The sequence below is a fragment of the Dendropsophus ebraccatus genome, chromosome 12 (assembly GCF_027789765.1).
Source record: "Dendropsophus ebraccatus isolate aDenEbr1 chromosome 12, aDenEbr1.pat, whole genome shotgun sequence".
Lineage (NCBI taxonomy): Eukaryota > Metazoa > Chordata > Amphibia > Anura > Hylidae > Dendropsophus > Dendropsophus ebraccatus.
Genome location: NC_091465.1, coordinates 83,009,875 through 83,298,232, shown reverse-complemented (window position 1 = coordinate 83,298,232; position 288,358 = coordinate 83,009,875). Strand labels below are relative to the sequence as shown.

The window sequence follows — 288,358 nt, the reverse complement described above, 5'->3', positions numbered from 1 at the left end:
CTGGGTTCCACCAAAGAGGCTCCATCTCGGATCACCTTCCACCACTCTAGAGATAGTATGGCAATGCCAGAGAGTGTGTGTCGAGAGTCCAAGTCTGAAAGATGACTGTTCCAAATCCTGAGGATCTCCGACTGAATGGTCCTCATTCTCCAAGGGCCCATGGAACTGCTTCCGCAGTAGATGTTAACAGTCCTAGAACTTCATTAGTGTTCTTACAGCTACAAGCTGCAGAGCTGAGAAATTTGACTCCTCTCAAGAGCTGTGTCTTCCTCTCTGGCGTGAGGAATAATCTCATGACTTGAGAATTTATGATGAAGCCTAAAAACTTCTTAGTGGTCTGTGGGGTCAGGTTGGACTTCTCCCAGTTGACCATCCATCCTACGGAGTGGAGCAGTGTAGGGGTGGCAGCCACATGTTGCTGAAGGAGAACCTTGGATTGTGCTATAATGAGCCAATCGTTCAGGTACGGAATTATCCTGATCCCCTTGTACCTTTAAAACCACAACCACTACAGACACAATCTTTGTGAAAACAAAGGGAGCAGTGGAAATGCTGAAAGGGACAACCTTGAACTGTAGATGTTTCAGTTCCTCCCCTATGTAGACGGCAATCCTGAGAAATGTTCTGTCTCTCTGAGCAATAAGAGCATGGAAGTATTCCTCAGGTCGAGAGAGGCCATGTAATCTCCCTGAATTAAGATGGACGTGACCGATCTGATGGTCTCTATACGAAATCTCTTCCTTAGAATAAAGCGGTTCAGGTATCTGAGGTCAATGATGAGCCTCATCTTGCCTGAGTGCTTGGGAACCAGAAACACAGGGGAATAAACTCCCTATATAAACCACCGGCAGCAACTAATCTGATATTGGTCACTGAGGGCACTTTACACCAAAATGTACCAGGATGTAAAGACACAATAAAGTGACTCATGAGATGTAAGTAAAAGGAGCTGGCGCCATGAAGGGGTTAATAAAAAAAAAAAAGCTTCAGTATGGAACAAGCACAGGATTTGTATGGAAGTGAAAGTGAAAGTCAGCAGAAATAGTTCAGGAACTCCTCACAAATCCGTTTGTTCTGGTCACCTCCTCATATAGGATTATATAGTCGGGTAGAGATCGGCGTCATACAGGTAGGTGTCCGGCAATCACCCCAGATTGTATTATAGGAGGGGGACGGAGGAAGCTTCTATCTGACCCGTGTACATGATAATATTCCTTGTAGTGAGTCACCCGTCACTGTGATTGTCAGCATTAGACGTCAGTGGAAGAGTGTATGACCCTCAGTATTACGTGTCGGATAGTCTGTAAGGAGATCCCAGCAGCCCCCTCTCCTCCGGAGCCATGTATAGATTATTACTGGTTAGTACTATACCTCACCTGGTGTCCTCCCATGGAATCTGCAAATCTGTTGGGCAGCATTCACACCACCATTCTGCTGTCCATTGTATGGATCCATCCTGTCAGAGTCAGGTGCTGACATATCGGTGCATGAACTAGCAGGGACCGCCATAGTCAGTTAGTGACTACATTCAAATCATTTCCTGTATAATACTTTTTAGCCAGAGTAAAACCTTGTATACTTACTTGTAACTGTGGGAAATGACTAGCTGACTACATTCAGGCCATAGGAGTGAATAGGGTCTGTACACAGGGATGCCTGCACCCGTTTGTGACAGGTATCCAGGCCCAGTCTCCTGAAGGCAGCTATATACCAGCTATACTTACTGTATCCAGGTCCAGTCTCCTGAAGGCTGCTATATAACAGATATACTTACTGTATCCAGGTCCAGTCTCCTGAACGCTGCTATATAACAGTTATACTTACTGTATCCAGGCCCAGTCTCCTGAAGGCAGCTATATAACAGCTATACTTACTGTATCCAGGTCCAGTCTCCTGAAGGCTGCTATATAACAGCTATACTTACTGTATCCAGGTCCTTTCTCCTGAAGGCAGCTATATAACAGCTATACTTACTGTATCTAGGTCCAGTCTCCTGAAGGCAGCTATATAACAGCTATACTTACTGTATCTAGGTCCAGTCTCCTGAAGGCTGCTATATTACAGCTATACTTACTGTATCCAGGTCCAGTCTCCTAAGGGCTGCTATATAACAGCTATACTTACTGTATCCAGGTCCAGTCTCCTGAAGGCTGCTATATAACAGATATACTTACTGTATCCAGGTCCAGTCTCCTGAACGCTGCTATATAACAGTTATACTTACTGTATCCAGGCCCAGTCTCCTGAAGGCAGCTATATAACAGCTATACTTACTGTATCCAGGTCCTTTCTCCTGAAGGCAGCTATATAACAGCTATACTTGCTGTATCCAGGTCCAGTCTCCTGAAGGCTGCTATATTACAGCTATACTTACTGTATCCAGGTCCAGTCTCCTGAAGGCAGCTATATAACAGCTATACTTACTGTACCAGGGTCCAGTCTCCTGAATACAGCTATATACCAGCTATACTTACTTGTATCCAGGTCCAGTCTCCTGAAGGCTGCGATATAACAGCTATACTTATTGTATCCAGGTCCAGTCTCCTAAAGCTTTTTAGTCTTGTGCTGGTTGAAAAAAGAGACTAAATACATAAAGTCTTACCAGTACAGAGAGTCACGGCTCAATGTGCCTGTGGGTCCCATGACTGCCCTCTCTGTGAGGGTCAGTACCCTGATTATTGGTCTATACCTAATCCGTCCCTGGAATAAATCCTGCCCCTTTCTGGTCCCTGTGCCGGATGTTCAGTGCCCTTAGCCTACTGAGAAAGCATTCTTTCTCTGTCATCTCTGTTACAGTCTACCAGTTCCCTTGCCTCAGTCCCTTGACTCTGTTCTTGCCTGTTGCCTGCCCTGACCTGTTTGCCTGTCCCAGACTTCACATTAACCTCACGTTTCTGTACTTGTACTTTGCAAGCAAGTCGTGCCAGGGGTAGAGACCTGAGGGTCGTCTGTCGCACCATGCCTATCCTGCCTTGTGGCCCACTCTGGTGAAGACCCTGCCTCCTGGTGCAGCTTGCGCCATTGCTTGTGGGGGCTCAGCGGATCCCAGCAAGGTGCCTGATGTCTGGAAGATTTCTAGAGTGGTCGTCCAGTAGAGTTAATGCAGAAACTTTCTGCTATGTTGCAGCAACTTCTTGTGGCTCCACATCTGCACCCCAATCTCCACCACCGCCTGCAGCATCTGCTCTGTGACCTAATCTTCGCCGGACACTCCCTTCCAAATTAGACAGGGACCCCAGGTTGTGCAGGGGCTTTGTGTCACAATGCACCATGCACATAGAGCTCACCAGAGAATGTTCCAAGGTGGCGTTCGTAATCAGCCTTCTCTCTGAGAAGGTGCTGGCATGAGCTACACCTTTGTGGGATCAGGATGATCCAATCACCACCAATCTTCAGGCCTTCCTGTCAGAGTTTCGGTGCGTCTTCCACTGAGGCTGCTCTCTTGAACCTGCAGCAAGGGAACTCACTGGAGAGTAAGCAGTACAATTCCATACTCTGGCTTCAGAGCTCAACTGGAATAATGCTTCTCTTGTTGCTACTTTAAAGAAGGGACTTGCCAGTTGCATGAAGGACGTGCTTTCCTGCCGAGATCTTCCTTCCTCATTGAATGACCTGATCTAATTGGCTGCCTAGATTCCGCTTCTCTGAAAGAGAAGAAGAGGTTCGCCAGGAGCGTGAACTGCTTTGTCCTCCCCACACATTTTTATCCAGCGTTTCAAAGGCCACCTTCTCCCCTGCCAACTGAGGAGCTTATGAAAGTGGACAGGTTTCCTCTCACACAAGAGGAGAGGACTCGTCATCATGAACAAAATTTGTGTCTTTACTGTGTCAGTCCCAATTATTTTTGCTTAAACTTAATCCACAGCATCCTCAGTGGTGGGGAAACACTTGCACCCCCACAGTGTTGGAGAGGCCTCCCTAGGTGAAAATACATCCTCTCCACGTCTGTCCATGTAAGTTCAGGTCTCAGTGTCCTCCAGGCAGCACTTTCAAACCACCACTTTCCTGGATTTAGGTTCCTCAGGCAACTTCCTTGCTGCAAACATGGCGACTCCCAGTGGCCCGACTTGCCAAATCACTGAGAATCTTGGCTGTAATAGGGGAACCCCTAAACAAGACCATTCAGTATTGCAAGGGTGACCCTTTAAGTAGGTGCTCTGCATAATGAAGAGATCTCTTTCTATGTGCTTCCTCGTTCGTCTTCAGCCATCTTCCTTGGTCTCCCATGGCTTCAACATCGTACTACAAGGTTGGATTGGAATTCGGTTAGGTAATTCGTTGGGGTCCTGCTTGCCCTAAACAATGTATCAAGGCTCCTTGTCCTATCAAAACCTCTCCAATCCCTACCAAGTGTTCGTCAGCTTTAACTGCTGTTTACCAGAACTTCTCTGAAGTCTTTTCTGATAAGCAAGCAGAGACTCTTCTGCCTGACTACCATATGGGGCACAGTGTGGGGTCCTATCTACTATAGGAGGGCACAGAGAATGCAAAGCTACTATACGGGGGTACAGACAGGGACTAACTGGCACGGAGCGGCACTATTAGTGTGTGGGGGGTACAAAAGTGGAGTATGAATTAATGGTGGTCATGGAGAAGTAAAAGAAAGAGGACAACTCCAGTCAGAGAAGACGTCACCTGTGTAGAGTTGTTATCTTCCAATATATTGCCACTGTTTGGATGGAACATTGGTCTAAGTATAGTGATTTTTATCCAGGTAGTGATCATGGTGTGGTAACATGTTTTAGTAACAGTATATGTCGCTATGTGTTGCTGATATTTGCCCCTTTTGTACCGGTTATATTTGTAATGTTAGTCTTGTATACTAGAATTGGATTGGTAACAGTATGGTGTTATGTGCTCCTGGTATATGACTGTATAACTTTATATGTATTATTTATAACTACCTTATTATCCTGCTTGGAAATTATGTTATACCTATGGGGAAGAGTTGCCCTGCAGAGCCTGTTGCTTGAGTGTCATCCCATTGATGCTTTAAGTTGTATGTGATTGATGTTATTTCTTTTTCTCCATCATCATCTTCACAGGTGTAAGGAGAACTTAGAAAGAAAATGAGAAAGTTTCGAGATTCAAAAGATGAAGATTTCTTCTCGGTTCCGAAGCTCACCGGGGGTGACATGTACCATGTGTTCATAAGCTTCAGTAGTGCAGATTATACATGGGTGGAGCAGCTTATCCAAAAACTGGAGGCCGTATTTCCAGGTATTAAGATCTGTTTTCATAACCGGGACTTTACTGCCGGAAAGACGATCATAGATAACATGACCGAGTGCATCCAGAAAAGCCAGAAGATTGTGATGGTGCTGAGCCCGGACTTTGTGCACAGTCGGTGGTGCCTCTTTGAAGCCAATCTCTCCATGTTCCAGGACTGTGCGTCAAATAAAGTCATTGTGCCCGTCATGTTAAAGCCAAGCCCGATTCCGCTTTATCTCAGCCATTTAACCTACTTAGAAGCTAAAGACAGAGAATTCTTTAAAAAACTGTGCGAGAGGCTTCTGAGGAGTAACGCTAGGGGAAGCGAGAAAGCTGTGGTTCACTATCAATCACCTATAACATATAGCGGGAAACATCTGCTGTCTCTGTCCTCTTTAAATAGAAATGAAGAAGAAGATGTCAATGGAGCTTTCCCTGAAACATGTGTGCCGGACGCTCTCAAAGCCGTTGTGGAAGACCCTAAAATGTACACTAAAGCTATCCGCCTGATCAATGACACCCCACCTTATACCGACACCTTTTTCTGGATTGCATTCTGTGTGATATTTTACTTGTTTATCTTATCTGGTTTTATTGTAATTCTTTTATCATTTTCATTCACGAATCCATATTGGCCGTACTTTCTGTACCTAGCGGCTGTTTTAATTCCAATAGTTATGGCAGTTCCTAATATATTGTATTGTGAAAAGGGACGGGCTGAAAAAGAGATTGCCAAGAACATGAGCAGAAGAGCAGGAGAAGCCAATCTACTTCTAGCGGAAACCTCAGTCCTCGCTGGTTGTGCTTCTAAGTCTAAATTGGTTTTTGTTTTTGTCTCTTTAAAAGAATGTGAAGACATGTTCCATATGGCCTCCGGGTCTGATACCGAACTGACGAAACGTATGTGGGAAAAAGCTGTGATCAGACATTCAGCGGATTACGCTACCTGCATAACCAATAAACACTTTCCGTGTGGTGAACCCCAACCTCCAGGGCATTTAGAAAATAGTATCTGCTTCTGCCAGTATGTGGTCATGCAGATAGAACAGGGCGACTGGCCATGATGTAACCTATTCTACTCTCTCTCTCTATATTACTATATAGCTTTTTTTTATACATACACCTAACTTGCGTCTTTTATGTACATTAGGGTAAATGGGTCATTCCTGGGAACCAGTATACTATTACAGTGCTGTGATGGTCGGGGCACTGGCGATAACTCTGATCTCGGCCATCAGTAGTTCAATAAGGGAGGAGGCCTTCTTTGTCAGCCCACAGAGCCCTGACAACTCTCCCACCAGCACAGACCCTTTCTGCCATTGGTATATAGCCAATACGCCATGACACAGACATGGTCAGAGTATCGGGAAATAATAGTTGTGAATACCGAGAAGCTTTGTAACTGGGATCATTGTGGAGTAGTAATCCTGTAATGACACTAATAAAAAATGAAAATACATAGATTTTGTGGTTATTTTGTTGTGTAAAATAGATGAACCATAAAAGTAAGCAAAACATTTAATAGAGTTAGAGTTAACATGTTATTTTAAAAACCCAAAAGGGAAGGCACCTGGCAGGGGATAGCCGTGTATGGTCCATGGCACTATGATTGATAAATCTCCCCCATAGTGTTTTGTTTAGTGCGCCCTTAAGGCAATTAAATATCCCTATTCTTTTGTCTCGATCCACGTACCCACGCGCCCATGTTCTATAGCTAACACTATCCACTACCGGGCCGGCTTCTGGCCTGATTATTATATCTTAATGAGAAGCTAGTGGCAGCCTTACCAGCCTCCCTGTGCCCAGGTGGACAAGAGGTTTCGGTATAAATCAATACCCACCTGACCTCGCATACTCCTGGTGGAGTGTGGGGCGTCACTGGACGTTTACAACAAAATGTACCATGATGTGAAGACAATGAATCTGACAATGAATTAATAATGAAACGTTTTCCAGCGTTACATAAAGTGACTCATCAGACGTAAGTAATAGGAACCAGCGTTGTGAAGGGGTTAAAAAATATAAATAAAGCTTCAGTATGGAACTAGCACGGGATTTGTACGGAAGTGAAAGTGAAAGTCAGCAGAAATAGTTCAGGAACTCCTCACAAATCTGTTTGTTCTGGTCACCTCCTCATATAGGATTATATAGTCGGGTAGAGATCGGCGTCATACAGGTAGGTGTCCGGCAATCACCCCAGATTGTATTATAAGAGGAGGACGGAGGAAGCTTCTATCTGACCCGTGTACATGATAATATTCCTTGTAGTGAGTCACCCGTCACTGTGATTGTCAGCATTAGACGTCAGTGGAAGAGTGTATGACCCTCAATGTTAAGCATCGGATAGTCTGTAAGGGGATCCCAGCAGCCCCCTCTCCTCCGGAGCCATGTATAGCTTATTACTGGTTACTATACCTCACCTGGTGTCCTCCCATACATTGGATTGTAAGGCCTTATTCACACGTTCCGTAATTTACGGATCCGTATTTCCGGATCCGAGTTAGTGCACATTGAAGTCTATTGGGCTATTCACACGATCAGTAGCAGAAATGGATGAAAATCAATCCGTAAAAAAAAAAGGACATGTCCTAGTGCGGACCGGGTGCGGACCCATTTTTTTTTGCGGATCCTCTCATTGAAATCAATTGTTTACGGATTGTTTACGAATTGTAACATGTTGGCATCCGTATTTCCGCAAAAAAATCCGGATGAAGTGCATTGAAAAGCAATGAGTAGTAAAAAAATGGAATTACGGAAATACGGATGGAATACGGATGGAATACGGATGGAATACGGATGTCCAATCCGCAATTTCTCACGGGTTGTTTCAGGACCAGAAAAAAATACTGAACGTGTGCATAAGGCCTAACAGGGTGCCGGCGTATCCATGTATCGGAAGGCAGAATCATGGTGTGAATTCTGTACATGGTGGTGCTGCCTGCCTTACTGGGGATACATGCATAGTGAAATCCGCTGCGTATAGGTGATGACTTATGACCTATATGTGGCAAAGCAGGGGCACATTACATTCACATGCTTTGGGGCTGTGTACATGTTCAACAGCAGTGGAGGAGTGTGGTTGATATTATAGTGTGGTATCCCACCACGGGTGTTGCTAGTAGTTACACCCTTCCTAAAACCTGAACTTTTTAGATGTAAGTGGTGATGTAGTAGTGTTAAAGTTTCGCCACAAGATGTCGCTATTGTAAGTATATGTACTTAGTTGTTGCACAGCTGTAGTATTGAAAGGGTTATTGTTTATTTGTATGTCACATGGATCTGTAGACCAATGAGAGTACTTTCTTCTTCTATCCTACTTCTTACATATGCACTCTTCACCCATTCACAGCACACCTTACAGGGGCTGTGGGAAGAAAGTCACACGGGTGGAGGAAGTGTAGTGTCTTTTGTCGCTGAGACAGGATGCAGCCTACAGATTCTTCTTAAGTAACTCCACTCAACACTATGCAGTGTTAAACCCTTCACTAGAGAGGACATGTCAGAGACAAAGTGCAGGACAGTATCCGTAAAGAAAAGTAAAGGAACTGATCCGGATAGAGCAAAGTTGCTAGAAGCCTATGAACTCTATCTCGCAGCGTGGTTGTAAGCAGGGAACCCTCAGCATACCGCTCATCCCAGGTAACAAGGTCTGGGGCTTGTCACCCACTAGGATGGGTCCCCTGACACTGGTGGGAAATAGGTGGTGCAAAGACCAAAGAGTAAAAACACAGGCAAAAGTATTCTCTCTCTCTTTTCAAGTATTTTATTTCTACCTCCCATCTACCTTCCACGCCCCTAACCCAGAGATAGCACATTAGCAGCATTAAAACGTCCACTCTCCCCCCCTTCCCCCCAGATACAGGGAGCACATCCACCACTCCCAGCTCCCCCCCACTCCAGACAGAGACCACACCACGACCCCGGGCAGAGATGCTGCGGAACAGTGGTTCTGACAGAGGTCACATGATCACTGTGACATGGCTCAGGAGGTCAGCGTGTCATTGGTTAGCTAACCCGGCCTACGGAGACGAGGATCACGTGACCCACGTCTCGGATGGGAGGTGGGAAAACAAGAGGAGCGAGACAGGGTGGGTCTGGATTACAGAAGACTTCTTGATACTTAAAGTGTCATTATAAAAAACATTTGACATGTCATAGAGACATCATAGAGATATATCATAGAGACATGTCATAGAGACATCATAGAGATATATCATAGAGACATGTCATAGAGACATCATAGGGACGTGTCATAGAGATATCATAGAGACGTATCATAGACATGTCATAGAGACATCATAGAGACGTGTCAGAGAGATATCATAGAGACATGTCATAGAGACATCATAGAGACACGTCATAGAAACATGTCATAGAAACATCATATAGACATGTCATAGAGACATAATAGAGACATCATTGAGACGTATTATAGAGACATGTCATAGAGACATCATAGAGACACGTCATAGAGATATCATAGAAACATGTCATAGAGACGTATCAGAGAGACATCATAGAGACATTATAGAGACATGTCAAAAGTTTTAATCGGCCCGGGTCTGAGTGTCCAGACCTGTACCGATCGGGAGATAGAGCAAGAAGAGGACTGAAGCTGCAGCGCGTCCTCTCCAGTCTGAGTTAAGGAGCCCATAGGAGCCCATTATAAGTCTGACTCTTTTTTTCTGACTTATAATGGGCTCCTATGGAGCCTGACTCTGCAGCTTTAGTCCTCTCCCAGCTCTATCTCCCGATCGGTACCGGTCTGGACACCCAGACCCGGGCCGATTAAAACTTTTGACATGTCTCTATGATGTCTGTATAACATGTCAAAAGTTTTTTTTTTTAATAACAACAAGTACATGCGATTGCGGGGGGGAGATCCGTTCTTCTGCCCGTGCCGGGGCTCAGCGTTGCGATGACGCTGATCCCGGCCCGGCAATAGAATACTGTGGAATGCAGCAGGCCATAGCAATCTATCACCGATTACAATGATCTTTGCTGTGTATATACAAGTCCCCCAGGGGGACTTACAGTTAATGTAAAAAAAAAGTAAAAAAAATGTTTTATTAATAAAAAATCCCCTCCCCTAATAAAAGTCCAAATCACCCCCCTTTACCCATTTTATAAATATAAATAAACAAATAAATAAACATGTTTGTTATTGCCGCGTGCGTAATCGCCTGAACTGTTAATTCATCACATTCCTGATCTCGCACGGTAAACGGCGTAAGTGCAAAAAAATTCCAAACTGCAAAATTGCGCATTTTTTGTCGCATCAAATTCAGAAAAAATGTAATAAAAAGTGATCAAAAAGTTGTATATGCGCAATCAAGGTACCGATAGAAAGAACGCATCATGGCGCAAAAAATGACACCTCACACAGCCCCATAGACCAAAGGATAAAAGCGCTATAAGCCTGGGAATGGAGCGGTTTTAAGGAACATATATTTGTGGTTTGAATTTTTTGCAAGCCATCAGATACAATATAAGTTATACATGTTATATATCGTTTTAATCCTAACGATTTGAGGAACATGCATAACATATCAGTTTTACCCCAGGGCGAATGGCGTAAAAACAATACATTTTGGTTTTTTTTTCAATTTCACCACACATTGAATTTCTTTCTGGTTTCGCAGTGTACTTTATGCAAAAATTCAGCCTGTCATTGCAAAGTAAAATTTGTAACGCAAAAAATAAGGGCTCATGTGGGTCTCTAGGTGAAAAAATGCAAGTGCTATGGCCTTTTAAACATAAAGTGGAAAAAGCAAAAGCTCAAAAATGAAAATTGGCATTGACCTTAAGGGGTTAAATCTTGGATTGTATCATATGCCACTAAAGTAAAACAATTGATTCCATTGACAAAGGAAGTGCAGAATTATTAGATGGGGTATTGGGACAACTCAAGAGGGGAAATGTATAAAATTTCTTTTGTTTGTTTTTTGTTTCTCCTCCGCCCTTTGTCTCTCTCCTTTGCCGATAGGGTATGTGCACACTATGGAAAACAGGCGGATAACTTGCTGTGGATTCCGCCACTCACCCCCCGCGCTCCCACTTGAATTTCCACCGATCCCTTAGAATACATTCTATGGAATCTGCAGCAAGTTATCCGCCTGATTTCCGTAGTGTGCACATACCCTCCTATAGTGAATGGATAAATGGCTTGATTTCTATATATTTGTAACTGAAGTTTCCCTTTGTATATTTGTTTTCTTTTATTCGAAAATTATAAAAAATAATTATCAAAAGCCAAAAGTTTAATTTGATAAAAAGGAAAACACGAGAATTAATGTTATTTCTTCTTCTCCGTCATCACAGGTGTAAGAAGAACTTAGAAAGAAAATGAGAAAGTTTCAAGATTCAGAAGATGAAGATTTCTTCTCGGTCCCTAAGCTCACCGGGGGTGACATGTACCATGTGTTCATAAGCTTCAGTAGTGCAGACGCTACATGGGTGGAGCAGCTTATCCGCAAACTGGAGGCCGTATTTTCAGGCATTAAAATCTGTGTTCATAACCGGGACTTTACTGCCGGAAAGACGATCATAGAAAACATGACCGAGTGCATCCAGAAAAGCCAGAAGATTGTGATGGTGCTGAGCCCGGACTTTGTGCACAGTCGGTGGTGCCTCTTTGAAGCCAATCTCTCCATGTTCCAGGACTGTGGGTCACATAAAGCCATAGTCCCCGTCATGCTAAGGCCGTGCCCGATGCCGCTATATCTCAGCCATTTAACCTACTTAGAAGCTAAAGACAGAGAATTCTTCAAAAAACTGTGCGAGAGGCTACTGAGGAGTAACGCTAGGGGAAGCGAAGCCCACCTGGTCCACTATCAGTCACCTATAAAATATAGCGGGACACATCTGCTATCTCTGTCCTCATTAAATAGAAATGATGAAGAAGATGTGAGTGGCGCTTTCCCTGAAACGTGTGTGCCGGACGCTCTCAAAGCCGTTGTGAAAGACCCGGAAATATACACCAAAGCCATCCGCCGGATCAATAACACCCCACCTTATACTGACATCTTTAAGTCTAACTGGATTGTAGTCTTTCTAGCCTTTTACCTGCTCTCATTAGTTATTTTCAGTATACTTACTCTGACATTTTCATGCATTTCCCCGTATTGGCCATACTATCTGTACCTAATATCCATTGTTTTTCTAATCTTTATGGCAGTTCCTCACAAGAAGAGTTGGGAAAAGAAGAGGACAGAAAAGATTGTCCAGAACATGAGCAGAAGAGCCGGTGAGGCCAATCTACTTCTGGCTGAAACCTCAGTCCTCGCTGGTTGTGCTTCTAAGTCCAGTTTGGTCTTTGTTTTTGTGTCGTTAAGAGAATGTGAAGACATGTTCCATATGGCCTCCGGGTCTGATACCAAACTGGCCCAATGTATGTGGGAAAAAGCCATCATAAAGTATTCATCGGATTACGCTACCTGTATAACCAATAAACACTTTCCGGGCGGTGACCCCCCACCTCCTGGGCATCTAGTAAGGGGTGTCTGCTTCTGCCAGTATGTGGCCATGCAGATAGAACAAGGCAACTGGCCATAATGTAACCTATTCAACTATGTATATATACTGTCTTTTATGTACTTTATGGTTAAGGTCTCATTCCTGGAAACAATTATACTATTACAGTGCAGTGATGGTCGGGGAAGTAGAGATACCTCTGATCTCAGTCATGGAACCCTTTGGATACCATTAGTAGTTCGATAATTAAGGAGGCTTTCTTTGTTAGCCCAGAGCCTTGATGACTTGCCCACCCATGTTTTCCAGGACTCACTACGGCTGCATCCAACTTCTCCAGCCCCTGAGAGTCAAATGCCAAGCATTCGAGTTCAGACACAAACCAGAACTTTCAGCAAGTTTGCCCATCACTAGTCAGTATGTCCGGACACAGACATGGGTAGTGTATCGGGAAATAATGGTGAGGAATACTGAGAAGCATTGTAATTGGGATCATAGTGGAGTTTGCATCCTTCAGTGAGACTAATAAAATTTTTGTAGTTATTTTGTTTTGTAACAAACCATAAAAAGAAACCTAGAATAAAGTTGAAGTAAGCACGTAATACCAAAATGTAGACATAAACAATAAAAAAGGCAACTAACAGAGGGTAAAGGCATGACGTGTATGGTCCATGGCGCGTGCAGGTGGATGGATAGAGTTCTTCTGCAATCAGTCATGTGATATGTATAAGGCTGGGTTCACACTACGTATATTTCAGTCAGTATTGTGGTCCTCATATTGCAACCAAAACCAGGAGTGGATTAAAAACACAGAAAGGATCTGTTCACACAATGCTGAAATTGAGTGAATGGCCGCCATATAACAGTAAATAACGGCCATTATTTCAATATAACAGCCGTTGTTTTAAAATAACAGCAAATATTTGCCATTAAATGGCGGCCATCCACTCAATTACAACATTGTGTGAACAGAGCCTTTCTGTGTTTTCAATCCACTCCTGGTTTTGGTTGCAATATGAGGACCACAATACTGACTGAAATATACGTAGTGTGAACATATAATGGTGTATGACATTTTGTGTGACTCCAGTTCTTGCCTTGATACTGGACCATATACAGAAATGATAAAAAATTTAAAAAAAATTGTTGCTTGTTATTCTTTCCTGCACAATTTCATGGGATGTTAATGCTGGTGGATACAACAAACTCTATGATTAGATACCAACTTAATTTACTGACTGGTAGGAGATGGAGTCATATGACTAATAGATGGAGTCATAGGGCTGGTAGGAGATGGAGTTATAGGACTGGTAGGAGATCGGGTCATAGGATTGGTAGGAGATGAGAGTCGAAGGACTGGTAGGAGATGGGGTCATGGGACTGGTAGGAGATGAGGTCATAGGAGCGGTAGGATATGGAGTTATAGGACTAGGAGGAGATGGAGTTATAAGACTGTTAGGAGAAGGAGTTATAAGACTGTTAGGAGAAGGAGTTATAGGACTGGTAGGAGATATAGTCACAGGACTGGTAGGAGATAAAGTCAGGAACTGGTAGGAGATGGAGTCACTGGACTGGTAGGAGATGTAACAGGACTGGTAGGAGATGGAGTTATAGGACTGGTAAGAGATGGAGTCATGGAACAGGTAGGAGATGGAGTTAAAGGACTGGTAAGAGATGGAGTCATGGAACAGGTAGGAGATGGAGTTATAGGACTGGTAAGAGATAGATCACAGGACTGGTAGGAGATGGAGTCACAGAAAAGTTAGGATATAGAATCACAGGACTGGTAGGAGATGAATTCACATGATTGGTAAGAGATGGAGTCACAGGATTAGTAAAAGATGGAGTCACAGGACTGATAGAACATGTGGTCAAAGGACTGGTAGGAGATGGAGGTCACAGGTCTAGTAGGAGATGAGGTCACAGGTCTAGTAGATGAGGTCACAGGTCTAGTAGGAGATGGAGTCACAGAACAGGTAGAAAATGGAGTCACAGGACTGTTAGAAGGTGGGGTCATAGGACTGGTAGGAGATGGAGTCACAGGACTAGTAGGAGATGGGGTCATAGGACTGGTAGGAGGTGGAGTCATAGGCCCGGTGGGAAATGGGGGTCACAGGACTGGTAGGAGATGGAGGTACAGGTCTAGTAGGAGATGGAGTCACAGAACAGATAGGAGATGGAGTCACAGGACTGGTAGGAGATGGGGTCATAGGACTGGTAGGAGATGGAGTCACAGGACTGGTAGGAGATGGGGTCATAGGACTGGTAGGAGATGGAGTCACAGGACTGGTAGGAGATGGAGTCTCAGGACCGGTGGGAGATGGGGGTCACAGGACTGGTAGGAGATGGAATATGCAAAAAACACTGCAGAGACACCATCAGATGTCTCGACATCAGTGAGCTAGCCAGACCTTCCTCCAGGAAGGAACAACCAAGCCAAGGAAAGTCTCCAATCAAGAAAACCACCAAAGCAAGGTATCCATCAACAGACAACTGTTTCAGGTGTTTGCCCCTCATCAGTGTGGAGTAGGATTCTGACTAGTGGGAGCAATGCCTAGTAAGTACATTCAAAAGGATGTTGGTTGACCTCAGGGAGATCAACCAAAACACTGCAGAGACACCATGACGTGTCTCGACGTCAGTGTATTCTAGGACATTGCCCCCTGGGAAATCAAATATGCAAAAAACACTGCAGAGACACCATCACGTCTCGACGTCAGTGAGCTAGCCAGACCTTCCTCCGCAAAGGAACAACTAAGCCAAGGAATGTCTCAAATCAAGGAAACCACCCAAGCAAGGTATCCATCCACAGACAGCTGTTTCAGGGTGTTTGCCCCTCCTCAGTGTGGATTAGGATTCTGGCTGGTGGGAGCAATCCCTAGTAAGAGACATTCCTTGGCTTAGCTGTTCCTTCGCTGAGGAAGGTCTGGCTAGCTCACTGACGTCGAGACATATGATGGTGTCTCTGCAGTGTTTTTTGCATTTTTGATTTCCCAGGGTGCAATGTCCTAGAATACACTGACGTCGAGACACCTGATGGTGTCTCTGTGGTGTTTTGGTTGATCTCCCTGAGGTCAACCAGCGTCCTTTTGGTAAGAGATGGGGTCATAGGACTGGTAGGAGATGGGGTCATAGGACTGGTAGGAGGTGAAGTCATAGAACGGGTAAACCCTCTAAAAGGGTTAATACATAAACATTAATACAATCTTGCTTCCCAACATGATAAACTCAATAAAAAATATCTTTTTTATTGATTTTATCTTGCTGGGAAGCAAAATTATATTAATGTTTATGTATTAACCCTTTTAGAGTCTCTATACTGAGGAAGGATGAGAGAGATTTATACAGTATTCCTTTATACTTTATATTCCTTTATAGGCTGAGGTGTCTAATTTATACTGTGCTCCCTCGCCTTTTTATCATACATCTCAGGTGGGAGATGGGGTCACGGGACTGGTAGGAGATGGGGGGGGGGCATTGGACTGATAGTAGAAGGAGTCACAGGACTGGTAGGAGATGAGGGGGCATAGGACTGATACTAGAAGGAGTCACAGGACTGGTAGGAGATGGGGGGGCATAGGACTGATACTAGAAGGAGTCACAGGACTGGTAGGAGATGGGGGGGCATAGGACTGATACTAGAAGGAGTCACAGGACTGGTAGGAGATGGGGTTATAGGACTGTTAGAAGATAGAGTTATAGTCAGGGTGCACATTTAGGGTATGTTCACATATTCAGGTTCTGTCACCCCTCCATGCCAGGGACAGAGCCCGGGCGATCCATATACTTTTCTCGCTTCCACAAAGTCCCAGTCCCGGAGCCCGTCCCGCCCCTGATAAATCCTCATCCGTAGCCGCACACGCTCACCAGAGGTGTGTCCGACGCCCATAGAGAATGGCGGCTCCAGTCATTCTCTATGGACGTCAGACTCATCTCTGGTGAGTGTGCGCGCGGCTTTGGCCGGGGATTTCTCGGCGGTGGGACGGGCTCCGGAACCGGGACTTTGTAGAAGTGGTAAGTATATAGGTCTGCACTGGGGGGGTCGGCCGGGCTCTGCCCCGGCATGGGGGGAGAACAGGTTCTCTTTAAACAGAAAAGGAGGACACATATAAAGGAATGATCAGGACTTTTTCTCTTTTCTGACTTTGTATTTTAAAAATCCAATTACAATCCTGACTGTGTGAACGCACCCCAAAACTACAAAATCACATTTCAACAAATCAACATTTCTTTCATCTCCATTTTACACCTTCATTCTGCATACTCCGAGGGGCGTCATTTTCCTAAACAGGTGACTTATAGGGGTTCTTACATATAGACATAAACATAGTAGATTATCTGTATGTTGTCATTTGTGTAGTATTACTTTATTTCTATCACAATCTGAGAAAGTTATTCTTTTCCAAATATTAGCTAAATTGTGGTGTTTTTCACAAATAAATATAGACTGCATCGACCAAAATTTATAAAACAATATCTCACTTGGATAAGTAAAAGTATTCTAATCTTAATGCCAGGTAAGGTGACAGATCAGATTTATTTATTTTTTTATTTTTTATTGTTTTTTTTTTGGGGGGGGGGGGGGGGAGGGGGCGTGGATGCATCCTGACCGAGGTTAAAGAGGTTATCCAGCGTTAGAAGAACCGGGACACTTTCTTCTAGAGACAGCACCGCTCTTGTCTCCAGTTCAGGTGGGATTTGCAATTAACCTCCATTCACTTCAATGGAACTGAGTTGCAAAACTTGCACCAAAACTGGAGACAAGAGCGGTGCTGTCTCTGGAAGAAAGTGGCCATGTTTTTCTAACGTGGTTTCCTCCCCCCCCAACTACAACGTTCCACCGCCTCCTTCTACGTTAAGGTCTACTTATGCACATTCAGGTATATATAAGCAGACCGGTCTCCTGTTCCTGCGCATGCATGGTAAAGAAGAGACCAGTCTGCCTGTACCTACCTGTATATGCATAAGTAGGCGTTAACATAGGAGGAGGTGGACAGAACAGTGGTGGCGCGGGGGGGGGGGGGCACCAAAGGAGCTAATTAACATATTTCAGCTTCAGGGAGATATCAGCAAGTTGGTATTGTGGACCTGCTGATAGTTTCCCTTTAATAAACAGTTCTTTAAAAAAAAAAAATCAGTATGGAAGGGCACACACGATTTAAAGAACTGAAAATGAAGACTCAGCAGAAATCTGCAAAAATGTGAAATACAGAATACATTTCCTTTCGGCTGATGGGTGCTCGGTTATCATGATAGGACAGAGATAAGTATATAATCATTCATTATAAGAGCAGGAAGAAAAGAAAAAGATAGGGATTATTACTGGTAAGTACTGATCACATTGAATATGTTGTATATGTTTATTATGGCTCTGTTTTGCTGTACCAGGTTTCTATTGTTTGTATTGTGTTACTGTGTCTGTACATTTGTTAGTCTATGGTTGTAATAGGGCTGGTAGACTTCCGTACACAGCGGCGCTGCCATACCGCTATCAGAGGAGCTGGCACCGGGAGGCAAGGTTCTCTAGTGGTCCCGTTATCCTGAGGTTTAAGGGGGTATCAGAAGTCAGATAGATGAAGATGTGAACGTCTTATTCTGTAGCCAGGGCCGTGTTACTTCACACAGGTCCACAGACCTTCCACCAACTCCCTGGTGACGGTCTCTGCTTTCTCAGGAACCTACTACATGGGACAATTATTGTGCGAATGATTGTTATATCGGTAAAATTTAAACGATAATCGTTTCGCGACGGTAAAGATCAATCGACCAACGAGAAATCGTTTATTGTAATTCCACGTTTGTTCCTTTATTTGCTGGGATCAGATGGAGTAAACTATCGTAGTAACAATCGTAACTAACGGCGATCGTTCTGTGTAATATGGTGAACGATTTCAGGTTAACGATGAATGATCTTGTTTGTGATCGTTTATCGTTAAAAATCACTTTGTCCAATAGGACCTTTACTCAAAGTGTATTTGCCTAGTGTGAGGAGATGGAGGTTATGATGAATAAATGAAGATATATCCTGTCACAGGCCGAGTGCTAATAACTCTCTCCCTTCCTGAGGTAAATACGGCCACAGAGGTTATAGAGGGGACTGCGCCTAGGTGTTTGATCCCAATAAAGTCTATGGGAACAAGTATTTGATTATTGAAAAACATCTATTTGACCACTTGGAGGTAAAAACTGGAAGCTGGGGGATTTGAACACTTATCGAATATTTTTCGAATTTTCTGCAAACTATTCGATAATATTCGATAGATCGAATGGCCTATGGCATAGTAATGATCAGTGTGTAAAATCAAAGTATTGTATGTAAGAGTCCCCCAAGGGGACTTAAAAAGAGTGGGGGAAAAAAAAGTAAAAATGTTTATTAGAATACCCCAAAGCCCTTCCCCTAATAAAAGTTGAAATCATCCCCCTATCCCATTTGACTAATAAAACATATAAAAATAATTAAACAAATAAACATATAATATACCGTAGCGTGCGTAATTGTCCGATCTATTAAAATATAACTAGAGATCATGGCGGAAAACATGACACCCTTTACAGCCCTATACGTGAAAAAATAAAACTGGTATCACGTCCCTTTTACCATATAGTGCATTATGTAGACACAGGAACCCCCCAAAAGTTATCATATTGCATTCTTTTTTCCAATTTCACCAATTTATATTTTTATAAATAATATTTTGGGGGTTCTGTCAAACATGTTATGGTAGAACAGGCATGTCCAAAGTCCAGTCGGAGGGCCATTTGCGGCCCGCGTTCCGAACTTTTACGGCCCCCCAGGTATCCAGCTTGCTATTATCTGCCTGTGTTATAAAGCATATAGCATGTAGCATGTAAAATGGTCGGCCCTCGCACATGTTCACTTCATCAAATTTGGCACTCTTCGAAAAAGGTTTGGACATGCCTGTGGTAGAATGAAAGACGCCATTAAAAAGTACAACTACTCCTGTAAAAAACAAGCCCTTACATGGCCCTGTAGATAGAAAACTGAAAGTGTTGGAGCTCTTAGAAGGGGAGGAGGAAAAAAACAAAACGCAAATATGAAAATTTGTGTGGTCCACTGGGTCATTTTGGGCTTGGTCCTCAAAGGGTTAATGATGTGTTTGAGCTGTGCTGCTGACAGGGTCGTCCATCTTGGTGCCAGGGTTCACAGCTCTGTGGTGTGTTTTATCCTTGAGCCCTGGGTCGTCCACTTGTGGCAACTTCTATAGAAGGTGGGACCATGGATTCTGGAGGAGCTGATAGTGAGGGGAGCTCCGCACAATGAGCTGTTACACGCAGGGTCGTATGATTAGACGTGAGGCGCTCATGTGCACAAGTCACCAGATCTAGACTAGGTTAGGCCAATTGTTACCGAGGCCGTGGAGCAAACTACTCCACTACTACAGTCAGATAGGACAGGTTTCCTGCTGTAAATATAAGACTGTATACAGTAACTACTGCTCTGACGGGGATAAGTGAGGACGGTGGTACTGTACGTAGTGTGTCTCCCATGTAAGAAGATCAAAGTCAACTTGTTGGTGGTGACATTGAAGGTGTATAGGCCTATAGGCCTGTACTAGGCCACAATTCAAGGCCTGAGTAGCCACACTAGGCCACACCACAGGCAAGCGAGGAAACCGCACACTGTCTTGTCACTGCTGACACACTTCCCCCCCCCCCCCCTGGCCTGCATAAGTTGCCACCACCTTAAGCCCTTGTGCCCTAGTGTCTAGTGGAAAATATCTACCTACCTATTACCATCCCTGTTGTGTTTCACAGTGCCCCCAAATACTCCACTTTGGAAGTCTTGTTGTCAAAATTAACTTCTGTGACGTTAGCATAATGGCACAGATAGCATGGTGCTTGAGACTTTTATGGTATATGTCTGTAAATGCTGATGTCCTGTCAGCATTCCCCCTGTCTTTGTAGGCCAAAGGCCCGGAGAATGGAAGGGAAAATAAGTAGTTACCTCAATCTAATGGCTGGGAGCTGCCCCCATCATTGTCGCATTTCTATTCTGTAACATCTAATATCATTTCTTCTTCCGCATCATCACAGGAGTTCAATGAAATCAGAAGGAAAATGGAAAAATCTCAAAATTTTGAAGATAAGGATTCAGCAAGCTCATCTGTTTCTGGTTTCTTCTCGGTCCCTAAGCTCACCGGGGGTGACATGTACCATGTGTTCATAAGCTTCAATAAGGCAGACTATACATGGGTGAGGAAGCTTATCCACAAACTGGAGGCGACACTTCCAGACATTAAAATCTGTTTTCATAATCGGGACTTTACTCCAGGAAAGACGATCATAGAAAACATGACCGAGGGCATCCAGAAAAGTCAGAAGATTGTGATGGTGCTGAGCCCGGACTTTGTGCACAGTCGGTGGTGTCTCTTTGAAGCCAATCTCTCCATGTTCCAGGACTGTGGGTCACATAAAGCCATAGTCCCCGTCATGCTAAGGCCGTGCCCGATGCCGCTTTATCTCAGCCATCTAACTTACTTAGAAGCTGAGGACGAGCAGTTTTTTGAGAAACTGTGCAACAGGCTACTGAGGAGTAACGCTAAGGAAACCGAAGACGTCTTGGTTCACTTCCAATCCTCTATACTATATGGCGGGAAACATCTGCTATCTCTGTCCGCAGTAAATGGACATTATGTAGAAGCTAGCAATGGAGCGTTCTCTGACACTTGTGTGCCGGACTCTCTCAAAGCCGTCGTGAAAGACCCGGAAATATACAAGAAAGCCATCCGCCTGATCAATGACACCCCACCTTGGGTTAATATCTTTAAGTATAAATGGGCTGTAGTTTTTCTAATCATTTATATGTGTTTAATATTAATTTTTTCTCTTGTTGTTTTTGCATTTTCATTGCTTACCTCATCTTGGTACTTACTGTACGTACCAACAGCTGTTTTTCCAATCTTTGTTGTGTTACGTAAACTGGAGAATCTGAAGAAACATTTATTTGAAGAGATTGCCCACAATATGAGCACAAAAACTGGAGAAGCCAATCTCCTTCTGGCTGAAACCTCAGCCCTCGCTGGTTGTGCTTCTAAGTCCAGTTTAGTCTTTGTTTTTGTCTCTTTAAAAGAATGTGAAGTCATGTTCCATATGGCCTCCGGGTCTGATACTGAACTAGCAAAATGTATGTGGAAAAAAGCTGTGATCAGATATTCATCGGATTACGCTACCTGCCTGGCCAAGAAACACTATCCGTGCGGTGACCCCCGACCTCCTGGGCATTTAGTAAATGGTATCTGCTTCTGCCAGTATGTGGCCATGCAGATAGAACAAGGCCACTGGCCATAACATCACATTATAATCTCTCATTCCAGCTATGTGACCCATTAGCAAAAGCAACACCTAAGTAGTTGGATCAGTCTGTCAGCCCTTGGTGACTCAACAACTTGCCCACTAACAAAATCTCAGAGTCTAACATAGTTATATACCCATTAGGTCGTTTTTTTTAAAAAAAAAAACGTTTTCTGTATTTTAAGCCCAGTCTTGCTTTTAGCAAAATTTCGAACCAAATGCTATTATGTGTCCCAGGTTAATAAAAATGTGAGTTTTCAAGTTTCAAGTTTTCAAGTTATTTAATAAAAATAAAATATGTACATGCTGTTTATATATAATTTAGATTAACCTTTATAAAATAAAGTTGAAGAACCCATATAATAAAGTCTGAAGTTAATATGTTATGTAAAAATGCTGAGGTTCTGTAAAAACCTATGCATGTAAATACTTTTAGGTACCATCTGCAGGGCCTTGGTGTTACTATGATGGGCAGTTCTGTGCAGCACAGAGGGGGTCATCACTATGGGAGGCAGGTCAGCCAGACCAATCAGAGGCAGTGCTAATGTCTCGCGGTGTACTGGTTTTAGAAAATGGAGGGCATTCTCCCATTCGAATGAAGCAACGTTGAGATGTCAGTGTAGTGTAGACATTCTCAAAGACTCCACTCCAAACTCAGAGCAATGGGTTGTGTTTTTACTGTGGCGAGGCCAATCATCTCCTGACATCAAGTCCACAGCCAGAAAACCTCAGCACTTACATGGTCCTCGGGACGGCTGCTTGGTTGCACAGGTATGTGTCGAATCTCTCATCAACTCCCTGTATCAAATCTGAGTACAATTCTTTGGGGTGTCTTTCGTTGATTCTGGGACAGCCACCAATTTTAAAAAATTTGGCTTTGCGACTGGGTTTACTTTTGTGGAATTCGTCTAATCCTACATGTTACTGGTAGATACAATCCTTCTTCCCTCTTCCTGGATAAGTTTTGTACCCAATAAATGTTTGTAGGATCAGTAGATTCTAAAATGCATTCCTTATTGGTTGGGAAGAATTTGATCTGTTATGTTACTCTTGGCATGCCCTGGTTAATGTCACACGATCCTGTTTTGATTGGTTCTTGGGATCTAAATGTTTTTCCAATTGTATGTCCTAAAAAGGACTGGACTTAATCTTGGAGAATACTACTGTGCTATTCATGCTATCCAAAATTTAGAATTGAGATGGGTCTGCCCCACCTCATCGAAAACCTGGCAACGTTTTACAAAAATTTTACTAAAATATTTTTTCTGCGACTGCCAAAGCATCCAACTGGCAGCTATCCAGGCTTCTGAAACTCTTAAAAGATGTTTTTTTTCCCCAAGGCTCTGGTGTCGGTTCAGCCAATTTTTACTTTTGTGGTTGAGGTGGTTGCCTTAGAGTTTGGTGTGGGATCTGTACTATCTCTTGGTACTTCCTCTTAGACCAACACACAGGTGGAAAGGGACAGTAAAAGCTGTAGTGATGGGAGCTGCTATAGTACAGTATGTGAGGGATAAGGCTGGAAATATAGTGCAAAAGTAGGCTAGTAGTAGCACCATCAGTGGCTTCCATCACCCTAAATTAAATCTTGAAATTAAAAAAATTTACAAAGATTTGGGATGATGGTTTTTTTCCATACTCCAAAAATATGTTAAGGCTATATTCACACATCATTTACCAGCAAATGACTCATTATTTTAAAAGAACGGCCATAATTTGCCGCTAATGAGAGACATCCAACAAAATGGCCATCATTTTGATGGTATGTAAACATAGTTTATTTAGAAACTTAAATTAATAAATTTTAATAAAATCTGCCTCTAGAAAATGCACATTTTATTTATGTTTACCCCTAGAAAACTTTTATTATAATAAGATTTGGGGGAAAAATTGCACCCAATGGTTTCTAACAGATTTAGATTTTCCCCAAGATTTGGTGATTTTCTCCGACACTAATATTTTAGTTTGGAACATAGACTGTGAGAAGATTTCAGTTACATTTACACGCGGACCTGTGAATGCCCCGTTAGGGTTTTTCCAGCATTACTTTGTGTGGATGATAAATGTGCCCATTAATTTTTTACCAAATTTGTCCCATGAAAATTTTAAAGCCCCTATATAACACGGACACAGGCTGGTGTAACTGTTCTGTACTCTTCATGGTTGAATATGAATGGGGCCTACAAGGTTGCTGAATACGTCACAAGGGGGACATGTTACTGTACTGTTACAGATGCTAAATAGACATACAGAACACTGGGGCCAGTGTGAACTCAGTGGAATAACCGGTTCTTCAGGAAAAGATTTATCATGGGAGGATGATTCTACTGAAATGAAACTAAAAGCGGCAGAAACAGTTCTATTCCTCTTTCCTCTTCCGTCTTTTTCTGGATGTTACTTCTCACAAAAAACTCACAAAGGGATTTCATATAAATCTGCATTAACCAGGTAGGTGTTGTCCATTAATGACTCCATCCTGCTGCATTATAAGAGGTGGATGCAGAAAGCTTCCGACAAGACAGAATACTCTGAGGAAGCTTTGCATTTCTGGGCCTTTAGGTAATGTTTCTTATTGTTCTGTATTGCTATAGCGTGTTGCCGTAACTCGGGGCTGCCAGGTGTTGTTAGCAGTGGGCTAGGTGTGGTGGTACCAACCAGGCACTTGTTAAGAGTGATGATGCCCACCCCCGGGGATACTAGTACTGGGCTCTGTAAAGGTAGCACTGGGTGGATGTGGGTGCAGGTGCGGCAAAGAGGAATGAGCATCACTTGACCAGAATAACTTTTACTTACGGAGTCTTCTATCCAATAAAACATGGTGAACAAGGTGAACAGTGTGCAAAAGATAACCACAAAGAATAATATCCTTTCTCCTGATGGACAATACAGAGGGATTAGCTTGGACAGAGTTCCTGTCTCGGCCAGAGATGTCAGCAGAGAGCACAGTGCAGCCTTAGATCCTTCTGACCAGAGAAATGTAAAATATTGGTGACACCTTTTGACTATATCACTAAAACTGGCTGTGATTCGACCCAAAACCTTAGTGTGTCTTTACACTTGGCCACTTTATTTAGTCCTGATAGAACTCCAGGACTGGGGCCGCACGCATGGTTGGACCCACTTCTTATGTGGTAGGAGCGGTGGCCTGAGGCAGCTCAGTGGGGGCATCTCAGGTTTGAACCAGAAAAGCTACTGAAACAAGGAAGTATAATTTAGAGAAACATAGTGTAGTTGGATGCAGCCCTAGGGAGTCGTGAAAAACATGAATACACAGGTCATGGGCTGTATCCATGTTTTCCTGGCAGCCCTAGTGCGCCATCCATCTTCTCCAGGCAAAAGCTGAACGTTCAGGCTCAGAAGAACCCAAGCATGTTTGAGGTTCGCTCATCTCTAGCTGTAAAAAAAATGAGTAGCTCTTCTTCCTCAGGGAGAAAGCATTTCACTGGAGTACCTCTTTAAGTACCGCACCAATTTTCATTTTTGCATTTTTGTTTTTACCTCCTCACCTTTTAAAAGCTATAACTCTGTTATTAGCTACACGGCCATGTGAGGTCTTGTTTTTTTTTCAGGAACAGGTGTACTTTGTAATTGTGGCTTTCAATCTACCATAAAATTAATGACGGTTTCGTGTTTACGTAATGCGCTATACAGTAAAACTGACATGATAACATTATTTTTTAGGTCAGTCTGAATACAGTGATATGCAGGTTATATAGCGTTTCTAATGTTTTACTGATTTTATTTATTTTTGCAAAAAGGTGTGATTACAATGGCCCTATTGTGACTCTTATAGCGCTTTTATTTATTCACCTACGGGGCTGTATGGGGCATAATTTTTTGTGCCAGGATCTCTAGTTTTTATTAATATCATATTTGTTTAGATTGGATATATTAATCACTTTTTATTAATTTATTAGAGCGGACAATTGCGCACGTTAAGACATAAGGGGGGAAATTTATCAAACATGGTGTAAAGTGAAACTTGCTCAGTTGCCCCTAGCAACCAATCAGATTCCACCTTTCATTCCTCACAGACTCTTTGGAAAATGAAAGGTGGAATCTGATTGGTTGCTAGGGGCAACTGAGCCAGTCTCACTTTACACCATGTTTGATAAATCTCCCCCAATATGTTTATTTATTTTATTATTTTTATGTGTTTTATTTACAAAATGGGAAGGGGGGGGGGGTAATTTCAACTTTTATTGGAGGAGGGACTATAGCATATTTTTATTCATTTTCATAACATTTATTCATTTTTTTAAACACTTTTGAAGTCCCTTTAGGGGACTTTTACATTGATGTATTGGAATGCTCACGCTGATCACTGCTATCCAATAGCATAGCAGGGATCAGTGTTATCAGCGATCTTCTGATAGAAAAAGACTGAAGACCTGACTGCACGGAGGAAGGTAAGAGTCAGGCCATTCGATAGGGTCCTCAATGGTAAGTGACGGAAGCTGCTCCTGCCACTTACACTTAAATGCTGCAGCGCTATCGCTGTGTTTAAGTGGTTAATGGCGGGCTGGCACGTGATTGCGGTGGCCTGTCATTAACGGTAAGGGCCTGGCTGCTGATTGCAGCTGGCCCCCACCTGCTATGAAGCGAGCTCAGCTCCTGGGCTTGCTTCCTAGTGTTACCCCACACACACACGCATGGGCGTACATTTATGTCCTCTTGGGTTAAGGCCAAGGCACCAGGGGCGTAAATGTACGCCCATGGTCGTTAAGGGATTAAACTTATCCAATTGATTCTAAGAAAATTTTCTAATAACAAGGTGTACTTCATGTTGCGAGTAAATTTTGGTCACTACAGACACTTTCTTTGTGAAAAACTCTCATGTTATTTTAAAAAATTAAATAACTTGCATTTCTTTACGTTTTAAATCCTCTGCTTGCAACAAAGATAGTCACACAACACACGCAAGATAATAAGTCACATTTACAATATGTCTACTCTTTGGTAAATGATTTGGTAAAGGTCCTTTTAGTTTTTAGGATGTTATAGGGTTTAGAAACTTAGCAGTAATTTTTTTTTATTTCACATACAAAAAGCAACAGCAACAATCGGGTACAGTAACAGGAGCTATGATCAAGTACAGTAACAGGAGCGTCAATCAGGTACAGTAACTGGAGCGACAATCACATACTCTAACAGCGGCAACAATCAGGTAAACAAACAAGAGCAATGATTAGGTACACTAACAGGAGCGAAGATCAGGTACAGCAACAGGGGATAGCAGTGAATATCATGTACAGTAACATGGGTGACTAAAGGTACAGTAATGGGCGATAGGGGAGCCTATCAGGTATAGTAAGAGGGACAGAGATAACTATTAGGTACAGCAAAAGGGGATAGGGATGACAGTCAGGGTAGGAAGGAGTTAATTTGCTTTGTGTTTGTTTGTGCTCACTGTACTGTTGGGCTGTTTTTTTCTCCTGGCTCAGAACTTCTCCCATACACATAGGAGATCAGAGATGGGAGAGCTGTCAGAATCCCGCCCCTCCAGTCATTTTTTTTTTTTTTTTACTGTGATTTGTTTGGGCCAATCTCAGCTGAGGTAAGTGGTGATGGATCCCGATCGAATATTCGATCCCATTAAAGTCTATGGGAACAAGTATTCGATTAGTGAAAAACATCTATTTGACCACTTGGAGGTAAAACCGGAAGCTGGGGGATTTGAACGCTTATCGAATATTTATCGAATATTCGCGGGATATCCGTACGAATATCGAATATTCAAATATCTCACTATTCGATCGAATATCTATATGATCGAACAGTATTCGCTCGTCACTAATAAGGACTTAATGGGATATTTGGCCCAAAGTAAACTTCTCATATGTTTCTGACAGCCTATTCTTACTTTCTTTGCTCCTCCTGTGTCCTCCTACGTCATCTCTGGGTCCCTGGCAGAACTATTTTGTCTCTACTTCCAAGACAGACTTGTCTGGGGGTAACAGCCCACTCAGCCTATCACTGGCAGTGGCACTGATCTATCTCGATCAGTGATTGGCTGAGCGGGCTGTCACCCCCAAACGAGTCTGTCTTGGAAGTGGAGGTGGGATCGCTCTGCTGGGGACCCGAAGATAATGTAGGAGGAGGCCAGAAATGTAAGAATAGGCTGTTTGTTATGTTCTCCCAAAGGCCTACAACATATGAAAAGTTTGTTAGGGTGGACTATCCCTTTAGTGACTGATAGGGTTTCTTATTTTGTTTAAAAAATGAAATGACTCATTTTGGGAGGGGGGGGGGGGATTAAAACCATAAGGTCTAATGTTATTTCTTCTGCTTCATTATTACAGGAATAAGACAAGAATATAAAGATCATGGAAAATGTTCAAAATACAGAAAATGGAGATTCAGCGAGCTCATCTGTTTCTGGTTTCTTCTCGGTCCCTAAGCTCACCGGGGGTGACATGTACCATGTGTTCATAAGCTTCAGCGGAGCCGACGCTACATGGGTGGAGCAGCTTATCCGCAAACTGGAGGCGACACTTCCAGACATTAAAATCTGTTTTCATAATCGGGACTTTACTCCTGGAAAGACGATCATAGAAAACATGACCGAGTGCATCCAGAAAAGCCAGAAGATTGTGATGGTGCTGAGCCCGGACTTTGTGCACAGTCGGTGGTGTCTCTTTGAAGCCAATCTCTCCATGTTCCAGGACTGTGCGTCACATAAAGCCATAGTCCCCGTCATGCTAAGGCCGTGCCCGATGCCGCTTTATCTCAGCCATTTTACTTACTTAGAAGCTGAGGACGAGCAGTTCTTTGAGAAACTGTGCAACAGGCTACTGAGGAGTAATGCTAAGGAAACCGAAGACGTCTTGGTTCACTTCCAATCCTCTATAATATATGGCGGGAAACATCTGCTATCTCTGTCCGCAGTAAATGAACATTATGTAGAAGCTAGCAATGGAGCCTTCTCTGACACTTGTGTGCCAGACTCTCTCAAAGCCGTCGTGAAAGACCCGGAAATATACAAGAAAGCCATCCACCTGATCAATGACGCCCCACCTTATACTGACATTCTATTGTCTAACTGGGATAAAGCTTTTCTTATAATTTTCCTGGTTTCAGTCTTCACATTGGCCGTGCTTCCTTTTTCCTTTTCATTTGTTACCTCATCTTGGATGTATGTTCTGCATTTACCAATAGCTTTTATTCCATTAGGCTATGCAGTATACAAACTGGAGTACTTAGAAAAGCATAGGTCCGAAAACATTGCCCAGAACATGAGCACAAAAACTGGAGAAGCCAATCTACTTCTGGCTGAAACCTCAGTCCTCGCTGGTTGTGCTTCTAAGTCCAGTTTGGTCTTTGTTTTTGTCTCTTTAAAAGAATGTGAAGACATGTTCCATATGGCCTCCGGGTCTGATACCGAACTGGCAGAATGTATGTGGAAAAAAGCCATGATCAGACATTCATCGGATTACGCTAACTGTCTGGCCAAGAAACACTTTCCAAGCAGTGACCCCCGACCTCCTGGGCATTTAGTAAATGGTATCTGCTTCTGCCAGTATGTGGCCATGCAGATAGAACAAGGCCACTGGCCATAACATCACCCGCAGAATCTCTCTGAGTTTGGAGCAGCATCTGGCCTGGAGGTTGGAAGAAACTGGTCATTTCACTACTAGGACATAAGTTTCATCCTAACTAAATAACAACTTTTTAATTTACTTTTAAAATATAACTTATTGATTACATTAAAAAAAAATAGTAAAATATATGTCATTTGCTAAAAATAACAAACAACACATAAAAAAATCAAAACCTGTAACTTTTCTATTGAGGGAGCTAGATGGGGCTTGTTTTTTGCGGAAACATTTTTCTTTTCTTTTTTTTTAGGAAATTAACAAAAGTTACTAACAATCTCGCATTACTTTATTATTATTATTATTATTATTATTATTTTAGCGTATTTTGAGTTTTTGCTCATGGCGTAAAATTGTTCACAAGATTAATAAAGGCATTTGCACTTTTTTAACACTTTGTGCCAGCTACACCTCTATTTTATTTATACACTTGGAGGTGGTGTGGTTTCATGTTAGCTACTTTATTATTTATCATGTGTGTTTCTTTTAGTTTTTGTGCAAAAAACTGTGCAGCGGTACTCCACTCCTACCCTGGTGTAATTGTTTTGACCAAAATTTTAGCCAAGAAAATTACGCAAGTCTAGGCCTGTGGATCTAATTATACATTTTGAGCAAGGTCTGTGAGTTTTTACGCAGCACGGAAAGAAATGCGCAAATGCAAAAAAATGTGTTGTTCATAAATGTAAATTTTTACCAAATTTATCCAAAGAAAACTTTAAGTTTTATAAATTAAAAGAAGAACCATGAAGAACATGGTTTGTGAGTGATGCGATCTGTGTACAGTGCTGTGGAATTACGAAGCTACTAAGGGGGACACAGGCTGGCGTAAGGGCCCTATTACACGGAGCGATAATCTCGTCCGATTATTGCTCCGTGTAATAGAGACAATGATCAGCCGATGAACTAAAATCATTGGGCGCCGACCGCGCATCGCTACGTGTAATAGAGACAATGATCAGCCAATGAGACGATTATCGGCTGATTGTTTCTTTAGGCCTTAACCTAAAATCATCAGGCGCCGACGGTCGCTACCTGTAATAGCAATGTGTGGCCGGCGGCTGACGATTCAACAAACAGTTTTCATTACCTGTCCACGTTCCCGGTCTCCTCCAGCGCTCTGCTTCCTTCCCGATCCTCCGCGCTGCAGCCTTAGAGCAGCCGTCATTTAATGGCAAATAGCCATTGTTTCAAAACAACGCCCGTTGTTTTAAAATAACTGTAATTATTTGCCATTAAATAGTGGCCATCCACTCAATTTAAGCAGGCATTTGAACCAAAGACTGAACTACCAAGTCTTTAGACAGGTGAGTAACCCTAGACCACAGCTCCAACACATTTGGGTTCAAAGATTTAACTATATCTGAGTGTTTCTTTTAGACATAAACTGCTTATAGAGGACTGATCTGCAATCAGAGACACTAGCTGACAGCTGAGCGAGCAAGAGGCTGGGCAGCATTGATTATTCATGAAGAGGGAGGAGGAAGGAGTGGTGAGGCGGCCAGAGTGTGGCACAAACACTGAGCCACAACTCCTCTTTGACTCTTCATTACAGTAGGAGACTTGAGATTGTGCATAATCCACCGCACGGACAAATTACAATAAGGCACCATGCTCACTAGGGGACTGCCAACTACAGCACACTGTCAGCACCTTAGGTAGGGCCCGGGAGCTGAGAGATTCCCTTTAAGAAAGAAGAATCTGTCAATTTTGTTGGCACTAACAATTTGAGGAGGGCTGTCTAGCAGGTATTATGGGGAAGCCACGCAGACCACCCCCTCACACCATTTCCCTAAATCTGAATGTTTTGAGAAGTTTGGAACAAGCTTGATTTGTATTGAATAGATTCGCTTGATTAGCTTTATGGCTACATTCCCACATCCGTAGTGCCGTCCCTATCCGCCGAGCCCTAACTATGGACAAGACTACTGATGTACACCCAGAACACTTTGCATTATCACTGACCCCTTCATTATAATAGGTGACGGTGCCGCAACTATGGGCAGCACAATAGCTTTCCCATAACATCTACAGATAAGTGTAAGGGGCCATAGGAATGAATGGGTCCACCACTGCGGACAGACTATGCAGATGTGTGAATGGGGCTGAATATGTTACAAGGGGGACACATTACTGTATCTCCTCAGTTTGGAGTACGGATACTAAATAGACATAGTGAACACAGAGGTCTGTGTAAACACATTGGAATAACCAGTTCTTCGGGATGCCGCCGCAGAATTTCTACTGAAATGATACTAAAAGGGGTAGAAAAAAATTCCATTTGTCTTCCCTCTTCCGTCTTTTTCTAGATGTTTCTCACAAGCCTATTTCGTGTAAATCTGCATAGGCAGGTAGGTGTTCTTTAATGGCTCCTTCCTGCTGCATTATATAGGAGGACGCAGAAATCTCCTGACAATACAGAGTTCACAATACTCTGAGGAAGCTTTGTATTCTGCACCTTCAGGTAATGTTTCCTATTGTTCTGCATTGCTATAGCGGGTTTATATTGTGTGTGCATCTGTTACAATAAGGGCTGCCATGTAAGGTGGTGACAGTGCCCATTAAAGAAGACACCTAAGTGTCAATGAGTTGGGGCTGGGCACTGCCAGGGGCTCTGTGTGGGGGAGCTGCCTTGTGTCTGTGGGGGTGCTGCCTTGTGTCTGTGGGGGTGCTGCCTTGTGTCTGTGTGGGGGCGCTGCCTTGTGTCTGTGTGGGGGGCACTGCCATGTGTCTGTGTGGGGGAGCTGCCTTGTGTCTGTGGGGGTGCTGCCTTGTGTCTGTGGGGGTGCTGCCTTGTGTCTGTGTGGGGGTGCTGCCTTGTGTCTGTGTGGGGGCGCTGCCTTGTGTCTGTGTGGGGGGCACTGCCATGTGTCTGTGGGGGTGCTGCCTTGTGTCTGTGTGGGGGTGCTGCCTTGTGTCTGTGGGGGTGCTGCCTTGTGTCTGTGGGGGTGCTGCCTTGTGTCTGTGTGGGGGCGCTGCCTTGTGTCTGTGGGGGTGCTGCCTTGTGTCTGTGTGGGGGAGCTGCCTTGTGTCTGTGGGGGCGCTGCCTTGTGTCTGTGTGGGGGCGCTGCCTTGTGTCTGTGTGGGGGGCACTGCCATGTGTCTGTGGGGGGCGCTGCCTTGTGTCCGTGGGGGCGCTGCCTTGTGGCTGTGTGGGGGAGCTGCCGTGTGTCTGTGGGGGTGCTGCCTTGTGTCTGTGTGGGGGAGCTGCCTTGTGTCCGTGGGGGCGCTGCCTTGTGTCTGTGTGGGGGAGCTGCCTTGTGTCTGTGGGGGCGCTGCCTTGTGTCTGTGTGGGGGCGCTGCCGTGTGTCTGTGTGGGGGGCACTGCCATGTTTCTGTGGGGGCGCTGCCTTGTGTCCGTGGGGGCGCTGCCTTGTGTCCGTGGGGGCGCTGCCTTGTGGCTGTGTGGGGGGCACTGCCATGTGTCCGTGGGGGCGCTGCCTTGTGGCTGTGTGGGAGGCGCTGCCATGTGTCTGTGGGGGCGCTGCCTTGTGGCTGTGTGGGGGCGCTGCCTTGTGTCTGTGTGGGGGCGCTGCCATGTGTCTGTGGGGGCGCTGCCTTGTGTCCGTGGGGGCGCTGCCTTGTGTCTGTGGGGGCGCTGCCTTGTGTCCGTGGGGGCGCTGCCTTGTGGCTGTGTGGGGGGCACTGCCATGTGTCCGTGGGGACGCTGCCTTGTGGCTGTGTGGGGGGCGCTGCCTTGTGTCTGTGTGGGGGCGCTGCCATGTGTCTGTGGGGGCGCTGCCTTGTGTCCGTGGGGGCGCTGCCTTGTGTCTGTGGGGGCGCTGCCTTGTGTCCGTGGGGGCGCTGCCTTGTGGCTGTGTGGGGGGCACTGCCATGTGTCCGTGGGGACGCTGCCTTGTGGCTGTGTGGGGGGCGCTGCCTTGTGTCTGTGTGGGGGCGCTGCCATGTGTCTGTGGGGGCGCTGCCTTGTGTCCGTGGGGGCGCTGCCTTGTGTCTGTGGGGGCGCTGCCTTGTGTCCGTGGGGGCGCTGCCTTGTGGCTGTGTGGGGGGCACTGCCATGTGTCCGTGGGGACGCTGCCTTGTGGCTGTGTGGGGGGCGCTGCCATGTGTCTGTGGGAAGCCTGAGTTGACTGGGCAGTGAAGAGAACAGGAGAGGCATTGTTGTAGTCATGGTGATGGCACTTATCAGAATTGGTACAGCCTCTCTAATGTAAGGGCACAGACACAGTGGCATTAATTGGGTACCCTGTAGTAATTATTATTATTATTTTTTTTTTTTCACATTAGCTGGTGTCCGAAAATTCTACAAATTTGCAAACTACAGTGGCACCTTGGTTTAAGAGTAACTTGGATTAAAGGGGTAGTGCGGTGCTAAAAAATTATTCACAGAATAACACACATTACAAAGTTATACAACTTTGTAATGTATGGTATGTCTGTGAATCGCCCCCTTCCCCGTGTCCCACCACCCCCACCCATGTACCCGGAAGTGTGTGGTGCATTATACATTACCTGATCCATGTCGAGGCCGTCCGCCATCTTGTGCCAAACGTCATCTTCGGACGGATGGCCGAATCCCTGCCGCCGTCCCCCCTCCGCCGCGTCACAACTGTGCTCAGCCACGATTGGCTGAGCACAGTTATGCTCAGCCGATCGCGGCTGAGCAGCTGATGACGCGGCCGCACAGCGCGGCTGACCCTCTGCGGTGGTTGAGACTCAGAGAATAGCGCGGCCGTCCACCACGCTATTCACTCAGTCTCTTACGGTTCCGGAACGCCTGATCCCCCGCCGCGGCCGCAGAGCTTGGACACGGTGCAGACTCTCTAATGTAAGAGCTTGGACATGGTGCAGCCTTAGATCCTTCTGACCAGAGAAGTGTAAAATATATACAGCAGGTATCTATTCAACTAATTATGTGGTAACATATATATATACCGACTCCAGCAGTTGATCATCACAACTCCTGATGAAGTTATGGTGGCATAACGGAACGCGTGGGGGGTAGGTGCTGTGTGCCAGGGGAGGTCCTGCCATTGCGGTTATTACTTTCTACATTATGATTTAGGTTATTGTGGTACGATTTGACATCTATATATATATTTTCTTTGAACACGTGTTATATACTGTATATTTTGATATATTTTGCTTTCATAATGTTTTTCTCTATGTACAGTGCATTATTGGCAGGACATTTATTGTGAGGGTTTTCCCTCGTCTGGCACATTACTTGTTGCCCTAAATATTGTAAGGGCACCTGTGTATTGACATCTTGGCCTTTCAGGCCTTTTTAAGTGGTTTTAACAATTTTGCTGTTGTTTGTTGGTTATAAATAAACTATGTTTGATAATTTGATATATTGAGTGTGGATTACTTTTGGTTAGTCTAGCCGCTTTCTTCTCTTGTTCTCTTCATGTCATATTTTGGCTAGCTACTGTCTTGCACCCCATTTTGCTATTGATATGAGATTGGCAGTGCCCACCACACTTACATACATAGTCAAGTGTAAAATATTAGTGGCACCTTTGACTATATCACTATATCTATCTATATGGGTCATTCGACCCAAAACCTTAGTGTGTCTTTACACTTGGCCACTTTATTTAGTCCTGATAGAACTCCAGGACTGGGGCCGCACGCATGGTTGGACCCACTTCTTATGTGGTAGGAGCGGTGGCCTGAGGCAGCTCAGGTTTGAACCAGAATAGCTACTGAAACAAGGAAGTATAACTTAGAGAAAGGTAGAGATTACGTAGAGTAGTTGGATGCAGCCCTAGGGAGTCGTGAAAAACATGAATACACAGGTCATAGGCTGTATCCGTGTTTTCCTGGCAGCCCTAGTGCGCCATCCAATTTTTCCAGTCAAATGCTGAACGTTCGGGCTCAGACGAACCCAAACATGCTCGAGGTTCACTCATCTCTAGCTGTAAAAAAAATGAGTAGCTCTTCCTCCTCAGGGAGAAAGCTTTTTACTGCTGCCGGCCGGGGACCGCTCCAAGATGGCGCCGTCCCTGGCTCTGCACTCGTTTGTTTTCGGCTGCAGCAGCCGCTGAGAAGAGAGATCAGTGTGTATATACTAGAAGTCCCCCAGGGGGGCTTCTAGTATATGTGTAAAAAATAAAAATAAAAAATAAAAAATATTGTTATTAGTAAAAAGCCCCTCCCCTAATAAAAGTTTGAATCACCCCCCTTTTTCCAGGTTTTAAATAAAAGTAAATAAATAAATAATAAATAAATAAACATGTTTGCTATCGCCGCGTGCGTAATCGCCCGAACTATTAATTAATCACATTCCTGATCTCGCACAATAAACGGCGTCAGCGCAAAAAAATCCCGCATTTTTGGTCGCATCAAATCCAGAAAAATGTAATAAAAAGCAATCAAAAAGTCGTAAATGTGCAATCAAGGTACCGATAGAAAGTAAACATTATGGTGCAAAAAATGACCTGACACCTCATACAGCCCCATAGACTAAAGGATGAAAGCGCTATAAGCCGGGAATGGAGCGATTTTAAGGAACATATATTTGTTAGCAATAGTTAGATTTTTTACAGGACATCAGATACAAGAAAAGTTATACATGTTATATATCGTTTTAATCGTAACGACTTGAGGAACATGCATAACAAGTCGGTTTTACCCCAGGGCGAATGGCGTAAAAACACATTCCCCCCAAATATTAGAAATGCGTGTTTTTTTTTTCAATTTCACCACACTTTGAATTTTTTTCTGGTTTCGCAGTGTACTTTATGCAAAAATTCAGCCTGTAATTGCAAAGTACAATTAGTGGTGCAAAAAATAAGGGCTCATATGGGTTTCTAGGTGGAGAAATGGAAGTGCTATGGCCTTTTAAACACAAGGAGGAAAAAACAAAAACGCAAAAACGAAAATTGGCCCCGTCCTTGAAGGGTTAAGGACTGTGCTTATTTTCATTTTTGCATTTTCGTTTTTTCCTCCTTGCCTTCTAAGAGCTATAACTCTTATTTTTCCAGCTACACGGCCATGTGAGGTCTTGTTTTTTTCAGGAACAGGTGTACTTTGTAATAGCGCCTTTCAATCTACCATAAAATTAATGACAGAACCCCCAAAATATATCATTTATGGCGTGAAATTGGGGGGGAAATGCAATTCCGCAAATTTTGGGGGTTTCGTGTTTAAGTAATGCACTGTACAGTAAAACTGACATGATGACATTATTTTTTAGGTCAGTCTGAATACAGTGATATGCAGGTTATATAGCGTTTCTAATGTTTTACTGATTTTATTTATTTTTTGAAATAGGTGTGATTACAATGGGCCTATTGTGACTCTTATAGCGCTTTTATTTATTCACCTACAGGGCTGTATAGGGTGTCATTTTTTGTGCCAGGATCTCTAGTTTTAATTATTATCATATTTGTTTAGATTGGATGTATTAATGACATTTTATTAATTTATTAGAGCGGGCGATTGCGCATGTTAAGACATATAATATGTTTATTTATTTTATTATTTTTGTGTGTTTTATTTACAAAATGAGAAGGGGGTAATTTCAACTTTTACTGGGGAGGGGCTATAGCACTTTTTTAAAAACATTTATTCATTTTTTTTAAACACTTTTGAAGTCCCTTTAGGGGACTTTTACATTGAAGCATTGGATTGCTCACGCTGATCACTGCTATGCAATCAGTGTTATCAGTGATCTTCTGATAACTTCTAAAAAACTGAAGACCTGACTGCACAGAGGAAGGTAACAGACCCCCAGCCATGAGGCTGTCAGAAGCCGGACCCTCCAGTCATTTTTTTTTTTTTTTACTGTGATTGGTTCGGGCCAATCTCAGCGATCCTCAGCTGAGGTAAGTGGTGATGGATCCCTGACTGGAGTCCTCTTACCACTCCCTTATGTCACTTAAAGTTAAAATGTTGCATGTGCGGTTGGGATAAGGACTTAATGGGATATTTGACCCAAAGTAAACTTCTCATATGTTGCTGACAGCCTATTCTTACTTTCTTTGCTCCTCCTGTGTCCTCCTACGTCATCTCTGGGTCCCTGGCAGAACGATTTTGTCTCTACTTCCAAGACAGACTTGTCTGGGGGTAAGAGCCCACTCAGCCTATCACTGGCAGTGGCACTGATCTATCTCGATCAGTGATTGGCTGAGCGGGCTGTCACCCCCAAACGAGTCTGTCTTGGAAGTGGAGGTGGGATCGCTCTGCTGGGGACCCGAAGATAATGTAGGAGGAGGCCAGAAAGTAAAGAATAGGCTGTTTGTTATGTACACCCGAAGGTCTACAACATATGGAAAGTTTGTTTGGGTGGCCTATAACTTTAGTGACTGATAGGGTTTCTTATTTTGTTTAAAAAATGAAATGACTCATTTTGGGAGGGGGGGGGAGGAATTAAAACCATAAGGTCTAATGTTATTTATTCTGCTTCATTATTACAGGAATAAAAAAAAAAATTATAATAAAGATAAAGATAAATTATATAAAGATAATGGAAAATTTTCAACATACAGAAAATGGAGATTCAGCGAGCTCATCTGATTCTGGTTTCTTCTCGGTCCCTAAGCTCACCGGGGGTGACATGTACCATGTGTTCATAAGCTTCAGCGGAGCTGACTCTACATGGGTGGAGCAGCTTATCCGCAAACTGGAGGCGACACTTCCAGACATTAAAATCTGTTTTCATAATCGGGACTTTACTCCTGGAAAGACGATCATAGAAAACATGACCGAGTGCATCCAGAAAAGTCAGAAGATTGTGATGGTGCTGAGCCCGGACTTTGTGCACAGTCGGTGGTGCCTCTTTGAAGCCAATCTCTCCATGTTCCAGGACTGTGGGTCACATAAAGCCATAGTCCCCGTCATGCTAAGGCCGTGCCCGATGCCGCTATATCTCAGCCATCTAACTTACTTAGAAGCTGAGGACGAGCAGTTCTTTGAGAAACTGTGCAACAGGCTACTGAGGAGTAACGCTAAGGAAACCGAAGACGTCTTGGTTCACTTCCAATCCTCTATACTATATGGCGGGAAACATCTGCTATCTCTGTCCGCAGTAAATGAACATAATCAAGAAGCTAGCAATGGAGCGTTCTCTGACATGTGTGTGCCGGACTCTCTCAAAGCCGTTGTGAAAGACCCGGAAATATACAAGAAAGCCATCCGCCTGATCAATGACACCCCACCTTATACTGACATTCTATTGTCTAACTGGAATTCAGCATTTCTTGCACTTTACTTTGTGTTCATGCTATTCTCTGCCATGTTTCTTTTTGGGTTTTTATGCGTTGCCTCATCTTGGATGTATGTTCTGCATTTACCAATGTCTGTTATTCCATCAGGTCATGCAGTGTATAAACTGTTTTACTTAGTACAGCATAGGTCCAAAAATATTGCCCAGAACATGAGCACAAAAACTGGAGAAGCCAATCTACTTCTAGCGGAAACCTCAGTCCTCGCTGGTTGTGCTTCTAAGTCCAGTTTGGTCTTTGTTTTTGTCTCTTTAAAAGAATGTGAAGACATGTTCCATATGGCCTCCGGGTCTGATACCGAACTGGCAGAATGTATGTGGAAAAAAGCCATGATCAGACATTCATCGGATTATGCTAACTGTCTGGCCAAGAAACACTTTCCGTGTGGTGACCCCCGACCTCCTGGGCATTTAGTAAATGGTATCTGCTTCTGCCAGTATGTGGCCATGCAGATAGAACAAGGCCACTGGCCATAACATCACCTACATAACCACTGTGAGTTTGGAGCAGCATCTGGCCTGGAGGTTGGGAGAAATTGGACATTTCACTACTAGGACATAAGTTCCATTCTACAAATCATAACTTTTAAAACCCCTTCACGTTCACAATCTACGTCCACATGCCCTGTGCAGTTGGAATGTATATATATGCTCCTGAACTGAAGGTGCCCGAGCGGTTAAATAGCTATCCTAGAAAAGGGAGTTAGGCTCAAGTTGGTTGGGGAAGGCTGGTGGAAGGGCGATTCCCCTAATGGTGGATACGTGGATAAAGAATGATAGAAGTGATGGAGAGTGTAGTTGAACAGGAAACAACTTAAAAGGTAGAAGGGTAAAAACTTGTTGGTATTGGATAAAGAAAAAAGATGCCTCATATAAGGAAATACTATCAGTCTAACATCAATTCAGTGGTGGCAGTGGACGGCATACTGTATATGTTGGGAATTAAATATAAACAGTGGCCGGTAAGGTGGTGAAGTCCGGCATTATAGATGTGGGACATAGAAACATAGAAGATTGATGGCAGAAAAAGACCACTGGGTCCATCTAGTCTGCCCTTTTAGTATTTTCTTTCTTATTATCTTAGGATAGATATATGTTTATCCCAGGCGTGCCTCACACCCTCCACCATTTTTGTGGCCGGTCTTTGGACCCGTTCTATTTTATCAATGTCCTTTTTTAGGTGAGGTCTCCAGAACTGGACACAGTATTCCAGATGTGGCCTCACCAGAGCTCTATACAGCGGGATCACAATCTCCCTCTTCCTACTGGTTATACCTCTAGCTATACACCCCAGCATACGATTTGCTTTCCCCACCGCTTGGTTGCCCTGGTGACTCATTTTAAGGCTGTCAGAAATCACTACCCCTAAATCCTTCTCTTCTGAAGTCTTTTCCAACACAGTACTGCCGATGTGATACTCGGATAGAGGATTCCTCCTCCCCAAGTGCAACCAACCATCAGTATGTGTGTTGTTAAAGGGGTTATCCAGTGCTACAAAAACATGGCCACTTTCTTTCAGAGACAACACGACTCTTGTCTCTAGTTCAGGTGCGGTTTGCAATTAAGCTCCATTCACTTCAATGGAATTGAGCAGCAAAACCCCACCCAAGCTGGAGACAAGAGTGGGGCTGTCTTGTTTTTGTAGCGCTGGACAACCCCTTTAAAACAATTTACCTCTGGGGTGGAATTGGCTACATGGATGGCCTGGATTCCCTAGAGAGGTATGGTTAATGATTGGAATAGGAAAGTGGTGCAGAATTGACGGAATACCTGAGAGGTGGAAAGATGGTGGGAGACATTAAGTAGAAGGAAATAGAAGGGAAAAGGAGGAATGATGAATACGCTAGCTCTCCAGTTTCAGGTGCTACTGTTGGGGGGATTACCTGGACCACCAGCCTTTGGATAGACAGGGTAGATGGAGTAGAATGGACGTGGGGTAGACATGGGGAAAGAAGTTGAGAGCCAATATATATATGAATGTTCGGGCGACAGAGGGGCCACCCCATTGATGGGAAGGTAAAGATTGTAGAAATAATTGTTTACTTTATGTATTAAGGAAAATTTTCTATTGTAATGTTAAATTTGTATTTTTTTTTTTATTAAAAGAAAAAAAAAAAATTTAAAGCAAAAAACCCTTTGAGGACCAGGCCCAAAATGATCCAGTGGACCGCGTAAATTTACATTTTTGCCTTTTGTTTTTTTCCTCCTCCCCTTCTAAGAGCTCTAGCACTTTTAGTTTTCTATCTACAGAACCATGTGGGGCTTGTTTTTTTTTTTTTTAGGAGTAGTTGTACTTTGTAATGGCGTCTTTCATTGTACCATAACGTATGACAGTAGAAGGTAGGAAGAGAGTAAGCAGGGAGGGGTAGAGGAGAAAGGAAAAGGGGTAGGTGCTCTAACTAAACAACATGAGATAAAAAAAAACAAAAAAAAAAAAAACGAGGGCCTTATCTCCAATGATTATAGATCCACAGCAAGAGGTCACTGGAGTCAGAAAATACATCCCAGCAGAACCATACTTTGGTAAAATTGTCATACACTAACCATTCTGTGGCTTGCGGTGCAGTAGCTTCCACAAGCTCAGTAAATCGATGAACTCCCCTTCCCGTACGAAATTGCAGCTCAATGGACCTCTTCCCCAACTGCCGAAACCGGGCTACCAATTCTGAAGGGACAAGGCCACACTCCAAGAAAGGCGTCAGGGGACCTCCAAGATCATGCGGCCTTGTCACTGAAAGATAGCAAGACCTTTACAAGAGCAGGCATATTACCCAAAGCAGGCCTACAAGTCGCCCAGCAGAAGGACCCATTGCTTGTCCCATTGTCCTTACTATGAAAGAGATCTAATATACATGCCCCAGAACTGCATTATGATAAACTCGGCGCTCGTTTACTGGGCCTATTCCACGGCCCGACAATCGTTTAGTGAGGGCTGCAGGGACATCATTACCGATGTCCTTGCAGCACTTGTTTCATACATTACCTGTCCAGGCTGCAGGTCTTCTCCTTCTCCTGGACCCGCGCAGCAGCAGCTTCGAAGCGGCCTGTCTGAACTGACAGACCCCCATCCAATCACTGGCCACCGCGCGGTGGTCCTGGCCAGTGATAGGCTGAGCGGTCTGTCAGCTCGGACAGGCCGCTCCGAAGCTGGCTGCGGCATGGGACCAGGAGAAGGAGAAGACCTGCAGACTGGACAGGTAAAGTATGATGTTTTTAAATTGTCGGTCGCCAACGCGCACCGCTATTCCAGGTAGCGATGCGCGGGTGGCGACCGATGATTTTAGGTTTGAACCTAAATGAACGATCAGCCGATGACATGATCATCGGCTGATCGTTCTCTCTATTCCAAGGAGCGATAATTGCCCGAATCGGGCCGGGAATAGGCCCTGTGGAATAGGCCCCTTAGGCAGCCTCTATGTACAGATCGTTGATAACACTGATGAATGCTATGCTATTCCATAGCATAGATCAGTATATGCACTCTAATGATTGCATATGTTACTGTTACAAAAAGTGTAAAAAAAAGTGAAAAAAATAAAAAATTTTAAAACTTTTTTTAAAAAAAAAAACTTTATAAAATAAACTCCCAATAAAAGTTTAAATTACCTCCTTGCCCATGATACACATAAAAAAATAAAAATAAACAAACATTATATATTGTAGCATGCAGAATTTTCCGACATATTAAAATATGGAAAATTTGAAAAAACACCAAAATAAATTCTTAAAAAGATGTTTAAAGGAGAAGTCCGCTGACTTGACAGCTAGCAGTGCCAGGGGGGAGCATAATAAATAATCACTACTCCCCGTGCTCGCAAAGCGCCATGTCAGAGCCTTTGGGACCCCTTACTAGATAGCATTTTCCGAAGTTCCAATGTCATCATGACTCGGGGGAAAGATACTTGACCTGGCTGATGGACCTGGAGAGGGATATGGCGCTGCGTAGGGACAGGGAACAGTAAATATATGTTCTTTATTACAGTAAATGGCACAAAACACCTAAAAGAACATTGTGCAATATTCCCACGTTTTCTGCACGGTCTGTATATACGGATGATGAGCTATGGACCCGACTTTGGGTCTGACGATGAGGGACCACCATGTGTCAGTACAGTTGCACAAAGATTTAAATAGTTTTGGAGCTCCCGGTGTCATAATGAATGATGATACTGAGAGTTCCGAAGTCCGGTCCATAGTACATCATCTATATATATATATATATTGTAGGGATCTTCCCGGGGGATGGTGTGTTTGGACACAGTTCACAGCAGACTTGGACTTGTAAAATAACAGCTTGGCGTTTATTTGCAGCATAAACAGTCCATAACAGAAATATAGCAACACTGCGCTTTAAGAACAAAACAAAAAGGTCTTGCCCGTCTGGGCGCTAACTAACACAGCAGGTTACCTCTCTGACACTTCAGTCGGCAGTATTGCGGGGTGTGAACAGGCCCCAGCAGCGATAGAACTCCTTGCTCCCAGGAAACACAGCATGCAGGCTGTTTACTCCTGTCTGAGAGCCCCCACCTGCATCTCTGTGGAGCTCTTACCTTCTCAGGCTGATTGCTCACCTGATGGCAAAACCCAAACTGGATCGGGGGGAGGGAATGGCAAGTCCCACTACCAAAACCTACCTGCCATTCCATGTAAGTCCAGGCCCGGTAAAAATAAATAATAACTCAGCAGCATAACACTGCTGAGCAACAGATCCCTCCTGGACTTACCATCTCACACTATGCATCAGCCTAGGTGAGATGTACACCCCCTCGAACACATCTCCTGTGACATGTCTACAATATATATACCGCCCGCGAACGGAACGTGGGAATGTAGCTTTAGTGAGATCTCTGGACTATTTTCAGTGGAGGAACACAGATAAGTTGAACTTTGGTACCAGACAACAATGCACCCTTCTTCCTGGTCACATGATCACACAGGGCCCGCCCACAGAAGGTGAAGAGTCCAGAGAGGCAACAAAAAAGCTAAAAAAAAACTGTAAAAAAAACAACCAAACAAACACTGGGGAGCAGCTTTTTTTGTTTATTTTCCGCCTGGATAGGAAGGACCTGTCTGAAATGAAACTGGAAGTCACCTGAAACTATTGAATGTCTCCTCCTTAGTCTTCTGGATGTTACAGCTCACAGGGAAACATATCACTCCCTATCAATCTCCATTAGCAGGTAGGTGTTTTACAGTCACTCCACAGTATCTTAGCTCCAAACTACTTACTATACATAATAAAATTCCTTTTAAAGGAGTATTCCCATCTAAGCTTTTTATTACAATTTTTCTGGATTTGATGCGATCAAAAATGCTAAATTTTGCACTTTGGCAGATTTTTGCAATTAAACCAATTACCGCGCGAGATCATGAATGTGATAATTTAATAGTTCCGGCGATTACGCACACGACGATACCAAATATGTTTGTTTATTTATTTTCATTTATAAAATGCGAAAAGGGGGGTGATTTAAATTTTTATTAGGGGAGGGGTTTTTTTTTATTACTGAAAAAACGTCTTTTTTTTACACAGTAATTAGAAGTCCCCTGGGGGACTCCTATATACACAGCATTGATCTCCCATTGAGATCAATGCTGCGTATTTAATAGAGCCCCAATCCATTAGATCAGTGCTCTGTTGATCTGGTCTGCTGCAAACCATCATCAGCATTCCAGCCGGAATCAGTGTCATTCCGGCGCTGAGGCCCGGTCGGGTAAGTTAAACGGATCACCCCTCCGTGACTGCATCGTGGGGGGGGGGGGGGCGGCGATATGTCCACCAGACACCAGGGATGGGGGATAAATAGCAGTTTAGATGCATCTGTCAGCCATGACAGCTGCATCTAAATGGCTTACTAGTGGGCGCAGCGATTGGACCGCTCCTGCTAATAGCCGTGGTCCCAGACTACTAATAACACTGGGATTGCGGCAGTTCAGAGCAGGGTCGCCGCGCGGTCCTGCTCTGAACTCCCCTACCCGACTGAGGACGTACAATTACGTCCTTGGTTGTGAAGGGGTTAAAATAATAGAACTTATGTAATTAACTACAGGGCTGTGGAGTCGGTAAGCCGCAGCTCCAACTCCGACTCAGACTCCTGAATTTTATTAGGACCGACTCCAACTCCGACTCAGACTCCTGAATTTTATCAGGACCAACTCCGACTCCTTCATAAATGGCCAGCCATATACCAGGGGAGTTATGTATCACACTGGCTCGGCAGCTTCTCCCTAATGTCCTACATGATCCTGGGGCGACTTCTGAGGGAATAAAGGAATACTGTATATAAAGCAGATTCTCCTGTGTGTGCAGTGGATGCAGCCAGTCTCCAGCCTCTATGTCCTGAACAACTCAGAACTAGACTAGATGGAGCAGGTGTTTTTTTCCTGCTGAAAAACTTCTATGTTTCTTACTAAATATTCACCATACTTAAAGAAACACTGCTAACAATGCCAGATACCTGTGATATAGAGGTCAGCCATAGTGATAAGTGTCAGGGGGTCACACATAGTGATATAGAGAGGGGTCACACATAGTGATATAGAGAGGGGGTCACACATAGTGATATAGAGGTCACACAGTGATATAGAAGGTCACTATGGGGGCACGCACACACATACACACAAAGCCTGCTGCAGCTATAGTACACACACACACAGCCTGCTGCAGCCATAGCACACACACACACAGCCTGCTGCGGCCATAGCACACATACACACAGCCTTCTGCAGCCATAGTGCACACACACACAGCCTGCTGCAGCCATAGCACACATACACACAGCCTGCTGCAGCCATAGCACGCACACACACGACCTGCTGCAGCCATAGCACGCACACACAGCCTGCTGCAGCCATAGCACACACTCACACACACAGCTTGCTGCAGTCATAGCACACACACAGACTGCTGGTGTAACGCCTGGAGTAGTGGATCCACTGGACCGTCACTAGCGATGGCACTAACCTCACCAGGGAGCGGAGTCTAAGGGGCCGCTGGTTTTCACCAGAGCCCGCCGCAAGGCGGGATGGACTTGCTGCGGCAGGCGACCCCCAGGTCGCTACCCCTGGCTTGGTTGCTAGTGACGGCAGGCGAGGCGTGGCAGGAGCAGTAGGCAGGAGATAGTGCAGGCAGAGGACTGTAGACGTGATCGCAGGGGGCGGACAGGACTCAGGAACAATGGGAAGGCAGGGGGCAAGGACTAGGGACAAGGACTGAAGACAGGAACAAGGGACAAGGACTCAGGTCAGGAACAACAGGGAGCTGGGCCAAACGCTATGGGAAGCATGTAGAGGCTCCAACACCTGTAGTGGGGCAGGGCTGGAATTTATAGGGAGTGCTTGTGTGCATACACCAATTAGGGGGCGGACTGGCCCTTTAAATCTGAGACAGCCGGCGCGCGCGCGCCCTAGGAGGCGGGGACGTGCGCCGGCCGGAACAGTGAGAGACAGGAGCGGAGGAAGGTGAGGCGCCCCCAGGGGCCGAACTAGCAGCAGCGCCGGGTCCCTGCACAAGGACCCCGGCGGCTGCATGGGGCAGGAGGAGGTTGCGGCGGCCGTGACATGCAGCCATTGCGCGTGCGCGCACACACACAGCTGCAGCCATAGAACACTGAAGAAAAACACACAATCTTCTCCCAGAGAGAAAACACCACATTGAGGACAGAGGTTACTGCTACACTATTTATGTCTTCTCCTCCTCTATATTACACAGGATATCTCCATATTACACTGCTGCTCATACACAATCATCCAGCATCCAGGAAGAGCCCAGCACAGATCTCCCCCCACACAATGGACTCTTCCAGCTCAGAAAAAACTGCCAAATAGTGACCGACAACTTTTCCCCGACCCCCCTTATCTAATAGGGCCAGTGTGTTATTAGAATGTTGCTCATAATATATATTCATGAGCAAAACTTGAGTAAAATTCATATCAAAATTTAATTCGAGTCGGAGTCGGTATATTTTTTTCCAACTCCGACTCCAGCCAAAACTAGCTCCGACTCCACGACTCCGACTCCATAGCCCTGATTAACTATTGTCTATCCAATCAATTCATACACCGATGGCTGGGGCCAAAATTCTTACACAACGCATCAAATTTTATATACACATTTTAGAAAATATTTATTAGAAATTACACACAGATCCGCTCATTTCCTTTGCCAAGCCTTTTTATACCTTATACTTTATAAATTCGAACAAACCTCACTGTTATGGAAATGCAAACAATTCTGATTGGCGCGTAAACTTTAAATGTTACTAGAAGTGGCGGAATGTGACCTTTTCTTTGAGTGTATTCGTACAGAATGCATATTATAAACATTAAAAAAAAAAAACGCTCTCTATACATTGGACTCGCTCCCAAAAATCGATATTGCGTGGTTTCCGGTTGGCGCCCAAATTTACAAAAACAACGCGCATCAGCATGTGGACTTTTCTTAGACTTTATTCGTACGCAATAATCTCATTGATGAACCGATATTTTAAAAAACGTATTCTTTGTCAATAACGTTGGACTTTATAAGCACTAAAACACGCTAAACGCTGAAACACTAAAAAAGTCATTTGCTACAGCTACTTGAACGATGATAATGTGTTGATCATCTGTAGGTGTAATCACTCTGAGGCGAACGATCAGCGAGGACAGGACGGCCGCAAGAATGATCAGAATTAACGATCATCGCTTCATGTGATTGTATGAAGGATTTCAAGATGCTCACAAAAGCATTCGTTTGAGATCGTTGATCGATATCGTTGAAAAATCGCTTTGTTTTATAGGGCCGTTAGTTATGTCTATCTTGTTAATAGACAAAACACAGTAATCACTGAACTCAAGGAGATCAGCGATAAAACTCCAATGAAGTATTCAAACAAGAGTCTCCACTGATGCCCCCCAAAATTTAAATATGCAAAAAAGAGTCCGTGGAGCCTCTGTTGCGAGTCTCAAAACACAGGATAGCCAGATATCTCTAGCCTGTTGCCACGGGGTGCCTCCATGATAGGTAGCCCCTTTAGTCCCACTCGGTTGCAAATATTGGAACATAAATAGGGAAACAACAGGGTGGCCCCTTTTTGTCAATGTCTAACTCAAGGTGCGAGTATTGCAATCATGACAAGGGCTTGCCAGGCAGGCTTCCATCCACAGACAGCCGTTTTGGGGTATTTGCCCCTCGTCAGTGTGGAGCAGGATTCTGGCTAGTTGGGACAATGACAAATCAACCAACAAAACACAGTAATCACTGAACTCAAGGCATCTGATGCCTGATGAAGAGGAGGGTGGCCTCTCGAAACGCGTAGCTGAATGCAAATAAAGAACTTCTTTCACCAGAACAGGGAGTCAGTGTCCGGTAACATTGAGGAAACCCAGTGATCCAGACACCAGATTCCTGGTCCAGACGGACTGCGCCAAGAAAGCCACCGCTTTAATCACTTTTTCTTTGTGCTAATGGTTATTGTTTCATGTTTTTTCTATTATTTTCCTGTCGGATTTCTATTCGTGTCTAAAAAGATACATTTCTTCTGCTTCATCTTCACAGATGTAAGACTGATTTAGAAGGAAAATGAGAAACTCTCAACATACAGAAAATGGAGATCCAGCGAGCTCATCTGATTCTGGTTTCTTCTCGGTCCCTAAGCTCACCGGGGGTGACATGTACCATGTGTTCATAAGCTTCAATAGTGCAGACGCTACATGGGTGGAGCAGCTTATCCGCAAACTGGAGGCGACATTTCCAGACATTAAAATCTGTTTTCATAATCGGGACTTTACTCCAGGAAAGACGATCATAGAAAACATGACCGATTGCATCCAGAAAAGCCAGAAGATTGTGATGGTGCTGAGCCCGGACTTTGTGCACAGTCGGTGGTGTCTCTTTGAAGCCAATCTCTCCATGTTCCAGGACTGTGGGTCACATAAAGCCATAGTCCCCGTCATGCTAAGGCCGTGCCCGATGCCGCTATATCTCAGCCATCTAACTTACTTAGAAGCTGAGGACGAGCAGTTCTTTGAGAAACTGTGCAACAGGCTACTGAGGAGTAATGCTAAGGAAACCGAAGACGTCTTGGTTCACTTCCAATCCTCTATACTATATGGCGGGAAACATCTGCTATCTCTGTCCGCAGTAAATGAACATAATCAAGAAGCTAGCAATGGAGCGTTCTCTGACACTTGTGTGCCGGACTCTCTCAAAGCCGTTGTGAAAGACCCGGACATATACAAGAAAGCCATCCGCCTGATCAATAAAACCCCACCTTATACTGACATTCTATTGTCTAACTGGAATTCAGCATTTTTTGTAATTTACATAATTTCAGTCTTTCTATTGGCCGTGCTTCCTTTTATGTTTTCATTCTTTACCTCATCTTGGATGTATGTTCTGCATTTACCAATATCTGTTATTCCATTAGGTCCTGCAATATACAGACTAGTGTACTTGGAAGAGCATAGGTCCGAAAAGATCGCCCAGAACATGAGCACAAAAACTGGAGAAGCCAATCTACTTCTGTCTGAAACCTCAGTCCTCGCTGGTTGTGCTTCTAAGTCCAGTTTGGTCTTTGTTTTTGTCTCTTTAAAAGAATGTGAAGACATGTTCCATATGGCCTCCGGGTCTGATACCGAACTGGCAGAATGTATGTGGAAAAAAGCCATGATCAGACATTCATCGGATTACGCTAACTGTCTGGCCAAGAAACACTTTCCGTGTAGGGATCCCCGACCTCCTGGGCATTTAGTAAATGGTATCTGCTTCTGCCAGTATGTGGCCATGCAGATAGAACTAGGCGACTGGCCATAACATCACCTTTAGGCTATGTTCACACTACAACGGCTACTGTCTTACATATTTACCTGGCCAATACTGCAATTTTATTTTAATTTGAATGTGGGCAGATATGGGTATATCTGCACGCCAATTAACCAAAGACCTCAACACAACGTACGGCTGTGAGAACAGCCATATATTGTGTGAAAAGACTGTGAACAACGGCTGTAGGGGAACAACAGCCGTTGTGCAATACAGAGTCTGCTGTTCCCCAAAGGATTCTACAAAGTGTATTCTTTTTTTACAAGATTGGCTGTTGCTCTAATTGGCAACAATGGCCGTTCTAGTCAAAAATGAAACAGTGCGTGAACATAGCCTTATAATAACTCTGAGTTTGGAGCATAATCTGGCCTGGAGATAGGTTGAGAGAAATCAGTGATGGCACTACTAGGACATCAGCTGTAATGTCCATATGGCAATATAACCCCTTATTGCCCGAACTCTGTCACTCTGTGCCCATAGACAGCATTAGGAAGAAGTTCATACCCGTGGGTGGATGTACTCTTTCTCTAAAGCCCCCACAGCTGAGTACCTTAGGGTCTAGGCAGGACCCCTAATAACCCTAAAGTAGCCCTCAGCCCACTCCTCTCCTGTCCTCCTCAAGCCAGATTATCCAACCAAGTTCAAGCCAAGCTAAAGTAACTCAAAGACTTTGTAAAGTATTTTAAAACTATTATTCCTCCAACAAGAGTCTAATTTCAGTCTTCCAAGCCTATTATACAGTATACCTACGCAAAGCAGAGATTACGTCAACCAGAGATCAAGTACCCAGCTCAAGGATTCTCGTGAAGAGTTTATCTCTATCTATCTGATTCCTCCAGCGAGAAGCTGAGTATATTTATCTACTACTATTACTAAGGAAACTGTGAAGCAGACTACTGCCTGTATTGAAGAAAAGCCTCTGTATATTATATACTGCACTTCAAAAGGATTGACAGTAAACTTGTTCCTGTTTAAGTTCACCAGGGACTCTGTGTTCTTCTCACACTACACCTGTACAAACACCGGCACCTATTCTTACTAAAAAGTGTGAGTTGGTACATCCAGGGGTGGACGCATACCACTCCTGGATGCCGTGACAAGTGCCTTAGGGATACACCACCATCTGGCCCAGCTATACAACACCTAGCGGTGGTGGGGCACGGGCTCAGAGTCTGCTTAATTCATCATTTTTTTCACAAAACAATAGTCAGGAAACCTACTCCAGCTCTGAGCTGGCGTAGGTTTCCTGGTGCGCACAGGATTTATGTAGCGCGCCTCTACATAAATCTCCGTACTGTCAGAGCTGCGGGGACATTTTTAAGTCCAGCGCAGAAAACGCCAAACTTAATAAATGTCCCCCATAGTGTGTAAGCAGACCTTTATACCCTTGTACACCACCAGCATGGATCCTGGGATCCTTCTTGACGTCAGGACAGTCACCCCCTAAAGGAAAGGAAGAGGGAGTGATCCCCAGTAGGACAAAGCTGCAGAGAGCCAAAGTATTCTACTGACCTTGCTCAACTACCTGGGGAAGCCTACAGGAGTTAGCTTTACCTAGACCTAGCTTTACAAAGACTGGCGGTTGCCGAGCTGGTGGGGCACAAGGTGGTCATATAAGCAGAGATCATATATATGTGAGTATGAGGTTTTTCTTCTTTCAAGTATCTATACTACATTCCCCGCAGAGTATTGTACTAATTAGACAAGGGTCCCTACACTATCCTCACTACATTATGCTGCTTCACCTCAACCTAAAGTATTGGTTATTTTGCACTAGCACCTGTGAGCGGTCCTGTTATTGTATTTTATTTTATTGTGTTGCACTGAAGCTAACTATAGTATAGAATAGATTCAACTCTTGTTTAAGTGCTGGACTTTGCCATCTTACTTGCACCACACCTGCACCCTCACACCTTACCACTGTTCCACCAAGGGCGGGTGTCCGTGTGTCCGGGGGTGAGTCCTGCCACTCCTGGCCACCGTGAAAAAGCTACCCAAAAACACCAGAGCTCACCAGCTGCCACAACACCTCTATTCAGCACCTGGGCCAGGGCACACATAACAGTTTGTAGGTAATGAAATATACAAAACACACTTTTACAACACAAACCTGTAGGCATGCTCTGTGACCTGTGCAAATGTCATTACACAGGATGGGGAAGACTGAACTGCTATTGTCTCATCTATCTACTGGTGACTTCTTTCCAGCAGCCTCCTCCTTATCATCACAAACAGAACAGAAAGCTTATTTTTAGACGAAATGGTAAAAATGAAAACTGCAAGATCTCAGGAGTGTTTTATAGTATAGATAGCGGAATGGAAAATTTTAAAAAACACCAAATTCAATTCTTAAAGACATATTTAAAGGTGAAGTGCCACAAGTTAAAAATTTGATAGCCATCAGGGCCAGGAGGGACATAATAAACAATCACTACTTACCTCTCTCCATGCCTGTGAAGCACTGTGTCAGAGGGTCTGGGACCCCTACCAGATGACCATTTCCTATATTCCGATGTCCTAGGCTGAGTGGGGGGGAATACCTGGCCCGGCTGATGGACCTGGAGAGGAACGCGGTGCTGAGTGGGCTGTGGTATGATTTTTTACAGATGCTTTTTCCCTCCTTCTCCCCCCTATGACCTCTCTATAAAGGTGGTAAAACATTGGGGGGATTTATCGGGGGTACTTATATTAGGCCTGTCCCTTTGCTTCCAGCAGGTGTAGATTTGGATCATGATTTACACCTGTGAGCATAAATGAGGCGCGGGAGGAGGCCACAGGAGGATATCCCCCATCATGTCTATATGCTCATGGACGCTTTGTTTGTTGTTGCATGCATTGCTCCATTTCTTCAGTAGGAATCCTGGAATCACATGATAAAGCATCACATGACTTATACTGAAAAGAAAACCAAAGGAGATAAAGGCGCCTATAGTAATTTACACTAAAACAAGAAAATGCCATAAAAACACCCCAAAGAACACTGTGCAAAATTAGTGTCTGAAAAGAAACCTTAGGTTACATTCCCACAGTCCCCGTATACAGATGACAAGCTATGAACCGAGCTTCGGAGCTTTTTTTTAAAATTATTATTTATATAGCGCACACAGATTTCGCAGCACTTCACCTATCTGCTTTTGGGTGTGGGAGGTAACCGTAGGACCTGGAGGAAACACATGCAAGCACAGAGAGAACATACAAACTCTTTGCAGATGTTGCCCTTGGTGGGATTTGAACCACCGTGTGTCAGTACAGTAGCATGCAGATTTAGGGTGCGTTCACACCTACAGGATCTGCAGCAGATTTGATGCTGTGTTCAGTTATTTGAATGAAATCTGCTGCAGAAAATCAGCTGCAGATCCTGTAGGTGTGAACGCACCATTAAACAGTTTCAGAGCTCCCAGCATCATAATGAATGATGATGCTGAGATTTCCGAAGTCCGGTCCATAGCACATCATCCGTATATACGGCCGTGCATGAAACGTGGGAATGTAGCTTTAGAGATCTCAGGACTATTTTCAGTGGAAGAACACAGATAATGTGAACATTGGTAACTAGGAATGTTACCAGACAACAATGCACCCTGGGATATACAGCTTCTTCCTTGTCACATGATCACACAGGGCCCGCCCACAGAAGGTGAAGAGAACAAAGAAGCAACAAAAAGGCTAAAAAACTGTAAAAAGAAGCACTGGGGAGCAGCTTTTTTTCCGCATGGATAGGAAAGATCTCTACTGAAACTGAAAGTCACCTGAAACAATTGAAAATCTCCTCCTTAGTCTTCTGGATGTTACAGCTCACAGGGAAACATATCACTTCCTATCAATCTCCATTAGCAGGTAGGTGTTTTACAGTCACTCCACAGTATCTGACATGTTGTGTCATGGAAGGACATGAAATAGCTCAGAAAGCTCCAAACTACTTACTATACATAATAAAATTCCTTTTTGGGGTACGTTCACACGTACCGACTCGCAGCGGAAATCTCGCTGTGAGTTTAGCAGCGAGATCCGCTACGAGTCAAGGTCCTGTAAGCACTGTCCTGAGGGTCGCTCAGGGGATACCCGGTTTTACCCTTAGGTTAAAATGTAACTTTTATTGTTCTATTTTAAAAGAATCACCAGTATGTGCAATCTTAAAATATTGCTGCCTCTTGTCATGTGCGATGCGGTTGTGTCGGCCGACACTGTAATTGTTTTGGGTAGGCTCCGTTGTATTAGACTCTCACAGGTCCCCAGCCGGGGTAATCTGTGTGTTTCCTAGTGCGACTCCTGTAATCACGGTATCGGAGCTACACTCTAAGCCCGTTCGGGCAGGAGAGCACTGTACCAGCAGTGTACTGCTGTACCCTGGGCCATTTTGTATACGCTCTTCCCTTTCTAATAATCTAGTAGTCTACATACACAGAGTCGTTCGAATCTAAGCGATAATCGTTCGGTTGAAATGCAGTTAACGATTAACGATCGAACGAGAAATCGTTGATCGCTTAATAAGACCTGGACCTATTTTTATCGTTGCTCGTTCGCAAATCGTTCGCATTGAATAAGACATAGTTCGGTCGTTCGCAATAGATACGAACGCAATAGCGAATAAATAGCGAAGAAAAACGATCGCAATTACGATCATAAGTAAAGATTATCGTTCAATGTAAATGAGTGAACGCTTTCAGGTCTTTCGCAATAGCGGTCGTTTGAGATCGTTAATCGTTAACGATTATGCAAACTATAATCGTCCGGTGGAATAGGGCCCTAAGACGAGTCAAGGTCCTCGCAGGCCCCTGTCAATACATACTCGCAGCGGTCTGAAAGACAGCTGTGTATATGTAATGCAGCCGCCCCCTTAACCCCTTCGGCTCCCGTGCTAGCTGTCTGTATATACATTACCTCTCTCCTTGCTGCAGCAAGAAGAGATGGAATGTATATACAGACAGCGCGGGAGCCGAAGGGGTTAAAGGGGCGGCTGCATTACATAGTCAGACCGCTGCAAGTATGTATTGACAGGGGCCTGCCAGAACCTTGACTCATAGTGGATCTCGCTGCTAAACTCGCAGCGAGATTTCCGTTGCAAGTCGGTACATGTGAACCAACCCTTAAGGAGTATCCCCACCTGGACAAGTTATGTCATTCCACAGTATCCACAGAATATGGCATAACTAAGAGATTGTCGGGGGCCTGACCGCTTGGGGGACCCCTGCAATCTCGAGTACAGGAATCCTGAAATCCCTGGGTGAAAGTAGCAGGACAATTCCGCTCTATTTATTCTCTTGAGCCACCAAAGAGAGCTGAATGCAGCTTCTGGCGCTCTTTAGCAGCTCCATAGAAATGAATAGAGCGGCCATGTACATTCACAGCCCACTGCTACATTCAGGAGGGTTCCTGTACTCAGGATTGTGGGGGGCCCCAGTGGACAGACCCCTCCAATCTGTTAGTTATGTCTATATCTTTCTAATAGAGCATAACTGGTCTGGTTACATGGAACACCCCTTTAACTTGTATCAATGGACAAGCAACCGCAAGTATATGACCCTCAAGTCAGAAAGTCTAGAAATAATATTTAAAGCTACTCTGTATCCACCAACCCACCCCACCAAACCACTAGTACCATCCGTCTGATGACAGTAAATCCTTACCGTTGTGTTCTAGTAAATCCTTATCTGGTGTGGCCTAGAGTGTCTGTGCCCCAGGCCTGCGATGCCTCTCCTTTCTTCCACCCCAGCCTCTTCATCATTAGGAACTCCCCAAGGCAGGATTTCTCCTATTCATCTCCTGTCTAAACAGTGCACATGTACCATAGCGACACAGGTACACTGTTTAGACAAGCAATGAATAGAAATTCTGCCTGGGGGTGTTCCTAATGATGAGGAGGGTGGGGTGGAAGAAAGGAGAGGCATCGCAGACCTGGGGCACAGACACTCTAGGCCACGCCAGTATGACACAGTGCTGCAAGTTTATTCTTCTTTGCCCTTACCAAGGCATCGGGCACATTTTAAAAGACACGACCGGTAAGGATTTACTCTCATCAAACAGATGGTACCAGCCGTTTGGTGGGGTTGGTTGGTGGATACAGAGTCACTTTAATGGGAATGAACCACACTTCTTTCTACGGGTGGGCGACTATGGCCCTGAATCAACATCACAATTAATTGAACATGTACCTTTGATTACAATTATTAAATGATTATTATATCACACCCCTTCTATAAGCCACACACGTTTTGCAAACCACACCCATTTGGGCGGGGCCAAACTGCAGAATTTTAGTTTCAGTTATTTTTTTCTTGGTTAATTGCAGTAAAGCTTCTTCTGGTAATAGACAGCAGATTTCTATGATTTTAAAATAATTGAAGGAAAACACAGATTAATAATTTATTCTTTTGTATTAATACTTATCGCTCTGTGTATTAAAGACACAAATCATTGGCTGATCGAGTCTTTTGGTCCTGTCCTAAAGTCATCAGCAACTGACCCCCACATCGCTACATGTAATAGTTACATGTAATAGTGAGGCGTGGCCGACGGCTGATGACTGCGTGAAGAAAATAAGGATGAGCACTGACCAGGCAGTGGGGAAAAAAAATTTACTTGGCGAACTGGTACATTCACATTAATAGAGCTGATAAAAGGGATTATCCAGGATTATAAAAAAAACAGCTCCACTCCTCTCCTCAGGTTATCTTTGGTATTACAGTTCAACTCTGTTCACTTGAAGGAAAGGGGTGGCCCTGTTTCTGGAAGAAATCGACTGTCTGGACAACCCTTGTAAATGGAACCAATCAGCTAAATAAACGGTATTACACTAGTAATAAACAGTATAACACAAGTAATCCACTGTAATACATCCCATAACACACTTTGCAAATGTATCTGGCTGCCTGCCAGGTATACCCAGAAAATACGTTAATATAAATTCCCGCATTAAAAGTCATCTGGGCGTTTCTTTTGGTTAAACTAGTCACGGTCCTGGGTTTCGCTGTAATAATGTATACTAAAAGTCAATATTCTTTTTGCTCAGAACCCATTTATGTGGTTTTTTTTCTGCCAGTGGTTACAGTTTCATGGTTTATATTATTTTTTCCTGTTGGATTTCTATTCATGTCTAAAAAGATACATTTCTTCTGCTTCATCTTCACAGATATAAGACAAACTTAGAAGGAAAATGGAAAACTCTCAACATACAGAAAATGGAGATTCAGCGAGCTCATCTGAATCTGGTTTCTTCTCGGTCCCTAAGCTCACCGGGGGTGACATGTACCATGTGTTCATAAGCTTCAGCGGAGAAGACTCTACATGGGTGGAGCAGCTTATCCGCAAACTGGAGGCGACACTTCCAGATATAAAAATCTGTGTTCATACCCGGGACTTTACTCCAGGAAAGACGATCATAGAAAACATGACCGAGTGCATCCAGAAAAGCCAGAAGATTGTGATGGTGCTGAGCCCGGACTTTGTGCACAGTCGGTGGTGCCTCTTTGAAGCCAATCTCTCCATGTTCCAGGACTGTACGTCACATAAAGCCATAGTCCCCGTCATGCTAAGGCCGTGCCCGATGCCGCTATATCTCAGCCATTTTACTTACTTAGAAGCTGAGGACGAGCAGTTCTTTGAGAAACTGTGCAACAGGCTACTGAGGAGTAATGCTAAGGAAACCGAAGACGTCTTGGTTCACTTCCAATCCACTATACTATATGGCGGGAAACATCTGCTATCTCTGTCCGCAGTAAATGAAAATGATGAAGAAGCTAGCAATGGAGCCTTCTCTGACACTTGTGTGCCGGACTCTCTCAAAGCCGTCGTGAAAGACCCGGAAATATACAAGAAAGCCATCCACCTGATCAATGACACCCCTCCTTATTTTAATATCTTAATGTCTATCTGGACCAAAGTTATTCTTGTATTTGTCTTTTTTCCACTCTCTTTATTTTCTTCGATTTTTTTCGGATATTCGTTGTCTAAGTCAACTTGGCTGTACTTTTTACATTTACCAATATCTGTAGTTCCAGTAGGTTTTGTAATATGTAAGGCGAGGTATTTGGAGAAGCATAAGTCAAAAAAGATCGCCCAGAACATGAGCACAAAAACTGGAGAAGCCAATCTACTTCTGGCTGAAACCTCAGTCCTCGCTGGTTGTGCTTCTAAGTCCAGTTTGGTTTTTGTTTTTGTCTCTTTAAAAGAATGTGAAGACATGTTCCATATGGCCTCCGGGTCTGATACCAAACTGGCAGAATGTATGTGGAAAAAAGCCATGATCAGACACTCATCGGATTACGCTAACTGTCTGGCCAAGAAACACTTTACATGTGGTGACCCCCGACCTCCTGGGCATTTAGTAAATGGTATCTGCTTCTGCCAGTATGTGGCCATGCAGATAGAACAAGGCGACTGGCCGTAACATCACATTATACTCTATGTTTGTTGTATATAACTTTGCATATATATAGTTAACATTTTCCTATCCTGGGTCATAAATGTAAACACCATGGTTAGTGGGGTATAGGCATGGACCTTCTTACTGTTACAGATCAATGATGGTGCGAGCACAAGAGATAACACTGATCCCAGCTGTTTATCCCTTAGATCAAATGCAACCATACATGCCCAGTTTAAAAGGCAAAAGTGTAGAAGTTATGTAAACTTGAAGCATGAGTCATGTCTAGAAGAAGACTTGATGGTGGTCCCAGAAGGATGAAAAAGAAAAGTGAAGGACTGTGGAGAAGATGTCAGCTGCAGTCACTGGGCTAAAAGGATCATGGTAATATGTATGCTGAGAATATCTGTTCCATGTATACTAGTATTCTTCTCAAGCAGTAAAACAGTATTAGTTCTCACCAATTCACTGTATAGAGCCTTTACGTGTCACAAGGTGCAGGGAGGGAGGATGGCAGAAGTGCGTCTGCCACCTCATCCGGAGACATTATATGGGGGCACAGAGGGAACCTGTGGTAGAGTCTGCAGAGAGGAGTCATGGCTTACGCCAGAAGGAAAAGAAAAGTGAACTGTTCAGATCAGAGAAGCTGGATATAAATCACTGTCATCATCTGTATTGAATGTATAGAGCTGGTATCTACCAGTATATGGTCACTGTATATGGGGACATTGGTCTTATTATAGTATAGGTTTTTATTCAGTAACTGTATGGTGGTAATGGCAATGGCTGTAATGTTTCTTGTATACTAGTAAAAAATTTCACCCACCCCCAGCATGGTCCCTGGTACAAAAAAGGTTGAGGACCGCTGATTTAGAGACTGTTTACAGTATTATTAAAGGGGAACCAGGGGCGTTGCTAGGGTCCTAAAACATCCGGGGCACGGGCCCTCGGAGTGACGTCATAAGATGTTAGCAAAGGAGCCCAGTGCAGAAGCTAGTAACCCTAATGACCGCTCTATTAGCCCAGCTCTATTGCTTCCACAATAACTGCGGCTAAGCAGACACAGACACCCACTAGCCCTGGGCTCCTGTCAGGGTCACTGTCATCAGTAGTGGTGCACAACACTGCCCAGGCAGCTCCTTCACAGCTCCCCCTGTACACACAGCCTCTGGGAGGTCTGCCCTAGCTCCTATCCTCTAGGCCAGTGTTTCCCAACCTTTTCTACCTCGGGGAACTCCTACCAGATAACGGTCTACAAAATGCAAAAACCTCATTCAGTCACTCACAGGTGACGTCTTTGATTTGAGTTGTTCTCTTTCCCTTTCCTCCATCCGGCCTAGACCACCATGATGATTTCTTTCAGTTGCAATTCATCTCCTCAGAACCTGCCAGACAAACATCTTAGGCCACGCAATTTTCCTTCAATTTCCTTCCCTTTTCCCACCTATAGGCTCCCAAATGTAGTAATTCCACTACCTGGTGTCAGTGCGTAGGTAGGTAAGTGTGTTGCCCCCTGTATGTAGGATACTCTGCTGTGCCCCCAAATAGTAATAATGTCCAGTGTTGTGCCCCATAGTAATAATGCCTCATGCTGTGTTACCCCACATTGCACCCTCATATAGTAATAATGCTCCCTGCCATTATATATATATATATATATATATATATATATATATATATATACATGCAGCCCAGCATACCTTTATATATATACAGCCCAGAATACCATTATATTTATATACATACAGCCCAGCATACTATTATATATATATATACATATACATCCCAGCATACCATTATATATATATATATATATATATATACACAGCCCAGCATACCATTATATATATATATATATATATATATACAGCCCAGCATACCATTATATATATGTGCAGCCCAGCATACCATTTTTTATATATATATATATATATATATATATATACATACAGCCCAGCATACCATTATATATATATATATATATATATATATATATACAGCCCAGAATACCTATATATATATATATATATATATATATATATATATAGCCCAACATACCATTATATATATGTGCAGCCCAGCATACCATTATATATATATATATATATACACATACAGCCCAGCATACCATTATATATATATATATATATATATATATATACAGCCCAGCATACCATTATATATATATACAGCCCAGCATACCATTATATATATATATATATATACAGCCCAGCATACCATTATATATATATATACTGCCCAGCATACCATTATATATATACAGCCCAGCATACCATTATATATATACAGCCCAGCATACCATTATATATATGTGCAGCCCAGCATACCATTATATATATACAGCCCACAGAAATCATTACCCCTAAATCCTTCTCCTCTGAAGTCTTTTCTAACACAGAACTGCCGATATATTACTTGGATACAGGATTCCTCCACCCCAAGTGCATTATTTTGAATTTGGAAACATTGAACTGCACTTTCCATTGTTTGGACCACTTATCTAGTAAAGCTAAATCATTCTCCATAATCACTGACACCTCCAGAAATATCAACCCTATTGCTTATTGTATCATCAGCAAACAGACAAACCTTACCTACCAAACCTTCTCCTGTCACTATCCTTACCTACCAACCCTTCTCCTATGTCACTATCCTTACCTACCAACCCTTCTCCTATGTCACTATCCTTACCTACCAAACCTTCTCCTGTCACTATCCTTACCTACCAAACCTTTTTCTATGTCACTATCCTTACCTACCAAACCTTCTCCTGTCACTATCCTTACCTACCAACCCTTCTCCTATGTCACTATACTTACCTACCAAACCTTCTCCTATGTCACTATCCTTATCTACCAACCTTTCTCCGATGTCACTATCCTTACCTACCAAACCTTCTCCTATGTCACTATCCTTACCTACCAAACCTTCTCCTATATCAGTATCCTTACCTACCAAATCTTCTCCTATGTCACTATCCTTACCTACCAAACCTTCTCCCATGTTACTATCCTTACCTACCAACCCCTCTGCGATGCCCGGGCCCCTAGGGGCCACTCCGCTGAGAGGGTGTTGTTGCGGGTAGGAACCGGGGCAGCTGCAAGCTAGATGGTTGTCACGGTTTAGGCACGAGGGATCACAGCTGGAAACCGGGCTCCTGACCATGCGGGGATACTGGGCATGCGATTCTTGGTTGTCCTTAGTCAGGGCACCAATTATCACACCAATGCCAAGGTTCAGAAACAACTGTAGTTGTATATTTATTATAACGGTGGTAACTAGTAGCAACAGTCTCTCCGGATGCAACCGGGAATAAGGCAATCTTGAATAAAGCAGAGTAATGGGTGATGCTGCAATAGGCTGTGAGAGTAGCGTGCTGAATGATGGGAGTAGTAGTGAAGCTGAAGTTGAGATGCTGGGTGGAATGAGACTTGAATGAAATACTTGCTGTTGATGATTAGAGAAGATAATGAGAGGAATGACTAAAGAATCGACAACCAGATGAGAATCTTGAGACTTGAGACAGGAACACAGCCAGTGGACTGGAGCAGCAGAGCACACGCAGGTCTCTCTCTTAGCAGGGAGAGAGAACAGACACAGAACTTGTCCCTTGAAGGTGGAGAACAAGACAAGAGGTACAGCAGGAAGTCACATGGTATCCTCAGCCAAAGCTTGATGGCCATTGGAGTTACCATGGAAGCAGGGGCAGTCACGTGACATCCAGCCATTGCATCATCACACCATTAGGCATATACAGTGAAATATACATGAGAAGTACCATACTTGAACACTGGGGGCGACATAATACCCTTAGGCACTGAGAACTGAATATGCATGCAAGAAATGAATGAAATAGCAGACCTGAATACTGCAGGGGGTGTGAAGATAGAACAGCAGACCAAAGGGCCTGTTCTGGGACACTGCACTTCTCCTATGTCACTATCCTTACCTACCAAACCTTCTTCTATGTCATTGCATTTTTTGGTACAAATAATTAAAGTGTTAGATCAGGTTTGTTTAAAACATTACAAGGCTGGAGAAGTTAACTCCTGATTTTTGGTTAAAAATAATGTAAAAAATACATTAAGTCCCTAATGCCAACCTGAGCATAAATTTATACCCACTTCCGCATAAAACGATTCACTATTTCTATTGAAATGAAACTAAAAGTCAGCAGAAACATTCCGGAAGTGCCTCACACTTTAATTTCCTCTTTTCCCCCTCTGGATGTTACGGCTCACAGAGATCTGATTTTATATAAATCTACAATAACCAGGTACGTGTTGTTCTGCAATGATCCTACATGACCCAACATGTTGCATTTCAAAGGAAGATATAAAATCGCTCGGAAAGTTTTGTTCTGACCCGATGATTGAGGGATTGTATATATTTATTATTGTTGTGTATTGCTGTATTAGTCCTTGGTTGTAAGATGAGCTGCTGGAGCACTGCACACTTCGGGGCTGCCATACCCTGGTAGAGTAGATGGTATACGGGGATAGGCTTCTTAGCTTCTCTTGGTGGCTGCACGGTGGCACTGAGGATTATCAGATAGTGATGGCATATCCTAGAGATATAATAAATAATCTCATATAAAGGTTTTGATTGCCGTAGTTCTGTTACGGTTTTGGTTTTCATTTTTATCAAAACTTTAAGGGACCCAAAAACAGCAAGCGACATCGGCACTGACACCAGTTATTATGGGACATTCCTACTTATATGTATGTGATGTACCTCAGAGCTGTAATCACCAATAGAAGAAAACTGTTCTGTTATGTAGGATGAAACACTGTACGATGCTTGATAAAATAATATCCATGTTTTACAGTTATGAAAAGCCAGGATCTTCCTGCTGTTTTCTTTTCTTCTATTTGTTTTGGTCGGTTGTACAAATATCTCAGGGTTGATCCATTACTCTGGATCAGCTAATCTTGCCTGCCTGACTTGGAGTGTTTAGGGAGGTGTTTCTGAATGGTTAGCCTCATTAAAAATCCCTGTCTTCTGCAGTTCTGTGCGGATTATAGCATAAACTCTTTTCATCTGTATTCCGTATCTCCCTTGTCCTAGCCTAGTTCCTAGTTGCACAGGTTGTTTGGTTCCTCTTCATGTAATCCTTGTTTTAGAATTTGAGATTGCTGCCCTTTATCTTGTTGCATGTTTCTGTTTCATGTTTTTTTTATTTTTTTTTATGATTTTGCTCAGAATTGCTTTTCTGGATCCTACTACCTTCTGTTTCCTCTGTCAGTGAGAAACTATCATGATGATCCAGAGGAAGGCAAAAACACCTTCCTGACTCCAAATCTGTCATCAGAGTAATGGCCCTATTCCACGGAACGATTATCGTTCGTTTTCGGACAATATCGACCGCTACGGACGATAATCGTTCCGTGGAATAGAGTGCAACGATCAGCCGACATCGTTCATGTCGGCTGATCGTTGCAGTCGCTTGTTTTTCAACATGTTGAAAAACAAGCGACTGATATAGCAGCGATCTGCTGCCGTCGCTCCGTTGAATAGGAGCATCGGCAGCAGATGCTGCTATATCCTATGGGCTGCCCGGGCGATCAGCGATCCCCCGGGCAGCTCCCCGCCGCCCCCTCCCGCACTCACCCGCTCGCTGAAGCCGCGTTGAATAGCGGCGGCAGCGAGCGGGGAACGAGGAGCAAACGAGCGCTAATAGTGCTCGTTTGCTCCTCCAAACGACTCGTGGAATAGGGGCATTAGGGCCCTATTCCACCAGACGATTATCACTGCTATATCCTATGGGCTGCCCGGACGATCAGCGATCCTCTGAGCAGCCCCCCCGCAGCTCCCCGCCGCCCCTCCCGCACTCACCCGCTCGCTGCAGCCGCGTTGAATAGCGGCGGCAGCGAGCGGCGAACGAGGAGCAAACGAGCGCTAATAGCGCTCGTTTGCTCCTCTAAAACAACCCGTGGAATAGGGCCATAAATCTCTGGACCAACAACCCTTCTCTAGAATCTAGAGACCACAACCTGTAATATAATTACACTCCAGAAATGTATCCATCGTGACTGCGACCGTGTCTCTATAGTCTCACTGTTCTTACAGTAAAGAATCTCCTTCAGTGTTGGTGTAGATTTTTAGGAAATGTCCCCTTGTTATAGACACAGTCCTGGGTATACAGAAAAAAAGAAAAAAATGAAAAAATGAAAAAGAAAAAAAAAAGACAAATTTGGTCAGCTTTCCTAGAACACCATTCACACTAGGCAGGAGCACGTTGCTATGGCTGAAATTGCAAACACACAAAAACACAGAAAAATGCAACAGCTCACCGCAACAGCAAGATACAGACCCACTACAGACATGAAAATAGTTAAAAGCAGCCCCCCCCCAACTGCCCAAAAAAATTCCCACAAAAATAATGAGTCTCTTGGTTACTATTTGCAAACAGCGTAAACTGCCTCACTACGATAAGGTGGACTCATATCGAGGCAGATCCTACACTGTACTATGGCCTCTCCATGGCGTGTAATACGCCTATGCTCTGGGCATGCAAGATCCGTCTTATGCCTGCAAAAATAATTGCACCACTTGGGTGAGATGGATGGAGTGCACGACCAAACAGAGGCAGCCACCCCCCAACTGGAACACAGAAAAAATAAAAAAAAATCGGTCAGCTCCCCTAGAACACTGTTCACACTAGGCAGGAGCATGTTGCTATGGCTGAAATTGCAAACACACAAAAACACAGAAAAATGCAACAGCTCACCGCAACAGCAAGGTACAGACCCACCATAGACATGAAGATAGCAGCCCCCCGAACTGCCCAAAAAATTCCCACAAAAATAATGAGTCTCTTGGTTACTATTTGCAACAACTTCCCCCTGATACAATATACATAGTTGTTAGGTCGCCCCTCCACCACCTTTTTTCTAAGCTAAATATCCCTAATTCTGATAATCTTTCTGGTTATTGTAGTGTTCCCAATATATCTATTACTCTGGTTGTCACTGTACCCTCTCCAACTCCTCTATAGCTTTCCTGTACACTGGAGCCCAGAACTGTACACAGTAGGACACAGTTATTAAGAGCAACATACTTGTCCGCCACCCCTTTTCCCTGGCTGGAATCCAAGCCTAGTAAGATCATTTAAAGAAAAGTTGGTTGACGTTAGGTCAACCATCTTTCCTTTGAATGTACTTACTAGGCTTTGCTCCCACTACACTAGCCAGAATCTTTCTTCACAAGGATGAGGGGCAAAGATGCTTGGGTATCTCCTAGGTCATGTCATGCTTGCCTGTGGTTTGTTGACAGGTGGTTTCCTTGACTGGAAACCCTCCTTGGCTTGTTGTTGTTTGATGGGGTCTCTGCAGTATTTTTGCATATTTGTCTTCCCAGGGGCCTACTTTTCTAGATTCATTGACGTTGAAAAAATATGTAGTGGTATCTCTGCGGTGTTTTGGTTGATCTCTCTAAGGTCAATCATCATTCCTTTTCTCCAATCAAGATACCATTTAGTAGGCTATGTCTCACCACTGGGACGACTAGACCACTTCTCTCACCTACTTCAAGATCTCCCAATGTGATGACTCCCACCACTTTACTGTACTTAGGGCTTCACCTACTGTCAGGCTTGACCCCACTAAGCCAACCTTTAGGCCTCACTCACTTGCCACACTTTAGGCCCTCAGAGAAAACAGACCTTACCGAGTTGAGCTCACCACCACCTGCCCTCTACTGGTTGCTCATACTGGGCTGATTTTATGTCCACATGGCCAACAGACTTTTAAGAGCTTACCATTCCTGGACTAACAGAGAACAACATAAGCCACCCGTTCCATAGCCAACCTAGCTACAGTTTAGTAGCAATAACTTTCTAAGCTCACTGTCTTCTCCATGACATATTAAAAGCTGTGAAATTTCTAACCTTCAGAAACTTGGGCACAGGTCTCCACAGTTTCTGACCTCAAGTCCTCAATGACTTCTACCACCTTCAGTGTCTCCTCCTTTTCCTGTAAGACAAGTTTGTTTCCAGGCTATTTGTTTTCCAAACAGGCATACAACGCTCCATATGATGGCTCTCTTGGATTATCCATACTATCCCCGATCAGCACCACACCTCCATCTTTTTATTACCACCCATGATTCCTCCCATGCGGTGTGTCCATATCAGTACCTGCATCTAGCCCTTTGGCTCACAGACCAGATGACCCTCATTCATGTGGCCAACCATAGCAATCCAACATGGTGGCACCACCTAGTATCATGACCCATAGGCCAGATGATGTGCCATTAAAATCTATATATATACAGAGAGAAAAGAGAAAAATGTGAAGATGTCACTAGACAGTGTTTCAGATTAACGTAACAGGATACAATCTGGACAAATGAGAGTGTATAGTTAGTCCTTTTACAAGTTACTTACTGTATATCCACTTTATCCAGTTCTGTTCATCATCCACGCTTATTGTATTACAGACACTATGTTATGTATATATTTTATATATTTTCTAGGTCGCTACTCCTCATGATCTTCTACTTCCTTACTGATGGTTATTGTTTGATTATTTTATAGAATCGCATACTACTGTCACTCCTTTCTACCTGTTTGCACTGTAATTTGTGGAAAAAAAAGTTATGGATGAGTGCCGACGGTGCCACTATATTTGCAACTCTTCTGCTGTGTTTCCATTTGTGTCTAAAAAGCTAAAAGATTTGGGAAAAAACAGGTCTAATGTTGTTTTTTTCGGCTTCATCTTCTCAGGCATACAGGGACATTGGGATGGAAAATTCTCAAAATTCAGAAAATGGAGATTCAGCGAGCTCATCTGAATCTGGTTTCTTCTCGGTCCCTAAGCTCACCGGGGGTGACATGTACCATGTGTTCATAAGCTTCAGCGGAGCTGACTCTAAATGGGTGGAGCAGCTTATCCGTAAAATGGAGGCGTCATTTCCAGACATTAAAATCTGTTTTCATAATCGGGACTTTACTCCAGGAAAGACGATCATAGAAAACATGACCGAGTGCATCCAGAAAAGCCAGAAGATTGTGATGGTGCTGAGCCCGGACTTTGTGCACAGTCGGTGGTGCCTCTTTGAAGCCAATCTCTCCATGTTCCAGGACTGTACATCACATAAAGCCATAGTCCCCGTCATGCTAAGGCCGTGCCCGATGCCGCTATATCTCAGCCATCTAACTTACTTAGAAGCTGAGGACGAGCAGTTCTTTGAGAAACTGTGCAACAGGCTACTGAGGAGTAATGCTAAGGAAACCGAAGACGTCTTGGTTCACTTCCAATCCTCTATACTATATGGCGGGAAACATCTGCTATCTCTGTCTTCAATAAATGAAAATAATCAAGAAGCTAGCAATGGAGCGTTCTCTGACACTTGTGTGCCGGACTCTCTCAAAGCCGTTGTGAAAGACCCAGAAATATACAAGAAAGCCATCCACCTGATCAATGACACCCCACCTTATACTGACATTCTAATGTCTAACTGGGAAAAAGCTTTTCTCGTAATTTACATAGTGTTCATGTTTACATTGCTCCTGGCTCTTTTTATAATATCACTTTTTACCTCATCTTGGATGTATTTTCTGCATTTACCAATAGCTTTTATTCTAATAAGTTATGCAATATATAAACTGGAGTACTTAGAAAAGCATAGGTCTGAAAACATTGCCCAGAACATGAGCACAAAAACTGGAGAAGCCAATCTACTTCTGGCTGAAACCTCAGTCCTCGCTGGTTGTGCTTCTAAGTCCAGTTTGGTCTTTGTTTTTGTCTCTTTAAAAGAATGTAAAGACATGTTCCATATGGCCTCCGGGTCTGATACTGAAGAGGCGAAATGTATGTGGAAAAAAGCCATGATCAGACATTCATCGGATTACGCTACCTGTCTGGCCAAGAAAAACTTTACGTGCGGTGACCCCCGACCTCCTGGGCATTTAGTAAATGGTATCTGCTTCTGCCAGTATGTGGCCATGCAGATAGAACAAGGCCACTGGCCATAACATCACCTTTCTAATCCATTGTTTTTGTAAATAAATTTCCATATAGGCCTAGATTTACTGTTATCGTTTTTTTTTCTCCAATGTTCTCCTGTGTACCTGTCACGGAAAGAAAACTTTTGTTGTCAAAGAGACCAGAGTTCCCTTTTAGCTGCGTGGCATGTGGCTGTGCAGCTTAAAGGGAAGTCTAGCTCATTGCTGCCAGCTGCCCGTTAGGTATCTCTGAGCTGCGGATGGCACAGATTGACACAGTGAGTAGCTATTGGCTCCCCGCTGCGCCAATCTCTCTTGTAGTCACAGGCTACCTCCCCTCAGCGTTCCGCTGTGCTTTGCAAAACAGGGAGAGGAAAAAGATGCCAGAGGACAGAGGTACAAGCCAGGTGAGTATGTGTTTTTTTGTCTTATTTTTACACAGGGGGTGTGTCACCCTAGGGGTGGGTTGGAAGTTTTATGCCTAACATGGGGGGTGCTAACTAACTAGAAAAATGCCAAATTTGGTGTTTTCTATCTATTGGGGGGGGGGGGGAGGGGATGCTAAAAAGAGTTATGCTTAGCATTGGGGATGCTATCTACTTAGAGGGGGGTGTAAGTGACAGGGGGATTACCTGCTACATTGGGGGATACTCCATACTTGGTGGTGTGGGGGGTCCTACATGAGGAATACTACATACCGGGAGTCTTAATATTAGGTAGTTAAAGGGGAACTCCAGGTAGAGGTTAAAAAAATGAAACTACAGAAGCATGTAGCATTACTTACCTATCTATACCAGTTTTGAAACTGGGTTTGGGGGGTTTTGTTCTGTATTGTGTTCCTGTACTACCTGGTTGAGCAGTTCCCAGAATGCAGTACTGGTTCCAGAATGCAATGCTTTCCCTCAGCTGTTCATCACAGTCCTCCACACTGCCCATTCCCTGCCCAAATCTATTGCAAAACATCTAGGCTGTGTTCACACATTGCAGTTTGTGTTACTGAATTATTTGCATTACTTTACAATTTCATTGTGGTCCCACCCACACAGCACACAGTTACTACCTGTAACACCACACAGCACGCTGTATTCTCTACCTGTAACACCACACAGCAGGCTGTATTCTCTACCTGTAACACCACACAGCACACTGTATTCTCTACCTGTAACACCACACAGCACTGTATTCTCTACCTGTAACACCACACAGCACACTGTATTCTCTACCTGTAACACCACATAGCACACTGTATTCTCTACCTGTAACACCACACAGCACGCTGTATTCTCTACCTGTAACACCACACAGCACACTGTATTCTCTACCTGTAACACCACACAGCACACTGTATTCTCTAAACCTATAGATACACCCAGCGCAGATAAATAGTGGGTCAGTCAGAATAAGGAGGATTATATAGGTGACAAATACCTGTATAGAAAACCAGCTGGAAAGGTGAATATGTCACTTGCCCAAATGCCGATATCAAAGGAGTTCAGCCGAAGTCCACATCTAGCTTTTAAGCAGTGTAGAGAAGTTAATCAATGGGAAGAAATCTTCTGAACTCGGCAGATGCTCCGGCCGCTAGCACTGCACATAAATTCACACAGTCCAGTTTTCTGTGGCAAAAAAGTGGGATCCTGAGTGACGTCACTCTCCTTAGGTGTGGATCCTAGTGCAAGCCAGAAGTTATCCTATGCATTTCAGTGTACACGGACACCTTCATCACGGATCACGGATTGGTCTGTGGAGCACTGATCAAATGAAGCACTTTGCTTCGTTAAGATGAGCAATTCACTCATCTGTAGTCAGCAGCATCCAGGAAATCTTTAAAAAAGCTTTATTGTTTATCCAGGTACAAACCAGACCAGAGTGTGGTTGAAACGTTGCTTGTACCTGGAAAAACAATAAAGCTTTTTTGAAGATTTTCTGGATGCTGCTGAATCTACGCTATCAGATGTCATAGAGACATGTCAACAGTTTTGATTGGTCCGGGTGGGTTCAGATCCATACTGTTTGTGAGAACGAGCCGGGAGAGGACCGCTCTGCAATGCGGTCCTCTCCCGATCAGTCGGGCTCACAATGTAAGTCTATGGAGCCTGACTGATGATGCTGATACAGAGCAGGGAGCGAACGCACTGCAGAAACTTCCTCTCACCACTTTTTCTGATGATCTAGGACATGTCAGAAGTTTTCTATGATGACTGAGGCTAGGTTCACACTATGTATCTGTGCGGCTGTATTGCGGGCGGTAAATCATCGGCCGGATTTTTCTGGTTCATGCGTACTCTGGAAAGTATACGATATACGGCTACACAGTGCACACTATGTATGAACCTATGGCCCTATCGTAACGGACCCGTAAAAAATGAACAAGACCATTGTTTGCGGCTGAAAATGTGCAAATTCACGGCCGTGGATTGACAGGCGGTCCGTACGGAGTAGTTCAAAAATAGCCGGCAATAATGCCGATGCCTCTAATAGTTAATATATTAAATTAATAAAACACATTTTCTTTGTAATAAAGTCCCTTTCGTTGTTCAATAATTTAATTCTAACGAATCCATCATTGTGCAATTAAATATACTGTTAAAATAAATAGATATATAAATAAATGTATATTCATATATATATTTATTTTTTGACAGTATATTTAATTGCACAATAATGGATTCGTTTAAATTAAATTATTGAACAACGAAACTGATTTTATTACAACGAAAATGTGTTTTATTAATTAAATATTAATTAGTACAGGAAGCTCCATAAGCCGTTAATTCATATTGCCGGCAATAGAGCTTTCTGTACTAATCATCACTTTACTTTAATTAAAACATCAAATGTTTCTTCTAATTATGTTATCACAATAGCATTATTAGAAGAAACATTTAGAATTATATGTGCGCTCAGCTGATTGGCTGATCGGCTGAGCGCACATATAATTAGCGGGTCCGCAGCACAATGAAGTCACTGTACTGCGGACCGGCTCATTATATGTGCGCTCAGCCGATCAGCCAATCAGCTGAGCGCACATATAATTCTAAATGTTTCTTCTAATAATGCTGTTGTGATAACATAATTAGAAGAAACATTTGATGTTTTCATTAAAGTAAAGTGATGATTAGTACAGAATGCTCTATTGCCGGCAATATGAATTAACGGCTTACTGGAGCTTCCTGTACTAATTAATATTTAATTAATAAAACACATTTTCGTTGTAATAAAATCAGTTTCGTTGTTCAATAATTTAATTTAAACGAATCCATTATTGTGCAATTAAATATACTGTCAAAAAATAATTATATATATAAATATACATTTATTTATATATATATTTATTTTAACAGTATATTTAATTGCACAATGATGGATTCGTTAGAATTAAATTATTGAACAATGAAAGGGACTTTATTACAAAGAAAATGTGTTTTATTAATTTAATATATTAACCATGAGAGGCATCGGCATTAGTGCAGAGGATCGCAAACCCCGGTAATAGCAATTCCTGTAAACTGTTTCCCTGCTTTCCTAGATGCATCCAGAGGTGTTTGCATCACTTTCTTAAGATTTTATTTGTTATTTTTAGTTGAACCAGATTTCCAAGTAAATGACCGTATGCTTTCAGCCGCATGTCTATTTTTTCCCACGGCCGTAGTTTCAGCCGCACATTTCCAGCCGCATAAAAAATACAGCTGCACAGATCCCTAGTGTAAACATAGCCTGAGACTGTAAGTTTTACTAATTATGAAGCATTTAAATGTCACCGCAGCACTGAAGTGTTTTGCTGCAGATTTTTATTTGTACTCAATGTGGCACAATTATCAAATGCCCCCGGTGTACGCCATGGAAAAATCCGCCCCTTCTCTGTGGCGTGCGGCCCGCTCATCTGATGGGTGGGCCGGGGGCTTATGGCCTCCTCCCCCTCCTGATTTCCCCCTCAGGAGGAGGTGTAGATTTTTGCGCCTGCCGTTCAGCAGACAAAGGTCCTGTCGTAAATACCTAAGAGGCGTCCCTTAATAAATCTGGTAGGGTGAATGGGGGCAGGGGATAATTTAAGACATAAAAATTATGGAGGAGATTTATCAAACATGGTGTAAAGTGAGACTGGCTCAGTTGCCCCTAGCAACCAATCAGATTCCACCTTTCATTTCTCACAGACTCTTTGGAAAATGAAAGGTGGAATCTGATTGGTTGCTAGGGGCAACTGAGCCAGTTTCACTTTACACCATGTTTGATAAATCTCCCTCTATATTCATACAATGCCTGAATTGCGTTTTTCCCCCATTATTTTACGCATAAAGGTAAAACCCTAATTTGGAAAAAGAAAATGTTGTGTTGTAAAAGTTACAGTTTGTATTGAGGAATGATACAACTCTATAATCCCCAATGTACCTGGTGTATGTAATCTCCCCCACACAACTCGCTGACTTCCCCCAGTACTGGCCCACACTCTGCAGCAATGGCCGAAGTGCCCACAACAGACATGGCGGCCGCTCACTTCCGGTAGCGGGATTACCACGACGCATGTGTGTCCCCGCCTCTTCCTCTTATCGCGGAGGCTGTCGGGAGATTACTTCCTCCGTGCGGCGGACACGTGTTGTGTGCACATCGAGCTCCGGGTGAAGCAGCAGACATGAGGCCAGGTGAGCGGCCGGGACCGGGGTGGAGGATGCGGGGGTGAGGTGATAGGAGACACCGGGGCCTGTGCGGGGTTATGTGGCGGCGAGGGCGGCTGTCCTGTGCCGGGCGGGTGCTCGGGTGTAGCCGCTCCGGGTCACATCCTACAGGAGGTGCATGCTGAATGTGTCTGAGAATGGAGGCTGCTCGGGTGGATGATGGGAGTTGTGTCCCTCCTGCAGTGCAGCACATGGCCGTGTTACATCTCTATCCGCCATGTGGGATCCTACATACAGGAACTCCCATCACCCGGCGGGCAGTGTGTGTGTAAGCTTCGCCCATATATGGAAGGGGGGATTGGGGGGGTCGTCCCTCTGGGGGTCACTGTGTATAAATGGGGGGGGAGATCTGTCTGCGTATGATTGGGGGGCTCCCTATGTATGGAGGGGGGGGGGGTCCTCTGGGGGTGACTGTGTATAAATGGGGGGTTCTCTGTGTATGGAGGGGGGGGGGTCCTCTGGGGGTCTCTGTATAAATGGGGGGCTCCCTATGTATGGAGGGGGGTCCTCTGGGGGTCTCTGTATAAATGGGGGGTTCTTTGTGTATGGAGGGGCTTCTCTGGGGGTCTCCGTGTGTATGAATGGCGGGGGGATCTGTCTGTGTATGATTGGGGGGCTCCCTATGTATGGAGGGGGGGGGTCCTCTGGGGGTGACTGTGTATAAATGGGGGGTTCTCTGTGTATGGAGGGGGGGGGGTCCTCTGGGGGTCTCTGTATAAATGGGGGGCTCCCTATGTATGGAGGGGGGTCCTCTGGGGGTCTCTGTATAAATGGGGGGTTCTTTGTGTATGGAGGGGCTTCTCTGGGGGTCTCCGTGTGTATGAATGGCGGGGGATCTGTCTGTGTATGATTGGGGGGCTCCCTATGTATGGAGGAGGGGGGGTCCTCTGGGGGTGACTGTATAAATGGGGGGTTCTCTGTATGGAGGGGCTTCTCTGGGGGTCTCCGTGTGTATGAATGGCGGGGGGGGGGGGGGCGTCCCTGTGAGTATGTAAGGATCCTGTATATGAACAGGTAACTGATCACAATATTGTCCGGGGTCCCGGCGATCTGTGCTGATCCCCTCTGCTGTGATTACATTGGATCATGGATCCTTGGCAGTACAGGCCTGATGGGAGTTGTAGTTTGCCTACAGCCGGAGGGCCCCATTTCCTCTTCCCGGCCCTACCTTGTGCACAGTGTCTCACTTGATCCTATGGCGGGTGTAACTCTGGATTATCAGACATGTGTGAACGATGCCTGATAGAACAAGATTATCCGTTGCACTATAAGACCCTGTTCACACATGTAGGGTTTGATACTGACCTCAGCACTGACGCTGCTGCACCTGAATCTGTGGCGGTCGGCAGTACATCCATATGGATTTACATGTGATGTGTGTCGAGCTCTAGTGAACAATGGTGCCAATCCTTGTGACCCCGGAGCCTGTGGTGTGAACAGATCCTAATAGTCTGCAGTGTAAGGTGACTGCTCGCTCAGGAGCTGCTGCTGCAGATAGATATGGAGTCTCCTGATGTATTATATGGACTCCTGGAACCTGGTCTCCACTGTATGACCCTCCGCAGATGCCCTATTGCCATAATGTCTGCTTACCATCTCTCTCTTGCAGGATTCAGTCCCAGAGGAGGAGGATTCGGTGACCGTGGTGGTCGCGGTGGGTTTAGAGGTGGTCGGGGCAGAGGAGGATTTGGAGACCGTGGCGGTAGCAGAGGAGGATTCGGTGGTGGCAGAGGCGGATTTGGTGACCGTGGAGGTGGCAGAGGCGGATTTGGTGACCGTGGAGGTGGCAGAGGCGGATTTGGTGACCGCGGCAGAGGAAGAGGTGAGGTCTTGTACGATAGATGGGTCCATGGCGGACGTGCACGTTGGCCGTTCATAGGAGTCAGTGATAATGTCCTTCATGGATGGTTCTTTTTTTGCAGGTGGCTTTAGAGGAGGAGGCCGCGGGGGAAGAGGCGGCTTTGGAGCAGGAAAGAAAGTTATTGTGGAGCCGCACAGACATGAAGGTGAGGAGGGCTTCTGCTCCCGGCCTCAGGGGGGGGGGACCACTGTGAGTGTGTGTTACTGAATAGTCTGTGTTCTGTCCAGGAGTCTTCATCTGCAGAGGCAAGGAGGACGCCCTGGTGACCAAGAACCTGGTCCCTGGAGAGTCTGTCTACGGAGAGAAGAGGATCTCTGTGGAGGTTTGTCAGATTTTAGGGTGGGCGGGACATTTCCTATACTTTTGATAAGCCTAATGGAGAGCTCTGGGGTTCGGCTCTGCCACCTAGTGGTAGCATCTGCGGTTGTAGACATTTGCCCTGTTCTTAGTCTCAGCGCTGAGGCTTTACATGTGTCTAAGCATAGTTCATAGGTCACTGACTAAATCTTATGTTCACTGTTCTTGTGTTCAGGACGGAGAATTAAAAATTGAATACAGAGCCTGGAATCCCTTCAGATCGAAGCTGGCTGCAGCCATTTTGGGTGGCATTGATCAAATTCACATAAAACCTGGATCCAAAGTCCTGTATCTTGGAGCTGCCTCTGGGACAACTGTATCCCACGTGTCTGACTTGGTCGGCCCGGTAAGTGAATGTGCAGTCTGAGCCGGGGGTGATGTAATTTATGAGGGAGGGAGGGGGGAGCAGGTAACAGGGATGGCAGATCTGGCCTGGCAGGATCCCATAAGTTCATGAATCCCTTCTACATTTGCATCTGGCAGGAAGGACTGGTCTACGCAGTTGAATTCTCTCACAGGTCTGGGCGCGATCTCATTAATGTCGCCAAGAAACGTACAAACATCATCCCTGTGATTGAGGACGCCAGACACCCCCACAAGTACCGCATGTTAATAGGTAAGAGTCACAGAATGCAGACTGCTGCTTAGGAGGGAGGGGAGACTTATGAATGGGGGCGCTTGGCATAATCCAGGTAACCAATGAACAATTGTCTTTCCAGGAATGGTTGATGTAATTTTCGCAGATGTAGCGCAGCCTGATCAGACAAGAATTGTGGCCCTCAATGCCCACAACTTCCTGAAGAATGGCGGTCATTTTGTCATTTCTATTAAGGTTGGTACATATATAACTACCATAATACCATATATACAGGAATATAACTACTATAATACTGCTCCTATATACAGGAATATAACTACTATAATACTGCCCCCTATATACAGGAATATTACTACTATAATACTGCTCCTATATACAGGAATATAACTACTATAATACTGCTCCTATATACAGGAATATAACTACTATAATACTGCCCCCTATATACAAGAATATACTACTATAATACTGCTCCTATATACAGGAATATAACTACTATAATACTGCTCCTATATACAGGAATATAACTACTATAATACTGCCCCCTATATACAGGAATATTACTACTATAATACTGCCCCCTATATACAGGAATATTACTACTATAATACTGCTCCTATATACAAGAATATAACTACCATAATACTGCTCCTATATACAAGAATATAACTACTATAATACTGCTCCTATATACAAGAATATAACTACCATAATACTGCTCCTATATACAGGAATATAACTACTATAATACCGCTCCTATATACAGGAATATAACTACTATAATACTGCCCCTATATACAGGAATATAACTACTATAATGTAGTAGTTATATTATATTATAGTTCGCGTATAACTACTATAATACTGCCCCCTATATACAGGAATATAATTACTATTATACTCACATTATGTCGTCTCCCTCCAGGCCAATTGCATTGACTCCACGGCGGCTCCTGAGGCCGTATTTGCTTCAGAAGTAAAGAAGATGCAGCAAGAAAACATGAAGCCCCAGGAGCAGCTGACGCTTGAGCCGTATGAGAGGGACCATGCGGTGGTGGTTGGGATATACAGGTGGGTGTATTACAGTTTAGGGGTGGGGGCATTTCTTTGTCATCATGCACTGATCTCATTGTCTCTTCTCTTGCAGACCGCCACCTAAGCAGAAGAAATGATCTTCCTACATAAGATTTCTTTTTTAAGACTTTATTTTTCTATGTAAAGACTCCCACTGATCCCTACTGCCCCTCTGCTGCCAGAAGCTGCTGGAGACGCTGCCGGCATCTATAAGCTCGGCCCCTCCCTGAAGACTCCTACGGACGGGCAGATCTGCCAGGATCGGGGGTTACACTGACACCTTTAGAGCATTGACAAGCTTGGCCCTGTGTGGATCAGCAGGGGGCGCTGTCACACCCTCCTGCAGTTGCTATAAGGGTTCTGCCACCTTGTCTATGGGGCAGGGCCTGGAGCCGGTACACCTGCCAGTCCCTTATTATTGGTTATGCCCTGTTCTGCCTCGTCGGATGATTGTAGCAGAGGGCCTGTCTTATTGTTATGATTTTGGCTCCTTCTGGCCGCCATTGTGTATTTTGTACTGATGCAGATGAACCGTTTTGGGGAGAGATGTGATATAAACCTTTTATCTTTACCTCTGTGTCTGCTTTATTTGGAGGGGAAGGGGATGAACCTCAAGAGTCCATTATCTGTGTATAGCACAGGGGGTCAAACTTAGGCCCTCCGCATGTTGCAAAACTATAACTTCCATCATGCCTGGATGGTAAAGCATCATGGGAGTTGTAGTTTTGTAACAGCTGGAGAAGCCCTGGGTTAGGAACACTGACTGGCATCCTGTTGTCATTCCTTCAGGAGTGTAGTAAACATGATGTGCTGTTCCTATCTCTCACCACTAGGTGGCAGACCATGCCTTCAGATGAGATTGTGGAGCAGCCAGCCTTCTCTCTGCACTGATTATAGGGTCAGATCTGTAACATATGCACTATACGCATTTGCCATGGCTGTTGTCCTGCGTTATCCCATCTTAGGGTAGATATATAAGGGCAGACAAGATGGATCAGCTGCTGCTCTTCTCACAAGAATCTTCCCTATGTTTCCTAATTACCACAGGCGTCATCAGCCCGTCCATGTATACTGCACAGTAAGCTTAGTATATAAAGTTTTAGGTCTATTACAGAAAATACAACTAACCCTGGGGGAAGCTTCAATGCAGGTCCATGAATGGAGAAGTTAAAGGGGTTATTCAGCGCTACAAAAACATGGCCTTTTTCTTCCATAGACAGCACCGCTCTTGGCTCCAGGTTTGGCAACTTTGTTCCATTGAAGTGAATGGAGCTCAATTGAAACCCGCACCTGACCTGAAGACTAGATGGGTGCTGTCTCTGGAAGAAAGTGGCCATGTTTTTGTAGCACTGGATAATCCCTTTAACGTTATGTACACCACTTTGGCGTCCGTTATTCTATACGTTGTGTAAACTAACATGTTATTTTAAGGAGTGATCATGGCTTCAGGCTGAGCTTTTCCTATAAGCTGCGGAAGACTTGGAAAGGGCATCCTGTGAGGTACGGACCCCACAACTCTAATGAGATCCGCAGCAGATCCTGTGAAGTATGGACCCCACAACTCTGAGATCCGCAGCAGATCCTGTGAGGTACGGACCCCACAACTCTAATGAGATCCGCAGCAGATCCTGTAAGGTACGGACCCCACAACTCTAATGAGATCCGCAGCAGATCCTGTGAGGTATGGACCCCACAACTCTAATGAGATCCGCAGCAGATCCTGTGAGGTACGGACCCCACAACTCTAATGAGATCCGCAGCAGATCCTGTGAGGTACGGACCCCACAACTCTAATGAGATCCGCAGCAGATCCTGTAAGGTACGGACCCCACAACTCTAATGAGATCCGCAGCAGATCCTGTGAGGTATGGACCCCACAACTCTAATGAGATCCGCAGCAGATCCTGTGAGGTACGGACCCCACAACTCTAATGAGATCCGCAGCAGATCCTGTGAGGTACGGACCCCACAACTCTAATGAGATCCGCAGCAGATCCTGTAAGGTACGGTCCTCACAACTCTAATGAGATCCGCAGCAGATCCTGTAAGGTACGGACCCCATAACTGATGAGATCCGCAGCAGATCCTGTGAGGTACGGACCCCACAACTCTGATGAATCCGCAGCAGATCCTGTGAGGTACGGACCCCACAACTCTGATGAGATCCGCAGCAGATCCTGTGAGGTACGGACCCCACAACTCTAATGAGATCCGCAGCAGATCCTGTGAGGTACGGACCCCATAAATCTGATAAGATCCGCAGCAGATCCTGTGAGGTACGGACCCCACAACTCTGATGAGATCCGCAGCAGATCCTGTGAGGTATGGACCCCATAAATCTGATAAGATCTGCAGCAGATCCTGTGAGGTACGGACCCCATAACTGATGACATCCGCAGCAGATCCTGTGAGGTACGGACCCCATAACTCTGATGAGATCCGCAGCAGATCCTGTGAGGTACGGACCCTATAACTCTGATGAGATCCGCAGCAGATCCTGTGAGGTACGGACCCCATAACTCTGATGAGATGTGCAGCAGATCCTGTGAGGTACGGACCCCATAACTGACAGTATCTGCAGCAGATCCTGAGGTACGGACCCCATAACTCTGAGATCCGCAGCAGATTCTGAGAGATACGGACCCCATAACTGATGAGATCCGCAGCAGATCCTGTGAGGTAGGGACCCCATAACTCTGATGAGATGCGCAGCAGAGCCTGTGAGGTAGGGACCCCATAACTCTGATGAGATGCGCAGCAGATCCTGTGAGGTACGGACCCCATAACTCTGAGATGCGCAGCAGATCCTGGGAGGTACGGACCCCATAACTCTGAGATGCGCAGCAGATCCTGTGAGGTAGGGACCCCATAACTCTGATGAGATGCGCAGCAGATCCTGTGAGGTACGGACCCTATAACTCTGATGAGATCCGCAGCAGATCCTGTGAGGTACGGACCCTATAACTCTGATGAGATCCGCAGCAGATCCTGTGAGGTACGGACCCCATAACTCTGATGAGATCCGCAGCAGATCCTGTGAGGTACGGACCCCATAACTCTTGATGAGATGCGCAGCAGAGCCTGTGAGGTAGGGACCCCATAACTCTGATGAGATGCGCAGCAGATCCTGTGAGGTACGTACCCCATAACTCTGATGAGATGCGCAGCAGATCCTGTGAGGTACGTACCCCATAACTCTGATGAGATGCGCAGCAGATCCTGTGAGGTACGTACCCTATAACTCTGATGAGATCCGCAGCAGAGCCTGTGAGGTAGGGACCCCATAACTGAAGAGATCCGCAGCATTGTCTCACCCTTGTGGTTGTCCATGTATTATATACTATATTATTACACATCACTGAGCAGAAGTAAGAAGCTCCCACCACTCTGAGATCCAACACACACTGTGGGAAAAGAGGTTACATCCTGTATTAGGATACGTTCACACTTACCGGATCCGCAGCTGATTAACTGAATACAGCATCAAATCTGCTGCGGATCCTGTAGGTGTGAAGGCGCCCTTAGGGTGGGTTCATACTGAGGAAATCTCGTGGATAAACTCGGCGGAATTCCGCAGTATGGCCGCGCGCTTTTCCGCCACACCAGACACCATTCTATGGGCCGGAGTATTCCGCTATCTGCCAAAATAAGTGACATGTCACTTCTTTCGGCGGATAGCGGAATCCGCTGTCACATGGAATGGCGTCTATGGAGCCGGCGGAAAGGCGCACGGCCATACTGCGGAATTCCGCTGAGTTTATCCACGAGATTTCCTCAGTATAAACCCACCCTTATACTCCAGAGCTGTACTCACTATTCTGCTGGTGGGGTCACTGTGTACATACATGACATTACTGATTCTGAGTTACATCCTGTATTATGCTCCAGAGCGGCACTCACTATTCTGCTGGTGCGGTCACTGTGTACATACATGACATTACTGATTCTGAGTTACATCCTGTATTATGCTCCAGAGCGGCACTCACTATTCTGCTGGTGCGGTCACTGTGTACATACATGACATTAGTGATTCTGAGTTACATCCTGTATTATGCTCCAGAGCAGCACTCACTATTCTGCTGGTGCGGTCACTGTGCACATACATTACTGATCCGGTATTATGCTCCAGAGCTGCACTCACTATTCTGCTGGTGCGGTCACTGTGCACATACATTACTGATCCGGTATTATGCTCCAGAGCTGCACTCACTATTCTGCTGGTAAAGCCACAGTGTACATACATTACTGATCCTGAGTTACATCCTGTATTATACTCCAGAGCTGCACTCACTATTCTGCTGGTAGGGTCCCTGTGTGCTGAGCTACACCTCCATGTACATCCCATACCCTCTAACCCTCCCCCCACAGGTACAGAGTGAGGAGGCCATCATACATATACATTACATCTCCTCCTTTATTACCTCACACATATAGTCAGTTCCCTGTTACCTTACATCACAGTGGCACATCCAGCACTATCTTGCAGCAGCAGCATGTACAGGTGTCAGACCCTCCATTATTCCTGGCCAACCAAAGCTTTAGGGAATTGTAGTTTTGGCCTGAGCTGTCTGCCCCGATGTAAAGCATAACCAGTGAGCCTGTGTCCTTACAATTCCCCTCCATCGACCTCTATGGGCAGTGTAACATGTCAGTGCCGCTGGGGGAGGGCAGACTTCTCTCCCATAGAATATATTGGTTTCTTATATTATTACTTTACACTCGGTTGAAATGAGAAATTACTCCATATACCTGAGCAGACACCAATGAAAACAATATCAGCTTCACTGAGACATCAGGTTACTTGCTGCCAACAGAGGTCTATAGAGACACTGCTCCTTCTATAGTATCACATGGAGGACATTATACCGCAGTACCAAGCTGGTGATCATACAACTACAAGCAGCTACATTGTCCCCTTCTCCTTAGATCCCTGTGGGCTGCAGCGCTGCTTCATATAAAGCCTCATTCACACTTCTGTATATTACATCAGTATTTTACCATAAGGAAACAGCCCAGGGCTAGACAGGTCTGCAGTGAAGGATTCTGGGAATACAGAAATTAAAGACTTGTTGATATGTAAATGAGGCTCTAGTGCCCAGGGGGTGTTCCCCAGCATGGCAAGAGCCCAAGCAAGTCCAGCCCATGTCCTCCTGATCTAGCAGCTGTCAGTCAAACACAGTAGAAAGCAAGTACCAAGATGGTGAAGACGACACGTAGGGCTGAATTGACCTGGGTTCTTGCTGTGCTGGGGACACCCCCTGGGCTCTTGAGCTTCATCTATATATTCATACAGAATATTCTCTCTTAGCACTGTAAGACTATAGAGATTAGGTATACCCAGAGTCCTGATCAGGCCATAGGCTGGATTACGCACGTTTTGCTGCTGGTCCGCATTAAGCTGTAACCCAAAAAGTTTTTACTCTATACTCTGGATTTTGGTTCCTTACGTTTGAGCCCATAGAAGCGAATGAGTTCTATGTAGCAATGAGCAGTTTACACGTAATTCTCAGATACCGATCATTTATACCAACTTCTGACATGTCACAGGTTTGTATTGGTCGGGGTCCGAGTGCAGAGACCCCCGCTCATCGTTAGAAGGAAGGGGATGACAGTAACCGCCATAGGTTTCCATTATAATTACATCCACCGCTACTTCCGCAGTGAGACAGAGATGAAGAGGCAGAGCGTGCGCTTCATGCCAGACCCCGATACAAACCCTGACATGTCACTTTATCCCTGCTGGTCATTTATACAAGGCTAATACAAATGTACCAGTTCACTCCACATAAGCAGCTGTTTATAAGCAATGCTGCGAGAATTCCGCTGGTTTTTCCAATCTGCCGCCCGATGCCCACAATGTGCAGTTTACAAAATATGCAAATGAGGTAGCTTGGTGCACCAGAGGCGGACCTAGCGACCAATTATCTCCTCCCCTCAGTGACGTGCTGAGGCAGAGCCAAGACCACACAAGCGGAAGCAGCACAGTAGCGACCATAAGGTTGTATGAAAAGCTTAATATGTGGTTTGAACATTCACTTTAATACTTAAAAGGTGCACTCTGTCAATTTACCCCCCCCCCCCCCCCAAAGCAACTGGTTCAAATAGATTTGTAATTCACTTCTATTTAAAAATCACCAGTCTTTCAGTACTTATCAGCTGCTGTATGTCCTGCAGGAAGTGGCATATTCTCTCCAGTCTGACAGTGCTCTCTGCTGCCACCTCTGTCCATGTCAGGAACTGTCCAGAGCAGTAGCAAATCTCCATAAAAAACCTCTCCTGCTCTGGACAGTTCCTGACATGGACAGAGGTGGCAGCAGAGAGCACTGTGTCAGACTGGAAATCTTCCACTGCAGCACATACAGCAGCTGATAAGTACTGGAAGACTGGAGATTTTTAAATAGACGTAAATTAGCTAGTCCTGTTGCGACAGCTATACGGAGGTGTACGTCTTTAGCAACCTAGGCCAGACAAGAGAACTGAAAACCATTGCATAAATAATTTGTACAAATAAACCAATTCTTCAATACAAAAGATAACTTTATCATCCTTAAATGTATGGATAAACATACAGTATGTACAGATCTGATCAGTGTCCCTTTAAGCACAATCACAGACATATCCTTGTGTCCACATCACAGCGGCGACGTGTGCAGGCGAATGAACAGCAGACTTCTCTACATTGCAATATGATCGGATATAGACGCTAGATTCCCCACGTACGCTTACCATTACACAGCTTGAAGCTTATTTTCGTATTTGTCGCTGGCGAGACGAAGCTCCCGGCTGTACAGTCGACGCGATGACCGGAAAGTCTCCCCACCCCCGCTCGCGGAAACGTCCATCATGTGGATTTTTTTGTTTTTCACACACACCAAAAGTGCACAAGTCCAAAGCAGAGCCTCATTTATTGATCGCTTGTGCAGTACAAACCTGCTCTGTACTTTAACAGTAGGGACTCATTCACATAATAGCTTAGAAAACAAAATAAAACCGGGGGGGGGGGGGGGGGGGGGGGCTAAGAAAGCAACCGATAGTCGGCTACTTTCTGCCGTGATTTCCTAATTTTCCTATACAGCAATTTTTTTGTAACTTTTTGGAAACAGTAAATATCTCCGTAAGTTACAGAATGGAAAAAAATGCAAAGTCCTTAGAAGGGTTAAGTGTCCAGGGATGGGAAATGTATATATCTGTATATTCGTATCACTTTACTATTAATCCTCCAGGCCGGTCAAAAAAAAAAAAAATAGAGACAGGAAAAATGGAAGAAATTAAACAAAATTCCAAACAATACCCAATGTATGACATCAGTGATATCTAGGAGCACGAGCAAACCTCGAACCCGCCTGCTAAACATGGATACAGCCATAGGCTCTAGGTTGTATCCATGTTTTCCACGGCTCGATAGGGCTGCCTCCAACTTCTTCAGCCACTCGTATTTAAATGCTGCATACTCTTATTTGGATGAACTACGGTAGGTATGGGGAACCTTTGGCCCTCTAGCTGTTGCAAAACTACAATTCCCATCATGCCTGGACAGCCAAAGCGAACAGCTAGAGGGCCAAAGGTTCCCCATCCCTGCACTACAGCATGCTCCAAGTTCACTCATCTCAAGTGATATCAAACTTACAGCTCCCCAGCAGTTGCAAAACTACAACTCCCAGCATGCCCTGACATGCTTTGGCCTCCTATGGGTCCATACTGGTAGTCAATGCATACTTAAGCTGTCGTTTTGCAACAACTCCCAGCATGTTTACAACTGACCGCCTTGTATATTGGGAGTTGTAGATCTGCAGCAGCTGTCAAGCCACAATTTAGGGATCACTGTTCTGCATTATAGATTTAGAGGCTATAAGGTAAAAACTGCTAAATAAAAATAAAAAAAAATCTGCATTTAACATTAATTGATACACAAAAAGCATAGCTAAATGTATGGGCAGCAGGGATGCCCGACAGTAAATAAGAGATGTCTCAGTAGGGTTTAGTAATGTAGTGATCTCCACTTGTATAGATACACCCACAATGCTTTGCTACCAACAACGCTGCCGACACAGTAACACCAAAAGCATCACTGGCAGCAAAGCAGAATCAGACATCAACAGCTGTGTCTACTTCCATTTTATTCACCAAAGCATTGTGAAGATATAGAACAGCTCGGCTAATGTGGCGCTCTTAAGGTTTGTATAGTTTGAAAAAAAAAACAAAAAAAAAAACGTGCAAAGAGACAATCGACACCGACCCTCTCGATCTTCTGTAGCTGTCTATTACTTTATTTTTAGGATCCTCCAAATCACCCACAATACTTGAAACAAACATGAATGTGAAAGGCCTTGGAGTCCAACAGCAACTACACATGATTCAGAATTTTAAGCCCAATTAAACACGCAAGAACAGAAAAAGGAAACATTTAAAAAAGACAATCATTTTACATGTCTGATATTTTTTTGTTTTTTGATTTTTTTTTTTTAAAGTGATGCCTCAATACCATCTTTGGTACAATAAATAAAAAAAGAAAAAAAAAAAAAAAAGAAAAAAATTAAAAATTAAAACAGTACGTTACTATCCACAGAGATATGAAAAAAGGACAGGTTAGTCTTTACATTTTTTTGAAAGCTTTGAAAAAAATAAAAGAAAAAGGAAAAGAAAAAAAAAAAAAAAGAAAAGAAAGAAAATAAACCCTACTGTTACAGCACATAGCACTGTAAAAGTTTTAATACTGAAGCAAGGGCTTAGCGTTTTACAATAACCCATGAAGATGTGCCATTACTGGACACACTGAACTTAAGAGGCCGAGAAAATATTTATTTAAAAAAAAAAGTGGAGGGGAGATGCAATAGAAAAATAAAATAAAATTGTAGTGTTAAAACTAGAATTCAGTGTGCAAACAAAAGTTAAGCCAATACAAACTGAAAGATGACAAGAAAGAAAAAAAAAAAGTGATGGTGGGGAAAGGAGAGACACTGAACTTCCATATTAATGCACAAGCATTAGAAAAAATAAAATAAAATTAAAAAAAATGGCTCCTAAAAATCTTTCCTGAAACAGCTAAAACCGACTGAGTACGAAGTCATAAATAAAAGACATGGGGAACCTTTAGGTTTTTTTTTTTTGTTTTTTTTTTTAGAAAGCAAAACTGTTAAAGAGTTTTAGCAGCAATTCCAGTTGAGAGAGTGGAGTTAGCAGCCAAGGTTATTCCAGTGAAGTGCATAAATCTGCACCCTAGCAAAGGTTGGTATAAAGTGGGGGAGAGGGGGGCAACACAGGAAATCTGTATGAATGGTTAAGATGGCAGCGTAGGGCAACTGGCACAGACAGTGTTTTGCAGAGTGACGTTTGGCCTGTAAACGAGTTCACTGACGTGCAAAGTAAGTCTGGATTCTCCTGCTTCTTCTGAAGAGGAACTTATGATAGAAATGGAAGCATTGGAAATGTCTTGAAGTCTTTGCACAGGTTAACTTCTACCAGTGTGTCAAAAAAAGCATTAAAAAATAAAATAAAATAATTAAAAAAAAAGAGCAGTCCAATTGAAGTCTGTTTAAAACTGCTTCTCATGGGTCAACACACACTTCACACTCCTCTCGTAGTGATTTTTTTTAATAAATAAACAATTCACATTAACAGCTACACCTTGACATTTTTTTTGTTTGATGGTTGTGATAAAAGCCAGCTCACCCTTTTCCACAACCCCACCCTGCAGCCTGTCAGCCCTCCTCCGAATTCAGTATTTTTTTTTTCTATTATTGGTATGGCTTTAATTTTACATGAAAGAATCATCAAGAGCTTGCTGCTGTACTCTGAGGGACACAAACGCCTAACATCGCACTCTCTTCAGTTTCCGTCCTGTTTCGGATATGAGGTGGTCCAACCATGCTGGATGTGTTGCTAGAGTAGGGATAATTCAGAGGCACGCCAGAATCGTTATGCCCACTGACTGTTCTAGTCCGAAAAGCAGAAACCCCTAAGTGTAAGTTTGAGGAGCCAAACGGAGTGCAGTCTAAGCTAGGGTGGTGTGGGTGCAATGAAGAGGAAGACTGGGGGTGTCTGTGTCCCAAGCTGAGCTCCATAGACTCTGGGATTTGCGGAGAAGAGGAGGTGATGAGCTGCCGATGGTAGTGTGGCCGGTTAACATGATGATACAGTGGGTGAGGGTGATGTGGTTCGTTTCCATGAAAATGTTGCGGCTGACTGGGAGTAGGCTTGTGAGGTAAGATCTGAGGGTAGGAATCGCTGTTTGTGATTGGAACATCGGCGCCGGCCCACAGTCTTATCTGCTGCTGAGAATGAGTCTGTGGAAAGAGAGGAGAAACATACATAAGTGTACAGCAACCAAGGCAGAGTAATAGAAAGTCACCGAAAGCAGCTCTACATCTTACACACTGAAATCCCCCCAGACCACCACTACAGTCACATTACAGAGACATACATGACACATGGGCCAATCTACTCTACATTTCTGCTCACATACAAAACTGATTGAACAGGTTACCCAAAATTAGGTTACCCAAAAAAATTTTTTCCCCCAAACAAAGCACCTCACTTGCCCTCAGTTTGTGTGCTGCATTACATCTCAGCTCCTAACACTCCAATGGAACCGAGCTGTAATACTGCACATAAACTCAGGACAAGGGTGGCGCTGTTTCTGAGAGAAAGGAAAAAAAAAGCAGCCATTCTTTACCAAATCTTGGATACCCCTTTGAATCTACAGTCCGGGCCAAGCAGCATGAACTTTCCATAGCAGCGTACGTTACCATGAGAACGGACCAATCCTCCTTTCCCTACCTATGAGTGGTTAGAATACGTCTGGCTATTCTACATGCTGAGGAGCCTGTAACCTTTTTAAAATGACAGGTCCAATATTAAAGCTCCATCAATCTTCCATATACAATTAAGGGGAAAAAAAACACCTTTGTGTATATAGAGCAGTCTGTGCAAACAGAAAACGCCCAGTAGGAAAAGTCCCGCAATTATGAATCCATTTCTCAACCACGTTAAATGCGTATGAGACGCATACAGGACTCTAAACGGCTTCTGAAGGCAAGTGTTGTTGGGATCAGATAGTCTATACTGGACGAGTAATTCCAAGCCACCAGTATGGATATAGCCTTTACAGCACATATCAAACTTACAGCCCTTCAGCTGTTGCAAAACTACAACCCCCATCTTTAGCTTTGAGGGAGGGCTGGACGGCTGTAAGTTTGACACCCCTGCTTTACAGCCTCCTGCTTTTCAGTCTCCACACAAGCAGTGGTGTACATGATAGCATTACACATCTTAAAGTGGCTACCTAGCTTTTTAAAAAAAAAAACAAAAAAAAACTGCTGGCCTCTCAATATTAGATGGCAGGGGTCTGAGCTGATGATTTACCAGCACTCATATCAACATGGGTGCTGCCCCGTTCATATGAATAGAATAAAGGTGCAGCACCATGCATGGCACTGCTATAAGGATGGCAACGCCAACTGAGAACTAGCAAACATTTACAAGGCTGCTCATGACCCCTTTCAAAACACATGACGTGCAGGTGAAGTTTATTTTATTTTTGTAAAGCTCGATGACCCCTTTAAAGCTTCTTTCCCTTATAATGTTAAGCCTATCCATGAACTATAGCAATGAATAAATACGGACGCACTTACCTGTGGACTCTGCATCTCATAATCTGTGTGAGCGACAGCACTGTTATAGTATCTGTTGCTGTACCGGTAATTGCGGTTATCATTAGAAGAGCCACTTGATCCTCCTGCAGTTAAAGCAGAACATGTATTAGAAGACGGCACGTGACATATTGTGGTCCAGTAATAGTCTCCTAGGAGTGCACGACTTATATAATAATATATTACTAAATATTATGGCCAGCCTTCAACACTACAGACAATGGTTACCCATGGCGCCAGGGAGAAAATGATTTTTTTGGGTGTAGGTTTCATGCAGACTGACACTTTATAATCTTCATCATTCTCTAGCCGAATGACAAGACTTACAGAGCAGGTTCAGTATGGCTGAGATTTACCACATGTCTCATTGGGAACAGACTACAGACGGGTACTGTGTGTGAATGCTAGGGCAGCGCCAGTTTGTAGACTGTTGCTAAGGAGACTATAAGAAGCAGCTATTTTTTTTGGAACCTAGTTGCTATGGCTGTTATAAGACGCATAGTGTCTCCGTATGTGGTTAGCATTGTTGCCCTGCAGTACAGAGATACTAGGTCTGAAATTGACCAAAGGCAACACCAGCATACTGTCTCTGCATCTCCCACGGTTGTGTGATTTACCTTCTACACCCCAAAGACATATCAATAGGGTAACAGGGTAACTATGACTTGGCATGGATAGAACTGTGCTGGTGCCGCAGCCCCCTTTTTTTGAACTGTGGCCCGGTTCCTGTGGACACGGCACTGTCCTATACACGGGAAGCTGTTCCCAAAAAAAAAAAAAGGGACTGCGACGCCGCTGCCATTCTGCCCATTAGGAAAACTTATAAGCGAACATCCCTGATGGTACATTCGCTTTAAGGTTAGTCTTGTATCTGCTACTTTTACACAAAAAAATAAGAAACCATGTCCAGGACAGCAAGAGTAATAACAGGTAGTAGTAGTTAGTGTAACATCATCAATTTCTATTAAAAATATCCCCAAAATATTAGCTGACCCCATGGCTGGAATCCAGAGTAATCTGTAACCTGTAAGGGGGCCCAACAATAGGTTTTTCGTTTTTTGGAGCACCCCCTACAGTGGCTCCATTAAAATGAATTGACTGTCCATGCGATACACACAGGCTGCATCCAGCTGTCCTCTGTAGATGTTCTCTGGCTTTTTGATTCAGGGTTTTTCCTCTTAACAAGGTACATGGAAATGGGTTTTCTAAACTCAATAGCTGCAGTAAGTCTACACGATGCCACACATTTTCTACCATGGAAATTGCCACAAATCTGCTGTGGATTCATTGCAGATTTTATCCACATTAAAAGCCGTGAAATCTGTGATGAAACACTCACTAACAATCCCTCACTAGCTTACACTGGAGTCTGGCTCTATACCTACTACTAGCCTCACGGCAGCTGGGCGGCAGGATACTCTGGCTACTATATCCAGTATTGATAGAGGACCGGACCTTCTCAAGGTGCAATACAATTAACTTCATTGTGCCAATTTGCATATGAACATTGTGACTTGGTTTGGGTGGACTTGCTAAACTGTTCATTGTTCTCCAAACCCAAATGCTCTGCATTTCACTCCTGGTGACTGGAGAAGTTTGATACCGCCCTAGGGAGTCCAGAAAAAGATGAATACAGCCGTAGGATGTACCCATGTTTCCCTAGCAACCCTAGGGTGGCATCCAACTTTTTCAGTCGCTGGAAGAGAAATGCAGAGCGTTCGGTTAACATTGTGAACCAGAATGGTCCACTCAACACTAATGTTGATGGTTTGGCTCAAAACATCCTAAACCCTGGATGTAGTCATACATGTAAAGAAAAACAAACACATATTCCCTCAAGCCTACGGACAGGTGTGTCAAACCCAAGGCTGATCAGCTGTTGCAAAACTATGATTCCCATCATGCCTAGACAGCCAATCAGAATCGTAGTTTTGCAACAGCAAGACAGCCGCAGGTTTGACATCTGTGCCTTCAGATAAGCAAGTAGTCACTGTTGTGTCAGCCCTTGTAGTTTTACATATGCATCTGACCCCAGTATTCATTTCCAACCAGTTTCCGATTGCAATAAGTCACCGAATATTCAGTAACATTTTTTTAAACTAGGCAATTTCCAAACATTTGAAGCCACAGCCTACATAAGCCCCCACAGCACATAGTTTGTCATGTTGCCAAAGGTTTTAATTTGAATTAGGCGAACCCAAGAAAACGGGGTTGGTTTAAGGTCTTCTAACAAGCCTTTAAGGAAACATAATTAAGTAGACCTTCAACTTTCACGATTTTCGGTTGCAGTAAACCTAATGTTACACTGAATTTACACATACATGAATTTCATACATGAGAACATTGGCTTACAACCAGGCCTGTGGGCCAATAGACCCCTTCTACAACTATAAAAATCACACTTTTGGAGCATATGCAATCCCTCACCTGAGCTGGACACAGAACTAGTTGTACTGGTTGAGTGACTATGGTCCATTGCAGGGCTTGTAGAGTTACTGTTACTTGTATTTGTCCCTTCATCTGTCGTTTTCTTGAAGAAATTGTGCTGGAGCGCATAAAAAGGGGTAATCCTAGTTTTAGGGTCATAATCCAACATCCGTAAAATTAAATCTTTAAATTTGAGATAATCGGATGGCGAATGTCCCTGTTCTCCTGCTCTGCGGCCACCAGGACCACCGGTTTCTACACCCAGAACTTCATGGAGCCTACGAGTTCCTGGCACTTTGTAGTCCTAAAACACAGCAGAACCAAAAGATTACACATCGGAAACATGCAACTGAACAATAAAAGATTGTCTTTTTCCCATGAGCTTCCATTTATGCCCATTTCTGACAGACACAAGCATGTAGTGAATTTAGAGTAAGGATGGGGAACCAGCTGGGGGGCAGAAGGTTCCCCATCTCTGATTTGGACATACTAAAAGCTATTTGATTTTGTGACTAGAGACACATCAATAATCTGAGTCACCTCTGAATTCTGCTCAGGAATAAACTGCAGCCTCACAGAATGATATGGATTTACCTTCTTGATATCTTTATTTTTCTTTACAGTCCACGTTCCTTCAGGAAGTTTGTCAAAGTATTTTCGTGCCTTTGGGGCCTGATCCAACATGTGGTTTGGGGGAGTTCCCAGGACTTCTACTATTTTGTTCATCTGGTCCACCTTTATAAGTCACAAGCAATTTATTAGTGTATAAACTTTACAAACGCAAAAAGTGCTAAGGTTTTTTTTCCTTTCTCTTTTTAAACAAACTTTTGGAGCATGATGCCTTTAAAGGGCTTATCCTGTCTTACAAAAACAAGTCCACTTTCTTCCAGGAACAGCATCTTTCCTGTCCTCGGTATGGGTAAGGGGCTTTGTAGCTCCGATCCACTGAAGTGAATGGAGCTGAAATGTAATACCACACACAACCTGGGAAGAGGAGCAGTGCGTTTTTTTTTGTTGTTTTTTTTCAATAAAGTAGCTGTGTTTTTCTGAATCATGGATAACCACTAAGTATCTTAACAGTGAAAAAAAATGTATAAATGATAGAAACTACCTAAAAATGTTTTAGTTAAGTACACCACAGCATCCGTCACACTTCAGTTTTGAGTCCAAAGTAAGGCTATGTTCCCACAATGTAAAAATAAACACAAACGATCATGATAATTAATAATGGCCGCTATTTGCCCTTATTTTTGTTGTGGGAACATAGCCTAAAAGAGTGGATTTCAAAGAAATGGGAAATATGAGAGAACTTAATGGATCTAACTCCGACTTAAAAACAGCAGCGTCAACTTTCCATAAAAAAAGTTGTGTGTGACAGCAGCCTAACATAATACGAAGAGATTAATCAGATGCACAGCTAATACAGCAGACTGATTTACTATACCTTTTAAGAAAAAAACAGAAAGACTGCAAGCTCTTACCTCATTGGATCCGCTGAATAAAGGTTCTCCTGTGTGCATTTCCACCAAAATACACCCTAAAGACCACATGTCTATTGCCAGGTCGTACGGCATCCCCAGTAACACCTCAGGTGACCGATAAAAGCGACTTTGAATATACTGGTAGATCTTTAAAATAATAAGACTTGTGGTTACTAGAGAGTCAGAGGTTTACTTGCCCCCCAACACTTACAGGGTACTTACAGGGTTACAGGGTACGCTCACACAGAGCTCCTAAATAAGTAAATGCATGTTCACAAAAGCAAAAAAAGCACTGGGAAGTCCACAGCAAAATCAGGGTGGAATCTGATGGGTTTTCCAGCTTGGTTTTTTATTTACGCTCCTACTGATTTCAATGGAAGCTCAAAGCAGAACCACAAAGAGGTGACTTTTTTTTCAGTGGGGGGGTAACTACTTTTTGAAAACTACCGTATTTTACAATGGCAGATTGCCATTAATGGCAAAACCATATAATTTAAGGCAAAAATCTGCATGGTTGCCAAGTCAAAAACCCCATGCATGACATGTGAACATGACCTAAAAATTTTGGGTAAGTCAAAACACATCTGAATTCCAATTTTCCATGTGAGATGTACACAAAAAACCCAAACATGTATTTGGTGCAGATTTTTTAGTGGATTGACTTCAAAACAGGAAGAAAAAAAAAAAAAAAAAAGAAAGAAAAAAAAAAAAATTTACATGTCAATTCTTGATGCATGTTTTATAATCCACGCCAGGAAAAACAAAAAAAACACGAAAAAAAAAAAAAAAAACATGTGTGAACTGTGACAAAGGATGTGAAGAGTTTTACTTGTTGTTAAAGCTTCATCAAAATCCACATGGAAAGCACATCAAAATACTTAGTTAGCACTAGATCATACTATGGGAAAAACTACTGTAGTCCTTCCAGAAAACGGCCTAAACAAATGCCTAGGGGCCTGGTGACAGACAGGAGTCATCTGTAACTCATATGGACCAACCTACAGTATTATTCACTTTAATTTTAGTGACTATTTAGTGTCATGCCCCACTTGAGTATAAAGAGTGAAAACTCTATTGTGAGATCACAAACATGAGTTTTTTTTCACAATAGGTTCCCAATCTTGAAACCAATAATAGACCACTCGACAGACTATGAGGTTTTGCAGCAATCCAACAGCATGAAATACACCAATAGACTTCCATAGATAACACATACCCTTTGTCCAAGCTGACAGGAGCTGCCAAAGTCCACAATTTTAATGGCACTGCGTTTTGGGTTACACAGAAGAATGTTCTCAGGTTTCAGGTCACAATGAATGATACTGAGCTCAGGAGTGGCCAAGAAGAGCAGAGCGGTGCAGAGTTGCTGAGCAAACTTTCGGGTCAAGTTTAGAGAAACACCACGGAAGTTTGTATTTCTTAAAAGGTCATATAAGTTGTAAGACAGTAGCTCGAACACCAGACAAAGATGGTTCCGAAACATAAAGTGCCGCTTTAAATGCACTGAAAAAGGAAACGTGAACACGTTGACGATTATGTAGTTTTTACATACATTCTACATACATTTTTTTTAGTCACATAAGATACTGGGGAAAAAAAAGGTCTAAAAAGGGAAGCGGTAAGCTCTTTTTGCTGCTAAGAGCTGAAAGCATGCTTAAATCGCTGTTAGGGGTATAAACACAAATGATGCCTTTCCTGGAGCAGATAGTGATTGCCAGACATATAGAATCACTATTTTTTAGTCAAGTGTCAAGGTGGCGGAACAAAGCTGCCCAAGCATGGGACACCTCCTTGCTCATCCTCAACTCCCAGACGGACATACAGAGCTTTGTACGTCAATCAGGAGGGTCCGGGAGGTGAGCCAGGTTTGGGCACTGAAGCAGCTTGGCCCAATCTCCTTGATAACTTGCTGAGAAGTATTTATAAAAAAAAAAAAAAAAAAAAAAAAAAGGGATTTTATGGTAAAGCAAAAAGAACTATCAGATTCCCTTTAAATGCATAGCTCATTTTTCAGCAAATGAATCTGTGCCCCCAAGGCTCTGGTTTCTGAAAGATCTGTCTTAAACAACCCAACAAACATTTCTGCAACTGTGCCATTCACATGAATGTGGCTTGCAGAAACCCATGCATCTGTTGCAGAAAATACACCATTTAGATATATGGATTTTTTTTTTATCTCAGAAGCAGCTGCAACAAATCTGCCATGTGTGGGTATGCCATGGCATACCATGGGTAACATTCACACAGGGCAGATTCAGAATTCTTCTAAATGGGATCATTATGGCAGCAAACAAATTTATGCAAGCTGAAAGCAGATAAACACAGTCGAAAACTAGAATTTGCCACATGTGAATACACCTTTTCATTTTTCCTTTTATTAGACTGCATTCCCACGTTCCGTGTTCCGTGACGTGGCATGCCTATAACGAACTCTCCCCCGCCCGGGCACCATCTGTGATAAGATGCTGGAAGCGGGGGAACTGTAGATATGGGCTGTGCTGTAATGACAAAGCCGCGCGGCTGCTTCATTACAGCGCAGCACATATCTGTACAGTTCCCCCGCTCCCAGCATCTTATCACAGATGCTGCCTGGGTGGGGGAGAGTCCGTTACAGGCATTCCACGTCCATGTTCCGTAACGAACACGGAACATGGGAATGCAGCCTTAGGTAGCTGACTAAAGTAATATGCCTACAAAAAGAGTGGACACCCAATGGAACAGAACCAAGAGCAAAAAATACAGGCTAGTGCAAATGTACATCTTAGAGGCAATGGTGCAGAGAAAATGGGCCAAATAAGTCAATACTTACCTATGTAATACTTCATTTCGGTGTCATGTTTGTTCATAAGCTCAAGTAGTCTCAGCTCTATCTGGGCCTGGTTCAAAAAAGCCTTCTTATTTTTAATGATTTTAATGGCTACCCATTCTTGATCATGGTGATCGTATGCCTTCACCACCTGAAAAACAGATTGTAGGGTTTAATATACCAGACAATTCTCTATGGCAGACATTAATAACCCAGCACGTAGAGAAGTTATACCAGTGAAGCCAAACATACAGCATTATATAATGTAAGCTACATCAGCTCCATTCATATCCTAACAACACAGAACTGATTGCAGTGACAATATTGTTGTATGTAAATCTGAACAGACCGTTTAGCTGTTATATACAGGCTCAAATACTTTGGTGACAGACTTCCTGAAATATTACTTTTTGAAAGGAAAATCCAATAGCTGCAGTATATAGAGCACAGCTGTCAAATTGGCTGCCCTCCGGATGTTGCAAAACTACAATTCCCATCATGCCTTGACAGCCAAAGCTTCAGCTGTCCAGGCATGATGGGATTTATAGTTTTGCAAGAGCTGAAGGGCTGCAGGTGTCACACCCCTGCCATAGAGGAAATGGCACCTGGGAGAAATCCAAGAATGGAAATAAATATAAACCTCTATGTCTTACAAATGATCAAGAAGTAATTCTACAAACTTTTCACAACATCCTGAACCTGAAGGTATCCAATACTTATACCTTTCATCTCTAAAATATATGCACACATCTGCCACATACGACAGCTGATACAAAACCCCAGTAACAGAAGCTGGAAGTGGACTCTGCTATGATTGCACGTAGTGAGGGACAAGACTGTCAGTAGCCTTTGAGTTAAACACTATTTTAAAGGGATTATCAAACCCTACAAAACATGGTCACTTTCTTCCATAGACAGCACCACTCTTGGCTCCAGTTTGGGTGCAGGTTTTTCAACTCAGTTCCATTTAAGTAAATGGAGCTCAATTGCAATCCGCACCTCACCTGGAGACGAGAGTGGTGCTGTCTCTGTAAGAAAGTGGCCATGTTTTTCTAATGCTGGATATCCCCTTTAAGAACATGAGAACACATTCCCACAATCCACTCACCTGTCCAAAAGATCCTTTTCCAATCAGTGAATCTATTTCATATCGGTCCATCCACTTCTCCCCATTTTTAACTATGTAATCGTAGTTATCATCATCAAATCCATCGTTGAACACTTTCCTTTCCTTCTTCGTGCTGGAGTCTTCAGGTGGCACTTGTTGGGCACGGCGCTTCTTTTTAGCATAATAAACCTGACATCAAGAATAAAACAAATGTGGTTATCACTTAAAGACAAAAAAAAGAGGCTACATTAGCAAAAATCAATTGCCAAGCAGAAGCTAAAACGATAACCAAAAGCAAAGAATTGGAAAAGTGACATCAGGGCAAAGCGGATAAAAAAAGGCATCTCACAAAAGAATGCGCAGAGCTCAAGTGTGGACTTAGAAACAAAGGGGCCTTTACACAGACCAATTTATAGAACAGACTATAAACAGAAAAACAGGTCATAAAGGAAAGACAGATTACATTTCAAATCCATTCCTGGCTTTGGTTTCAAAAATCCGTCAGATAAATCTTTCTGTGTAAAGGCACCCTAAGACTATTCCTCACACCCACAATAACATTTTCTAATATTACAAAGTTATGGGCTGAAACTAACTTTATTCAACACTATATAAATCACAAGTGACAACTCACATCCCGCCACCTGTTGCACAACTACAATTCCCATAATTCCCGCAGTGCCAAAGCTCTGGCTGTACAGGCATGATAGGAATTATAGTTTTGCAACAGCTGGAGGACCGCGAGTTTGACACCCCTGATATAAATGGTTATGTAGCACTAAATCTGGACAGCCATTGCTGACACTATATTAAGAACCAGGGTCACTGGATGAGTAAGATGGCATACAGGGGCAAGACTAACCCTGTAAACAGCTAACTAGACGTACACTTTGTGATGACTGAGGGTTTTATTTTATAGTCTTATAGTTGTAAAATGATCCGAGACACCAGTCACGTCACGGAGAGAAAGTTGTTTACTTCAAATCTATATATTCCTATTTATTTAGGTCACGATGTATTAGCAAATGTGATTTCCTAATCTTTCCTACCCAGGGAGGAGCATGACTGTGCACTTGGCAAGAGATACCTGTTTAGAGAAGGGCGATATACATCCGGTTGACATTTAATAGTGTGGGAAAAATGATCTGAGAGACAACAGCCATGAGTCGCTGTTCAACAGAAGCAAGTAACTTTTTATTTCCTTTAGGTCTCACAGCTCTGGAGGTAGGTATAGTTCAGGCAAATTACAGCAAGCTGTCTATAAATCAACCGGAATTCAATCGGAATCACCAAGCAAGGTGTAGTGCAGTTACCATTAGGGTGGATAACAAACTTTGGTGTTTATACAGAGTATGGGCCTAGCTCTTTAAAACCTGGATTTACAGATTGCAGTTTTGTCATTTTTCTGCATTTCTTCAAAACTTTGTGGCAAACGTGCATTGTGTGAACAAGTCCCAATTGTTGCTGATGGTAAACATTGAAACTTACCTCATTTATGTGCTTGTAAGTCTTTATCAAGTCCACTGAAAGCTTCCGTAGAGGTGCAGCTGCCGAGTCTCGGAAGGTTAATGGAATCCGCCGTTGTAAGATGGTCATATCCGGCAGGACCTATTGAATATAACAGAACAACATCAGCCACACATCTTTTTGGACCTCAGAAATCAGGATCAGAGATGCCACAGCATCTATATGGCATCAGTGAATCCATTTCTGCCGATCCACAATAAAGCAGACAGGAGGGTAATAAATGGCTACAGGTAGGAGCCTGCCTGGAAGATGTCAGTGAGAGTGGACAGCAGATCCCCAGGTTAAAATGGACCCAAAAACTTAACAGCCTCTGTTCCACAAAAACGGATCGTAAAAATGCTGGACCTACTTTTTTGTGGAACAAATTGCCAACCAAAAATGGATTGGTTTTCAGAACAAACGTGTTGATGACCACATTGAAATGAATGGGTCCTTTTTTCTGTCTGTGCCGATGAGGCCTTAGCGTTAATTTAGTGGTTTAGCTACATTGTAAAGATGAAGGCGTGTTATGTAAATCAGGAAAGGACAAAGTGACCCCAGCAATAGAGCAGATTTTCATTGGTTGGAACCATTTAGACCTAGACTAGACTAATAACTGTACAGTAACACTAACATTTCGCCCATCTTAAAGTTATCCTTATCCGACTTATTAGAGGTAAAGACTATATAGTTACCTGCTGATGATCAGCCATTGATTGAAGGCTGGAGAAAGGAGCGTGGCTGTGCTGGCTCGACATGCTTGCCTCAGTGGGGACAAAGGCAAAAGGGGCAGCCAGACAGAAAGAAGAGGAGGACTTGCATCCTGTACTGCTGCCACCTGCAAGAGTAGAAAATAGAGGAAAAGGTCAAGCACCCCTGAAGGTAAACAAACCCAGCGGCATACAAGTAATATACAGATCATATCAACATGCAGTGTAGGTTGTGGCGGGACGAGAATTCACTACTTTCCTTGGATGTTTTGGAGGCAGGTAATGTAGAATTTAGCGGCCCCGTAGGTATGTTGTGATTTAACAGGTAAGACGTCCAACCCCGGTAAGGAACGGTTTATCAAATGGCCTCTAAGCTGCTGCTAGAAGACCTAAAGGGGTTTTCCTATCCGACAAAGGCATCCCCTATCTACATTGCAGGGGGCTGACCGCTGGGACCCTCAGTCTCCTGAAAATTTACTCCTAAAGAAGCAGTTCACAAAATTTTTTCATTGACCCCCCGCTAGGCGCTTGTGCGTATACTCACCACAGGTGATCAGTATCCCGCAGCGCTGTTCAAATCCGGCGCGCGCTTACGTCCTCTGCTGCGGTGATTGTGATTGAACGCCAGAAGTTATGCTCTCCCATAGAGAATGCAATGTAAAGCGTGACTTCCGGCATTCAATCTCAGGAGACAGAAGAGGGATCACAGCAGCGGATGACGTGAGCGCGTGCCGGATTTGAACGTTTAAAAAGAAAACAAAAAAAAAACAACAAAAAAAATAAATAACAGCAGCTTGCACATGCACACCACCCCTCCATGCATTTTGTATGGACGGTGCAGCTGAATACAGTGTTAGATATTCAAGGTTTTAAGCACCCCCCCCCCCCCCCCCCCCCCCCCCAATAGAGAATGAATACAGAGGCGGCAAGGTCAAGATTCACAAGATCACTAGTTATCCCGTCCCATGGCTTACAATGGTGAAATACAAAGGAGGAGAAAGCTACAAAATGGACACATCTGGAATCAGCATCCTTTATCCTACTTACAGATGATTTTAGATTAGGGTTGTGGGTGACAGAGTCTCTTAAAGTTTGGCCCCTCTCTTGCTGTCATGTTGACAGCATTTGCCTAGGATCCCGACCCTCGGTATCAGCTATCAGTATGATCGACTAGCTATAGACTAGACAAATCTTCCTTTTTTTTATTGCGTATCTACAGGTTGTCAGGCAACAGCTGAGCGACCAGTAAAGTCCCATCCCCTCCGGCAGCAGCGTACTATGAAGCTTAGCGTCACACTCAGGGCTATAGGTCTGCCTTTATTTATGGCTAACAGGGTATGTAAACCAGATGTATATTATATCTGTGGCGTCTATATAGTTCATGTAGCTCTGTGCAGCTAGATGAGAATAAATTCTCGCGCAGGGCCGATCACCCGGCCTTACATAACACACTTAGCCAACACATTTATGTCTTTACACCGGGGAGCGACATGCACGCTGCTCTCTAGTCCGAAAGTATTTCTAATTTCCTCATCTAATTGGTTCAACTAGCTGTACAGGTATCCAATGAAGAACTAGTATCTATGGGCAGGGTTAGTCTAAAAATAAAAAAAAAAGAAGTCAGCTGTGCTGTCTCAGCAGCGGCAGTACCCATAATACCACCATGCACACAGCTGACTAAACACAGCTGCCAGCAGCCGGTTCATGGTTGGCAAGGAAACCGGTGAGCTCCTCCCAACCAGAGAAGAGAACGGAGGATCGGCAGCAGAGAAGCCTTGCTGAATACCAGGGCATGTGTTATAATGTTTATGTTCACAATGCTCTGCGAATACAGATGGAGCCACTCCAGCCGCCCCCCATCCACAAAGACCAATACACACCGCACAGCTGCAGATACGTGACAATGTGCAGCATCAGCCTGTGACACTGTGCACCAGATGACGGCCGTACATAAGAGGTCATTATATTATACACCAGTATTACGTATTTATATTCCAGCATTATAGCTTCAGATTTATCACACATATACAATGTCCAGGTATGGGGTTCATACCGACAGAAAGGAGATCTGTGTGGTGTGGTATATAGAGGAGGTGGTGTCCCGTGTGGTGTGGTATATAGAGGAGGTGGTGTCCCGTGTGGTGTGGTATATAGAGGAGGTGGTGTCCCGTGTGGTGTGGTATATAGAGGAGGTGGTGTCCCGTGTGGTGTGGTATATAGAGGAGGTGGTGTCCCGTGTGGTGTGGTATATAGAGGAGGTGGTGTCCCGTGTGGTGTGGTATATAGAGGAGGTGGTGTACCGTGTGGTGTGGTATATAGAGGAGGTGGTGTCCCGTGTGGTGTGGTATATAGAGGAGGTGGTGTCCCGTGTGGTGTGGTATATAGAGGAGGTGGTGTCCCGTGTGGTGTGGTATATAGAGGAGGTGGTGTCCCGTGTGGTGTGGTATATAGAGGAGGTGGTGTCCCGTGTGGTGTGGTATATAGAGGAGGTGGTGTCCCGTGTGGTGTGGTATATAGAGGAGGTGGTGTCCCGTGTGGTGTGGTATATAGAGGAGGTGGTGTCCCGTGTGGTGTGGTATATAGAGGAGGTGGTGTCCCGTGTGGTGTGGTATATAGAGGAGGTGGTGTCCCGTGTGGTGTGGTATATAGAGGAGGTGGTGTCCCGTGTGGTGTGGTATATAGAGGTGGTGGTGTCCCGTGTGGTGTGGTATATAGAGGTGGTGGTGTCCCGTGTGGTGTAGTATATAGAGGTGGTGTCCTGTGTGGTGTAGTATATAGAGGTGGTGGTGTCCCATGTGGTGTGGTATATAGAGGTGGTGGTGTCCCGTGTGGTGTGGTATATAGAGGAGGTGGTGTCCCGTGTGGTGTGGTGTATATAGAGGAGGTGGTGTCCTGTGTGGTGTGGTATATAGAGGAGGTGGTGTCCCGTGTGGTGTGGTATATAGAGGAGGTGGTGTCCCGTGTGGTGTGGTATATAGAGGTGGTGGTGTCCTGTGTGGTGTGGTATATAGAGGAGGTGGTGTCCCGTGTGGTGTGGTATATAGAGGAGGTGGTGTCCCGTGTGGTGTGGTGTATATAGAGGAGGTGGTGTCCTGTGTGGTGTGGTATATAGAGGAGGTGGTGTCCTGTGTGGTGTGGTATATAGAGGAGGTGGTGTCCTGTGTGGTGTGGTATATAGAGGAGGTGGTGTCCTGTGTGGTGTGCTATATAGAGGAGGAGGTGTCCTGTGTGGTGTGGTATATAGAGGAGGAGGTGTCCTGTGTGGTGTGGTATATAGAGGAGGTGTCCTGTGTGGTGTAGTATATAGAGGAGGGGGTGTCCTGTGTGGTGTAGTATATAGAGGTGGTGTCCCGTGTGGTGTAGTATATAGAGGTGGTGGTGTCCCGTGTAGTGTGGTATATAGAGGTGGTGGTGTCCCGTGTGGTGTGGTATATAGAGGAGGTGGTGTCCCGTGTGGTGTGGTGTATATAGAGGAGGTGGTGTCCCGTGTGGTGTGGTGTATATAGAGGAGGTGGTGTCCTGTGTGGTGTGGTATATAGAGGAGGTGGTGTCCTGTGTGGTGTGGTATATAGAGGAGGTGGTGTCCTGTGTGGTGTGGTATATAGAGGAGGTGGTGTCCTGTGTGGTGTGCTATATAGAGGAGGAGGTGTCCTGTGTGGTGTGGTATATAGAGGAGGAGGTGTCCTGTGTGGTGTAGTATATAGAGGAGGGGGTGTCCTGTGTGGTGTAGTATATAGAGGTGGTGTCCTGTGTGGTGTAGTATATAGAGGTGGTGGTGTCCCATGTGGTGTAGTATATAGAGCAGGGCTGTGGAGTCGGAGAGTTGGAACTAGTTTTGGCTGGAGTCGGAAAAAAATGTACCAACTCCGATTCCAGCTTTTAAAAAAAAATATCTTAGAACAATTTCAAATTGAGTTTTGATATGAATTTTGCTCATCAAATAATATATATATTATGAGCAACATTCTAATAGGACACTGGCCCTATTAGATAAGGGGGGTCGGGGAGAAAGTTGTCGGTCACTATTTTGCAGCTTGTTTCTGAGCTAGAAGAGTCCATTGTGTGTGTGTGTGTGCACTATGGCTGCAGCAGTCTGTGTATGTGCGCTATGGCTGCAGCAAGCTGAGTGTGTGTGCGCTAAAGCTGCAGCAGGCTGTATGTGTGTGTGCGCTAAAGCTGCAGCAGGCTGTGTGTGTGTGTGTGCGCGCTATGGCTTCAGCAGGCTGTGTGTGCGCGCTATGGCTTCAGCAGGCTGTGTGCGCGCGCTATGGCGGCAGCAGGCTGTGTGTGTGCGCTATGGGGACAGCAGGCTGTGTATGTGAGTGTGTGTGTGCGCGCTCTCTCTATGGCTGTGGAAGGCTGTGCATGTGTGTAGGACTCTGTGTCTGTGTGTGTTATGGCGTGCTCCCACACCCACAGTGACCCCTCTATATCACTGTGTGTGACCCCTCTATATCACTATGGCTGACATCTATATCACAGGGATCTGGCATTGTTAGCAGTGTTTGAGTGTATGGTGAATATATCTGTTAAGGGGTTAAACGCAGATAAAAGATCCCTGGTGGTCTAGTGGGGGTATCTGCTTCTCACAATGCAATCGCGAGAAGCACATTCCCCATATTTACCAGGCTGAAACTCAGCGATGTAATGACACTGGGCCAGACTCGGCCCTCGATTACTAGGGGCTTCAGCAGCCCCTACGAATCAAGCAAAGATAACATCGATGCAGTACATATATACTGCATTGTTCTCTATAAGCAATCATGGCATTTTGCACAGGAGTCCCCTTAGGGGGGACTATAAATTAAAAACAGTTTTCAAATAAATTCCCCATGCCATAATAAATGTCTAAGTCACATTTTGCCATTGCCACATGCGGAATCAGCCTGTTGAAAATATTACATTCCTGATCTTGCATGGTAAACGGCGTGAACGCAAAGGCCTCTCAGAGCACAAAAAAGCACATCAAATCAAGAAAAATTTCAAGAGTAATCAAAATATCAGAGTATACACGTGCAAGATACCGATTAGAAGTAAAAATAATGGCGCAAAAAAAAAAAAAAAAAGACATCTCAAATAGCCCTATATACCAATATAGTTTTACCACACAGAAAACGGCGTTAAGAGGAATTCCAACCCCAAAAATATATATTTTTTTTTATTTCACCATGCAATTTTTTTTCAGTTTCAAAGAATATTTTATGGGAAAATTAAGTCTGTCTATACATATAATAAAAAATCTCCAGTCTTTCAGTATTGATCAGCTGCTGTATGTCTTGCAGGAAGTGGAGTATTCTTTCCAGTCTGGAGAGCAGGAGAGGTTTTCTATGGGGATTTGCTGCTGCTCTGGACATGGGCACTGACATGGGCAGAGGTGGTAGCAGAGAGCGCTGTGTCAGACTGGAGAGAATACACCACTTCCTGCAGGACATACAGCAGCTGATAAGTACCGGAAGACTGGAGATTTTTTTATTTTTTTTAATAGAAGTAAACTACAAACCTAATTTTGTGAACTACCCCTTCAAAGTGTCACTATCATTTCAAGGAACCTCTGACATGTTAAAATTTTAATTGTTCCAGGTCTGAGTGTTTAGACCTGTACTGATCGCGAGAATGAGTCTGGAGAAGACAGCACCTAAATGCAGTCCTCTCCCGACTCTGTGTAAAGTGTAAGTCTAAGGGGTCTATTCCACGGGAACGATAATCGGCCGAATCGACCCGATTTGGCCGTTAATCGCTCGGTGGAATAGAGAAAACGATCAGCCGATGATCGTGTCATCGGCTGATCGTTTATTTAGGACCAGATCTAAAATCGTTGGTCCCCCACCGCGCATCGCTACAGTGGAATAGCGGTGCGCGGCGGCGGCGACCGACAATTTGAGAAGCGCAGCATACGTTACCTGGCATGACTTCTCCTCCGCTCCGTCTTCCTCCCCGGGTTCCGCGGCACAGCATCAGCAGTTCCGGAGCGGCCTGACTGAGCAGTCAGACCGCTCAGCCAATCACAGGCCAGTCAGGCCGCTACGGAGTTTCTCGTTTACTGAAAGCAGGGAGCTGTCCTCTCCCCACTTGTTCTCCTGATCGGTTGCGGTCTGAACACTCAGACCTGGACAATCCAAATCACGTTAAAAAACTTTTTTGAAATGACAGTGACACTAAGGGGTTAAAGAGGCTTTCTAATCATTCTATATACATGGCCTGTGCATAGGATAAGTATATACCTGTGCTGTTCAGCCTCCATTCTACCTTTCTTAGAACTTAGGGGAAAATTTATCAAGCTGGTGTAAAGTAAATTTGTCTTAGTTGCTTCTAGCAACCAGATTCCACTTTTCATTGCTCAAAGAGTCTTTAAAAAATGAAGGGTGGAATCCGGTTGCTAGGGGCAACTAAGACAATTCTACTTTACACCAGTTTGATAAATCTCCTCCCTTAATGCCTTTACAATGGGAATGTCTAAAGCAGAAGTGTATGACCCTGGATACCAGCATACATGTCAGTGTACACAGTATAGATACCCCCTGCTGACAAGCCCAAGAGTGAAAAACACATGGCAACATTATTCACATTTCCACAAGGAACAAAAGAGTAACTAGGATTTTTCCATGAGATGTAGGTTATCCACTAGATGTGTAAGCTATGGGAGGCCCAGGCTTACTAAAGCTGCAGCACCAATCTTACCTCTATAGATCTTGTCTGTTCTATGGAGTAGATACTAAACCTGCGACTTTTACTAGATATACATGTTGTATTTATTTATTTTACAAACAAGGGGGGTGGCACAAAGTTGTAAAACTTGATTCATTAACCCGGCCCTGTGACACTTGTGCTAACACCTTGAGGAAGGTGGAGTAAAGAGACATGCTAAACATGAAGGAAAACACCTCGACATCATGGCCCATATCCATCTACAAACTGTGCAGCAGAATATAGTAACTACAGCATGATAGTATGCAAACACACCACCACAGGGGACGGTCCATTTACACACGCAGATCCTCTGACAGATCTGAAGCCAAAACCAGGAACGGATTTGAAAAGGTGAGAAATCTCAGTCTTTCCTTTATGACCCGTTATCTGTCTATAGTCTCTTCCCGACTTTGGTTTCAACATTCTGTCAAATATGGTAAAAGGACCCTTATGTCAGCCGAACCCGCCACTGGCAGCTAGTCTGGCCATCAGAATAAAGTGGGGAATTTATCAAACCCTCTGTTTGCAGTTTGGCGTTTGAAGTGTCACTGTCGTTCTAAAAAAAAACAAAAAAAACTTCTGATATGTTATAGAGACTTGTGAAAAGTTTTGATCAGTCTGGGTCCTAGCGTTAAGACTCGTACTGATCAGGAGAACGTGTAGGGAGAAGAAGAGGCGCAACATGTCCTCTCCCTGCTCTGAGTTATAAGTCCAATTCTTTTCTAAGCGCTCCATTACACGGGACGATTATAGTTCGGAAAATCGTTCTAATTTAAACGATAATCCTGTCTAATTGTAGGCAACGATGGAAAAATCGTTCACGTGTCGTTGATTTAGATCTGACCCTAAAATCGTTAACGGTTTGCTGTAATTCCGCATTCGGTCACTAATCGTTCAGTGTAATTCCAAATCGTTCCTCCTTTTGCTGGGATCAGATGGAGTAAATGATCATAGTAACGATCACAGTAACTAACTACTATCGCTCTGTGTAATAAGGGGAGTCAGGCTTATAACCGAGAGCAGTGAGAGGACGTGCTGCAGTGCGTCTTCTCTCAGCTCATTCTCTTAAAACTAGGCCCCGGGCCAATGAAAACTTTTAAACATGTCTCTATGATACGTAAAGTTTTTTATGGTGACAGGGACACTAAGTTGAAAATTTTTGCACACACTCCTGATCTGCCCTGTGACTGGTATAGACACATTACTTCTATCCAAACTGATCTATTGTCAACATAACACATGGACATGGTGAATTGAATAAGACCGGGTTTATACTTATCCAGTGGCGTTTCCCTCTAGTGCAGTAGAAAAACACATCTTTGAACTGATGCCATTTAATTAAATGGAACAGTTGAAAGCATCCAGTACCTTAATAGTGCCACTGTACAGCAAGCAGCGTTCTGACGTACTTCCTAGATGTTTAAATATAAAATAAAAAAAAGGATAGGACGACTGATGCATTTCTGCCATCAGTAGTCAAAAAAGAAGGGACAGCGGACCACGTGATAAATGTAAACCCAGCCTAAAGCTTCCCGCACAGTTTCACTGTCAAGTACAAGGGGGTTTCCTTTGAGGTCCCCTCTTACATGTTCCACTGTTTCCGAGTTACTATAGTCTCCTAAATGAGTAAGACTTACTAACAGAAACCATTCTGCAGGTGCTGCCTGCTTAGATTTATAGGTGAAGTCCAGTGGTGGGGAAAAACTAACTTTTCCTGTCATGACCCACGGGAGGGGGGGCTGCTCTCAGTCACCGACTAGCGGAGCGGCCAGTCCATCGGCTGGAAAACCTGGAGCCCCTAGGGGGTCCCCGGACTGGTGATCCAGCGCTGTAGAGGCGAGTTGGTGTAGTCTTTTATGTACACCCCCCCCCCCCCCCCGGCCGGATTTCACCTTTATATAGCAATATAGCATAGACACCTGCAGCATAACACTATTGAGGTCATAATCCAGGAAATGCTGCCATATCAAAAAAAAAAAAAGACTGTGCTAGAGCTGTGGGGAGGACACAAAAGCTAGTCATAATGGCTCCTAGAATAAGGGAAAATAGAAGCCACATGGTCCAGCATGGAGAGTGCGGAAACACTTTACATCGCCTTGTGGCGTTAATATAGCTTGGATCGGAGCTGGATTGATGCACCGGCCCCTTGGTATCATCCACTACCATAGAGTTCCACTGCCATCACTAGTGCAGAGTGTATACTGCTCAGAAGTCACCCGGCTCACAGCTCACTCTGATGCCAAAGAAGGCAAGTGAGGACTGAGCACATGGGACTGAACTGCTGCTTCACCATGTATTTATAGCAAGTGAACTAAAAATACTAACTTGCCCCGTGTTTGGGGGGAGGGGGGTGGTCTTTTCTTTCTGACTACATTTTCTGCCTTGGCTGCAATCATGTCAATTCCGTGTGAGTTTACGTATCCCGTTCTATATTACAATAAAGGCCCCTATAGATGGGCTTGCATTGCTACTTTCCAGGGAGATTGTGGACTATCCTAAACAGGTACTCCAGGCAGGAGGCCGGGAAGAGGGGGGGATGAAAGCAACAACTTCAACTTACCTCATAGTTCCGGCGATTGAGATGTAACGTTTTAAGCACGCTCAGCCATTGAGCGGCAGAGGCAGGATCCCGATAAAGCCGTTGTCTGGCTGAGCGTGCTTAAAGCGTCACTTCTCAAGCCCAGTCTTATACCAGGTAGCGCCCAGGAACTGGAGCAGTGCGACACTGCCCCAACGCTGGAATGGGTAGGTAAGCGGACGTTGTTCCTTTCATTCACCCCCTTTCCAGCCATAGTGAAAAAATGACCTCCCACCCAGAGTACCCCTTTAAGGGAGGAGTACTGTCACCGTATCAGGTTACAGTATTAAAACTAGAAGTCATTTTCACAACTGGATATAGACATTGACAGACATGTACCTCCCCCACCCTAATGCTACAGGTGTAGGAACGTCCGTTGTTACCACTGCTGATCACAAGCCACTCACAGAAGAGCTGCAGGGCAAGGGGGTGAGGGTGAGGAGAGTATGTGGTTTTATAATAAAACACATACTGCATTCTTATATTTCCCTGGAAACCCCCTTTGAAGGAGTTAAAGGGAAACGATCAGCAGGTTAGACAAATCTAACCTGTCGATATATCCCTATTGTGCACAGGGCGCTGAGGATGAAGGTATGTCTCTTACCTTCCTCCTCACTGGCGTTTCGTTTGTAGTTATATCCATAGGCTTAGTGCACTGGGGGTGGGACTACAGCCCCAAGAACACATCTGCCACCGGCTAGCCCGCTCCTCCTACTGAATATCAATGAAGCAAGCCGACCAGATCAGCACATTGAGGATGATAGTCCTGCCCCCAGTGCTCCAAATCGCCTTGTTAGCCTGTGGATAGATCTTCAAAAGAAACTAAAATGGCATTGAGGATGTAGGTAAGAGACAGTCTCTGCGTCTTCTGTGCGCTATAGGGACATATCAGCAGGCTGTAAGACTGCAATACTTCAACATGGCGGACAATAGTGCCAACTTCAGAAACAGGTCAAAAGGGGTGAAATCTACCGGTTGATTAAAGCGCTAACCTGCATATTGGTTGTTGAGGGTCCTAAACCACGCATTGACCAGCTGTTCATGTCACCCACAACACACAATAAATGGGGCTAAAAGCCGAGCTGCTGTAATCCAGCATGCCACTACCCCATATCTAGATCTGTTTACTGATTAATGAAGATAGGCTGTCAATTAAACATTTATGGAAAACTTCTTTAAGGGTGAATTTACATGTACCGGATCCGCAGGAGATCCATTGCCAGTTATTTTCTATGAAAATACATACTCGCAGCGGGATTGACATTAATGCCTGCTCAGCCAATCAGTGGTTGCTTCAGGGCAGCGCACTGATTGGCTGAGCGGGACGTCCAGCCGGGAACATTCGAAGCAAGCCAGAGTGCGGAGCAGGTACGGTATGCTCCGGCCGGCGGGATGGTAACTTATATACTCACAGCGGGAAGTCAATCCCGCTGCAAGTATATATTCTCACAGAATATTACTGGCAATGGATCCGCAGCGGATTTTGCTGTGAATTCACAGTGTGAAATTCGCTGTGGATCCAGTACGTGTGAAATTAAAAACAGCTCCACACCTGTTGTGTGTAGTATTACAAAAAATCTCCATAAACTTAAATGGAACTAGGCTTCAATACCACAAGGGAACAAGTCTAGTAGAGTTCTTGGAAAAAGAAGATCTGTTTTTCTAATCCTGGATAACCCCTTTAAAAAATTTAAAAGCGGATGTACCATCAGGTAAATAGCTTTGGGGTTTTTACCTTAACAGATCAGTGTCGGTGCAGGGATGCCGGTGGCGTGGTCCTTTTACCGCCACCCGCTTCCCATGCACAGCGCCAGTCTATTCCTGACCCCCGGCCCTGAGCAGTGGGGGCAGGCCCGCTGGTCCCCAGTGTGACATCTCTCCTATGTGATGCAGCTCTATTAGAATTAATGGAGCCATGTCACAGAGGGGAGGGGGTTTCATCACACTGGGGGTCAGCAGGCCCGACCCAATGCTCAGAAATAGACCAGAGTAGTGCGCAGGAATCATGCAGCATGTACCTGATAGTATATTTGCTTTAAAATAAAAGGCTTGTAGGAACTAACATTAAACAATCCAAAACGGAGGTGTCCATAAAAAAATCTTGCTGCACTGTTAAACTCTTTGAAAACCAGTCATCACCTTCAAGCTGCCTGAACTAAAGGCCCTATTACACCAACAGATCTGACGACAGATTATCTGCCCAAGATTAGAAGCCAAACCCAGGAGTGGATTTGAAAAGAGGAGAAATCTCAGTCTTTCCTTTATGACCTGTTCTCTGTTTATAGTCTGTTCCTGGGTTTGGCTTCAAATCTTTGGCAGATAATCTGTCGTCAGATCTGTTGGTGGAATAGGGCCTTAAGTCATGGGGACGGTCCCTGGCAGCTCCTCCCTGTCTCCTCCCTCCATCCCTGGACTCTGGATGTCACCCTTTGTGGCTATAGATCTTTACATCTTGGCTGACCGGGCAGGCAGAAGCCATGGGGACAGCCTGATGCCTTGTGATTCAGGCTGCATGCCAACTGATAAGTTCCCTTTAAACCTAGTATAAACTTGTCGACCCTGCTCCTAGACCAGTGAGGTCACCAAGTTACATAGGACTGGTTGCTTGCAGCATACACGGGTATAAGTCATTGCTCATATCTTTATCACATTAGGCAAACAGGAATCACAATCACGCCAATAATCTCTTAACGACTAGAAACTTTACTAGACTTTGAAAGGCAGGCTCCACAGTACAACAAAACGAGAAAACAGCGGCCTTATGGTCAGAAACATGGGGTCTTACAGATACTAATAAGGCACCATGGATCTCATCAGGGATGGGGAACCTTCAGTCCCACAGTCGTTGCAAAACTACAACTCCCATCACAGCTGGGAAGCCAAAGCCATATCTTTGGATGTCCAGGCATGATGGGAATTGTAATTTTGCAACAGAGGGCTAAAAGGTTCCCCATACCTAGACTCCAATTCATGGTCAACCAGCTGCTTACAGTAGTTTATGATTTTGGGATTGTTTATAGAGAAACTTCCACAAAAGAGCCCCTTATCTAGACCGGATTTCCTGGGTGGTCACTGTGAAGGGCTGCAGCTCTACATTGATGTGAGGGGGCCTCCTTATACTAATGGATTGTGCTACTTACTACCCTGTAAGATTTCAAAGCCATCTTGAAAGTAAATGAAACAGAAACCGTGACAAAGCAAATATGCAAGAGAGTACCTGTGTGGGGAGGTGGAAGTGAAGACCCTCTGTTTGTTTAGGGGAGGGGAGATGAGATGGATTGTAATTAAAAAGGATCCATTACATAGAAGATCTATCAAAGCTGTCAAAGTCCAGAATACAGAAGCCACAGGGCTATTGTGACCACCACCTGATGGGTCCCACTGGCACAACAGCTTTCTGTCAACACTTAAGCTGAACAAACAAGAGCAAAGTCTGCTCCTAAAGTCAGCATACTCCATAAGATAGGTGAGCTCATGAGATGATCATAATAATAGGGATGTAGCCATCAGATGTCAACTTGTGGCCAAATTGTAAAAAAGGAGTGTCAAACTGCGGCAAAACTACAACTCCAATCATGCCTGGACAGCCAAAGCTTTAGCTGTCCAGGCATGATGGGAATTGTAGTTATGCAACAGCTGGAGGGACGCGGGGGCCCCCCCTGTCCTCAACTATCAATGATCTGTGTATGTCCCCTTCAGAGAAGTGTTTGACTTCGTTAGTAGCTTCTTTAAGACCTCCACCCTAAACCTCCACTGCACAGCCCAGAGATATCTACCTCATCTTCTTGGATATTTGATCCCTTCATGCTAATAAGTGTTAATTTTGCAGTTCAGACTGATTGGGTTTCATGACTATCACGCTCACAGTGGTGCGGCTGTGTGCAGAAAGGATAAAGTTTACAGCCAGTCTCTTAAAATTGTGCCGTTCCCCTCCGTGACGGATCACAGGAGCCGTGCCAAGTGGTCCGTAATTGCCTGGTGATACTCTGGGTTCATTTAAGGTCTGAACTGAGCACAAGGTCTGAGGCTATGAATAGCTGAAAATGAAACCGTCGGTGGGATGAAAGAAAAAAAACAAAAAAAAACACAGGGCCATATCCTGCTCCAACTTTCTGAAACTCTCCAAAAAGTTATCGGTTTAGTTCCCCACCACCATGATAAAGGCCACTGGGCTTTTCTGCGTAACTTTTCTTGCAAACTGAATTCATGTTTTATTTTAAAGACCTACATAAACCAAAGTGGTCTGCAAGCAATGACTCTTGGAGAACTAAAGGACACAGAAGAATATGAAAGATACAAATAGCTGCGTCATGCTGGGAGCTATGGTGTTACCTACAGTCCAGGTCCCACAGGTTAGAAACCAGAGTCTTGCCAACTCCATGCTGATGGATCACAGCCAGACTTCTTTAGGAAGTTTATTTATCACAGTACTTTATTAGTATCTCCATAAGGCTGTATGAACTTTAACTGACACCAAAAGCCAGAAAAGTTTACAAAAAGCAACCCAAAAGTAAAACAGTAAGAATAGGGCACTTTTGATTGGTCCACCGATCATTAGGTCAAAGATATAGCTATGTGCTTCACTCACTGTAATCCTAAGTCTGTGCAGGGGACAGGCTCCTTAAGGCCCTATAACACAAAGCGATTATTGGCCGTATTAAGCTGTTATGGGTTATAATCGCCTTGTGTAATAGAAGACAATGATCAGTCGACTTGCCCGATGTTGGCTGATCACTGTCTTTCCAGATGTTGAAACGTAACAGATCACTTGAGCGGTGACCTGCTGGCATCGCTCTGTGGGCTGCCCAGGCGATCTAACGATCTCCCCGACAGCGCAGCCCAGCCCCCCGTGTAACCGCGCCAGCATGGAGAGGGGGAACGAGGAGCAAGCGAGCACTGACATGACAGGTTGGCGCTCGTTTTCTTCTCTGCATCGCCCCCTGTAATAGGGGCTTTAGACTTAGGGCCCTATTCCACCGGACGATTATCGTTCGCATAATAGTTAACGGTCTCAAACAACTGCTATTGCGAAAGACCTAAAAACGTTCACTCATTTCCATGGAACGATAATCGTTACTTATAGGGATGGTCCGAACCTGTTCGTACAATCCCGGATTCTCAGCAATGATTCCCGCTGTCTTAAACCTCAGTGGAGAGGGTGGATACAGCGGGAGGACCGCCTGGAAAACCGGGATACAGCCACAGCCATAGGCTGTATCCCAGTTCTCCAGGAGGTCCTCCCGCTTTATTCACCCTCTGCACAGAGGTTTAAGACAGCAGGAATCATTGCAGAGAGTCCGGGTTCGTACGAACCCAAACCTCGGCAGGTTCGGACCATCCCTAGTTACTTATGATCGTATTTACGATAGTTTTTTCTTCGCTATTGCGTTCATATCTAGGTCCAGGTCTTCTAAAGCGAGCAACGATTTCTCATTAGGTCGTTAATCGTTAACTGCATTTCAAACGAACGATTATTGTTTAGATTCGGACGATATAACGATAATCGTCCAGTGGAATAGGGCCCTTAGAGACAGACTGCAGTAAGATGAAAAGAAAAAAAACAAAACAAAACACAAGAAGCGAAGAGCTTAGCCAAGCACTTCTCCAAGCTCAATCTAATGATGCAAGGAGGACGGTGGGCCTGAATATGAACACCCAGGCCCTTACAGATGAAAAAGTGTCTCTTGGACCTATAAAAACTGCAGCTAAAGAGAGATTTTCAATCAAAAAAGATGATTTTCCCTAGTCAATGTCTTCATGAAACACAATGAAGTAGGAGGACTGCATTCATAGTTTTAGAGGAACATCCGGGCTCCTGTAACATTGTGTTATTTATGTGCAGTAACAGTGGGGTAACATGGTCAGCCAATCCAATGCCAGCATACAGGAAGCTGCAAGTAGAGGAGTGGGCACACATGGGGGTGCCATTCATCTGTCATTTTGTGAAAACTGGGAATATTTGCTTTGGAAAGGAACATCTGAAAGGTGACAACTGCTTCTGTAAGCCAGAAATGTGCCAAGAGCAGTTGTCACATCAGTAGGGGGCAGCTGGGCTTCTCCTTGGCCAAAATACTAAAAAAAAAAAAAAAAAAATAATAATAATAATAATATGCTGCAGTAATAATGGAGATGAAAGTCACCACTGTCTCTAACAGGTGGAAGCAGCCAATACACCTCCTGCAATACTAAGTCAGTGACGCCTATAGTCTCCAGCATTGTGTCAATGATAGCCGAGCACCGTCCCACATAAAGTTACTGCAGCTGTCTGGACGCTGCCAGATCTGACTGCTCGCTACAATGAGGGTCAACCAAGGCTAAATAAACCCTGTCGCACTAAACTTAGCAACATCAAGCCAGCTCTAATATGCAAACCACTGGATTCTCTAAATGACAGGGTCATATTATACCACTGTACAATTTACAGACCCCACACCTTCTGATAACTTATATGGGAAGTTATAAAGGAGTGGAGCAAGAACAGAACACTGCGTATACAGTATAGCTACAGACCCACAAACCATTTTACAACATTTGCAAAACTTTTAAAAACTTTGTCTTGTCTACTGCTGTCTAAAGTTACAGATCAGACTTGGGATGACTATAACTGAGCAACCTCTAGCCGAGTGAGCAAACACTGACCATTGCCCAGGCTGACTCACCTCAGCCATAAACAAACCCAACAACTCACAAAGAAGTTTTCCAGCCAAGGTCTCAGACTATAAGTAACACCTTTTCAGTTTCTCATAAGTCCGTGCAGAATTTGTGCTTTTGGGTCAGGCATATGATGATCAGGAGCCCGTCCTGCTCTCCCTGAGACAGGTTACAGTATTTGGAGGGGACTGCAGGATGCACACAATGTAGCAGGACTAAACTCAAACCAGAAGTCTGCATGTATGGAGAGGATGATGGCAACTAGTTGATTTTTCACAACACAACTTTTACTTTGTTACCAAAGTTTCAACGTAACTTTTACAATAAGAAAGGACAAGGAGAAGGGTCCTATACTGCCAGTAGCGTATGGTGAGCTCCATGTGATACCACCACCATCAGGCACATTAGAGACGAAGCAAAGCATTAGGACCAAGCAGCGCATCAACCCTAAAAAGTCCTCAGTCTGTATCCACCGCTCCTTCCCAGCAAAAAGATTATCAAGTTATCCACCATCATGTATGTCAGACTAGACAGGACTGGGCCATTTTGCTTCTTGTATGGATTAAAGGACACAATTACAATAGTAAATATATAGATCATATAGGATGAAGCCTTCACATGCACCTCAATGGCCAAAAGTGATCTGAGAGCTTCAGTACTGGACATCTAACCAAAGCCTCAGGGCAATACACAACGCTGTAGAGACGACACAGAGAATGTTCTGGTTACAGTAAGAGACTCTGACCAGTCTATAGGAGAGCAGAGGTCATCTGGTCAGGACACATACTGGAAGAATCAGCAACTACATTACCTGGGAAATGGAGAAATAACTATTTGTAAAAGCTGCCAGACCAGTCACTTCCCTGCTATGTCGCTATTCATGAAGTCATTAAAGGGCGATAATATGGTTAGGAGACACAAGAGCTTACAGTCAGGAATACACTTTACTCACTAGGTTTAGCTGTAACCAAGGGCTGTATAAGCCATTGGCTTCACTAAACATTTGTGCAGCAAGGGTGGCTGCTCCAAACTGAGCAATGGGACAGAAACAACCCCCTTAGATTTAGGATATGTTCCCATATGGTGAATACGCTGCAGATTTATTGCAGACTCTTCAAATTAACATCAACAGGAAGGGCAAACTCTGCCGCCTATCCACCAGGTGTGAACATACCCCACAGCAGGATGGGATGATCCCCTTGCATTGCTTTACATACAGTTGCTTTGTTCCTGGCGAGTCATCAGCTGACTAACCCCAACCCTTCGGGCCTACTCACTGTGCAACAGATCTGAGTCAACAAGCAGGATGACGGCCTATACCAATACATCATGCAGCATAACCTCCCCAGATGACAGCTCCCAGCCACTCAAAGACCATAGAAACTCATGGGTCTCTCTTTCCTTGGTTCTTTTTGCAAGGACTTTCAATTCAATATATTAACTTTACATCCCAGGCAACGTCGTCAGGCTTTTCCCCCTAAGGCCGCAGCATACTATACCATACGACTCTCATGCAATTTTAAAAAAATTGCATTTTTGGGGGGGGGGGGCAATAAATCTTAATGCAAGCCAGATCTTACAATAGTAGAATTTACTGTGACTCCTGTGAAAGCGTATGAGACCAGCTCAGCTGAGGCGTTCGCATCCTACCCACACCCCTCTTATAATGCACTGTTTAACCTGCTGCAGAACTACTTCCAGACCCCTTATACCGTGCTCCCCGGCCTGAAGCTTACCCCCACATACAGGAGCATCCCTTAAAGCAGTGTGCCCAAACCTCTGGGTCTGCAGATGTTGCAAAACTACAACTCCCAGTGTGCCCTGCCTGCCAGGCTGGGTGTGGTAGTTGTGCACAGGTTGTAAGGTAGTGGCACACCAGTGACCCTTCGCCCAGCACCATCTCACGGACATAGCGGGCACCACTTAACCGGTGATAGGTGACTACATCGCGGGCGCTCATGCGGTATCACCACAACACCGATAGTACGGTCTAGGCAGGTATACCAACTTCTGGAAGGCTTCTTGCTGCAGTGGGTCGGAGGCAAGTGACACGCCGGCTCCTTATTGCCCCATTCTGTGGGTAACGCCGTGAGCATTCTCTGAGGGGGCGCCTCTTCAGAGCTGGATGTGATCACCATCGATGTCCGGCTGCAGAGTCACTAGGTAGTCAGGAAACTTAAGTTGTCAGCAAACAGAAGTAAAAATCAAAGAGGAGCGGAGATGGCTGAGCGGTCAGGGATCCATGTCATCCAGTGGTGCCCACAGGTATAACGGGACAGATCCTTCTATATGGGGAGACGTATACACTCCTTCTGTACACAGCACAATGAGCGATGAGGAGGAGGATGAGAGTGATAATCCAGTCATTGAGGACGATGAGTAACCCTGTTCCACCAAGTGCAACCAATAGGCCAGGGCCAGGCGCCGGGCCTTATCTTTGGGGAAGCATGCTACCTGATGGGGGGAGCGGAGAGACAAGGCACGGGAGGGTCCCACAGTCCGGAGCCCCGGGAGCCACGGCAAGGTGAACGCGGGTCATGGAAGGTCACGTCCCGGAGACTCCTGCGGCTGGGCGCCGCACACACCCGGGGCAGGAGGAGGAGGAGGCCGGGCTGGCTGGCGGGCCTCGGTGTACGGGATGGCGGGGGGAGGGTCGCTGCTGTCCCGGGCCGGATGAGCACAATCCCCCGGCTCTGTAAACTCTTGTGCTCTCCCAGGTCTGAGACTCCACACCCTGGGATGTACCACTGCAGCCACCAGCGCGGGGGGGAGGAGGCGCGTCACAGACACAATAATAGGTGACTTCCTCAGGCCCGGCCCAGCCCTCTCCTCCGCCGCCCCCCCTGCCTCCTCGGATGTCCCTTATAGAAGCGGCGGGCTGTGAGTGTGTGAGAGCCGCGGCCGCCTCCCGCAGCTTCACACCATTTATAGTAACGTAAGCAGATCTGTGTCAGGAGGGGGCGCACTCCCGCCGCCCTGTGCGCGCGCCCGACGCTTCCGTTTCAAAACGGGCGGGAAATAATAATAAAAAAAAAAAAGCACCCCCCTCCTCCCCTCAGCAGTGTGTGATATATCGCGACAGCCCCAGGCGCCTCTATCTGTCAGCAGAGCGGCCCGCTGGGTGTGAGGCGCAGGACGGACATCCCCGCTCCCCGGCGGTAGCAGACGGCTGCCGGTAAGAATACATTCTGAGTGGAAACGGCGCTGGGAGCTTCCGAAGCTTCCCCTGGCTGAGCTCCGCTCTACAAGCCGGGCTGTGTGGGCGGTGAGGAGGAGGAGGGCTCAGGCTGAACTGACAGAGACATGTTTGATTCTGCTGAGTCACCCGCCCGTCTCTGAGGCGCTCGGCGGACGTGTCCAACTGCGGGCGGGCGGGAACACGGGAGAGCGCGAGGAGGGGGAGGGGGGAGCTTCAGCACAGCCCCAAGCTGCACCAACGCCTTAGCAACAAGACGCCGATTGGCTGGCGCGCACAGCGGGAACGGGATACGGTGAGCTGCCATTGGCCGAGGAGCCTGGCCGACGAGCGCTGATTGGCTGCTATCGCAGGGACTCCGTGAAGCAGCTGATAAAGCAGCAAGTGAAACAGGCGCAACCATGGGGGAGTTTATAGGGAACGTCCTGCGCCCCCAATACTGACGCTGCACCGTCCTGCGCCCCCAATACTGACGCTGCACCGTCCTGCGCCCCCAATACTGACGCTGCACCGTCCTGCGCCCCCAATACTGACGCTGCACCGTCCTGCGCCCCCCAATACTGACGCTGCACCGTCCTGCGCCCCCCAATACTGACGCTGCACCGTCCTGCGCCCCCCAATACTGACGCTGCACCGTCCTGCGCCCCCCAATACTGACGCTGCACCGTCCTGCGCCCCCAATACTGACGCTGCACCGTCCTGCGCCCCCAATACTGACGCTGCACCGTCCTGCGCCCCCAATACTGACGCTGCACCGTCCTGCGCCCCCCAATACTGACGCTGCACCGTCCTGCGCCCCCCAATACTGACGCTGCACCGTCCTGCGCCCCCAATACTGACGCTGCACCGTCCTGCGCCCCCAATACTGACGCTGCACCGTCCTGCGCCCCCCAATACTGACGCTGCACCGTCCTGCGCCCCCCAATACTGACGCTGCACCGTCCTGCGCCCCCCAATACTGACGCTGCACCGTCCTGCGCCCCCCAATACTGACGCTGCACCGTCCTGCGCCCCCCAATACTGACGCTGCACCGTCCTGCGCCCCCCAATACTGACGCTGCACCGTCCTGCGCCCCCCAATACTGACGCTGCACCGTCCTGCGCCCCCCAATACTGACGCTGCACCGTCCTGCGCCCCCCAATACTGACGCTGCACCGTCCTGCGCCCCCAATACTGACGCTGCACCGTCCTGCGCCCCCCAATACTGACGCTGCACCGTCCTGCGCCCCCAATACTGACGCTGCACCGTCCTGCGCCCCCAATACTGACGCTGCACCGTCCTGCGCCCCCCAATACTGACGCTGCACCGTCCTGCGCCCCCCAATACTGACGCTGCACCGTCCTGCGCCCCCCAATACTGACGCTGCACCGTCCTGCGCCCCCCAATACTGACGCTGCACCGTCCTGCGCCCCCCAATACTGACGCTTGCACCGTCCTGCGCCCCCCAATACTGACGCTGCAACCGTCCTGCGCCCCCCAATACTGACGCTGCACCGTCCTGCGCCCCCCAATACTGACGCTGCACCGTCCTGCGCCCCCCAATACTGACGCTGCACCGTCCTGCGCCCCCAATACTGACACTGCGCCCCCCCCCCCCACACCACTGACAGGAGGGGACGCTGCACCCCCTCCCCACACACACACACACAACTAACAGGAGGGGACGCTGCATCCCCCCCACACACACACCACTGACAGGAGGGGACGCTGCCCCCCCCCCCCCCACACACACCACTGACAGGAGGGGACGCTGCCCTCCCCCCCCACACACACACACCACTGACAGGAGGGGACGCTGCCCCCCCCCCCCCCACACAACTGACAGGAGGGGACGCTGCATCCCCCCTACACCACTGACAGGAGGGGACGCCGCATCCCCCCACACACACACACAGACAGGAGGGGACGCCGCACACCCCCCACACACACACACACCACTGACAGGAGGGGACGCTGCCCCCCCCCCCACACACACACACACACACACACAACTGACAGGAGGGGACGCTGCATCCCCCCTACACCACTGACAGGAGGGGACGCTGCATCCCCCCTACACCACTGACAGGAGGGGACGCTGCATCCCCCCTACACCACTGACAGGAGGGGACGCTGCATCCCCCCTACACCACTGACAGGAGGGGACGCTGCATCCCCCCTACACCACTGACAGGAGGGGACGCTGCATCCCCCCTACACCACTGACAGGAGGGGACGCTGCATCCCCCCTACACCACTGACAGGAGGGGACGCTGCATCCCCCCTACACCACTGACAGGAGGGGACGCTGCATCCCCCCTACACCACTGACAGGAGGGGACGCTGCATCCCCCCTACACCACTGACAGGAGGGGACGCTGCATCCCCCCTACACCACTGACAGGAGGGGACGCTGCATCCCCCCTACACCACTGACAGGAGGGGACGCTGCATCCCCCCTACACCACTGACAGGAGGGGACGCTGCATCCCCCCTACACCACTGACAGGAGGGGACGCTGCATCCCCCCTACACCACTGACAGGAGGGGACGCTGCATCCCCCCTACACCACTGACAGGAGGGGACGCTGCATCCCCCCTACACCACTGACAGGAGGGGACGCTGCATCCCCCCTACACCACTGACAGGAGGGGACGCTGCATCCCCCCTACACCACTGACAGGAGGGGACGCTGCATCCCCCCTACACCACTGACAGGAGGGGACGCTGCATCCCCCCTACACCACTGACAGGAGGGGACGCTGCATCCCCCCTACACCACTGACAGGAGGGGACGCTGCATCCCCCCTACACCACTGACAGGAGGGGACGCTGCATCCCCCCTACACCACTGACAGGAGGGGACGCTGCATCCCCCCTACACCACTGACAGGAGGGGACGCTGCATCCCCCCTACACCACTGACAGGAGGGGACGCTGCATCCCCCCTACACCACTGACAGGAGGGGACGCTGCATCCCCCCTACACCACTGACAGGAGGGGACGCTGCATCCCCCCTACACCACTGACAGGAGGGGACGCTGCATCCCCCCTACACCACTGACAGGAGGGGACGCTGCATCCCCCCTACACCACTGACAGGAGGGGACGCTGCATCCCCCCTACACCACTGACAGGAGGGGACGCTGCATCCCCCCTACACCACTGACAGGAGGGGACGCTGTGCCCCCCACACACACACCGCTGACAGGAGGGGAAGCTGCACCCCCCCCCTACACCACTGACAGGAGGGGACGCTGTGCCCCCCACACACACACCGCTGACAGGAGGGGAAGCTGCACCCCCCCCCCTACACCGCTGACAGGAGGGGATGCTGTGCCCCACACACACCGCTGACAGGAGGGGACGTTGTGCCCCCCCCCCACACACACACCGCTGACAGGAGGGGAAGCTGCACCCCCCCCTACACCGCTGACAGGAGGGGATGCTGTGCCCCCCACACACACACCGCTGACAGGAGGGGATGCTGTGCCCCCCACACACACACACCGCTGACAGGAGGGGAAGCTGCACCCCCCCCCCTACACCGCTGACAGGAGGGGATGCTGTGCCCCCCACACACACACCGCTGACAGGAGGGGACGCTGCACCCCCTAAATAACAATGTCTCTAAACATCAGCAATATAGTACCAGCATACATGACAACACCCAAGCACTATGCCTATATACAGGTCACACAACAACTATATACTCCTCTTCATAGCGGCATGTGTGCACAATCTCTGCTGCATAATGAAGTGGAGAATGGTTTAGCCTGTGCTGCGCTGTTCTTGTTGCCCACATGTTCAGAACCATAACATGACAAACTCCATTATATGTCAATAGGATCCATCAGTCCATGTTGATCCAACATAACTGGTTATGAACAGAAGCCACAACACTAGTGTGAACAAGGCCCAAGAGACAGGTGTGCTTCTCTTACAGAGTCTACAGCATGCGATCCCATGGAGCAAGCAACACAGTACATAGCTGTGGGCTCCACACTTATATGGTGCTCTCCAGCATTAGTATCACTGCTAACAGCCAACCAGGACTGGACTCTACAAGACAGCAGCAAGACCCCCACAACCACAAGCTCCCAGTCAGATCCTTGGACCATAATGATGACAGAAAGTAATGAGGTACAGGATGGAAGATTAGCAGCCTGACCCAGGGACACTGTATACCATCGCTCTCTGACGCTACACATCATTATAGGTCTGATTCACCTGAAGCTGCTTTCCGGACGTACGGCCACTCCGAAAACTGACACAGCTTTCCAGTAGTCTTGAGCGGACCTGTTACACTATTTAGGTTCACTTTGGCATTTGATTTTCCACAGAAGCTGGATACAGTCCTATAGCTGCCAGGAAAGCCTGGATACAGCCTATGGCTCCCTATGGCAGCATCCAACTTCTGAAGAAGCAAGGAATCGAATACCGAACCCAAACCCTGACAAGTCCACACTCAAGGCTACTTTCCAACAACAGGGTTCTGTTTCCAACTTTATATAACTATGTAACAAAACAAAAAAAAGCCATCTGCCCAGACTGTCCCATATACACGTAAGTTCTGGCCATGAATATGTGCTTACTAATACAGCAAGATAGGAGGCTTCCATGGTACACAGCACTGTCCATGGTCAAGTACAAGGGTACTACAGTAGGAGCCTGCTCAGTACTGAAGAGGGACAAGGGTCCTAAAACCCCTGTCTACAGATGGTGACATTTCCTTATGGAGGAGGTTCTACCTAAATCTCTGACTCTCACAGTAGTTACTTTTGGGCGGCAAAACACACAGATTATCATCTGTAAGACTCAATACAACAGGTGGATCTCTTCAAAGCCTGTATCCTACCTTACTGGGCCTCATAAAAAGAAAGCAACAGTAAAAAGGAATGGTATGTGCCAACTTCAAAAGGTGTTGTCCAAACTTTCTTTAAATGAAGCTGCTTGTGTGGCAACCATATACCCAATAAAGAGGGTGTCCTGTTTAGGAACCCCATCTTCATATACACTACGGTATTCCCGTGTATGACCCACGGCGGATGCAGTCGCTCGTACCCGCACACATCTCCGCCCGTGCCATAGACACTATTCTAAGCACGGGCGGATTTCGCCAAAAAAAGTGACATGTCAATTCTTTTGGCGCCCGTGCATAGAATAGTGTCTATGGCACGGGCGGAGATGCGCGCCGCTGCGTGCGGGTACAAGTGACGGAATCCGCCACGGGTCATATGCGGGGATTCCGTAGTGCGAGTTCTGCCGGTGGGGTCATCTGCTCAGAACCCTGGCCAGGACGAAGAGTGGTTACAAAAAGCTTCTCTCCCTGGAGGACCTGTATTACACTGAGAGAATATTGATGGGAATGGACCCTCTATAATGCCTCATCTCCCATGTGGTGGCACAGCTGGAAAACTAAACACTGCCAGCTTTCCCCACAGATCGGTAGGATGACACTGAGATCAGTTTACTACAAAGGAACCCATGTAACAAGAAGATTGTCAAAAGTGGAGCACCCCTTTAATAATCTGAAATTAGTATTGGTATTTTGGAGGAAATCACAAATTTCAACATGCTTCTAAGCCCACAGGTGTCAAAGTAGCAGCCCTCCAGCGGCTGCAAAACTACAACTCCCATTATGACTGGACAGCTAAAGCTAGGCGCTGGCTGTCCAGGCATGATGGAAATTGTAGTTTTGCAACAGTTCAACGACTGAGTTTACCATACCTGTTCTAGCTATACAACTAAAGGCAGATGTAGTTCATACACACTGAGAGTCCAGGACCGTGGAGATATGGACTGCTCAAAGCTGCGATGATAGGACCACTACTCTGCTCTTACCATGCATGGTACATGGAGTCACATTGAACAAGACCCAAATGCACATGGCTATCATCACTGATCACAATGATGTAAAGTACTCGGGTCTTTCTGTCATTATGGCTGAGGACTGTGTCAGCTCCATTAAAGTATTAGTCTCAGAGGTGTATAAGGTTACAGGGAACAGGAAAAAAGTTACTCTAGAACTTAAGTCAGTGAGTGGATATCATTTTGTATCTGTAACAAACTGCAGGATCCTTCTCTGATGTAAGGATTCCAGTAAGGTCAGGGCTAGCTGTGCTACTAGGTGAGGAGTCCTCCACTTTGTCAGTGTATGGGGAACGACACTTGAGGCTGGGACAACTAAGCGATGTGTTGTGGGTCAAAAATATTAGTCCAAATGTCAGTGATGTCTCTAACAGGTCACAGTCACATGCCACTTGCATGGAAGTCATGTGGTGCAACTTACCATCGGAGATAATTGTCACATTATAGCAACCAAAGTCACCATGTAGCTCATGTGAATTAGGCTATAAACATGGAGTAGCACCCAGGGGGGCAGACCAAGTATCTGCCAGGCACACTGCAGAGAGCGTTATCCCTTCTCACTACAACCGTGCATATTTATATATAGAGGGGAGTCCAAAGCCATGGCAGGCGGCTAGACACCAAGCTCTTATGTGTATGAGCAGCATCACCTCCTACTGCAGTTAGGGTAGGTCTAGTTTGCAGTGTCTCTCTCCTGGTGGGGGGTGCTCACAGCTATTACATTGTCTAAGCTGCAGAAAACTGTGGCCTGGATGGGGGAGGGGTACAATATTTACAGGCTGTGTGTATACAACATATTCCTTGTGTTTGGATGCTCTCCGGGACAAGGCTTGGGTAAAGCCTAATGCAGCAGCTAGTTTAAAAGGAAACACCTTAATATAGTAACCTTGAGCACTTCCTATATGCACATACTTTGTTCACATACTGCACTTGAGTTTCCAGTATGCTACATATATCCAGTCTGCGGGGGCAGCAAACCAACACAGTTACCAGATCAGTTTCCAAGACGCCACAATTTCCCATTTATTTGCCAAGGTTGCATATCCGCTTAGTGGTAGAGAAGACACCTGTCATAGTATGGTCTAATCCAGAAGAAAGCCTCATTCAAATCTGTATGAAGTGCATCCGCAATCCGAAATCCAAATAATTTTTTTTTTGTGTGTGTGTGTGGAACCCAAAAACAAAAAGTATATATTACACACAGTGCTTGTTATAAAGTTGAACTGGTTCAGAAAAGATGCCCAAACCCTAAACAAGGAACAATTGTTTTTAACCTGTAACATTTCTTAAGGAATCTGTAATTGTTTGCAGATGTTCCACAAAAAAATTAGATCCTATAGACTTCAATTGGGGAATCTGTAGAAAAATCTGTCTCTGCACTAGGATTTTTTTTTTTTTGTGGATTGGATCACATACTCCTAAACTACCGATTGTGTGAAAACCCAACAGAAAATCAATGGGCACCAACTTATGTAATTGCAAATCCCGAACACTGGTCTAGATCCGAACTACAAGCAAACTTCTCACAAGTTCTCAAAACTTTTGCCAACAGCAATTACTTGTCAGGACCACAAAGTACTGAATACTACTGCAATCATACACACGGGATGGATGTATACATAACATACACAAGACGTAAACTGTCAAGCTTCTGACTGTACTAGTGACCCCAGAACAGCCACCCATATAGTTTACTTACAGGCTATGCCCTATAGCGAACACATATTACACAGAAAGGAGATCAGCGCTGAATAATAATCATACATCCAGGCGTGGCGAAAGGAGACCCAACCCTCTCCCTGTAATAGCCATTAAAGGGGTCCTCTAGTTTTAACTACCTGTGTATTTTTTATACATTTAGTGACTACTGACTTCATACAGGGGGTCCACTATACAGGAACCTCACTTCTTAACCAGAGTGAAGACCACTTACAAGGTGGGTCTCTTTCTGTAGGACCTCTCTTTAGAACCGATTTCAGTGAATACTGTGTAATGTCTCACTTCTTCTGTGGCAGCGCTGCAGGAAATATTGACACTTTCTGCAAGGTCCCCCCAGAAGTCACAGCCGATTGCTGGGGGTCTCAGCAGGGGGGGGGGGGGTCTGCAATATGAAAATAACCTAAGGGTCCATTTAAACAGACAGATTTATATCTGTCAGATTTTAGAAGCCAAAGCCGGGGACAGACTATAAACAGAGATCAAGTCTTAAAGGAGAGCCTGAGATTTCTCCTCTTTTCAAATCCATTCCTGGCGTTGGCTTCAAAAATCTGTCAGATAAATCCCTCTGTGTAAAAGGACTCTTCGAGGAGTTTGTTCTCTTTCGGACTCTCTCTACTAACACTGCCTGACTCCATGATGTTACAGACGCCTCTGATACAAAGAGCTTCAATCATTTCAATAATATCAAAAAACCATCATCATGTTGTTAAGCGCTGACACGTTATCTCTTCAGCCTACACAAGGGATGGGGAACCTTCGGCCCTCCAGTTGTTGCAGAACTACAATTCCCATCATGCTTGGACAGCCAAAGCTTTGGCTGTCCAGGCATGATGGGATCTGTAGTTTTGCAACAGCTGGAGGGCCGAAGGTTTCCCATCCCTGCCCTACGCCTTCCATGTTAGCTGGTTACACTTACTGCTCTTTGTGGAGTGACCCCCTCCCCACAATAATGCCTCTATAACCAAACCATAGAGGTGATGCAAGCACCGTACAATCCACAACTATCCAGCACAGTTACTTGCTGCAGCACAGCCCTGTCCTCACTGCAGTTGCAACTCCAACCTTGAGAGCGGGGACCCTGGTAGTCAGCAGCGACATACACGAGTACTGACCGGACGGCGTCTGCAGTCACTAGTCCTCTCCATACACACAGCCATATACATAGTACAAAAGTCGCCCCAGTCAGTTCTACACAATTGTTATCTGCCACTGATATGTATGCCGTGATCAGCTGATCATTTACCACTCTGTACATACCAGCTGATCAGCTGTATTATGACCCATCCTAATCCTATGGGGGGAGGATGCATGGGATGCATGGAACTAGTTAATAACATAAAGCCGCTGTACAGGAGGAAGGTGGTCTCCGAGAGAGGAGGAGGAGGGGGCTGGCAAAAACAAAAAAACAAAACATGTCAGCCTTTATGTAGTTAAAAGTCTCTCCTATAATTAGATTTGATGAGGGGGGGGGGTCTCCCATTTTAGCGTCTGTGCCCCCTCCCCCGTTATTTTGTGCTGGATGTGCACATACAGGCGGTGGCGGCGGCTCTCAGCCTTATCAATCAGCCTTTTGTAAGTATCACAGATTCCCCGAGCACGGAGCATAAGGGCACAAATGTTCCCGTGCATGCCTCTGCAGACTCACCTCTAACATTTCCTCTGCTATGGTAACAGGCTCCCTATTGGCTGCCACAAATGCTACTTCCAGCCAATCCCGGGAGCCGCTCTGCGGTGATGCATGTTGCTAGGTTATATATGATGCAGTGAATGATTATGCCCAAACAAAGAAGAGAAACCGGAGCAGTTCAGGCTCTCCAAAAATACCCCTCTCTTTCTCAAAGCCGCTGTTCCTTCCAGGAACATGCAGATATAAATAACGCACTGCAGTTACCAATCCCGATCCGTAACCAATATCCAAACGAATCAGAGGTGGCCCCCGCCAGACTACATTTTCCACTGGCACCGTGCCATATTAAACAGACATGTTAAAAAGTGCCGTGAGATCAGATGTCCTTCTCCCCCCGCCGCCGCTGCCACCATCCTCACAACCAGGTTCAGCACGTGGACTGGAACTTGCTGCAAAATGCACTGCAACTACATCTATTTCCAGCAACAGTCCGCAGCAGCAGCGGCGCTCTCCTCCTTAACTCCTTCACTGCTGCGCCGCACTAGATGAAAGGCAGGCGAACTGCACAGCAGAACGCTGGCTCTTATTCCCTAGTAACAGGGAATCTGTGAGGACTTCCTGCTCTGCTTCTAATACAACGTGACAAGTGCTCAGCACCACCGCTACATACAGTATGCAGCACCAGCTCTGCTCAACACACGCAAGAAACCAATGCACAACATACAGGGGGCTTCAGCAAAGTAATACTGTGCACCCCCCCTCGTCCCCATCCATCCTCAGGGTGTCAGGCATTTATAGCCCAGCCCTGACACCAGCAGATGGCATGTCCTGACACCCCCCTGACATTCCCTGCATGCATCTGGTCTGGTCACTTATGTCCTGCCACATGTGCACACGGTTCAAAGGGAAAAGAAATGGATACTGCCTAATGTCAGCATATTGTCATTTATGGTAGAAATACTGTAAAGCTGCGGCTGTACAGGAGACAATCGGACCAGCAAGAATAAAGGCAGAAACAAGGGACAGACATGCAGGATACATATTGGAGACCTGACCATAGGATACAGGACCCTGCAGCACCATAGTTCTAGGACTGGCACACAAGTTTCAAGGACTTCATTCCCAAATTCCAAAGGAATTGCCAAATAGGGGAGCCGAGCGGCATCCGGGCAAATGCCAGACATTCCCCCCCATTGACTCATGTGCTCATATGTATATTACCCCCCAGCCCCCTGCTCACATGCCTGTATATTACCCCCCAGCCCCCTGCTCACATGCCTGTATATTACCCCCCCAGCCCCCTGCTCACATGCCTGTATATTACCCCCCTGCTCACATGCCTGTATATTACCCCCCTGCTCACATGCCTGTATATTACCCCCCAGCCCCCTGCTCACATGCCTGTATATTACCCCCCAGCCCCCTGCTCACATGCCTGTATATTGCCCCACAGCCCCCTGCTCACATGCCTGTATATTACCCCCTGCTCACATGCCTGTATATTGCCCCACAGCCCCCTGCTCACATGCCTGTATATTACCCCCTGCTCACATGCCTGTATATTACCCCCCAGCCCTCTGCTTACATGCCTGTATATTACCCCCCTGCTCACATGCCTGTATATTGCCCCCTGCTCACATGCCTGTATATTGCCCCACAGCCCCCTGCTCACATGCCTGTATATTGCCCCACAGCCCCCTGCTCACACGCCTGTATATTGCCCCACAGCCCCCTGCTCACATGCCTGTATATTGCCCCACAGCCCCCTGCTCACACGCCTGTATATTGCCCCACAGCCCCCTGCTCACATGCCTGTATATTACCCCCCTGCTCACATGCCTGTATATTACCCCCCAGCCCCCTGCTCACATGCCTGTATATTACCCCCCTGCTCACATGCCTGTATATTACCCCACAGCCCCCCGCCTGTATATTACCCCACAGCCCCCTGCTCACATGCCTGTATATTACCCCCCTGCGCACATGCCTGTATATTACCCCCCAGCCCTCTGCTCACATGCCTGTATATTACCCCCCAGCCCTCTGCTCACATGCCTGTATTTTACCCCCCAGCCCCCTGCTCACACGCCTGTATTTTACCCCCCCAGCCCCCTGCTCACACGCCTGTATATTACCCCCCCTGCTCACATGCCTGTATATTGCCCCACAGCCCCCTGCTCACACGCCTTTATATTACCCCCCCCCCCCCGCTGACATGCCTGTATATTGCCCCACAGCCCCCTGCTCACACGCCTTTATATTACCCCCCCCCCCGCTGACATGCCTGTATATTGCCCCACAGCCCCCTGCTCACACGCCTGTATATTACCTCCCAGCCCCCTGCTCACATGCCTGTATTTTACCCCCCAGCCCCCTGCTCACATGCCTGTATATTACCCCCCCCCTGCTCACATGCCTGTATATTGCCCCACAGCCCCCTGCTCACACGCCTTTATATTACCCCCCCCCCCTGCTGACACGCCTGTATATTACCCCACAGCCCCCCGCTGACATGCCTGTATATTACCCCACAGACCTCTGCTCAGATAAGTGCCATGTCTGGCACAACTGCTCGACTAACAATCCCCTGACATCTCAAAAACATAGTATGGAGGTAAAGCAAGGGTAGAGAACCTTGGCTCTCCAGCTGTTCTAAAACTACAACTCACATCATGATGATGGGAGTTGTAGTCTTGCAACAGATGGAGACACAAGGTTCCATACCTACATATGAAAGGGAATAGTCTAACCCAGGATCCCAGCAACCTGTGTCTATGCAGCTGTTACAAAACTACAACTCCCAGCATACCCCAACAGCCTAAGGCTATGAAATTTAGTTTTTTCAGCAGCCGTACAAAGACCGGTTTACAGATCACTTTAAAATTATTTAAAAAATAAAAAAAAAATTGTGCTATACTCTGTTAGGGCATGCTGGGAGTCATAGTTTTGAAACAAATACAGAACAGCAGGTTTCACATTGAAGATTTAAAAAGGACTACAGTCTGCACTGCGCCGGGAGGTGTACAGTCTGCACTGCGCCGGGAGGTGTACAGTCTGCACTGCGCCGGGAGGTGTACAGTCTGCACTGCGCCGGGAGGTGTACAGTCTGCACTGCGCCGGGAGGTGTACAGTCTGCACTGCGCCGGGAGGTGTACAGTCTGCACTGCGCCGGGAGGTGTACAGTCTGCACTGCGCCGGGAGGTGTACAGTCTGCACTGCGCCGGGAGGTGTACAGTCTGCACTGCGCCGGGAGGTGTACAGTCTGCACTGCGCCGGGAGGTGTACAGTCTGCACTGCGCCGGGAGGTGTACAGTCTGCACTGCGCCGGGAGGTGTACAGTCTGCACTGCGCCGGGAGGTGTACAGTCTGCACTGCGCCGGGAGGTGTACAGTCTGCACTGCGCCGGGAGGTGTACAGTCTGCACTGCGCCGGGAGGTGTACAGTCTGCACTGCGCCGGGAGGTGTACAGTCTGCAAGAGCTGCAGAGCTGGAGGTCACTGCTTTAGTAAATATAAAATGCTGCAATGTGTTCTGTCAGGGCATGCTGGGACTTGTAGTTTTGTAACAGCTGGACAAATTCACTGGATTCTATCATCCTCTTCAACCCCAGCGGCAGATGCAAAACTTTTAAGCGTTTAAGTTATTTTTTTTAACTGCATAAAATAAGCAAAGTTGAAAAAAACCATCATTCCTACTGAAGAGATCTCTGACGATATTAATGTCTACAGCAACATGTGCCACCAAGACCAAGCAGACTCCGCAACATATTGGTGAAAGTGATATAATGGTGACACCGCTCTCTTCATGCATCACACTGACCTATTTATTAGGCAGGAGGCACAGGGATAGGATGGCACAGGGCACACGTACCACGGGGCAGGTGTAACTATACTACGCACAGGGATAGGATGGCACAGGGCACACGTACCACGGGGCAGGTGTAACTATACTACGCACAGGGATAGGATGGCACAGGGCACACGTACCACGGGGCAGGTGTAACTATACTACGCACAGGGATAGGATGGCACAGGGCACACGTACCACAGGGCAGGTGTAACTATACTACGCACAGGGATAGGATGGCACAGGGCACACATACCACAGGGCAGGTGTCACTATACTACACACAGGGATAGGATGGCGCAGGGCACACGTACCGCAGGGCAGGTGTTACTATACTACACACAGGGATAGGATGGCACAGGGCACACATACCACAGGGCAGGTGTCACTATACTACACACTTACAGGGATAGGATGGCACAGGGCAGGAGTCACTATACTACGCACAGGGATAGGTTGGCACATGTACAACGGGGCAGGGGTCACTATACTACAGACTTACAGGGATAGGATGGCACAGGGCACACAAACCACAGGGGAGGGGTCACTATACTACAGACTTACAGGGATAGGATGGCACAGGGCACAGGTACCATGAGGCAGGGGTCACTATACTACACGCTTACAGGGATAGGATGGCACAGGGCACATACCACGAGGCAGGTATCACTATGCGACAGACTTACAAGGATAGGAGGGCACACGTACCGCAGGGCGGGGGTCACTATTCTACACACTTACAGGGATAGGATGGCACAGGGCACACATACCTCTGGGCGGGGGTCACTATTCTACACACTTACAGGCATAGGATGGCACACGTACCCTGAGGCAGGGGTCACTATACTACACACTTACAGGGATAGGATGGCACAGGGCACACATACCCCGAGGCAGGTGTCACTATACTACACACTTACAGGGATAGAATGGCACACGTACCCCGAGGCAGGTGTCACTATACTACACACTTACAGGGATAGAATGGCACACGTACCCTGAGGCAGGTGTCACTATACTACACACTTACAGGGATAGGATGGCACAGGGCACACATACCGCAGGGCAGGTGTTACTATACTACACACTTACAGGGATAGAATGGCACACGTACCGCAGGGCAGGTGTTACTATACTACACACTTACAGGGATAGGATGGCACAGGGCACACGTACCGCAGGGCAGGTGTTACTATACTACACACTTACAGGGATAGGATGGCACAGGACACACGTACCCCAAGGCAGGTATCACTATACTACACACTTACAGGGATAGGATGGCACAGGGCACACGTACCCCAAGGCAGGTATCACTATACTACACACTTACAGGGATAGGATGGCACAGGGCACACGTACCCCGAGGCAGGTATCACTATACTACACACTTAAAGCCCCCCTCACCCATGGTTGTTCCTGAGTTGTAGAATTCATTCATACTCCACATCCCAAATATAAAGCCCACTGGGCTACTGAGCAGACACGGTCATAGTAAAGCAGTTCTATGACTTCTCTCCAATGGATCACCAGCACCACCCAGATCATTTGGGGGAAAATACAGTGTTACACTCAAATGCTTGATCTCATTATTTGAAACACACTCCGTTGTATTAGAGAGGTACCATATGATGGTTGGTAATAGTGCACTGCAGGGATGGTGTGCCACTATACAAGCTGACCGATGTCACATGACTACAGCAGTGGAAGTAACCGGTACCCACATGGTGTCACCAGCTGGAGGTACCCTGTATCCATGACCAGTCTGTGACATATAGATATCACATAAGAGACAGTGGGGGACACTATGTGATCCTCCCATAGAGAATGCAGGAATAAACATCACATTTGCAGGAAGATAGGTAAAACTTTCCCGTGTGATTCTCCCCCCCCATCTATAACGCGATTCCTATAAGTTGTCATACAATAATCCAAGTGAATCGGAAATTAGAAGCCTGTACGCGGCTCTGAGGCATCAAAGGTAAGAAAAGTAATGGTAACCAAAGATCAAATGGTTTTGACGGCGAGGATGGAGCTTGGAGAACTCGGAGTATTTATAGAGAAGTTGAGGCGTCTGATGTAACATTACCGGCGAGGACCCTGACAAATACTACAGATACCATCAGATAGTTCACGCCTGGAATACCACAGCACATACACTCCGCTCTATTATTAATACTTCCCGTTACCCTAAGAGGTTATTACAGAAACACCTGAGGTCCAGATAACCATAGACGGCCGAGGACACAGTCACCCAAGAATGAGAACCTTGGGGGATGGGGGGGGGGGGCAGTATCCCCCTCTAGTCTGGCACTGCTGGGGGGGAGGGGGGGGGGGTCAATATACCCTCTATAGGCAGATAGGCACACAGTACGGGAGCATGAACAATAATATTACAACATTGCAGTAAAGTGAGAAGCATGGCTTAATACATCACAAGACGTCTCGTACACAAGACGTCTCGACACATATAGACCCCACCCCCCCCCACCCCCAAGTATAAGAGTACACAGGACCTCTTCTGCCATAGTCCCCAGTATCTTCTTCAGGGAGCCAGCAGCAGACCCCCCCAACTATGGACGTACAGGAGGCCTCCTCCACCATAGTCCCCAGTATCTTCTCCAGAAAGGCCAGCAGCAGACAGCCCCCCCCCAGCTATGGACGTACAGGAGGCCTCCTCCACCATAGTCCCCAGTATCTTCTCCAGGAAGCCAGCAGCAGACACCCCCCAGCTATAGACGTACAGGAGGCCTCCTCCACCATAGTCCCCAGGATCTTCTCCAGGGAGCCAGCAACAGACACCCCCCAGCTATAGACGTACAGGAGGCCTCCTCCACCATAGTCCCCAGGATCTTCTCCAGGGAGCCAGCAGCAGACACCCCCCAGCTATAGACGTATAGGAGGCCTCCTCCACCATAGTCCCCAGGGTCTTCTCCAGAAAGCCTCCTCCACCATAGTCCCCAGTATCTTCTCCAGGGAGCCAGCAGCAGACACCCCCCAGCTATAGACGTACAGGAGGCCTCCTCCACCATAGTCCCCAGTATCTTCTCCAGGGAGCCAGCAGCAGACACCCCCCAGCTATAGACGTACAGGAGGCCTCCTCCACCATAGTCCCCAGTATCTTCTCCAGGGAGCCAGCAGCAGACACCCCCCAGCTATAGACGTATAGGAGGCCTCCTCCACCATAGTCCCCAGGGTCTTCTCCAGAAAGCCTCCTCCACCATAGTCCCCAGTATCTTCTCCAGGGAGCCAGCAGCAGACACCCCCCAGCTATAGACGTACAGGAGGCCTCCTCCACCATAGTCCCCAGGATCTTCTCCAGGGAGCCAGCAGCAGACACCCCCCAGCTATAGACGTACAGGAGGCCTCCTCCACCATAGTCCCCAGTATCTTCTCCAGGGAACCAGCAGCAGAACGATTTGCGAACGAGCAACGATAAAAATAGGTCCAGGTCTTATAAAGCGATCAACGATTTCTCGTTCGGTCGTTAACCATTAACTGCATTTCAACCGAACGATTTAACGATAATCTGAACGATAATCGTCCGGTGGAATAGGGCCCTTAAGTCTTCTCTTTATTACAAGTTTTCTGTGTATAATCCATTCCTGGCTTTGGCTTAAAAAAATCTGTCATTTAACCTGTTGGTGTAATAGGACCCTTATACGTAGAAAATAAATCTCACCAGGAATGGATTAAGATAACGCCGAATAAACCACAACCACAGACTTCAATAAACATCCTAAAAAGTTACTGTCACTGAAATACATGGGTGACGTGTATCCTGGGTGGTGTTCAGCTCAGGGTGTGACATCCTGGGGGGCTCTACTGCTGTGGCCAAGAGAACCAGAGACTCATCCCGCTGTCAGATGGTTCATGGACAACTAGTCACTAACATCCCAATCGGCAGTAATGTATCCTCCTCTACTCAAGCCGGGTTCACATAGATTCTGTGATTGGTGACGGGTGATACTGCATGAGATTTCAGCTGGTGCAACCAGGCCGAATCCTTAGGGGCTTCCAGAAGTCGTACAGATAGATGATAGATAGACAGATAGAGGTCTGACCTATAAGCAGTATATAAAGCAGTGATCATGGACGTGAACTATGACTCCATTCTGAGGAGTCTCAGTGGTGGTCCCTGCCATGATATACTTAGCACCCATCCACATGAATGAATAGGGGTCTGACCTATAGGTAGGGATCAGCCATGCGCACTAGCACTCCATTCACACTTGGAGGACCCCATTCCTGTGACTAGTTGTGGTCCCAGCAATCATACACCTCACCAGTCACATCCACACTGTCCCCAGCAGTACATGTGGGATTGGTGTGACTGATACATCACTAGTTACAGGTCAGGATGTCATTGTTACTTTGTAAACAGGGAAACAAATAAAAAGGTCCTGAGAAGGAAACAGCTAGGAGCAGCAGAGCCGTGTGTGCGGAGTGAGAGGCTGGAGCAGCAGAGCTGTGTGTGCGGAGTGAGAGGCTGGAGTAGCAGAGCTGTGTGTGCGGAGTGAGAGGCTGGAGCAGCAGAGCTGTGTGTGCGGAGTGAGAGGCTGGAGCAGCAGAGCCGTGTGTGCGGAGTGAGAGGCTGGAGCAGCAGAGCCGTGTGTGCAGAGTGAGAGGCTGGAGCAGCAGAGCCGTGTGTGCGGAGTGAGAGGCTGGAGCAGCAGAGCTGTGTGTGCGGAGTGAGAGGCTGGAGCAGCAGAGCTGTGTGTGCGGAGTGAGAGGCTGGAGCAGCAGAGCTGTGTGTGCGGAGTGAGAGGCTGGAGCAGCAGAGCTGTGTGTGCGGAGTGAGAGGCTGGAGCAGCAGAGCTGTGTGTGCGGAGTGAGAGGCTGGAGCAGCAGAGCTGTGTGTGCGGAGTGAGAGGCTGGAGCAGCAGAGCTGTGTGTGCGGAGTGAGAGGCTGGAGCAGCAGAGCTGTGTGTGCGGAGTGAGAGGCTGGAGCAGCAGAGCTGTGTGTGCGGAGTGAGAGGCTGGAGCAGCAGAGCTGTGTGTGCGGAGTGAGAGGCTGGAGTAGCAGAGCTGTGTGTGCGGAGTGAGAGGCTGGAGTAGCAGAGCTGTGTGTGCTGAGTGAGAGGCTGGAGCAGCAGCCACATTGCAGCACGGCCTCCTCTGCAGATGGGAACAGCTCCCAGCACCATACTACCTGGGATACAGGGGGCCGCCGACCCCCAATGTTATCACAGCCAATACGCTGACTGCCCAAGACTCCAACCCCACCAGAGACATCAACTCCAGCTGCTGCAGAACTACAACTCCCAGCATGCCTGCACTGCTACTGCCATCCTATGCTGGTCAACAACAGCTGCAGAACTACAAGGCCCAGCATGCACTTACAGCCTTTATCCTAGCAGGCACAGCCATTAGCCTCCTACAGGCTATAAAAATACAACTCCCAACCTGACAGCCATCACCGTGCTGTGTGTGTCCAACAACTGGCAGCAAGACCAACTCCCAGCATGCCCCAACACTCCTTACCCTGCTATGGGCCTGTACTGGTTGCAGCACTACAAGTCACAGCATGCCCTGACAGCCATCACCATCTTATAGGGCAGGCCCATGCAGGTTGGCAGCACCAACACCCTCAGCATGCCCCTACTGATTGCAGCACTACAACTCCCAGCATGTCCTCACAGCCATCAGTCTCCTATGGTTGCAGCACTACAACTCCCAGCATGTCCTCACAGCCATCAGTCTCCTATGGTTGCAGCACTACAACTCCCAGCATGTCCTCACAGCCATCAGTCTCCTATGGTTGCAGCACTACAACTCCCAGCATGTCCTCACAGCCATCAGTCTCCTATGGTTGCAGCACTACAACTCCCAGCATGTCCTCACAGCCATCAGTCTCCTATGGTTGCAGCACTACAACTCCCAGCATGTCCTCACAGCCATCAGTCTCCTATGGTTGCAGCACTACAACTCCCAGCATGCTTGAAGCACCATCAGCCACCTATGGGCCCATACAGGTTGCTGCACTACAACTCCCAGCCATCAGCACCACTAGTCTCAGCATGCCCTGACAGCCATCAGCATCTTATAGGCCCATACAGGTTACAGCACTACAACTCCCAGCATGCACTGAGAGCCATCAGCACTAATACTCCCAGCATGCACTGAGAGCCATCAGCGCTACAACTCCCAGCATGCCCGGGCAGCCTGCTGTAGGTATGGGCATGCTGGGAGTTGTAGTGCTGCAGCAGCTGGATTGGGCGACCACACACGTCTTGCGGACAAGGCGCAGAAATGGCGCAAAACTTGATGAATCATCCAGTAGAAGGCGAGAGTCCTGCCGTGTGTGCAATGGGAAGTGCGGTACCGCTGCGGTGCCGCATGCCGCTCCTCCGGCTCTACCTGCAGCCCCCCCATCCATCACCGGGCCCGGGCAGAATAGCCGCTCCCCCCGGTAACAGCGGCGCGGGAGCGGCGGGCAGGCTCCGGGCGGAGCGGGGCGGCTCTCTTACCTCAGGCGCAGCGGCGGGCTGTGGTGGTGGTCGGGCGGGCGCACATCCTGACGAGCCCTCTGCAGCAGAGAGGAGGCCGAGGCCGGAGCGGCTCCTGGAGGCTGCCCCCGGCGTCCGCTCCCTTCTCCGTCCCCGGCGTGTGGCGGCTGTGTGACGGGCGGGCGGGGGGCGGGGAGGGCAGGCTGTCAGTCGCCGCCGCCTCTGCCCCGCTCTCCGGCTCCGGCGCTCAGCAGGGCTTTTTTTTTTTTTTTTTCCCAGTAATGCAACACAAAATGGCTGCGAAAACAAACCGACGCAACAGCCGCTGAAGAGAAATCACGTGAGTGCGCATGCGCAGAATCCCGCTGAGCACTAGCCCAGCGCTCTGCCGCCTCCGCTTTGGGGATTAGAGGCTGCGTCATTACAGGTTACCACGCCCCCACTGGAGGTGACGACCACGCCCCTAGTGATATGACCACGCCCACATCTCTTACTGCAATGGAGCGGCGGAGCCGAAACGTTTAGAGCCGAGAATGCAATGTAAAGGAAACTAACAAAGTATATATATGTATCATATATAATACACTATACATATAACATATACTATACATATAACATATACTACACTATACATATAACATATACTATACTATACATATCACATATACCACACTATACATATCACATATACTACACCATACATATCACATATACTATACTATACATATAACATATACTACACTATACATATCACCAGGGCCGGCTCCAGGTTTTTGTGGGCCCTTGGGCGACAGAGCCTCGGCGGGCCCCTTTGAGGAGCAAGTCATGGCGATACAGGCGAGGAAAGATTTGCAGCAGAAGAAACATGCGGCTGCTGCATATCTTTCTCCTCCTGTATCTCCTGATCTCTGCAGTAGTCAGGACTCTGGAGGAGTCAGACACAGTGAAAGGATCATATATATATATATATATATATATATATATATATATATATATATATATACAGAGCAGGAGCTGTATACAGAACTAGCAGCTCCAGCATGTTATATATATATATATATATATATATATATATATATATATATATATATAAATATATATATATATATATATATATATATATATATATATATAAAACATGCTGGAGCTGCTAGTTCTGTATACAGCTCCTGCTCTGTGTGTGTATATATATATATATATATAAGGGATGGGTCCATACGAACCCGAACTCTCGCCATCGATGTCTTCCACCTTCGTGGAGAGGGTGGATACAGTGGGAGGACCGCCTGGAAAACTGGGATACAACCATAGCCATAGGCTGTATCCCAGTTTTCCAGGCGGTACTCCCGCTGTATCCATCCGCTGCACAGAGTGGGCACACAGCGGGAATCATTTATTTATTTATATATATACAGAACAGTAGCTGTATACAGAACTAGCAGCACCAGAATGTAAGATAGATATATATATATATATATATATATATCTTACATGCTGCTGCTAGTTCTGTATACAGCTCCTGCTCTCTGTATGTATGTATATATGTGTATATATATATATATATATATATATATATATATATATATATATATCATGCTGCATGATATATATATATATATATATATATATATATATATATATACAGAGAGCAGGAGCTGTATACAGAACCAGCAGCACCACTCCTGTATACAGCTCCTGCTCTGTGGATAGATAGATAGATAGATAGAAAGTAGATAGATAGATAGATAGAAAGTAGACAGTAGGTCCTGCTGTATACATATATATTACAGCAGGACCTGTATACACAAAACAAAACAACTAGAAACGCCAGCACATACAGTTGACTATTAGTTTACAGAGCCTACCTTCTGCCCTCTATCAGGTCAGGTGTCCGATCACATGACCCATGACATCACCACAGGTCCTTCATACTCAAAGGTCCTTTTCCTACCTACTCGGCTGTAGGGAAGACTTGCAGGAAGACGTGTGCCCGGGGACCCCAGTATGTATCGGCGGGCCCCTAACTGTCACATGCGGCCTCTAGGGGCCCAGTCCACTCTGTTACTACACTTTTTTTTTTTTTTACTAACAAAAAAAAAATGTAGTAACAGACGGGAGTGGGCCCCTAGAGGAGCTGTGGGCCCCGGCACTTGCCCTAGTCAGCCGGGTGCTGACGCCGGCCCTGCATATCACATATACTACACTATACATATCACATATACTACACTATACATATCACATATACTACACTATACATATCACATATACTACACTATACATATCACATATACTACACTATACATATCACATATACTACACTATACATATCACATATACTACACTATACATATCACATATACTACACTATACATATCACATATACTACACTATACATATCACATATACTACACCATACATATCACATACTACACCATACATATCACATATAATACACTATACATATCACATATACTACACTATACATATCACATATACTACACCATACATATCACATACTACACCATACATATCACATATAATACACTATACATATCACATATAATACACTATACATATCACATATAATACACTATACATATCACATATACTACACTATACATATCACATATACTACACCATACATATCACATACTACACCATACATATCACATATAATACACTATACATATCACATATAATACACTATACATTTTACATATACTACACTACACATAACACATATAATACACTATACATAACACATATACTACACTATACATATCACATATAATACACTATACATATCACATATAATACACTATACATATCACATATACCACACTATACATAACATATAATACACTATACATATCATATATACTACACCATACATATCACATACTACACCATACATATCACATATACTACACTATACATATCACATAAAATACACTATACATATCACCTATAATTCACTATACATATCACATATACTAAACTATACATATCACATATACTACTATACATAACACATATAATACACTATACATATCACATACTACACCATACATATCACATATACCACACTATACATATCACATATACTACACTATACATATCACATATACTACACTATACATATCACATATACTACACCATACATATCACATATACTATACATATCACATATACTACACTATACATATCACATATACTATACTATACATATAACATATACTACACTATACATATCACATATACTACACCATACATATCACATATAATACACTATACATATCACATATAATACACTACATATCACATATACTACACTATACATATCACATATACTACACTATACATATCACATATAATACACTATACATATCACATATACCACACTATACATAACATATAATACACTATACATATCATATATACTACACCATACATATCACATATACTACACCATACATATCACATATACTACACTATACATATCACATATAATACACTATACATATCACATATAATACACCATACATATCACATATACTACACTATACATAACACATATACCACACTATACGTATCACATATAATACACTATACATATCACATATACAACACTATACATATCACATATACTATACTATACATATCACATATACTACACTATACATATCACATATACTACACTATACATGTATCATTCGTGTGGCCATGGAAACTGACAGCACAGATATGCATATATCCGTGCTGTCAGTTTCCAGATCACACAAGCAGTGCATACTTACCTAGTACACTGCTATGTGATCCGGCACTGTCAGCTCAAGTCCTGCTGCTGCTGTAACTACATGCTGTCGCTGCCCCAGCTATTCCAGAATGATTGACAGCCGGAGAAGGTGGAGCAGCAGCTGCAGGGCAGGACAGGAGCTAACAGTGCTGGATCACAACAGCAGCACACTAGGTAAGTACGCACTGCTATGTGTAATCAATACAAAAATCGTAGCTGCATGTGGAAATGTACAAACTGGTAAAATACAATGTTATTGTTATCCTGCATGGTTAGTGATATGAAGGGAAAAATCATATCCAACCATATCACATCCCACAAAACATGGAATAGAAAGTGATTAAAAAGTTTTTTCCCTTTTATTTTTTAATTTAAATTATTGTTTTTTTATACTTTTAAAGGCAAAAAAAGAAGTCAAATCATCAGTCTTCCAGTACTTCAGCTGCTGCACGTGCTGCAGGAAGTGGTGTATTCTCTACAGTGCTCTGCTGCCACCTCTGCCCATGTCAGGAACTGTCCAAAGCAAAATCCTCATAGAACACCTCTCCTGCCACTGTAACAAGTTATTCTGTCTAAACAACTTAGAAAAACTAAACACTCCACATAACTGGGCAACTAAGAGTGCGAATAAAAAAAAAAGCGATGGATCTTAACATATTCATTATTTAGCGTGGACAGAGCAGGAGCGCGCGCCTCCCATAGACTCCCATTATGAGAGGGAGGCTAACAGCATTCCGCAGCTAACAATTCCGCCACGGAATTCCACTAGTTTTGCTCAGTGGCCTTAGGGTATGTTCACACTGTGGAATAGGCGAGGAATTTCCAGCTAAATCCGCACTTAACATTACGCATATTATACTTGAAAATCCGTCTGTAAAATACGTACAGAGCAATGTCACATTGTGTTCAGTGGGATTTCAGCTCCGTTGTTCACACGGCGGAATTTACACGTGGATTGTTCCGCATCAGCTCGAATTTCTGGAGCAGAAGCAGCGGGGAATCAGCTGCAGGCGGATAGTTTTTATTTTTGCCCAAGCCCCACCACAGTTAAGAGAGTTTTTTAGACTTCCCCATTACTTCTTCTTAAAACTCAGGAAAAAATATTTCTTGGTTACCGCTGTTTCAAGGAAAGCTGGCTGCTAACTATTATGGCCACCACTCCACTGTACACCCAGCTGTCCTAGTGTTCTGAACATTTAGCTGCCCAATATATTAGGAAAGCTGGCTTGTTTTAGCTGTAAGGCTTTTATCATGTTTTTTGTGCCCATAATAATCATATGAAAAGGCAGGGAGAAAATAAACTCTACAAAAACCTTGAATTCTATGTTCTGTGAATGAAGGATATGTACCTGCCCTGACCCTGCTGAGCGGCCTTGAGAAGAGAATAAGAGCGAAGCGGCCATGTTGTATGTGTCATCACAGGCTTACGTGACCACAGAGAAGACACAAGTGAGTCACTGTTACTGTGTGAGCGCACACAATACCCAACCATTGTCATAGATGGGGGCCATGGCTACCAACCCACACACGACGCTACTATGTCTACTGACTGGTTAGATGATCAGTGGGGGTCCAACTGCTGCCCCCCCATCATGAGAATTTGCATCAATTGTCCCCTACATTACACTACGGCTCCATTCACAGTCTATGAGACTTCCAAACAAATCTGCTTCATCGGAAAGATCTTGGTGGTCAGACCCCACTAGTCAGGTAACTATTTCATATCCAGTCAAAAAAGCTTAACTTGATGGTAACCCCTTTAAGGGATTGCTTCACAGAGACAGGTGCAGGTTACATGGACCTTGTAGATGGGGGGATAGGTTTACTTTTGTATTATTGTTTATTTTCCCTGTTTTGGAAAAAATAAAACCAGTTGCCCCCTTCTTGGCTGGACTGTATTTTGTGCCAAAAGTGTCCGCCTAACCCAGGAGACAGTAATCCCTAAGCCATACACATCAGATAAGTTGTCTATGTTCTATGTTCAATTGGTAGCACAATGTGTGTAGATAACTGATGTAGATTTTTTTTTTTTCAGAGCTGTGAAATCTGTTGGCATTATACAAATAAATATTATTATTATCTATGCAAATGAGCAGCCAGTGCCCACAGGGTGGGGCCAATCACAGGTGCCCGCTTAATGCTCCACGACAGATATATCCACCATAACAGCACTAAAGACCAGGCCTGTAACCAAAACCAGGGGGTTGCTTGCTGCTTTCACCAGCTGATACCGGACATTTAACCACCTAGCTGCAGCTGTCAATAGAGACTGTGGCATCTAGGTGGTTAGCAACTACATCGCTGGGACGGCCCTCCCCAGCCCTCTGCAACATGGGGTCATTGGTTGTCATTGGTTGTCATGGCATTGTTATCTCATTGGTTGTCATGGCATTGTTAGCTCGGGGGAGTAGAGGCCCCTTAAATCGTCGTTCGGAAAAAATTCGCAGATCGTTCCGTGTAAACAGTCGTTCACCGATTTAACCTATGTGCGAGATAGGCTTAAGCGATCGCAAAACGATTTTTCCGTACAATATATCGATCCGTCTAAACACTGATCGTTATAAAAAAAAATTGTTACTTCGAAATCGTTAATCGTACGATCGGGCGAATTATCGCTCCGTGTAAATTTTATAACGTTTATGTCTATACGTTTTATGTCTATAACGATCAGCATTTAGACATAACGATAAATTGTTTGGAAAAATCGTTATTGTGATCGCTTAAGCCCATCTGACAAATAGGGTTAACGGGTGAAAGACTGTTTACACTAAGCGATCTGCAAATTTTTAGCGAACCACCGAAGACGATTTGAGAACATGTTGAAAGATCAAAATAAACGATTTCTCGCTGGTCGCTTGCTGTGTTTACACGAGACGATTATCGCTCAAATGCGATCGTTATCACGAAAATTTAAACGATAATCGTTCCGTGTAAACGCAGCATTACAGACGATAATCACTTGGTTTAATAGCTAGTGTTAAAAGGCAATGATCAGCCGACATGCACAATGTTGGTTGATCCTTGTGTAAGCTAAGAGAAATACTTTTCTCCTCAGCGCCCCACGCACAACAGAGGGCTATCAGCAGGTTAGCTTCGTCTAACCTGCTGATAGTTCCCCTTTAAAAAGACCAAAGAGTCGTAGTAGTAGTATAATGGTGCGTTTACACAGGCAGATTTATCGGACAGATTTTGGAAGCCAAAACCAGGAATGGATTTGAAAAAAGGCGAAATCTCAGTCTTTCCTTTATGACCCGTTGCCCGTTTATGGTCTGTTCCTGGCATTGGCTTCAAAAATCTGTCAGATAAATCTGCCTGTGTAAACGCACCATAACACGAACTAACTACAAGTGAGCGTAACTCAATCATGCTCAAGCTTATCGGAACCCAGAAATCTCAGCGTTTGATTACCAATTGGATACAGCCATAGGGAGTCCTGGAAACATGGATACAGCCTATGGGTATGTCCCCACTCCGGGAACATTGCGTGGAAAGGTGTCTGTCTGTAATATAAAGGGCGTTATGTCTAAAAGAAGCTTAGATACCTCAGATCAGTAGGGATTCAATAAGGACCATATGCCTTGAAAAGATGTCCGTCATAGGGGCTTGACATATGAGTGAGCTGCCTGTTAGGTAACGCTATCGAGAGAGGAAACGTAACAGTCTCCCTCCACTTTTCATTGATAACATGCCAGACGAACCAATTTGGATGTGTTTGTGTATATGATGGATACTGAGCGGCATTGTAAAGCAGTGATTTTCAACCTTTTTTGAGCCGCGGCACACTTTTTATACTTAAAAAATCCCGGGGCACACCACCAACCAAAATGGCACAAAATGACACTAAAACAGTACATATTATACATATAGTTAATAATATAGATTCTAAATGTATTTATACTCATTCAGTGTGAAACCTGGGCCTGTTTTCTTCTCCCCCCTGTGCTTCTCTTCTGTGCTTCTCTCCTGTGCTTCTCTCCACCATACTTCTCTCCTGTGCTTCTCTCCTGTGCTTCTCTCCACCATACTTCTCTCCCCCCTGCTTCTCTCCTGTGCTTCTCTCCACCATACTTCTCCCCCCTGCTTCTCTCCTGTGCTTCTCTCCACCATACTTCTCTCCCCCCTGCTTCTCTCCACCATACTTCTCTCCCCCCTGTTTCTCTCCACCATACTTCTCTCCTGTGCTTCTCTCCACCATACTTATCCCCCCCCCTGCTTCTCTCCACCATACTTCTCTCCTGTGCTTCTCTCCACCATACTTCTCTCCCCCCTGCTTCTCTCCACCATACTTCTCTCCCCCCTGCTTCTCTCCACCATACTTCTCTCCCCCCTGCTTCTCTTCACCATACTTCTCTCCACCATACTTCTCTCCACCATACTTCTCTCCCCCCTGCTTCTCTTCACCATACTTCTCTCCTGTGCTTCTCTCCACCATACTTCTCTCCTGTGTTTCTCTCCCCCATCCTCATGTTTCTCTTTCTTTTTTCCAGTCTGGGGAGCAGGAGAGGTTTTCTATGGGGCTTTTCTGCTGCTCTGGACAGTTCCTGACATGGACAGAGGTGGCAGCAGAGAGCACTGTGTCAGACTGGAGAGAATACACCACTTCCTGCAGGACATACAGCAGCTGATCAGTAATGGAAGACTAGAGATTTTTGAATAGACGTAAATGACAAATCTCTGGCACCAGTTGATTTTCAATTTTTTGTTGTTGTGAACAACCCCTTCAAGATGCGCTCTGTGTAGTAATGTAAGAACTGTTCTAATATTTGTACCAGTATTTAAAATAAGATATTTTTATTTTACATGGGTTAGAAAATGGTGATGAAAAGCATTTTTTTTTTTTTAATCAATTATGTTTTTATTCATTTTCAACACGGAAAACATTAACAGACAATAACAACAATAAAGGCAAGTGGAATAAAGCAAAGTGAGTCCCTATGCAAAGGGCGAAGTAGAGAAGGTTCCCGTTAACAGGCAGTAAAGTAGCAGTACAACATGGATCAAGTCAGCCCAGCATCTATGCAAGGGGACGGGAGTTGAAAAGCAGTTTTTAACCAGTTGACGACAGAGGACGAGCATGTCCATCACGGTGCCATCAACAGTGTATAGAGCATGCCCATCGTGGCTCCATCAACAGTGTATAGAGCATGTCCATCGTGGTGCCGTCAAAAGTGTATAGAGCATGCCCATCGTGGTTCCATCAACAGTGTATAGAGCATGCCCATCGTGGTGCCATCAACAGTGTATAGAGCATGCCCATCATGGCGTCGTCAACAGTGTATAGAGCATGCCCATCGTGGTGCCATCAACAGTGTATAGAGCATGCCCATCGTGGTGCCATCAACAGTGTATAGAGCATGTCCATCATGGTGCCGCTAACAGTATATAGAGCATGCCCATCATGGTGCTGTCAACAGTGTATAGAGCATGCCCATCATGGTTCCATCAACAGTGTATAAAGCATGCCCATCGTGGTGCCGTCAACAGTGTATAGAGCATGCCCATCGTGGTTCAATCAACAGTGTATAGAGCATGCCCATTGTGGTTCTATCAACAGTGTATAGAGCATGCCCATCGTGGTCCCATCAACAGTGTATAGAGCATGCCCATCGTGGTTCCATCAACAGTGTATAGAGCATACGGTCCAGGAGAGAAAGAAGCGCTGCACCTCACACCTATGGCTGACACTAATGCCTCTCGGCTGCATATAAAGAAACACATCAGAAGTTTGGTGTGAATTGATCAAGCCACACTGCCCCATGTACCAACGTGCAGGTCTCTGATACACATGGGTCCCTACACTAAGTCCACACTGTGTCGGTCAGTGACCACCACCCCCGCAGGCGTGCACAGGCAGGGAAGGGGGGCCATGGAACGGCTCTGCAACCCCCATGTCTCAGGACCAGACCCAAAAAGGCCCCCCAAAAACACTCAGCCGGCAACACCAGCGGAGGAGGCTGCCCCCAAACAGCACAAGTCTGGATAAGATATTACACTCACCATAGCTGCTGCAGACAGAATGGGAAAGACAGGAGGGATTAAAACCTGTGCACTCAGGTGTCTCCTGAGTCTTGCGGGGGTGGCGGTCACTGACCGACACGGTGTGGAGTTAGCGTAGGGACCCGTGTGAACCAGGAGACCTGCACGTTGGTACACGGGGCAATATGGCTTGATCAATTCATATTCCAACATCCTGAAGTTGGTTTTTTATAATAGGCTTAGCAGCATTAGTATCAGCCATAGGTGTGATGTGCAGCCGCTCCTCTCTCTCCATGTCGGATAGTGTATAGAGCATGCCCATCGTGATTCCATCAACAGTGTATAGAGCATGGCCATCGTGGTCCTATCAACAGTGTATAGAGCATGGCCATCGTGGTTCCATCTGCCGCTGAATGGCTGTGAAACGTCACATCTCAAGGTGCGACACAGACCAGGAAGCAGCTGGGGACCGGAGACTGGAGCAGCGTGATGTGGGACTCGGTGCTGGAACTGGGGAGGTAATTGGACATCATTGCTTCCATCCACCCCCCTTCCCGGCCATAGCTAAAAAAAAGCCCTCTTGCCTGGGGTACCCCTTTAAAGTTTTAGCTTTGCCTTACATTTTTGGTTAGATGCAAATTATAATCCGACATATGAGTAAACATTATAACTAGACCCCTATAAAGGGCGATATGTCCCATGCCCGGAGTCAGAAGCAGAGGCATAGGTAATGGTGGCCATACATCTTCCATATCTTTCCCGATCTCCCTTTGAACATTTTGCACAGCTAAAAGCTCATGTATTCTCACAGGAGGGGTAAACCACTGCCAGACTCCTCTGCTGATGGCAGAGGAGGCCTACAGACACTTCAGACCTGTTCCACTTAAAGGGGTTATCCAGGATTATAAAAAATATATATATACTTTCTTGCAAAAACAGCACCACCCCTGTCCTCCGGTTGTGTGTGGTATTACAATTCATTTCAATGGAACTGAAGACAGGAAAGGTGCTGTTTCTGGAGAAAAGTGGCCATGTTTTTCTAAGCCTGGATATGTCTGCAGGTTTGGCTGTTTTTTGGGGACCCTAAAGGGGTATTCCCATCTGATATAGGGGGTCTGAACACTGGAGATCCCCAGGATTTTGCAAACAGGAACCCCAGTCTCCTGTTAGAGTAGAGGGCCTTCACTCTCTATGGCAGCCATGGAAATGGCCAAGTGCGATGACTGGCCGTTTCTAAAGACCCTCCTCAATCAGCTACTTAATCTCTATCGGCAGAATAACTCTGTCAGCTTGGAATACCCTGTTTAACCCCTTCCGGCACCACTACGTACAGGTATGATGTGGTGCCTGTAAGAAGGTATAGAGAGGGGTCACGTCGCTCCAGCAGCCCATAGTAATCGAGCACTCACATATGTACTGCATTGATCTCTATGTGAGATCAGTGCAACTATAATGGAAGTCTCCCAGGGGGACTTCAACTTACTGAAAAAAATAAATAAATAATAATAATTGTTTTTAAATTAATAAAAAAACTCCTCCTATAAAAAGTTTAAATCACCCCCCTTTTCCCATTTTATAAATAAAAATGAATAAATAAATATATTTGCTATCGCCGCATGCAGAATCACCCGAACTATTAAATTATCTCATTCCGGTAAACGGCGCAAGTGCAAAACTGCTGATTTTTGGTCTCATCAAATCCAGAAAAAAATTGGATACAAAGTGATCAAAAAGTCACATATGTGCAAGAAAGGTACTGATAAAAGTACAGATCATAGCGCAGAAAATGACACCTCACACAGCCCCATACACCAAAGGATAAAAGCGCTATAAGGATGGGAATAGAGACATTTGAAGCACATTGTTTTTTTAAAGGTTTTAATATTTTAAAAGCCATCAAATAAAATAAAAGTTATACAAGTTACACATTGTTGTAATCGTACTGACTTGAGGAACATATAGAAGATGTCAGTTTACAATATGGCGAACGGCGTAAATTCAAAACCCACCTAAAATTTGAAAAGTAGCTTTTATTTTAAAATTCACCTCTGAATTTTTTTTTTAGCTTTGTAGCATATTTTATGGAAAACTAAGGCATGCCATTACAAAGTACAATCGGTATTGCGAAAAATAAGGGATCATGTGGGTCTGTAGGTGACAAAATATGGATTTTTAAACATTAGGTGACATGACGTGGTTAATAAAGGTGTATCTGTCATTTGAAAAAGCCTTTGCCGTGTCACAGAGACATATCACAAGTTTTTATCCGATCCCATCCAATTTATCACAAGTTTTTATTCAGCCTTGAACGACAAAAACGTTGAAATGTCCCTAGAACTTGTCAAAAACTTAGTAGCGAGTACACATTGAAGGGGTACTCCTGCAAAAATTACTGGTCAACTGGTGTCAGAAAGTTATATAGATTTGTAATTTACTTCTGTTTAAAAATCTCCAGTCTTCCAGTACTTATCAGCTGCTGTATGTCCTAAAGGAAGTGGTGTATTCTTTCCAGTCTGACACAGTGCTCTCTGCTGCCACCTCTGTCCATGTCAGGAACTGTCCAGAGCAGCAGCAAATCCCCATAGAAAAAGCAGTGTCAGGCTATGTTCAAACGCTGTATGTATGAGACCGGCCGTTCCATGAACAGCTAGTCACAGAAAAGATCATCCCGGCCATTACTGCAGTACCGGCTGGATGATCTTTAGCGCTGCTGGGTTCTGATGCGGCCGCATCCGTGTGCGCCCACATAAGAACTCCCCACTGAACACTATGGAGCGTGCAGAGTGTATACACTCCGACCGGGATTCCCTCAGCCTGCAGCACTACGTAAGTTCTGTACTAATCCCTCCCATTGCAACAACGGCCGTAATTACCGCAGAACTTACGTTGTGTGAACATGGCCTAAGCTGATAAGTACTAGAATACTGGAGAGTTATAAACAGAAGTAATTTACAAATCTGTATAACTTTGATCTGGAAAAAAACAACATTTTTCGACAGAGTACCCCTTTAAGTCATACATTTGTTGTAACTTCTGACATACATTAAATCCATCCATAGGACTTACTGGAAGGAGTATCCGTTTGGCCTGTGGCTGGCTTGTATATGTACGTATACCTTTTTTTTACATAGAAACATGTAGGCAAATATGCTTTTCTACCCAGGGGCATCAAGCTGAATATATGTATACTATGTATATAGTATATAGTAGTGGTCGGTGCAGTGGCATAAGCCAACTGGTGAAGGATCACATTGCTTCTACATGGGCTGTATATATCTGTTCAGCTATGAAGAAAGCCTAAAGACTCTGGATGATATAAAAATTTCCACACCCTTTGGGCACGGCCGGAACAATGGGCTCATGGGTGGCCACTGGTAACATAGACGTAAAGCTACATGAGAGCGGTGACAGCTGGGCCTGTGGCCCCCGACACAGATGTCCACTTTTAGCAGTTGTATGTTAGAACCTGTGGTCGTAAATTGGGGACAATAAGAGCACAAATGCCTCCTGTCACTGGGGCTCCACATGGGAGTGATGTATGGGGAGGATGGATAGGAGTCGCAGACGTCTCCTAGGTCTTATGATCTTACATGTAGCTGCAGGGTCCCTGCGTTCCTGCGGCTATCCTGCAGCATCTACATGGCTGCCGCTCTCTGCACATCATGTCAGTATAGGGTAATGTTCACACAGAATTATGTGGTTATTTTTTATATAATCGATGTTCATTGGGGATTCTAAGCCTTCCGGCACTGCTCTGGTCCTGACCATCATAGGATCATAAGTAGTGTTGAGTGGAGTTGCTGATCTGTTCGGGTTCGAGAACGATCTTCAAACCCAACACTCTGCATTTGACTCCTAGCGTGCAGGGGATCGGGCACTGCTGGAGATGGCTGGTGCAGGGGATCGGGCACTGCTGTAAATGGCTGCTGGAGGGGATCGGGCACTGCTGGAGATGGCTGGTGCAGGGGATCGGGCACTGCTGGAGATGGCTGGTGCAGGGGATCGGGCACTGCTGGAGATGGCTGGTGCAGGGGATCGGGCACTGCTGGAGACGGCTGGTGCAGGGGATCGGGCACTGCTGGAGACGGCTGGTGCAGGGGATCGGGCACTGTTGGAGACGGCTGGTGCAGGGGATCGGGCACTGCTGGAGACGGCTGGTGCAGGGGATCGGGCACTGCTGGAGATGGCTGGTGCAGGGGATCGGGCACTGCTGGAGATGGCTGGTGCAGGGGATCGGGCACTGCTGGAGACGGCTGGTGCAGGGGATCGGGCACTGTTGGAGACGGCTGGTGCAGGGGATCGGGCACTGCTGGAGACGGCTGGTGCAGGGGATCGGGCACTGCTGGAGACGGCTGGTGCAGGGGATCGGGCACTGCTGGAGATGGCTGGTGCAGGGGATCGGGCACTGCTGGAGATGGCTGGTGCAGGGGATCGGGCACTGCTGGAGATGGTTGGTGCAGGGGATCGGGCACTGCTGGAGATGGCTGGTGCAGGGGATCGGGCACTGCTGGAGATGGCTGGTGCAGGGGATCGGGCACTGCTGGAGATGGCTGGTGCAGGGGATCGGGCACTGCTGGAGATGGCTGGTGCAGGGGATCGGGCACTGCTGGAGATGGCTGGTGCAGGGGATCGGAAGCTACTTAAAATGGTTGGTTCAGGGCATAGGGCAGGAATGTTTCCCTTTTTTTATCTTTAAACCAGTCTGAGCACTTAAAGGGGAATTCCAACATAAAACTAACTTCATTTTTTATGGAGCTGCCGGAAAGAGCCAAGTGCTAAACTCTTCTCTCTCCGGCGACTCCATAGAGAATAAATAGAGCCGCGGGTCTCCTGTGGATAGGGGACAAGTTAGTTTCATGTTAAAATAGCCCTTCAAATTTCTTTTTCCAATAGGATTCTACCCTTTATAAAGTGATAATAAACCAAAATACTACAAGAGGTCACATGTCTCATTTCTTCAAACACATCTTACCGTACCTCAAAGACACCAAAACTGACTCCGGGTTAACTTGCTGGACCCACAAATTGCCAGATGTCTTTGCTTTGCACCCAGGAGCAGGCTTACAGGGTACCTTTCTAGGTACCAAGAAATTACTCTCAAAATCCATAGGGCATATATCTATCCATAAAAAGGAGGTTTATGGGAATATGTTGAGAACTCTAAGTAGATATCTAACACTGTTTGAAGTCTTAGGCTATGTTCACACACAGTATTTTTGCTCAGTATTTTGGGCCTCATATTGCAACCAAAACCAAGAGTGGATTGAAAACACAGAGGAGCTATGTTCACACACTGTTGAAATTTAGTGGATGGCTGTCATTTTATAACAAATAATTGCCGTTATTTCATAACAACATAAAACATCGTCCGTTGTTATGAAATAACGGCCATTATTAGTCATAAAATGGCGGCCATCCACTAAATTTCAACAGTGTGTGAATGTAGCCTTTCTGTGTTTTCAATCCACTGTTGGTTTTGGTTGCAATATGAGGACCAAAATACTGAGCAAAAATACTGTATGTGAACATAGCTTAAGGCTATGGTCACACGTAATATGAGACCGGCCCTTCCTTGACCCAGCCTGGTCACAGAACGGCCGGTCTAAGAAAAGATCATCCTGGCTGGTACTGCAGTATCGGCCGGATGATCTTTAGCACAGCTGAGTTCTGATGCGGGCACATCAGTGTGCGCTCGCATAAGATCTCCCCACTGCACACAATAGAGCGTGCGGCCGGAGCCGCTCGTTCCATTATGTTAACTGACAGGGTTTTCATGCCCGCTATTCACTGAATAGTGGGCGCAGAAAACTGACATGTCAGTTTTCTATAACGCCGCTAGGGATCCCGGCCGGAGTATATACTATGGGGGATATTTATTAAGTCTGGCGTTTTTCAAAAAATGATAAATGAAGCGGACCCAGAATCCGTGCCCCCTGTTCCGCCCCCTCCACACTCCCTCCCCGCCCCACTGGCAAAGGTGGCGTAAAATGGCCGGATGCGAATATTTTATTCGAAAAACGGCCATTTGCGAAGAAATTAATTTGCAATTAAAATATAACTTTTTACTTTGATAACTTTCCCCCAATGTGTATGTATATATGTACTATGTGTATACACTCTGGTCGGGATTCCCTCAGCCTGCAGCACTATGTAAGTACCGCAGAAATCATGGCCGTTGTAGCAACGGACGTGATTTCTGCTGAACTTCCGTAGTATGAACATAGCCTTAAAAAGTAAGTATAAAATGTTCTAACAGACAGTATACAGATTCACTGCACCTTATTTGCTTAGTTTTGTACCTTGGCGATACTTGGTCAGACGCTATGAGATGCGAATGCACACCCGGTAGTAGGAGGCTGTGCACATGTTGCAGATGTGGATCTCTCCCTACGTTCTGGCTAGAAAAGTATTCCTTGAAAAACAGCTTTTCCAACTTCTTATGGATTGTGTAGAAACCTCCAAATGTAAAGAGGAAAAAATTGCATTTTTTTAACCTAGAGACCCAGATGAGCTCTTATTTTCTGTGCTAATAATTGTACTTTACAATGGCAGACTTAATTTTTGCATAAAATATCCTGTGAAACCAGAAGCCCTAAAAACTAAGTGTTCCTTAAAATTGGTCTATTACCATCATTATAACATTTTTACTTTTTGGTCTATGGGGCTGCTTGAGGTGTCAATTTTTTACCCATGATCTGTACTTTCTATTGGAACCTTACTTGCGTATATGCGACTTTTTGATCTTTTCTGGATCAAAATCATAGACAATGTTGCAGATAAAGCCTGCCAGGGACTTGTTTACATCAGTCGTCTCAGTAGGGAGGAGGGGGAGACAGAGAGAAAAGCTCACACACAGATTTTTGTGTCTTCTGCACAAAGCAGCAACTCAGAACTGGGGGAAGGAGACTGAATAGATAATAACAAGTGTGGAAGGAATTGATAGTCTCACTATGGGCAGCAACATATCAAAAGTTATGTTGGAGTGGAAAACTCCTTTAAATTGGGATGTTATGACGCCTGATAAACAACGTCACAGTCAGCTGCTCATAGCAGAGTAAAACACTGCAGAACATTTCATTAACTCTTTACTGACTAAGACATAATAGGCAAGGACATACCACCAGCCCAAACCCCTGGCACTATCTGGCACCCTGCCACTTTGTACTGTCTCTGCACCACCAGGACGGGGATACAGCTGAACACTATGGAAGCTCCGTGCACCTCACACATAGCTAAAAGACATATGCCAGGTCTATAACTTGTGGAGCTCTCGTGGTACATTATAATAACCTAAATGGCCTCATGTGCTATAACAGTGCCGGCCCCGGTACCCAGATCTCCAGACATACTTTATTCTGGCATACTGCTATCACATGTCGGAAGATAGAAAAATACACAAATAACGTCTGTATATAATATGTATCTGAGGACTGTATATAGCTGTATTATCTGAGGACTGTATATAGCTGTATTATCTGAGGACTGTATATAGCTGTATTATCTGAGGACTGTATAGCTGTATTATCTGAGGACTGTATAGCTGTATTATCTGAGGACTGTATAGCTGTATTATCTGAGGACTGTATATAGCAGTATTATCAGAGGACTGTATATAGCTGTATTATCTGAGGACTGTATATAGCTGTATTATCTGAGGACTGTATAGCTGTATTATCTGAGGACTGTATATAGCTGTATTATCTGAGGACTGTATAGCTGTATTATCTAAGGACTGTATAGCTGTATTATCTGAGGACTGTATATAGCTGTATTATCTGAGGACTGTATAGCTGTATTATCTGAGGACTGTATAGCTGTATTATCTGAGGACTGTATATAGCTGTATTATCTGAGGACTGTATAGCTGTATTATCTGAGGACTGTATATAGCTGTATTATCTGAGGACTGTATATAGCTGTATTATCTGAGGACTGTATAGCTGTATTATCTGAGGACTGTATAGCTGTATTATCTGAGGACTGTGTAGCTGGACCGTATAGCTGCATTATCTGAGGACCGTAAAGGTGTATTATCTGAGGACCATATAGCTGTGTTATCTGTATTATCTTGGTACGGCCAAGGAAATAATTGACATGTCAATTATTTCCGTCTGCTAGAGTGTGAACAACGGCTGCTGTTCTGCTCTGTTTGCACAATGTATGGCCGTTCTAACAGCTATACATTTCATAGAGTTCAATGGTGATTTGGATTGCGGTTAAACCCAAATTTGCCTGCAATAAAAAAATAAAATAAAAATCATGTTCCTGCGGCCGACATGGCAGTATCAGCTGCAGGAACATGTCAGACAGCGGCCATTGTGTAAACATAGCCTATAGCTGCAGTTTTCCGGCACTGTCAGGCTGTATTATTTAGTCACAATCTGGCTGTATTATTTGGGGACTATACAGCTGTATTTGGGCACTGTGTAATAAAGGCACTGTCTGGCTGTATTATTTAGTCACAATCTGGCTGTATTATTTAGGGACTATACAGCTGTATTATTTGGGGACTGTGTAATAAAGGCACTGTCTGACTGTATTATTTAGTCACAATCTGGCTGTATTATTTGGGGACTATACAGCTGTATTATGTGGGGACTGTATAGATATATAGTATTGTTTGGGCACTGCCTGACTGTATTATTTAGTCACTGTCTGGCTGTATTATTTGTTACTGTCTAGCTGTATTATTTAGTTACTGTCTAGCTGTATTATTTGTTACTGTCTAGCTGTATTATTTAGTTACTGTCTAGCTGTATTATTTAGTTACTGTCTAGCTGTATTATTTGCGGGCTATACAGCTGAATTATTAAGGGACTGTATAGCTGTATTTTGGGCACTGCCCAGCTGTATTATTTAGTCGCTGTTTGGCTGTATTATTTGGGGACTATACAACTATATTATTTGGGCACTGTATAATAAAGGCGCTGCATTTAAAGGGGTACTCCAGCGGGGGGGGGGGGGCATTTTTTCCCTGGGGCCGGGGAGGAGGTGGCTGAGGGAAACGACGTCCACTCACCTCCCCGGTTCCAGCGGCAGGTCCAGCATTGCGGCGCTCTGGTCCCCGACCGCTTCCTGGTGTCTGACGCGGGCCCGAGACGTGATGTCTTAGGTCCGCTCAGCCAGTCAGTGACGAAGGCGGGATCCGTTTCAAGTCCGCTCAGATCCCGCCTCTGTCACTGACTGGCTGAGTGGACCTGAGACGTATCGTCTGGGGCCCGCGTCAGACAACAGGAAGCGGCCGGGAATCGTAGCGCTGCAATGCGGGACCCGCCGCTGGAACCGGGGAGGTGAGTGGACGTCGTTTCCCTCAGCCACCTCCTCCCCGGTCCCAGGGAAAAAATGCCCCCCCGCTGGAGTACCCTTTTAAGGCTCTGTTCACACGGAGTAAAACTGGCTGAATTCTGCAGCGGAATTCTCAGCCACGGAATCCCGCCAGCCTCCTTGTCATAATGACAGTCTATGGGAGGCTCGCATGCCTCCGCTCTCTGCGTCTCTCCACGCTGAAGAATAGACATGTCATGAGAGAGGAGGCGCGTGAGCCTCCCATAGACTGAGGCTGGTGGGATTCCGCTGCGGAGAATTCTGCTGCAGAATTCCGCCAGTTTTACTCCATGTGAACAGAGCCTAATACTTATTTGGGTACTGTATAGCTGTAATATTTGTTTTATTTGGGAAATCTACATACTATTTGAGCGTTGCATGGTGGTAGTATTATATGGTTGTGAGGGTCTATTGTTGCAGTTGCGTTGTATTATTGTGTGGTATTATTATTGAGTAGTCTTAGCTGATTTGCCTCAGGTATTTCTCCTTACCTTAAGAAAGACGTGGGGTAAGTTTAGGTGAAGTTCATCAGCAATGGATGAGGATGAGTGACATAACATGTCGGTCCTGACCCATTAAAGAGTACGTTCTACTCAGATCTCTATGGGAAGGGAAACATAGCAGCTTCTGTTCAGTTAAAGAATGTTCCTGGCAGCTTGTGTTTGTCACTTTGCGGTTCTCTTTGAGAGAACACAGGGCACCGGGCACCACTTCACACTGTATTTATAACCCATCACCTTTGACACAGCTACAAGTTTGTCTCTCTTTGCTGCTAAGTTTAACAAACCCATAAATGAGCCCCCTGATTAACCCTTCAGAAGAAGAAAAGTACCTAACACTACCAGCAAGGTGACCCTGACCGTTCAGACTGTCCTCTGACCGTCATCTGCTGAAGGGTTTGTCATTGATAGTCCTGCGCTGGCAGCCCCTAAAGCCACCATTGTAGCTGCCATTCTCTGCAACCTTCTATATGATCTCAAGTGATACTGTCACCCCACCACCACCACCGCCTTACTCTATGTGCAGTTCTCCACACCATCCACAACCTTAATTGCTGCACATTCAGTATATGGCTATGTTCACATTCAGTAAGAGACCGGCCGTTCCGCGACCCGGCCGGGTCACAGAATGGCCGGTCTCTGAAAAGCACACTATGGAGCGTACGGCTGAAGCCGCTCGCTTCATAGTGTGAACTAACAGGGATTTCTGCGGCCGCTATTCAGTGAATAGTGGCCGCAGAAAACTGACATGTCAGTTCTTTGCGGCGCTGCTAGGGATCCCGGCCGGAGCGTATACTATGTGTATACGCTCCAGCCGAGATCCCATAGGCAGCAATGGAGCGTATATTTTCGTAATAATTTTACGAAAATATACGTTGTAAGAACATAGCCTATACCTGTATACCACCGTGGTCACTGATTGGCTGATCTGCCCTTGTTTACTATAGTAATTGGGCTTGCTGACTGCTTTTGTTTTCCAGCTACAGTAAAGGCCCTATTCCACGGAACGATTATCGTCCGTATTCGGACAATATCGGCCGTTGCAGCCGATAATCGTCCTGTGGAATAGGACGCGTCGTTTGTCTTTCAAACATGTTGAAAGACAAAGGACTGGGATAGCAGCGATATACTGCCGTCACTCCGTGGAATAGGAATGGCGGCAGTAGACCGCCGCTATCCCTATGGGTTGCCCAGACGATCCAGCGATCACCTGGGCAGCCCCCCCACAGCTCCCCACGGCTGCCCCAGGACTTACCTTTTTGCTGCTGCCACATGTAATAGTGGCGGCAGCGAGAGAGGAACGAGGAGCAAACGAGCGCTGACAGATGGGCCGTGGAATATGGCCTTAAGGCAGTGCATTATGGGAGTTCAAATGGCGCCTGTGCAGTTTTTGTGGATTTTGGGGCGGGTTTTACAATGAATGAAATCTGCTGAGATTCCTTGTGGAAAAGTGCAGAAAAGTGATGTTCATGTTCCCCCTGATGAAGTCAATGGGAGATGCAGAAACCAGCTGGATGCAGAATCTGGCATGGTCACATTTTTTCAGTAAGAGCTGTATTTTTTACTGAACAGCTTTCTTCAGCTGATTATTTCATCTGTATTTTGGTCATAAATTAAATATTTATATCCCATGCTATACCTCATTGTGCTGTATGACCGTCCCTTGTATAATCAGCCACATACATTCTGCATACAGCACAGTGAGTTGCAGCTGTTTGAGTACCCAGGAAATAATAGGCGCCGCCTTTTTAAAAAACCATTCACAGCCCAAATAAAGTTGTTTTTTAATGAAAATAAAAACAAACAGGCAACAAATGGGAATTCTGAATGCTTTCCTTGACATCTATCCAGCAGTGCCTTCAGCTTGGTAAGGGGCCATGGGGATATAGAGTCACTTTAAAGGGGTATTCCACTCAAACATAACTTTTGATACTAACTGACAATTCCTTCCATACTTGTTAATATCTATTCAGTCTCCTTCCCCCAGTTCTCCGCTGCTGCTTTCTGCTGAAGACACAAGGATCTGTGTGTGAGCTTTCCTCTCTTTCTCCCCCTCCTCCCCCTCCCTTCAGAGATGGCTGGTGTAAACAAGTCTCTGGCATGCTTCATCTGCAACATTGTAGCTTCTTTGTAATGCTGGGAGGGTTAATCACAGTGAGTTCATTAGCAAGTTGACCTCAGATTAACCCTCCCATTATTACAAAGAAGCTACAATGTTGCAGATAAAGCCTGCCAGGGATTTGTTTACATCAGCCATCTCAGAAGGGAGGGGGAGACAGAGAGAAAAGCTCACACACAGATTTTTGTGTCTTCAGCAGAAAGCAGCAGCTGATAACTGGGGGAAGGAGACTGAATAGATAATAAGTATGGAAGGAATTGTTAGTCTCACCATGGGCAGCAACATATTAAAGGTTATGTTTGAGTGGAATACCCCTTTATTTTACTCTAGTACTTGTTATAATAACTCTACACCAACACAAAATCAGTGATATTAAATCAGCAAAGTGGTTGTAAATGGTGAAATGTTAAAAGTGACTACATCATGGTATCAGATCAATAATGTGAGTGTCGGTGTCATTCCTTTACAGTATATGGATTCCTATGTGTTCCCTATAGTGTTCCAGTGCTGTACACATCATGTCCAGCGATGATTCAGAAGACTCTGCTGCCCTCTCCTGGACTATAACAGAGGATTCTCACCCAAACACTGCTTACTCTGATTTAGTCTGGAAATGATCTTTGGGTTCTAAATCAATAATATGATATGATAGAGCCGGGGCTCTATGACCGGCATCACAGTATCAAACAATAACGATTAACCACAGGTACAAATATTGTATCACAAATCATTTATAATTCACACTGATCACATTACATCTATAACGTCATGCCGTGATTGGCTTCTGTGGTCATGTGACGATTATTAGTGCAGCCAGGCTGCTGGAGAGGGTCTTTTTAACCATTTAGTGGCCCTGGATTTAAAAAGTTTTGCATTCTTTCCTTTTTGGGCCTAAAAGGGGTACTAATTGTACTCAACTGGAGTCAGAAAGTTATATAGATTTGTAATTTACTTCTATTTAAAAAAAAAAAATCCAGTCATCCAGTATTTATCAGCTGCTGTATGTCCTACAGAAAGCGGTGTATTCTTTCCAGTCTGACACAGTGCTCTCTGCTGCCACCTCTGTCCATATCAGAAACTGTCCAGAGCAGCAGCAAATCCCCATAGAAAACCTCTCCTGCTCTGGACAGTTCCTGACATGGACAGAGGTGGCAGCAGAGAGCACTGTGTCAGACTGGAGAGAATACACCACTTCCTGCAGGACATACAGCAGCTGATAGGTAATGGAAGACTGGAGATTTTTAAATAAATTACAAATCTATATAACTTAACCAGTTAATTTGATTGAACTTTTTTTTTTATCTACATATATACTTTTATAATTTTTTTTGCAGGAATTCTATAAGTTTTCTGCCTATGAGGCTAATCTTTGCCCCATAATCTGCAGTTTTTATTGGTACTTTGTGTAGATTGGATAATTTTCCATTTTGAGCGGGATATTATACTTTGTATATACATTGGTGGGCACGCTCTATGCAATGACATTGTGTTTCACCGTTTAGCATGGCGGCATGTGACGGCGGCTATGTACTGCTGGGGGAATCTTTACATGTTCTACATACCAGATTGTAGAATGAATCGTTGCCTCGTCCTCTGTCTGACCTCCTGTCACATAGTATCCGGGCGACAAGTGATTGCTGAAAAGTAAAAGAGATAAACTGCGTCATTACATGTCATGGAAATTTATTCATGGGATGAAACTCCCAATGTGCCGCTCATCCCTGACACCGCACCACTGTGTGATCTCCCATTACCTTAGATAGTAACAAGTCATGTGTGAGGGTAATGTGAGGTGGGGACGGAAACAGGGAAAGTAAGACATGCTTCACTTCATTCACATTACTTTACGTGAAAAAAGGCACTTTCTGCAGGACATACAGCAGCTGGTAAGTACTGGAGATTTTTAAATAGAAGTAATTTACAAATCTGTATAAAGGTGCGTTTACACGAAACGATAACTGGCCCGATCGTACGATTAACGATGTGGGAGTAACGATTTTTTTTCCATAACGATCAGCGTTTATATGGTACGATATATAGTACGAAAATTCGTTTTGCGATCGCTTAAGCCTATCTCACACATTGGTTAAATCGGCGAACGACTGTTCACACAGAACGATCTGCGAATCTGCTAAACCTCCACAAGTGATGGTGGTAAGCCGCACCAAGATGCAGAGTCTAAAGGGCCGATGGTCTTTACCAGAGCTCACCACAAGGCAGGATGGACTTAAAGCCCTATTCCACAAAACGATTATCGGCCGATAATCGTCCCGTGGAATACAAGCCAACGATCAGCTGACATCGTTCATTTGTTGCATGTTGAAAAACAAACCACTGACACAGCAACGATATGCCGCCGTCTCTCCGTGGAATAGGAGCGCCGGCTGTATGTTATGGGCTGCCGGGACGATCTAGCGATTACCCAGGCAGCCCCCCCCCAGCTCCGCCCCCGCCCCCATCCCAGACTCACCCTTTGACTTCCTTTATAAAAAAAAAGGTATCAAAATGGAGGCGTTTTTTTTTACATACAGAAAAGTAGTGTCAACTCTACTTTTCTGTACGTAAAAAAAAAAAATGCCTCCATTTTGATCCGTTTTTTTAAATATAATGGAAGTCAATAGAAAACTGATCCACATGGATGACACACAATTTCATCCGTTTTTTCAATAAAACGTATACATTAAACAGATTGCAAAAACGCAGTGTGAACCGAGCCTTACTTTTGTGTACAATTTTTTTAAAAAAATGCGTTTTGATCCGTTTTTTTTTAAATAATGGAAGTCAATGGAAAAACAGATCAAAACGGATGCACACAAATGCATTCGTTTTTCCATCAGTTTTTTTTTGGCAAAAACGGATGAAAAAGACGGATTGCAAAAACATTGAACCCAGCCTTGGGGGGAAAGAAAATTCTGTTCCGAATATGTAAACCCATACAGACTAACAGTATCGGGAATCACAGCATGAAATCCGCTGCGATTCCAGTATGTGTTAAATGGGGTTGTCCAGCGAAAATCTTTTTCTTAGCTGAAAAAGGAACTGTCCAGAGCATGGGGATGCATAGAAAAACTGAGACAAAGTTCCTGTCTTGGCCAGAGATGTCAGCAGAGAGCACTGTGTCAGACTGAAGATAAAACATCTCCTGCATGACATGCAGCAGCTGGAAGACAAGATTTTTTTTTAATAGAAGTAAATTACAAACCTGTATAACTTTCTGATATTAGATGATTTGAAAGAAAAAGATTTTAGCTGGATAACCCCTTTAAGCATAAATCACGGACGTTGTTGCAATTTGCAATTCTCTGTGGCCGCCATTCATTGAAAATGTCAGTTCACACAATGGAGAGTGCAGATCCAGCCTCACACTCCATTGTGTGCAATGGGGAATTGGGATGCAGGCGCATCCAAATTCACCAGAAGTGAAGATCTTCCTGACGGTACTGGGATGATCTTTAGTATACGTTATACTTCTTCTGATATACGTTGTCTGAACATGGCCTAAAACTGGAAACACACACTGCAGTTTTTGTGCCAAGACTAAAAGTGAATTTAAATGGGAGAAATTAATCAAAAAGTGATAAAATACCAAAATGTTGTGACTGAAAAACCCCTCCCAGCTCTGCAGACCAAAGACAGCAAAGGAAACTATACAGGGAGGACTTGTGCTTCTCTTTTCTCTTGGATCCTCTTCAGGTTTTGGCACAGAAACTTCTGTGTGTGATTCCAGAATTGTTCTACAGGTCAGTGCAATCACCACCCCCCCCCCCCCAAAAAAAAAAAAAAAAGTTGTATAACTTCTGTGCTGTTTTACTGCTTTTGCCATGTTTTGGCCCCTAAAGCTCTTTTTGAACTCTTTGGTCTATGGAGCTGAAACTGCCCATAAAGACCAGCCATAATGGTACCCGGGATAAGGTCCATAGATCTTTGCTTTTCTATATATTCCTGTATATAGGAGCAGTATTATAGTAGTTATATTCCTGTATATAGGAGCAGTATTATAGTAGTTATATTCCTGTATATAGGAGCAGTATTATAGTAGTTATGTGGCTCAGGGAAGAAACAGAGTGCTGCACATCACACCTATGGCTGATACTAGTGCCGCTTGGCTAAATAAAAAACACATCAGAATTTTGTGTATGAATTGATCAAGCCATACTGCCCCATGTACCTCGTGCCGGTATCTGATACACATGGGTCCCTACACTAAGTCCACACCGTGCCAGTCAGTGGCCACCAACCCCGCAGGCGCGCACAGTCAGGGAACGGGGGCCATGGGACGGCCCTGCGACCCCCATGCCACAGGACCAGACCCAAAAACACCACACCATAACCCGGCCAGCACCGCCGGCGGAGAAGGTCGCCCCCAAGCAGCACAAGTCTGGATAAGGTATTGCGCTCACCATAGCTGCAGCAAACAGAATGGGAAAAAAACAGGAGGGATTAAAACCATGTGCACTCAGGTGTCTCCTGCTAATTGCGGTCATGTGGGTCTCACCAGGAGGAGTGCAAAACACGGAGAAAAGAGAGAAACAAAATGCGGTTCAGGGAAGAAACAGAGTGCTGCACCTCACACCTATGGCTGATACTAGTGCCGCTTGGCTAAATAAAAAACACATCAGAATTTTGTGTATGAATTGATCAAGCCATACTGCCCCATGTACCTCGTGCCGGTATCTGATACACATGGGTCCCTACACTAAGTCCACACCGTGCCAGTCAGTGGCCACCAACCCCGCAGGCGCGCACAGTCAGGGAACGGGGGCCATGGGACGGCCCTGCGACCCCCATGCCACAGGACCAGACCCAAAAACACCACACCAGAACCCGGCCAGCACCGCCGGCGGAGAAGGTCGCCCCCAAGCAGTACAAGTCTGGATAAGGTATTGCGCTCACCATAGCTGCAGCAAACAGAATGGGAAAAAAACAGGAGGGATTAAAACCATGTGCACTCAGGTGTCTCCTGCTAATTGCGGTCATGTGGGTCTCACCAGGAGGAGTGCAAAACACGGAGAAAAGAGAGAAACAAAATGCGGTTCAGGGAAGAAACAGAGTGCTGCACCTCACACCTATGGCTGATACTAGTGCCGCTTGGCTAAATAAAAAACACATCAGAATTTTGTGTATGAATTGATCAAGCCATACTGCCCCATGTACCTCGTGCCGGTATCTGATACACATTCTCCCTCTCTGAACAGCTAGCACTCCTTTATAAGACCCACATGACCAAATTTAGCAGGATATGTCTGTGCTCACATGTCTGGACCCTATGCCTTCCCCATTCTGTGAGAGCAGCAATGGTAAGTGTAATACCATATCCATACTTGTGTCGTTTGGGGGCAGCCTTCCCCGCCGGTGGTGCTGGCTGGGTTTTGGTGGGGCTTTTTGGGTCTGGTCCTGTGACATTGGGGTTGCAGGGCCGTTCCATGGCCTCCCTTCCCTGCACGTGCACGCTTTGCGGGGTTGGCGGTCGCTGACCGACACGGTGTGGAGTTAGCGTAGGGACCCGTGTGGACCAGAGGACCTGCGCGGTGGTACACGGGGCAATATGGTTTGATCAATTCATATACAGACACTCTGGTGTTGATTTTTAATATAGGCCTGGCGGCATTAGTATCAGCCATAGATGGGATGTGCAGCCGTTCCATTCTCTCCAGTTCGGATTATAGTAGTTATATTCTTGTTTATAGGAGCAGTATTATAGTAGTTATATTCTTCTATATAGGAGCAGTATTATAGTAGTTATATCCCTGTATATAGGGGGCAGTATTATAGTAGTTATATTCCTGTATATAGGAGCAGTATTATAGTAGTTATATTCTTGTATATAGGAGCAGTATTATAGTAGTTATATTCTTGTATATAGGGGGCAGTATTATAGTAGTTATATTCCTGTATATAGGGGCAGTATTATAGTAGTTATATTCCTGTATATAGGAGCAGTATTATAGTAGTTATATTCCTGTATATAGAGGCAGTATTATAGTAGTTATATTCCTGTATATAGGGGGCAGTATTATAGTAGTTATATTCCTGTATATAGGGGGCAGTATTATAGTAGTTATATTCCTGTATATAGGAGCATTATTATAGTAGTTATATTCTTGTATATAGGAGCAGTATTATAGTAGTTATCATCTTGTATATAGGAGGCAGTATTATAGTAGTTATATTCCTGTATATAGGAGCAGTATTATAGTAGTTATATTCTGGTATATAGGGAGTAATAAATGTAATAATGTACACTGTGTGTCCTCCATGCCCCCGGCCTGCCCTCCCGCCCTATCTCTGGCCTATGTGAGGTTTCTCTCACACAAAATGGCGCCTACCAATCCGCCCTAGTAACAAGCAGCCAATAGCGAAGCGTCTTCTCTTAACCCCTTCACCGCCCGTGAAACCATAAGCCCGCCTCGGCAACGCTCCCTTCCTCGCGATCGTACGGGCAGTTGAGGAGTTAAATTGCGTACCCTTTACGTGCCAAACGTCAGCGCGCTGCATGCGTATAACCCGCAGTGCCCTTCTCTCATGCCCTTAGATGGGGTGACGTATTTCCGCCAGAAAGCCGCACTTCCGGTCTTTTAGAGCAGTGACATTGAAGCGGGTGTACGGACGGAGAGCTTGAGGTGAGAGGCCGGTCCGCTCAGTGTGGGGGTCCTGGAGGGTGTCATGGCGGCCGGCGGGCTCATACTAATCTAGGAGTTCGGGTAGGGTAAGATGGGAAGCTGTAGGACGAGACGGCTGCGGCCATTCATACATGTATATCTATATATAGTACATCTGTCATGTGGTTATGTGTAGTTGTGTGTTATATGTTATATTTACCTCAGGCGGTGGCCTAGCACAGTGCAGAGTCCCCTCCAGTAGTGTGAGGGCTGTACCGCCTGCTCTGGGTCAGGAGATAGCGGACACTACATATACAGCATGCAGTATGACACCATGGTCCCTCAGTATGTGCCCCCTACTGGTGGCTCTGCAGCTACAACTCCTATCATGTACTCAGTCACACCGACATGATGGGAGTTGTAGTTTTATAATGGCGGCAGAGCCACCAGTAAGGGACAAACATAGCGGGTACAAATCTAAGGGACGTGCAGCCCTGCTTAATGGTGCGTTCACACCTACAGGATCTGCAGCTGATTTTCTGCAGCAGATTTCATTGAAATAACTGAACACAGCATCAAATCTGCTGCAGATCCTGTAGGTGTGAACGCACCCTAAAGGCACCAACCTGGGTGACAGCTGTGTGAGTATCTTAGGACATGGTGATGTGTGTGTGTGTGTATATATATATATATATATATATATATATATATATATATATATATATATATATATATATAATTAGTGCAGGACTAACTCTAAAGTCGTCAATATTTGTTCTTCTAGAATTCTTAGTAGTCAAGATGGGAGACGACATCCGGGCTAAGATCGAGAACTACAAAACTGCTCCATTTGACGCCAGATTCCCAAATCAGAACCAGACCAAGCATTGTGTCACAAACTACCTGGGTAAGAAACACCATGTCATTGGTAATGATATGTTATTAATCTGCAGCAGTGTTACATCCTGTATTATACTCCAGAGCTGCACTCACTATTCTGCTGGTGGGGTCACTGTGTACATGTATCACATTACTGATCCTGAGTTACATCCTGTATTATACTCCAGAGTAGTGATGTCACGATACCAGAATTTTGAGTTCGATACTGATACCAACTTTTTTTTTTTCAATGCTCGATACCAATTCGATACTTAAAAAATTATATTTAAGGAAAAAAAAAACATAAGAATAGAAATGACCCCCCCCCTCCCCCAGGTTCAGGTCAGTACGAACCAATTTATGTTCCCTAATTTTATTACTTTAAAAATAAAGTCCCCATTATTTAAAATAAATAAAAACTTGCCGAACTCTGACTCACTTTTTTTTATCTCTCCGCCTGTCTGGCTGGGGGGTGAGGGGCATTTTTTGCGCTGTGATCTGTAGTTTTTATTTAGTACCATCTTTTTATGGGGTACTGAATTGGGTGGTTTCTGCACTTGCTCAGTTTACTGTGCGTGATCAGGAAAGTGAGAGGTAGTATGGACAATAACACTTCAGCTGTCAGGGATGGGGATTGTAGTCATGTAACATACAACTGCTATCAGGTGGGAGGATGGGGGTTGTAGTCATGTAACACACAACTGCTATCGGGGAGGATGGGGGTTGTAGTCATGTAACACTTTAACAATCAGAGGGTGATGGGGGTTGTAGCCATATAAGACACCAGCCAGCAGGGGGGATGATGGGGGTTGTAGCCATATAACACACACCAGCCAGCAGGGGGGATGATGGGGGCTGTAGCCATATAACACACCAGCCAGCAGGGGGGATGATGGGGGCTGTAGCCATATAACACACCAGCCAGCAGGGGGGATGATGGGTGTTGTAGCCATATAACAGACACCAGCCAGCAGGGGGGATGATGGGGGCTGTAGCCATATAACACACACCAGCCAGCAGGGGGGATGATGGGGGTTGTAGCCATATAACACACACCAGCCAGCAGGGGGAATGATGGGGGTTGTAGCCATATAACACACACCAGCCAGCAGGGGGGATGATGGGGGCTGTAGCCATATAACAGACACCAGCCAGCAGGGGGGATGATGGGGGCTGTAGCCATATAACACACACCAGCCAGCAGGGGGGATGATGGGGGTTGTAGCCATATAACACACACCAGCCAGCAGGGGGGATGATGGGGGTTGTAGCCATATAACACACACCAGCCAGCAGGGGGGATGATGGGGGCTGTAGTTTTACTATTCCTGGTGTCAGGGCATGCTTACCGGTGACCTGGATTTGTCTGTGATCTGCAGGTTACAGCCCCCCTCCCAGTCAGAGTCAGGCCGACTGTAAACCCCCCACATTGTGTCTGCTCCGGAGTCTCCTGCCGGCCCCGGCCTCCCACCTCCTCACACTCCTGCCGCCCCCACCACCTCATAGTCCGGTGCGGATGTAGTGGCCGCATCTCCTGCCGACCCCTGCTCCAGCCTTCTCCTCTCCCGGACACCGCTCTCCCTCTCCAGCCCGTGACCCTGCTCTGCCAGCAGTCATTAGCAGCGGGGGTCTGCTACACACAGTAGCCGACCCCCGCTGTATATGGAGCGGGCTCAGGAGGGGGGTAATGCAGCTGTCAGCATCTATATAGTTACATAGCCGGCATCTAGCAATAGCTATGTGCCGGCTATTTGAATTTGGCGCCGACGGGGGAAGAGGGTGCGCGCTGAGGAGGTGACAGGTGGGAGCAGGGGGAGGCACACAGAGAACACGGCCGGCGCTCATATAGCTGCCGGACGTGTTCTCTGCGCTATACTTTATGTTAAACTGCATAATAGCGCAGTTTAACATAAAGTTTCGATACCAGGAAATCCTGGTATCAAACTGTTTTTCGGCCCGGAATATCGATAGTAGTATCGATATTTCGGTGCATCGTGCAACACTACTCCAGAGCTGCGTTCACTATTCTGCTGGTGGGGTCACTGTGTACATACATTACATTACTGATCCTGAGTTACATCCTGTATTATACCCCAGAGCTGCACTCACTATTCTGCTGGTGGGGTCACTGTGTACATACATTACATTACTGATCGTGAGTTACATCCTGTATTATACTCCAGAGCTGCACTCACTATTCTGCTGGTGGGGTCACTGTGTACATACATTACATTACTGATCCTTAGTTACATCCTGTATTATACTCCAGAGCTGCACTTACTATTCTGCTGGTGGGGTCACTGTGTTATATATTATATATCATGTTATATTTACACCGGGGTGTATACGGTCACCTGATGTGAGGATATCTGCTGTTCGCCGGCATCAGCCGAGTAGTTTGAGGTTTTGCTGACCGTTTCCATCAGTGACTAGAATAGTAGTTAGTGCGGTGTAATAATCCTGCGGTGATATAGAAGATTGGCTGTGTGGGGCTCAGAGGGTTTGTTGGTGAAGGGCGATGCCTGCTAGATCCAGTGATCTGTAACTAAAGGGGTTAATATCTGATAGCAGAGAAGGTGCCACCTGCTCCACTTTCTCTCAGTAGTATACCTTCCCCAGATAACCACCAAGTGCATGCTGGGATTTGTAGTTCACAAGTCAGTTGTAGTTTTTAGATTTCTCTGTATTTTACATGTAGCCCCCCCCCCCATACACACACACACACACACACACACACACACACACACACACACACACACACACACACACACTTCTCACAATGCCCCACGCACAGACGCTAATGTTTTCTGTAGTATCTTCTGCAGCACAGGACTGTGTAAAGGTTATTTATTAACATAGATGGAGCGTGCTGTATTCACACAATGGCTGCTGCTGCTATGCAACTAGTTCTGTCTGTTCCCTGCTGTGATGATTACAACTCTCAGCATGCTGTGCTTTCCTTCACTTGGATCATGTGACCTCATAGTGACCCCCCTAGATAATACTTGTGTTTCTGTGCTCCTATTGAGCTCACAATCTCCAGTTACTGATATGATTATATGGCTCCTGTGACACAGTTATAAGGTATATATGGACAGTTCAGCCTCCCTGACTCTATACTTAGTCTTTTATGTAGATAAATAGAGATGAGGATTACTGCATTGTCCTCCCGGCAGACAGAAATGGTCCTGACTCTAGCTGCCCATGTGATCATGCTCTGATGCATCATGGGACTGATAACAGATATGAAAGGAAGATGGTGCAGTTTACGATATGAAATTCAACATGGTGGCTGGTCACATGACCCAGGTGCAGTAATGAGGTGTATGGATGCAACAAAGCTGGGGTGAAATGGATGGCACAGCAGCAGTAGTAGTAGTGTTGTGAGGCACTGTGCACTGTCCATAGAAAATAACTTTATTTTATTACCTTGTAACTTTGGGCGCCCTGATTCCAATGGTGTTTTCACTTTCTTGTTGTGCCCCCTGAATACGATGACTTATTTAGCTGACTATCTGTGCTTCTCGTTGGGTAGAGACTTGATTCCAGAATGGGGTAGAATGCTGGACTGGGGGTGTCAGTCGTTTTACAGGACTGTGATTATATACCAGATATATAGAGTGGGTTTTATGTATTTTACTGTTGCAGAGAGTCCTAAAGTGTCCCTGTCGCTCTAACCTTTAAAATCTAAACCAGCAGGACATGTGATATAAAGTAAGTTTACAATCTACATTTTTTTTTTTTTATTCTTTATTTTGTTTCATGCTTTAGGCCCTGCGCGGCAGCTTCTTACAGTGCCACGGAGATAAAAACATTTTCCTGGCATGATATATATACATCATGGTGGGTGGGGGAGGCTTCCCCCTCCGTAAAATATGGGACATGAGAATAAGCCCCTATAACAAAGCTATATTAAGGGCCCTAATGTAAGGAGTGATGATCTGCCAGTTCAGGCTGGTTTGGTTGGATATCACTCCTCGCATTACTACGTGTAGTACAAATGAATGGCCGACAGCTGATGAGTGTGTAAAATAAAGATTATACTTTCACACTCCCCGGTGTCTCGGACAGTGGTGACAGGCCGCTCAGCCCACTTCAGAGATGGCTTTAGCTTCACAGCGGCAGCAGGACACCTGGAAGCGCGGAAAGGGAAGTAATAACTTTATCACTTTCTATATTAGCAATGGCTGCACCGATATCTCTAACAATTACCTGCACCCCCTTTCTGCTTGACCCACGAGCCATTTAATGGGCTCTATAAGCGAGCACTGACCTAGTAGGTTACTGCACTAATCACGCCGTGTAATACGGGTTTTACTTTTGTCCAGGTCCAGTCTCCTGATAGCAGCTATACTTACTTTATCCAGGTCCAGTTTCCTGAAGTCAGTAAGTATAGCTGTTGTATAGCAGTCTTCAGGAGACTGGACCTGGATACTATTACACGGTACGATGGGGGCCCGATAATAGTAAACGAGTGCTGATCTGCTAGATCGGCGCTTGTTTACTGGGCCTATTACACGGTCCAATAATTGTTTAACAAGGGCTGCATGGACATCGTTAACTATGTCCTTGTAGCCCTTGCTAAACTGGCATACGTTACCTATCCCTGGTCCAGGGCTCCTCTTGTTCTGTGCTTCTCCCCGGGTCCTGCACGCTGCAGCTTCAGAGCGGCCTGTCTTAACTGACAGGCCGCTCAGCCAATCACTGGCCGCGTCGGCTGAGCGGCCTCTTAGCCAAGACAGGCCGCTCTGAAGCTGCAGCGTGCAGGACCCGGGGAGAAGCACAGAACAAGAGGAGCCCTGGACCAGGGATAGGTAATGTACTTATTTTGCAAATTGTCAGCCGCCGGCCGTGCACTGCTATTACACGTGGCGGTGCTCGGTCGATGGCCAACAATTATCGGTCCGATGACAACTATCATCGGCTGATCGTTGTGTTTATTACACGGAACGATAATCGGCCGGATAGGGCCGATTCAGCCGATTATCGTTCCGTGTAATAGTACCCTAAGTATAGCTGTTATATAGCAGCCTTCAGGAGACTGGACCTGGATACAGTAAGTATAGCAGCCTTCAGGAGACTGGGCCTGGATACAGTAAGTATAGCTGGTATATAGCTGCCTTCAGGACACTGGACCTGGATACAGTAAGTATAGCTGTTATAGAGATGCCTTCAGGAGACTGGACCTGTATACAGTATGTATAGCTGTTATATAGCTGCCTTCAGGAGACTGGACCTGGATACAGTAAGTATAGCTGTTATATAGCTGCCTTCAGGAGACTGGGCCTGGATACAGTAAGTATAGCTGTTATATAGCAGCCTTCAGGAGACTGGGCCTGGATACAGTAAGTATAGCTGTTATATAGCTGCCTTCAGGAGACTGGGCCTGGATACAGAAAGTATAACTTTATTATAAAGCATATAAACTAAAAAAAAAAAGTAAATTGCAAGCTTACGTTATCACACATCTGCTGATTTAGGCTTTAAAAGTTATAACAGCTTAACACTTTAAATTTATTACAAGAAGATGTATTCTGATCGGCAGGCGGGGGGTCCGACCACTGGCTTGGGGACACCAAAATCGCAGCTGAATGGAATCATGGGCTGCACCACCATTCTATTCTTTCTCAGTGGAGCCACCGAAGAGAGGATATAACTAGAGATGAGCGAACCTGGAGCATGCGCGAGTCTATCTGAACCCGAACTTTCGGCATTTGATTAGCGGTGGCTGCTGAAGTTGGATAAAGCCCTAAGGCTATGTGGAAAACATGGATATAGTCATTGGCTGGATCCATGTTTTCCAGACAACCTTAGAGCTTTATCCAAGTTCAGCAGCCCCAGCTAATCAAATACCGAAAGTTCGTGTTCGGATCGACTCGAAACCGAACCTGGTTCGCTCATCTCTAGATATAACTTCTACAGGTGGGAATACCCCATCAATAATACACTGTATGCAGGGGTGTCTGTCTGATCTCCGTCAGGATTATCATCATGTAACTTTGCTGTTATAGCAGGATGTCTGCTATACGTTTCACCTGGTGCTGATGGTGCGGGCTTCACTCCTGGATGCATGCTGCTGTATATCTTGGTGTCCATGGTAACAGACCACATACTCTGTAGTCTGATGCCGCAGTCAGTCGCCCATCCATCTTTTGTCATCTCGGTCACATATTGACTATACACTTGTACAGAGTTGGAGATAAATGACGGAGCGTATGAGACTGAAGATTGACGCTACAGACGTTGTTTGCAGCTGTTACCATGGAGATTCAGTAGTGGCAGAATACATACTGTATGTGTGTACAGCAAGTCCTCGGCTCCCTCTAGTGGTCACTGTGCTTTAACTCCTTTGTTGCTGGTCTAGTCGATGCTCACTGTAATTTTGTGTTTGTTCTGTAGATTATCACCGATGCCAGAAATCTCTGATTGCTAAAGGGAAGGACCCCTATCCATGTGAATGGTACCGCCGTGTCTACAGCTCAATGTGCCCTAATTCATGGGTAAGTGATGCCAGATATTATACATCATCCCTTGCTGCATCCTCCTCAGAGGTCGTGCACCAGGGAAGCATTTGTTGTCCATTAGGGTTGGGCCTCATTCACACATGTATGTCAGGCTTTTTGCTTTTGACTCACAAATCTAGAGACTGAACTGAAGGTGTCCTGGTGATCTATGATGCTTTTATTAGACCCCATTCACATGTCCGTGTCAGGAAATCCTGATCTGAAGGCCTCAAATGTCATCAGGAAAGTATCCGGATTTATTGACAGTAATCCGTTTTTACCTTAAGGAAACCAATATGGTCTAGTATGCCAACATACATCACACAGCCTCTAGTGTACCTGGATGGCCACAGGCTGCAGAAGTACAACTCCCATCATGACCTGTTAGCAGGACATGGTGGGAGTTATAGTCCTTGGGGGGGCGGGGATGTTTTATCTCACCTGTCAGCAGGGTCCCGGGGGCCACAGAGGTTGGGGGTGGCGGCGGAACAGCGGCGGCAGCTGCTGGTGAGTCCTGGGCAGGCGGGCCGACTTCTGGCCAGGGTACTGGGGGCAACAGAGGTCGGAGGTGGCGGTGGGGTGATTGGGTAGCGGCAGCTGTTGTCCTGTGCAGGGCAGAGAAGAGTGGTGAGTTCCGGGTGGGGGAGCGGCGCGGTGGGGTGATCCGGCGGCAGACAGCTGATGTCCGGTCAGCTCGGGGGGGTGGGGGTGGGGGGAATCTGGAAGGGTGTCTGTGACTAATTAAAGCCTAAGGGTCCTATCAGGAAATCCGGATGGTTTTTCCGGACGTGTGAAGGGGGCTTTAGACTTGTGATCTGGCCAGGACTTGTGTCCATAATACGGATGCAAACATTGTTGTATGACATTGGTGTGGATCATTTCTTACAGGGATACTCCTATAGTGATTCTTATTCCTAAAGTGTTTCTTATCTGGCAGAGGTGTCTCCAGCCATACACATGTTATTACAGGACTGCCACACAGATGAATGGCTGTCCTTGCAGTACATGGATGTGTACTCCAGAGCAGAAGCCACTTATGTTGTTTGTAACACATCCCTCTTCAAAGGCTGAGACCCTCAATGATCCTGCTGAGCCCCCATAATGTTTTACTTCAGTGGAGCTGAAGCTGTAACCCCTCCTTGCTCCCCCTCCCATTCCCAATCCTGCCTGGGGCTCAGCTTCCATCTGACTGTCAAACAGGACTAGGGTTGTGAGGGGGAGCCTGAAGGTATCCTAGCGTTACAGGGCTGTGAGCGGGAGCAAGGGGGGGTATCCCAGCTTTCGGGATGTGAGGTCGAGCCAGGGGGGAGCCCAGCTTACAGAGATGTGAGGGGGAGCAAGGGAGGTAGCCCAGCTTACAGGGATGTGAGGGGGTGTGATGGAGGTAGCCCAGCTTATAGGGATGTGAGGGGGAGTGATGGAGGTAGCCCAGCTTATAGGGATGTGAGGGGCAGTGATGGAGGTAGCCCAGCTTATAGGGATGTGAGGGGCAGTGATGGAGGTAGCCCAGCTTATAGGGATGTGAGGGGCAGTGATGGAGGTAGCCCAGCTTATAGGGATGTGAGGGGGAGTGATGGAGGTAGCCCAGCTTATAGGGATGTGAGGGGGAGTGATGGAGGTAGCCCAGCTTATAGGGATGTGAGGGGCAGTGATGGAGGTAGCCCAGCTTATAGGGATGTGAGGGGGAGTGATGGAGGAAGCCCAGCTTATAGGGATGTGAGGGGGAGTGATGGAGGTAGCCCAGCTTATAGGGATGTGAGGGGCAGTGATGGAGGTAGCCCAGCTTATAGGGATGTGAGGGGGAGTGATGGAGGTAGCCCAGCTTATAGGGATGTGAGGGGCAGTGATGGAGGTAGCCCAGCTTATAGGGATGTGAGGGGGAGTGATGGAGGTAGCCCAGCTTATAGGGATGTGAGGGGGAGTGATGGAGGTAGCCCAGCTTATAGGGATGTGAGGGGGAGTGATGGAGGTAGCCCAGCTTATAGGGATGTGAGGGGGAGTGATGGAGGAAGCCCAGCTTATAGGGATGTGAGGGGGAGTGATGGAGGTAGCCCAGCTTATAGGGATGTGAGGGGCAGTGATGGAGGTAGCCCAGCTTATAGGGATGTGAGGGGGAGTGATGGAGGTAGCCCAGCTTATAGGGATGTGAGGGGGAGTGATGGAGGTAGCCCAGCTTATAGGGATGTGAGGGGGAGTGATGGAGGTAGCCCAGCTTATTGGCATGTGAGGGGGAGTGATGGAGGTAGCCCAGCTTATAGGGATGTGAGGGGGAGTGATGGAGGAAGCCCAGCTTATAGGGATGTGAGGGGGAGTGATGGAGGTAGCCCAGCTTATAGGGATGTGAGGGGGAGTGATGGAGGTAGCCCAGCTTATAGGGATGTGAGGGGGAGTGATGGAGGAAGCCCAGTTTATAGGGATGTGAGGGGGAGTGATGGAGGTAGCCCAGCTTATAGGGATGTGAGGGGGAGTGATGGAGGTAGCCCAGGGTACAGGGGAGGGAGGGAGGCACAGCTTACGGGGATGTGAGGTGGAGCCAGGGGAGAGCCCAGCTTACAGGGAGGTGAGGGGGGCCGAGGCGATAGTTCAGCTTACAGTAGTTTAAAGATCTGGTAATGCCCGTTTGGTACTCCTACATTATGGAATCAGATATATGAACAGTGTTGTCCTAAAAGCTATCTAACAGCTGTATGGACGGTGAATTGCCCTTTGATGTGATACTGTTCCTCCCCCCCCCCCCCCCCCCCCCCGGCGGCAGACAGCTGATGTCCGGTCAGCTCGGGGGGGTGGGGGTGGGGGGAATCTGGAAGGGTGTCTGTGACTAATTAAAGCCTAAGGGTCCTATCAGGAAATCCGGATGGTTTTTCCGGACGTGTGAAGGGGGCTTTAGACTTGTGATCTGGCCAGGACTTGTGTCCATAATACGGATGCAAACATTGTTGTATGACATTGGTGTGGATCATTTCTTACAGGGATACTCCTATAGTGATTCTTATTCCTAAAGTGTTTCTTATCTGGCAGAGGTGTCTCCAGCCATACACATGTTATTACAGGACTGCCACACAGATGAATGGCTGTCCTTGCAGTACATGGATGTGTACTCCAGAGCAGAAGCCACTTATGTTGTTTGTAACACATCCCTCTTCAAAGGCTGAGACCCTCAATGATCCTGCTGAGCCCCCATAATGTTTTACTTCAGTGGAGCTGAAGCTGTAACCCCTCCTTGCTCCCCCTCCCATTCCCAATCCTGCCTGGGGCTCAGCTTCCATCTGACTGTCAAACAGGACTAGGGTTGTGAGGGGGAGCCTGAAGGTATCCTAGCGTTACAGGGCTGTGAGCGGGAGCAAGGGGGGGTATCCCAGCTTTCGGGATGTGAGGTCGAGCCAGGGGGGAGCCCAGCTTACAGAGATGTGAGGGGGAGCAAGGGAGGTAGCCCAGCTTACAGGGATGTGAGGGGGTGTGATGGAGGTAGCCCAGCTTATAGGGATGTGAGGGGGAATGATGGAGGTAGCCCAGCTTATAGGGATGTGAGGGGCAGTGATGGAGGTAGCCCAGCTTATAGGGATGTGAGGGGCAGTGATGGAGGTAGCCCAGCTTATAGGGATGTGAGGGGCAGTGATGGAGGTAGCCCAGCTTATAGGGATGTGAGGGGGAGTGATGGAGGTAGCCCAGCTTATAGGGATGTGAGGGGGAGTGATGGAGGTAGCCCAGCTTATAGGGATGTGAGGGGGAGTGATGGAGGTAGCCCAGCTTATAGGGATGTGAGGGGGAGTGATGGAGGAAGCCCAGCTTATAGGGATGTGAGGGGGAGTGATGGAGGTAGCCCAGCTTATAGGGATGTGAGGGGCAGTGATGGAGGTAGCCCAGCTTATAGGGATGTGAGGGGGAGTGATGGAGGTAGCCCAGCTTATAGGGATGTGAGGGGCAGTGATGGAGGTAGCCCAGCTTATAGGGATGTGAGGGGGAGTGATGGAGGTAGCCCAGCTTATAGGGATGTGAGGGGGAGTGATGGAGGTAGCCCAGCTTATAGGGATGTGAGGGGGAGTGATGGAGGTAGCCCAGCTTATAGGGATGTGAGGGGGAGTGATGGAGGAAGCCCAGCTTATAGGGATGTGAGGGGGAGTGATGGAGGTAGCCCAGCTTATAGGGATGTGAGGGGCAGTGATGGAGGTAGCCCAGCTTATAGGGATGTGAGGGGGAGTGATGGAGGTAGCCCAGCTTATAGGGATGTGAGGGGGAGTGATGGAGGTAGCCCAGCTTATAGGGATGTGAGGGGGAGTGATGGAGGTAGCCCAGCTTATTGGCATGTGAGGGGGAGTGATGGAGGTAGCCCAGCTTATAGGGATGTGAGGGGGAGTGATGGAGGTAGCCCAGCTTATTGGCATGTGAGGGGGAGTGATGGAGGTAGCCCAGCTTATAGGGATGTGAGGGGGAGTGATGGAGGTAGCCCAGCTTATAGGGATGTGAGGGGGAGTGATGGAGGTAGCCCAGCTTATAGGGATGTGAGGGGGAGTGATGGAGGTAGCCCAGCTTATAGGGATGTGAGGGGGAGTGATGGAGGAAGCCCAGTTTATAGGGATGTGAGGGGGAGTGATGGAGGTAGCCCAGCTTATAGGGATGTGAGGGGGAGTGATGGAGGTAGCCCAGGGTACAGGGGAGGGAGGGAGGCACAGCTTACGGGGATGTGAGGTGGAGCCAGGGGAGAGCCCAGCTTACAGGGAGGTGAGGGGGGCCGAGGCGATAGTTCAGCTTACAGTAGTTTAAAGATCTGGTAATGCCCGTTTGGTACTCCTACATTATGGAATCAGATATATGAACAGTGTTGTCCTAAAAGCTATCTAACAGCTGTATGGACGGTGAATTGCCCTTTGATGTGATACTGTTCCTCCCCCCCCCCCCCCCCCCCCCCCCCCCCCCCCCCCCCCCCCCCCCCCCCCCCCTTACTCTATGTGCCGCAAACAGTAGATTATGTTGACATTCTGAGGGTCCGATTACACGGAGCGATAATCTGCCGAATTGGCTCATCGCTCCATGTAATGCAACGTGTAAGGCAACGATCAGCTGATGACAACGATCATTGTCTGGTTGTTTCTTTAGGTCCTGACCTAAAATAATTGGGCACACATTGCTATGTGTAATAGCGACGTACCGACGACTGCTGATGACTGTGTAAAAAAAAAAAGTACATACGGACACAGGCCGCTTAACCAATCCCTGTCCACGGCTGAGGGGCCTGTCACTTCAGAGAACATGCATGGATAGGAGGTGTATACATGATATGAGTTGGGGGAGGGAGGGGGGTATACATGGATACAAGTGTGTGTGTGTGTGTGTGGGGGAGCTATTTACGTGGATATTCTGTGTCCGGGGTCTCATCGCTTTCCTTCTGTCTTCTTGTAGGTGGAGAAGTGGGACGAGCAGAGAGAAGCAGGAACCTACCCCTGTAAAATATAAAGCGGTGTCTGAGTGATATGGACTCCTCTTGGTTCCATGTTCTGCGACGTATACACTTGAATCCGTAGCTGTCAGCTGGGAGTCGTCCTGGTGACTCTGTTGATCTGTGTTGCTCAGCCATGGGATGACAGCACCTCGTACATTTATTTCTATGTCAATAAAAGAAAAAAAACTTGGAAATCTGTGTGTGCTGCGTGGCCTGTCTTATTTCCTGTCTGTACTGTGAAGGTGGCGGGGTAGGGGAGGGTACGCTGTCTTGTTTCCTGTCTGTACGTTGGAGGTGGCGGGGTAGGGGATGGTACACTGTCTTATTTCCTGTCTGTACTGTGAAGGCGGCGGGATAGGGGAGGGTACGCTGTCTTTCCTGTCTGTACGTTGGAGGTGGCGGGGTAGGGGAGGGTACGCTGTCTTATTTCCTGTCTATACGTTGGAGGTGGCGGGGTAGGGGAGGGTACGCTGTCTTGTTTCCTGTCCCGTACATTGGAGTTGGCGGGGTACCAGAGGGCACGACCTTCTCAGTCCCATCACCATAGCACTAATACTCCTCCACATCACCCGCTTCCTCTCATCCTGACCGTATCTCCATCACATGTGAATAAGCACCAGGATTACACGGCAGATCTTATGTAATAAATATTTATTGGCTCTGCAGGACACAAACGTACAGGACACATACAGGAGACGGACGATTCGGGAGTAGTTGGCCAATGTTTCTCTATTCACAGTGCATGGACATAGGCTGGCATGGTGGGGGTAGATGGAGAAGGGCTGGCTGCCATGTGTGTACCTCTCTGCTGCCTCCGCAGTTCATACTGGGAACTGCAGCTAATCCTTTACATGGAGTGGTGCTCCCCAGCTATATGAAACTACAACTCCCATCATGCCCTGCTAGCTGGAGAGCCACAGGTAGGGGAACAATAGCATAAAGCTCTGGCAGACACTGCTGGAAGGTAACTTGTGCGCATTGTAACAGTGAAGGTTGTAGGTTTATATGTTTGTCACGGGTATATACTGTACAGTAGGCATATACTCTGGCTATTGGCATATGGCTGCGAGTCCCTGATCACCATAGAGCTCTGGGCTCTCGTATTCTTATGTAGACTGAACCCAAGGGACGTGGCGCTGTGCCGGGGACACCAAACAGACCAGTGATGGGGAATAACACTGAAGTATAAAAATATACATTTTATTCTGGGGGAGACTGATATTAAAGGGTTAACCTACTCTGATCACACGGACGCTGGGAATCAATATTATATATTAAAGGGGTTATCCAGGCTTAGAAAAACATGGCCGCTTTCTCCTAGAAATGACGCCGCTCCGTTTGGGTGTGGGGCTGCTATAGCTCCTTTCCATTGAAGTGAATGGTGCTGAGTTGCAATAGCACACACAACCTGGGGACAGGCATGGTGGGATGCTGTGTGGTAATCCTGTGCCCCCCTTTAAATGTTGTTAGTGCTGAGATATGATCACTTAAAGCAGACGTGTCAAACTCTGTCCCTAATTCCCATCATGTCCGAGCTGAAGCTTTGGCTGTCCAGGCATGATGGGACTTGTAGTTTTGCAACAGCTGGAGGGCCTGAGTTTGACATCCCTGACTTAAAGTAACAGGTGCAAGGCCTGAGGCTGCACTACTGACACCTGTCCTGGTTCTGTGGTGAGGATCAGATAGCTATATGTAGTAAGGAAACGCTGCACAGAGATGTCCTATAGTTCTGCCCTCCATAAGACTTTATGCTTCGTCACTTCCTTTAAACATTCTTATAGGATTCTACCCACAGGACTGAGAAGCTGCAGCTCTTTCTCTATTGGGAGGTGCAGGCGTTTGTGTATGGAAAATACAATGACTGAGCAGGTTTCCCTCCCCCTGGGCTGGTATATCCTGCGCTGGGCGGGTTACTGCAGTGTCCTGTTATGTAAGGGATACTCTAGTGTGGGATAAAGGATTTCAAATCAACTGGTGTCAGAAAGTTATATAGATTTGTATATTACTTCTATATAAAAGTCTCCAGTCTTCCAGTACTTATCAGCTGCTGTATGTCCTGCAGGAAGTGGTGCATTCTCTCCAGTCTGACCCAGTGCTCTCTGCTGCCACCTCTGTCCATGTCAGGAACTGTCCAGAGCAGGAGAGGACAGTTCCTGACATGGACAGAGGTGGCAGCAGAGAGCACTGGGTCAGGGTATGTGCACACTGAGCAATATTTGCTGAATTTCTAGCGGATTCCGCTCAAAATTCCGCCTGTAAAATATTGCCGGTCTACTTTCCCATAGCTTTTAGCAGGCTTTCCTTGCATTTGTGCACATGAATTATTAGTACAGAAATCCCATCACAGATCCGCTCGAAGAATGGACCTGTACATTTTTTGGGCCCGTTCACACTACGGAATCCGCACGCTTGCCCCTGTGCTCCCACTTGAAGATCTGCCCGTCCCATAGGCTCCATTCAATTCAGGCAGATTCCGCCATCAGCCCAAAAAAGAATTGACATGTCAATTCTTTGGGCGATCAGTAGAATCTGCCTAAACATAGAATGAAGCCTATGGGACGGGCACAGGGGCGAGCGCACTGAATCCAGTGGGGGTTAACCACGTGGATTATGTAGTGTGAACGGGCCCCCTTAGGGCGGATTCCGCTACAAGAATCCTATAGAAGTCAATGGGGCTTGAATTCCACTGAAATTCTGCCAGAGCTGAGTAGGGGTGGGGTCATACTGAGGAATTCTCGCTGATAATGTCCGCTGTCTGTCCGCGCGCCTTTCCGCTGGCTCCATAGACACCATTCTATGGGCCAGCGTATTCCGCTATCCGCCAAAAGAAGTGACATGTCACTTCTTCCGGCGGATAGCAGAATACGCCGGCCCATAGAATGTCTATGGAGCGGGCGGAAAGGCGTGCGGACAGACAGCGGAATTACTCAGTATGAGGAATTTCAAGCTGAAAACTTTCCTGTTCAATTCCTCGCCTATTCCTCAGTGAACATACCCTCAGACTAGAAAGAATACACCACTTCCTGCAGGACATACAGCAGCTGATAAGTACTGGAAGACTGGAGATGTTTAAATAGAAGTAATTTACAAATCTATATAACTTTCTGATACCAGTTGGTTTGAAAGCATTCTTTTTTCACTGGAGTACCCCTTTAAGATCTGCTTCAAGTACAGTCCATCCCTGCGGTGAAGGTTATAAACCTGTAACATGTCCGGCTTAGTTCTGGAAAACCCCTGACTTGGAGTGGAAATATGAAGGAACATACAGTGTGCAGCTGCAGTTTCCCCATATATACACTACATAGGGAGAGTAGTGCTGAGAGGAGATGCGGAACTGTTTGTGTTCTGTGAACCTGAACTCTCGCCCTTTGACTCCCAGGGAAAACATGGATACAGCCATAGATTTACGGAAATTAAAGGGGTTGTCCAGCGCTACAAAAACATGGCCACTTTTCCCCCTCTCTTGACTCCAGTTTGGGTGGGGTTTTGAAACTCAATTCCATTGAAGTAAATGGAGCTTAATTGCAAACTGCACCTGAACTGGAGACAACAGTAGGGGGAAAGTGGCCATGTTTTTGTAGTGCTGGATACCCACTTTAATAAAATCCCATCCATTTTCCTCCTATGTTTTAGCTCTTCACCCTTATTAATGTGTGTCCTCATAGTGACATCTTATACAGCAGGGTGGTCCTATGGGCCCCTCCAGGCACCAGGGTCACCTCTGCGCCCCCTATGGCCACATATGTAATATACACAATGTCTTGAACTGATCATGAATGGACGTCACTTGTGTCCGAGATCAGGATCCGCAGTCAGCACACATTATAACCTCTACCGATAAGCCCACAGTAGTCACTCAGCTTTTCTAGACTCCTGAACAGCAATATGGCTGCCACTGCAATCACCCCTGAAGTTGGATTAGCTTTTCAGGACTCCAGGAAAGCTGAGTGACCACCTAGTTAGAGCTGTAATAGTGAATACACAGACTGCCATCCAGCTTTCCCAGAATCAGATATACCAAGTGCCCCCATTCTATTCAGTCCCATCCATATAGCCGCCACCCAGCTTTTCCAGAATCAGATATACCTAGTGCCCCCATTCTATTCAGTGCCACCCAAATAGCCGCCACCCAGCTTTTCCAGAATCAGATATACCTAGTGCCCCCGTTTCATTCTGTACCATCCATATAGCCACCACCTTGCTTTCCCTGGCTCCTGAATGACAAATAGTCCAGTAAACTAGTCAGAGGGGATGAATGATTCTAGGTACAGTCAGATGAGTTATTTAGGATCCCAGGAAAGCTGGGTGATCTTTACAGTGGACGCTGTCATGGCTTCAGCATGTGTGGTCACCCAGCTTTTCCAGAAGCAGATACAATAAGGAATAGGGGTGATTATTAAGGGGGACCCCCTGTTCTCTGCTCCGCTGTCTTCTGGTCTCCGCACAGCAGGGTGGTCTCATCTCATGTCATCTCCCTTATATAAAAAGGAGTGATAGGCTCCTCCCTGATGTCACTGGGTCCTAGAGCCCTAACAGTGTCTTAGCCGACAAGATGGCCGCCTCGGCTGCACAGAAGGCGTGCAGTCTAAAGATATTATTTGGCGTATGCTGCAGATTGTATTATTATAACCGACCGTCGTCGTCCTCCGCGTTGGCAAAAATTCCACCGGTTTCACCTCCTGTTGGTCGTCACTCACAGGAGTCCGTCTTTACTTTACCCACATCCCCGTTGGAGATGATGGGAGCGCTCTCCACCTCTGAGCCTTCCTGCAGGTCACTTGTAACAGTCTGGTTGCCTTTGCTGTTGGTGGTGGTGAGCTGTAGCGCCTCGCCCTTCTCGGTCAGCTCCGCCAGCTCTTTGGCGCTGCAGGTCGGGGTCGGCGTTTCGTCCGTGTTATGGAAAGTGTCGTAGTCTACTTCATAGAAGCCTTCCTCCAGCGTGAGGACCGGCATGAAGCGGTGACCCCAGAGGACCTCGTTCTCCACGTACGAGCTGCGAGCCTGACACGTCATACCTGCAGCAACAAGGAGAAAAATATATATAAAAATTTATATAATCGATCTGATCGTGTTAAGTTGCCAAGGCCCCGCCCCCTTTATAAACTCTTAAAAGTGGAGCCTGTTACAAGATGGAGCCTATTAAACTTCTATAGCAGGAACGGGATTCCCCCTCCCTGTTCTAGGGGCTTTGGCATAGTATACAGCAACTATTACTGAAACCCATAAAAGGGGCGGGCCTGTGACTACCTTACACTAACTTTACTTCTAAACATATATGTTTCACTTGAGAGCCACAGCTTGTACAACACTGATTCAGATTTAGCTCAATTAAACATTTTGCAGTTCCCACTTTGAACACCAGGTGTCAGTGTTGTACAAGGAATCTATATTCTATGTGCACTTCCTAGAAAATACACCAGGTGTCACTGTCCTCCTTCTGTATAAGCCATTTCACATGTCTGGCTCCATAGGTAGTTATATGAACAGTTCAATACCATGGACTATTATACACATGTGCCTCCCCTTCTCCTTTATGACTCTTAGTTTTGGAGATGGGGATAAGGCAAGGATATGCGTAGTCCACCTATGATGCACAAAGCCCTAGTACCAGTCACAACGCCCCCATTAAATAATGGGTTATTCAGTATTAGCTGATTTCTTCCAGAAACAGTGCTACTCGTGTTCTCAGTTTGTGTCTGGTATTGCAGCTCAGTTCCATTGAAGTGACTAGAGCTAAGATGAAGTACCAAACATAACCTGAGGACTGGGGTGGCGCTGTTTTGACAGAAAGCAGCCATGTTTTTTCAGTCCTGGATGACCCCTCTATCAGAGCCTCTCTAATAAGATATACCAGTAATTATGGCCTTTAGTTCCTAACTCAATAGAGGAGAGAACTGGCCTGTGTGTATACGGGGAATGAAAGAACGGCCAGAGGAGAAGATGAGACACCAGAGCAATAAAGAAGAAAGAAAAGAATGTGGGTTATTAAGAGCAATTATAAGGTAATGGCTGTTCAGTGATCAGAGATCAGCGGCTCCCCGGATCCCTCAGTAACATTCCCTCCATATCACTGATGCTGGGCCCTGATGAAGCCGCTGACCTCACTGCCTGCAATAACTGCTGGAGGAAATGAGATGAGAGCGCCGAGTACAGAGGAAGCCTCCTTAGTGTCCTCCACATAGGAACCAATGAGTGGTGGGTCTGGATGAAGCCGCATCACTGGGGGGGGGGGGCACTCATCCTAGCAGCACAGAGTACACCACACATCGCCAACCATTCAGTATACTGTATACAGATGAGGGAAACAGAAAGACCATATATACTACATAGGGACACAGAGGGGACCTATATACTATATGGGGACACACAGGGGGCCTAACACTATATGGGGGCATAAAGGGGAACTAACTACTAAATGTGAGCAAAGAGTGGGGCTAACTACTATACAGGGGCCTAGTATATGGGGGCACAAAGTGGGCACTATTACTGGGTGGGGCAAAAAAGATGGGGAGTGTCTATAGAGGTGAAGTGTTGCTGGATTGAGGAGCCTGCAGTGTTAATCTAGAAGATTCTGTGGAGGTGATACGTTGCTGGTAGTCTTTGTATCAGGCTAGATAGAGAAAAAAAAAGTGAAGAACTCCAAGCAGAGAAACTATCAACAGTAATACGCCCCCTGTGAGTAACTGGATGTAATTGTGCTGAAATCACTTATATTGGGAAGGATCATGCTAACACAATTAGGTTATGGGGGTCCCAAACACATTTTTTGCACAGGGGCCCTCTCCCGTCTGTGTCCACCCCTGTCCATAGGGATCACCATGAATATTCTGCATCAAAAATTCAAATATTAAAGGGAACTTGTCAAAGTAATATTTAATCCCACAGGGTGGGGCTCTGGTTGGGTACTGCAGGTCTTACCTGTAGCTTCCACCATCCCTTCCAGAATGACCACAATCTCAAACTCTTCCTTCCCCAGCTGATCCTTGGAAATCTCATAGAATGGACTTTGCTCGTTGAACTCGTGACAGATAATAAGAGGAGAAACCAGGAAGAGACGGTCGTCTCCAGTGTCGAATCCCACATTGAGGTCCGTCTGGTTGAGGGGTATAAACTCTCCCTCTTTAGTCTGTTTGGACTTGATCAGCTTGGCTCTGATAGACGCCTCCACAATGTGTGAGTTCCTCAGGTCTCCCACCCTAAACATCAAACATAGCTTCCCGTCCCTCACAGAGATGACCGCCTGGTTGGAGAACATGAGGGTCTCTGCCCGCTTCTTTGGCTGGGAGATCTTTACAAACATGCAGCCCACCATGAAGGCATTGACTATGGAGCCGAGGATGGCTTGGACCAGCAGAAGAACGATCCCCTCGGGACACTTGTCCGTTATCACTCTGTATCCGTAACCTATGGTGGTTTCTGTCTCTATGGAGAAAAGAAAGGCAGATACGAAACCGTTCAACTTATCAACGCATGGCGTCCACGATGCGTCCTCGATGTGGTCCAGGTCTCCACGGATGTAGGCGATCAGCCACCAGATAAACCCAAAGAAAATCCATGTGATGGTGTAGACCATGGTAAAGACTAGAAGATTAAACCTCCACTTGAGGTCCACCAAGGTGGTGAATATGTCGGTCAGGTAGCGGTAGGTTTCCCGGACGTTTCCATGGTGGACGTTACATTTGCCGTCCTTCTCCACGTACCTCTGCCTCCGTCTCTTCTCTGGTTCTGCCATCACTATGGTGCGGTTGGTTGGCACCACCGGATTCTGCGCCTGTTTGGGCAACTTAATGCCCCGGCTTTCAATGTCCTGGTCCATAAACTTGCAGGAGTTCATCTTGCCTGTGGGATTCATGGAGCTCGATTACTCCCAACCTGGGAAGACACAAGCGTCTTATGGTTACATCAACTTTAAGACGGGAGATTCCATTACAATCACAAGACATTGACCCGAAATCCAATTATACAACGACCTTCACTGAGGTCGGAACGTCTTTGGAACGTGAGGTGGAAGATAATTCAGCTCATCCACCATTGTACATTGTGTAGAAGACTCAGGGTCCTATTCCACAGAGCGATTTTTAACGAATAACGACTAAGGGCCCTATAACATGGGACGATTATCGTGCGAAAAATCGTTAAATCGTTCGAATTTAAACGATAATCGTTCTGTGTAATTGCAGGCAACGATCAAAAAATCGTTCGTATGTTGTTGATCGTTTATTTAGATCTGAACCTAAAATTATCGCTAATCGTTTGCTGTAATTCCGCATTCGTTCGCTCAAGTTCCGCGTTTTTTCACTAATTGTTCAGTGTAATTGCACATTGTTCATTGTTTTTCTGGGATCAGAAGGAATAAATGATGAATAATGAATAAATGATCATAGTAACAACCGTAACTAACGATTATCGTTCTGTGTAATATAGTGAACGATTTCAGGTTAACAATAAACAATCTCGTTTGCAATCGTTTTTCGTTAGACGTTAATCGTTAAAAATCGCTCAGTGTAATAGGAACTTTAAAAATTAACGATCGCAAACGAGATTGTTTATTGTCAGCCTGAAATCGTTCACCATATTACACAGAACGATAATCGTTAGTTACAATCGTTACTATGATCGTTTATTCCCTCTGATCCCGGCAAAACAATGGACAATGTGGAATTACAGCTAACGAGTAATAAACGATTACCAAACGATTAACGATAATTTTAGGTTCAGATCTAAGGGCCCTATGCCACCGGACGATTATCGTTCGCATAATTGTTAACAATAATCGTTACTTATGATCGTTTTTGCGGTCACTTGTCATCGCTATTGCGTTTGTCACTACTGCGAACGACATCTTACTCAATGCGAACGATTTGCAAACGAGCAACGATAAAAATAGGTCCAGGTCTTTTTAAACAACCAAGGATTTCTCGTTCAGTCGTTAGTCGTTAACTGCTATTCAAACGAACGATTATCGTTTAGATTCGGACGATTTAACGATAATCTAAACGATAATCGTCTGGTGGAATAGGGCCCTATATCAACGATCAACGACATACGAACAATTTTTTGATCGTTGCCTGCTATTAAACAGAACGACTATCATTTAAATTCGAACAATGTAACGATTTTTCTCACGATAATCGTCCCGAATAATAGGGCCTTCAGACTCCCATAAAATGATCAATACAGAGAGCCCACCAGCTCAGTTATGGGGCCCTTGCATAGGGGCCCCAATTTAGTTGGGTTCCCTGTCTTTCCACATCATTGATATAAACCTTCACAAGACTTCTGGACACAAACCATAACTGAGGGAGCTGCTGTATGTCCTGCAGGAAGTGGTGTATTCTCTCCAGTCTTCCAGTACTTATCAGCTGCTGTATGTCCTGCAGGAAGTGGTGTATTCTTTCCAGTCTGACACAGTGCTCTCTGCTGCCACCTCTGTCCATGTCAGGAACTGTCCAGAACAGCAGCAAATCCCCATAGAAAACCTCTCCTGCTCTGGACAGTTCCTGACATGGACAGAGGTGGCAGCAGAGAGCACTGTGTCAGACTGCAGAGAATACACCACTTCCTGCAGGACATACAGCAGCTGATAGGTACTGGAAGACTGGAGATTTTTTAATAGAAGTAAATTACAAATCTATATAACTTGCTGGGACCAGTTGATTTGAAAGAATTTTTTGGGGGTGAAAAACCACTTTAATATTCACTTTCCTTTGTGTCAGAGGCCTCCTTTATCCTCTGTCATTAATTCTCTTAAAGGGGGCAGGTGATCCCAGTACACACACTAGTTCAGCTCTGCTTTACTGCAGGGATGGGGAACCATCGGCCCTCCAGCTGTTGCAAAACTACACTTCCCATCATGCCTGGACAGCCAAAGCTTCGCTTTGGCTGTCCAGGCATGATGGGAAGTGTAGTTTTGCAACAGCTGGAGGGCCGATGGTTCCCCATCCCTGCTTTACTGTCATGCTGATCCACTACGGGGAAACACAATATTAGGCTGTACTCTGGCCACTCACCACTAGGGGCACTGTTGTACAGGACCCAATGGGGGAGTTTTATCCAACATGGTGTAAAGTGAAACTGGCTCAGTTGCCCCTAGCAACCAATCAGATTCCACCTTTCATTCCTCACAGACTCTTTGGAAAATGAAAGGTGGAATCTGATTGGTTGCTAGGGGCGACTGAGCCAGTTTCACTTTACACCATGTTTGATAAATCTTCCCTTATGTGTTATATCGCAAATGATGGCTAAAACTAAGTGGATGTAAAACTTGGCGGAGATTTTTTTTTAATGCAAAATTTCCATTTCACTAAGAATTTATTTCAAATAAAAAAAAATTCAACAAATAAAAATAAAAAAATTGTCCCTTTAAATGATATTTTTTCTGTATAGCAGCTTTGTTGTTGCGGCGGGTTATGAGCGGTATATCAGACTGTTCCTGCAGATGACTGTGTTATTAGAGCATGGGGGGAGATCAGCGCTCACTGTCCCTCTTACTACGCGCTCCTTGTGGGGGTCGTAATTAATCTTACAGGACGGAAGAATCCGGAGCGGCCTGTGCGTTTAATTATAGTAAATTATTAAGTAATGTGAATAATTCCGTGTGTGATCGTCCTTATTACATGTTCATGCATCGTGGACCTCCAGAGGAGATCATCAGGATGACCGGCTCCAGATGCCGCGGAGAGGTCTGCGAGGAACCCACGTCACAGGGAGAATTCATGGCGTAAGCGTGGGATTGTGCTACCGTACTGCGGGGTCACATCACCCACACAGACCAGATGCCTCCACATATAACACTCTATATACAGTGATATGGAGAACGCTGGTATAACCTAGGGATCTCCTGTATATAGTGATATATATGTACAGCTGGTATAATCTGGGTATATACTGTATATTATTATATATGTACAGCTGGTATAACCTGGGTATATACTGTATATAATTATATATGTACAGCTGGTATAACCTGGGGGTCTCCTGTATATAAATATATATGTACAGCTGGTATAACCTGGGGATCTCCTGTATATAATTATATATGTACAGCTGGTATAACCTGGGGATCTCCTGTATATAATTATATATGTACAGCTGGTATAACCTGGGGATCTCCTGTATATAATTATATATGTACAGCTGGTATAACCTGGGTATATACTATATATAATTATATATGTACAGCTGGTATAACCTGGGTATCACCTGTATATAATTATATATGTACAGCTGGTATAACCTGGGGATCTCCTGTATATAATTATATATGTACAGCTGGTATCACCTGGGGATCTCCTGTATATAATTATATATGTACAGCTGGTATAACCTGGGTATATATACTGTATATAATTATATATGTACAGCTGGTATAACCTGGGGATCTCCTGTATATAATTATATATGTACAGCTGGTATAACCTGGGGATCTCCTGTATATAATTATATATGTACAGCTGGTATAACCTGGGGATCTCCTGTATATAATTATATATGTACAGCTGGTATAACCTGGGTATATACTATATATAATTATATATGTACAGCTGGTATAACCTGGGGATCACCTGTATATAATTATATATGTACAGCTGGTATAACCTGGGGATCTCCTGTATATAATTATATATGTACAGCTGGTATCACCTGGGGATCTCCTGTATATAATTATATATGTACAGCTGGTATAACCTTGGTATATATACTGTGTATAGTGATATATGTACAGCTGGTATAACCTGGGTATCTCCTGTATATAATTATGTATGTACAGCTGGTATAACCTGGGGATCTCCTGTATATAATTATATATGTACAGCTGGTATAACCTGGGTATATATACTGTATATAATTATATATGTACAGCTGGTATAACCTGGGGATCTCGTGTATATAATTATATATGTACAGCTGGTATAACCTGGGGATCTCCTGTATATAAATATATATGTACAGCTGGTATAACCTGGGGATCTCCTGTATATAATTATATATGTACAGCTGGTATAACCTTGGTATATATACTGTATATAATTATATATGTACAGCTGGTATAACCTGGGTATCTCCTGTATATAATTATGTATGTACAGCTGGTATAACCTGGGGGTCTCCTGTATATAGTTATATATGTACAGCTTGTATAACCTGGGGGTCTCCTGTATATAAATATATATGTACAGCTGGTATAACCTGGGTATATATACTGTATATAGTAATATATGTACAGCTGGTATAACCTGGGTATCTCCTGTATATAATTATGTATGTACAGCTGGTATAACCTGGGGGTCTCCTGTATATAGTTATATATGTACAGCTTGTATAACCTGGGGGTCTCCTGTATATAAATATATATGTACAGCTGGTATAACCTGGGTATATATACTGTATATAGTAATATATGTACAGCTGGTATAACCTGGGTATCTCCTGTATATAATTATGTACGTACAGCTGGTATAACCTGGGGACCTCCTGTATATAATTATATATGTACAGCTGGTATAACCTGGGGATCTCCTGTATATAATTATATATGTACAGCTGGTATAAGTTATACATCTCCCCTGTGTTCCCTGCTAGTTCAGTGTCTGCTCAGAATGATTTGTACCAGCTTGTTTATCTGAGGCCTGAGATGTTGATGTCTTACAGTATGATACAGCCCCCCGCAGCCATCACGCCCTCCACCAGTTACTGCTGAGCAGGTAGCATAGCCGCAGCAGGTGGCACTGCCCCTCAGCGCTGGCAGATCTAAAGCTTTGTGTACGTTTTTATCCTGGCAGGGGAGGAATCACAGATGGCCGTACTTGCTGCATTCCTACTCTCCATCCAGCTCTTGTGTATCTCAGCAGATATGCCTAAATAACGTCCAGACGTCAGCAGATAACACCGGCCTCACTGATCCGTCCGCGGATAACACCGGCCTCACTGATCCGTCAGCGATATTATTTAGGTTCTATATGGCAGTATTGTTTGGTTCTCTACTGTGGTATTATATCCGCACTATATGTCAGTATTATTTATGTCCTCTATGAAGAGTATAATTTTAGTTCTGTAGTGCAGTATTATTTAGGTATATATTGCAGTATTATTTAGTTCTGTACTGTGGTATTATATTGGCACTGTATGACAATATTATTTATGTCCTCTATATGGCAGTATGTTTTGGTTCTGTAATGTGGTATTATACTGGCACTGTATGGCAGTAATATTTAGGTCGTATATAGCAGTAGTTTTTGTTTCTGTACTGTGGTATTATATCTGCACTCTATGGCAGCATTATTTATGTCCTCTATGGGCAGTATTATTTTGGTTCTATATGGCAGTAGTTTTTGGTTCTGTACTGTGGTATTATGCAGGCACTATACAGTGCCTGCATAATACCACAGTACAGAACCAAAAACTACTGCCATATAGAACCAAAATAATAGACAGTATTAAGGATTGTGCTGTGATATTAAGTTACGGTATGTTAGTACAAGTAGGCATCCATGCCCAGAAGACACTGACTTCCACCCAATTTCCCCAGAGTACTGAGCATCATTCATGTGCACAGGCAGCAGTATGAGGGCAGAATGACAGGTGACATACTGCTTATCACCCAGCTTTCCCAGGAGCAGATATACTGTGACTAATGAATGTCTGAGGGGGAATAGTAACAGTTATATAGGAGAGGACGTGTGAAGGACGTGTATATAGTGGGATTCGCTCAGCTCCTTGCGGTGCCCTCTGGGTTATTGCCCTGGAAGCTCCTTCCTTTTCACATGATCTGCTCCTCGCAAATAAACCAGCCATAAACTTCATTACTATGCGGAGATAACAGCTGCCTCCTTGTCAGCGTCTTCCCATCTCCTCCGCCATCCAGATGTTTTCCGACCGTCTGCTCCAATTACTGGGGTTGTGCGCTCTATGGCGTGTTTATAGACATCTTATAGGACCAGGCTTGTTAAATGTGAGAGCGGCTGACAGCCGCCATCCCAGTCCTTAGGGGAACCTTGTAGCCCAGACACTATGTATTAAGATCAAACCCCAGTGTGTGCGCTGCGGCGTAGCATGGCGAGGGGAGCGCCCAGGAAAGCGTTCCGTCAATTACATGGCGGCATTATAACCCGGTGCGTACGAGCCACGACGCCTCCCAGGGACAACATTTCCATTTAAAATACATTTATGCTGTTCCAGCGATATGCGCTGAAGTGTAAAGCAAGACGACTGCACAGCCCCCTGAGCACAAAATGTTCTGCGCGCTCCGCAGCCTAAACGGGTCACTTTAGGTTTCCATAGGATCATGTGACTGTGGACTACAGAGAGGACTACGATGGGGCAAATGGGGCAAACCCATTACTGCTCGGGTCTCAGCACAAGCCCCTCCTGGGGTACGCACTAGGTGGCGGCATTATTTAAAAACTGAATAGCATTGTTATCCGAGCACTGTATAATGTTATTACTCGGTATGGCGGTATTTTTTATGATCTCTACTTGGAAAAGCTGTTTGGCGGCATTATTTATATACTGAATAGGGTGTTGTCTTGGCATTATATTGCCTCGTTCATTAGGCTCTGTATGGTGGTACTACCTGTATGCTCTTATGTGGTCACTATATAGAAATATTGTTTGGCAGCATTATAGTCTGTACTTGGTGCTAACTAGATTCCTATATTGTGTTAGGCCATGTTCACACAACGTACGTTCCGCGGTAATCACGGCCGTTGTTACAATGAACTGTACATGGTTCTATATAGTCCTATATTGTGCTATTACGTAAGCTCTGTATCCGGTATGATACTGTGATCTGCTCACTATTTGGCAGCATTATTTATGAACCGTACATGGTACTATCTAGATCCCTATATTGAGCCATTATGTAAGCTTTGTATCCTGTATGATGCCTTTGTGTGGTCACTATATTATTTGGCGGCATTATTTATGAACTGTACATGATTCTCTATAGGCCTATATTGTGTTATTTCTGTATCCGGGATTATACTGGTCACTATTATGTGGTTATGAGGTTACTATTTGGCGGCAATTTTTATGACGCTATCTAGATCCCTATATTGTGTTATTACGTAAGCTCTGTATCCGGTGTGTTGCTGTTGTGTGGTCACTATATGACAATGTTGTCTGATATATAATTTAAGAACAGTATAGTATTGATATTTGAGCACCAGATACGGTTATACTTGGGCTCTGTATTGTGGTACTATCTGCACCCTCTACAATACTGTCATGTGGTCACTATATAACAATTCTGTATACTACACTGCGTTATTACTCGGGGTTTGTACTGGTTTTGTATGTGGTCACTTTATGGCACTATATATTGTATAGTGGTATTATTTATAACTCTATAGGTGTTGATATTCGGGTTCAATATTATATTATTAGTTGGGCTCTTTACAGTGATCTTCCCTGGCTCCTGCATGATGTTGTATCGGCACTATATAGCGATGTTGTAGGCGGTGTTATTTGAGCTATGTATAGTGGTTTCTTATGAAACTGTATGGCAGCACTATTTGGGGATTTTGCCCCAACGTTTTTCTACTGCGTCTCTATTCCTGGATTTCATTAAAAGTGAATTTTCTTGTTGAAATCTAGAGACTAAACAGCCGCCTTGGAGCTGATACTTGTCACGGCTGAGGGTCTGCTGCAGTTGTATCCAGTCCAGACAATACTCGGCACCTTTTTATTTAAACTTCATCACAGACAAATTTCCTCCTTGACACAAACACTGGCAGCTATGGAGGATGTCACGCTGGTCGCTCGGCATATTTACATATATTACATTGTGTTCGGCGTCTGTCATCTGTTGGGAAATCACCAGGAACTGAGCAAAGTCACGAATGTAACTCTCACCCCTCCCCCTTCCCTGTATCCATTCCCTCCTTGGTTGAACTTGATGGACATGTGTCTTTTTTCAACCGTATTAACTATGTAACTATGTAACTAATGTCAGATTCTACTGGAGAGTCACAGAGCGACACAAACAGAGTCTATAGACAATACTCAGCGGAGGGGATCCATCAAAGACCTCCAACAGCTATAGGAAACGTATTATTTTGTCAGTAGATGGCAGTATTATAGTAGTTATATCCCTGTATATAAGAGCAGTATTATAGTAGTTATATTCCTGTATATAGGAGCAGTATTATAGTAGTTATATCCCTGTATATAGGAGCAGTATTATAGTAGTTATATTCCTGTATATAGGAGCAGTATTATAGTAGTTATATTCCTGTATATAGTAGCAGTATTATAGTAGTTATATTCCGGTATATAGGAGCAGTATTATAGTAGTTATATTCCTGTATATAGGAGCAGTAATATAGTAGTTATATCCCTGTATATAAGAGCAGTATTATAGTAGTTATATTCCTGTATATAGGAGCAGTATTATAGTAGTTATATCCCTGTATATAGGAGCAGTATTATAGTAGTTATATTCCTGTATATAGGAGCAGTATTATAGTAGTTATATTCCTGTATATAGGAGCAGTATTATAGTAGTTATTTTCCTGTATATAGGAGCAGTATTATAGTAGTTATATTCTTGTATATAGGGGCAGTATTATAGTAGTTATATCCCTGTATATAGAGGCAGTATTATAGTAGTTATATTCCTGTATATAGGAGCAGTATTATAGTAGTTATATTCCTGTATATAGGAGCAGTATTATAGTAGTTATATCCCTGTATATAAGAGCAGTATTATAGTAGTTATATTCCTGTATATAGGAGCAGTATTATAGTAGTTATATTCCTGTATATAAGAGCAGTATTATATTCTTGTATATAGGAGCAGTATTATAGTAGGTATATCCCTGTATATGGATCAGTATTATAGTAGTTAAATTCTTGTATATAGCAGCCGTATTATAGTAGTTATATTCCTGTATATAGGGGCAGTATTATAGTAGTTATATCCCTGTATATAGGGACAGTATTATAGTAGTTATATTCCTGTATATAGGGAGCAGTATTATAGTAGTTATATTCCTGTATATAGGGGCAGTATTATAGTAGTTATATTCCTGTATATAGGGGCAGTATTATAGTAGTTATATTCCTGTATATAGGGGCAGTATTATAGTAGTTGAATTCTTGTATATAGGAGCAGTATTATAGTAGTTATAGTCCTGTATATAGGGGGCAGTATTATAGTAGTTATCCAACTAGGGGAGAAGATCTGAGTTTGCACCAAAGTCCAATATCATGTCATGTGTACCCACGAGCTAGGACTTGTACGGTGAGGATAATAGGCTAACGGTGTGCAGCATAGGGGTGCAAAGCTTAAACAAAGTGTATAGGTAATCCAACAAAGGAGACAAAGAAGCTTGCACTCACCAAAAAACCGCTGCGGTATAGGTCCGTTTATTTCGTCTTGATAGACAAGAGTGGGGAGGGGAAGTGAAAGCAGGGGCGTCCAGTGGCTACAGCCGTTTGGGTCCCCAGGCCAGAAGAGGCGTGATTAGTCACGTGAAACGGCTGTAGCCACTGGACGCCCCTGCTTTCACTTCCCCTCCCCACTCTTGTCTATCAAGACGAAATAAACGGACCTATACCGCAGCGTTTTTTTGGTGAGTGCAAGCTTCTTTGTCTCCTTTGTTGGATTATAGTAGTTATATTCCTGTATATAGGAGCAGTATTATAGTAGTTATATTCTTGTATATATGGGACAGTATTATAGTAGTTATATTCTTGTATATAGGAGCAGTATTAGGCTGCGTTCACACTACGTATATTTCAGTCAGTATTGCAACCAAAACCAGGAGTGGATTAAAAACACAGAAAGGATCTGGTCACACAATGTTGAAATTGAGTGGATGGCCGCCATTTAATGGCAAATATTTGCTGTTATTTTAGAACAACGGCTGTTATATTGAAATAATGGCCGTTATTTACTGTTATATGGCGGCCATCCACTCAATTTCAACATTGTGTGAACAGAGCCTTTCTGTGTTTTTAATCCACTCCTGGTTTTGGTTGCAATACTGACTGAAATATACTGACTGAAATATACATATACTGACTGAAATATACGTAGTGTGAACATAGCCTAATAGTAGTTATATTCTTGTATATATCAGGCAGTATTATAGTAGTTATATACTTGTATATAGGAGCAGTATTATAGTAGTTATATACTTGTATATAGGAGCAGTATTATAGTAGTTATATGCACAAGCCAAAAAGACAGAAATGGCTGCACATCGCACCCATGGCCGACACGAAAGCTTATTCAGCTACATTTAAAACCAACATTAGAAGTTAGTATATAATTTGGCCAAACCATATTGCCTCATGTACTACGTGCAGGTCTTCTGATACACATGAGTCCCTAACCAAAAAACATCACTGTGCCGGTCAGCGACCACAATCCCCGCAAAGCGTGCGCAAGCAGAAAAGGGGGGGCCAAGGAATGGCCCTGCAACCCCATTGTCACAGGACCAGACCCTAAAGGGCCCCCTGGACCCCCAGGCGCCACCGGCGGAAAAGGTGGACGCCACACTTACCATTGCTGCTCTCACAGAATGGGGAAGACATAGGGTCCAGACATGTGAGCACAGACATATCCTGCTAATTTTGGTCATGTGGGTCTTAGAAAGGAGTATTAGTAGTATATATTAGTAGTATATAGTAGTTATATTCCTGTATATAGGAGCAGTATTATAGTAGTTATATTCCTGTATATAGGAGCAGTATTATAGTAGTTATATTCCTGTGTATAAGGGGCAGTATTATAGTAGTTATATTCTTGTATATAGGAGCAGTATTATAGTAGTTATATTCCTGTATATAGGAGCAGTATTATAGTAGTTATATTCCTGTATATAGGAGCAGTATTATAGTAGTTATATTCTTGTATATAGGAGCAGTATTATAGTAGTTATATTCCTGTATATAGGGAGCAGTATTATAGTAGTTATATTCCTGTATATAGGGAGCAGTATTATAGTAGTTATATTCTTGTATATAGGAGCAGTATTATAGTAGTTATATTCCTGTATATAAGGGGCAGTATTATAGTAGTTATTGGAGAGAACGAATCGACCGACACCAGTCGCAAGGTACACCGTAAGTAAGGAAATCAGGGACTGGAGTCTGAGGCAAAACAGCTGTACCTGAACCACGAAGTGGAGGTGCAGAGACTAAATGAAGTGGGATATGCAATATACAGTCAAGGAACAGAATCTCGCACTCACCAGGCTTAAAGATGCGGGTGGTTTATTGCAGGTACATCAGAGCCAGTATAGCGGGGAGAGGGAGGGTGGAGGAGCAGGTGTGTTCACAGGAGCAACAATGTTTCACGCCTACTACGGCGCTTCGTCGGGCTAGGAGCATCGTGACACGGACATGACATATATAGTTACCCATCAGCCCTTTGAACTTCAGTGTTTTCAGTATTGCTCCATGAGGACCTTTCATTCCACTTTTGATCTACAGAAGCTTTCGCTCCGGGCGATCACTGGGTAAATCTAAGAAGAAGCTTTATTCACTCCTTTGGCTTCAGAGCATACATTTGTTTTACAAGTTGATAATCGCCCCCTTGGGGGAAATGTTATTACACAGGGAGGGATTATCAGCCAAGCTCGGCACTCCTGCCTGGTCTCTGTGTCATTCGGAACCACATTTACAGTAATCAAGGCTTCTGGGTGTTAAAGTAAATGAAGCCTGGATGGAAAGGGACTCATTATAAGACTTGGGGTATTGGAGAAATGGAGATTGTATTCATGCTCATGTGATTATAGTGCCAAAAGGGTTATGTGGGTGTCCCCGTCTAGCAGAGAAATCTCGCTTGTTCTTACATGGCACCAGCAATGCCATGAAATGTTATTACTCGAGCATAGCAATACTACATACTACAAGATTTTCAAAGCTATCTAGGGAGGAAAATAAAGACTATAATACTGCCTCCTATGTACAAGAATATAACTACTTATGTCTTCCCCATTCTGTGTGAGCAGCAGTGTTGAGTGTAATACCTTATTCATACTTGTGTTGTTTGGGGGCAGCCTTCCCTGCCGGTGGTGCTGGCTGGGTTCTGGTGGGGCATGTTGGGTTTTGTCCTGTGACATTGGGGTTGCAGGGCCATTCCATGGCCTCCCTTCCCTGCATGTGCACACTTTGGCACACGGGGCTATTATGGTTTGATTAAATTATATACAGACACCCTTGTGTTGAATTTTAAAATAGGCCAAGCAGCATTAGTATCAGCCATAGATGGGATGTGCAGCCGTTCCTTTCTCTCCATGTCGCATAACTATTATAATACTGCTCCTATATACAAGACTATAACTACTATAATACTGCTCCTATATACAAGAATATACCTACTATAATACGGTTCAGGGAAGAAACAGAGTGCTGCACCTCACACCTATGGCTGATACTAGTGCCGCTAGGCTAAATAAAAAACACATCAGAATTTTGTGTATGAATTGATCAAGCCATACTGCCCCATGTACCTCGTGCCGGTATCTGATACACATGGGTCCCTACACCAAGTCCACACCGTGCCAGTCAGTGGCCACCAACCCCGCAGGCGTGCACAGTCAGGGAACGGGGGCCATGGGACGGCCCTGCGACCCCCATGTCACAGGACCAGACCCAAAAACACCACACCAGAACCCGGCCAGCACCGCCGGCGGAGAAGGTCGCCCCCAAGCAGCACAACTATATACCTACTATACCTACTATAATACTGCTCCTATATACAGGAATATAACTACTATAATACTGCTCCTATATACAGGAATATAACTACTATAATACTGCTCCTATATACAGGAATATAACTACTATAATACTGCTCCTATATACAGGAATATAACTATTATAATACTGCTCCTATATACAGGAATATAACTACTATAATACTGCTCCTATATACAAGAATATAACTACTATAATACTGCCCCCTATATACAAGAATATAACTACTATAATACTGCTCCTATATACAGGAATATAACTACTATAATACTGCTCCTATATACAGGAATATAACTACTATAATACTGCTCCTATATACAGGAATATAACTACTATAATACTGCCCCCTATATACAGGAATATAACTACTATAATACTGCTCCTATATACAGGAATATAACTACTATAATACTGCCCCCTATATACAAGTATTTAACAAGTATAATGTTGGTAAGTGGTAGTGAGTAATATATTATTGATGGAGTGGTTAGAGTGAATGTTTCTTGATTACTGAGATAGATGACAGCCATCTGTGAATGCGATAGAACTGGGCAGACCATGTGGCATCACATTATACTTGGGGTTTTAAACAACTTTAGAGACAAAGTTTGGAGGTTGACACAGATGGCGGAGGCGGCGTGACCTGAGAAGCCTCCAAGGAGATGGAGACAAGAAGCAGCTCGTCCTCAGCCATTACATGACGGCATAACATCTCCAATATACACAAATGGGACTGAGAGTTACATTGTGGTGGGAGGAGGGTCCCCAACAGCACAGAGTATTTCAGGAGATGAGCGTGATGATCTTGTATGAGGGCACAGACTGAGATACATGGAGGCTCCCTGCAGCACAGAGTATTTCAGGAGATGAGCGTGATGATCTTGTATGAGGCCACAGACTGAGATACATGGAGGCTCCCTGCAGCACAGAGTATTTCAGGAGATGATCATGCTTATGATTTGTATTCCACAAATTAATCCTGTGCATTTCTCATTTGCGCAGTCTTTACCCTCCGCCTCGCTCCGCCATCATCTCGTAAGTGATCGCTCAGAATAAAGTGGGTTTCAATTTGCAGCAATTTCCCCTCTGGATTCAGAAGAGAAGGAAATGTCAATGGAAACTTTAAATGAGTTTCTTTGTACTTTTGCTGTTGTTATTGCAGCCTGACGGGTGGGAGGGAAGCGCCGCGCTTGGCTCTCCATCACTCATTACCGCCGCTGTGCATTGTGGGATTGTGAATCATGTAACAACGTAAGATCTGGAGCAATGAGGGAAAACAGGGATTTTCTAATGGAGAATCGAATAGAGGATAATCCTCCGATGCAAAGGAAGATGATAAATTGTTCACGCGGAACAATGCTGCAACATTGACCTATTTCCTAAGTGTTCCTGGCAGCGGGGGAGACTCAAAAACAAAGTTTGACTCTGTTCACATCTAGTTTTTTTTTTCACTTTTTAAAAAATATATATCAGTCATATTCTCTGGCGTATATTCCTCTAATTAAAGACTTTGCCATATACCATATATCAGTCATAAGTTCTAATTATACATATATAATATTCAGTATACGTGTGCCGGCATAGCAGACCTTCCCGTGCAGTAGAAGAAATGTTACCCAGACTTCCCCAGACCTGAGAGAGGAAATATATTTAGAAATAGTTGGTAGTGGTGGTCGGACTGGCCCACCGGAGGACCGGAGAATCTTCCGGTGGGCCACTGCAGTGCACTGTATTCTGAAGAGAAAGCTTTGCTGTGTGCACCAGCTTTCTGGGAGTTCTATGACTCCGGAGAGCTGACAGATCCGTAGCTAGCAGACCGTAGCATTTCTTTTTACCTAAAAAACTTGGTAAAAACTGCGAGATTACTCGAAACTCGAAAACGGCAAAAATATTTTTGGGACCCTCTTGCCTATAGACATGTTGGAGGTATATGATGGGGAATACTGCTGCCATAAGCCTCTAATGGGCGGACAGTCGTGGTGTGGACAGAGTCTTACACATTTGTAACATTTTGTAAAAGACAGTGAGTGTGGACCCGCTGTGCTACTCTGGCTTTGGGCCACACTAGGAAGTAGGTCTAAGTGCCTGGTCTGGGTCTTCACCTTTTATCCCGCTCTAAGGTGTGGAAGCTAGACTTCTTAGGCTAGAGGGCACCAGGACCGGAGAATCCTCCAGTGGGCCCCAAGCTTTAGAACCTGCACAAACACTGATTGATATGTTGTTTCTTACTGGTTGTTCATTGGTGGGCCCCCAGGATCATTTCCTCTGGTGGGCCCCAGATACCCCAGTCCCGACACTGGATCCTGGTGTGAGCAGCAGCTGGTTCCCAAGAACCAGATAAAGTTGGTGCAAGGCACCAGGGAACAGGCCAATTGTACGTGCTCAGCAAGCCAGGTCGTCAGTAAGAGAGTCAGCGTAGTGGCAGGGATGAGACAGGTATCAGAATCAGACAGGTGAAGGGTCAGTGCTGGTGGCTTCAGAGGCAGGTCAGACAAACCAAGTCAGGCAGTACAAACAAGCATTATACAAAGCATAGGCATGGGTCAGGATACATGGGAATACAACAGAAAAAACAGAGCTTTGCTGGGAATGCAGGAATTCAACAACACTCAGACAGGGAGGGTCAAGTGGAACTAGTTTAAATAGGTGCAAGTGGCTCTGAATTGGCAGACAGCAGTGGCAGGTGGAGACAAATTGCCTATATAAATCCAGAGCAGTTGGCCTTCTGTGCACCCTAGTGGTCAGAGGTGTCATTGCAGCAGAATAAGGAAGATGACGCCGGAAGACGCAAGCAGCCCTAGGACAAGCATGGAGCACAGCAGAGGAGTGGGCAGGACTGCGCAGTCGCTGGTGAGTCTGGTACGTCTGGTATAAATGATATTGATGTTACACAGATGTGAACAGTGGGAAGTGGAGTCTGACGTTTTGCGAGTCTTCGACCCTGAAATGACATGTAGTATGAATCTAAGATGAATGGGAGGAGATGGAAGAGACCGGAGGGCAGAGGGATATAGAATCATTCTGAACATCACCGACGTATATCAAAATAATGAGGAGGTCCGAGGCATTTATCAATGTCATCAGGGGACGAGAAATACAGAAATAAAATAATTATAATTGCTGTAATACATAATACAGTGTTAAATATTACTGTTATTTATATTATCATTTAGATTTATTACTAAGAATAATGATTCTAATCATCTTGTTTGTTCTAAGTAAAAATAATAAGACATAACCAGATAATAAGGCATTCTCCTCGGGATCAGTCCTCCATGTGCAGTTGAGGGCAGGCCCGGACTAACAGTCTGGTATACTGGGCAAATTCCAGGTGAGCCGCTCAGTTTGTCAATCACTGGACGGAGTATTTTATATTTGCATTTTATAATTTATGTAAAATGAACAATAATGAAAAGCAAGGTAGATAAAAATAATCTGGATAAATAGATATTTGCCAATCTAAAGTAAAAATAAAAGTTATAACATTATTATAATAATAATAATAATAATGATATTATATTCTATTCTCTGACAAATTACATATGTGACAAAAGAAAATAAAGTGAAGAAATCCCTCATTTACTAAACGATCAGGAGAAGGAATGATGAATCTCAGGACTTATACTGTGACATTTTCCTGTGATGGTATATATTGTGTATATATACCGTATCCATCTCATAAGCGGAGGTATATATGTGTGCCTGGTCTGAACCCCCCCCCCCCCATCACTGTGTTATTTAAGGAGCAGACTGGTCTGTGAGACGCCGGGATCCTGAGACAGAGCAAACATGACATTTTGTAGTGGAGTCATCCTGGGACCACGGCTTGTAATGGATGATGAACCAGTGCAGAGCCCTTAGCTATCAAATCTCCCAGTGCTCCCATTATTTACTGGCCTCGACTGGTGCAGCAATACATCTGCTATCTGAGATACATACATTACATCGGCCGCAGAGCACATACAGCACATACACTCTTCATTGCTTGTAATTTTTCATCTATCTATCTATCTTCTATCTATTATCTATCTCATATCTATCTATTTATCTATCTGTGGTATCCCACCACGGGTGTTATTTTATGCACCCTTCGCAAACGCCTGTACTACAAGTTAATGTGGTAATGAAGTGATACTTAAGTTTTACCACTAGATGTCGCTATTATCTCTTTATGCACTTGTATATAGCTGTAGTGAACAAGGGGTTATTGCTTTTATAATCTGTGCACCAATGAGAGCTTTCTTCTCTTCTTCACTTATCTCCATTCTCCTTTTCTCTTTACACTTTCTTCTCCACCACTCACAGGGGACATTACACCCCCTGTAGGAAGTTGTCACATGGCTAGAGGAAGTGCATGCCCACACTTAGTGAGTCTTACACAAGTCTTGGTGGAGAGAGGCTGCAAGACAAGACGGTCCCTGCTGTAGTCCAGCTGGGCCCTGGCTTTGCCAGGTCCCCCCTCCAGTCAGTGTCCAGTGTAATCTAGTCAGAAGTGAGGTGGTGGACGGAAGCAGAGAGACTTTTCTTTTAGACTCTATCTTTGGTCCAATTATGTAGTGCTAAACTACTCAGGCGAGGACAAGTCAGAGAACATCCCAACCCACGCCATGAACACTTCTTCAAGTGCGGGACAGTATCCTGAAACAAGAGGAACTGATCCGAATAGAGCAAAGTTGCTACAAGCCTATGGACTCTATCTCGCTGTGAAGGTGTAACCAAATAAACTTGGCCACCTTGCTCAACTCAGGTAACAAGGTCTGGGGCTTCTGTCACCCTAATAGGACGGGTCACCCGACTCTGTGGGGCAACAGGTGGCATCACAACAACAAAGGTTGAAACACGGGCACAAGTATCTTTCTTCTTTCAAGTATTCTTCAGTAATCTACTTCTTCTTCTAAAGTTACAGCAAAGCACACTTCTACCCTGGGTTGGGACTCTCCTCTCCACTACGCTGAACTTGCAGTACAAACTCCTCTCTACTGTTCTCGGCTCACTCTACTTCTCAGCACACAACCAAGTTAGCTCAGCTACCCCAAAGGCTCTTAGCGCAGATTCTGTTCTGTCACATCTATTGTCTATGATCAGCTCTTGTATACAGTAAAGAAGATTTAATTTATGACAACAGGACTCGGTCATCATTATACCGGCACCTCTGCAGTCACTACTCCATCCTTGGGTCATCTCCCGTTTCTGTGAGTGGCGGAACTGATAGTCTGGGTGGGTCATAACTCCACTCCGGACCACTGTGATAAGTACCCAAGGGACCCCTCACAGCCCGGCAGGTCACCGACCACAGGGCAAAGGAAATAGCCAGCCCTCTTACACTAAAAGCAGGTGTGCTTCCATACCTGTGTGCCCCACTGGCATCACGACAATCTACCATCTGGCTGAGCTATATCCCGACCAACCACTACATCAGTGGCGTCACACATCACCATCTGGCAAGTGACCGGTCGTCTATAACCAGGTACCACATATCTACAGTTGAATAAAAATCACTTCCAGGAGGTGGGCGCAGGCGGCAGAGAACCCTTGTCAGAGATCCATTCAGTAGAAACACAGCAGCTCTACAGAGAAGGTGAAAGATCAGGGTTTTGCTTTATTTATAAAACATTTTCAAGGTTTGACAACGAATAAAACAAGACCCTGATCTTTCCCCTTGTCTGTAGAGCTGCTGTATTTCTGCTGAATGCATCTCTAACAAGGGTTCCCTGCCGCCTGCTCCCACCTCCTGGAAGTGACTGCCCCCCCACACCCATTACTGCCGCCTGCTCCCACCTCCTGAAAGTGACTGCCCCCCCCCACCCACACCCATTACTGCCGCCTGCTCCCACCTCCTGGGAGTGACTGTCCCCCCATTACTGCTGCCTGCACCCACCTCCTGGAAGTGACTGTCCCCCCATTACTGCTGCCTGCTCCCACCTCCTGGAAGTGACTGCCCCCCCATTACTGCCGCCTGCACCCACCTCCTGGAAGTGACTGCCCCCCATTACTGCCGCCTGCTCCCACCTCCTGGGAGTGACTGTTCCCTCATTACTGCCGCCTGCTCCCACCTCCTGGAAGTGACTGTCCCCCCCATTACTGCCGCCCGCACCCACCTCCTGGAAGTTACTGTCCCCCTATTACTGCCGCCTGCACCCACCTCCTGGAAGTGACTGTCCCCCCCATTACTGCCGCCTGCTCCCACCTCCTGGGAGTGACTGTCCCCGCATTACTGCCGCCTGCTCCCACCTCCTGGAAGTCACTGTCCCCGCATTACTGCCGCCTGCACCCACCTCCTGGAAGTGACTGCCCCCCATTACTGCCGCCTGCGCCCACCTCCTGGAAGTGACTGCCCCCCATTACTGCCGCCTGCGCCCACGTCCTGGAAGTGACTGTCTCCCCATTACTGCCGCCTGCACCCACCTCCCGGAAATGACTGTCCCCCTATTACTGCCACCTGCGCCTACCTCCTGGAAGTGACTGCCCCCCATTACTGCCGCCTGCTCCCACCTCCTGAAAGTTACTGTCCCCCCATTACTGTCGCCTGCACCCACCTCCTGGAAGTGACTGTCCCCCCATTACTGCCGCCTGCTCCCACCTCCTGGAAGTCACTGTCCCCCCATTACTGCCGCCTGCGCCCACCTCCTGAAAGTGACTGTCCCCCCATTACTTTACTGCCGCCTGCACCCACCTCCTGGAAGTTACTGTCCCCCCATTACTGCCGCCTGCTCCCACCTCCTGGAAGTGAATGCCCCCCATTACTGCCGCCTGCTCCCACCTCCTGGAAGTGACTGCCCCCCATTACTGCCGCCTGCTCCCACCTCCTGGAAGTGACTGTCCCCCATTACTGCCACCTGCGCCCACCTCCTGGGAGTGACTGTCCCCCCATTACTGCCGCCTGCGCCCACCTCCTGGGAGTGACTGTCCCCCCATTACTGCCACCTGCGCCCACCTCCTGGGAGTGACTGTCCCCTCATTACTGCCGCCTGCTCCCACCTCCTGAAAGTGACTGTCCTCCCATTACTGTCACCTGCTCTCACCTCCTGGGAGTGACTGTCCCCCCATTACTGCCGCCTGCGCCCACCTCCTGGGAGTGACTGTCCCCCCATTACTGCCGCCTGCGCCCACCTCCTGGGAGTGACTGTCCCCCCATTACTGCCACCTGCGCCCACCTCCTGGGAGTGACTGTCCCCCCATTACTGCCGCCTGCGCCCACCTCCTGGGAGTGACTGTCCCCCCATTACTGCCGCCTGCGCCCACCTCCTGGGAGTGACTGTCCCCCCATTACTGCCACCTGCGCCCACCTCCTGGGAGTGACTGTCCCCTCATTACTGCCGCCTGCTCCCACCTCCTGAAAGTGACTGTCCTCCCATTACTGCCACCTGCGCCCACCTCCTGGGAGTGACTGTCCCCCCATTACTGCCGCCTGCGCCCACCTCCTGGGAGTGACTGTCCCCTCATTACTGCCACCTGCGCCCACCTCCTGGAAGTCACTGTCCCCTCATTACTGCCGCCTGCGCCCACCTCCTGGGAGTGACTGTCCCCCCATTACTGCCGCCTGCGCCCACCTCCTGGGAGTGACTGTCCCCCCATTACTGCCGCCTGCGCCCACCTCCTGGGAGTGACTGTCCCCCCATTACTGCCGCCTGCACCCACCTCCTGGGAGTGACTGTCCCCCCATTACTGCCGCCTGCGCCCACCTCCTGGGAGTGACTGTCCCCCCATTACTGCCACCTGCTCCCACCTCCTGGGAGTGACTGTCCCCCCATTACTGCCACCTGCGCCCACCTTCTGGGAGTGACTGTCCCCCCATTACTGCCACCTGCTCTCACCTCCTGGGAGTGACTGTCCCCCCATTACTGCCGCCTGCGCCCACCTCCTGGGAGTGACTGTCCCCCCATTACTGCCGCCTGCGCCCACCTCCTGGGAGTGACTGTCCCCCCATTACTGCCGCCAGATATGTATCGGACCTTGGGCCTTATGCACACGATCATGTTTTTTTCTGGCCTGTATTTTCTTTCCGCTATCTACGTTCGCAATCCCCTATAACGTATGGATTGTGCATCTGTAGTGTATCCACAATGCTTGCGGATCTGTACTGTACTAGTTTAATATAGTTGTTTAGATGTAACCAGTTTGCCCAATGATTTTTTTTTCTTGCAGACAATACAAACGCCAAAGTTACAATTTGTAAAAAAATGGCGGATCCCATTGACTTCTATTGGAGAATCCAGAAAAAAAATAGGGTTCTGCACTAGGACATGTCCCCTTTTGTGTGGATCAGACTCATAATCTACTGATGGTGTGACTAGCCCAATTGGGAATCAATGGACAATAACTCAAGAACATATTTGAGGACATATTTACAGACTGTGTGAATAAGGCCTTATACAAAGGAGCAGTTACCATAGCAACCAATCAGATTACTGCTTTCATTTTTAAAAAGGTCTCTAAATACTGAAGACTGCAATCTGATTGGTTGCTATGGGCAACGGCTTCTCTGCAAGGCCTGATACATCTCTGCAATTGTCTGTATACATCCATATACGCTGTCCATATAGTGTTAGGGTGGGTTCAGACTGAGGAATTCTTGCGGAAAATGTCAGCGGAATTCCGTCAGCTGTCCGTCCACACATCTGGGCGCCTTTACGCCGGCTCCATAGACACCATTCTATGGGCCGGCGTATTCCGCGATCTGCTGAAAAAAGTGACATGAAACTTCTTTTATCGTATAGCGGAATACGCCGGCCCATAGAATGGTGTCTATGGGGCCGGCGTAAAGGCGCTCAGATGTGGGGGCGGACAGCTGAAAGAATTCCGCTGACATTTTCCGCCAGAATTCCTCAGTCTGAACCAACCCTTAGAATGTACACCAGCAGTAGTATACAGCATGGATACGTCTGCAGTAATGTATATTCCCAGAGCATCCAGCCATATATCAAGGTGCTATCATCACAAGCCGATAGATGGATAGATAGATAGATAGATAGATAGATAGATAGATAGATAGATAGATAGATAGGAGATAGATAGATAGATAGATAGATAGATAGGAGATAGATAGATAGGAGATAGATAGATAGATAGATAGATAGATAGATAGATAGATAGATAGGTATGAGATAGATAGATAGATAGATAGATAGATAGATAGATAGATAGGAGATAGATAGGAGATAGATAGATAGATAGATAGATAGATAGATAGATAGATAGATGGATAGATAGATAGATAGATAGATAGATAGATAGATAGGAGATAGATAGGTATGAGATAGATAGATAGATAGATAGATAGATGGATAGATAGATAGATAGGTATGAGATAGATAGATAGATAGATAGATAGATAGATAGATAAATAGGTATGAGATAGATAGATAGATAGATAGATAGATAGATAGATAGATAGGAGATAGATAGATAGATAGATAGATAGATAGATAGATAGATCGATAGATAGATAGATAGATAGATAGATAGATAGATAGGAGATAGATAGATAGATAGGAGATAGATAGATAGATAGATAGACAGATAGATAGGAGATAGATAGATAGATAGATAGATAGATAGATAGATAGATAGGAGATAGATAGATAGGTATGAGATAGGTAGATAGATAGATAGATAGGTATGAGATAGATAGATAGATAGATAGATAGATAGATAGAAGATAGATAGATAGATAGATAGATAGATAGATAGATAGATAGATCGATAGATAGATAGATAGATAGATAGATGGATAGATAGGAGACAGATAGATAGGAGATAGATAGATAGGAGATAGATAGATAGATAGATAGATAGATAGATAGATAGATAGATAGGTATGAGATAGATAGATAGATAGATAGATAGATAGGTATGAGATAGATAGATAGATAGATAGATAGATAGATAGGTATGAGATAGATAGATAGATAGATAGATAGATAGATAGATAAGTAGGAGATAGATAGATAGATAGATAGATAGATAATAGATAGATAGATAGATAGATAGATAGATAGGAGATAGATAGATAGATAGATAGATAGATAGATAGATAGATAGATAGATAATAGTTAATTGTATAACTCTATGGGGGCTTAGTGTCCTTCCCTGTAAATCGATGGCCGTGATGCGGGAGTGGTGACATACATTTACATTTTGCGCACTTCATCTAATCCCCAGGACAGTGATTTGTCGGCCGCAGTCTCCTCTTTGTTAATAAACCCCTGTGAGATGATGGATGTTCCGGCTCCGGATAGGACGGCTCTGGAGAGACACGAGGACTTCTAAATGGAATCCCTCATCCATAATGCACCCACCTCGGCCCCCCGACCATGGCGGAGGCCCCCGAAACACGAGGACCTGTCTATAGCGTTGACCTCAGCTTGATAGATGGCATAATTACCGTAGTAATATCCCCGAGGGTGGCTCACCTTCCATGTTAAAGGGGAGTATGCAAATGTATAGAATCCCGGGAAATATGGAGAGTGGGGGCTGAAAGACTCAGTAATGGGGTCCAGGGTTCAAATCCATTCAGAGGCAACATGTGCATGGAGTCTGTGTGTCCTCCCTGGATCCTCCAGTTCCCTCTTATACGGGCAGATTTATGATGGTTTTCTATCAATAACTGTTGGGGTCTTAGGGGCTTTCTCCAAGTGTAAGAAGTGAAGTGGGCACCAAGAAACTGCACCCATAGCCGCTGTCCCTCCTGGATTGGCGGACCCCTGGGGACCCTGGGCGGTAGGGTAATATGGTGGCTCAGCGGTTAGCACTATCTCCTTTTAACTCTATAATTCTGGGATCAAATCCCGGGGATAAAAGGAATGAGTGATGCTGTATTACGGCCGTAGTCGCTGACTACCGGCTCTTTCTAAATCACGTTTGGCCGTTAATAATTTACCAGTGCTCAGGCGAATCCCCTTCATGTGTGCGCCCGAGCGTTTGCTGTGTTAAGCAGAAGCTTTGGAAGTAAATCAATATACAGGAATATTGCAGTGATCTCTCGGAATACCTAAAGCCGAATCTCCCCGCAGACCCTGAGCCTTTCATTCCTTACACAACAAATGGCCTAGCCGGGATTACTAGCCCTCCGCTCATGGCTAATGAATCCTCTTCTCTTCCTTCTCTCTGATTTTAGTGGAATTAGAGGGCACCCCTCGTAGCATGCATGGGAAGCAGCCATTTTTGGATGACTTGATGTTAATGAGAAATAGCGACCCTGCTGCTAAATGAATTTAGAGACATTCTACTCTTATAGCAGCGATCTGCAACCTGTGGCGCTCCTGGATGCAACATTAGGATGTAGTTCAGACTGAAGCTGAGCTGGAACTGGGAATGGACTGAGATCCAAATAGTAAGAAGATCACTAGGAAGGGGCAAATAGCCAGGCAGCACAGATGTGGCTGCTGACTGACAAACAACAACTCAGCAAACAGGTAAGGAGGTGGAGACTAGATATATACCCCAGGAGAACATGCCAGAAGGCTCCAGAGCCTGTGGGCTGAGCTTATAAATACAGGTGGACAAGCGCATGCCTGCCACTAGAGGGACACCAATCTTCTAGGAGGCAAGAGAAGCTGCCAGAGGACAAGTAGGCTGAGAGAAAGGGAGATGATCACAGCCCAGTGCGACCCTGAGCAGGTAGGGGATAACGGACACGGCCGTGGGCCGTTACATAAAGGGACATGCCACATAATATGATCGAATGTGTTATGTCTAGTGTAGGAACTGAGACAATTCTGAATACTAAGGCTGCATTCACATTCTGCACGGGAGACACGGACGTGAAATGCCTGTAACGGACTCTCCCCCGCTCGGGCAGCATCTGTGATAAGATGCTGGGAGTGGGGGAACTGTATGCATATGCGCTGTGCTGTAATGACAGTGCCGCATGTGTCATGCTTCGCCCCCTAACACCCATAGTAGGCATAGCACACTTTTATGGAATTTTCCTTTAACAAGTTTGTAACCTTAAAGGGGTAGTGCGGCGTTTAACATTTATTCACTAAATAACACATTACAAAGTTATACACCTTTGTAATGTGTGTTATTTAAGTGAATGGCCCCCTTCCCCGTGTGCCCCCCACCCCAAAAGTGTGGTGCATTATACTCACCGACCTCGGCCGCCATCTTGGGTCGACGACGTCATCTTCGGGAGGCCGGCCAAACCACTCCAGCCATCCCTTTAATGCCAGCCCCCTTCTGCCGCGTCATCAGCAGCTCAGCTGCGATTGGCTGAGCACGGCCGGCCTCCCAAAGATGATGTCGCCACCCAAGATGGCGGCCGGGGTCGACAATAATTCAGTAAGTATAATGCACCACACTTCAGGGGTGGGGGGAACATGGGGAAGGGGGCCATTCACTTGTTGTATAACTTTGTAATGTGTGTTATTTAGTGAATAAATGTTAGACGCCGCATTACCCCTTTAATTTCCCTGTATTTGCTGCATTGTAGATGAAACGTTGCACCACTTTACTATACCTGACATGTTCTTCCCGTGTGTATTACCCACAATGCACCTTGCGCTGTGGTGCAGCATTGTGTATTCCCACCATAGGTTTGCCTTAAGTAAAAATTGCCACTTTCAGGGGATATCATTATCTCTCAGTTCCTATCGAGGTCAGGCCCTGTGGCGGAGCGGATAACAAAGAAATTGGAATGGGAATGTTACTCGCCGATAAATTAAACGGCATGGGAATCAATAAGAGTCTCTTAAAATCCTGGGCCGGGCCGCAGGGAGCCTCCTCGTAAATTCCTGGAGGATGAGTATCTAATGAAAGGCGTCCACGAGAAGCTTACACAACACACAGGCATCCTCGTATTGATTACTAATGCCTTTAAAGTAACAAAGAGCTACACTTAAAGGGAAGGCCCAGATTTAAAGGGCAACTTCAGGAAGAGTTTTTATAAATGTCAATGATATAAGAAATGATCCTTAGTTACATTGTAAATAGATTCTAACAATAAGCTTGTCTGAACCCCTGTTGCCCCCTGCTGACAAGGGGGAGAGATCATTTGAGACAGATCCTAAAAGGTTCCTGTCCTCTATGACAACTACAATATTCTGTTAAAGGGGTTGTTCACCAATTTTTTTTTCTTTAAAATCAACTGGTGTCAGAAAATGCCAGAGATTTGTAATTTACTTCTATTAAAAAATCTCCAGTCTTCCAGTACTTATCAGCTGCTGTATGTCCTGCACAGAGTGCTGTATTCTCTCCAGTCTGACACAGCGCTCTCTGCTGCCACCTCTGTCCATGTCCGGAACTGTCCAGAGCAGGAGAGGTTTTCTATGGAGGTTGATTACTGCTTTAGACAATTCCTGACATGGACAGAGGTGGCAGCAGAGAGCGCTGTGTCAGACTGGAAAGAATACACCACTTCCTGCAGGACATACAGCAGCTGATAAGTACTGGAAGACTGGAGATTTTTAAATAGAAGTAAATTACAAATCTCTGTCACCATTTGATTTGAAAGAAAATGTATTTTTGTGAACTACCCCTTTAATGATACAATCATAGCAGAGGTTGTCATGACCCCGCCTCCTGCCTCTGTTATAGGGTGCAGACAGGGACAGCAAAGTCATGACTCCCCCCAAGGTGGTAAGGGGGCGATAGTGAGCGGCGCCATCGCCGTGCCCTGACAAACCCCGTGGAGATACTTGTGGGTTGTTCTGCCGGGAGTTTAGTCATCCGTTTTGTTATGGATGAGCCCTCGCTATCGCCCAAAACCGCTGAGTAATTTACAAACTAATTGGTAATGAGATTGTAAATTACAGCGAGCGTCCATAATGAAAACCTGCGGTAACTGCGCCGAGATAATAACATCAAATCATTATGTTCTGCTAAATCAATTACACATTTAAAGGGACCGCACACCTCCATCCATCATGGAGAGCTTCAATATGTTCACGAAGGAGCCGGATGCGGCTTTGGCTCCGAGATAAACACGGTCGCACCTGAAACCTTGGAAAAAGGCAAACCTTGGAGCAGGATAGTTAGTTATGTAATTTAAAGGGATTGTTTGGGCACTTAAAGGGATATTCCCAAATATGGGTCTCAAAGTTAGGAGCCACATCTATCAGACATCTATGCCAAAACTGTGTCAGATGGGGATACCCCATGTGCCCATAACCCCATCTCTATGCAGAGAGGGGCCAGGAAGTAGTCACAAGTGGTCACATGTGACCTCACAGGAAGTAGAGAGTGGCCGCTGCCAGTGACTGTGGTCACATGTCACCTCACAGGAAGTAGAGAGTGGCCGCTGCCAGTGACTGTGGTCACATGTCACCTCACAGGAAGTAGAGACCGCCGCTGCCAGTGACTGTGGTCACATGTCATCTCACAGTAAGTAGAGACTGGCCGCTGCCAGTGACTGTGGTCACATGTCATCTCACAGGAAGTAGACACTGGCCGCCGCCAGTGACTGTGGTCACATGTCATCTCACAGGAAGTAGAGACTGGCCGCTGCCAGTGACTGTGGTCACATGTCATCTCACAGGAAGTAGAGACTGGCCGCTGCCAGTGACTGCGGTCACATGTCATCTCACAGGAAGTAGAGACCGTACGCTGCCAATAACTGCGCTCACATGTCATCTCACCGGAAGTAGAGACTGCCGCTGCCAGTGACTGTGGTTACAGGAAGTAGAGACCACCGCTGCCAGTGACTGTGGTCGCATGTTATCTCACAGGAAGTAGAGACTGGCCGCTGCCAGTGACTGCGGTCACATGTCATCTCACAGGAAGTAGAGAGCGGCCACTGCCAGTGACTGCGGTCACATGTCATCTCACAGGAAGTAGAGACTGGCCGCTGCCAGTGACTGCGGTCACATGTCATCTCACAGGAAGTAGAGACTGGCCGCTGCCAGTGACTGCGGTCACATGTCATCTTACAGGAAGTAGAGACCACCGCTGCCAGTGACTGTGGTCGCATGTCATCTCACAGGAAGTAGAGACTGGCCGCTGCCAGTGACTGCGGTCACATGTCATCTCACAGGAAGTAGAGACTGGCAGGTAACCTGAGAAGCATTGGAGCGTTTGGTGACTATGACTTCTTATATCAATCTCTTTATGTGTTTCTATAAAAAACTGGACAGCCCCTTGAAAAGCAACATGGCTCCACTTGTGAGCATGAATCTTGGGTCCCTAAGTAAGAGAAGGGGGAATCCATAACAGTGGTGTAAATGGGGCCCCTTTTAGAGGGTACCCCTCATGGTGCTTCCCCCCAGATCGATGTGCAGTCACTCCTGTCATCGGAAGCTCAGGAAAACTATGGATGCGACCATGCCCATAGTAGTCACAAGTCACAAGTGGTCACATGTGACCTCACAGGAAGTAGAGAGTGGCCGCTGCCAGTGACTGTGGTCACATGTCACCTCACAGGAAGTAGAGAGTGGCCGCTGCCAGTGACTGTGGTCACATGTCACCTCACAGGAAGTAGAGACCGCCGCTGCCAGTGACTGTGGTCACATGTCATCTCACAGTAAGTAGAGACTGGCCGCTGCCAGTGACTGTGGTCACATGTCATCTCACAGGAAGTAGACACTGGCCGCCGCCAGTGACTGTGGTCACATGTCATCTCACAGGAAGTAGAGACTGGCCGCTGCCAGTGACTGCGGTCACATGTCATCTCACAGGAAGTAGAGACCGTACGCTGCCAGTAACTGCGGTCACATGTCATCTCACAGGAAGTAGAGACTGCCGCTGCCAGTGACTGTGGTTACAGGAAGTAGAGACCACCGCTGCCAGTGACTGTGGTCGCATGTTATCTCACAGGAAGTAGAGACTGCCGCTGCCAGTGACTGCGGTCACATGTCATCTCACAGGAAGTAGAGAGCGGCCACTGCCAGTGACTGCGGTCACATGTCATCTCACAGGAAGTAGAGACTGGCCGCTGCCAGTGACTGCGGTCACATGTCATCTCACAGGAAGTAGAGACTGGCCGCTGCCAGTGACTGTGGTCACATGTCATCTTACAGGAAGTAGAGACCACCGCTGCCAGTGACTGTGGTCGCATGTCATCTCACAGGAAGTAGAGACTGGCCGCTGCCAGTGACTGCGGTCACATGTCATCTCACAGGAAGTAGAGACTGGCCACTGCCAGTGACTGTGGTCACATGTCATCTCACAGAAAGTAGAGACTGGCCGCTGCCAGTGACTGCGGTCACATGTCATCTTACAGGAAGTAGAGACTGGCAGGTAACCTGAGAAGCATTGGAGCGTTTGGTGACTATGACTTCTTATATCAATCTCTTTATGTGTTTCTATAAAAAACTGGACAGCCCCTTGAAAAGCAACATGGCTCCACTTGTGAGCATGAATCTTGGGTCCCTAAGTAAGAGAAGGGGGAATCCATAACAGTGGTGTAAATGGGGCCCCTTTTAGAGGGTACCCCTCATGGTGCTTCCCCCCAGATCGATGTGCAGTCACTCCTGTCATCGGAAGCTCAGGAAAACTATGGATGCGACCATGCCCTTCCGGTTCCGTGCACAAGCCCCATTCTGATCCAATAGGAATCTGCATGGAACCGACCCGGCATGATCATATCCATGGTTGCCTGAACTTCTGGCAGTAGGGGCAACTGTGCCGATTGGGGAAGAAAACATCATGATAGATACCCTTTAACAGGAAGTCTTGGTGTCCCGAACCTTTTGCATTTTTTGACTTTTTAACATTATAGCCCTGGTGGAGACCACAATCCTTTGCAAGTCACTAGAAGCCCGATATTCAGCTCATTGTCAGCCTATGTGGTACATACGCCCTTCAGATCCATCCAGTACCAGCACCATGTTGGGTTTGGCAGCTGATTTTGAGAGCCCCCCCTTATGAAGAGGCGGTGACCCCATATTACATCCCTAGCATCAGGCTGAGGCCTGGTCCGCACCTTTGGATTCTTGACAAGGTACAGGCCTCATTTCAGCAAGCTGCAAATCTGTGTAAGAAGACGAATATTTTAAATTAAGAAGATGAAGGAAAGAAACGTTCTCCCTGAAGACGCCGGCGGGTCCTACTGGTTTAGTGTCACATCAAGATGGAGATTATGGAGAGAAGTGAAAGAGTTTTCATCAAGGTGTGAAAATCAATGAGCGTTCCTATGTGGATTACACAGCCGGCCGGGAGCTTCTCATTCCTGGAGGTTCACACGTTATATAACATTATACCGCACAATCTATCCAGATCCTATAGGCATCTGCCCATTCTACCTCCATAGGTGGATGATGGGATGGACAACTAAGACGTTGAACCAGACTGGTTGTCCACTTGGTAGTGGAGAGGAGTATAGCTCTTCTTGCCATTGTTGGATCCTAGGAGATTGGATTCTGGTGCCCCCCCCCCCCCACTAGGATTAGACTGGACGTCTAGAGGAACAAAGAAGCTGTAAGGTCCAAAACATTGAGGGTCTGCTCCCACCTGCCATGTTGGTTCCTATCGACTAGACCTGCCTAGGGGAAGGATGGACCCTCAAACCCATTCCATATGGTCCACATGGAAGCAGACCAACATGGAGAAGGACTGACTTAGGGAATGTTACAAAACACTTATAAATTCAGTGGTTTAGATTCTCCAATAGGGGCCCTGTTTGTGGTGATGATCGGCCTGTGTAAAAGCGACAACAATCAGCTGAGGAGCTGAAAAATTACTGATACTCGGCTGATTAGCGGGCTTCAAAATTTATCTTCATCAGCCGCACATCTTCCTGTGTAAACAGGAGACATCAGCTGATAGCAAAAGGGAAAATGACAGCCAATCAGTCACTGATCACATCGGCAGTGCATACTTACCATCAATGCTGCTGTGTGATCTGGCATCTTTGGCTGCTGCTGTATTTTCAGGCTGCCGCCTTCTCCAGAGCGATTGACAGCAGAAGGACTGAGGGCGTCCTGGAAATACAGCAGCGGCTGGAGAACAGGATGGGAGCTTACAGTGTCTGTGAGACCATCAGCCCAGGATAAAGAAGGAGAAGATGCCAGATCACACAGCAGCACTGATGGTAAGCATGCATTGCTGATGATTGCTGCTAGGCCTCTGGAAACTGGCAGCACATATACTGTATATACATATCCGTGCTGTCAGTTTCCCTTCATGAAACGGCCACATGAATGATACAGTGTGCTACCCGACCGCTTGATTAATTATGTCATGTAAAGGCACTGCAGATGAGCGCCAAACCCAATCATTTGCGGCTGCGGCTGCGGCCGGCCAAAAATAATTGGGCATAAAAGAAACCTAAGACACTTTTCTCTTTTTTTCTTTAACTCTTGGTTGTGTTATCATATCTTACACCAGATTTGTTCGCACATGACAGTAAAGGGGTACTCCAGCGAAATTCTTTTTTTCTTTTTTCAAATTAACTGGTTTCTGAAAGTTTTACAGATTTGTCATTTACTTCTAGTCTTCCAGTACTTATCAGCTGCTGTATGTCCTGCAGGAAGTGGTGTATTCTCTCCAGTTTGACACAGTGCTCTCTGCTGCCACCTCTGTCCATGTCAGGAACTGTGCAGAGCAGGAGTGGTTTTCTATGGGGATTTGCTGCTGCTCTGGACAGTTCCTGACATGGACAGAGGTGGCAGCAGAGAGCACTGTGTCACGCTGGAAAGAATACACCCCTTCCTGCAGGACATACAGCAGCTGATAAATATTGGATTACTGGAGATTTTTTAATAGAAGTAAATTACAAATCTCTGGCACCATTTGATTTGAAAGAAAATTTATTTTTGTGAGATTTCTAAACTGAAGTAATTTACAAATCTATAAAAGGTTCTGAAAACAGATCATTTAAAAGAAAAAAAAATTCTCCGGAGTACCTCTTTAATAAATCTATCTCCGTTTTGCAATCCTCCTGAAAAGGGAATGGTGTGAACAGCGGCTATAATCCCTGACAGATATGAGATGTGATTGCAGTTTTCTGGTGCAGTTTGCGCCCCACGTTCCGTCCCGTTTCCCTTAGTAAATCTGCCCACAGACTCCAGACGTCTCGTGATACAAATCATTGTCTCGACACCAGGAAAATCTGCGATCGCTGTGCGGCCTGGGAGGCTTCCCTCAGGGAAGAGGCGATAGATGGAGGAGCGTGCTGGTGACATATCCTGGGGGAGCGGGCAGGCGCTCCTCTCCGTTTGATGTCGGCTCCTTTCATCTTGGTTTTCTGGTCATCATTGCGAGGGACAGATGGCCGCAACATGAAAACCGCGAGCGAGGAGGTGGCGAAATTAATCACCGGCTAGAACCTGTTTGTTCCGCTTCATTCTGCTTATCTCTATTCAGCACAGCAAATCATTAGGTAACAATTAATGGGACCCTATTAGGACCTATAGGACTGTCTGCATGTGCCCTGTTAGGACGTATGGAGGTGATACCTTGGAGCCAGTAAGTAAAGGAGGCTTCTGGCACTGAGATTTGCATCGCTTAACTCCATGCAGGGGACTTGGAATAGTGAATTGTGCTATTTGTTTTTCTAACTTAAAGGGGTACTCCAGCGAAAATGTTCTTTTCTTTTAAATCAACTGTTGTCAAAAAGTGCCAGAAATTTGTAATTTACTTCTATTAGAAAATCTCCACTCTTCCAGTACTGATAAGCTGCTGTATGTCCTGCAGAAAGTGGTGTATTTTCTCCAGTCTGACAGAGTGCTCTCTGCTGCCACCTCTGTCCATGTCAGGAACTGTCCAGAGCATCAGCAAATCCCCATAGAAAACCACTCCTGCTCTGGACAGTTCCTGACATGGACAGAGGTGGCAGCAGAGAGAACTGTGTCAGATTGGAGAGAATACACTACTTCCTGCAGGACATACAGCAGCTGATAAGTACTGGAAGACTGGAGATTTATAAACAGAATGAAATTACAAATCTGTATAACTTTCTGACACCAGTTTTGAAAGAAAATGTAACCCCTCTAAACTAGGCTTCACTAATCACTTGTGGCTTGTGCGTCCTTTGATCCATCCTGCTGCGTGAGGTTTTCTTAGTTGGGATGACTGTAATTGATCTGTCACTTCATTGGTTCTTATTCGGCTTCAGGGGACAAGTTGACAATAAATAACAAACACAATATAAATGAAAAGCAATTAATCCGTGATAGTTACACTGGGTGATTAATTACAGCGAGATCCCGGGAGCTTCAATATTCCAATCAGGTCTATGGGCGGCAGCGAGCGCTCCTCAGTGCCAAGGACTGTCAGGGCCATCGCATCTCATTAATACAAGAGGCTGTTTTTGTCATTTTGTGAATCCACGCATAGCATACATGTTGTCGACAGTTTTCCGTCGGAAGGAAATAAATGTAATTATGTGTGAAAAATAGCTAAATTTATTTACAATGCAAAACACTGGTCTGTTACTACTATAATACTGCTCCTATATAGAAGAATATAACTACTGTAATACTGCTCCTATATACAAGAATATAACTACTATAATACTGCTCCTATATACAAGAATATAACTACTATAATACTGCTCCTATATACAGGAATATAACTACTATAATACTGCTCCTATATACAGGGATATAACTACTATAATACTGCCCCCTATATACAGGAATATAACTACTATAATACTGCTCCTATATACAGGAATATAACTACTATAATACTGCTCCTATATACAGGAATATAACTACTATAATACTGCCCCCTATATACAGGAATATAACTACTATAATACTGCTCCTATATACAGGAATATAACTACTATAATACTGCTCCTATATACAGGAATATACTACTATAATACTGCTCCTATATACAAGAATATAACTACTATAATACTGCTCCTATATACAGGAATATAGCTACTATAATACTGCTCCCTATATACAAGAATATAACTACTATAATACTGCTCCTATATACAGGAATATAACTACTATAATACTGCTCCTATATACAGGAATATAACTACTATAATACTGCTCCAATATACAAGAATATAACTACTATAATACTGCTCCTATATTCAGGAATATAACTACTATAATACTGCTCCTATATACAGGAATATAACTACTATAATACTGCTCCTATATACAGGAATATAACTACTACAATACTGCTCCTATATACAAGAATATAACTACTGTAATACTGCCTCCTATGTACAAGAATATAACTACTATAATATTGCTCCTATATACAGGAATGTAACTACTATAATACTGCTCCTATACACAAGAATATAACTACTATAATACTGCTTCTATATACAGGAATATAACTACTATAATACTGCCTTCTATATACAAGAATATAACTACTATAATACTGCTCCTATATACAGGAATATAACTACTATAATACTGCCCCTATATACAGGAATATAACTACTATAATACTGCTCCTATATACAGGAATATAACTACTATAATACTGCTCCCTATATACAGGAATATAACTACTATAATACTGCTCCTATATACAAGAATATAACTACTATAATACTGCTCCTATATACAAGAATGTAATAACTACTATATTATAGTAGCTTTTTCCAGTATATAGGGTGCTGTACACTGTGTCTCCTGCACTGCTCAGACATGATGCTCTAGATTCATCTTGATCACTGGTAGTCACTGGACCGATCTTTCTCTGACATAGAAGATGAATACTGTTGGGCTGAGGACACCCATATTTTCGTGTTTTGGGTCCATCCATCACCTGTTATGACATCTCGGTGTACGGTAATGTGGCAGAGAATGATAGGCATCAGATTTATGAGAAGTCATTCAGAAATGTCAGAATACGATGCGCTGTATGAATAAGTAAATTGCCTCCGGGGAGATATATTGACCCGCAGAAAGAGAATGAGAGATGAAGGAATGCAGAGGGTTGACCTGTCTGCACCTCACTCATATATACAGGGAGAAATCTATAGGGGCGAAAATTCTGAAGGTTAAAAGAAATGAAATTACCCTTTTCCTGGCCTCTGGCCAATCTCTTTACATAGGAGGGATCCGACTTTCCATGAAAACCAGCATATATCTTTGAATAGGACCCAGGAGCTATGGGGTTTGTTTCTGAAGTTGTCACTTGGGATAAGATACCAAGACCTTAACTATTCTCCATTCACTACTGCTCCTCAGGGGTGTGGCTATGACACGTGTCAATCATCTGAATTAAACTTCAATATTGAACTGTAGGGTTACTCTTTAGGAAATATTAAGATGTATTAATCTGGTAATGAATAATTCTAAAGACTCCAGATGTTGTGATACTGCAGCACTACTCCCAGAGCTGAAGTTAAGCTTTTGTTTAGTGTTACTCCTCGGGGGTGTGGCCATAACACCCTGTCAATCATGGGAATGAAATTTGAATATTAAAGTGTAGTAGTACTCTTTTCCTAAGATGTATTAGTCTAGTAATGAATAGTTCTCCTTTTGTTTACTGTTGCTCCTCGGGGTGGGGGCTATAACACCCTGTAAATCATCTGAATGAAACCCCCAGAGCTGAAGTTATGTTTTTATGTAGTGTTGCTCCTCAGGGGTGTGGTTTAGTGTTGCTCCTTAGGGGTGTGGTTAAGTATTGCTCCTCAGGGGTGTGGTTTAGTGTTGCTCCTTAGGGGTGTGGTTAGTGGTGCCCCTCAGGGGTGTGGTTTAGTGGTGCTCCTCAGGGGTGTGGTTTAGTGGTGCTCCTCAGGGGTGTAGTTCAGTGTTGCTCCTCAGGAGTGTGGTTTAGTGTTGCTCCTTAGGGGTGTGGTTAAGTATTGCTCCTTAGGGGTGTGGTTAAGTATTGCTCCTCAGGGGTGTGGTTTAGTGTTGCCCCCTTGGGGGTGTGGTTTAGTGGTGCTCCTCAGGGGTGTGTTTTGTGGTGCTCCTCAGGGGTGTGGGTTAGTGGTGCTCCTTAGGGGTGTGGTTAAGTATTGCTCCTCAGGGGTGGGGTTTAGTGGTGCTCCTCAGGGGTGTGGTTTAGTGGTGCTCCTCAGGGGTGTGGGTTAGTGGTGCTCCTTAGGGGTGTGGTTAAGTATTGCTCCTCAGGGGTGTGGTTTAGTGGTGCTTTTCAGGGGTGTGGCTATGTTTAACTGTCAAATATTTTAATAAAAACTGAAATGTTGTTACTAAAGGTGTATTTATCTAGTAGTCAGCAATCTGTAAGACTCTTGGCATTGTGAAAGTACAACTCCCAGCATGCCTGCGGCTGTCAGGGCATGCTGGGAATTGTACTTTCACAACCTCTTGAGATCAGACCACCTCCTGAGTGCATTTCCAGCTATTTCTGCTTTTATTACTCCTAATAGGAAGCTGCCACTGACCATTTACTCGGCCGAAAGGATCTTTTTGTTCCCATTTGCCAACAAATGGTTCAGTGATTGCTGAATATATATGAATGATCTCGCGCTGCACTGACTAATATCTACTTATGTGACGATTGTTTTCCACCCTTGACTAATGTAAATCGTGCGGATAAAGCGGTGATTCATAATAACTCCAATACGGCCTCATTGCCAGTGAGAAAGGAGCAGAATGGAACAAAAATTATATTTTATACAAATGAATATATAGTCCTGGGGGGGGCAACACAAAATGGCAGTAGTATCATTTTTAAACATATAAGATATAAGTTTGGTGAAAAAAACAGGAACAGAAATTTAATTAGATGTCGCATAATATCTCCTGCATAGGAGGAAGATTGCTGAAAGAGAAACTTTCCTACTCCACTTTAATTAGGCTTCACCTTTCTCTAGTACAGAAGAAGATGGAGAACAGCACTCTCTTCCCTTCAAATTGTTGCCTCTTCTTTCCATTCTATTGGCCTACCAAATTCAGTCAAACACACTGCCTGGCCTGGGAGTACATTAGCCGACCTGGGAGTACAGTACCCAACCTGGGAGTACAGTACCCAACCTGGGAGTACAGTACCCAACCTGGGAGTACAGTGTACACTCTGGGAGTACAGTGCTCAGCCTGGGAGTACAGTGTACACTCTGGGAGTACAGTGCTTAGCCAGGGAGTACAGTTCCCGGCCTAGGAATACAGTGCCTGGCCTGGAAGTACAGTGCTCAGCCTGGGAGTACAGTGTCCACCCTGGGAGTACAGTGCTTGGCCGGGGAGTACAGTGCTTGGCCTGGGAGTACAGTGCTTGGATGGGGAGTACAGTGCTTGGCCTGGGAGTACAGTGCTTGACCTGGGAGTACAGTGCTTGGCCTGGGAGTACAGTGCTTGGCCTGGGAGTACAGTGCTTGGCCTGGGAGTACAGTGCTTGGATGGGGAGTACAGTGCTTGGCCTGGGAGTACAGTGCTTGGCCTGGGAGTACAGTGCTCAGCCTGGGAGTACAGTTCCCGGCCTGGGAGTACAGTGCTTGGCCTGGGAGTGCAGTGCTTGGCCGGGGAGTACAGTGCTCAGCCTGGGAGTACAGTGCTCAGCCTGGGAGTACAGTTCCCGGCCTGGGAGTGCAGTGCTTGGCCAAGGAGTACAGTGCTCAGCCTGGGAGTACAGTGTCCACCCTGGGAGTACAGTGCTTGGCCGGGGAGTACAGTGCTTGGCCTGGGAGTACAGTGCTTGGATGGGGAGTACAGTGCTTGGCCTGGGAGTACAGTGCTTGACCTGGGAGTACAGTGCTTGGCCTGGGAGTACAGTGCTTGGCCTGGGAGTACAGTGCTTGGATGGGGAGTACAGTGCTTGGATGGGGAGTACAGTGCTTGGCCGGGGAGTACAGTTCCCGATCTGGGAGTGCAGTGCTTGGCCAAGGAGTACAGTGCTTGGCCTGGGAGGGCAGTGCTTGGCCGTGGAGTACAGTGCTCAGCCTGGGAGTACAGTGCTCAGCCTGGGAGTACAGTTCCCGGCCTGGGAGTGCAGTGTTTGGCCAAGGAGTACAGTGCTCAGCCTGGGAGTACAGTGTCCACCCTGGAAGAACAGTGCTTGGCCTGGAAGTACAGTGCTCAGCTATCTTGATCAGGTCCATAGAAAATTAAGCACCAGCTCTCATGTCTGACTGCTTTTCTATTCAGCCAGATGATCTTGTGATTGGTGGTGGTCCCAGTTTTTGGCCCCTCTCATCACATTTGGATGGGGGAGGGCCTTCATGCAAATCCCCTTTAAGGACCAATCAAGAGGTCAAACTGGTAAGTTCCCTCCACTGCCACTGTCACACACAAATGTGAGGCCTATAAGGTGAATTTGTCTACAGCCTGATACATGCTGTGCTAAGTATATGACCGGTGCACTAGCGCCCTCTACTGGAGATGTACTAGGACACCTGCCCGATGCTCTATTTTAAAAAGGCGCCATGTGGGACCATTTCCCTTTAAATGAGCCCCGGATACGACAGCTTCGGAGTCTTATTATTTCTAGCTCTTAGCAGCGAGCAAATAAACAGCATTTCATAATTGAGACATCAAAGACTCGCAGGAGATCAGCGCACCGCCGTCCCGGCTTCTCCTTCATGTCACAACAGAGAAATAAACGTTTCCATTTTGTGTATTATGGGCTCTTCCCGTGAAGCGGATGACATTCCCCGTAACTAGCGACATGATGGCTTCTCCCATTATCCCCAACTTAGTCCATCGGTTTATTATCAGAAGATGGAGAAGGTGGAAATCATGGAAATGTCACCGAGGACCCTGGAGGGGGGGGGATTTATGGGGAGGGGGGGATGTATGGGGAGGGGGGATGTATGGGGAGGGGGTGATGTATGGGGAGGGGGGGATGTATGGGGAGGGGGGATGTATGGGAAGGGGGGTGATGTATGGGGAGGGGGGTGATGTATGGGGAGGGGGTGATGTATGGGGAGGGGGGTGATGTATGGGGAGGGGGTGATGTATGGGGAGGGGGGTGATGTATGGGGAGGGGGGGTGATGTATGGGGAGGGGGGTGATGTATGGGGAGGGGGGATGTATGGGGTGGGGGGGGGATGTATGGGGAGAGGGGGGATGTATGGGGGGAGGGGGGATGTATGGGGAGGGGGTGATGTATGGGGAGGGGGGGGGATGTATGGGGAGGGGGGATTTATGGGGTGGGGGGATGTATGGGGAGGGGGGATGTATGGGGTGGGGGGATGTATGGGGTGGGGGGATGTATATGGAGGAGGTTATGTATGGGGTGGGGGTGATGTATGGGGAGGGGGAGATGTATGGGGAGGGGGATGTATGGGGTGGGGGGATGTATGGGGAGGAGGTTATGTATGGGGAGGGGGGATGTATGGGGAGGGGGTGATGTATGGGGGTGGGGGTGATGTATGGGGAGGGGGGGATGTATGGGGAGGGGGGTGATGTATGGGGAGGGGGGTGATGTATGGGGAGAGGGGGGATGTATGGGGAGGGGGGATGTATGGGGTGGGGGTGATGTATGGGGAGAGGGGGGATGTATGGGGAGGGGGGATGTATGGGGTGGGGGTGATGTATGGGGAGGGGGGATGTATGGGGGTGGGGGTGATGTATGGGGAGGGGGGATGTATGGGGAGGGGGGTGATGTATGGGGTGGTGGGATGTATGGGGAGGAGGTTATGTATGGGGAGGGGGGATGTATGGGGTGGGGGTGTACAGGTTTCGTGCCCTTCACTTTACATTGATGTGTTGAACTAAATTAATCTCTAATGTGAGGTTCATCAAGATCTGTGGTTGCTGTCAGTACATGGTAACCTGATCCCTGCCAGAAGTGCCTGGACTATTACATTGTATTGTATGGGTTTCCAACACCATAGTAAATGTTTGATCGGGCCCTCCCCCTGCCACTTGTGTGCCAGAGCACTGAGGGGGTGTGAGGGGAGCAGCCTCATGTGGCCGGAGGAACAGTGATGCTGCAGCCACAAGAGTGATTGGCAGGGCAGGGAGCCAATGGCTCCTCACTCTTTCACGACACAAGTGCTTGCAGTTAAATGAACATTTGTAGCATGTTGGAGGCCACCTCAGCCATCGGGTGCTGCGGATGATGACGGCTCAGGGGGCCCAGTGTATTGCCCTGATGCGGTGGGCCACTATGGCTGCTATGGCAGTAGTTACGCCCCTGGCTGTGAGCAATCAGAGTTTCTTTTCACTAACAACCGAGCCAAGATGGTGAGAAGTTGAATCAAGTAAAGGCATAGCGGTAAACTCACCCTAGGGGCTCCAGTGGTGGCGCCTGTGACCGGGCCCCTAAGCCAGGAGACCCCACAATAAAGCTGGCGCAGAGCCACAGGGATGCGGGCATGCTCTGTAAGCCACAATATCCATGGAGTTACCGCAGTTACCGCTCGCCCGGCAGCTGATTGACAGTTTACTGCTTATACTGTGAAAAGGCAAAGGCTGTCAGTCAGCAGTGACAGCTCATGAATACTCAGGACTACAGAGCACGCCCACATCCCTGGTGATGGGGATTATAGGAGAATGACACCGCGCCGCAGTCAGGCGCTGTCACTACTTTTTTCTTTCTTTTTTTTCGCATAATCCACAGTAAATCCGACCTGTAGTAACATTGCATCCCCATTCAGAGCTGAGAAATAACAGGGGGGCTCGCTGATCTATTCTTCCTGCATCCACCATGACAGAACCCACAGGACCCCATTACCGGCCGATCTCCAGTGACGGATCCTGCAATCTGTCATCTTTAGTTTTCTATTCCTATAACAGAGGATTGATAGTCACAGTGCTGGTGTGAACACGGTCTTTCATTCTCATGAGTGTAATAGGGATGAATGTTTACGTCCATATTACGGCCGCTAGTCCCTGCCTGACCACGGGTCGGGGACTGAAGTGCAAACAATAATATGGATGAAAAGCGTCACGTTATACCTAGGAGTGAATGTAGGGCCCAGGGGTCAGTCCAATTACATCCTATACGGGGACTGTGGAGCATCTTCCCTCTAGGTCCTCCCAGTAATGACATATTAGGCCACATACGGTAGATTTACATTGCTGGAATCTTACTATAGCTTCATATACAAGGACTAAGGGGCAGCTCTACCCTCCTTCCGGACTCTGTGCTGAACCCTGGGACGGATGGCAGTATTAGGCCGGGATAGTCTATTCATGGTAATGGGGCCTTATTACATGGAGCGATTTTTAACGATTAACGACAAACGATAAACAATCGCAAACAAGATTTTTATCGTTAAACTGAAATTGTTCACCATATTACACAGAACGATAACCGTTAGTTACGATCGTTACTATGATCGTTTAATCCTTTTGATCCCAGCAAAACAATGAACAATGTGTAATTACACTGAACTATTAGTGAAAAAACGCGGAACTTGAGCAAACGAACGTGGAATTACAGCGAAAGATTAGCAAACGATTAACGAACGATTAACGATAATTTTAGGTTCAGATCTAAATCAACGATCAACGACATACGAACGATTTTTCGATCGTTGCCTGCAATTACACAGAACGATTATCATTTAAATTCAAACGATTTAACGATTTTTCGCACGATAATCGTCCCGTGTAATAGGGCCCTTATTGTGGTCCACCACTAGGGCTGTACACCCCACCCCCACTGCCAGGCTCAGCCCAGCTGCACAGTTTTCTGGATAAGGAGCCGCCTGACTGCGCATGCTCCTCAACCGACATCCCATCAGCCCCTGCGAGTCGGTTATAGAAACACCGCCCAGACATCTGTTACCACAGACACCGGATCAGGGTCATTGGCCGTTGTTATCTCCTGAAGACCAAAGGCAGAGGCTGAATAGAAATGTATGAGCCCCTTCCCTTATCTGACCTGCAGCCTCTATGGCCGTCCAGGACAACTGAAGAAGGTCAGGAGAAGAGCCTCCCGCCGCCGTCCTGTCGGCCCAGGGAATATTTTATCTTCTCGCTCTTCAGCCTAATAGTCTGCATGACACCTCTAGGCATCCTGGCCCTCTACTTCACCCTTAAGGTAAGGGATCACGTATCTCACAACAATGGCGCCACATATAGCTTTGCCGCACGTTTTTTTAGCTCTGTCGTGCCTGAAGGTTATCTATATTTATATATATATATATATATATATATATATATTTTTTTTTTAAATCAAATTGGCACATGAAAACAGGTGATCAATGCAAATCAAATACTATCATCTGTCCACTTCTTTTTTCTCCAGACACGCGGCTCAAAGGACAAAGGAAACCTGCAAATGGCGCGCAGGTATTCGTGTCTCACCTTAACAGTCAACATTGTCGCAGTGGGTGTGGCTATTCTAGCCTGGGTCTTGTTGTTCTTCTTCCTTTACTATCCTGAGGTATATCTACTGCCTCTTGTGGTCAACATAGCGCATAACACCACCAACGCATTTCACACCACTGAGTAAGAGGAATGCGTCCAATGCTGCAGCCGCCCAAGCAATAAAATATCTAGATTTCCTTTCTGCTTGTGTGTTGTGAATTGAGACTAGTGAATATGGGGGAATTGGCTTAAAGGGGGTGTCCAATGATGAGACCTATTTTTATAAATTAACATATATTGGTTAATGAAGTTATTTTACTACTTTTCTGGGCTTCTCATACAAGCTTGTCTGGCCTACATCTTCTTATAGATTTCCTATTCATGCTATACACTCTAGGCAGAAATTTAGCCGGCTCTTTCTGCCTTCCGCTACATCTTCTTTACTATAAACTAGAGATGAGCGAACCCGCCGGATTTCTGGTTCGTATGAACCAGAACTTTCGGCGTCTGATTCCCGCTGTCTGCAGGCTCTGTGCAGCAGGTGGATACAGCCAGAGGACCCCCTGGAAAACTGGGATACAGCCTATGGGATAGGCTGTATCCCAGTTTTCCAAGCGGTCCTTAGGCTGTATCCACCCGCTGCACGGAGCCTCCAGACAGCGGGAATCAGACGCCGAAAGTTCTGGTTCATACGAACCAGAAATCCGGCGGGTTCGCTCATCTCTACTATAAACTCACCCAGTACACCTACAGGAGGAGAAATGCAGTTGGCTGAACTCCCAACTACAGTGTATAACAGTTACAGAATGTTTACTAAACAGGGCACTAAGAATACAGTTTGCATCGAAAGCAAAACTGTAAGAAAAGTAACAATATTTATCAATATACATTCGTTTATTGGAAAGCTGGAAATGGGTTTCATCGTCAGCATAAACCCCTTTAAAGGGATTATCCACATTTTCACCAAGCTGGTCCCTAGGTGACTGGCAGGTCTTGGAGGACCACTAGTAATAATTGTAAGGCCTGTCAAAGAGAATCTGTGGCTACTAGACTCCCCCCATTACTTCTCCCAACCCCTTTAAGCATTCCTGTTCACTGTGGGAGGGGCATCCCGAAGTTTTACCTGGGGTGGGACTGGGGGTTGTGGCTGACCACTTCCATGATGTTGTGTGCACCTATGCTGTTTTTTGGCATCTGGACATAATGGTGGTGATGGGACCCAGGAGCAGCGAGGATACCCCTCATAGGTGTCAGGGAAAGGGGGTCAGTTACCTGGTTATCGTGACAAAGCTCTGCATGGGCCACATGAGAGCAGCTGATCTATTCCTTATTAGTCCTCTCATCTCTATTGGATCTTTAGGGCATGTTCTCACTGAGCAAAATAAGCAGAATTCCGTGTTGGAGCTTCCTGCAGCGGAATCCCCTCTGACTCAGTGTCTCTATGCGATGGCTTGTGCGCCTCCGCTCCCGCCGACTCCGCTCAAAGAATTTACATGTCAATTCTTTGAGCAGAGAGCAACAGAAGCGTAGGCGCGAGAGCCATCCCATAGAGACACTGTGTGACATTGAGGCAGGCGGGATTACGCGGCAGGGAGCTCAGTGTGAACATACCCCTATGGAGAGAATCAGGTGGTCACAAGATGGCAAAATAAATAAACAAACACATAAAATAATTAAACAAAAAATATAAATAAACACATAAAATAAATAAATTAATTGAAGAAAATCTCTCCTCTCCTGAAGCTTTAAGCAAAATTTTTTTACACTTATTTTTATTGTATTAAAACCAGTTTAGACAAAGGGGTGTGGCTAAGAGGAGGAGTCACATGTTCCACCAGGATGCAATTAATGTTATTGGGGATATCAGGGCTGGTAATTGTAGGTTGGGTGGTCTTCAAATACATGGGGGCCGCCATCTTGATCTGGGTGAATGACATTTACTATATACACCAGCATTACAGAGACTAAGGGTGAAACTGGCTCAGTCGCCCCCGGCAACCAATCAGATTCCACCTTTCATCCCTCACACACTCTTTGGAAAATGAAAGGTGGAATCTGATTGGTTCCTAGGGGCAACTGAGACAGTTTCACTTTACACCATGTTTGATTAATCTCCCCATAAATCTTATGATTCACAATTCATTACAAGCTTGTAGCCATCGGCAAACCATAGACTGCTGGGAGCGGAACCCCCGGCTATGGCTTGTCAGCTGAGGGGAAGGCGTCCTCCCTGCAGCTGCTCTACGACTAGGATCAGTCACGTTACAGGATGATTCCGAGTGTATTGTGGAAATGCATATAAAGTAATAGCAGTGTCCTGTAACATGTATTATTCCTAAAGCAAAATCCCCTCTTAAAGGAAGGTGAACTTTCCCTTTAAGACAGCGATCACCAACCTATGGCTGTTGCACAATGACAACTCCTATCGTGCTCTCATGATGTGAGTTGTGATCTTGTAACAGGTTAAGAAATAGAGTTTTAAAGGGACCCGGATTCCAGCACAATCTATCGGCAGCATGTTATAGACCAGGAGGAGCCGAGCAGATTGATATATAGATTTCTAGCAAATAAATTAGTATAACTTGTACTTTATTCACATAGACATTTACTTCATTTGTGGTGGAGTCCAGTGGGCGGTCCTAATTATTGATTGACAGACGTCTCTGTATTAATTTGAATTGAAAAAAAATACAAGTTACATTGAATCTTTTTCCAGGAAACTATATATGAATCTGCTCGGTTTCTCTTCCTTCACAGCAAGATGCCTTCAGATATAACCGCATTTTCAATGTGACATGTCCCCTTTAAGACATACCATAGAATACCAAAACTATACAAATGTGATTTAATTTCTATATAATGGACACACTTCGAGGGGTATCAATGATTATTTTATGGACCAATGAGATTGCCTAGGATATTATATGCTGGATAACTTTACTCCATGCAGATCCCCACTGAAGCCCCCTGTCTATGTGAAGCCCCCTATATACACATACATACAGATATACACTATACAATAGTCTCCAATACAGAAGTGTCACCCCACAGCCACAGTCACCGCACTACAGTACTATGCATCAAAGCTCATCGCCAGCTTCAGGACTACAACCCCCAAGATGCTCTGCAAATCAACACCGCCACCAGGGAGTTGTAGTTCTCCACGCTGCCTTCCCTCTATCGGAGAACGAAATACACACAATAGATTCATGCCTCAGAAAGCTCCAGTCAAATCTAAAGGGAAATTGGCTTATAAAGACTCATTATGCTTCCGGCTCTGGCTGAGGAGCTGGGAAATGAGGGTTATAGTAACCCAATTCTTGTGACTACAGCATGGGGGGATGGACCGTGCAACTCATACAGTGTGGTCTGAGGATGCATACATCATGCATTACAAACTACCTATAGGGAATGGCTTATAAGGCACCTAAACCCCTCACAAGGCAAGTTCCTCCAACAGCCCAGGGGTCAGCGCATGCTAAAGTTTGCATTACATCGCAGATAATGCAGCATAGATGGAAGTTGCTGGCTCCTGCAGCGATGCAAGGGTTAATAGCGTTGCATGGCACTTCAGGCGCTGGAGAGGTGATGGAAGTTAGCATGCATCCTCTTACCTGGGGGCTATTCCTTGAGGTGGCACAGCCAGGAGTGGAGAAGCTGCATGGTGCTGAGGACAGCTCCCTGGAAATCCAACTCTAGGGAAGCCAAAGTGATGGGAGGAGGAGGAGATGCTGATCAATGCCGGGAGCTGGCCAGACAAGGAGGCAATGAGAAGACATCATACAAAGGGGGGTTTTATGGGATGCAAGAGGAGGGGCAGAGATCCCAGCAGAGACCTGAGCAGGAGATCACAGGAAAATGGGACAGCGGTGGGAGGTAGGTAAGGCACATGGAGGGGAGCACAGGAGATCTGCTGCCTGCCAGGGAGATGATGCTCTGCATTTCTACACCAATGCATCCAGCAGCACAGAGGGGAAGGCAGAGCCAGCGTAGTGGAACAGCCGAGGTATCGCAGCAAATGTGCTAGTCAATGAAGAGGTAGTGTACCAGCCCTGGCAGGGGGAGGGGGAGGTAGCAGAGCTAGGCTTGTCATTCATCGTTTTGGGGGTGCAGTGTGATAGATGGGGTAGGCTGACGTGCAGTCCTATGTAAAAGCACACAGCGGTATACAACCTACCCAGATTTAACTTCTCACGTAACGTGTTGTAGTCCAGGAGGATGGAGGAATATAGAGGAAAGTTTGGTGGGAAACAAGGAGATACAGAAGATGGGTCTATGGAAGGACCATATAGGAGGAGAAACAAGATATAAATTTATGGAAGGACCATATAGGAGGAGATACAGGAGATGGGTCTATGGAAGGACCATATAGGAGGAGATACAGGAGATGGGTCTATGGAAGGACCATATAGGAGGAGATACAGGAGATGGGTCCATGGAAGGACCATATAGGAGGAGATACAGGAGATGGGTCTATGGAAGGACCATATAGGAGGAGATACAGGAGATGGGTCTATGGAAGGACCATATAGGAGGAGATACAGGAGATGGGTCTATGGAAGGACCATATAGGAGGAGATACAGGAGATGGGTCTATGGAAGGACCATATAGGAGGAGATAAAGGAGATGGGTCTATAGAAGGACCATATAGGAAGAGATACAGGAGATGGGTCTATGGAAGGACCATATAGGAGGAGATACAAGATACACATTTATGGAGGGACCATATAGGAGAAGAAACAGGAGATGGGTCTATGGAAGGACCATATAGGAGAAGATACAGGAGATGGGTCTTTGGAAGGATCATATAGGAGGAGATACAAGATATAAATTTATGGAAGGACCATATAGGAGGAAATACAGGAGATGGGTCCATGGAAGGACCATATAGGAGGAGATACAGTAGATGGGTCTATGGAAGGACCATATAGGAGGAGATACAGGAGATGGGTCTATGGAGGGACCATATAGGAGGAGATACAGGAGATGGGTCTATGGAGGGACCATATAGGAGGAGATACAGTAGATGGGTCTATGGAAGGACCATATAGGAGGAGATACAGGTGATGGGTCTATGGAGGGACCATATAGGAGGAGATACAGGAGATGGGTCTATGGAAGGACCATACAAGGGAAGATACAGGAGATGGGTCTATGGAAGGACCATATAGGAGGAGATACAGGAGATGGGTCTATGGAAGGACCATATAGGAGGAGATACAGGAGATAGGTCCATGGAAGGACCATACAAGGGAAGATACAGGAGATGGGTCTATGGAAGGACCATATAGGAGATACAGGAGATAGGTCCATGGAAGGACCATACAAGGGAAGATACAGGAGATGGGTCTATGGAAGGACCATATAGGAGATACAGGAGATAGGTCCATGGAAGGACCATACAAGGGAAGATACAGGAGATGGGTCTATGGAAGGACCATGTAGGAGGAGATATGGGAGATGGGTCTATGGAAGGACCATATAGGAGGAGATACAGGAGATAGGTCCAAGGAAGGACCCTATAGGAGGAGAAACAGGGCATACGTCTATGGAAGGACCATTTTGTCCTTTTGTCAGTCACAGGTCCATGGGTGGACCATGATAGAGAGGTCACAAGAGAAGAGTCCACGGGAGGACCATGATAGAGGGGGCACAAGAGAAGAGTCCACGGGAGGACCATGATAGAGGGGGCACAAGAGAAGAGTCCACGGGAGGACCATGATAGAGGGGGCACAGGAGATAAGTCTATGGAAGAACCATGATAAAGGTGGCACAGAAAGTGAGTCCAGAGAAGGACCATGATAGAGGTGGCACAGGATATAAATCTATGGAAGGACCATGATAGAGGGGGCACAGGAGATGAGTATAGTGAAGGACAATGATAGAGGGGGCACAGGAGATAAATCTATGGAAGGACCATGATAGAGGGGGCACAGGAGATGAGTACAGAGAAGGACAATGATAGAAGGGGCACAGGAGATGAGTACAGAGAAGGACAATGATAGAGGGGGCACAGGAGATGAGTACAGAGAAGGACAATGATAGAAAGGGCACAGGAGATAAATCTATGGAAGGACCATGATAGAGGGGGCACAGGAGATGAGTACGGTGAAGGACAATGATAGAGGTGGCACAGGATATAAATCTATGGAAGGACCATGATAGAGGGGGCACAGGAGATGAGTACGGTGAAGGACCATGATAGAGGTGGCACAGGATATAAATCTATGGAAGGACCATGATAGAGGGGGCACAGGATATAAATCTATGGAAGGACCATGATAGAGGGGGCACAGGATATAAATCTATGGAAGGACCATGATAGAGGGGGCACAGGGTATAAATCTATGGAAGGACCATGATAGAGGGGGCACAGGAGATGAGTACAGAGAAGGACAATGATAGAGGGGGCACAGGAGATGAGTACGGTGAAGGACAATGATAGAGGGGGCACAGGAGATGAGTACGGTGAAGGACAATGATAGAGGGGGCACAGGAGATGAGTACGGTTAAGGACAATGATAGAGGGGGCACAGGAGATGAGTACGGTTAAGGACAATGATAGAGGGGGCACAGGAGATGAGTACAGAGAAGGACAATGATAGAGGGGGCACAGGAGATGAGTACGGTTAAGGACAATGATAGAGGGGGCACAGGAGATGAGTACGGTTAAGGACAATGATAGAGGGGGCACAGGAGATGAGTACAGAGAAGGACAATGATAGAGGGGGCACAGGAGATGAGTACGGTTAAGGACAATGATAGAGGGGGCACAGGAGATGAGTCTATGGCATATTCCAAACATATTTAAGCTGAAATCCTACTAATATCACAATTCCTCCATTACTTTAACCTTACACCTGGGGATTCCTGTAGGATATCAGAGTGAGAGCCTGGAGCTTCACATCTAGAGTCCTCCCTATACATGAGACTGCCCCATGTACGTCTGTGTGACGCTTATCTCCTTCCATACACGTCCAGTACCCTCTCTACGACGTCCTTCTTGTGTTCTGGTCTTATATATTATGAGCAGTGATGTATCCAGACATTAGAGATCAGGTGCGGACCCCAGGGCCCCTACTTACTGCAGGGACATCTCCTTACTGGCTGCTTAAAGAGACATCGTTCCTGGATATCTGCTCTGTGAGACCAATGGGACCCATAGCCCTTTAATAGAGGAGACTGTGGAGCAGATGTGGCCTGTGCTGCGTCTAATGGACTGTGTCCTAGATAGACAATGTGCTAATAAAGGGTTAAGGAGCATTGCTGGCCTATAAATTGTTAATATATAGCTCTATAGATTGTGCTATAAGGCACAGAGAGGCTGGGGAGGACTCCAGGGCTGAATGAGAATCAGGTAATAAATGGAATTGTAGAATTTATGCCCCATCATATAATGTAGAATAGTTATCACTACAGTCTAAGGGACGTACAATGGGGTGAGGGGGCCCCGCTAACTAAAAATAGGTCGCAGACAATGTGGGATGGGCCCTTGATCTCCAGGGGCCACATAGTAGCTGCACTATAAGGGACCTGACTGGTATAGTCAGTATCTATTAAACTGCCATAGAAACTCATAAAGGGGTCGTCCTGTTAAAGGGCTAGTTCATAGAAAAAAAATCTTTCAAATCAACTGGTCCCAACAAGTGCCAGAGAATTGTAATTTACTTCTATTTAAATATCTTCAGTCTTCCAGTACTTATCAGCTGCTGTATGTCCTGAAGGAAGTGGTGTATTCCCTCCAGTCTGACACAGTGCTCTCTGCTGCCACCTCTGTCCATGTCAGGAACTGTCCAGAGCAGCAGCAAATCCCCATAGAGAACTTCTCCAGACTGGAAAGAATACACCACTTCCTGCAGGACATACAGCAGCTGATAAGTACTGAAAGACTGGAGATTTTTTAATAGAAGTAAATTACAAATCTCTGGCACTTGCTGGGGCCAGTTGATTTGAAAGAAAAAAACATTTTTGGTGAACTATGCCTTTAAGTCCCCCTTCCCCATGAACTCCAATGAAATGAATGGATTCCCTTTGGGCTATAATGTTTCCCAGTAGTAAAAACTGATGACAGTTTTTACTATTTAGAACTATTCTGGCCCAATGGGGATCCATTGACATCAATGGTCCAGATAATTCTATAAGACCCACAAATTATAAAAGTCCTAAAGGGTTAAAGGGAATCTGTCAGCTGTACAGTATATCATACTTAGAGCTGTAGACACAGGCAGAAAGCCCATATGGATATAAAACAAACAATATCTGTATCTTAGCTGTTGGATGTTTGCAAAGTCATAAAATCATGTTTTCCTACTAAGTTCTATTCTTATAGAGTCTGGGCTGAGTTGCTGCATGCACACCTCCTTTCTCCCCCACCTCTCCCTGCCCTGCATGATTGATATATAACACCCAGTGCTGGAAGTCAAGGGTGGAGGAGGGAGGAGACTGCATCCTGCAGCTCAGCACAGTCTCTATGAGACTTGAGCTTGGAGGGAAAACATGATCTTATAACTGTGCAAATATCCACTCTCTAACAAGCAGCTATTTGTTGTAGCCACCTCTGTCTGCAGCTCTGAGAAATGTACGAAGACGACAGATTCCCTTCAGTCATGACTGGGGTCTCACGGAATGGGGGACAGGGTCTACCTGGCTGTTTAATGAAGGGTTAAAAGCTAAACTCTGCATCAGCTTTAGTAATGAATAGAAAGACTGTGAGGAAGGATGGGATGGCTTAGAAAGGGTTAAGTCCTGCTGCACACTACACAATGAGCTGGTGATGCCTGGTCTGGAGAATATCGAGCAGACTGGTGAGTAAAGGGTTAATGAATTGTTCAGCGTTAACCTTACGCAGGTCTCGGCGCTCTCCCGTGCACCGTGTTATACAAGGATCTGCGGAGAACAATTTGTTATGGTTGCTAAGTGCAATGGAGATCACTGCGGGGAAGAGAGAGGGGAGATGAGGATAGTCAGGAAATCAATGCAGGAGCTGCACAGATCACAGGAACCGATGGGGGCTGATACAAGTCTATTATGGTATGTGTCCTGCATGGACCTCCGCCTGCATGGACCACTGCCTGCATGGACCTCCGCCTGCATGGACCTCCGCCTGCATGGACCTCTGCCTGCATTTACCACCGCCTGCATAGACCTCCACTTGCATAGACCTGCGCTTGCATGCACCACCTCCTGCACTTGGCCACCGCCTGCATAGACCTCTCGATGCAGGAGCTTCACAGATCACAGGAACCGATGGGGGCTGATACAAGTCTATTATGGTATGTGTCCTGCATGGACCTCCGCCTGCATGGACCTCCGCCTGCATGGACCTCCACCTGCATGGACCTCCGCCTGCATGGACCTCTGCCTGCATTTACCACCGCCTGCATGGACATCCGCCTGCATGGACCACTGCCTGCATGGACCACTGCCTGCATGGACCTCCGCCTGCATTTACCACCGCCTGCATGGACCTCCGCCTGCATGGACCTCCGCCTGCATGGACCACTGCCTGCATGGACCACTGCCTGCATGGACCTCCGCCTTCATTTACCACCGCCTGCATGGACCTCCGCCTGCATGGACCTCCGCCTGCATGGACCACTGCCTGCATGGACCTCTGCCTGCATTTACCACCACCTGCATAGACCTCCACTTGCATAGACCTCCGCTTGCATGGACCTCCGCCTGCATGGACCTCCGCCTGCATGGACCTCCGCCTGCATTTACCACCGCCTGCATGGACCTCCGCCTGCATGGACCTCCGCCTGCATGGACCCCCACCTGCATTTACCACCGCCTGCATAGACCTCCACTTGCATAGACCTCCGCTTGCATGCACCACCTCCTGCACTTGGCCACCGCCTGCATAGACCTCTCCGATAGTCAGGAAATCGATGCAGGAGCTTCACAGATCACAGGAACCGATGGGGGCTGATACAAGTCTATTATGGTATGTGTCCTGCATGGACCTCCGCCTGCATGGACCTTTCCCTGCATGGACCTCCGCCTGCATGGACCTCCGCCTGCATGGACCTCCGCCTGCATGGACCTCCGCCTGCATGGACCACTGCCTGCATGGACCTCCGCCTGCATGAAACACTGCCTGCATTGACCTCCGCCTGCATGGACCTCCACCTGCATGGACCTCCACCTGCATGGATCTCCGCCTGCATGGACCACTACCTGCATGGACCTCCGCCTGCATGGACCTCCACCTGCATGGACCTCTGCCTGCATGGACCTCCGCCTGCATGGACCACCTCCTGCATAGACCTCCGCCTGCATGGACCTCCGCCTGCACTTGGCCACCGCCTGCATAGACCTCTCCGATAGTCAGGAAATCGATGCAGGAGCTTCACAGATCACAGGAACCGATGGGGGCTGATACAAGTCTATTATGGTATGTGTCCTGCATGGACCTCCGCCTGCATGGACCTCTCCCTGCATGGACCTCCGCCTGCATGGACCTCCACCTGCATGGACCTCCACCTGCATGGACCTCCGCCTGCATGGACCACTGCCTGCATGGACCTCCGCCTGCATGAACCACTGCCTGCATTGACCTCCGCCTGCATGGACCTCCGCCTGCATAGACCTCCACCTGCATGGATCTCCGCCTGCATGGACCACTACCTGCATGGACCTCCGCCTGCATGGACCTCCACCTGCATGGACCTCTGCCTGCATGGACCTCCGCCTGCATGGACCACCTCCTGCATGGACCTCCGCCTGCATGGACCTCCGCCTGCATGGACCACTACCTGGATGGACCTCCGCCTGCATGGACCTCCACCTGCATGGACCTCCATCTGCATGGACCTCCACCTGCATGGACCACGGCCTGCATGGACCTCCGCCTGCATGGACCACCTCCTGCATGGACCTCCACCTGCATGGACCACTACCTGCATGGACCTATATCCTGTATCTCCTCCTGCATGGACCCCCACCTGCATGGACGCCCACCTGCATTTACCACCGCCTGCATGGACCTCCGCCTGCATAGACCTCCACTTGCATGCACCACCTCCTGCACTTGGCCACCGCCTGCATAGACCTCTCCGCCTGCATGGACCTCTCTGCTTGCATGGACCACCACCTGCATGGACCTCTGCCTGCATGCACCACGGTCTTCATACTCTCAGGATGGGGCACCAGGGTGATAACTCCCAGCTGGGGGCAATAATGAGGGTCACAACTTCTAATAGGAGACAGAGAAGGGTAGAGGCCGGTGTACTGGAGAAGTGTTGGAAAGTTTTGCCCCAGCCTGTGCTTCTCCACGTTACAAAACTACAACTCCCATCATACCCATCATGCAGGTTGGGGAGCACAGATGTAGACCCCGGCAGCATTATGTGGAGAGTATACGGCACTGTTATTCAGCACCATGCGCTTGTGCTATAAGACTACATGTGCACTATATGGCAGTATTACGGTGGAGACACATTCTGCATCACTTTACACCACAGACAAATCCACTCTATGTCTTTCCTGCAGATTTCACTCTTTGCAGAGTACGATATATGGATCAGTTTTACCCAGTAAGGGACACACGTCCCCAAGAACCCACCGACTTCTTCCTCTATCCCAGTGTGAACTTGGCCTTATACACTTGCAGAAGGAGTCGACTGATCGCAGCTGGAGGAGTTTTTCCGGAGGCCGTTTTATCACTCTCACTATTTGTGTATTAGGGAGGTCGATCTATTTCATCAATACTTGTATTAGAGGCCTCTGCAGCCATCACCCTGGTGTTTCATTATCCGATCTATTACATCCGCCCGCCCCCCATTCCCTCCCCCATAATAACCTTTCACTATAGACGTCCGGCATGGTCCCCTGGGCGAGTGCCTGTCACTTCACCTCCGCACACTATGACCAATGAGAATTTATTGCATCAATATTTCACTCATTATTCCCTGTGTCATCTGAATGGTGGAAATGGAGTCTGTGCACCCGGCGGTGTCCCCGCGGAGCTCTCCGCTACAGCCGCGCTGCTTTTTCTGACTTATAACTCGACTTACAGCGCCAAAAAAATTTGAAGATCCATCCATCTCCCAACCCCTCTCATGCACATACACGCACAACTCGACTGAACATGCAGTTGCTCTGAATGGGGAATAAGCCACCACAATACTTCTCTGGAGGCGGACTATCTCCCCAAGAACAAAAGGATTGGAATATGTTGAAATCCAACATGACCGACTGGTTTCTCCTCTGATATATGTCATCAGGGGAGAGTTGGGAATTCCCCATCCACGTTGGTCAATCCTTAAAGGGTTTGTCCGGGGAGCTGACAAGGTCTTACTTTTAATAAGGGGTGGGTAGCGGCATTATCATGTAACTATTGGACATGGCTCCTCTCATCTTAGAAGGTATACTCTCGAAATATGGTGAGAGGGGAAGTGGAGCTAAATTTTAGTGCACTCTGTTGCATTTAAGCCCCACCCATTTCCAGCAAAGACACTCCCCTTTAAAGCAGAGTGTGAGTGAATGGAGCTGTAGTGCACATGCTCAGCCGCTGCACCATTCATTGTCTATAGGGATTCCAAGTGCTGAACTCATGTTTGGAATCCCCATGGACAATGAATGGTGCGGTGGTCACCAGGGGGATGACTGCCCTTGTGATCAGGGGGCTCTCAGCCCAGTCAGCTAGTTATTTCCTATTCTGTGAATGGGGAGAACTTTTACTCTCAGGATAACCCTGCAGGAAACTGATGGTCATAACAAGAAGATACGTGTGCTTGCAGCTTCGGATGTGACCGGAGTATATATGTGGTGAGACCCTGGATGATGTTGTAGCGGTGGGACGGCCGGTCACTTGCTAGATGGAAGTGAGACGCCACTCCTGTGGTGGATGGCTGAGATACAGAAGGACCTTAAGGGTTTGTCACATGATGCCAGGGCCTGGTGGGCATACAGGTGTGATGGCACGCCTGCTTTTAAGGAGTTAGGCTGGTTGTACCCTTCTCCCCTGTGTTTGGTGTCCTGTCGGGTTGGTGCCGAGTCCCTTGGGATAGTGTAGTCACAGGTGGCCAGAGCGGTGTAATGACCCTCTCAACCCACCACCCACAGAAAGAGGAAGTGTCCCAAGGTTGTGGTGTATATGCTGAGCAGGTGGCAGTGAATGATCACAGACTCTGTTAATTACGTTGACTTGCTTTACCATCGGCAACTGTGCAGCAGGTAATACAGGTTGGCTTAGGTATACACTTGACATGTTTCAATAAATACTGAGACGTAAAATCACCAGATCTGTGGGATAAGTGTGGAGTAGGATGTAGTAGAGATGATAAGGTTGTACTATGGTAGCGTAGTGGAGAGTGCCGTGAGAGTCTCAACCCAAGTAGTAATGTGCTGGGATGTTGGAGTGTATAGAAGAATACTTGTAGAAGAAGAAGAAGAAACCTGTGCCTGTGTATTGACTTTCCTATAGTCTTCACACCACCTTCTGCCCACTAGCTTTGGCTGAACCGTACTAATGGGTGACACAGGCCCCAGACCTTGTTATCTGGGATGAGCAAAGTGCTGAGGTTTTCCTGCTGACATTCGCGCTACGAGATGGAGTTCATAGACTTTCCAGTAACTTTGCTCCACCTGGATCAGTTCCTAGCTCTTTGCCTCTTTAGTGGATACTGTCCTGCACTGTGGTTACTTCTTGTCCGCGGCGTGGGTTGAGATGATCTGTTGGCTAATCCTCTTCTGAGGCGTTTTACACTGAATCACGTAGGGTATAGGCAATTTAAGAAAGAAGAGGGCACTGCTCTGCGTCCTACCCATGCGGGGTACTGACTTAGACTTTTCTGTAGAGGGGACCTGGCAGAGGGCCAGGGCCCAGGTAGAACCACTGTAGAGAGCTATCTGAGCTGCGTCCTTTCTCCACCAAAGCTCAACTGAGACTCCTCCTTCACCCTAAGGAATAACTTTCTATCCTGCGTGTAAGATGCGCTGTGGTTTGGTGGAAAGAGTGCAACAGAAGAAAAGAGAGGTGATAGGACAGAAGAAAGTAAAGATCCTACTGGTTAACAGAATCTGGTACATACAAATACAATAACCCTTTGAGACACTTCAGCTATGCAGCTTCTATATTTCAATATACAATACAGTGACATCTAGTGGTCATCTTTTAGCACTACTTTAGCTGTAACAAGACCACAAAAAGTATAGACTTTTATGAAGGGTGTGAACAGCAGTAACACCCCTAGTGGGACACCACATATAGAATATAACACTAATAAGAGATACGCTAATGTTCCATTTACTGCAAGGAACAACATATGGAAGCTGCAGAGCACGGACCCCAGAGGTTGATGTGCATGGACATCTGTCAGGCAGTGAGCTGTAGTGAGCCCAGGATGATGATGATGATGGCTGCCCTGATTGTATGGCCGAGATCACATCTAAGCTGGAGCTGAATCTGAGCCTGGTATAGGGAGGTTGGGCACAGAGGGTTGAGGTCACGCTTTATTTCCAGCATGGTGTGGGCGTGCTTATGATGGGCACTGATGATAACTTTACTCATCGCAGAAGCAGAAGTGATGGCACCAAGTGAGAAGTTTTATAAAAGCTAATTATACCGGTATATATAAGGCGGATTCAGCAATGCCACTCACTACAGAGACAGCTTCCCACTATCTGAGGAGAAAACCTGGTGTGTAAGTACTGGGCTGCAGTCTATAGATCACCTGGGAAGACAGCTGGAACCTTGTGCTAAGAATCGAGACAATGCGGCTAGAAGGCAACAGAGAGTAAAGGAAACATTGGAACAGATCTTATAGGTGAGAAGGTGACGTCTTCCTCATCCTCCTCGGCTTCTCCTTCCTGGTTTCCGCAGCCTCCTCAATCACCAAGAAATCCATCAGGTGTAAAACAGAAACTAATAGGGAGGAGGGAGATGCAGCTGCAGATACTTCATCATTCTTCTTCTTGGTCTCAGTGTGCTATGGATGGCACTCTGGGATGCTGCAAACTATGTGAAAGTGAGGCCAAACATCACAGCAGGAGGAGCTGTCCATTCCGAAAACATGATACAGGCATTATAACAATGGCAGCTGGACAATAGACTTACCTATAGAAAGTGGCTTTCTTGGGGAGCCCAGTACTCGGATGCCCCCAGGACTATAAGTAGGGCTGGACATACAAAGCACAACCACAGCTCTCCAATGGACGGCAGGAATCTTAGATGATGGAAAGGCTAGCATTAAATATAGTGACAAACTGGAACAAACACTGATCCTAGCTAGCTGACCCTAATCTATCCCTAAACTCTAATCAGACACCAAACTAAACTTTGCAGTCCCTTCAAATATCCCTATGGAAACCCTGCACTTTCCCTAACAAAAATGATAACAACAGGAAATTGTAAAGAGTGGCTCAATAATAAAAAAAAAATCCACAGCTGGCAGTCAAGGGTAGCTGATCCAGAGAAACTCATAGGCTCCATGTAAGACATCTTGTAGTCATCCACATGGACTTGGACAATACATGTGTTTTCTTATAGGAGTCAGTGATCCTTGAAATTGTGACATCCCCCCTCGTCCGTGTTTCCATGAAAGAATAGCGAAATGTTCTTCCCGAGCTGCCGCTGCCGCCATCGTGATATTTTCCCTGTTCCAATACTTACAGAACAATAAAAGTGACTGGAGGAGAAGGAGGATAACACTGATACGTGAGTGTTTACAAGAAGAGACGCTGAGAAATCAATTTCACACCCATTGTTGTCTCCTGCACAATCGCTCAATGGAAGAAGGAGCTGAACGCCTGACACACGGCTCATCCAGATGACAGGGATTATAGCCACCCCCCCACCTCCGCCAATGGATACAGCGCTCCGGTCTATGTCTGATATACAACACAGTCACTCATCATTCTGCCCCTAATACCCCATAATAATAAGTGAGAACAGGATAAGGGGCATCTGTATAATCCCTATCATCCCCATGCCTATAGGTCACTCAGTGTTAGGTGAGGCCTACGGCCGGGATTCTGGCCTCTCTTCTTCTTGGCTATGAGGTCACCAGGGGCAGGTGCGGGGCAGGTGATGGGCAGTAGCCAGTCTCCTCCTCACTGTAGGGATATGCCATGGCTCGGTTTGATGGAACTGGTGTTGGGCTGCTGGTGGGTTCAGTGTTTTGGAGGCTTCTTGTCTCAGTGGCCAGAAGTGATAACATCCACCCGGACACACAGCAACCGGACCTTGGTTAGGACAGAGGGGAAGTGCAGGGTGCAGGTACGGGTGCGGCGGTACAGATGACAGAGTCCCACTTTAAACATAGTCCAAAACATTACTTATAAAAGGTATCTGAGTGCAATAATAACAGTAACCGCGCTCAGGTACCTGGTGCAGAAATCAAGAGTAGCAATAGGAGCAGGTAAATAGGTGAGTTGATAGAAGAATAAATAGAAGCAGGTGTCAGGGAGCGGATAGGTGGAGGCTGCAGCGATGGCGGACCTTCTGGAAGTTTCTCCCATCTGCACACAGTATCTTTAGTGTGACTCCCGGTCACCTCTCTTACCAGGACCCTTCTCTCCATATCAGTTTGGTGCGGCGGCAGAATTATGGAGGTCACTGTGCACTTGGAAACCTTCATTGTAGATGAAATCTTTTTGTCCTTTTTATCCTGTCTCTGAGCTCTATAGGCAGCTCTTTCCTCCTCCTCCTCCTCCTCCTCCTCCTCCTCCTCACAACCCTGTCTCTGATTTCTATGGGCAGATCTTTCCTCCTCCTTCTTCTCCTCCTCCTCCTCCTCCTCCTCCTCCTCACAATCATGTCTCTCAGCTCTACAGGCAGCACTTTCCTCTTCCTCCTCACAATCCTGTCTCTGAGCTCTACAGGCAGCACTTTCCTCTTCCTCCTCACAATCCTGTCTCTGAGCTCTACAGGCAGCTCTTTCCTCTTCTTCCTCCTCCTCCTTCTCACAGTCCTGTCTCTGAGCTGTCCAGGCAGCTATTTACTTCTCCTCCACACAATTCTGTCTCTGAGCTCTACAGGCAGCTCTTTCCTCTTCCTCTACACAATTCTGTCTCTGAGCTCTATAGGCAGCTCTTTCCTCTTCCTCCCCACAATTCTGTCTCTGAGCTCTACAGGCAGCTCTTTCCTCTTCCTCTACACAATTCTGTCTCTGAGCTCTACATGCAGCTCTTTCCTCTTCCTCCACAAAATCCTGTCTCTGAGCTCTACAGGCAGCTCTTTCCTTTTCATGACTTGGTGTTTGCGCTGATAAATTTTACAATATGAGACCTTATTTGGACTGGAAAGGGGAAGGGGGGGTTATATCCATATCCTGTCCAATCAGGTGAGTTTTCAATATCTGGATGTAAATAATAATGTTTAGTCAGGACAGGATTTCAACCATATTGTAAGCCGTATGTTTCCAGATACTGACAAGAAGCGGAGATCCTATAGTGGGGAGAAATGTGTCACAAAGTAGATTAGTGAATTGCAGGCTATAGCTCGACCATCAGTATAAAAGTCCTGGAAAATCCCTCACTACGTAAACTATGTGGCTGAGAACTGCGGATAGTTCCGGAAAATGAAGAGAACTAAGAATAATGTCTGAGTCTGTGTGATCCGGCCACCATGACGCTGGTTATAGAATTATAGGAGATTGTGTTATCTCCTCAGGGGACGCCTCTGCTATCCCTCTCTAGCAGACACTAATCCTCAGATATAAGAAAGATTGTCAGATCCTCCTATTATCCGCGTCCTCCTACCGCCCGGCCAGGTGGAAAACCAGCAAAGAACAAAGGGGACGCATCCTGTGGTATACAGAACATGGCAGAGATTATTTACAGGACAAACACTGAAAGGAATGGAGTTCAATTCAATTCAACTTATAACAATTAGTTATCTATAGCGGACAATATTATAGTAGTTATATTCCTGTATATAGGAGCAGTATTATAGTAGTTATATTCTTGTATATAGGAGCAGTATTATAGTAGTTATATTCTTGTATATAGGAGCAGTATTATAGTAGTTATATTCTTGTATATAGGAGCAGTATTATAGTAGTTATATTCCTGTATATAGGAGCAGTATTATAGTAGTTATATTCTTGTATATAGGAGCAGTATTATAGTAGTTATATCCCTGTATATAGAAGCAGTATTATTGTAGTTATATTCCTGTATATAGGAGCAGTATTATAGTAGTTATATTCCTGTATATAGGGGGCAGTATTATAGTAGTTATATTCTTGTATATAGAAGCAGTATTATAGTAGTTATAGTCTTGTATATAGGGGCAATATTATAGTAGTTATATTCTTGTATATAGGAGCAGTATTATAGTAGTTATATTCCTGTATATAGGAGCAGTATTATAGTAGCTATATCCCTGTATATAGGAGCAGTATTATAGTAGTTATATCCCTGTATATAGGAGCAGTATTATAGTAGTTATATTCTTGTATATAGGAGCAGTATTATAGTAGTTATATTCCTGTATATAGGGGGCAGTATTATAGTAGTTATATTCTTGTATATAGGAGCAGTATTATAGTAGTTATATCCCTGTATATAGGAGCAGTATTATAGTAGTTATATTCTTGTATATAGGAGCAGTATTATAGTAGTTATATTCTTGTATATAGGGGGCAGTATTATAGTAGTTATATTCCTGTATATAGGAGCAGTATTATAGTAGCTATATCCCTATATATAGGAGCAGTATTATAGTAGTTATATCCCTGTATATAGGAGCAGTATTATAGTAGTTATATTCTTGTATATTGGAGCAGTATTATAGTAGTTATATTCTTGTATATAGGGGGCAGTATTATAGTAGTTATATTCCTGTATATAGGAGCGGTATTATAGTAGCTATATTCCTGTATATAGGAGCAGTATTATAGTAGTTATATTCTTGTATATAGGGGGCAGTATTATAGTAGTTATATTCTTGTATATAGGAGCAGTATTATAGTAGTTATACACGAACTGGAGAGAGTGGAACGGCTGCACATCCCATCTATGGCTGATTCTAATGCCGCTAGGCCTATATTAAAAATCAACACCAGAGTGTCTGTATATGAATTGATCAAGCCATATTGCCCCGTGTACCACCGCGCAGGTCCTCTGGTCCACACGGGTCCCTACGCTAACTCCACACCGTGTCGGTCAGCGACCGCCAACCCCGCAAAGCGTGCACATGCAGGGAAGGGAGGCCATGGAACGGCCCTGCAACCCCAATGTCATATTATATTATATATATATATATATTATATATTATATATTATATATATATTATAGCAGTTGTATTCTTGTATATAGGAGTAGTATTATAGTAGTTATATTCCTGTATAAAGGAGCAGTATTATAGTAGTTATATTCCTGTGTATAGGAGCAGTATTATAGTAGTTATATTCCTGTGTATAGGAGCTGTAATATATTAATTATATTCTTGTATATAGGAGCAGTATTATAGTAGTTATATTCCTGTATATAGGAGCAGTATAATAGTAGTTATATACCTGTATATAGGAGCAGTATTATAGTAGTTATATTCCTGTATATAGGGGGCAGTATTATAGTAGTTATATTCTTGTATATAGGGGGCAGTATTTTAATAGTTCTATTCTTGTATGTAGGGGGCAGTATTATAGTAGTTATATTCCTGTATATAGGAGCAATATTATCATAGGCATATTCTTGTACATAGGAGCAGTATTATAGTAGTTATTCAAAACTAGAGAAAATAAGCAGCGGCACATCACACCCATCACATCGGCTATATTTAAAAACCAACTCCAGGATGTTGGTATATAATTTGATCAAACCATATTGCCTCATGTACCGCGTGCAGGTCTTCTGGCCCACATGAGTCCCTACACTAAACCAGCACTGTGTTGGTCAGCAGATGCCAACCCCGCAAAGCAAGCTACAACAGGGGAGATGGGCCTCAGAATGGAGCTGCAACCCCACTGTCTTAGGACCAAACCCACTGGGCCCCCACACTCATGTCGGCCAGACGACCTGCACGTGGTACATGAGGCAATATGGTTTGATCAAATTATATACCAGCATCCTGGCGTTGGTTTTTAAATGTAGCCAAGACGCATTAGTGTCAGCCATAGGTGTGAGGTGCAGCTGCTTCTTTTTCTTCATTTATAGTAGTTATATTGCAGTATTGGCAGTAGGAACATGCTGTATGCTAATACAACGGCTGTTGTATTACAGTGTGTGAACATAGCCTAATACTGTATATAACATTATGGACTATGTGGTGATATCCAGGGCACAATTACTGATTCCACTACATTCTGTATCCTCACGTCCCCCACAGAATAGTAAGAATAAGTCAATCTCCAGGCTTTGTACTGTCCATCATGTATTAGTTCCCATTACCCGGGACCTCTGTCTATTATAATACAATATGTCGGAGATGCTAATGAACGGCTCCTGGGAAATATCAGACATGAGATTATTCGTTGCGGCAGATCAGAACCTCGGGGAACGTTTCTAGAAGAGAATAATAATTGTCCTGTGTGAGTGTGAGCCGAGCGCTCCCTCCATCTATGAGGATAGCTCCCTATGTCTCGTGGATTTGCTGGAAGCCACAGCCCGGCTCTTCTCCGCTCGCTGTGATGAATATCTGAGCAGTCATTCCCGATTCTCATGGTGGGAGCTGATTTGCATTGAAGATGGATCCGGTGAATCTGCACATTCAGGAGACGCATCAGCCGACAATGTTTATTCCGCTCCCTTCTCTGCTCTCTCAATCTCAGCCCGAAACTTTAGGAAATTGTTTTCAAACTAATTTGTTTTTAGGTTTTCTGGAGAAAATTGCTTTCATTGTAATAGAAGAACTTCAGACAATCACTGAAAACCCATGTCTGGTGGCGGCAGCGCTGGGCTCCCAATATACACAAGCCTAATAACCAGCAGCACTCACTCACTATGTTGTTTACTATGAGGGTGTATTGAGGGTTCCACTCATTTAGTAGCTTTTTTTTTTTCACTTCTTGACTGTGGTTTTATATGACTGGCATACATAGGAAGGGGCATGCCGAGTTATACAGCAACATACATGTCATTGGTCCATTCACTTTAATTATCGTATTCTTCAGAAGACGCACTCCTGGTTTACAAAACTGTGAAAAAAATTCCATGACAAATAAACTTTCCTGGTGGTCTAAGGCAGTGAAGAGATCAACGTTTATGGAAATGAAAGGGCCACTTTAATATTCTCCATGACAGTACATTATACCTACACCTACTCAGCTCTACTACATGCACAATGTGGTGTCCCACTACGGGTGTTGCTATTGGTTACACCCTTCGTAAAAGTCTGTACTTATTGTGTAAAGGTGGTGATGAAGGTAGTGATAACGTTTCGCCACTGGATGTCGCTCTATTAGATGTATGTATTTGGATCCTGCACGGCTGAAGTGTGTAAAGGGTTATTGTTTGTTTGTGTGTCACATGGATCTGTGAACCTATGGGAATCTGTTCTTCTTCTCTCTTATCATCTCTCTCTTTACTTCTTCTATTACACTCTTCAGCCACTCACAGCGCACTTTAGATACGCTGAGGAAGGAAGTCACATAGGTAGAGGAGGTGCATAGGTCTTTTGTGTTGGACATTGTAGATCAGATGTGTCAAACTGAGGCCCTCCGGCTGTTAGAAAGCTACAATTCCCATCTTGCCTGGACTGCCAAAGCTTTAGCTTTCTGCAGGACATACAGCAGCTGATAAGTACTGGAAGACTAGACTGGAGATTTTTTTGCTGAACTACCCCTTTAAAGCTCAGTTTCTCTAGAGTGGAAGTCTAGTTAAGTCCATGAGAGTCCAGATACGCGCATGTCATCCCCCGTGATGTGAATTGTCGCGGGTTTTATTAGCACGTATCATCTTAGAGGTTCAGGGTTTTCTAATTGGTGTCTAGAGTCCAGCTGTGGCTGAAGATTAATTGTTGGAGGGATTGGGGACGTGTGTCTTCTCTAGAGGGGGACCTGAGGGGAGACTGCGAACCCCCCCGACACCGCTGAGAACGTGTAAATGAGATTTGTGATTGCGGACGGTTCGGTCTACGTGTCAGGACAGAAATAGTTCCCAAAAGAACAAAGTTAAGATGTTAAACTCTAATGGGAGCCGCTACAGAGTAAGAGGAAGCAAGACTTTATATATGGGCTGGATAAATAACTTTTTCTGTACTTAAAGGGAATGTCCACTTTTCTCATGCTGCAAATTTAGGCCCAATGTTCCCTTAGAATACCTTTATAGTGGTCGAAGCTCCATTTTTCTGATACAAAGCTCCTAATCTCCTAAATAGATATAGAGTGACATGGTAACTACCATTTTAAAAGGCTTTGCATGAATCTGTACCACAAGACACTATAAGAAACTTTGTAATATATCTTATAAGAGAAAAATGCCTCTTTCCCCATTTATCAGACTCATTCTCGCTGCCACCATGTGTCCTAAAGTCATCACTCACCCTTAAAAAACGGCTAAAAGTCAATCCTGAGCAGGAGAATGAGTTCACTTAAGGATCAGGTTACAGCTGCGCATAGAAGTCTACGGAGAGAAAAGGAGGAGGGGGAGTAGGGCCCCTATTCCACAGGACTATTATCGTTCAGATTATCGTTAAATCGTTCGAATCTAAACGATAATCGTTCGTTTGAATAGCAGTTAACGATTAACGACCGAACGAGAAATCGTTGATCGTTTAATAAGACCCCGACCTATTTTTATCGTTGCTCGTTCGCAAATCGTTCGCATTGAATAAGATGTCGTTTGGTCGTTCGCAGTAGTGACGAACGCACTAGCGACGACAAGACGACCGCAAGAACGATCATAAGTGACAATTATCGTTCCATGTAAATGGGTGAACGTTTTCAGGTCTTTCGCAATAGCGGTCGCTAGGAACGTTTATCGTTAACGATTATGCGAACGATAATCGTCCCGTGGAATAGGGCCCTTAGGGGTGGAGCGAGACAGAAGCACAGAGACACAGAGAAGCTGCAGAAACTTCTACGATTCTATATCTCACTAGAGCTGGATTCACAGCTTACAATGCTCAGCGCTGCTCTATAATGTTCTCCATGTTGATGCTGCTTCTTAGAGTTTGCAATAGACATAGACACTATTATATCTACACTCTAATGTTTTATACGGGGTAAACATACAGATGATAGCAGCCAGTCAGATCCCCCCTCCTGGTATTGCAGGATGTACAATGACAGTATGTTCACCCTCACAATAAACAAGTGCCCCCTCCCCTACAGTTCTGTATCGGGGACACTCACGGCCATTAGCAGCGAGGGATCTCCTCCAGAGGAACATGATTAATTACTGTACATAGAGAACGTGTATGAGACATTGTTCTACTGCTGGAACTAGTTCATCCGCACCCTGAAGAGACGGCGGGTTATGAAAGTTCCTGAACAGCGGCCAAAATTACCTTATTACTATTCCGTCATCGGAGGCCGGCTGTCAGAGCAAGCGGCACCTGCTATATACTCATCTGTAACGTGAATCACCTACCTGGGCGGACGTGACAGCAAAGTATGGAGGGCAGAAATAACTTACCCAGAACCTTCCGGATATAAGAGTTCTAGTAAATCTATAGACAGAAGAGGACTGCAGGGAGCCAGACTAACTCTGAAACTGACCAGGCCCACATAGGTATACATACATAAAGGGGCACTCTCCAGTCTACCAGTACTGATCAGCTGCTGTATGTCCTGCAGGAAGTCATGTATTCTTTCCAGTCTGAAACAGTGCTCTCTGCTGCCACCTCTGTCCATGTCAGGAACTGTCCAGAACAGGAGAAGTTTTCTATGGGGATTTGCTGCTGCTCTGGACAGTTCCTGACATGGACAGAGGGGGCAGCAGAGAGAACTGTCAGACTGGAGAGAATACACCACTTCCTGCAGGACATACAGCAGCTGATAAGTACTGGAAGACTAGAGATTTTAGTTGATCTGAAAGAAAAATATTTTTGCAGGAGTATGCCAGCCGCCGACCTCAAAGGGCACGGCCAACTTCACCTCCTCTGAGTAAAGATCTCTCCCCACCCGCCAGATGTGACTGTGTAAATCTATGATAAGATTATATGTAAGAAATATACAAGGATAAAATACAGGAAATAATACAATATGGGGGGGGGGGGGTGCTCCTGACAAAGAGGGCGGGAAACAGAGGAGGCGGCCTTATATGCCACTCGATGCCGCACCTGATAGGCCAGCCAAAACATGTGACTGCTGACACTACTTGGGAGGCGTAGAAAAGCATGAGCGTGACACATGAGCCTATGTTGGGCAGTTAGCGCTGTATGTGCCCCAGCAGTCCTGTATACATTCATAAGGCGGGTTGGCATTGTCAAAACTGGGCACTTACAAGCCAAGAAAAACTGCTAAGAAAAATCTATCTATCTCCTATCTATCTATCTATCTATCTATCTATCTACTATCTATCTCCTTCCTATCTATCTATCTATCTACTATCTATCTCCTTCCTATCTATCTATCTATCTATCTATCTATCTATCTATCTACTATCTATCTCCTATCTATCTATCTATCTATCTATCTATTATCTATCTATCTATTTATCTCTCTATCTATCTTCTATCTATCTATCTCCTATCTATCTATCTATCTATCTATCTATCTCCTATCTATCTATCTCCTATCTATCTATCTATAATCTATCTATTATCTATCTCCTATCTATCTATCTCCTATCTATCTCCTATCTATCTATCTCCTTATCTATCTATCTATCTATCTATCTCCTATCTATCTATCTATCTCCTATATATATATCTATCTATCTATCTATCTCCTATCTATCTATCTATCTATCTATCTATCTATCTATCTATCTATCTATTATCTATCTATCTATCTCCTATCTATCTCCTATCTATCTATCTATCTCCTTATCTATCTATCTATCTATCTATCTCCTATCTATCTATCTATCTCCTATATATCTATCTATCTATCTCCTATCTATCTATCTATCTATCTATCTATCTATCTATCTATCTATTATCTATCTATCTATCTCCTATCTATCTCCTATCTATCTATCTCCTTATCTATCTATCTATCTCCTATCTATCTATCTCCTATCTATCTATCTATTATCTATCTCCTATCTATCTATCTCCTATCTATCTATCTATCTATCTATCTATCTATCTATCTCCTATCTATCTATCTATCTATCTATCTATCTATCTATCTATCTATCTCCTATCTATCTATCTATCTATCTCCTATCTATCTATCTATCTATCTATCTATCTATTATCTATCTATCTATTATCTATCTATCTATCTATCTCCTATCTATCTATCTATCTATCTATCTATCTATCTATCTCCTATCTATCTATCTCCTATCTATCTATCTATCTATCTATCTATCTATCTATCTATCTATCTATCTATCTATCTATCTATCTATCTATCTATCTATCTATCTCCTATAGACACACAGCTGTAGATATGGTACAATATACAGTGTTGCTGTTGTCTCCTCTCACATGGCGGCAGGTGTCACCTCGCCCGCTGTTTGCTCAGCATTACTAATAGATTAGACGTGCCGCCTGGATGAGACGTTCACCTGTGTCCCAGCGATCCGTCTCTCAGCCAAAACCCATCGGCTTGTGATTTTCCTGGAGGAAACCTCATCTCTTCCAGGCATGGCTGCCAGCACAGCTGATACACCGCCTCTTGTTGTCTTTGGATTCACATTTATGACCGAGACTGTAAACAGAATAGAAAGCAGAACTAGGAAAGATCCAGAAGCCACAGATGCGTCAATGCGCGGCGCTGTGTTATACGCCATGTATCTGCCTTCTATCACATAGCTGTGATACAATACAAATACATATGGAGCTGAAGAGCTTTTATAGTGTCTTAGTACAGGTGTCCCACTACGTCTGTATTCCACCTGTCACAAGCTATCTCTATCAGGGGTCACACTCCAGGATGATGGGTGCCATTTTGTACTTTCACCACTTGGTGTCTCACTCTCTCCTACTATGCTGCACAGCTAAAGGTCTATAAGGGTAAACGATATTCTCTGTTCTGTGTTGTAATGTCCAATCGGTGACTTAGGTGCCTTACACCACACTGCCTATCACACACTTACACCTCTCCCTTCTAGCACTTTCCTCACCTATAGGAGGTTGGTCCCGGTCCCCCCTACTTAAGTCTTTGTTTTGTTCTGGTGGGAGGAGTTATAGGTTCAGTTTTAGAGCGAGAGAGAGACAGAAAACTACAATTCCTGCTGAAGCTTACACCTGGGCCTGGCCTGAGGGCCAGGGCCTTGTCTTGGACCACAGATTACACATTCTTATGAGACCTTCTATTAACAAGTATGCAGTGCTAAACCCAGAGGTGGGGTAAGTGTCACCTTGGAAAACCTTGTCTACACCTAAGGTAACTAGTCAGGACAATCCAGCAACAAGGCATTAGTCTGCAATGGAGCAAAGTGCCTAAGCCGACGAACTCCGTTGATTTCTGCTCGACCTACTTGATTCCTAAGCAAAGTGTTATCCTGGTTAAGTTCTTATTCTGCCCCCACATACACCTAGTATACCCAGGGGTGGGCACACCACTCCTGGCCATCGTGACAAGTGCAAGACCTAGCCCACTGTTAACATCGAGGAACCCCAGGTTACTGTGTACATGTATATATGTTCAGCCTGAGCTTTCTGATTCATGAAGAGGAGTAAGTGAGGACTAGCACTCTATACAAATAGAAGAGTACTATAGAAAGCAGCCTAGCTCTATACATGGCAATATATACAATAATACGGATGTATATGCAGCACAGGTGACAACCCCTCAGGCCATGGCGGCCATTGTAGGTTGTCACCCACTGTCCTGAACTAACTCACAAAGTATAAACAATAGTTTGCAGCTGATCCTGGAATTATATGTGGGTGTGAAGTCTTTATAAATCGCTCGCTGAGTTCCCATTAATCCCCCAGAAAGTGACTTTCTAATCTCTGCCGTGATTTCCTTATCTGTAATGTTTAATTCCATCAGTAAATAAGCTTATGGCAGACGCAGACAGTATTTGCATATTATATTGTAGATTCCAGACTGATGGACACATGGCGGATTTACTGGCATCAGCTCATTCCTCCTTTCTTGTTGTCATACTACTACTACTACTCCCATCATGTGATGCTGGTTACAGGTTACTGACCGAGCTTACACATAGCTGACACATCTATAAACCGCCTGCTGTCTCATATCATGTGCACTCACCATCACCAGCTCCACAGCGCCATCTCTACCATCCCAGCACAGCTGCATCCATGTATTCCTTACTGTAACTGGGTCATGTGATCACCAGCTTGACCCACAGAAAATACCAGTGTTTAATGTATGGCCTGTCCTGGGTCAGCTGACTTCCTATGAACTACAGGAGGACATCATCACTAACAGGTCCCTCCTAGCAGCTCTAAGACCCCTCCCTGTCTATTGAATTCTGGGGTAATAATTCTCCATTCTCATTACTTTCCGCAATGCTTTATACTACAGATTTCCCTCAAAGTAATCTCTAATCCAGATCTCAAGCTGCTATATAGCCTTTCCTCCATGCTTTACACTGCTGCTCTGCCCCTCCTCCATGCTTTACACTGGTGCTCTGCCCCTCCTCCATGCTTTACACTGCTGCTCTGCCCCTCCTCCATGCTTTACACTGCTGCTCTGCCCCTCCTCCATGCTTTACACTGCGGCTCTGCCACTTCTCCATGCTTTACACTGCTGCTCTGCCACTTCTTCATGCTTTACACTGCTGCTCTGCCACTTCTCCATGCTTTACACTGCTGCTCTGCCGCTCCTCCATGCTGTACACTGCTGCTCTGCTGCTCCTCCATGCTTTACCCTGCTACTCTGCCGCTACTCCATGTTCTACACTGCTACTCTGCCACTCCTCCATACTTTACATTGGTGCTCTGCCACTCTTCCATGCTTTACACTGCTGCTCTGCCACTTCTCCATGCTTTAACCTGCTGCTCTGCCGCTCTTCCATGTTCTATACTGCTACTCTGCCCCTCCTCCATGGTTTACACTGGTGCTCTGCTACACCTCCCTGCTTTACATTGCTACTCTGCCCCTCCTCCATGCTTTACACTGCTGCTCTGCCGCTCCCCCATGCTTTACACTGCTGCTCTGCCCCTCCTCCATGCTTTACACTGCTGCTCTGCCCCTCCTCCATGCTTTACACTGCTGCTCTGCCCCTCCTCCATGCTTTAAACTGGTATTCTGCCGCTCCTCCATGCTTTACACTGCTGCTCTGCCGCTCCTCCATGCTTTAAACTGGTATTCTGCCGCTCCTCCATGCTTTACACTGCTGCTCTGCCGCTCCTCCATGCTTTACACTGCTGCTCTGCCGCTCCTCCATGCTTTACACTACTGCTCTGCTGCTCCTCCATGTTCTACACTGCTACTCTGCCACTCTTCCATGATTTACACTGCTACTCTGCCGCTCCTCCATGTTCTACACTGCTGCTCTGCCACTCTTCCCTGCTTTACATTGCCCCTCCTTCATACTTTACACTGGTGCTCTGCTGCTCCTCCATGTTCTACACTGCTACTCGGCCACTCTTCCCTGCTTTACATTGCCCCTCCTCCATGCTTTACACTGCTGCTCTGCCGCTCCTCCATGCTTTACACTAGTGCTCTGCCGCTCCTCCATGCTTTACACTGCTGCTCTGCCGCTCTTCCATGCTGTACACTGCTACTCTGCCGCTCCTCCATGCTGTACACTGCTACTCTGCCGCTCCTCCATGCTGTACACTGCTACTCTGCCGCTCCTCCATGCTTTACACTGCTACTCTGCCGCTCCTCCATGCTGTACACTGCTACTCTGCCGCTCCTCCATGCTTTACACTGCTGCTCTGCCGCTCCTCCATGCTGTACACTGCTGCTCTGCCGATCTTCCATGTTCTATACTGCTACTCTGCCGCTCCTTCATACTTTACACTGCTGCTCTGCCACTCCTCCATGTTCTACACTGCTGCTCTGCCGCTCCTCCATGCTTTACACTGCTACTCTGCTGCTCCTCCATGCTGTACACTGCTACTCTGCCACTCCTCCATGTTCTACACTGCTACTCTGCCGCTCCTCCATGCTTTACACTAGTGCTCTGCCGCTCCTCCATGCTTTACACTGCTGCTCTGCCCCTCCTCCATGCTTTACACTGCTACTCTGCCGCTCCTCCATGCTGTACACTGCTGCTCTGCCACTCTTCCATGCTTTACACTAGTGCTCTGCCGCTCCTCCATGCTTTACACTGCTACTCTGCCACTCCTCCATGTTCTACACTGCTACTCTGCCGCTCCTCCATGCTTTACACTAGTGCTCTGCCGCTCCTCCATGCTTTACACTGCTACTCTGCCGCTCCTCCATGCTTTACACTGCTGCTCTGCCGCTCCTCCATGCTTTACACTGCTACTCTGCCACTCCTCCATGCTGTACACTGCAGGAGTCAGTGTAGGGTTAATATACCAGCTCAGCTTTAAAGAGAAGGCTTATAATGGAGGAGGCTGAGTAAGGAGGAGGCTGATCCTGACCCGTGTCCTTTCCTCTGTGCCGTCGGTGCCGTCCGTGTCTTCCTCAGCTCTTTGCTCTCTCTTTCTTCTCTTCAGACATTCACCTCCATTATTCATGCAGTCAGCAGTAAGCGCTTATTATACAGCAGCCTGGGAAGACTCCGCTTATTGCTGTGGGCTATGGCAGTGTGGTAATATCGGCCACGCGGTGCACCCCCACAGTGGACCCTCTCCTCACCGCTCCACCCTGTGACTTAATGACATGGGGAAGACCCCAGGAGGACTATCACATTGCATTAGCCATGCCCCGGTGCTTCCCATCTTATCAGGCCGGATTATTCATAAATGGGGGACAATGAATAGTAAGGGACCCCCCAGAAGTCCAGCTCACAGCCCGGGGGGGCGGCATATGAAATGGATGAGGTAATTGTGCAGATAGGAACATTCTGTTCTCCGGCTTTTCTAATGAGAACAGATAAAGTCTGAAGTCACCGGAACGTGGAGACTTATTAAAATCTCCCTGATTGTTCCTATAGATCAGACGGGAACAAAGGCCGAGTAATGAAATGTATTTATCTGATCTCCTTCACAATTAGGCCGAGCGGAGAACTCCGCAGTCACTTCTCCCACTACTGAACAACTACCCATCTGGATCAGTTACCCCCCCCCCCCATAATTAGATCTGTCTGATTATTCATAATACCAATATGCTTGGAAATTCTCCCAGAATGCCTCACAGGCCTCCACCAAACGCAATCATGGTGGAATATAAAGTTGTGCAACTCTCTCATATACTCTGTGAATCTGCTCGCTGCTGGGAAGGAAATGATCATTGCTGACGCAGTGTCCCACCGGGATCCCTACGGGGCCTGTGGTCGGGTGTTGTCTACTCTGTCAAATAGGGATGAAAGAAACGTATTCCAGCAGTCCAATAAAATCCAGTATTTATTGTGTTAATTCCATAAAAAAAGTAGAAAAATTCTAGACGCGTTTCGGCCCGCTGTTGCTCAGAGCGGGACGAAACGCGTCTAAAATTTTTCTACGTTTTTTTGTATGTAACGATTTTATGCAATTAACACAATAAATACTGGATTTTATTGGACTGCTGGAAAACGTTTCTTTCATCCATGCAGCAATGCCTGATCACCCACAGGTGATTCCGGGAAAGAGAATAGCCAGCTATATTGCAGCAGGTAAAGAATATACGGAGTAGCAGCGGAAAAAACACTGTGCTGTGCTCTGACAAATAGGTGCTGCTAGTCTGTGTCCAGCCAACCTATAGGGCCAAAGAGTATTGTACCCAGGGCCTGGCCCTGCGGCCAGTGCCTGATGGTGCGACCCTGGAGTGTATGCTGAGTATCCTGAGTTCCATGGCTGGCTAAACCACCTGGGGTGCGACTGCCACTTATGAAGGACAAAGACCTGTCCACGATGATGGGGTTATCCAAGCCTTTCAAGTCCTGCAAGTCCACAGAGGTACTACGTAGAAACATAGAAGATTGTCAGCAGAAAAAGCCCCCCTGGTCCATCTAGTCCTACCTTCTGCCTATATCCCGGGTGTATACTTCTTTTCTGCAGGACACAACAGCAGGAGGCGACAGTCTAGGAGAAGACAGCATAGCGGGAGGATCTGCCATCCATATCACCCCCATATTGTTTTTATTATATGGAGGCCGTCCCCCACTGCTATATACACTACCATTCAAAAGTTTGGGGTCACCCAAACAATTTTGTGTTTTCCATGAAAAGTCACACTTCTTCACCACCATACGTTGTGAAGTGAATAGAAAATAGAGACAAGACATTGACAAGGTTAGAAATAATGATTTGTATGTGAAATAACATTGTTCTTACATCACACTTTGCTTCCGTCACAGAATCCTCCTTTTGCAGCAATTCCAGCATTGCACACCTTTGGCATTCTAGCTATTAATCTGTTGGGGTAAGCTGGAGAAATTGCCCCCCACGCTTCTAGAAGCAGCTCCCACAAGTTGGATTGGTTGGATGGGCACTTCTGGCGTACCATACGGTCCAGCTGCTCCCACAACAGCTCAATGGGGTGGTGATCTGGTGACTGCGCTGGCCACTCCATTACCTATGATAGAATACCAGCTGCTGCTTCTGCTGGAAATAGTTCTTGCACAATTTGGAGGTGTGTTTAGGGTCATTGTCCTGTTGTAGGATGAAATTGGCTCCAACCAAGCGCTGTCCACTGGGTATGGCATGGCGGTGCAGAGTGATAGCCTTCCTTATTCACAATCCCTTTTACCCTGTACAAATCTCCCACCTTACCAGCACCAACCCCAGACCATCACATGACCTCCACCATGTATAACAGATGGCGTCAGGCATTCTTCCAGCATCTTTTCATTTCTTCTGCGTCTCACAAACGTTCTTCTTTGTGATCCAAACATCTCAAACTTGGATTCATCCGTCCACAACACTTTTTTCCAGTCTTCCTCTGCCCAATGTCTGAGTTCTTTTGCCCATCTTAATCTTTTTCTTTTATTGGCCAGTCTCAGATATGGCTTTTTCTTTGCCACTCTGCCCTGAAGCCCAAAATCCTGCAGCCGCCTCTTCACTGTAGATGCTGACACTGGTGATTTGCGGGTCCTATGTAATGAAGATGCCAGTTGGGGACCTGTGAGGCGTCTGTTTCTCAAACTCTAATGTGTTTCTCTTCTTGCTTAGTTGTGCAACGTGGCCTCCCACTTCTTTTTCTACTCTGGTTAGAGCCTGTTTGTGCTGTCCTCTGAAGGGAGTAGTACACACCGTTGTAGGAAATCTTCAATTTCTTAGCAATTTCTCGCATAGAATAACCTTCATTTCTAAGAACAAGAATAGACTGTCGAGTTTCAGATGAAAGTTCTCTTTTTCTGGCCATTGGGTTTCATTGACCCCACAAATGTGATGCTCCAGAAACACAATCTGCTCAAAGGAAGGTCAGTTTTGTAGCTTCTGTAACGAGCTAGACTGTTTTCAGATGTGTGAACATGATTGCACAAGGGTTTTCTAATCATCAATTAGCCTTCTGAGCCAATGAGCAAACACATTGTACCATTAGAACACTGGAGTGATAGTTGCTGGAAATAGGCCTCTATACACCTATGTAGATATTGCACCAAAAACCAGACATTTGCAGCTAGAATAGTCATTTACCACATTAGCAATGTATAGAGTGGATTTGTTTAAAGTTAGGACTAGTTTAAAGTTATCTTCATTGAAAAGTACAGAGCTTTTCCTTCAAAAATAAGGACATTTCAATGTGACCCCAAACTTTTGAACGGTAGTGTATATGAGCATTGTTCCCCTTTATTGCTGGATCCACTGTTTCCTATGAACTCCCATAAAGTGTCTGGCTGGGAGCGGCTCGGAGGGCGACAGCTTTCATGCTAAGTCTAAATGACTTTTTATGTTTCATCTCTGTCTGGCCGGAGGGTGTAACACCTCCCAATGTTCTTCTTGAGAGCAGCTGCAGAGAAGACATCACCCCAGGGGGGTCAGAGCTGATTCACTGGAAAAAAGACATGTGCGCCCCAAGTCCATGCACCATCTTATCCCTCCATACGACTGGTGGATTGTCACCATACAGAGGCAGAGAGTACCCCCCCCCCCCCATACCCTGACATCCCCCGCAAAGACCTGGACCTTCAGTGCTATAGCTTGTGGACTATGAAGCATCTATCTCCTATCTATCTATCTATCTATCTATCTATCTATCTATCTATCTATCTATCTATCTATCTATCTCCTATCTATCTACCTATCTACCTATCTCCTATCTATCTATCTATCTCCTATCTCCTATCTATCTATCTATCTATCTATCTTCTATCTATCTATCTATCTATCTATCTATCTATCTATCTATCTATCTATTATCTATCTCCTATCTATCTATCTATCTATCTATCTATCTATCTATCTATCTCCTATCTATCTCCTATCTATCTATCTATCTATCTATCTATCTATCTATCTATCTATCTCCTATCTATCTATCTATCTATCTATCTATCTCCTATCTATCATCTATCTATCTATCTATCTCCTATCTATCTATCTATCTATCTATCTATCTATCTATCTCCTATCTATCTATCTATCTATCTCCTATCTATCTATCTATCTATCTATCTATCTATCTATCTATCTATCTATCTCCTATCTATCTATCTATCTATCTATCTATCTATCTATCTATCTATCTATCTATCTCCTATCTATCTCCTATCTCCTATCTATCTCCTATCTATCTATCTATCTATCTATCTATCTATCTATCTATCTATCTCCTATCTATCTATCTATCTATCTATCTATCTATCTATCTATCTATCTCCTATCTATCTATCTATCTATCTATCTCCTATCTATCTATCTATCTATCTATCTATCTATCTATCTATCTATCTATCTCCTATCTATCTATCCATCTCCTATCTATCTATCTCCTATCTATCTATCTATCTATCTATCTATCTCCTATCTATCTATCCATCTCCTATCTATCTATCTCCTATCTATCTATCCATCTCCTATCTATCTATCTATCTATCTATCTATCTATCTATCTATCTATCTATCTCCTATCTATCTATCTATCTATCTATCTCCTATCTATCTATCTATCTATCTATCTATCTATCTATCTATCTATCTCCTATCTATCTCCTATCTATCTCCTATCTATCTATCTATCTATCTATCTATCTCCTATCTATCTATCTATCTATCTATCTATCTATCTCCTATCTATCTATCTCCTATCTCCTATCTATCTCCTATCTATCTATCTCCTATCTATCTATCTATCTATCTATCTATCTATCTATCTATCTCCTATCTATCTATCTATCTATCTATCTATCTATCTATCTCCTATCTATCTATCTATCTATCTCCTATCTATCTATCTGGCACCCTCATGCGCTGGGCACTCCGCTGAGAGTAGTGGTAGATGGTAGTACCAGGTAGGATCCCGGGCAGCTATCTGCCAGATGTTAGGTCACGGTTGTGGCACGAGGGGATGCAGCTAACCAACAGGACCCTGACTATTCGGGGCCCGAGCAATTCTTTGTGTCCTTAGTCAGGGCACCAATTATCACACCAATGCCAAGGTTCAGAAACAACGGTAGTTGTGTATTTATTATAACGGTGGTAACTTGTAGCAACAGTCTCTCCGGATGCAACCGGGAATAAGGCAGACTTGGATAAGGCAGAGTAATGGGTGATGCTGCAATAGGCTGTGATGATAGCGTACTGAATGATGAGAGTAGTAGTGAAACTGAAGTCGAGATGCTGGGCGGAATGGAACTGAGATGAATACTTGCTGTTTCTGATGATTTAGAGAAGATGATGAGAGGAATGACTGAAGAACGGCACCCAGATCTTGTGGTTAGTAGGAGAATCTTAAGGACTTGAGAACAGAACACAGCCAGGAACACTTCTGGTAAGTGCAGCAGCAGGTACCGCAGGGTTGCGGCCTTGTGACACAGGAGCAGCAGCAACACACACCCTGTCCCCCTGAAGGTGGAAGACAGGACTCAGGTAGGACAAGAAGTCACATGGTATTCCCGGCCAAAGCTCGATGGCCATTGGGGTTACCATGGAAGCAGAGGACAGTCACGTAACACCAAGCCATTGCATCATCACACCATCAGGCATATAGGACTGAATATACATGAGAAGTACCATACTTGAACACTGGGGGGCGACATAATACCCTTAGGCACCGGAAACTGAACATGCATACAAGAAACAAATGGAATAGCAGACCTGAACACTGAGAGGGGTGACACAATACACACAGTTTGCAGTGGAACATAGCTTTCCAGAACAGAACTGGCCATAATAAAGGTGCAGAGATAAATTGACAAATAAATACTCTGTTCTGGGACACTGCACTCACATCTCAGCATTGCTCTTGCTATCTATGACACTACTATTATAGTATTAGAGGAGGGCGCCGCTCATCATACAGGAACACACACACTAATTGCTAAATTAAATATTTTTCATGAGATTCTAGAGAAAGTTTTTCATCTTTTTTTACCTTCGGGCAAATAATTAGAATGAATTCCCTTCCTATAACATGTCAGATGAGAGAGCGCAGGGAATTGTGCTGAGCTTTGATGGATAGAATAACAGAGCGTGTATGAGAGGTGGGAAATCCCTGGCAGGTTTATAGAGGAGGATGAGACTGCTGAGAGAGAGGAGGATGAGACTGCAGAGAGAGAGGGGAGGATGAGACTGCTGAGAGAGAGGAGGATGAGACTGTGCAGAGAGAGGAGGATGAGACTGTCTGCAGAGAGAGAGGAGGATGAGACTGTGCAGAGAGAGGAGGATGAGACTGCAGAGAGAGAGGAGGATGAGACTGTGGAGAGAGAGGAGGATGAGACTGCAGAGAGAGAGAGGAGGATGAGACTGCAGAGAGAGAGAGGGGAGGATGAGACTGCTGAGAGAGGGGAGGATGAGACTGCTGAGACAGAGGAGGATAAGACTGTGGAGAGAGAGGAGGATGAGACTGTCTGCGGAGAGAGAGGAGGTTGAGACTGTGGAGAGAGAGGAGGATGAGACTGTCTGCGGAGAGAGAGGAGGATGAGACTGTGGAGAGAGAGGAGGATGAGACTGCAGAGAGAGAGGGGAGGATGAGACTGCTGAGAGAGAGGGGAGGATGAGACTGCTGAGAGAGAGGAGGATAAGACTGCAGAGAGAGAGGAGGTTGAGACTGTGGAGAGAGAGGAGGATGAGACTGCGGAGAGAGGAGGATGAGACTGTGGAGAGAGGAGGATGAGACTGCGGAGAGAGAGGAGGATGAGACTGTGGAGAAAGAGGAGGATAAGACTGCAGAGAGAGAGAGAGAGGAGGATGAGACTGCTGAGAGAGGAGGATGAGACTGCTCAGAGAGAGGAGGATGAGACTGTGGAGAAAGAGGAGGATAAGACTGCAGAGAGAGAGGAGGATGAGACTGCGGAGAGAGAGGAGGATGAGACAGCTGAGAGAGAGGAGAATGAGACTGCGGAGAGAGAGAGGAGGATGACACTGCGGAGAGAGGAGGATGAGACTGCGGAGAGAGAGAGGAGGATGAGATTGCTGAGAGAGGAGGATGAGACAGCGGAGAGAGAGGAGGATGAGACTGTCTGCGGAGAGAGAGGAGGTTGAGACTGTGGAGAGAGAGGAGGATGAGACTGTCTGCGGAGAGAGAGGAGGATGAGACTGTGGAGAGAGAGGAGGATGAGACTGCAGAGAGAGAGGGGAGGATGAGACTGCTGAGAGAGAGGGGAGGATGAGACTGCTGAGAGAGAGGAGGATAAGACTGCAGAGAGAGAGGAGGTTGAGACTGTGGAGAGAGAGGAGGATGAGACTGCGGATAGAGGAGGATGAGACTGTGGAGAGAGGAGGATGAGACTGCGGAGAGAGAGGAGGATGAGACTGTGGAGAAAGAGGAGGATAAGACTGCAGAGAGAGAGAGAGAGGAGGATGAGACTGCTGAGAGAGGAGGATGAGACTGCTCAGAGAGAGGAGGATGAGACTGTGGAGAAAGAGGAGGATAAGACTGCAGAGAGAGAGGAGGATGAGACTGCGGAGAGAGAGGAGGATGAGACAGCTGAGAGAGAGGAGAATGAGACTGCGGAGAGAGAGAGGAGGATGACACTGCGGAGAGAGGAGGATGAGACTGCGGAGAGAGAGAGGAGGATGAGATTGCTGAGAGAGGAGGATGAGACAGCGGAGAGAGGAGGATGAGACTGTCTGCGGAGAGAGCGGAGGATGAGACTGTCTGCGGAGAGAGAGGAGGATGAGACTGTGGAGAGAGAGGAGGATGAGACTGCGGAGAGAGAGGAGGATGAGACTGCGGAGAGAGAGGAGGATGAGACTGCGGAGAGAGAGAGGAGGATGAGATTGCTGAGAGAGGAGGATGAGACAGCGGAGAGAGAGGAGGATGAGACTGCTCAGAGAGAGGAGGATGAGACTGCTGAGAGAGAGGAGGATGAGACTGCTAAAAGAGAAGAGGATCCCAGGGTAGAGTCCTGCAGACCGCAGCAGGGGAGGTCCACCGCCTCTATAGAGGGAGTACATGAATATGGAGGAGCCGCTCACATATCCCTAGGAGAGTCGGAAAACAGTGCAGGTCTATTATACAGAGTAACATCTACAATCCACAGCTGTGTAACCCTGTATAGCAGAATAGTGAGTGCAGCTCTGGAGTATAATACAGGATGTCACTCAGGATCAGTAATGTAATGTATGTACACAGTGACCCCACCAGCAGAATAGTGAGTGCAGCTCTGGAGTATAATACAGGATGTAACTCAGGATCAGTACAGGATAATGATGTAATGTATGTACATAGTGACCTCACCAGCAGAATAGTGAGTGAAGCTCTGGAGTATAACAAATACATAGATATATTGTAGACTATAGAAACAATATTTTACCAGAAAAACGTTCTCAGCATAATTCCAGGTAAACTTTTTTTTAGGTCGAAAAAGTTGAACACAAGTTCTACTTTTTGAAGTGTAAATGAGGTGAACTATGATGAAGGTGGATAAATCCATTATCATCTATAGACATACAAATACGTGTTTCCGAAGATGAAGGGATCATAGACGCCGCTAAAAGGAAGCAACAATATTTATCTTGTCACATTGTGTTCCGTCTGACAAAAGCGAGGGGATAATTATCACACGTTATCGCCGGAAACAAAAAGGCTGTCATAGTACGGGAGAGGTTTGTCAGCCCCCATAGGGAGCAGTGAGTCCTGCCGGGATGACGAGATCATTAACATAACCCAGATACATAATCTGCTTCATTTAGTCAAGAAATTGAAACTTTAAAGGTCATCATCATATGGAGCAACCCCGAGGACGAGGGACGGAGAGCTGCAATTAGGAGGTAGTATACAATGGAAACTGGAGAATAATACAACATGGAGCTCTATATAATACATTGTCCTACATGGTGTCTACTAGGGCAGTATTATAGTAGTTATATCCCTGTATATAGGGAGCAGTATTATAGTAGTTATATTCTTGTATATAGGGGCAGTATTATAGTAGTTATATTCCTGTATATAGGGGCAGTATTATAGTAGTTATATCCCTGTATATAGGGACAGTATTATAGTAGTTATATTCCTGTATATAGGAGCAGTATTATAGTAGTTATATTCTTGTATATAGGGGGCAGTATTATAGTAGTTATTTTCCTGTATATAGGAGCAGTATTATAGTAGTTATATTCTTGTATATAGGAGCAGTATTATAGTAGTTATATTCCTGTATATAGGAGGCAGTATTATAGTAGTTATATTCCTGTGTATAGGAGCAGTATTATAGTAGTTATATTCCTGTATATAGGAGCAGTATTATAGTAGTTATATTCTTGTATATAGGAGCAGTATTATAGTAGTTATATTCCTGTATATAGGAGGCAGTATTATAGTAGTTATATTCCTGTGTATAGGAGCAGTATTATAGTAGTTATATTCCTGTATATAGGAGCAGTATTATAGTAGTTATATTCCTGTATATAGGGGGCAGTATTATAGTAGTTATATTCCTGTATATAGGAGCAGTATTACAGTAGTTATATTCTTGTATATAGGAGCAGTATTATAGTAGTTATATTCCTGTATATAGGAGCAGTATTATAGTAGTTATATCCTTGTATATAGGAGCAGTATTATAGTAGTTATATTCTTGTATATAGGGGCAGTATTATAGTAGTTATATTCCTGTTTATAGGGGGCAGTATTATAGTAGTTATATTGTATATAGTAGCAGTATTATAGTAGTTATATTCTTGTATATAGGAGCAGTATTATAGTAATTATATCCCTGTATATAGGGGCAGTATTATAGTAGTTATATTATTGTATATAGTAGCAGTATTATAGTAGTTATATTCTTGTATATAGGAGCAGTATTATAGTAGTTATATTCTTGTATATAGGAGCAGTATTATAGTAGTTTTATTCCTGTATATAGGAGCAGTACTATTGTAGTTATATTCCGGTATATAGCAGTATTATAGTAGTTATATTCCTGTATATAGGAGCAGTATTATAGTAGTTATATTCTTGTACATAGGGAGCAGTATTATAGTAGTTATATTCCTGTATATAGGAGCAGTATTATAGTAGTTATATTTCTGTATATAGGAGGCAGTATTATAGTAGTTATATTCTTGTATATAGGAGCAGTATTATAGTAGTTTTATTCCTGTATATAGGAGCAGTACTATTGTAGTTATATTCCGGTATATAGCAGTATTATAGTAGTTATATTCCTGTATATAGGAGCAGTATTATAGTAGTTATATTCTTGTACATAGGGAGCAGTATTATAGTAGTTATATTCCTGTATATAGGAGCAGTATTATAGTAGTTATATTTCTGTATATAGGAGGCAGTATTATAGTAGTTATATTCCTGTATATAGGAGCAGTATTATAGTAGTTATATTCCTGTATATAGGAGCAGTATTATAGTTGTTATATTCTTGTACATAGGGAGCAGTATTATAGTAGTTATATTCCTGTATATAGGAGCAGTATTATAGTAGCTATATTCCTGTATATAGGAGCAGTATAATAGTAGTTATATACCTGTCAGCGGAAACAAACACGACCAGACAGTGGGCCCTAATCTGAATCTACCCACTGTCCCTGCCTAATTGCCTCAGTCGACCCTAGGCGGTCGCGGACAACCACGAAGACGTTCCCTGTACTGAATACGTGGGACACAAAACACGACTGACGGACAAAACACAATAGAGAGTAGTGAACAAAGCCAGGTCAAACCACACGGGCAACGCAGTACAGAATCGGCAAGCAAAGAATAGTCACAGGTCAGGCGGAGGGTCAAGAACACGAGAAAACAGGCAGAAGGGAATTAGGACAGGGAACGCTGGGAAGGAGCAGGGGAGCTGGGACTAGTAGAACTAATAGCCAGCGATAACCTGCTGGCAATACTGAAACTTTATACTGGACCAGGAGCCCGGACCAGAGGCTGATTGGTCTGGCCTCCTGAGTCCAGTTTCACTGCAGCTGGTGCACTGCAGGCTGAGTGGCCGGGCGACCTGTCACTCAGCCTGAGTGAAAAACATAGCAGCTGCGTGCTGGCCGTCCGGCTGACAGTCACGTGACACCACGGCGTCCCCGGTTGCTAGGGACGCCGTCGGGTCTCCGTGACGTCACTCGGCTCCGGCGGGCGGAGCAACGGCGCGCTCCCGAGCCGACCGCCGGAGCCGAGCTGGAAGGAGACGCCGCTGGAGCCGGGCAAGGTAAGTTCCTGACATTACCCCCCCTCTTATGAGGGGCCTCAGGACCCTTATCCACTGGACCGGGCTTAGACGGGTTTTGAGTATGGTATCGTCGGATCAGCTGAGGAGCGTGCACGTCCTTAAGTGCCACCCAAGTACGCTCCTCGGGTCCGAAGCCCTTCCAGTGGACCAAGTACTGTAATGATCCCTGTACCCAACGGGAATCCAGAATTTTCTCCACCTCATACTCCAATTCACCCTGAACGACCACGGGGGCAGGAGGAGGTGATGGAAACACCGGCGGCACATATTTTTTAACAGAGCTTTGTGAAACACAGAATGAATTCTAAAAGATGCAGGCAGTTTAAGTCTGAAAGTAACCGGATTAATGATTTCTACTATAGTATACGGCCCAATGTATTTGGGCGCCAGTTTCCCCGATTGTACCCTTAATTTAAGATTTCGAGTAGAGAGCCAGACCTTATCACCCACTGCATATAGATGGCCAGATATGCGTCTTTTGTTAGCGAATTTTTGGTAAGACTCTTGGGCTTTAACCAAGTTCTGATGAGCTTGGGCCCAAACTGTGCACAGTTTAGAAAAGATTGTCTCAGCTGAGGGATTAACAGACTCTGCAGAGTGAACGGACGAATACCTGGGATTGAAACCATAATTACAAAAAAAAGGTGACATATTAGTAGAACGTTGTTCATGGTTGTTAATAGCAAATTCAGCTAGAGAAATGAAATCTCGCCATTTATCCTGCGTATCAGCTACGAAACATCTCAGAAATTGTTCCAAAGACTGGTTGGTCCTCTCAGTTTGTCCATTCGTCTGGGGATGGAAAGCCGACGAGAAGGACAAAGAGATTCCCAGCTTCCCACAGAACTCCCTCCAGAATTTGGCCACAAACTGGACACCTCTATCGGAAACAATGTTCTCCGGGACACCATGTAACCGCTGAATATGATTGATAAATAACGCGGCCAATAAACGAGCACTAGGGAGTTTACGCAGTGGAATAAGGTGACACATTTTGGAAAACCGATCCACCACTACCCAAATGACAGTCTTACTCCTAGATACTGATAAGTCGGTAATAAAGTCCATCGATATATGTGTCCAAGGTCTCGTAGGAATCGGCAGGGGATGTAACAATCCCTCCGGTGGCCTACGGGGAACCTTGGACCTAGCACAGACCTCACATGCTTCAACAAATGATTTAACATCTCGGGCCCAAGTTGGCCACCAGAAATGGCGCGAGAGCAAATATTTAGTGCCTGCTATCCCTGAATGTCCTGCCAAAACGGAACTATGGATTTCCTCCAGGACCCGGAGGCGAAGGTTCGGTGGCACAAATAGGAGGGAATCAGGAGTGTTATGGGGGGCTAAATCCTGAGATTCAGCAACAAGAGTAACCAAGTCCGGTTGTAGGACGGATACCACAACCCCTGGTTTTAAGATCGTATCGACCTGTTTCTCAGGAATGTTCCCGGAATCAAAGCTGCGAGAGAGGGCATCAGCTTTGATATTACGAGAGCCAGGTCGATATGTGATCTCAAAGTCAAATCTAGTAAAAAATAGGGCCCATCGGGCCTGACGTGGAGAGAGCCGTTTGGCAGTATCGAGATAAATGAGATTCTTATGATCCGTCAACACTGTGACTCTATGTTTAGCACCTTCCAAGAAATGCCTCCACTCATCAAATGCCATTTTGATAGCCAGTAATTCCCTATTCCCAATATCGTAGTTGCGCTCCGCTTGGGAGAACTTCCTCGAGAAGTACGCAACTGGCCAAAGATGAGTAAGAGTGTCAGTTCCCTGGGATAAAACCGCTCCCACACCCACCTCGGACGCGTCCACCTCAACAATAAATGGGCGCTCGAAGTCGGGTTGGGCCAGTACTGGAGCCTCTGAAAAACATTGCCGAAGGATGTCAAATGCCATGATTGCCTCTGTGGACCAGTGTACCAGATCCGCCCCTTTTCTGGTAAGATCTGTGAGAGGTTTAGCTATAACTGAGAACCCCTTAATAAATTTCCTGTAATAATTAGCGAAACCTAAAAACCTTTGTAAGGCTTTCAGGTTACTAGGTCGTTCCCAATTTACAATAGCCGCTACTTTAAGGGGGTCCATACCAAAAGAATTGGGGGTGATGTTATAGCCCAAAAACGAGACCTCCTGGATACCGAATTGGCACTTTGACATCTTGGCGTAAAGATTATTTTGTCTCAGAAGCTCCATTACCGTGCGGACCTGCTTTATGTGGGAAGACCAATCTGAGGAGAAGATCAAAATGTCATCAAGGTAGACAACAAGAAAACGTCCAAGGTGCTCACGGAAGATGTCATTAACAAAGTGTTGGAAGACCGCCGGGGCATTGCATAACCCAAAGGGCATAACGAGGTACTCGAAGTGGCCCTCTGGGGTATTGAAGGCGGTCTTCCACTCGTCACCTTCCCTGATTCTGATTAAATTATAAGCCCCCCGCAAGTCAACCTTGGAAAACCATTTAGCGCCCACAATTTGATTAAACAAGTCTGGAATTAACGGTAGGGGGTGTTGGTTTTTAACAGTAATTTTGTTTAGTTCCCGGTAATCGATACAAGGCCGGAGACCCCCATCTTTCTTGCCTACAAAAAAGAAGCCTGCACCCATAGGAGAAGAGGATGGACGTATGTGGCATTTGCGTAAACTGTCCTTTATGTATTCTCGCATGGCTTCTCTCTCCGGGCAGGACAAATTAAATATTCGACTCGGGGGTATCTGGCACCGGGAACTAAATCAATGGCGCAATCATACAGCCTATGGGGTGGCAACCCGTCCACCGCTTTTTCATCAAATACATCAGAATAATCCAACAAGAATTCGGGAATTTCTCCCTCCGCCGGGGAACATTCTGCAAGGGAAACAGCGATACAATGGGAAGCACACCCAGGCCCCCACCGCACAAGTTCCCTATTGGACCAATCGAAGACTGGGTTATGAGCATCCAGCCAGGGTAACCCCAGGATAACATCAGACGATAGATTATGCATGATAAGAAAATCAAGATTTTCAACATGGACAGACCCTACTTTAACCTCCATGGAGGGGGTCCTATACCGTACATCACCCTGGGCAAAGGGAGCAGAGTCTGCTCCAGTGACATTAACTGGACGCTGGAGCAGCAAGGGGCATACCTCTAAGCCTGAAAAAAACATGGGGTTAATGAAATTTGCTGAGGATCCAGAATCGATCTGGGCATACCCACTAATACTTTTATCTCCCAACACCAAAGAAATGGGCAACAACAGCTTATTTTTGAAGGATACCTGTGCGCCTGAGAGACCCCCTCTCTCAGGCGTTGAAGTTTTCCGTCGGAGACCCCGGCTTGTTGGGACACTGCCGAACCTGGTGTCCTGTCTTCCCACAGTAAAAACACAGCTTATTCTGCAGGCGATGGGCTCGTCGGGCCTTGGCATCGGCGGAGTCTACCTGCATTGGCTCCTCGAAAGTGGGTGAGACAGGAAAGGGGAAGTTTGGGGAACGGAACAGGAGAGATAGGGGTTTTGTGATGGTCAGGAGTACCATTCTCCTTTTGTCGATCCCTTAATCTACGGTCAACTCTGATCGCTAGTGTCATGCTCTCTTCGAGCGAGTCGGGGGTGGGGTATGCTACTAGCATGTCCTTCAGTCGGTCACTAAGACCCCCCCGAAACTGAAATCGGAGGGCTGAGTCGTTCCACGTGGAGAGACAGCTCCACTGCCTGAACTCAGAGCAGTACTCTTCCACTGGACGACGACCCTGTCTCAACCCAGTTAGCTGACGTTCGGCATTGGCTGCACTGTCCGGGTCATCATACAGTAATCCCAGTGAATAAAAGAACTGGTCGGTGGTCCTTAGGTTAGGAGAGTCAGGTGGTAGAGAAAAGGCCCATTCCTGCGGTGGTCCTTGGAGGAGGGACATGATAATGCCCACTCTCTGGGCCTCATCTCCTGAGGAGCGTGGGCGTAACCTAAAAAACAACTTGCACCCCTCCCGAAAAGTACGGAATTTACTACGGTCCCCCGAGAACTTGTCGGGGAGCTGGACGGGTGGTTCGGGAGGTAATGGGGAGGTTACAGTAAGCTGTCGTGATGCCGTCTCCTGATCCTGGACTCTTATAGCAAGTTCCTGGACCATGGTGTTAAGTTGCTGCATTTGGTCCACGATATTGGACATGGCGGTCCTGTTGTCCATGGGGCAAATGGCAGTATGAGGGCTGGCTATTCTGTCAGCGGAAACAAACACGACCAGACAGTGGGCCCTGATCTGACCCCACCCACTGTCCCTGCCTAATTGCCTCAGTCGACCCTAGGCGGTCGCGGACAACCACGAAGACGTTCCCTGTACTGAATACGTGGGACACAAAACACGACTGACGGACAAAACACAATAGAGAGTAGTGAACAAAGCCAGGTCAAACCACACGGGCAACGCAGTACAGAATCGGCAAGCAAAGAGTAGTCACAGGTCAGGCGGAGGGTCAAGAACACAAGAAAACAGGCAGAAGGGAATTAGGACAGGGAACGCTGGGAAGGAGCAGGGGAGCTGGGACTAGTAGAACTAATAGCCAGCGATAACCTGCTGGCAATACTGAAACTTTATACTGGACCAGGAGCCCGGACCAGAGGCTGATTGGTCCGGCCTCCTGAGTCCAGTCTCACTGCAGCTGGTGCACTGCAGGCTGAGTGGCCGGGCGACCTGTCACTCAGCCTGAGTGCAAAACATAGCAGCTGCGTGCCGGCCGGCCGGCTGACAGTCACGTGACACCACGGCGTCCCCGGTTGCTAGGGACGCCGTCGGGTCTCCGTGACGTCACTCGGCTCCGGCGGGCGGAGCAACGGCGCGCTCCCGAGCCGACCACCGGAGCCGAGCTGGAAGGAGACGCCGCTGGAGCCGGGCAAGGTAAGTTCCTGACAATTCCTGTATATAGGAGCAGTATTATAGTGGTTATATTCTTGTACATAGGGAGCAGTATTATAGTAGTTATATTCCTGTATATAGGAGCAGTATTATAGTAGTTATATTCCTGTATATAGGAGCAGTATAATAGTAGTTATATTCCTGTATATAGGAGCAGTATTATAGTAGTTATATTCCTGTATATAGGAGCAGTATTATAGTAGTTATAGTCCTGTATATAGGAGCAGTATTATAGTAGTTATATCCCTGTATATAGGAGCAGTATTATAGTAGTTATATTCCTGTATATAGGGGGCAGTATTATAGTAGTTATATTCCTGTATATAGGAGCAGTATTATAGTAGTTATATTCCTGTATATAGAAGCAGTATTATAGTAGTTATATTCTTGTATATAGGAGCAGTATTATAGTAGTTATATTCCTGTATATAGGAGCAGTATTATAGTAGTTATAGTCCTGTATATAGGGGGCAGTATTATAGTAGTTATATTCCTGTATATAGGGGGGCAGTATTATAGTAGTTATATTCCTGTATATAGGGGGGCAGTATTATAGTAGTTATATTCCTGTATATAGGAGCAGTATTATAGTAGTTATAGTCCTGTATATAGGGGGCAGTATTATAGTAGTTATATTCCTGTCTATAGGAGCTGTATTATATTATTAGTATTTTTATACATATAGTTGTTATTATTATTATTATTATTATTATTATTCATACATTGTGTATTATTCCCTTTTATATGGCATAACCAACTCTCTGGCTTTTTACCTGCAATAAACAACCTTTATATTTCTGGATGACATTCAAACAGAAAGAGCAGCCAGGTTTTTTTGTTTCTGAAATCTTGAATAGCAGTAGTGAGTCATTATGATTATAAGTAATGCACTTTAATGGTTACATTAAGGGTGCGTTTACACAGAAAGATTTATCTGACAGATTTTGGAAGCCAAAGCCAGGAATGGATTTGAAAAGAGGATAGATCCCTGTCTTTCCTTTATGACCTGTTCCCTGTTTATAGTTTGTTCCTGGTTTTGGCTTCAAAGATCTGTCAGATAAATCTGTCTGTGTAAACGCACCATTAGAGGTATACATCTTTTTTCTTATTAAGGGTATATTCACACGGGCGGGCGCGCAGCGAGATTCTCGCTGCGAGCCCGGCAGGTCCTGTCAGTTCCCATACACTACATACTTGCTGCGGTCTAAACGACCGCAGCGAGTATGTAATTATACCGCGCTTAACCCCTTCTACTCCCGCCGGCTCCCCCGCTGTAAGCAGCATACATTACCTGTCCTTGCTGCACGGGTCCGGCGTCCTGCTCTCCCGCCCGGCCAATCAGTGGCTGCGGCTGGGCAACACACTAATTGGCCGAACAGGAGAGCAGGACGTCGGACCCGTGCAGCAAGGACAGGTAAAGTATGCTTACAGCTGGGGAACCGGGCGGGAGCAGAAGGGGTTAAGGGCGGTATAATTACATACTCGCTGCGGTCATTTAGACCGCAGCAAGTATGTAGTGTATGGGAACTGCCAGGACCAGCCGGAGATTCTCGCTGCGAGCCCGCCCGTGTGAATATACCCTTAAACAATTTATATGTTTTAAGTTCTTCAGGATCCTAAATCATAGGACAGTCAGTTTTAGTCCATTATTTATATGTGCAGTTTTTTTTTAACTTATTTTTTGGGCCAGGAATTTTTGGTCGTCCCATACAGCAATCAGTCAGTATACTTTATTTATAGGAATGAGCATTTCCTGATGATGATTAGCGCAGGTCTGTATGATTGATAATAGGGTGGTCACATGGTCTGGCGCCACACTCCGCTCAGCACTTTACGGCCATTATCAGTAATAATTACGTGTTTGGGTTTCGCCTGAAGGTGTCACCCAGTTGGGTCACTGTTGATGCAGGTTACGGAGGTGAAGATCTTGGCTTTCCTCCAGTCATCACTAATGAGGATACACACCCGCGTGGCCGTATCCGACGACTCATTATCATGTGACACTGCTGACACCGAGCCGCTAAAAGAGACGATAATGAGTTTCGGAGATTCATTGGATCAAAATCATCGCAACGAGGTCAAGTTTATTTATCGCTGTAGAGGATGCTGGAGGCGCCTTGATCTAATCTTGTCTTTAAACTCTGATTAGTTCTTATTAGGAGCCCAGTAGATATTCCGGGAGCCCCCTGTAGACCACCGCCATGGATACAGCCCTGTAGACCACCGCCATGGATACAGCCCTGTAGACCACCGCCATGGATACAGCCCTGTAGACCACCGCCATGGATACAGCCCTGTAGACCACCGCCATGGATACAGAGACTAGACACATCCAGGTATTATCCTGTGTCCTTCCTCCACTCCATGGCAGCTCTTCTGCATTCACCTTTCATAGAGATGTTCATCCTAATCTTCCTTATGCAGGAATATAATTCGAGAATTCTAGTGGAGACCGACACCTGGGAAAAACACTAAAAATTCCATGCCGATTTTGATGCAATTTACAAAAAAGGGGTTAGAAAAAAACATGGCGGCTTTCTACCAGGTTGTGGGTCTTGCAGCTCAGTTCCATTTTCCAGCATGGGATTCCGGGATTTCCTAGTGACGTCAATGGAAGTTGGTTTTTCATGTGTTGATTTGGATGCAACAATTAATGCAAATTCTACTTCCAGTCTTAGTTGTGTGGCGATACCCTTATGGTTGGTAACCGAGTGGTTTATGGCATAGAATCCACACAAATTTCCACTTGAAAACCACACAGTGTCGCCTGAAACCACCTTACATTAACGTCAATGTGAGACGGGGAACCGCACAGAAAAGGATTGACACTTTTTTCTACCTGGTTACCGGATAAAACTCCCATTTAAGTCAATGGGTACTCTAGGCCTTGGCTCCTGCACAATGTCCACAGTCCAGAGACATCCAAGGCGCAGTGTTGTACACAGTGCGGATTATTACAGGGTGCGGATTATTACACAGCAGATTACTACCTGATGTTAAATCTTACACAGTGCGGATTATTACACAAAGCTGATTTTTTCATGAAGTGGATTTTTACACAGTGCAGATTATTACACAGTGCAGATTGTTACACAATGTGGATAATTACACAGTGCAGATTATTATACAGTTTGGTTTTTTACAAAGTGTGGATTATTACACTGTGCAAATGATTACATGGATTGGAGTTTTACACAGTGCAGATTATTACACGGTGCGGTTTATTGCATGGTGAGGATTATTACACGGTGCGGATTATTGCATGGTAAGGATTATTACACGGTGCGGTTTATTACACGGTGCGGATTATTGCATGGTAAGGATTATTACACGGTGCGGTTTATTGCATGGTAAGGATTATTACACGGTGCGGTTTATTACACGGTGCGGATTATTGCATGGTAAGGATTATTACACGGTGCGGTTTATTGCATGGTGAGGATTATTAAACGGTGTGGCTTATTCCATGGTGCAGATTATTACACAGTGCGGCCTATTGCATGGTGCGGATTATTACACGGTGCGGCCTATTGCATGGTGCGGCTTATTACATGGTGTGGACTTTTACACAGTGCTGATTATAACACGGTGTGAATTATTTCATGGTGAAATTTATTACACGGTGTGGATTATTACAAAATGTGAATTATTACACAGTGCGGATTATTATATGCTGCAGATTAATATACAGTGTGGATTATACCCATGCGCGCACTGTCATTTTCTCATCAAGTGATATTAACATCAGTCCAGGGTTTCTTCTTAGTTTTAGCCTGATATATATAGAGATAGTAATAAGATATTCAGGGAAATGGAAGTCCAGTGATACGGCCATTAGACATACAGAGATGCTTTATCACTTTATCTCTTTTAGTTATATCTGACCTCTTAAACCCTCTGTGTCCGCTCACCTATAGCCATGACTAACGTCCCGTAATAGCCAAAACAGACTGTCCTCAGCATCTCTGCATGGCTAATGGACGTATCCCTTAATAAAGTAGTCACATTGTATTATGTAGCGCCAGACTTCTACTATATCCTTCACTCAGTGCCTGTCTTGTATCTATCTGTATCAGCCTAACATGGTTGAGGTCGCTACAGACATGTTGGGGTGATTGGACATTTGTACAATGTGCAAGGTTCCTTACGGTGTTATAAATAAAGTCAATTGAAAAGAGCATGGTAGGCCTTAAAGAGACTCTGTAGGCATCCGTCCGTAGGACTCTGGTAGGCCTTAAAGACACTCTGAACAGAATCATGAATCACTCACATTGTTCTGTACAGCTAACTTGAAGAAATCCTCATAAATAACATGGACAATAAGCAGTATGTGCATGTGCTCAGTAGTCCTGGATATTTATGAGCTCCAGCAAACTTCACTTAAAAGCTGCAGTTGGCAGTTATCTATCCATGCTGTGTATAGGTAATCAACTGTCAATCAGTAGCTGGAGGGCAGGGGGAGGGGTGTGGCACAAATCCTATTCTCCTGCATATTAGGAGAACGGCTGAACAGAATGATAAGTAATACATTGTTCCGTTCAGCATTTCTATCACTAGTTTATGCTGCACTCATTAAAGGCAACATAAACCTAGTGACAGATTCCCTTTAAGTAGGAAAATAGTCATTGTTGCCCATAACAACAACCATCTGACAACTGTCCTGATAAAATGAAAGAGGAATCTGGTTCATTGCTATAGACAACTCTGAAGCTGCACTAGAGTATTTTCTTTTTTAACCAGTTTTATTTACAATTTCCATGACGATAACAAACTTTATTAATAAAGATGTCAGGGGCTCTCTATGTGTAAATATATTAACCCAACCCAAACTATGGCACTGGTATCGTACTGGTAAGTACGGCATGGTATCAGCACTGGTGATTAGTGGATACTAGCCCCTTTATCCCGCCCTAAAATTAATATTGACTCCGCATCCTAAAAGGACCCAGACCTCTATATAAGGACAGACCCCAAAACAAATACAGACCCACCCTTAAAGGAGAAGTCCTGAAAAAATACAAAATCACTGACAAACGGTTGGGTGCTGGAGCATATTAAAGAATGTATACTTACCCATCCCTGTGCCCCTGCAGCACTGCCTTACTGATCCCTGACAGCCCTCGACCTACTGCAGATCCTGTTGCTGCAACTTAATGCACTAGGCTAATTGCATGCTCAGCCAATTAGTGACTGGGGTGGAGAACCTCTGCAGTCAATGATTGGCTGAGCAGGCCATCTATCAGCGGGACTGTGACGTTGCAGGAGCCATGTACCAGGAAATGACATTTGGCAGATGTGTGAAAGCTGTGAGAGTGGTGCTACGGGGACGGGGACAGGTAAGTATACTTTCTTTATTATGTTTTCATGCCCGTCTGCTTGCTGGTAATTTTTTACTTTAAGTATAGACTGCAGACCATACTCACCTCTTCTTGATCTTGTAGCTTGAAGTCTTATTCAGCTGCTCTGGCTTCAGACAATATGGTGGAGCTGGGGAGTAAAGGGAATGGCAGGAACTGGGGCAGGTGAGTATTTTGCATGATGTATATGTAGGAGATCTGCAGTCAGGGATGTCCCCCGTTTTTCCAGGACCATTTGCGGGGAGTATGGAGGATACATGGCACTGGATGTGCTGGAGATAAGTCGCCATGGGCATATAGTATTATATCCTGTACTTTGCTTTCATGACTCTCGTCTTCTTTGTAGCTGGAGTACATAAAATGCCTCCAGTTCTTATGGATCTTTAGCATCTCAATCTGTCGGCCTGGAATGAAAGCGCCAACATTATGGTAAAGAGAGGCATTCACTTTTAAATGAAGCCATTCAGCGCGTTTTATGATTCCGTACGCCGACGCGCTTCGCCTTTATTCCACAATCATGTCTCTGCCCGCAAGGTGTTATCAGAGAAACACAAGAATAGAGCAGGTTCCAGGATTGTGATTCACACGCTAATACTTTATGTTCATTTACTCCGACAGATAAGACGCGATTAGGCGGATCTTCCCGCTGTTCGCCCGGCTGCCATGTTCTGCGCTCACATGAAAGGAACAAGGTGTCACACAAAACAGCCATTGTCTCAGCTCCGTACAAAGGGAAACAGCAGATGGGAACGGTCAAGAATTGGACGGGATTAGATTTATTCATGTCGGACTGTTCAAAGGGAGCGACAGCGGATGAATCGCCTGCATACTGCAGAAAGATGTGAGATTTCTTATATAACCGAGCTACGACCCTTCAGCGCCAGTGCTTGAATCGACATCATTGGTTACCGATAACATTCAGTTTATCGTTTTTGTTCTTTCTGTATCTTCCCATAATTCTATCAGTTTTTTTACATCCAGGTTCATGAACAGAATGCCAGAAAAGCAGTGAAGACCGACACAGAGGACGAGCTGTAAGAAGGAGGGAGAAGAGAGGATGTGTGTAATAATGGAGGTCCATATGCCATACAGGGTCTGGGGGAAACTTTCATAATGGTATTTGGCTTAAAGGATAACTTAAAGGAGAAGTCCGGCCATTTTTAAAATGTGGCAGCCAGCAGAGGCGGGGGGTCATGAAGTTATTATACCACCCCTAAGCGTCCACTAATGAATGGCCAGTCCTAGATGAGTATATTGTGTAATTGTGCATGGTTGGTCCTGTACTGAAGGATTCTCTATTGGTTTATCAATATAGGACATCGTATGGCCTAAGAGAAGGGCTGGTGGGGCGGCTAATGTTTGCCTAGAGACATAGCTAGGCTTTTCTACACTTGGGGTAAAGATTCAATGGCTGCCCTGGGTGCTCAGCCAGCCTCATGACGCCTATCTTTATATCAAGAGAAAAGAGGTTTGGGTGGTCAACAAGCACTAGGTCCCGATGCCCTGAGATGGTGGGATGCCCTGGGTATAAGGAATAAGGGCACTATCGCGGGTAAGCAATAAGTCCTCATTTCTTGGACTAGTGGGTTATAGGGGACTAGCTACTAGGGGGTGGTGGGTCATATGCCCTGGGTGTCGGGGACAGGGGAATTAACAAGGGTAACCAATAGGTCCTCATGTGAGAACAAGTTCTGTCATCAACAGGGTCCACCATCATGACCCTTGCCCGTTTCTATGAAGTTCCTTGGTGGCCACCATGGATCATCTTGCTCTCTACAGCTTTCTCCTTCAGGCTTGACAAGAAGGTTTCCGGGGTGATTTTATTTTTGCTTTCCCTAATTATACTCCAGTCTCTGTTCACACTAACTATTGCAGGACATGGCTTCCGCATGACCCCTCAACTCTTCAGTTCTTCTCCATATTTTTTTTGTTTTTGGTGACGTCAAATCATTTCGACATTCTCTAGGAAACAGTAAAACTCTTGAAGAGGAGTCGGTGACAGATCAGAGGGAACGTTCATCCTTGTGCTCCCCCAGGAGCCCTGTATTATATTGCTGTCGCCAATGGAGACACGGCGCTGAGATCAATACATGTAAAACACCGGTTCAGAGAAAGAGCATCAAGAGATCGGCCGTGTGATGTTCCTGCAGACTGACACTGGAGCTCTGGAGAAGATGAAAGACGTCGCGGGAGAAGAAGTCACCGCACATAATCCATTAATTGATATGAGCCCATCGTGAAGCCGCCGGAGAATTAGTCATGTGATGGCGCCGGAGTGAAGAAGGATTCAGGAAAATGTCCACGTCCTGCTGGGTTCACGGCTTGAAACGCCTTCTACTCATTCAAGAAAGGAAATTTTGGCAAATAACAATAAGGGGCTCCCTGGATTTATGTCACTAAAGCTTAAACATCGCTACGTGAGGAGTTCTACGACTTAAGAATTAGGTTTGTGTCTATTTTGTAGTAGGATGAGAGGCTCATTTATCAAATTCACCCTTGGCGGAGGCCACAGAGAAGGCGCTGATTTCTGCACAAACCATGGGGGGGGGGCAGTGCCTAATTACGGACCAGTGTACGAGTATGCCGGACTTAAAGGGGAACTATAAGCAGGTTAGAGGAATCTAACCTGCTAATATGTCCCTATTGCAGTGGAGGTAGGTATGTGTCTTACCTTCCTCCTCGGCGCCGTTCTGATGCAGTTAGCTCACGGTCCAGTGAGACTGTTAGGAGCACTGCTCGCCCCCCGTTGGCCTGCTCCATTCATTATCATTAGAAAGGGGCGGGCCGGGGGCGGATTGATACCATGGGGAGGGGCAGTGCTCCTAACCGTCTCACAGGACTGTGAAGCAAAAGACCGAGGAGGAAGGTAAGAGACATATCATCATCCTTAGCATCTCCTGTGCAATAGGAACATAACCTGCTGATAGTTCCCCTTTAATAAATATCATCTTTTACATATTAATTATTCTTTTTTGCCTTTATTGGCTCATTTGCACCTTGGCCTATAGTTTTGCTGTCCTAAAAATTTGCAGCATGGTTTATAAGATGTATAAACAAGGCCCAGGATCTCCTTTATAGGGAAACTAATAGCAGGATAAAAGGCATCAAACCTGCTGATTTGCCCTGACAGGGCCGTGAGGGAAGTTTCTTACCTTGATCCTCAGCGATATTTTCGTTAAGTTAGTAGTTTATTTCCTTTGCAAATTAGGTGGTTTGGTTCAACTGATGCCAGAAAGTGCCAGAGATTTGTAATTTACTTCTCCTAAAAAATCTCAAGTCTTCCAGTATTTATCAGTTGCTGTATGTCCTGCAGGAAGTGGTGTATTCTTTCTAGTCTGGGGAGCAGGAGAGGTTTTCTATGGGGATTTGCAACTGCTCTGGACAGTTCCTGACATGGACAGAGGTGGCAGCAGAGAGCATTGTGTCAGACTGGAAAAAACACACTTCCTGCAGGACATACAGCAGCTGAAAAGTACTGGAAGAGTAGAGAATTTTTAATAGAAGTAAATTGCAAATGTTGGGGCCAGTTCATGTCAAAGAAAACTTTTTTTGTGAACTACTCCTTTAAATGGGTTATCCAGCCTTGCAAAATTAATGGCAAATTCTAAGCATATATAATCAAAATTAGATCAAGGTACTGTGACTTTGTCCCATTGACGTAAACAGGACAGCGCCCAAGTACAGCAATTGCAAGGATGAGCACAGGTAAAACATTGAAGAGGTTGCAGCACTGGCACAACCCTCTCCGATCTAATATTAGTGGCCTATCCTAAGGATAGGCTGTCAGTTTTGTAGGGCTGGACAATTCCTCTAAAGGACAACTTGCGGCAGCTGTCATCTGACATCTGTTCTTTATTCTGATAGAGAAGTAGTGGTTGTCACTTACTATGATCAGCAGGAAAGCAACCTGGGCACTGCTGTCAGTCACATAATATCATGATGCCCACCCCCAAGGGTCCCAGGCTCCGCCCCTGAGGAGACATGCTTTACTGCCATTGAGCTGCCTCTATGACTACAATGGATGAAGCAATCCCAAATCACAGCAGAGACTTATAGACGACTATAATACACGACTTGCTCCATCACATTGGCCGACACCGGTGATAAAGGAACGGAATCCGGAAAGTTAAGCGCACAAACTCCTGTAAACTCTGACTCCATTGTCCCCGGCTCCTCGGCTCTGCTCATTGTAATGCTTTTTCATGCTTCCTACGTTCCTTTTTTCTGAATTAAAGAGCTGAGCGATTATAATAAGATATTCCACTTAGTTTCCTGCAGAGCTTAGAGCTTCCACGTCACCCGTTTGTGGAGTCGCTGCTAGCAGAATATCCGGCCTGAAAGGAGCGATAAGTGAGAATTCCTCCACAATTACATGTACTAATCACTTTGCTAAGCCTTACAGTGCTGAGCCGGTCCCCGCTGCAGGAAAGCTTCATAGTCACGAGACCCTACAAAGGCGCTAAGCCCAAAACGCAGCTCACTTTGCATAACGGGGATCCTGACAATACATGATGGATTCCGGAGACTCAGGAAGGTATCTGGGATAAGGCTGGAGCTCGGAATCACAACCTATAAGTAGCACTTGGCCTACAAACCTGGTTATTTATATGGTGTGCCCCCTTTTCTTATGGTATAGCCCTCTTGGGAGTGAGGGGGCATCTTGGACTTCATGTAAGCCAGTCCAATACTGGTGCCAGCCAAATAGAGGGGTAAGGTTTGAGTCAGAAATCCCATTTCTGATGATATTGCGTTACATTGCAGTCAGGGCCGGCTGCAGGTTTTTGTGGGCCCTTGGGCGACATAGCCTCAGCGGGCCCCTCATCCATATATCCACTCTGCATCCATCATCCACACACTATGCACAATCACGAGACACCACTAACATACACAAACACACATTACTGACACTGACTGACACACATATTACTGACACTGACTGACACACACCGACTGACACACTTACTGATTGACATACACATTACCAACTAAAACACACACTTATACCTCCCAACTTTTGCAAAGAGCAAAGAGGGACATGTGCGCCGTGGTCCCCATAGCCACGCCCCCCATAGCGACCCTCCATAGCCACGCCCCATAGGGCCCTCCATAGCCACGCCCCCATAGCAACCCTCCATAGCCACGCCCCCATAGTAACCCTCCACAGCCACTCCCCTACAGTCACCACATGCTGCTGACTGAATAGTGCCCTATACAGTATCCAATCCCCCCAAAATGCCCGATATAGTATCCAATCCCCCCAATAGTGCCACACATAGTATCCAATCCCCCACATAGTATCCAATGCCCCCATATAGTGCCCCACATAGTATTTAATGCCCCATATGGTGCCCCACATAGTAGCCAATGCCCCCATATAGTGCCCCACATAGTAGCCAATCCCCATATAGTGCCCCACATAGTAGCCAATCCCCCAATATAGTGCCCCACATAGTAACCAATCCCCATATAGTGCCCCACATAGTAGCCAATCCCCCCCATATAGTGCCCCACATAGTAGCCAATGCCCCCCATATATGCCCCACATAGTAGCCAATGCCCCCCATATAGTGCCCCACATAGTAGCCAATCCCTCCATATAGTGCCCCACATAGTAGCCAATCCCAATATAGTGCCCCACATAGTAGCCAATGCCCCCCATATATGCCCCACATAGTAGCCAATGCCCCCCATATAGTGCCCCACATAGTAGCCAATCCCTCCATATCCCTCCAAGGCGGGCAGCGGGGTATACAGACACTGACTGTGCCAGAAGTGATTCATGGCAGAGGCTGCAGGTCTCTTCCGGTACAGTCAGTGTCTCTGTACCCCGCCGCCTGCCCAGGAGGATGACAGGAGCGCGCGCCCTGCCGGGAGAGGAGCTGCTGGGACCGGTGGACAGGTGAGTTACTGATTTATTTTTTTTTTTCGGTGGGGCCACATATAATGCGGGACACTGGGTGCCGTTCCGGGACCGCGGGACAGCACCCCGAAAACGGGACTGTCCCGCGGAATCCGGGACAGTTGGGAGGTATGCACACTGACTGACACACACAGAACTTGCAGCTCAGTCTTCTTCCTCTTCCTCTCTGCTGTCCCGCCCCCCAGTGTCCACCACTGAGCCTGTATATGTCTATGGAGGACACAGGGGGCGAAGCATGGTCACATGCCCTTCTCTTTCTCTGTCTTCTGAAGTTCAGCGCTTATCCAGCACTACAGTGAGAGGGCTAATCATCAGAATACCAGGTCCCTCTCTGGGCCCCTGGAGGTGCTGGGGCCCCGGCACCTGCCCTGGTAAGCCCTGTGCTGACGCCGGCCTTGCAGTTCAGATCACACTGGCCACAATCTATAAGCCCAACAGCCCCTTGAAAGTTAGGAGGTGGCTCTCCTCCACCTCTAGTTCCAGCTTTTTTTCTCTCTGGAGGATGGATAATTTGCATACCTCTTTCCCAGGTACCTCTCTATAAAACCCTATTAGAACCAGGAAGTACTCATTATAAATTGCAAGTAACGAAGACAACAGAGAGGAGTTTCCCTTTAAGGGCATGTATTTTATAATAAAACTGTACATGGAACCTTAGAACTGTTGCCACCTAAGAAGAACACTGTTAACATCTTGGCTTTAAGCGCACGTCTTACATTTTTCTTGAAAATGTCACAGAACGGTTCTCGGGGCATCATTTAATGGCTGAAATAACATTGGAAAAAAAAATCCCAGAAGCACATTGTTCAGGAAGCATAATACATGAGCCTATTCCTGGCGATCTCAGGTGTCAGGCGAGGAAGCTCAGCTGTTCTCCCGTCTCTTCTCTATCGCTTACTCAGCCATAGACAAAGTACAATAAGTGTAAGAACACCTGAGCTGGTCCCCGAGGGCCGGCGGCGTCCACAGGAGTCCTGAAAACATTGCTGAGATTACGGATTCCCATTGAACCAGACGTATTAACCTCTCGATCCCGTAATGTTATTCATTTACAGCAAAACAACGGGAAACGGAGAAGAACAATGCTAATAAACAATGGACCAAACCAACTCATGGCTCCTGTTTCCTCCATAAAGGATTTCCATCTCTTCACGATGTGAGCTGTAGGTAGATGACTTGGCAGCTAGGTCTGCACCTTCAGAGTGTCTTGGTGTACAACTATCATGGTGGGTCACCTCTACCTACTCTAATAATTCTTGTGAAGAGAATAGAGACCTTGAGTGATGCTTGGTGGCAAGAAGGACACCAAAAGGCCTAGAATTTCTTCCAGAACAATCTAAGGACTTCATGTATGGTTAAGCCACAACAGTGATCCCCCAACTTGGTCCATGGTCCATGCATGTCACCAAGGATGACCATCATTGCCTAAAACTGGGAGATGCGGCTCAGGATAAGACTCCATGGTAGATTTCAGAAGCCATTGGCAGATGGTGACATAACTGTCGAGATTAACGCAACTCAAGCATGCTCAAGTCTGATCATTCGGCATTTGAATACCGGTGGCTGAAGAAGTTGGGTGAAGTACTAGGGAGTCCAGGAACACATGGATATAACCTATGGCTATAGGCTGTTTCCATGCTTTACTGTTCTCCCTAAGGTTGCATCCAACTTCCAACTACAGTCATATTCGAATGCTGAACGATAAAGATTTCGGTCAGAGGTGTTGAGAATTTGGACATTGATGAGGACACCAACTTTAGAGGTCCCCAAACACATAAACGTTTGGCCATACTGCACCCACATTTTAGGGGGAGATATTTGTTGACTGAATCGGCAAACATTGGCCAACAGCTACGCACATTTAGAAGAAGGTTAATGGTTACACAACCGTTGAGCCACCAATCGTCTGATGACTGATCATATCACAGATGCATCCATACACACTTTACTCCATTTTGTTAAGGATGTCCAGACATGACCAATGACACCGGGCAAAGGACAAGCTGCAGTATTCTTTTGAGTTGTTCCAGTCGATAGCTAATATATATGGGCATCTTTGTACTACTGGGCCTCGGTTCTTATGAAGTCCAAGGCTTAACGTCCAAACTCCAGAATTGCGGTTCTTATTATCGTGTAGCATTTAATTTTATGAGCAACTTCTTTTATTTTTGGAATGTTTTTTAATCAGTCAAAACTCACATCATATGTGTACAGTGGGTGTATCCTGTAATGATCTGCAAGTCTTCAAAGAACGAGGCCTATGTGTCTTCTCTCCAGGAAGTGCTCATTATCTGGTGGAACGCCGTCCCCGTCTTATCTACCTCCTCTTTTCTTGGCCGCCTTAACCATCAACGGAGGGGGAAGCCTTGTTCCTGGAAGCCGCGTTTCATTAACTATTCATTAAATTAACCTGTTCAATGAAAACAAGCCGATTCCCGAAGGACTAATGAAGACGTTGTTTCCAATGGATTTCTATCTTCTCATTGACTCGTCTCGCATTAGGCGATTTAATGGATTGAGCTGTATGTGCCAGATGGGTTCCCAAGGTACAAATCTATCAGGAGAAGAGAAAGGCCCATCATTTGGATTTAGATGAAAAAGAAATCAAAAACATTCAAAAACATTTTATCCTAAAATGAGAACTGTGAACACTATAGGGGCCCTAGAGGAGAAGGCTCCTTGTGCTGATTAATTTCATTGTTGGTATATCGGGAACACCTTGTGGGGTAGGAGATCACCCAACCTTCCCAGCCCCCTGCATGGCCAATCTGTCTAATTTTACATTGAACATTCCTCCTTCACCCGAATACCAATACACTGCAATATTGTGTCATAAGGAATAGATTTAATTCAGATGTAGTGTCTCTTTAAGGTGGTCCAAGAGATATCTCAATACAGAAGAGCGTCAATGGGTCTTGTAATTCTGCACATTATCCGGATAGTTTCTAGATCACAGAGGCCTGTCACATGGAAAACTCCGCTCCCTTCTGAGGGGACTAAGGGAAATACCGTACATTATTTATTATCATCTATAGATTATACTGTAGATGGTGAAAGGTGAAGAGGTCACCGGGTCTATCTATAGATTATCTGTTTTAGGGCTTTAACTGTTCTAAATGTATAATGTTATAATATTGCACATAGGGGGCAGTTATATAGTAGTTACATTCTTGTATATAGGGAGCAGTATTATAGTAGTTATATTCCTGTATATAGGGAGCAGTATTATAGTAGTTACATTCTTGTATATAGGGAGCAGTATTATAGTAGTTATATTCCTGTATATAGGAGCAGTATTATAGTAGTTATATTCCTGTATATAGGAGCAGTATTATAGTAGTTATATTCTTGTATATAGGAACAGTATTATAGTAGTTATATTCCTGTATATAGGGGCAGTTATATAGTAGTTACATTCTTGTATATAGGGAGCAGTATTATAGTAGTTATATTCCTGTATATAGGAGCAGTATTATAGTAGTTATATTCCTGTATATAGGAGCAGTATTATAGTAGTTATATTACTGTGTATAGGGAGCAGTATTATAGTAGTTACATTCTTGTATATAGGAGCAGTATTATAGTAGTTATGGTTCAGGGAAGAAAAAGAGTTCTGCACCTCACACCTATGGCTGATACTTAGTGTAGGGACCCATGTGTATCAGATACCGGCACGCGGTACATGGGGCAGTATGGCTTGATCAATTCACATAC

At 45.6% G+C, this 288,358-nt stretch overlaps 10 protein-coding genes and 1 long non-coding RNA gene across 15 annotated transcripts in view; 9 read left to right on the top strand and 2 right to left on the bottom strand.

The window, feature by feature from the left end:
• Positions 1-6,642, top strand: part of LOC138769304 (uncharacterized) — an 11,491-nt gene extending 4,849 nt beyond the window's left edge. The window contains exons 1-2 of one of the 2 annotated variants that reach the window (XM_069947689.1): positions 1,048-1,129; positions 5,046-6,642. In XM_069947689.1, the coding sequence (XP_069803790.1) occupies positions 5,070-6,275 (1,206 nt within the window). In that variant the 5' untranslated portion in view covers positions 1,048-1,129; positions 5,046-5,069 and the 3' untranslated portion in view covers positions 6,276-6,642. Of the gene's footprint in view, positions 1-1,047; positions 1,130-5,045 lie in introns of those variants that run through there. The other variant, XM_069947690.1, reaches the window with a different exon arrangement.
• Positions 6,643-7,306: 664 nt separating this feature from the next.
• Positions 7,307-13,442, top strand: LOC138769303 (uncharacterized). The gene is made up of 2 exons (XM_069947688.1): positions 7,307-7,387; positions 11,533-13,442. Exon 2 carries the CDS (start codon positions 11,557-11,559, stop codon positions 12,763-12,765), a length of 1,209 nt encoding a protein of 402 aa, XP_069803789.1. The 5' UTR covers positions 7,307-7,387; positions 11,533-11,556; the 3' UTR covers positions 12,766-13,442.
• Positions 13,443-17,998: 4,556 nt separating this feature from the next.
• On the top strand, positions 17,999-21,990 carry LOC138768831 (uncharacterized). Its single transcript, XM_069946789.1, has 2 exons — positions 17,999-18,006; positions 20,737-21,990. Exon 2 carries the CDS (start codon positions 20,761-20,763, stop codon positions 21,988-21,990), a length of 1,230 nt encoding a protein of 409 aa, XP_069802890.1. The 5' UTR covers positions 17,999-18,006; positions 20,737-20,760.
• Positions 21,991-38,016: 16,026 nt separating this feature from the next.
• Positions 38,017-39,249, top strand: LOC138768830 (uncharacterized). The gene has a single exon (XM_069946788.1). The coding sequence runs from the start codon at positions 38,017-38,019 to the stop codon at positions 39,247-39,249; it is 1,233 nt and encodes a 410-aa protein (XP_069802889.1).
• Positions 39,250-53,167: 13,918 nt separating this feature from the next.
• On the top strand, positions 53,168-58,753 carry LOC138769294 (uncharacterized). Its single transcript, XM_069947672.1, has 2 exons — positions 53,168-53,413; positions 56,706-58,753. Exon 2 carries the CDS (start codon positions 56,730-56,732, stop codon positions 57,960-57,962), a length of 1,233 nt encoding a protein of 410 aa, XP_069803773.1. The 5' UTR covers positions 53,168-53,413; positions 56,706-56,729; the 3' UTR covers positions 57,963-58,753.
• A 3,416-nt stretch (positions 58,754-62,169) lies between these two features.
• Positions 62,170-67,969, top strand: LOC138769295 (uncharacterized). Its single transcript, XM_069947673.1, has 2 exons — positions 62,170-62,235; positions 66,685-67,969. The coding sequence occupies exon 2, from the start codon at positions 66,703-66,705 to the stop codon at positions 67,933-67,935; it is 1,233 nt and encodes a 410-aa protein (XP_069803774.1). The 5' UTR covers positions 62,170-62,235; positions 66,685-66,702; the 3' UTR covers positions 67,936-67,969.
• Positions 67,970-72,520: 4,551 nt separating this feature from the next.
• Positions 72,521-77,039, top strand: FBL (fibrillarin). The gene is made up of 9 exons (XM_069947674.1): positions 72,521-72,545; positions 74,188-74,400; positions 74,501-74,584; positions 74,667-74,761; positions 74,972-75,142; positions 75,280-75,412; positions 75,516-75,628; positions 76,320-76,465; positions 76,542-77,039. Exons 1-9 carry the CDS (start codon positions 72,536-72,538, stop codon positions 76,564-76,566), a joined length of 990 nt encoding a protein of 329 aa, XP_069803775.1. The 5' UTR covers positions 72,521-72,535; the 3' UTR covers positions 76,567-77,039.
• A 6,437-nt stretch (positions 77,040-83,476) lies between these two features.
• LOC138769944 (dual specificity tyrosine-phosphorylation-regulated kinase 1B-like) lies at positions 83,477-164,897 on the bottom strand. Of its 4 annotated transcripts, XM_069948714.1 has the most exons (13): positions 164,803-164,897; positions 160,039-160,113; positions 152,833-152,989; positions 98,140-98,282; positions 97,427-97,546; positions 95,939-96,127; positions 94,834-94,981; positions 93,241-93,527; positions 92,025-92,171; positions 91,138-91,278; positions 90,544-90,847; positions 88,099-88,202; positions 83,477-86,751 (listed from the first exon to the last, which is right to left on the bottom strand). In XM_069948714.1, the coding sequence occupies exons 4-13, from the start codon at positions 98,200-98,202 to the stop codon at positions 86,239-86,241; spliced, it is 2,016 nt and encodes a 671-aa protein (XP_069804815.1). In that variant the 5' UTR covers positions 98,203-98,282; positions 152,833-152,989; positions 160,039-160,113; positions 164,803-164,897; the 3' UTR covers positions 83,477-86,238. The 4 variants fall into 4 exon arrangements, with proteins under 4 accessions (XP_069804815.1, XP_069804817.1, XP_069804814.1 ...); XM_069948716.1 differs by lacking the exon at positions 152,833-152,989; XM_069948713.1 differs by lacking the exons at positions 152,833-152,989; positions 160,039-160,113; positions 164,803-164,897 and adding an exon at positions 136,783-137,107.
• Positions 164,898-164,991: 94 nt separating this feature from the next.
• LOC138769945 (cytochrome c oxidase subunit 6B1-like) lies at positions 164,992-178,092 on the top strand. The gene is made up of 4 exons (XM_069948717.1): positions 164,992-165,096; positions 165,860-165,982; positions 172,354-172,454; positions 177,855-178,092. The coding sequence occupies exons 2-4, from the start codon at positions 165,877-165,879 to the stop codon at positions 177,906-177,908; spliced, it is 261 nt and encodes an 86-aa protein (XP_069804818.1). The 5' UTR covers positions 164,992-165,096; positions 165,860-165,876; the 3' UTR covers positions 177,909-178,092.
• A 4,491-nt stretch (positions 178,093-182,583) lies between these two features.
• LOC138768829 (G protein-activated inward rectifier potassium channel 2-like) lies at positions 182,584-185,728 on the bottom strand. Its single transcript, XM_069946787.1, has 2 exons — positions 184,813-185,728; positions 182,584-182,909 (listed from the first exon to the last, which is right to left on the bottom strand). The coding sequence occupies exons 1-2, from the start codon at positions 185,726-185,728 to the stop codon at positions 182,584-182,586; spliced, it is 1,242 nt and encodes a 413-aa protein (XP_069802888.1).
• A 41,301-nt stretch (positions 185,729-227,029) lies between these two features.
• On the top strand, positions 227,030-227,837 carry LOC138769870 (uncharacterized). Its single transcript, XR_011359338.1, has 2 exons — positions 227,030-227,364; positions 227,572-227,837. It is a non-coding gene; the product is annotated as an uncharacterized lncRNA (long non-coding RNA).
• The last annotated feature ends 60,521 nt before the right edge of the window (positions 227,838-288,358 follow it).

Excerpts from the sequence above, each read along its gene's own strand:
- LOC138769303 (XM_069947688.1), top strand. The coding sequence starts at position 11,557 with ATGAGAAAGTTTCAAGATTCAGAAGATGAAGATTTCTTCTCGGTCCCT.
- LOC138768831 (XM_069946789.1), top strand. The coding sequence starts at position 20,761 with ATGGAAAAATCTCAAAATTTTGAAGATAAGGATTCAGCAAGCTCATCT.
- LOC138768830 (XM_069946788.1), top strand. The coding sequence starts at position 38,017 with ATGGAAAATTTTCAACATACAGAAAATGGAGATTCAGCGAGCTCATCT.
- LOC138769294 (XM_069947672.1), top strand. The coding sequence starts at position 56,730 with ATGGAAAACTCTCAACATACAGAAAATGGAGATTCAGCGAGCTCATCT.
- LOC138769295 (XM_069947673.1), top strand. The coding sequence starts at position 66,703 with ATGGAAAATTCTCAAAATTCAGAAAATGGAGATTCAGCGAGCTCATCT.
- FBL (XM_069947674.1), top strand. Across the intron at positions 75,143-75,279 it reads TGTCTGACTTGGTCGGCCCG|GAAGGACTGGTCTACGCAGT; the intron begins GTAAGTGAATGT and ends TGCATCTGGCAG. Across the intron at positions 75,629-76,319 it reads ATTTTGTCATTTCTATTAAG|GCCAATTGCATTGACTCCAC; the intron begins GTTGGTACATAT and ends GTCTCCCTCCAG.
- LOC138769944 (XM_069948712.1), bottom strand. The coding sequence starts at position 116,208 with ATGGTGATCACATCCAGCTCTGAAGAGGCGCCCCCTCAGAGAATGCTC. Across the intron at positions 98,283-116,078 it reads CAGCAAGAAGCCTTCCAGAA|GTGGCAGCAGTACAGGATGC; the intron begins GTTGGTATACCT and ends CTACTCTTGCAG. Across the intron at positions 88,203-90,543 it reads TAGTTCTGTGTCCAGCTCAG|GAGGATCAAGTGGCTCTTCT; the intron begins GTGAGGGATTGC and ends CTTTAACTGCAG.
- LOC138769945 (XM_069948717.1), top strand. The coding sequence starts at position 165,877 with ATGGGAGACGACATCCGGGCTAAGATCGAGAACTACAAAACTGCTCCA. Across the intron at positions 165,983-172,353 it reads TTGTGTCACAAACTACCTGG|ATTATCACCGATGCCAGAAA; the intron begins GTAAGAAACACC and ends TTTGTTCTGTAG. Across the intron at positions 172,455-177,854 it reads CAATGTGCCCTAATTCATGG|GTGGAGAAGTGGGACGAGCA; the intron begins GTAAGTGATGCC and ends GTCTTCTTGTAG.
- LOC138768829 (XM_069946787.1), bottom strand. The coding sequence starts at position 185,728 with ATGAACTCCTGCAAGTTTATGGACCAGGACATTGAAAGCCGGGGCATT. Across the intron at positions 182,910-184,812 it reads AGGGATGGTGGAAGCTACAG|GTATGACGTGTCAGGCTCGC; the intron begins GTAAGACCTGCA and ends TTGTTGCTGCAG.